Source organism: Corvus kubaryi, unplaced genomic scaffold, assembly GCF_017639235.1.
Source record: "Corvus kubaryi isolate FWS band 111438036 unplaced genomic scaffold, C.kubaryi_AGA036_p1.0 66, whole genome shotgun sequence".
Taxonomy (NCBI): Eukaryota; Metazoa; Chordata; class Aves; order Passeriformes; family Corvidae; genus Corvus; species Corvus kubaryi.
Window position 1 is genome coordinate 2,676,672 of NW_024582054.1, and position 286,572 is coordinate 2,963,243.

At 43.4% G+C, this 286,572-nt stretch overlaps 7 protein-coding genes across 14 annotated transcripts in view; 6 read left to right on the forward strand and 1 right to left on the reverse strand.

The window, feature by feature from the left end:
- Window positions 1–1,268, reverse strand: part of TTC9 (tetratricopeptide repeat domain 9) — a 47,430-nt gene extending 46,162 nt beyond the window's left edge. The window contains exon 1 of the mRNA XM_042047226.1: window positions 1,038–1,268. Within this exon, the coding sequence (XP_041903160.1) occupies window positions 1,038–1,268 (231 nt within the window). The remainder of the gene's footprint in view (window positions 1–1,037) is intronic.
- A 74-nt stretch (window positions 1,269–1,342) lies between these two features.
- On the forward strand, window positions 1,343–13,374 carry MED6 (mediator complex subunit 6). Its single transcript, XM_042047378.1, has 8 exons — window positions 1,343–1,448; window positions 6,749–6,908; window positions 7,921–8,012; window positions 10,239–10,321; window positions 11,028–11,136; window positions 11,594–11,709; window positions 12,460–12,487; window positions 12,865–13,374. The coding sequence occupies exons 1-8, from the start codon at window positions 1,427–1,429 to the stop codon at window positions 12,990–12,992; spliced, it is 738 nt and encodes a 245-aa protein (XP_041903312.1). The 5' UTR covers window positions 1,343–1,426; the 3' UTR covers window positions 12,993–13,374.
- Window positions 13,375–13,931: 557 nt separating this feature from the next.
- LOC121673739 (disintegrin and metalloproteinase domain-containing protein 20-like) lies at window positions 13,932–21,816 on the forward strand. Its single transcript, XM_042047377.1, has one exon. The coding sequence runs from the start codon at window positions 19,201–19,203 to the stop codon at window positions 21,628–21,630; it is 2,430 nt and encodes an 809-aa protein (XP_041903311.1). The 5' UTR covers window positions 13,932–19,200; the 3' UTR covers window positions 21,631–21,816.
- Window positions 21,817–26,324: 4,508 nt separating this feature from the next.
- Window positions 26,325–34,175, forward strand: LOC121674117 (synaptojanin-2-binding protein-like). Its single transcript, XM_042048151.1, has 4 exons — window positions 26,325–26,453; window positions 30,378–30,514; window positions 32,040–32,135; window positions 33,571–34,175. The coding sequence occupies exons 1-4, from the start codon at window positions 26,381–26,383 to the stop codon at window positions 33,709–33,711; spliced, it is 447 nt and encodes a 148-aa protein (XP_041904085.1). The 5' UTR covers window positions 26,325–26,380; the 3' UTR covers window positions 33,712–34,175.
- Window positions 26,368–116,863, forward strand: LOC121674116 (deubiquitinase DESI2-like). 3 transcript variants are annotated; one of them, XM_042048148.1, is made up of 6 exons: window positions 26,368–26,453; window positions 41,433–41,588; window positions 97,233–97,305; window positions 98,630–98,723; window positions 99,649–99,790; window positions 115,998–116,863. In XM_042048148.1, the coding sequence occupies exons 2-6, from the start codon at window positions 41,472–41,474 to the stop codon at window positions 116,238–116,240; spliced, it is 669 nt and encodes a 222-aa protein (XP_041904082.1). In that variant the 5' UTR covers window positions 26,368–26,453; window positions 41,433–41,471; the 3' UTR covers window positions 116,241–116,863. The 3 variants fall into 3 exon arrangements, with proteins under 3 accessions (XP_041904082.1, XP_041904083.1, XP_041904084.1); XM_042048149.1 differs by lacking the exons at window positions 26,368–26,453; window positions 41,433–41,588 and adding an exon at window positions 63,147–64,689; XM_042048150.1 differs by lacking the exons at window positions 26,368–26,453; window positions 41,433–41,588 and adding an exon at window positions 94,713–96,194.
- A 4,065-nt stretch (window positions 116,864–120,928) lies between these two features.
- On the forward strand, window positions 120,929–166,100 carry LOC121674118 (cytochrome c oxidase assembly protein COX16 homolog, mitochondrial). Of its 2 annotated transcripts, XM_042048154.1 has the most exons (6): window positions 120,948–121,034; window positions 127,324–127,431; window positions 130,721–130,765; window positions 133,451–133,528; window positions 151,779–151,841; window positions 165,730–166,100. In XM_042048154.1, the coding sequence occupies exons 3-6, from the start codon at window positions 130,763–130,765 to the stop codon at window positions 165,844–165,846; spliced, it is 261 nt and encodes an 86-aa protein (XP_041904088.1). In that variant the 5' UTR covers window positions 120,948–121,034; window positions 127,324–127,431; window positions 130,721–130,762; the 3' UTR covers window positions 165,847–166,100. The 2 variants fall into 2 exon arrangements, with proteins under 2 accessions (XP_041904087.1, XP_041904088.1); XM_042048153.1 differs by lacking the exons at window positions 127,324–127,431; window positions 130,721–130,765 and having other exon boundaries at window positions 120,929–121,034.
- A 33,663-nt stretch (window positions 166,101–199,763) lies between these two features.
- SLC8A3 (solute carrier family 8 member A3) overlaps window positions 199,764–286,572 on the forward strand; it is a 113,875-nt gene continuing 27,066 nt past the window's right edge. For 3 of the 5 annotated variants that reach the window (XM_042047487.1, XM_042047489.1, XM_042047490.1), the window contains exons 1-2: window positions 199,765–200,334; window positions 220,501–222,312. In XM_042047487.1, coding sequence (XP_041903421.1) covers window positions 220,547–222,312 — 1,766 coding nt within the window. In that variant the 5' untranslated portion in view covers window positions 199,765–200,334; window positions 220,501–220,546. Of the gene's footprint in view, window positions 200,335–220,500; window positions 222,313–286,572 lie in introns of all 5 variants that reach the window. The other 2 variants (XM_042047486.1, XM_042047488.1) reach the window with 2 other exon arrangements.

The following is a 286,572-nucleotide window of genomic DNA, read 5'->3' on the forward strand; positions in this document are numbered from 1 at the left end:
AGAGATTTTAGAGAACTTAACTTCTCAGTGTGCAGAGAATTACAAAACACACAAAGCATGACCAGCATTACTTTATTTGTATCAAGGGCTCAGCACATCTATATATCAGAGGTTGAAAAAACTTCATTAATCTAATGTATGACTATACCACTGGCAAGACTAGAGTCCAGTTTTCCAAACCAGCATTTTTCTGCCTGACCTTGTCACTTTCTGTAACCTTCGCTTGATACCTTCACATCTTTCAACACCCAAAACATGTAAAGCAAGTGTTCTGCAGGCACCTCTTCTTCACAGAAAACAAGCCCAGAATATTCGCAAGTGATATAGTGACATTAACATATTGAATGAGATGGGAATCATGGGAAGAAATGAATAAAAGGGTATGTGGCTTTGCAATTACAGTCTGTCTCCTAATGCATTGGTATGAGAGGACTGAACAAAGAGCAAATAAGCAGCATCAGCTCTCTTTTGCTCTTTTTGATTGCTCTCATACAATAACATCCCTTTTCTGTACTTCATACACAGTAAAGTACTTCCTATACTTTTTTTCACACAGGTCTCTAATGGAAGGGGAAGAGAGTCCATCACCAATTAAGATCTCGTGTCATCAGCAAGGTGGTAACTCCAGGCTCTTTTAGACTCTGCTACTGCCAGCAAGGGAATGGCCGATCTCCGCAGGAAAGGCTCAGGCACGGTGAGTGCCTGGAGGTACAGCTAGCATGACACAGGGTATTGGACACTCCGTACGGCAGACTGGCAGACTGCAGTTGTTAATCTAAATAAGGAGCTTCTTAATCTTCAGTGTACGTATATTCTTCCACTGAATGTTGTTCTTCGCTCTGTAAATGACTGATGACCGACGATTTCACTTAAGAGCCGAAATGCCAGGGACCATAGCTCAGGACAGGAACCACAGAGTGTTTTGATGATGTGACCTCAAAATATCTATTATTCCCACATGGCAAACTAAATCAGGGCTGCCCCAGCCAGCTCAAGATGAATGGGTGTGATGCTGAGCAGCAACCTGCAGTCCACACCTCTTTCACTTTGAAAATGACCGCCAAATACCAGCGGGCCAAGGTCAAGTGAAAACGACAGCAAAACCCTCGTAATTTCCCCTTTCGAGCCAACAGCTCAGGATGAGCACGTTTATTTTCGCCACTGGCGCCGTCGTTCTGGTCATGCAGCACGCGAGTGAAGCGCAGATCACCTTGGCTTCTGGCGAGAGGCTGGGGCAGCACAACCCTCCGCGCATTTGTTTCCCTCATCAGCGACTGCGTGTTGGGACGAGGGGCGTTCTCCCCCCTGCACCGCTCCGGCCCCGTCCCGCCCGTTCCGCCTCCCCGCTCCGCCTCCCCGCTCCAGGACCGCTTCCTGGGCTTCCTGCGCGCCGCCCCGCCCCGCCCAGGACGTGCACGGCGCGGCCATGGCGGCTGTGGACATCCGAGGTAGGCCCGGGGCGGGGGCGGCTCTCGGGGCTCGCTCCCCGCGGCTCCGGGGCCCTGCCCGCCGGCCTGGGCTCAGCTCCGCCCGCGGCGCAGAGTCCTCCGCGGGGCGGCCGCAGGAGGGGGTCGGTGTGGTGGTGTGCTGGTCCTTGGAAGCTGGAACGGCCGGGGGGAAAACAAGCTTCCTTCTGGTAGACTCTGCCTTTTCAGGGTGGATAGGGAGGTCCTGCGGTGAGATGGCGACGTAAGGAAACAGCTAAAAGAGAGAGTTCCAGCTCTGAAGTGTGGGGGAAAGTGGGAAGCGCTGGCGTGTGTGTGGGACTTGCACAGGACCAGCGCAGCGAGTGAGGCTGGTAATCTTAAGAGCAGTTCAGGTGGATGTGGTGAGGCAGACCAGGTGTTAGGAAAGCCGGGAAAAGAAAGCTGAAGTAACAAAAAACAAGAAACATTTGGGTGAGAAGTAAGGGATATGAATAAAAGGAGATTATGTTTTGAAGAAGAAGTGATATTTGAAAAAAGTATTAAAGAAGACTTATGTTGTAAACAAAGTAGAAGTTAAATTGCTGTGAAGAATTGGGACTTTGAGAGAGGAAGTGGGGGCTCAGAGGCCACAGGAAAGGAGGTTATTTTTCTCCATGAGAGTGTCTGAAGAGACTAACATCAGAAGCCTGCGTGGTGGAGTCTCAGAGAATGAACAAGAGCAGATATTTAAGGAAATTTCACGAAGGGTCAATTTTGATAATGCCACAGAGGTTTCCTGCTTTTTTTGTCTTCAAATTCTTAATGATTATGTGTAATCCTGTGTGGTTTTTTGACTGCCTTTTTTGAGATTACATGAAGGAACTATGTGAACAATTAATGGAGGAGTGCTGTATTGAGTTATTAGCTGATGCGAGAACCTTCTGTCTTACTCCAGGTCTTTTAAGCTCCCTCGAAGTCGTTTATCTAATACAGTTCAATATATTAAGTAGATTTTGAGGTATACTTCTATTTTTCATCTACTGTCAGTGGGTTAACCCTGGCTGGATGCCAGGTGCCCACTAAAGCCACTCAATCACCCCCTTCCTCAACCGGACAGGGGAGAGAGAATATAATGAAAGGCTTGTGGGTTGAGATCAGGACAGAGATGAGATCACTCACCAGTTGCTGTCACGGGCAAAACAGACTCAACTTGGGGAAATTAATTGAATTTATAACCAATTGTATCAGAGGAGGATAATGAGAAATAAAACCAAATCTTAAAAACACCTCTTCTCCACCATTCCCTTCTTCCTGGGCTTAACTTCACTCCAGAATTCTCTACCTTCTCTCCCCCAAGCAGCAAAGGTGGACAGGGAATGGGGTTGTGATCAGTTCACGTGTTGGCACTGCCACTCTGTCCTCCTCAGCAGGAGGACTCTTCACAGTCTTCCACTGCTCCACAGTGGGATCCCTCCCACAGGAGACAGTCCTCCATGAATTTCTCCAATGCTGTTGTCCCAAAACAGGTTTTTTCACCTGGTACAAGAAGCCCATACACACAACAGAGTTGAGGTATCTGATTTATCGCTCTTAAATCCTGTACCAGCCTATACTCCTAAGAACAAGGCTTCTTTACAGGTATTAAATTCCTATTGAACCCTAAGCAGCAATAAGTACTACTTCCAGGATGTCATTTTCAGGTTTCTCTGAGGTCTGGTTCATTGGTAAGCAGATCTGATCTTTCCATGGCTTTTTCTGTGAGATACATAGCTGTACACAGTTTTCAAAAGAAGTTTCTTGAGCTTTTGGCTTGCAGGGTAAGTCTTATCCTAATGATGGAAGGGGGCATTCTGGCATATAGAAGCTCATGTGTCGGTTTAGTATGTCCAGTTCGGACACTCCATGAGTTACAGGAATGGCCATAAAACCCTTTTTCCCATTGCCCCAACAATCAGTATCATAACTTTACTAAGCAGGCCCTTGCATCTGGTTATTACTGAATATGTGGCTCTGCTGTTGATCAGAAGTTTATTGTTTCATTCTCTGGTTGTACTGGAGCTAGGAAGTCCGCTAGGGATGCTGGGATGTTTTCCACCAGTCCCCTCTTCTCATTGTCAGAAATAATGTTTACATCTAATTGTCCCTTCCTGCCTACAAAGAGCACGTTGATTCAGGCCAAAGGGTGGGAGCCCTTTCAGACTCCAGCCCCCCCTGCCTATTGCTCTGCTTGCACCTTCTTTAGTAGCATTCTCGTCTTCTTCACAGTAAAAATGTATTCATTATAGCCTGCATAACTCCTCCAATTAGGGTTATTAGTCAACATGATAGTTTCCAAAAGCTGATATGTTCCAGTAAAACAGATTTAAGCCTAGCCACTTCGGTTATATATTTTAAAAATGAATGGGACTCAGATAAGGGTGAAGCTGATAATAATATTCCCTAAATTTGGGGAACAGAAGGGTTGGAAATTAAGGTAGAATGCTGGATGGTCAATGGGTCCACCTATAAAAAGGCATCCCAGATTTCTCTGCATGACACATCAAAACCAGTAGTGAAAAATCCAAAATTTTGCACCTCTGAAAAATGAATTGTTGGTGTAATTGTACTGTGTATCCCTTTGGGCCTACCATAATGTGGGTCTGTCATTTAAGTTCAAAATAGATATACTGAAACTAAAACAACTGCGTTTTCACCAATCCAAGAGTATTAGAATATTTTTTCTCCACAAATTTTGGAAATGTGTGTTCTAAAGTACAGGTCATGAAGAAGTTCTGTTTAATCCATCTTGGTCTCTGAAATTGGCAGAATTAATAATGCAGATTAGTATTCTGCACTTAAACCAACCTGCTCACAATTTTTGGGTACCTTCTGCGCAGGATGGTTAGCTTGGTCACACAGGCAATTCCTCACTTTTCCAGAATGACTGAGATCTTTGCGGCCCCCAGAGCTGGGTAAGGATGGACAAGTGCCCATTGTCACAGAGAGCATGGCCTCTGACCTGCCTACCCTCTGGGCCAACTTTGGCACTGCTTTGCCCAGGTGAACATGACCTGGCAGCTCTGCAGGGCCTGGCAACTCATGGGGCTGCTTGGCATGGCTTGTATTGCTCTTGGCATTGGGAGAAATGCGAACAAAACGCTCCAGCGTGGGTCCCCTGCAGGGTCACAAGTCCTGCCAGCAAACGTGCTCCAGCTTGGGTTCCTCTGTCCAAGGGACCAGAAGTCCTGTCAGGAGCCTGCATCAGCGTGGCTTCCCACTGGTCACAACCTCCTTTGGGCATCCACCTGCTCCAGTGTGGGGTCCTCCAGGAGCTGCAGGCGGATCTCTGCTCCATTGTGGATCTCCAAGGGCTGCAGGGGCACAGCCTCCTTACTGTGGTCTGTGCTTGGCTCTGTAGGACATGGGGAAGCTTCCAGCAGCTTCTCACAGAAGCCACTCCTGTAACCCCCTCTACCAAACCCAATACCCTGTTAGGCTACTTTACTGTTTGGTTTGTCAAAGCCTAGTGCTGGGCTACCTGGACGACAAGGCCAGGTTCAACACGTGTGAATTACTCCTTTTTTTGCCATGGCTTGCTGGCTTGTCTTCCAAATTGTCTTGAAAATCATGACAGATTGGCAGTATTGTCACAAGCACTTTACTTTTGCATCTGTGATGCAAATTCCACAAGAAATGCTTTGCACAAGATGTCCTATTTTTGAAAGGAACAGGGAGCAGGAACACCATCCTTGCTTTCTCATACCCAAAATAAACAGTACACCCTTCAATGTAACAGGCATGTCAGGTTCATGGTTTGTTTTATTCTTCCTCCCCTTTTTTCCAAGAATAGTTAAGAGAACAATCTTGCTAGTTATAAAGGCTATTATAAATACTGGCACTAAGCAGCTGTGGATAATTGAGTCTTAGAGTCCAACTTTATATTCCATTTTATGATACATTTATCAGTCTATATACAGCATGATAGGTATATTATCTTTCTAAAGCTTGTCTGACATTCTTCTGAGAATGCAGGTATTATTAATCATACAAACAAGGAAAGTTTGTATTTGAAATATAAAGTGAGAGTTTATTATGAGAAGAATGCAAACCCTTAAGATTTTAAGATCCTTTTGAAAGGAGAGCTCTTAGGGGTTTGAATGGCATTTGGAATAAACAGCTCTACCATGACTTAGGTGCTTAATAATGGATCTTAGTGCAGTGTTTGTGAAATTTCCTTTTCTTATAGTGAGGAGAGAGGATAGTCTATGTGAGATAACGTGAATATCTCTAGAGTTCTCCCTCCCTTTCCCTGCCCCGCCTGAAACAGGCTGGAAATTCTGAGATTAGCAAGGAAAAATGGTTTACGTGCAACTATTTCTGTTGCATTTTTCCTGGTTTGCTAAGCAGGTAGTGTTACTTTATTACACTTCCTCAGAGGGGCTGCTAATAGTATATGAGCTCACATTTTTGAAACTGATGCAGTGATCCTTGAGCGTGCTGAATCGTCACGGAAGTAAAATATTCTCAGTGGAATGATAAGTGGGAGTTCTGGGTATGTATATAATGCGTGAACTTTAGGGAGTGGTTCCCGTGAGGAGGGAATTTCAGTTCTTCAGTCTTCAATGACTTCTCATCACTTATGGGTTTTTTTAATCTAAACAATGCATGTCTCTTCCTGCTTTCTTGTGTCTTGGAAATTCTGTTTGCTGCTCCTGCGATTTAAAATGGATGAATTTCAGGGTGTTTTTCAAGGTTCCTCCTGGATCTCCAGTGTTAGCAAATTTGTTGACTATGGAACTGTTTGTTGACGCTGTGCCTGAGGAACATCATTTTGCTGCAGTGCGATAATAAAATGCAGGGACTTTAATTAATATTTCCCTAAATCTATAAGAATTTAACTGGCCTATAATGACTTGTAGGTTATAAAGTGTGTTTAATTTAAAAAGCTTACTTTTTAAATATAATTGTTAGTGTTCGGTAGTTAGATTTCTGTAATATCCACTGAGTTATGGAACAAGTAATTTGCTGGAGGCAATTTGGCAGATTAATTTTATAGTCTGGAATAGAATCTCTTGTTCAAGACTACTGGGAAACATCTGCCCAAAAATAGCATCTTTGTGGTGTTGTTTCTTGGGTCTTTTTTTTTTTTTTTCTTGTGTACTGCTAAGAGAACTGCAGAAGGTTAAAGGTTATCAATTATTATTTGAACTCTGTGAAATACTTCTTTAATTTTAACTGGTGTGTTTGACTCTGTGTTCCACCTCCTTTCTCTGCTATAATCATTAACTGGTGGCAATTTACTCTCTTATGTATTTGTAGTGTTTTTGACTGCGTTGGTACTCAGTGTAGATTTATTTTCCCAGATAATCTGTTGGGAATTTCCTGGGTTGACAGCTCCTGGATTCCAATATTAAACAATGGGAGCGTGTTGGACTATTTCTCAGAGCGAAGTAACCCGTTCTATGACCGAACATGTAACAATGAAGTTGTCAAAATGCAGCGGATGACCCTGGACCATTTGAAGTAAGTTGTAATTTGCAGCTGGTTCCTGTGCAGTATCCCTTGTCCCTCCATTCAGAGGCTTTGGCGATTAAATGGAAGCATGCTGGAAACCTCGTTCTCTTTGGTGCTTTTTAGTCCCACCACTTTGGAAAAGCCCAGCTTTTTTGGTATTTGGATGTTTTCTACTTCTTCGTATGCCATCTCAAGGAAGCATTAAGCATGAAGGATTCTGTGTATCTTTTGAGATTCCAGTAAATCACCCTTTAGATATTTCTCTGAAATAGAAAAGCTGTCTTCTCTCATCCTCCCAGCTCAACAGAACCTGAGTAACATAATGTAGTTAAATGTTTTTTCTGCGGTGAATAGGGGATACGTTAGGGGATACTTTGAGTTCATAAGTAGTTTGTGTTTCCATGTACTGCTGGCTATGTGCCATAATTAGTACATAATTCTTCCGAAGAGCTGGCTTTTTAGTATGGATAATAAGAGTAGTGAGTGTTGTAGATAAACTGATCACATATGGTTGTGTAATGAGATTGCATGTGCAAGTTAACTTTCTTTTCAGTTCCCCATCTGCTACACTGAGCACAAGTGAGTTGTTTGAGAACTATTTAAAGACTCTACAATATGATAGGGAGTTTGAAGCAGAGCTAGAAGTTCATTGATAAAGTAATTTGTGCTCAGATGTGGTTGCAGAGAGACTTTTACATCAGACACACAGATGATCACATCATACACCAGTTCTTTGTTGCTATATTTAAATGACATGATGATAGATTGTTACCTTTCTTGCTATTTATCTGTTGCTAATATGTTCTACTTGTGTCAGGTTGTTATAACTCCCTTTGTCTATGCACCTAGGGTTTGATAGTTAGCTCAGGAAATCCGTTGCCTTTATTTACTGCACATTATAAAGAAGAGCTTTCAAAGCATCAGAACTTTGTTGCTTTACTGCCGGCCCCTTTGGTCGCTCTTCACATCCTGCAGATGTTACTTCAAGGAAGATAACTTACTCTGGTTGCTTCTTTTTCAGCCAGATGGTTGGAGTGGAGTACATCCTTCTTCATGCTCAAGAGCCCATTCTGTTCATTATCCGAAAGCAGCAAAGGCAATCTCCAACACAAGGTATAATCACTCAGTTCTTCCCCCTGTTGAGAAGCCTGATCAGTCAGTTGTTTTTAGCAGTTCCTAATTTGTGTCTAAGCACTTCTGTTTCCCTTTTTCTGTCTTTATCTCCAGTCTAACTGGGAGGGTATGAGGCCTTGTGGTGGGGAGATCCTGTCTCCAGCAGCTCCCTGCAGTGTGCCAGCAGCAGGGAGTGCCATCTTGTGGGGAATTGGGAACAGCAGATGAGAAAGTGATGCCCTGTGCTACATTTTCCTGCAGGAAATTGCTAATAGCGTTCATTCCGTGTCATATTTATCTGTTAGGCTATGCAAGAGTGTCCATTTCTTGTTGCGATGGAATCTTGTGATAACAGCACCACTCCTTCTTAGAGTGTCACTGATCACCTTTCCAGTTTTTAAATCAAATACCTTAGCTTTTTTTCCCCATCTGCATGCAATTGGCTTCATTATTCCTTTCTAACCTTGAATTTGTTTATGTGTGTGTGATTAAACAAATATGTAGCCACGTTTCAATAGTTATTGGACTGTCTTACCTGTTTACTGCATGTTCATATAAAATAATTTAGGTTATTTCAGAGTAAGCTTTGTAGGAAAGAAAGGCAGGGTTAGTGCTAGTTATTTCTTAACTTTTTTTTAGGGATTTAGGCTCTGCATATGCATTTTGGTCTTGTACAGGAATTTGTCTTGTCTGGTAATGTATCTTATTTGCTTATATCAGATAATGGTCCCTTTATATTGCAGTTCCATATTGAGAAAACATACATGATTGATTCTTTAATACGTTTTTTGAATTATTTCTTTATTAGAGATTTTGAACATAGCTTCTAAAAGTGAGTATGGAATAATCATGCAGCCCTTAATTTCTGGTTTTGACACCTTTCAGATCAAGACTGGAGTTGGAGCTTCCACAGTATGTGTGTTTAGACTTATGCTGTAAGGCAGATGTATGTTTGGTGGAACCTAACTGAGACTTGTTTGGTAACATTTTTCCCACTGTGACTGTAAAGTTTGTGCTGGGTACCTTGATTGAGTTGCATAGTTCCCTAGCTCAGATGTTACCATGTGTTTTATTTTATCAGGGTACAAATATTAGTGTATTTGAGACATAGGAATGGGGATATAAAACCGAAATTTAATGAGTTCATAGCTAGTGTAGAACACTTAAACACAACTGATGCAGGCGTGTCTTATGACTTCTGTGTGTTTTTAAAACAGATGTATTTATGTTTGAAATTCTTTAAGACAACTTTTTGCCTGTTTGAAGTGATATTAGAAAAATCTTTGATTAGGGAGAGTTACCTGTCTAGGAAGGTAGGCCCTGGTACAGAGCTGTGAGACAGTAAAACTGCTGTTCTGTGTCTTGCTCCATTTGCAAGGAAGTGCTAAGCATCCTTTTTCTTTAGAGGAGAAGTGGGTACTGGCTGTAATATGCACCCAGCTGTCTGGGACTGCTAATTTAGGCAGGTGTCCAAGCTTCATAAAATGCAAGTACTGGTTGAATTGTTAGTACAGATGGAGGAACTGGAACACACGTGTGCACAGGTAAGATCCTTAGGAATGTGAAGCTTAGAGCATTGCTATGGTTTCTCAATTGAACAATGTTTGGCAGAGTTACAGAGGCAACTGTCATGTTCTCTGCACTGCAGCTCTAATGAACAAGAATTTTTGATTGGTCAGTAGAGGTTCCAAATCTGATTTAGCAAATGCCTTTGGTAGGTAGTCTTTTCTTGGCAGAACATTGCTAATTTAGAAAAGCATGCTCTGTGTGTGCTTAACTCCATTTGGTCTGGGAAATCTAGCTGAGAGGACTGTACAAGTTAGAGAAAGCTGAGTCCAGAAGAATGAGATCTTACATTATTGTGGGTTTCTACTGGTAGCCAAGGCTAGTGGAATTACTTCCAGAGCAGTTCACTTGACTGGTAGTAGCTCTAGTATAGCTCTGAAAAGCCTAGTTCTGTGAGGCCAGTCATTTGCTTGCAGTAGGACAGGACTTTAAAGCTCATGCTTTTCTATCTGTAAAGCAGACCTTGGTTTTTCTCTCCTTATCAGTCTGTGCCTAAGGTGCAAATAAAGCACCTTGAAGGAAAAGATGAAGAAGAGAAAATTTTGTGGTAAGAGGAGTATTGCAATTTCTCCTGCTACAACTGAAATTCAGCAACAAATACACAGTCTGCAGCCAGAGCTTTAAATTGATCCTGTATTTTTCTTCTTTTCCTTCCCACAGTTATGCCACTGGCTGACTACTATATTATAGCTGGAGTGATTTATCAAGCACCTGACTTAGGGTCTGTCATTAACTCCAGAGTTGTAAGTGTTCTGTGCATTTGATGTATACTGGTTTATATCTCCTTTTACTTTTGGTTGTCCCCCAGGCTGTTTAAATCTCTCCTTCACTATTTTGAGGAAAGATCTTGTGTAGTGACGGTGCAGTAACTTAAACCAAATGCCACTGGTTAATATCATGTGCGTCCCACGTGAAAATGCAAGATCTTGGAGACTGCAGTATTGCCCAAACACTAGGATACATTGTTTAAGGATGAAGGACCGGAGTAACTGAAGCTACACAGCTGGCAAAACAGCATGAAGTTTGAATAATCAAAAGAAAAATTATTTGACAAATACATATGAAATAGTAATTAAATACATAATCAGTGAAGCTTGCTTTGGAACATTAATGTTAAGCTAATGTAATATTTATTTTTAAATGAGGCTTATTTTTTTAAGTTGATGTGGTAGTTCTTTTTAAATTGGATGCTCAAGTTTGATTCCTTCTGTTCTCATAAACTACTGCTTTTGCAAGTTTTTCTCTGTCAGTTTAGAAAAGCACTTCAGAAGAGCCTTGTGAGAACCAGTTAAAGAAATAACATTCTCAGTCCAAAACTGGATGTTCCAAGTTCCCTTCCCAGAACAAAAATGAATATCAAATACTAATTTTAAAATACCTAGTTTCAAAAATTTATATTGTATTTTCTCCTTAAATTCTGAACACTGCCTTACATTCTTGTTCTGAAAGCTCACTGCAGTGCATGGAATTCAGTCTGCTTTTGAAGAAGCTATGTCCTACTGTCGCTATCACCCATCCAAGGGCTACTGGTGGCACTTCAAAGATCAAGAAGAACGAGGTATGATTCCTAGTTTCTCCTGCATACTTAGGGAGAGGAAAGGAATGTAGAGAAAAGCTTGATGCAATGCACAGTGATGGTGGAGAGGTGAGATGAAGTGTCTGAAGGGTAAGTTAGGGCTCTCTACCAGATGAAAGGAATCTTGCCCTTCTGTGCTGGTGGGAATGAACATCGAGGCATGGGTGGGAGATGAAAATGGTGAGCTGTGTGTCAACAAAGTGGGCAACTCTTCAACCCACTGGGGACCAAAACACATTTTCAGAAGCCAAACCAGTTTGTCAGGAGGTAAGAATCATCCTTAATCTGTCTTCCACAAAAAAAAGAAAAAACCAATATCAGTGAGAAAATACAGGTGAAGTTCAGAGGAGAGAAAAATACCAACTTGTCATACAACAAAGAGCTGCTAAGAGAAAATAAATTTTAATACATCTTTCTCTAATATATCTGTGACTTGCAGAGAAAACTAAACCAAAAGCCAAGAAGAAAGAAGAACCAAGCTCTATTTTCCAAAGACAACGGGTAGATGCTTTGCTTTTAGACCTAAGACAAAAGTTTCCACCCAGATTTGTTCAGGTATGACACTCAAAAGCCGCAACTTTTGCTGTAACTTAGAACTTAAAAGACAGTCATAAGTATTTGAACAGCTGAAACCGAATGGGAATTTCATGTATTCCTGCAATAGTAACACAGATTTGATAATAAATTTGACATGAAGGCTCATATTGGAGTGTAGGATCTCCCTTTGTAATCGCAGGAGTCATTAAGACCTTGGCGAAACGATGAGAGTGAATTTTATTATACACCTTCCTTATCTGATCACAGAGGGTTTGTTCTCAGCTATCAGATGTTGCTGCTGCTTCCAGTTTCCTCTTTTGTGAACTCAATCAAGCCATCACAGTATTTTGTTTTAGTTACTCCATTGTTCTGGAGACTCATTAGTTAGCATGGAAATTCTTGGCATTCTGTGAAGTTGTTGTGATTACCTCTGTTTTTGGTAGCCATTTGTTCCACCAGGACTTCTGCTTGGGAGTAAAGGAAATTATGTTTACAGCATCCCACAAAAGTGCTGCTGAGATGCGGGAAAGACTGGCTAACTGCATATTTTTTGCTTTAGTGTTTTTCAGTTGTCAGAGGAAAAGCTGAATGTTATAAAATGTTAACTGGATTTTGTTTAAAGTGTATTGAGTGACCCATTCTACCCTCACCTCTTGTGTATAAGAGTGCATTGCTTGCATTTTCTTCCTAAATGAATAGCAGGAAGGGTTGAGAATTTCAACTTTGGTTCCACTGATGTGTTGGTTTTTTTCTTTTCTTCCCCCACAGCAAAAGCCCGGAGAAAAGCCTATCCCAGGTAAAACTGTAATATTCTCACAAGACTTTAAAAATAGGCCCTGTATGCAGTATCTTTCAGTTGCCATGTAAGCTCTTGCTGCTGCTACTGTGAGATGGTTTGGAATTCTGGCATTGCCTAATTGTGCAAAGTAATGGATAAGAGTGAAGAGTTTGAGTTGATCATAGGCAACCTTCAAACAGGAAAGGCATGAACTGTATCACTTCAATCTATTCCACCTTTTAACCCATATAAGTATGAATTTACTCCCTGCTTATTCTTACACCTTTGAAATTAATGTTGCCCTTTTGACATTAGCAATATTTTCTAAATACTCTGAAGAGTACTTCAGGAGTGAAAATCAGAGGTTTAACTTTCTTTTGCTGTTACATCTTTAGTGGATCAAATCAAGAAGGAGCCAGAACCGGCCCCTGAAGCTGTCAAGCCAGAGGAAAAAGAGACTGTAAAGAATACTCAGAGTGCTGGTGCTAAAGGACCACCTGAAAAACGAATGAGACTCCAGTGAAGGGAGAAGCTATTACATGTCTGGATTAGTCAGTACCTGGAAAACAGGAGATTCTTGCTCCCTTTTCTTTATATTTAAGCTCTTCCACTGAGACTGACAGTTCAGGGACTGAGATCCCTGTAACAGCTTTTTCTGTAGAAACCTCTCATGCAGGTGTTAATGTCAGGATGTGAGCTGCCTCAAAGGAGGTGTTTTCAGTCTTCATCTTATTTTGAATATTGGCTTCTGAGAATGGTTTTTACATGGACATGTTCAGCAGCCTCCTGAAATCTTTACAAACTCTTGCATCCTTTGTGTCTAGGCTTCCTATGTAAAAAGAAGAAACTTTTATATATAAAAAGGAATTGGAATTCCTGGCAAATAAAACTCCTGACTGCTGGAATGCCTTTCTTAAATGTATACTTTGTTAGTAGCAAATATGTCATGTGTGCTGGCTGCATTTATTTTTTGCTTGGACACTGGAAGATATCGTGTTCTATTTTGAGGAGGAAAAGTTAGGTTCCCTGCCACAAATTTCTGTGCCTTTAGTGTGCTTGGGATGAAGATAAAAGATTTGATAAATGGACCCTCAAATCCATGTAGCTAGATGTCAGAATGCTATCTGGTTTCTAGATGTTCTTGGACACTGATTTTACTTAGTGGTTAAGCTAATAGTTTATTATAGAAGCTTGTGTTTTCAGGGAGAGATTTATGACATAAAACAGGCTAAAATTTCTTGATGTTGCACACTCAGTGAAGCTGTTTATATTTCTAATTTTTCACTGTAACTCAAATATATCAATTACATCTCTTCCTCTGTGCTCCTAGCACTTCATTGCTCCTTCATTAGACATGTGCCTTTTAGACTTCTGGAAGTGGGACAGTGGAAGAGAAACATCACTGACAGCTATACACTTTTTAAAGCATATTGCTTACATAAATTTTTTTTTTTTTCTCAGAAAAATTAGAAATCATCTATTGAAAAGAAATTACTGTTACTTTGGTTGTGTTTTTTCATTGAAGTAGCGGAGTGAACCTTGAAACAGCTTGTTTTCTTTCCACAACTGTTAATCGTGTTCATACAGTAAACTGTAGTAAGCAAGAAAAAGGTTTGTACATAGCAACCAAAATGTAGATAGTAAGAAAGACTAAAGTATGCTTAGATAGTCAAATTTATTCTCAGGTTACAAGACACTTTTTCAGTAATTTAGCTCTCCAGTCAGAGCTGTTTATTACAGACTGATAGAAAGTTCCATGTAATATTTGTCCTGTAATCCAAAGCTGTAATGGTAAAAGATGTAGATACACCAATAGCTGTTCTCAGTTGATGCAGATACATCTGAAATTCACTTGAGTCTGTATTAGGTTTATTTCATCCCTGGATCAGGTTTGAACAGCCGTTTCTCAAAATTCTTATGAAAGTACATAATAAGCTAGTGGGAACTATTAAATCAAGTGAAAATATAGAAAGCAGTTATTCTGGGATGCTCAAAACAAGACAATGTGGTGTGAATATACTTAGAAAAAAAGGGTGTTGGTTCTTTCTTGTATTAAAGAAATGCCTCTGAAAGCAAATAGTGGAGGAAGCACCAAAGCCATTGCCTCATCCACCCCCATGATGGAAAGCCAGGATTTCCAGAAATGAGACATGAATGGTGAGGAACCTCAGCAGTCCTTGCTGTTGGTGGTCAGAATAAAGTCCTTGGAAATGGCCATTAAAGGACCTCAGAACCTGTATGTAATTTGGAAAAACTTAAGCAAGAAAGATGACAGACTGCACTTAATGAAGATCTAGGGTGTTGGGCGTTGCTTGTGGGTGGGTTTTTTGGTGGGTTGTCGTTGTTGTTTTGGGGGGGTGAGGGTTTTTTGTTTGGTTGGGTTTTTTTTTGTTTGTTTTGTTTGTTTAGTTTTGTTTTTTTTAATGGAGAAAAATTATCTACTCATGCACCAAGGAAATATTTAACACTACTAGCAGAAGAAAGGTAGCTTGCTTATTGCTGAAGACACATAGAGCTGTGGCCAACAATGGATGCTAGAACATAGTATGACCAAAATATTCTGAGTCACTGGACTTCACATGAAATAAAGTGTGTTGTACAACTCAATGTCTGAAAAGGAGTTTCCCTAAAGTAGAAGGGTCGGAAGAAGGGCAATAAAATGAATCAGAGTTTTCCTATTATGGCGCTGGAAAGACAGATATTGAGTCTTTATAAAACTGAATAGTGGAACAAGTAGGAAAGGAGAGAACTTGTTCTGTCTTGTAGTACAAGAACAGAGGGACAAGTAAATGAAACTGGAGTTACATTTAGACTGAACCATTATAATCCATGCTCAGAATTTGAGCTGATCAGAGATAAGGGTGGAACTTGAAGGGGCAGACTCTTCACCTCTACATCTCTGAGCAGCCTTTTTGCCTTCTGCAGAAATACCTGGTGTTGGCTGGTGTCAAAGGGTGTTAAAGAGGATGGATTCCTGGTCTGGTCCCATCTGAGTTAAAGCACCAGCATCTAAGCTATTGAGAGGATGGAAAATGGCTTCCATTCATGAAACAAGCATTTGAATGTGGTAAGCCTTTTCCAGGGGAATGATCTTTCCCTGAGTGAGTTACATTTTAAAGCAGTAAGGGATGTTACCTGTGTGTCGATTTCTTAGTAGCTGTCCAGTGCTGAAGGTTTGCCATATGAGGAACTGAAATATCTTATGATCCTCTTACTTGCTGACCAGATATTCTAAAATAATTTTATTAGTTAAGTGAGCTATGACATTAACTTACTGAAGTGGCATTATGTCAAATATTACTGTTAAGATGTTAAGCAGATATCTTGTAGTCAGTAATGTTTTTCAGTGCATGAGAGTCTAAACCTTTTCTCTCTTGGTTTAGAGCCTGACTGCAAAGTCCAAAGTCCTTCCAAAGGACATTCAGTATTTGTAAAGCTTGTAGGTGAAAGGGAAAGAAGCAAGCACTTCTCAATTTTGCTTCTGCATCACTTTCTTCTGTATAAAGGTGAGATTTGGTTGTACAGGAGAACTATCTCTACTTTTTGCTCTTAGATAATAACCATTCAGACTTCAAAAGGGCTTTTCTTCGCCTAAATCACGGGGTAGCTGAAAACTACCTGGAACTCAAATAGTTCTCCTCAGAACCTGAATGTACATGTAAATGTTTGTATAACCATGAACAGCTATGCATATTTGTATGTACATGTGTGTATATGTACATGTGCATGCAAAAATCCAGCCAGACTGTAGGAAGAGGGGCACTCTAGCTGCCTCAGTTTACTGTGTAAAGCTAATGGTGTCTTAGGTGCAGCAGAAATACTGTCTTTGTCATCTTTTCACTAAGTAAGGTCTGACCAGGCTGTATGTTGCTCTCACACACTGCTCTTTGCCACTCTGCCCCCATAATTCATATTTTGGTAACCTTTTCCTAGCAAAGAAAGATGCCTTCTGGTCAGTCAGTATGTTTTGTTTGCCAGAGCAAGCTGTTCTTGGAGCAAGAAGGGTGTAGGCAAGAGAAGGGACAAGGCAAAGGGAATAGATCAGCTTCACTTTGAGAGATGGAGGTCCCCTGTGAGAAAAAGGGTGAAGATGTGTTATGCAAATAGACTGGCTTCACTGACCAACAGATGGTTTTTGAACAAAAGCTGATGTGATACAGTTCTTCAGGGTTGTTTTCAATAATTTTTCAATAGCAAACCAAATGGTAACTAGGCATTCAATGTTCAAGATAGGTTTTTTTTTTTTCTTGGAGAGGAGGGTGAACTTTTGATAAAGTGTTGCTTTGGTCATGCAATCATGCACAGAACAAACAAATGGTTTCATATGTGTCCTGTAGCCTAAAATGTGGATCATAGGTGGATGGGTAGTGGGGAGAAATTTTCCAATTTTCCCATTGGGATGGGTTATGATGTATTATTGATCGCTCAGCAGTCTGAAAGCTTCATTTCTTTCTGCCAGTAAATTTCAACCTATGGTCCACAAGGCTGCTGGTGTTTTGTGACCTGTTCCTAAAGACTGAAGGGAAGGCAAGTAAGAAAAATCTCTTGGTGGTAAGATTCAATTCCACAAGAAGTTGTACCTTCATTTGAAATTCTAGGGAGCTACAAGGTTGAAAGAAAATTGAAAAACACTCATGAGAAAGCCAGTTGAAGTAGCTTCAGATTATGATATTTTTTCCTGCTCCACTGTAAGGTCAGTCATTTTTCCTTCCAACCTGTTCATTGTCATATAATGGGAATCTTTCCCTCCTTCCCCTTTGATCTTAACTTGGTCAAAATACAGAAATGCAAGGCACTGGTAACCTGAACACAACAGTGTGATCTCTTTTCATGTAAGCTCGATGCTGAAGGACTTGCTTAGGTGCTGAACACAGTGTCACAAACTTGCATTGACACTTCCTCCCAAGAATCTGTCATGAGTTCAGCTGTGGAACCTGAGTATTTTTTATGTTTATATTAAAAGAGAAAGAAAGTAGTAGGCAACTTCAGGTCGGGGGGTGGTTGGGGTGGTAAGACAACTCTTGCAGATTGGCAGAGTGATTTAGTAGGGTCTTTTGTGTAATTTAAGGAGTGATCATACAGTAGAAACATGCATTTAAAAATAGCACTACAGACTGCATACAGATTATATAACAGGATTTTTCCATTATTGTGGTCTGGGTTATATTTATTTCAAAAGACATAATCTGATGTAGTTCACAGTAGTGAAATGCAAAGCTGATAATTGAAAAGTAGTGGACAATCATTCAACAACTATCTGCACAAAAAAGACTTCACAAGAAACAGTTTCTGTAATTTTAAAACTAATAAGAAAATTAATCTAAGGCTATAACAGGTTATGAGTTAGGATGGATATCTAAAAAGATCCTCCTATATGGATCCTAATAGAAGCAGGCATCCTGTATTCACTCCTTTAATCTGAGGTAGTGTATTACAAGGTGTATGCTGCTAATGCTGGCCATGCTTGCAAGGAATGAGCATGGTACCAAACCACAGAATCTGAAGCACCTTTGGACAATTGTTGGTAACCTCCACAGCTGTTAGTTAGGCCTGCCATGTGCCCAGCGTAAGGTACCAGCCCACTCAGGACCCTGGGGCGTGAGGCAGCAGAAGGAGGCTCTGAGCATTCTGCCAGCTGCTTCTTTCACTGCCCAGCCTCCTGAGGGGCAGTGCCTGTCTCAGGTAGTTTGAAATGTTAAGTGTTGCTGCCTGTGCCAGGGTGATGGTCAGCACACAGAAGCTGGTGCCAAAAGGCAGGATTCCCGAGATCCAGATGGGATGGTAGAAGGGTACACCTCCTGCAGCTGAGAAAGATGAGGGCCATAGCAGGTTGGACTTCATCCCAAATGTGCTTGTAGTGCTGAAAAGAAAATTGTGAAAAGTTCCCAAAAGGTAACAGCTGTGGCTATGCTGAATCCCAGTGCCATGTGCCAAAAAACCAGCGTGTATAGCTGTGTTGCACAGGACATCCTGTCTTACCACAATCCAGATCACTCACTGTCTTACGGTTGTGTTTTGATGAAGCTGTACCCCAAAACAGGGATGGCAGCCAAGTGGTAGATGTACCTGTAAGTGTTCTCTTTCCATTGCTATGCAATCACAAGTCTTTAGAAAGGACATGATGTGGGAAAATGGCTGCTGCATTAAGTGCTGTAATTAAAGTGCGCTGTTGTAGGTACATAGCAGCTGTGGTGTAGATAGGCTTGGGGCTTTTATACTCGGTACTATTAGTTTGCCTCTGTATTATAGAATGTAGTGGAAGTGAATTCCCCCCTGGTTCTACCTTATTTCTTGGGGGGTGTAGTAGCTATAGTAAGGTACATGCTAAGGTCACCACAGGGAATATTTCTGTACTTTTTCATTGCAGACTCTAAGCCTTTCCAGATACTCTCTTGGACTGAAATAGCCTGTTTCTGATGTCCACTCACAAATGATCCTGTAATAAAAAGAGAAAAAAAAAAAGCAAAAGCCAACCTTTTGAGATTTTAAAACAGTATTTCCCACTTGTGGTCTACCCAAATGAACCCTTTGCTCAACACAAACATCTGTGACAAGGAGTGTGAAGCTGAACTGGGGGCTGTCCTCGCTATGTCTGCTCAGAAGGAGAAGTACCTATTAATTTGAACTGAAGGTTATTAAAAGCTGGGAACGTGTTTGGGGGAGGCTAATTTACTCGCTCGTCCTCACGAGAGCCCCTGTCCCGGCTCAAAGAGCAGGGTGGGCTGTGTGCGATGCGCTGCGGCCGCAGGTGCCGTTTCCCGGGGAACGGGCGCCGCTCCCCCGCCGGCCCCAGCCCGGCCCGGCCCGCACGGCGGCAGTTGAAGCCTCGGGGCGGTTCCGCCCGGGCTGGCCCCTTCCAGGTTCTATCCCCGCTCGGGCGGGGGCGGCCGGTGCCGGCGGCCGCGATGGGGGCACTGCCGGGGCTCCTGCTGCTGCTGCTGGGCGTGGCGGGGTGCCCCGGGGCCCGGGGGACCCGGCCCGCGGAGCCGCGCGCCGCGTGGGTGACGGTGCCGCGGCAGCTGAGCCCCCGGGCCGGCGACGACGCCCCGGCCCTTTCCTACTGGCTGAACGTGGCGGGGCGGCCGCGGGTGCTGCGCCTGCAGCCCAGGAGGGGCCTGGTCTCCCGCCCCTTCACCCTGGTCACCTACGGCCGGGACGGGGCCCGCCGAGAGGAACACCCCTTCGTGCGGGACAACTGCTTCTACCAGGGCGAGGTGCTGGGGAGCCCCGGCTCCCTGGTGGCCCTCAGCACCTGCGGCAGGGGCCTCCAGGGCGTGCTCTGGGTGGAGGATGATACCTACCAGATCGAGCCCGTCCCCAATGACCCGGCCTTTCGGCACTTTCTCTACCGCATGGAGGAGGCCAACAGCCCCGAGGGACCCAGCTGCGGACTGACGCCAGAGGTGCTGCAGCAACAAAAGGCTGTGCTGCCGTGGTTCAAGGCTCCCAAGGCAGAGGAGGAGAACGAAAGGCTGAACGACTGGTGGACACACATCAGGTATGTGAAGATAGTAGTGGTCGTGGACAACGTGCGGTTTGTGAAGTCAGGCAGGAGCAAATCTGAAGTCTTGAAGCACGTCATGCAAATCATCAATGTTGGGGACATTATGTACAAACAGCTTTCTGTCCGGCTGTTTCTTATAGGACTGGAGATCTGGACTGAAAGCAACTTTATAAACATTACTAACTCTATTCCCAAGGCACTTAGTGACTTTAACAGCTGGAGAAAGTCAAACCTGTACCATCGGATGTACCACGATGTTGCTCACTTATTTGCATTTCAGTGGTTTGGAGGCAGCCTGGGACTGGCATATATAGGGACAGTGTGTGATAGGCACTGGTCATCGGCTGTTATTTCCTTCACTGAGAAAAAGTTGTCCGCAATTTTTGTCACATTTGTCCATGAGCTGGGCCATAATCTTGGGATGGGCCACGATAAACCGGATTGTAAATGCAAACGCAAGACATGCATTATGTATGAAAACAATGCTGAAACTGATTCGTTCAGTGACTGCAGTTACAAACAGTACTTTGACCGGCTTGTAAGTGGTGCTGAGTGCCTTCGTCAACCACCAGCACCTGGCACTTTCTACCCGAAGACACGTGAATACTGTGGGAATAAGATAGTAGAAAGCGGAGAGCAGTGTGACTGTGGTTCAGAAGCAAACTGCAGAAAGGATCCTTGTTGCCACGCAAACTGCACATTTACTGCAGGTTCGGTCTGTGCGTTTGGAAAATGCTGCAAGTACTGTAGGGTCCTTCCAGCAGGAACACTCTGCAGAGCAAGTACTGGCACCTGTGACCTGCCAGAGTATTGCAATGGGATTTCCCCTCAGTGCCCATTGGATGTATACCTACAAGATGGAACCCCTTGCAAAAATGGTATTTATTGCTATCAAGGAAAATGTTCTTCCCACAGTAAACAGTGCCAGCATCTCTTTGGCAAACAAGCCAGGGTTGCTCCTTTAGATTGCTTCAAAGCAGTGAATACTCAGGGTGACCGGTTTGGGAATTGTGGTATTCGTGACAATATCCATTTTACAAAATGCAGTACTGAGAATATCTTATGTGGTAGGATTCAGTGTGAAAACATAGCCAAATTACCTTTCTTGCAGAACCATGTAACACTAATCCAAACTCCTGTTCGAGATAAAAACTGTTGGGGTCTTGACTATCACATAGGGATGCCAAGAGCAGATGTGGGAGCTGTGGAAGATGGCACACCATGTGGTAGTGATATGCTTTGTATCAACAGGACATGTATGAATGTATTAGTGCTGAACTACGACTGTAACATGACAAAGTGTCATAACAGAGGAGTGTGTAACAATCGTAAGAACTGTCACTGCAAGTATGGCTGGGCTCCTCCATATTGTGAATTGCAAGGATTTGGAGGTAGCATTGACAGTGGACCTCCTCCAGCCAGGAAGACTTCTCAGAGAGCAAAAGTAAGACTAACACTGTTTGGTTTTTTTTCTTTATGTATCCTTGGAGTAGCCCTTGCCATCCGTTATAAACAGGAAATAGAGGGATGGCTTATGAAGGTAAAAGCCCAATTCCATAGAACATGGCAGTTGTTTCAAAGACTGAAAAAAACAGAAGTTCCTAAAGAAAATTTGCCTGTCAGTGAGTCAAAGTCCACCAAAGATCAAAAGCAGTAGCTTTGGAATGTCTTGAGGAAATCTCCCTTTAGCAGAGCCATCTGATAACTCATTAAAATAATTCAACAGATTCTGAACAGCTCTAATCTCATGTGATATCATTAAATGCAGAGTAAATGTTTATTTTCTCTGTTTCTTTTCTTTTAAGTTAATAAACGCAGGCAGTAAGGCATGCTTTTCTTTGTACCCGGAGCTCTTAAATTGATGTAAACTGCAGGTATTGTGTTTATGCTTCATACCAACAGTTTAAAAATGCAAACTTCTTAAAACAGTTGTAGATAAATTCTTTGCTTCAATTTCCTTATTTACCTAATATTTTCTTCAATTCAGTGAGAGAGATGTTTGTGAATATCTTCTGTCATTCATTAACAACCAAAAAGAAAAAATTGCACTTGCAGTTTCCACTGGGTTCCTTCCAAGCAAAACATTTTGTATTTCTGTGATTTAATTCACATCTGTGACACCCAAACGGGCAAGGAACAGGTATTGCAGTGAGATGCAGGTGTCTGTTTCACAAGCGCTTCCAGCTGTTTACAGGGAGCAGCCCTTCAGGAAGGAGGCAGATCATAGGGGAACAGGGTCTTCCTCTTGTGAAAGAGTAGAGAAGGATTATCCAGATCATACTAGTAAGCATTACATTTCTGAACCATAATATATATGCCAGCAGTGTAATGACACCAAATCTGTCATTTCACAAGAACAAATTGTTTTTATTTTCTGGAAATTTTCCAGTGTCTTGACTTCTGACTGCTGCTGAGAAGTGCTGTGTATTTTATTGTTGCTAAGAGGAGCTGTCTGTGGGGTTCCCCAAGCTAACTGAATTTCTAAAGTATTTGGAACTATTCTGCAAGTCTACCCCGCCTAGAATTCCTGCAATATTTGATAGATGCTTTATCTGACTATCTCAGGGGGTTTCTCTTGGTTTACTATGTGATTCTTTCTTCAGCTATGGCTGAATGTGTCCTTGCAGCACTATGGAGTGCCACACAGAAGCATTGTAGTTTTCATTTTTAAAACACAACATAAAATATGTCTAACCTGTGAAAAATATGAGGAACATGGAAATACCATTCAATAAGTTTTAATATTACAGCAGTAACTAGACATTTCTATCAGATCAGCATGAAGAGGAGTCTCTAGTCCAGATCACAGCAAAAACTTTTTTTTAAAAGTGTTTCAGGGTAAAGGGCTATAATGCATTTGTCTGCTAACAAAAGAATTATTTGTATTTAGAAAGCAAAGTACACACACACATCAAACATTCTGTAAAGGTGGGATAAGTACCCTAACACTTGGGAACATTTGGGAAAAAAGATGTTGGTGACTCTACGAATTATGATGGTCAACTCTTGCTGCCTCCCAAATACATAATTTATATTTTTAGAATATGCATTTTCCTGTATTTTTATGTGTAATTTTTTTTGTGTCCTGTATTCAAAAAGGGCTGATTACATTATGATGGGATGTGAAATACAAAGCATGTGATTCACAGTTTTTCACAGCTTTTTGTCTAGAGCAAATAGGTCCTTACATAGTCATCTATGCTTGTCTGCAGAAACGAGATAACACAGTGTTTCTTTAGCAGGCCGTGCTTATTGCCATAATAAAACATGGATGGTTTTGATTAGATGATGAAAACTTAATCCTGTGTTTATGTCAAAAGGCAAGATAACTGCCTCTTGACTGACACCCCAGATTTATTCCTCATAACCAGAGACCTTCTTCAGAGAGTTTGGGGGAGTGGGAGGGCTATCCTCTGAGAAATAACAACTGCAATTCAGGTGTTGCAAACAAGGAATAGGTGACAGACAAGACAGATGTGGATTAACAGAAAGATGGAGATATAAAGTAAGAAAAGCACTTCAGGCAGCACCTTCCAACTATCTATGCACAACTAGTATCTACTAAGACTTTTTTTATTTTGCTTTTTAAATACAGAAAGAGTGGCAGAAGTTTCAGGTTGTCACCTGGATGGCCTGCCATTGTTGATCAATAAGATACTATACATTGCCAAGTATAGATCTATGCTGAGACAGAGAAACACCAGAGTCAGGGAATTCTTATTTACAGACCTGCATACTGAAGAGACAGAGGTGTGAATGAAAGCACAATTTAGGCTAGAAAGTTTACTTGCAAATGCACTTCTGGGAAAGGTAAAGTAATAAAATGCTGTAGTTTCCATTTTTCTCTATGCTTAAAGATTGTTCTGAAAAAACAGGACTTAATTGGGAGGAGGCTTTCCGTGAGCTTTGGATAGGAGTATTTCTGTACACTTTTCTCCCATTTCTTCTTGGGCCATACGAGCAAGACAGACATGTATCCCAACAAACCTAGTCTATGTTTTATAAAATGTGTGAGCTCCCTTGCTGAGGTTTTCTCCTTGAAAATATTGTTGTTTCTGATTTCAACACAGCAATGGAAAACTTGGTATTTCTGGTGGTTTGTTAGAAATGTCCCACTACTCTGAAGGTGATATGAAGGTGTAAGTCTAAGTTCAGTCCTAATCTTTCTGGTTTCCCTTTTTTTTTTCTCCCCTCCTGGTTCTAACTGCATTTTAAAATGCTTTAAATGGATGCTAGAACTTGGTTAATGTGTAAGTCACTTGCACATGAAGAGGCAGCTTCAGATGTTGCTGTGCCATCTCCCAAGAGATGTGGGTCAGTGTAGTATGTGAAATTGCGCTGGAGGAAATAAGAAGACACAGCCTGGACTAGTGGAAGGTGTCCCTGCCCATGGCAGGGGGGTTCGACCTAGATGATCTTAAAGGTCCCTTCCAGACCAAACCATTCTCTGATTCTGTGAGATGGTCTGTGCCAGTGCAGTAAGGGTATTAAGTGTTAGGTAGCTGTTAATACGTGGCAGACCAGTTGTGGTAGGTGAAGCCTGGAGCTGCCTAGGACTAAATTACAACAATATATCCATGTTTCTTGTTTGAAATCTCTTTCTGGCTAAAGAAGACTTTTAAAAACACTTAATATTGCAGTTAGATCAAGATAAAATTGATTTTGTTTTAAGCCAAGACTCTCATCTCTAAAATACATTGAACTGCTGCTGAGGAACACTGTGTATCTTGAAGGAGTTTGCCAAGTACCTCGCAGGTGCTTGCTCACGCTCCTCCCACCCCTCCCAGTGGGACAGAGATTCAAAAAGAAAAGGTGAATCTTGTGGGTTGAGATAAAAACAGTTTAATTATTGGAACAAACTAAAATATTATAATAATGATAATAATGAGTGACAATAACAGCACCCAAGAGAAACAAGTGATGCACAGTACAATTGCTCACCACATGCTGCCCGATACCCAGCCCGTCCCAGAATGTGTTTGACCCCCTTACAGGTAACTCACCTAGCTGATATACTGGACATGATATTCTATGGTATGGAATATCCCTTTGTCCAGTTTAGGTCACCTGTCCTGGCCATGCTTCCTCCCAGCTTTTGTGCACTTCTTCACTAGCAGAGTATGGAGACACTGAAAAGTCCTCAACTTAGGGCAAATGCTACTGAGCAACAACAAAAAAGTCTATCACACGAGTCATGGTTTTGCTCATCATTGCAAGTGTAATTGGACCTTGAATGCCTGTCTCCCACCTCTGAGGCAGGTGTTCTAACACTCAGTTTAGCACTAAGCATTAATGTTGTAGCATGCAGAGATCCAGTGTCCAGATTATCTCTCCCTATTAAATTCAGGAATCCAAAAGTGCAGATAATCCTGGAAGGAATGCAATCAAAAATATTTGTTATCTTTACTGCAGTACCAGACAAACAAAATGGTAGTGTAACACTGAGGACCAGATAAGCTGGTCCTCATTTTCATCAGAGAAGTTCCTGCAGCATGTAGATGTGGCTGTCTTCATAGTGCCAAGTAGTCAGGTGGTTAAACTGAACCAGGCCTCTTCATTGCTCCCTGTTGTCATTCTCTGTATTGACACACTTGTACCGTGTGCTGAAATAGATAAGGATAAATTTTTCTTTGCTATTTCCTGATAATCTATTGGTTCAATAAACCCTGAGGTACAGAGTCCCAGGTTTAAGTGGCTCCTCTGTTAGATAGCAAGTAGTTCTACTTTGCCCTTTATTGCTAGGTAATTCTCTCTTCTGTAGAGTTCTGAGCAAATTTCTCAAATCTCAAACCAAACACCTTCTACAGGACCTAGTGAAGTATTTATTGACTCAGCAGTGGCACGGTGATTCTGTGCACCATTTGTGTTTCTGAATTAGATCACTTTATTGCATTGCAAGGTAGCTGGCGTTGGCATGGATTCTCTCTGTGCTACTTGCCCGCATTGGGCTTTTGGTCCTGCCCAGCACTGTCTGATCTGTTTTCCAGTTTGCTGTGAGGACAGTTAAAACGGCTGGGAAAAAGTCATACATCTCCCTCCTTCTCCGCTATGCCTACCCGAGACAACTATGGTCTACTCCTTAACCTTCCTAAGGAAACCAGCTCCAGCCTGGGGAGCAAGGCAGGGCCAGGCACAGATGCCGCGCAGGGGCCAGGCAAGGTGCGGGGGGCAGGAGGACGCCGTGCCGGGTTCCCCTGGGCCCGCTCCTCTCCTGCCCGTGCGGTGAGCGCCGGTGGCGGGCGGCCCCAGGGCGCCGGTGGGAGCAGCCCCGTCCCGCGGGGGACTCGCGCTGGCACCGCTTCCCGCCGCGCTGACTACAACTCCCAGCGCTCCGCGGCGCGGCCCAGCGGCGGCCGAGGAGGCGAGAGCGGCTGCCCCGGGAGCCGAGTTCTCCTTCAGGCCGCAGCATGAACGGCAGCGTGGCGGGCGGCGGCGGCAGCTACGCCGAGGAGATCATCAGCCTCACCCGCAGACCCTCAGGTAAGGCAGGGGCGGCCTCTCCGCGCCGAGTCCGCGGCGCCTCCCGGGCCGGGGTAGCCGCGCCGAGGCCTGCGCAGCCCCCGGGGAGGCCGGAGCGGAAGCGCGGGGTGGCGGCGGCCGGCGGGGCGGCCGCGGCGGGCACCGAAGCGGCGGAGGGAGGGTCCCGGCGGGGAGGATCGAAGCGCAGCGCCCAGAGTTGCCGGGCCCAGCGGTCTCCCCTGCCGCGGCGTGCACTTGGAAAGGGCCGTGGCGGATACGCTGCCCTGGGAAAAGCTCGTGCCCTGCGTGAGGAAGCGGTGGCTGGGTCAGGGTCGGTCCTCTGCGAGAGCTCCGGTAGAGGCTGGTGTCCCTGCGGACAACTCGCCTCTGGTTTCGCCTCTGGTTTTCCCGGGAAGTTGCCATCTCCGGTGGAGCTCCTGTTGCTTCCAAGTGAGACGGCAGCCGCTGAGCCCTCAGCCGCGCTGGATACCCTGAGTCAGGGGCCATTAGAAAATAGTATGCCCAAGTGGCCATGCCCTGTACTGTCAGCTTGGCGTTCATTGTGCAGCGTCCCTTGAGAGGCTTTGGGATGGTGAGAGAAAGTAGCATACGCTGGAAGGAAGAGAGAATGGGGAAGTTCGTGGGGCATTTTTTGGGCTTTGCTTTTCATGTCACAACAGCAGGTGCGCTCATGGAAACCTTGTATTTTTACAGGATTTATGGTGCTATTCAGATCACACTTTCAGAAGTGAGGGAAGTTGGCACAGCTCTGGAGCAAAATCCTGGCTATAGAGAATGGCAGGCTCCAGGGGGCTTTTGGAGCTAGACTTGTACTTTGGTGTGTGAGGCTTTCTCTGTAATTAAAATGAGCATGAACGAAAACGTGGCAGCCCTTCTGTTTTGCACAACTGCTGGGTGCGGCTGCTGGCCAGCCTTGGCTCCGTGGGCTCCCCAGAGACCCCCAGCTCCCACGTTGTTGGTGTGCGTGTTTCCTTTCTCTGGGGTGGAGGTAAGTCCTCCGCAGGGCTGGAGTTGGTCCTGGCCCTCATGCTGATGATCAGAAACCAGAGGATGTGAGCCCAGGGAGCAGTCCTTTGCCTCCCCCTGCTCGCCAGATTGGGCTTCTGATGTGAAAGCTGTGTAGCCCTACCAGCATAGCCATGAGCTTAAGCTAATGAAGCTGTGCTTGTCAGTGAAAACTGTGCCAGATGGAGCCGGTTCTGGTGGGAAGGCTGTTTCTGTACATCTGGGGACCTAAAACTTTAAGGAAGATGTAAGGGAATGTTAAAGGGCAGAGTTAAAAATGGTCTTGAATGTGGCCACTGTGATTTCAGTCTCGATTACCATGAGCAGCATTTGTGTAGTCACTGAGATGGGCTGTGCATCTTTAGAGTTAGGTTTCTAACTGTGTTACTTGAGTTGAAGGTCCTACAGCTCCTTATGGCCTTGATGCACTTGCCATGTGAACGATTATTCGTTTCTGTGGTAGGAACAAAACACTGTTATCTGTGAAGTACAATTGGATACTGTAATCTCTTGAATTGCAGTTTCGACTGCAACTTTTAAAATAGGTCTGATGCTAAACATTTCTGGCAAAAGTTTGCATAGGTTGTGAATGTATTTCCAGTGGCAGGACAGTGTATGTATGTCTCTTTTTCAAATTTTCTTGTATTCAATCTCCGTTTCCTAATCCTGCCAGTCATGATTTTTTTTTTAAAGGCCTGTTTGAGGGACTTTTTTAGTTCAAGGGAGGGTAAGTGAGGGATAGGGAGGTCTGCAGCCTTAGGGAGGGTCAGAAGTTTAGCCCAGAGCCTGCTTTTAAAGCTCTGCCATTCTGCTTCTGGTCCCTTGTAGACAAGAGATTTAGTGCTGTGTGCTTTCTTCCTCCCCTTACTCCTTTTCTTCCAGCTGTGCTGCATCTCTCTCTGTGGCTGCGTGAACTGGAAGGGAGAGAATAGCAAAGAGCTCAAGGATTGATAGGGAAGATATTTTTAGGCAGAGTGGAAGTCTGAGTGCTGGAAAGGAAAGACAGAATGACAAAGCCCTGTGAATACTTAACTTGGTCTAGCATGAACTGCTGCCTCTTTGTCACGAAGATCTGCCTCTGCTGATGAAAGCTGTGACTCTTGATTATTTTTCCAGTTGTGGGTAAAAAGTTGCAAAGTGTAAACTTTTTTTCATATATATATACCTATTTGAGGGGTTTTATATATGAGAGAGAGAATCAAAGTGTACTGAGACCATGATTCCTTCTTTCTGGCTTTTTAATAAGTGTTGATTAAACCTTATACTTTCTCTAGTATTGATTTCCCCTTTTCCTAGGTTATTGGCTTTATGGCAAATAATTTTTAGGAGCGTGGATTTTTAATTTTTTTTTTCTTTTCATAATGCTGTTGAAAGGTGTATTACTGTGCACAACTGGCCCTTCTTGGAACAGATATTATTCTAGTTGAAATGTCAGTATTTCTTCAATTTTCTCTTGCTTTCATTTTTTCCCTCACTTGTCTGAAGCTGCCAGGAAGGGAAGGAAAAAAAAGGTGTGGCAAAATTGCTGCTAATATTTCTTTACTTCCCAGCTGTAGATGCACACTTAAAATAGCATGACTCATTTTGTAAATGCTTTGATCTCCTGTGACTAATTTAAAATGCTGCTTCCCAGCAGGCACAAGGTGGTTTTACTTTCATTTGAAACTCTCCTTTCCAAGGTTTCCAGTCCCAATTTTGAGAGAAGATAAGAAAGAAAGAAAGCGAAAACAAATAAATCAGCCTGGCTGAACGTGGGCAGAACTTGCCCTTAGCTGTTCTTGACAATAGCTTTTGGATGACTGGTTTATGTCAGAAAAAAAAAAAAAAGTTGGTTTTTTTTCCATTTACTTTGATTGTGTATTTGATTTTTTTTTTTTCTTTTTCCTTGGCTTTTCTTTCTTTTTTCATTGCAAGTCTCTTAGGGAATCTTTCCTGTCCCTTGTCATGCATTTTCATTTAGAGAGAAACTTAGCTGCATGTGCAATGGGGAATGTGCTCTCGTAATCTTTGGGTTTCCAGACTTCAAATTCAATTTGTTCTTCTGGGTTTTGATGAAACAAGAAGGCTTAACTTTAATCCAGAAGCTGGATCCAGCTTGATATCTGTAACTGAGGCTTCCTTTAAAGAATAATATAAAATACAAAAATGTGGACATCAGTTCTATTAAATGTATGTGTATTCCTTTTTGTTTTGCTTTAAATCTGTGAACTTTGTTTTTATTTCCTGTCATGTTTGAATTCCTGGAACAGAACAAAGTGATTGTATACGATTTGAAGTAGCTTCATGTAACCTAATCTTATTCTTGGAGGCAAAGCACACCAGTTCTAGCTCCTGAGATGTGGAAGGGGAGCCTTCTGAGCTCTAGGTGCCCTCAAGCTGGTAGCACAGTTCTGCTTGCCTGTTTCCTCATTAGATGGGGTCTAATGCTCCTTGCCTTTCCTTATCCTGTTTCCCATCTCTCAAAATGCTTGTCAGAGGTGATTTCTTGTAGCTCAAAGGTAGTAATTTACTATAACCTCATGTGAAATGCAGAATACTTTTGTTCTCTTTCATCCTGTGCTGAAGAAGTGTATTCCTGCTGAGGGCTGAATCGGTGTCTCAGAAATGATGGCATGCCCCTCAGTACTTCCCAACACCCACCTGAAAACAGCTCACAGGTGTTCTGTGTAATGAAGCATCTGGGATTCTCAGGCATTGAGTGTCTCTCATTTAGTGTTTCAAGACCAGTTTCATGAGAATGACTTTCCTAGACAGTGTGAAGTTGCTTGGCAAGGATGATGCAGATTTGTGTGCTGTGAGTTTTTGTATGGTGGAGAAAGCAAGACAATGTGGGAGGGTGCAGTCCCCAACAAGCAAGACAGCAAGAATGTTTGAAGCTTTGAGCTTTTTCTCATTGGCTTTCTCTTTGGCTTACCTTAGGGTTGGGCTTCAACATTGTTGGTGGGACAGATCAGCAGTATATTGCCAATGACAGCAGCATCTATGTCAGCCGGATCAAAAAGGATGGGGCAGCTTACCTTGATGGCCGATTACAAGAAGGAGATAAAATTTTAGCGGTAAGCCCTTTCTTCTGTTGCCCCGTGTTCTTGGTCGGTGATGTGATATGGGAGGCAGGTTTTCCATCACAGTGCACGGAGAGAGGAAGGATGTGGTGAATGAGTTAGGTGATGCCAAGCAAACTCCATGGAGGAGCTGTCTTGGGGATCTGGGGAGAGCTTTGAGCACTAGGGAGCTGAGTGCCTCTACACATGGGCTTATCTCTTCTGCCTTCTTGATTTGCCACAGAAGTGCTTCGTAGTGCTGTGTTTGTGTTTCCTCTGTGACTTGCCTCCCTAAGGTTTTAGAATCCATCAGACCTTCTCTTGCTCACAGTGGATTATCATTTACACACATGTAATTAAAGGTTTTCCACCTCTTCAGTTTACATTTTTTGATTGGCAACCCACGATTTCTGATCTTTTTGCACAGGGGGATTTTTAGACTATAAAACCTTTAGGCCATAAAATTCTCTTCATTTCAGCTCCTCAAGAATAACATAGACTGCTTCTCCTTTTAGAAAAATGTTTTCAGGTGGCTGATGTTCACACCCACTGATTCTTCAGATAGCTGGCAATCATGTAAGAAATAAGCTTCACAAAGTGATGAGTGAAGAAGTAGCCTGTCCTTGTATGATGCACAACCTTTTTATACTCCCTAATTTTATTTTACACTTGCTTAATATGTTCCGCATGTAATCTTTTTAGCCTCTGTAGACTGCCTTGCACTAACTGGAGCCTATTATTGATCCAGAAAGTGATATTAAGTTAAACAGAGAATATTATTCTCTTTTTCCTTGACAGTTTAATATTTATGTACTTGTGTTTGGGGTGTCTAAATATGAAGAGAAAGGAGGCACTGGATGTGATCTTAGGGGATACAATTAGGGGTAATGGGGATGAAAATAAAAAATTAGGATGAATACAATCACGTAGTGAGTGAAATCAAGTAGGTTATAAAACCCTGTGCCATCATATATTATTTTAAATTAAGAAAAATCCTAACACTTGCGAGTGGATGCCCATAAGTATGTAAGTAATTTTTTTTTTGGTTGGTTTTGTTACATCAGTATGTTTATGAATGTGTGTTTACAATACTCTCTCAGAGAGGTTTCAAAGGTACACCAGTAGAGGAAACAAGGGAAGAGACTTAAAATAATAATTTTGCTGTAGCTGCTCTTTTTTTTTCATTAGCTGTCAGAATCACACCTTTGATTTGTTTCCAGTAAAGCAACAACATCAGAAGCTGCTATTGACACAACTGTGGTCTTATATTCTTATTTTGCTTCTAGGTAGTTTTTTTCAGTACCTCTGTGTTTTTGCTTGGAGTTTCTCATGTTCTATCTCAACATATAAAAATACATCTATGAGTGAATGATTTATTTAATTAATTTGGATCTTTCTGATTATGGTACCATGTCCCAAATGAAGAATTATGTGAAAGATGAAGATTTTTATGTCTTATCCTTCCTATGTTAGCCTGCATTGTTAAAAATTTGCTTGTTTTTACCTTCAGCATCTGGTTTTCCTTTTCCTTTTTTGCTAGATCAATGGCAAAGACTTGAAGGATCTGCGGCACAAGGATGCTGTGGAACTGTTCAGGAATGCAGGCTATTACGTGTCTCTGAAAATTCAGCGCAGGGTATGTTTTACCTGTTTCTTAGGGTTATTTCTGGCCCAGTTTAGACTGGTTTCTATGCTTGGTGGCTATTTCATGAGGAAGAAGAGTATTGTGTCCAGGTGCTCAGTGTGATATGTGCATATAAAAATTTGCTTTGACCTATGACCTTCTCTCGTTGCCTCGGCTGTAATTGTCTTTGTATTACTTTGCAACCATATCAGTGAAGAGGTGAGTTTGGAGAAATCCCCAGGTCTTTCTTTTGCTGGAGTATGTTGTGTTTGCTCACTGATCTCATTTCTCTGGGGTAAAGGTTTGTGTGTGAAGACAGAATCTCAAGTTGTCCAGTTTTATTTCAGTGGCCAAAATCTTACTGGAGAGAGATGTCCTTTTGTTTTAGAGGCCATCACTCATGTTAGTGTTGAAATGTGTGTGCAGCCCAATGCTACCAGACAGACACTGAGGTGCTGGAACGTGTCCAGAGAAGGGTAATGAAGCAGGTGAAGGATCTGGAGCTCAAGTCTGATGAGGATCAGCTGAGGGAGTTGGGGCTGTTTAGCCTGGAGAAAAGGAGACTCAGGGAAGACCTTATCACTCTTCTCAACTGCCTGAAAGGAGGCTTAGCCAGGTGGAGGTTGGCCTCTTCTCCCATGCAACAAGTGGCAGGACAAGTGGAGACATCCCCAAGTTGCACCAGGGGAAGTTTAGATTGGGTATTAGGAATTTCTTCACTGAAAAGGTGGTCAAGCACTGTAACAGGCTGCTGAGGGAAGTGGTTGAGTCACCATCCTTGAAGGCATTTAAAAATGGTGCAGATGTTGTGCTTAGTTTAATGGTAAACTTGGCAGTACTGGGTTAATGGTTGGACTTGGTTACCTTAGAGGTCTTTTCCAACATAAATGATTTTACAATAATAGGAAATATGGATTGCTATAGTTTAAATATACTGGCACCATCTTAGATATAAAAAAGAGATGAATCCTTAATCCCCACCTAGCATGGAAGTGGACAAAAGAAATACTGATCTACCCGAAGCATGTTGGTGGGGAGAGATGGGTTGAGATCCCTTTTCTACTCCCTTAGCAAAGGAGTAAGTCTTCTGGACCCAGTGTATAAAGCAGGCAAGAAAAACAGAGAGAATTACTGATGCCTTTTTTCTGGTAAAGAGAGCAGGAAATAGTATGTGTGTGTCACTGCTTCTGCTGTATGAGGTGTGTCCTGCTCCACTTGAGTCCTAGTTTAGAAAGTGGCAGAGAAACATGAGGGTGTGTGGTAATGACCGGGCACCCTGCAGTGAAGTTCAGTCCATCCAAAGCTGTTTTCACCCTCCCATGTGTGAAGTCTGCAGGTACCTGGGGAAACAATTTTGAACATTCTTACAGAACCACCTGGTCCAGGCACAGAACTGGGGGCTCTTTTGTTATGGGCTCTGACATAAATAATTTTTTTTTCCTTGTAGTTGCAGCCACAGAATGGCCCTGTGGGTCATCGAGGAGATGGAGAATCAGGTGGGCTTCCTCTAGCAGCCATTCTTGTGCCAGGCCTGGCGCTTGCTGTGACAGCAGTCTGGATCTTGCTGAGGTATCGACAGCGGATGTGAAGAGGTCACGTCTGGGATATCACTGCGTGTTTTACACAGCTATGATGTGATTTAAAGATAAGAGAATCAACGATCTTGTCACAGACTGATGCCAGAAAGGATCATTGCCTATCACCAAAGCTGCTGCTGATGTTCTTATATATTGATTTTGTTGCAGGGTGGATAGAAGCAGAGAGAAAAAAGGGAAGGGAGAAGACTGTGTTTATGTAAAGAGTGGGATAGCTGTATTTTTTGACAAATCTGAGGAGGTTTTGCCATCCTCCTCTATTTTGCACCGTGAACTTTCAAACACACTCATCTATTCCACATTTTAAGATGTAACTTTTGGTTAAAGGGAGTGGGAGTTTGGGTGGTTTTAAATCAAAAACATTTACTAGAGGCTTTGCCTTGTTTCCACAGAATTTTTTTTTGAATCTAATGAATTCTGTCTGAACCATGAATAAAGAGAAACAATGCAAAGGGTATATTACTTTTCCTATTGAAGTTTTGTTGGTTGTTGCTGAATAAATGCCTTAAGTGTGTAAAATCTGATCTGTGGTTTCACAGGTAAAATCATCAGTGTAGCTGCTGATTTAACAGTAATATGCAGTATTGGTGAGGTATTTTGCCAGTTGTGGAAAGATAGAAGATAGCCTGCTGCTAGAAGAAGATTTTGATTGTCAAAATAATTGCTCATTTTTGGGTCAGGGTTGTAAGAGAAAGCTTTCCACAAAATGCTAGCATACTGGAGAGAGACAAGCAGACAACTGAATCGCAAGGATAAGTGGTGGCAAGAGATTTGGGCATTTGCTGAAGCTGTAGAAGAGTCTTTAAATTAGTAGTGAAGCAATAGTTCCTCCATTCATTAAGTGGGTTGAAGTCTGCATCTCTCAGGTTAGAGGTCTGTTTTGGGGGTTACTTTTTGCACTTACTCTCTGCAGTCAGGAGAATCTAACAATGATTGAAAGGGAGAAGCTGAGAGCAGGCTGGGATTGTCCTGGCTGTTGCTTTTGAAGAGTTATGTGATGTTCAGGAGATAGGCTGTCAGCTTTAAGCCGGGGTAAAGCTTAGCAAGTAAAACCAGAGGGAAAAGACCCTCCTCTGGAAAGCATGTGACTGAATTTACCTGCAGGGTCTCATCTCCTCACTGTGATTTGAATAGTTTTAAATGCCCCAGCTTATAGGGGGCTCTGTGGGGTAAGACCTGTTTCTCTTGTCTCCAAGAAATCAATGTGTTTTGTTGTTTTTGTAAAAGAAAAGCAAAATGCATGGTCTGGTCTGTATGATGCCAAAAAAGAGATCACATATGCAATATATGTTTTCAAAAAACTGGTGTCTTGGTGCTTTACTTATCTTTATTCTCTATTGTTCTGTAGGACACTGCTGATGTATTTGAAATAGTTGTGTTTGCTCAGTGCTGTCTGCTGGAGATAGAAGTGGTATGCTGTTGAACGTGGCACTCCTAAATCACCACAGAGTTTCAGAGCACTTAGACCACATGAAATCTTGCTTTGGCCTATATAGACTTCTCTAGTGTAAGGGGAAGAAGTAAGAAGGAATTTTGCTCCATGTTCTTAGGGGACTTTGGGAACAATATTGATGTTGACTGGCCTGGGCTAATGTGTGCAGTGACTTGCCTTGGCCTGCAAACCAGTTGTGCTTGATAGCAGAAGGGCTGCTGTGTAGATAGATCTTTGCAGATACAGCGTGAACCAGCTTGTTTGTGACCTGCTCTGAGTATTTGGCTGTGGTGTCCAAGTGGAGCACATGTGTTTATTAAGATAGATGGTTAGAAATTGATGCTGTTGTATCACAGCCTTCAGAATAAAGATGCAGACAGTGAGAAAATGGCCTGTCTTGTTAGCCTTTGCCTGAGTTGAGTTTCTGTGATGAGAAGGAGTATGTGGAACAGGCTAGGAGAATGAGGATTTGTGGAAGGTAGTGGTTAGTTTTAGTCATTTCCCACTGAAGTAAGAGAAAGCAAAACCTCTGGGATTTGTTTGTTTGTTTGTTTGTTTAACCTTTAAGCTTTGGGACTTTGATACTGTTCAGACATGATTGCCATTTATATTGCAAGCAGTTTATTAAGGAGGGGGAGGTTTATATCCAATGCCCAGATAATTGACATGGCTTATTAAAAAAGAAAAGGCCCTTCTGGTGCATAGTGTTCACAATTATTGAACTGCCCCTCAGTAGCTTTTTCAGAAGTCTGGGTAGTGGTTTTTACTCAGGATTTAAACCATCCAGTCTATAAGTGAGGAACACCTTTGTGTATCTGCCTGATACCAAACAATCCCTTTTCTAATCCCCAGCTACCTCTTGTCCCATTTATTGACACAACCCAAGTGGAAAATACCTCAGCCCCAAGCTCTCCTGTGAACTGTCGCTCATACTACTTTGTCTCAGCAGCCGGACTGTCTCACTTAACCTTTCCATGTTTTTCAAAGTATTTTCCACCATGTGGTTTCTGAAGCCTTGAGTTTCATCTTCGCACTAAATGCTGTATATACATTTTCTATCACTGCAGAAGAAGCAAATTAAAAAAAAAATCTAGTGAGGACAGCTTGCAAATACAAGTGATCAGAGAGAGTTTTACCTTTTGTTACAACTTAAATCTCTGGTTTTTTTAAAAAAAGGTAAGTTGAAATCCTGAAGACAAAAAGCATCCTATCTGTAATTTATGTTTGTTTTGTTTAAGAAGTCATTTGCCATTAATACTGAGGGCAGCTGAAACTCTTAAATAGCCATGTTTCTCTCCGATTCTCATCTATTCCCTCAAATGTATTGTCAACTTGCTTATCTGCTGAAGAATGGATTTTCAGGTCCATAATTGAAAGACAAATCTGTCTAGTTTGACTTTCTGTATATTCTAGGCATTCGTGTTTCAGAGTCTTTAGAATTGTATGTGCTAATAATACATATTTTGCTAGGGCGTAACAGTGAGAAAGAGCAGCCAAACTTGATCTGAAGATTGGTAGATGCACTACTTCTGGTGCTTTTTAATTAACACAAACTGGAAAGGAGTGTGTGGGAGGGAGCGGTGTCTTGCTTTCAATTTGCCTTTAGGTTCCAACAACTGGTTTGTTAGCTTATTCAGTGCCAGATTAAAGAGGCCTCTAATAACTGATGGTCCCTCCCTTTGAGGGGATTTATGTGTTGTAATTGCCTTACCTCTCACATTATTTTTAGGAAATGAGGCCAACTGAGCCCTTTCAGATTCTCTGTGTAGGGTACTTTCTCTCTTTTAGTAGTTTCTCTGACTCTGTGTACCTTTCCAGTTTCTGTATTGCTTTGTAAAATCCAGACACTCCAACCACATGGGAGTCCCACTATTGACAGTGCCAGCGCCCCATGCTTGGAGTTCTTAATACCATCTTTATCTGCAAACTTTGATTTTTTTTTTTGTTAAGATACAGATAAGTACAAAGCACATTTAAGCCAGCTCCCAAGAGCTTGCTTTTCTTAACTAACTTCTACAAGTCTGTTACGAGTGGCATACAGCTTTGCCCTTCTTGCCCTAAGGAATCTGTAAAAAAACACCATTGCCCCATGAGGGGTAACTTCTCTCAGTTTGTAGGTCGAAAGAATGATTCCATTTGGTCCTAGTGTGACACCAGAAGCAAGTGTTAAGTGCCTGTATATTCCAGCTTCTAAATCCTTGTCCATATGCAATGTGACCTTCGTGGTGTGGGGGAAGGTGTCTGACTTTGCATTTTGTTGAATGACTGCACCTCCTGTTCGCATTGGCTGTGCACTGACCAACCAAGATTACTGTCTCTCTGCCTTGTCTGCTGTATTATTTACCAGTCCACTATCATTGGCAGTACTGGTTTTGCCTTCTGCTGGATCATCAACAAAAATAGTGAATGGAGTTTGGTACAGAGGCAACTTCCCCCCATGGTTACGATTTTTCAGTAGCCGTTGGCATCTCTTGATTATCGGATTCTTTGTCTGTTTAATGGATGCATTTTGATAGCGTATGGCATTGAGTTTTTTAAAATACATGTATCAGCATGTTGCATAGTACTAAGTAGATTATGTTTGAGTGGTAAGTAAACTTCATTTGTTCTCTTGCTGACAGAAGCTGATAGAAGGGTAAGGATTAGGTCAGGTGAGCTTTATGAGCCAGTCTTTTTCCCTGTCCTCTCTCCTAATTTATTGATGTGGGCTTTACTTATGGAACTTATTTTTCTCTACCCACGTGGAAGGAAAGAACAGATAACTTACTAATGGGACAGTGTTCCACAGGCTGGGGGCCCAAAGGAAGGCTTACACAAAGAATTCTGAAGGAGGGCCTTAACTATACCCTTGTCCTCAGGGTTTTCCTCATGACACTTGAGGCAGACTCAGGCTACATCCATGTTGCAATGTGTGGTACATGTCATCTCTGGAGCTCTGTTCTCTCTCCACCTCCACTCCAGGCCTTTCAAAGCTTCCTTCAAGACAGGGCCACATGCGATGAGAACGTACACAGGTGTTAATGAAGAGCAGTGTTGAGCAGACTCAAAACAGCTTTCCTTGTCATATTTGACAGCTTTTGTTCTTGCTGCTGCAGCTGTAACTGATCGCGGGCAAACTTTGCTGTAGAGTGACTGTATTTCTTACCTGGCTGCCCAAACCAACTTTTCTAGGCTGAAACTCTTTGTAAGGAATTGTAAGTGTGATGTTTATGCAGGATAATTACTCAAAGCAGCGTGTGAATGATTTGAGAGTGTTCACCAAGCAGTATGCTCGTGTTTGTGTTCAGGTCTTCCAGCCATGTTTCCATTTGGTAAAGTTCTCTTCTCATCTCTTTTCACCATCTCTCAGCAGCCTAGCATTTGTGCCTGGCTTGCATTTTTTTGCCATGACACATAAGCAATTGTTACAGAAAAATTGCTGCTTTTGCTCTGTGTCAGCAAGTACTGATACTTGTTAATTCAACTGGGTTCCCTTAGTTGCTTTGAGCTAGCTATTGGATTTGGTATCACTTACTCATTTGCTCTTCCATTTGGAACATGAATGTTGGCACTTAATTCTGTGACTGCCCTTGTTCTGTCTGGTTTGTCAAGGAGGACAGATCACCAGAACAGGAGCATGAGCATGTGTGTGAGGGAGGGGAGGCTGTACAATTGGAGCAATAAGAGGTTCTGGTCAGCACTGAACTGAGTCCAAAGAAGCCCTGAGAGGTTTGCTCCATGGATACGGATGCTATAATGAAGTATCTTACTAAGCATCAATATCTTAAGCAGGGTTGTTTGGATTCTACAGCAGTAACAGCTGGATTCCAGCTTTGGGAATGCTTCTGAAGACCTGTGTTGATGTTGTGACAACTCACAGCTTCAGGCCTGCCCTTTTTTGTCTTTACCGCATGTCTGTCTTCCCTTTCCAAGTTCCTGATCATGGTGCTGCTGGGAAAATGATGTTTGTATTTGTTAGGGCTTGGCAGTTGACATTAGACCTGTATCCCATTTCCTGCTATGGGTTGGATATGCAGCATAGACAGCTCTTAGAGTTAACCTGCCAGATGACTGTATCCACCACTTAGGGAAGTGCAGCGGAAGTGCAGCAGAAGTGCAGTTTATGCTAAGCATGTCATTCTGCTGGGACAGACTATTTCCAGGGAAAGAAGGGAGAAAGAAAGTTCAGTAAAGGCATGCAGATTTCAGAAAGAAAGCTGTTCTTGTGCTTGAGAGCAGGGTTGTCTGTTGATCTGTGGCTAACATCTCTGGGAAAAGGGGGTTTTTTTGGAAAGGTAAAGTGGATAAAAAAAAGGGCTGAAGAAAATCTGTTTGTCCTTGTTCATAGTGAATGTGTGAGGAAAGTGTGCTCCTAAAGAAAATGAAATGAGATCTAAAAGAAATGACAGCTGAAGCCGGTTCAGTAGGACTGCTAGGGCTGGGGAGCACGGAGGGGGAAGCCAGGGAATGCAGCTGGGGCTGGCTGATTTGAACTCTGTTTTCTGGGAATGGAGAAATAGCAGTGTAAGGCATAAGCTGCTGTTTTTTCACCTTTGACACAGCTGCCTACTTCAGCTAACCTAACTAATAGTAAGTACCTGATGAACCACAGAGCTACTCTGGATGCTAATAACACAAATAGACTAGAACCTCTGTTTCCCTGAATCACTTGAAATTTATACTTCACAGTTTTCAAGGCAGATGGCTGATATTAATTGAAAGACATCAAGTTGTTAAATGGGAAGTAGTCTAGGTTAGATGATTCTGTGGTTATTAACATTCATTCATGCAAAAAGGCCTGGATCCTTAAGGATGTTTTTAAAATTTAGAATATTTGAGATACTAGCAATCTGGTGTTAAGTTGTTAGTATAGAGATTCCCAGGGGAACTAGAGACTATGAAAGAATTACTTGCTTAATTAGTGAGATATTTGCTGTCCCACTTAAATACATAGCCTGTATGGGAGTCCAGATGCAGTACATGAAATAATGGGTTCACAGTTATCCCAAATGGTCTTTTTCAGTCATTGCTCCTCAGCATGTTTTGGTAAACTTATAAATGAAATAATAAAAAAGAATAAGAAAGGGGATAAAATAATTGTAATATTTTGGGCTTCTTTCACTTCCTTCTTTTTAAATATAGCAAGTTAATACAAAGCTTGGGAATATGGTTCAGAAATTTAATTATTAAAGGTGAGTAGTAATCCATGATTATATGAATGTTTTTCTTCTTTCATTGCGTAAATAATACTTTTCAAAAGGGGCTCTAATGAATGTCGAGAAGGCTTTATGCAGTTCTGCTTATGTTCCTTCACAGACTATTGTCAGCTGATGCTCAAAAAAGGTGTGCTGGTCACACACTGACAGCAAAGATAATGCTTTTGCCTGCAAAGTGCTCTTAGACATGGGAAGTATGCATGTATCCTTGGCTTTGCCATGTTGGGGTTGCATGGGAAGGGAGCAGAAATCGGGTATGGAGTAAAGCCAGAAAAGGCACAGAAGCAAGGAGTGGGACACACTGCAGAAACCAAACTCCTAGGCCCCTTCATCCCAATCCCTGCATCTGTGTGGGCCTTCCAATTTCCAGCTGAGCTGTCACATGCCACATGGCTGAATTATGGCAGGAGTGCCACAAAAAGCCAGTTTGTCTGCCAGGCCAGCACTTGGAGATCACAGTTCTGCAAAGAAATGTCAGTCTGGAGTCCCTTTTTCTTAAATTGCTTGATTTTTTTTCCTAGCAGTGGTCCCATTTTTGCCAGTTAGCTATAAAACACTGGGGGAGCACTGTGTAGGTCAAGCATATGGTCAAGGAATCTGATCAAACTGATGATTTCCTTCTAATATTAATTAGAGGAGAGTGTTTGAATCTGTAGTGAAATTACACAACACAGTGTTTTATGGGCTCCACTGCATTTTGCTCAGAGGTTGAAAAAGGATGTTAGATGTTCTTCCATCGACATTTAGACATGCTGGGATGAGGAGGAGAAAGCCTTCTTCATTCTGTATTCAAGTTCTCCTTGCTTGTCAAGCTTAATTAATCTTTCCTTTAACTGCTGGTATGTCCCATTTCACTACTGAATTTGTTTGTAGCGCATAAATACTTCTAAAAATCCTAAACAGGGAATGTAAGAGCACTGATCAGCTGAATGAGAATATGTGCTCTGAACCTGTGCTATGAAGCTAGAAAATAAACACAATCCAGCACGTGGACTTCCGTGGCTGTGGTTAAAAAACAAGAAAGCTTAGTCAAAATGCTGCTTCAGAGAAAGCACTTTGCTACTGCTGTCTCTAAATGCTGTTTCAGATGCTGGTGTCAGAACGTGTATGCTGTTGTTCAAGGTGAATGGTGCAGTATGGAGATGTGGGCTGGTGGGAAAGGCCCGAATTACAGAAGATGGACTGGAGAGAGAGGAAGGTTTGGATAACCCTGAGGATTCAACAGTTGCTGCCAAAGGACAAGGTTTGTGCTTCTGTCAATGTCTTGGAAGCATCTGTGCTGATTCTTTGCAAAGCAGGTCCTACTTGCCCAAAATGCAGGCATTTTTTTTTGCATAAAGCCTTGATTTTGAAGCAGTTAAAAGTAAAGGGATTTGTTCTCAAAGGCTTCAACTGACTGAAATAGATTCTGACAGTCATGATATTTAACATTTTAGAGGTGAGATTGTAGGCTGCCCTTTAACAGGGACAACCATTTCTGATGCGGCGCTAAACAACAGAAGATGCAGAGGTTCAACATCTACCGTTGAGAAAAAACCCCCAGTGTTAAGCTGGTGTTCCCGCTGTGATTCCTCTGGCAGTGGGGAGAGGTGGGAGGGGAAGGAGGATGGCAGATAGTTGTCAAATGGCTGTTACTTGTCAAATGCTGATCTACTTTAACAGCGCCAAAATGGAAGGCGTGGGACAGGGGTGAACTAGCGGGAGGGAAATCCAAGTGTGCCACAAAGTTGTCCTCCTGAGATTTTGATTCAGAAATTCAAATTGCTTGACATGCCTTTTAAAGGTATTCTGCACATCTCCCATATGGATTAACTCTTAAGGTGCTGAAAGTAGAGTGCTTGCTTTGTGAAACCAGCAGTAATGGCAGTCATTTAACAACTGCCCTGGTAAATGCTTTGCAGTGCATAGTTGCTTTAGCGCCCATACTTTCCATGAGAGTGCTTGATATACTTGATCTATCTGAACATAGCGTTAAGTGTGTAGCAAGGTATGGGTGAAAAGAATGCAATAATAATGTGTTAACAGAAGTGACCCATCTGTACAATCAGTGCTTGTTGAAGGTACAATCACTGAGCATTAGTGATTCATTAGCAATTCTTGACCCACTGGTTTCCAAGGTGGCAGGATCAAATTAGTGCAATGTTCTTGTTATCTAAATATACATTGATGGTTCTTGTTTTATAGGGAAGGGTCAGAAAAATGTTCCTGCAAGTTGGGAAGCACAAATGCTAAGAAGAATGTAGAGCAAAGAAAATGTGAGATTAGTGCAAATGACACATTGTGCAGATGGTGAAAGGGATGAGTCAGACTTGGATGTGCTAATAGCTGTTATTGATGAAAGAACTCTTTCTGAAACAGTTGTTAGTATGGTTTAAGTTTATCATTTGGGGGCCTGTGTGTTTATCCCCAGCCTTTAGCAACACAGACTGTTCAAGAGCTGGCGCTTGTAGCCGTTTGTTCACAGCTGCTTGCACACATGGCTGCATGGAGATCTTCTCCAGCAAGATGATCTATGCCAGAATCAGGAACTGGCTGTACTGTTATCCCTTGGCTAAGAGGATACATGTCAATTGTTGAAATAACCTTAAAAAAGCAGGAAGAGGGCAGAGAATAGAGAGCTTTAATATTTCACCCAGCACATCTTTAGCTTTACAACCCATAATACGTGGCACACTAGAAATATCTAGTTACACATGCCAGGAGGAAAATCTGCCCATGAGTGGAGTTACCTGGGTTAAAGAGAGGGGATGTTCTTGCCTTTCCCTTATTTCACTGCCTAAACTGCAGTTCCCTGCTTTTAGAAGAGGCTGCATTGATTGTGCTTCTTTCAGGATGATAGAAATGAACATTTCCACAGGAGGGATAACTCCCAACAAGGGAACTGGGTCCAAATGTCATACAGATTGCTGGACCAAGTGTTTGTTTAGAGTGGAGAAAAGCTGTGAAAAGCTGATCTAAGTGGACAATGCCATAGCTCTCTAAGCAGTAGTTCACAGGCACCAACTATTTTCTAGAATCTGATCTTTATCCAAATCCCTGCTGTTTTTTGGTTTGCAGAGCTTCTGTTCAAGTCCTATCGTCTCTCTGAATGGAAGGAACCTTCACACAGATAACTTTGCCTCTGGTCAGCTATTGCAAAAGATGCCTTGGATAGTTATAGGAGATCAGGGAAAGGAACAACTGCCCAGTAACAATGAAGATCTGCTCCCAAGTGGAAAGAGATTTGACTATGTCCCATAGCATCTGTGTCTGGCCACAAATCCTGCTACAATAGCAGCCTTAGAATACTGATGTCATGTAAGAGTCATCGATACGAAATATATATAGGTTCTCTCTCGCCCATTAGTAGCACAACCTATAAAAACACACCATGAAGATCTAGAGCTTTTGATGTCTTCTAGGCAAGAATGTGGCTTCATAAGACAAGACAAACTCTATCATAGTATCCCTTTCATGAAACTCTGTTTTTCTGACCATGGAGAATTAAATTTTTGTCTGAAATGAAAACAAAATTTGGCTACTAGCTTTTCTACCAGGGAAATGCTGCGGGAAGAAGTATATTTGGCTTCCCAAATGGTTCTTGGTTACAACCTTTGCTATTAACAGTATAAAACTTCTTTGCATTTTCTGGAAATTAGTGAGAAAGCCTTATCGAGCCTCTTGGATATTTGAAAAATTTTTCAGTAGGGAGAGCTAGTGGTTGAACTAGATTGGTGATACTCTTTACTAGACTAGAGGCTTAGCAGAAGGGAAAATTAAGTCACTAACTAGAAAACCTTCTAAGACATTTTTGTATTTTAAGCTAGTCAAGTAAAAGGTATCACTTCTCTGTATAAAATCTGTATGAGGGTATCACTTAAAATACTGTTATTGTATTGCTAGTCTCCTCCAGTTCAAATTTTAACTAAATACTTCCAAGTGTTAAAAGTTGATGGATCCTGCTGTTTACCTTCTGTCACTGAGGAAAATTCTTCATTTATTCCTGTTTTTCTGTCCTCAATCATAGCTCAGAATGGTCAAATTTTACTTCTTGCAACTCAAATAAAAATTATTCATTACTCCACCATGAGGAACTTCACTAGATGCCCCCCAAAAATAGGAGTTGGTCCCTAGTTCTCTTCTGCTAAATGTTCTATTGAGAAAAGATTTACAAAGATGTACAGTAGAGGATACTTTTTCTTTGTACCATAATCCTTCAGGATGACTTCAGGATTCTGCTTTCTAGGAGCCATTCAGCTGATTTATTAAGAAAGCGAGCAAGGTCTAACTTGCCCAGATTATTATCTGAACCTTTTGAAATTAGGTAAAAAACAAGCTTGTTTTCCAGTTCTCTGGAAGAGTTGCCGCTCTTAATAAGGCTGCATGTTTTTACTGTGTATCTAGTCACTTAAAAGTTCAAAATCTAGGCCTCATGCTTTGCTGCACACAGCCCAAATCCCTTTGGGCTGTTAATACTAGAGAAAGTGATTATATAATTAGGAATCTTTGATGTTACCTTCTAATTTCAAAAAACTATTCAAGGTCCTTTTCTCATCTAGTACAGCAGGTAGCATTTGTGCTTTTTCCTTGTCTCTTTCAAGGAGTTACCCAGATCTCACTCCAAAACTCCCTGAATTATTCTCCATATCTGCTTGTTCTGTCAGGTTTTTTGCTTTCTTCTCCTACTCTTCTGGTTCTTGTGGTGTTTCTCCTGACTCGTCTCTCACTCTCCTGCCGCTCTGTATGTGCAGCCCTCTACCAAAAGCAATGTAAGCCTTTGGCCCTTTTCTAGAGTGCATGAGTGACCCCAGAAATGCCCTTGTTTTGGACAGTGATGTATGCTCATGTTTGGAGTGCAGACTGCTAAAGTCTTTCAGAGAACATACTAAATAATTCATAGGTTTTCTGCTAGTTTCAATATGTACGATGTTGGTTATGATAGATTCTTACCTTTGTTATCAAACTGCAAGTCAGCTAAACTTCCACACATGGAGATAGGCTTCAGGGTCCTGATGTGTCTGGTGATGTGTCATTGAATGCAAAGATTATTCCAAAGAGAGAGCAGCAGTCTCTTCTTCTGCAGGTGAGCTGTGGATAGAGATTCTTGTTTGTTCACTTCTCCATGAACTTCAGGTTTTCCTATTCCTTCACCTTTCAAATTTACCAGAAAGGAAAGTAAGATTCTTTCTGCTTGCAGTTCTCCAGATCACTTCCTGTGCCTTTTTGTAATAATACAGTGTTTTCTATGCTCCTGTCCTCCAGAGCAGAAGCTGATCTTAAGAGATAGTATGATTTTTGGTTGAGATGCCAATGGAAAGCTGTACTAACTCTCTAGTCTTTTTGCTGGTATTTTGCAGGTCAGAAGAGTGCCAACCCAAATGACTCCCTCTGGAAGGAGTTTCTCTTTAAGGGACTCTTCTGGGAAGCTGTCAGTGCTCAGCTCAGTGAAGAGTCACGGACTGGGTTGTGCCTCCCACAAACTCTGAAGCTGTATAGTGTTCAGAGCCAGTCCTTTACAGATGATAGCGCTGAGAAAGATTCAGGAAGGAGTGATCTAGTAATACTGCAGTGAAGCAAGTGAAAGATCTCCTAACAGGTAGTGCATTGTTTTCTGGGACAATTTAATAAAGCTATAGTGACCCTGTAGTGTTGAGGGAGTAATACATACACCCTTTAGAGGTAGTTACCTTATTTCTGTGAAGAACCATGTAATTAGTGGTGTTCTAACAGCTGCTTTCCATTCCCAGCTTCTTCCACTCTTGTATCTTGTTCAGAATTGAAGATCACTTAAGGATATTGGCAGATAAGGTTCTTTTATCCACAAACTGCCCTTTCCTTTCCTTGGCTTTATCTTTCCCTCTTTCAAGCATCAACTGTTATGGCAACAGGAAGGTCGGAGGCAAATAAGCAGCTGGCAGTCTTCCTAATGGGCAGAAACAGAGGCTGGAATCTCTCCTGAATTCAACAGCACAGTGGTAGAACTGCAGTAGCATTGCTAACAGTGGCACAGAGTGCATTTTGAGCTCGCAGGGTAGCTGGATTTAATGAGGTGAGATACTGCTCATGCTAAACCTTCTACCAAAGCTGAACAATGTGATGCATGCAAATGCAGAAAACGTAGTTTATGGTTTTAAAATGGCTTTCCCTATTTATTGGTTTTTCAGAACAAAATGGTAAAATATGGTTTGGGCTGCAAAACTAGGTCTGACCTACTTGCTTACTTGTTGATTCTGGACTACTTCAAGAAGGAAAAAAGAGGGATATTGTGGTTCCCTCTCTTAATCTGGCTTTAATGCAATGCCCTTCTTTTAGCCTCACAGGTTTTCCACAAATTAGAGGAAGTGTGTGTGTGTGGGGAAGTCAGTTTGACAACTATGGAATTAAATACTTGGGTTCCAGGGTTTGATTTCCAATATACTTGTATCTAATCCCTTCTGCTGTCAGTGTCTTTTGTTGGACCCTTACTCTGCAGACTGTTTTTTGGACATATTTCTATTATGTTTCAATCCATTTTCTTTTTGTCTGCTGAGAGTTTCCTTAGCTCACACTGTTCCCAGTTATAGGACAAAAAAAGGTTATTTTACAATCGATTTGCCAGTAAAGTGACAATGTTTGGTAACTAACCTTTATTTAGCCACACATTTAAATGATGCAGATTTACCAGGTCTAATGTGACAGATTCATTCTTGATGTGATTGAAAGGCTGAATGTCCGTAGTTATCTGTGAATAAAGGTGAATACATATTTCCAATCTCAGTCTTACTCTCTTGAACTTCGATTGAAGTGTCAATCCAAACTCCATTGCTTGGCATCATCTGCTTACTAATTTGAAATCAATCCAGAGTTGAAATACTCTCCATGCTTCAGGGCAGTTCAAATTTGAATTTCAAGGAGGAGGAGGATCTGGAGGTAGGAGGAAAGCCAGTGGGGTTCCCTAATTACTAGAAGTGTTTTAATTAAGTGGAGTAGAGCTACACAAATTTGATAATCTGAGTTCCTCTTTAGACTACTGCTGTCTATTCGGAGATGCCTGCACTGGCAGTGGTTTCTTCTCACAGCAGCACAGTTGTGAGAGCCATTTTAACCTGTCATTTTTAATGGAAGTTAAACCAGGAGTGATAGTATTTGAAGGCTGTCACTTCTGGCTGAGAACTACTTCATCTCCATTTTCATGCCCTCAGCTTTATGTTTATAAGCATGCCCTGCAAAGGTACATCTTCAATATGCGGACTTCTGCATGTTTGTATTATAAATGAACTACCTACAAAATCCATTTGTTTGAGAACTATTCAAAAGTCAACATTTAGACATGTAAGGTATGAGAATGTGTGTCTGGGTCTGTGTTTGGTAGCAGACTTTGGATTTAATCCTAAAATACCTTCCAGGTTGCAGCTATAAACACAACTGCTGTAAGCAGCAGTGGGTATGGCCAGCTCAGCATGTGTCAAGCTGTATGGTGGTATGTGTCAATAGAACAGCTCTTCTACAGTCACTACTATTTTTAGTGCTGGGGCATCCCAGAATACTGCAGCTGCTGCCTCTTGCACTGAGATGCTAAAAGCCTTACTCTGGCCCCTGCTAGCTTCTACTCCTGGGATCTCTTATTCCTCCCATATGATGGAATGGCCTCCAATGCTGATGACACCTGGCGTCCCTGGATCTTGGTACCCAGGCATCTAGAAGCAGAGAAGAAGGAATTGGAGCCATTACAGTGCTCTGGGGTTGGAAGGGTGGAGGAAGCAGGGCCTGGGCTGTCTGGAACCATGATGGTGGCAGTGAAAAAGTACTGAATTAATTTTCTGCAGTGTTCAGGGCAAGCTATCACTGTGCCCAGCTTCTCAGGGATGAAAAGGAGTTACAGTCTTTACAAACTCCTGTAGAAAGTGTAGTAGTGCTGCTCACATAGAGCCTGTGAATCAAAGCCTTGTGGGAAGCCCATTTGCATGGGGATCAGTAGAGGCAATGACAGGGATCTCCTCTATGGAGCAGCATTTGCACAGTGATGCAGTCCTGGTTGTGTGACACAGAGGCTGCTGCCCAGGGCCTGTTCTGTCCTGCCCCCCGGAATCATGGCCACATCCTGAATCTGCTACTGTCTATAAACAGCATGGTGAGTTCAGCTAGGCTAAGTGGGCATCAGCCAGTGGGCATATGCTGAAAACTGTAAGGAGGCCCAGTAGTAGGGAGAATAGTGGTATTCTTTCTTTTTTTTTTCTGTGAGGAATCACTGGCAATTCCTTCTTAAAAGCATTATATTATAGGAGCATTTTGGCTTTAGCAACCAAAGGCTTGGCACCACAAGTTCTCATCACCGTGAGGAGCCCTCAGCACTTTGCAGAATTGGGCTGCGCCTCATCACCCACGTGCAACTGGCACATGAGCTCTTCCTTCTTTCCCTACATCTTGCCTTACTCTCTGAGCGTGGTAGGACACTTCCTCTTTCCCCCATGCCATGGTTCCCAAACCTGTGAGATTGCTCTTGTTTTCTCAGCACTGAAATCTCTTCTACTCCCTGTGTCTTTTGGGTCTGATGTTGCTTCTGAGTTCAGTGAGGCTTCTGTCCATAGTTTCAATATATTGGGAAAACTACATTGTTTTTAAAAAGCAAAGCAAACAACATGAATTCTGAGAAGGAAAGCCCTTTTAAAGTGTAATTAATTTTAAGGCAAAGTGCTTTCAAAACCAAAGAAAAATCCTAAAAAAAGGAATCCTTTAACTACACAAAGCAAAATGAATTTGGCATATTGAACAACATGTTAATAAGCATCTTTAAAACAGATTATGGTTTTGATCTGATTTATTTTTCAGTCCTATGGAGACAGCTGATGAATTATATATGGTTATGGCACTTATGAATTTTAAGTCTCCTCTTGACTGAAGGCAAATGTCAAAGGCACCATGTGTTAGAACAAGATACTTTGCTTGGCAGGTATGGCTTATTCAGGAAACTGGCTTCTGTTTTATACATATTCTGCATTGCTCAGTTGGGTGTATTGGTTCTTTGAATACCCATCCTGTAGCTGTCTCATGTAGCTGAATACCTCCTCCTCATTTAGGTAAATAGCATTTTCTTTGATAGTGGAGAAGGAAGAGGGTATATCAGTGAATCCTTTCTCTTTGGCACTCTTCTAGTAAGCAGTAAGCAGAACATGTCTGTCACCTCTGCAATTTGGAGGTGCAATGGGAGCTGGGTTAGAACTGAGTTGCCATAAGGCAAAATGTTTGTGGCCATGTCCTCTCCTCTTGCTTACTTTGTCTTCTTGCCTGAGTGGGAGCAGGTTTCTCCCACCAGTGCTCAGACCTCTGGCCTGGCCTTTTTCCAGCAAACAGAAGAGACTTCCGACATTCAGGCTGAGCAAAGGACTAATGCTAAGCTTATTTCTCCTGATCTTCCAGGGCTTCTCTGAGAGAGGCAAAAGCTTTCCTAGAAGACCTGGCTCTCAAGTGGTTACCTATAGAGTTTTCATCTGGTCTCTTTTAGCCTCTCATTTCTATCAGTGCAGAGAGCTTACTCTGGGGATAAATCTATCTTGGTGCTGGCTTTTCAGAGAGGAGCAAAGTGTCCCCTTCTCTACTTCTGACCAGCAACAGCTGCAGTCAGCAAACTTTGCTCGAAAGTGGGTGCTGTTCTTCCCAGGCAGTGTCTGTGTCAATGTGAGCTGGTCAAAGGGGAAATGGGAAGATGATTGAAAACAGCATCGTGCTTGCAGCACTGATAGCGGAGCACCCTCCAGGAAATATGTTGTATCCAGCAGAAACCCAAAACAGAATGTTTTCTGCTGAGCCTATGCATGTTCTCCCCTCACCTGAGAAAGTAGTGTAACTCAGTGAGATTGGGAGACTCCAGATACAAGGACCATCATAACTTTAAGACTTGTGCATTGCTAGTGTTTTACTGAGTCTGCAGGAAAGAACAAAGTATGGTTTGGGCCAGCGTGATGGAAGGATGGGGTTGGTATGAATGAGAGCAAAGGTATTCATTTCCTTATAGATTGACCTGCCCAAGTTAGACACTGGATAGGGTATGACCCTTGTTGATTACATCTAAAGATGAGATTACCAAAGAATTTTGACTCTGTAACTGTTCCAGTAGAACATACATCAAGGAAAAGTAGAGCTTCAAGGTGTGGCAAGCACTTGTACAAAGATTGTTCCTAACAGTCCCGAGTGGTTGAAGATGCCATTGTGCACATGTGAGACAAGCCTCTGATAGCTGCATCTCGATTCCTGTAGCTCTATATTCTGTCTCTTTCTCCTAAATCCTCATCTTTTGCCTACCTGTTCTACTTACAGCCACTGACAGCCACTTCTCTGCTGTTGTGGTCCTGAGCCAACTTCTGTAAACTTGGGCACTCTGCTGGATGGTGGTTTTGAACTATTTCTACTTTCTGTTTCCTACTATTTCCTACTTGCTTTCTTCTGGATGCTGCATCCTTCACAGATTCTAGAGCTGGGATGAGACAACACAAGGCAGTTTACAGGGAGCTCTTCAGATTACATTCTGTTGTGATTCTTTAGTTCCTACAGAAATTGATTCGCTCTTGCACTGTAGTCCCAGGGAGGTAGGCTCATCTTTCACCAGTGATGGGTGGTGGAGTAGGTATAAGGGAGATGGGGATGTAGCCCTGATGAAAATGCTGCTGGAATTGAAAGTAGGATTATTTCTCTGCTGTTACACACCCTATGGATGTCTAAAAGACCTCATGTGAGAGTTTCCTTTCTGCTAGCAGTGGGTTTCATAGATGGACAGTTTAGGTGTTCTGAGTTGATACAGCTGTATCTTGGCGGAAACACAGCTGAACTGGTGCAAAGGATATTGTCGATTGTCCCTCAGCTGCTGGGGTCAGGATACATTTCTGGGTTGGATAAGTTTAGTTGAGTGGGAGGGACAGGAGATGCCACTAAGCAGATTTTAAGAAATTTCATTAAAACCAACAGTTTTTAGAATCTAGCATCTGAATTTCTCTTTTCATACCAGGTACAAGGGATATGATTAGCATAGAGATTTCAAAAGCAATGCACTTCGGTATAATGGAAAACACTGACCTGTATCTGATCCATTTGGGATCTTGGTAACAGTTGCAAATGAGGCCAAGCTGAATTCCATCAGCACAGTGAGATTTCAAGAGCCCCTCTGGAGTATGCCCAGAATAAAAAACACAGCCAACACCCCTGCATTATTAGCATGATGTCTCTCGGAGTTGGATGTGGATGTGTGTGACTTGGTAGCTAAAAGGGGGAGTTCCACTCTTGAATTTCTAAGGATTAATTCATTGAGGCCTTAATGCTTGATGAGGCTGGGGTGCTTTTAAGCTGGGGAAGGAGAAAGGTTGATCTCCTGCTGGAATGCCATTTTGCAAGGAGTTCCTTTCTTCATATTGACAAGAGTTGTTCTACTGCTATGTGTTTTTAGTAAAAGCTGTCTTTTTCATCCAGAAGGCTCATTGTTTGGGATCTTTGGCTTGCTTGTTTGTTTTCCTTTTCCAGGAAACATTGTTTCCCCATGCAGTCTCGGTGGGATTTACCAAAAGAAGCAGATTCCCTTCTCCATTTTCCAGGGAGAGACTCGGGGCAGTGAGCAAAGGGATTCTTGCAAAGTGAGAATAACAGTGCACTGAACTCTAGTCAAAAGTTTGTTATGTGTATGTGATTCTATATGTACGTATGGATATACACCTATTTGCATATATATTTCATGAAACCCTGAGCACCTTTGTGGAAAAATGTCCTTGCCAATATTGTCAGTTTCATTAGACTTTCCTTTTCTGTTCCAATAATCCAGGTTCGTTTGGGGATGATCAAAATCTGTACCTGTAACTTTACAGTTTGATTAGTTTCAGTCTCTATGTTGTATTAAACCCATTCATTGTCTGATTGCCTTTTCCCTCATTCTCTGATGATGTGTTGGGCCTATAATCTCTGAGTCCTTGTGTACTGAAATTGGTACAGTCTTTGCCATCCCAGAAGAGCTTCCAGAGCAATACAGATGGTAATTTCAGGACAGGATAGGGGAGGCCTGATGAATCTTAATCACACGTTTCTCCTTCATTACCCTCTACCCACCCATTTCAGCATATCTTCACATTGTATCTTTTAAAATTGTTTTCATTTTCCTTTGTTTTCCTTCTGCTGAAGCCATACCCTTGGCTTAGTCACTCTTTCAATGTCAGAAGCATGTCATTCTTTCAGTGTCAGAAGCATGCCCTTGTGTTACAGCGGAGCCTTGCATAGCTTAGTTCTGCTGCTTTGGCACTGGGAGAACTCGCTCTTCTTTTTCACTCAGATAGTAAAATTTCCCATTGGTATAAACAGATTAATTGCAGTCTCTGTTGGTTCCCACTTAGAGTTGTGTCCCAGACACTAGCAGGCTGATGGGTCTGCCAGCCATGGTGCTCTGATGGTAGTGCTAAGGTGGTGTAGTTCTCATCTGCTGCTTTGGTACATCTAAGCCAAAAAAGGGTTTGTGCTGGGCTGCTGCTTCCTGCCAGGTATTTTCATCTTTCTTATTTAATGGTGAGCAGAAAATGTATAGGACACACCATTTGGGTCTGTTTCACAAAGAATACAGGTGGTGTTGCTGTAGTGCTATAACTGAGTTTGATAGCTGTTGAAGAGTACCAGAAGCAGTTGGTATTTCCATGGCTACTTTGACATATTTGGTTTCTAGATCAACGAGGACTGCCCATTCAACTCCATTGATTTGCAACCCAATTGATTTATTTTCCTCCCTTTTTTTAATCACTTCTAAAAATAAAAAGAAATTCTGCCAGAAGCCCAGTTAGTTCCCTACCCTTCATCATAGATAGTAAGGACTAAGCAGAGTTTGTAGTGCAAATCAAAACAGAGATTGGGAACAGATAAGAAGCTGAGTCTGGTGTGTCCTTGCCTCTGAAAATCTGAGACATAGATGTGCCAAGACTCTGAGAAGATGGGTGCAAAAGGGGTCAGTTTTCAGCTGCTGCCTCTGCCTTTTTCCCCCTCTCCTTCCCCTTTTCCTATCAGCTTCTCTGTACATCATCTCCCTCTTCTGGCTGTTCCAGGGTTACAGAAGCAGAAGGCTGCCCTCTGGCCTTGCAGAAGAGATGATGAAATCATCGTGTCAGCATGAGCTCTCTGGCCAGTATTTCCTCTTGGACTCAAAGATATCTTCTATGGCAAGAGGAACCTGGGAGGAAAATGGATAAGACTAGAAAACAAGATATTTTCTCATCTTCTTGGTGAGAAAGGACAATGGTGCTGATTATGGCACAGGGGTGAAATGCAGAGACTATTTCTTCTTGCACACTTCTTACCCCAGGGCTCTGTTACAGACCCTGGGGAAACTATGTCAGCCTGTCTCCTACTCAGCAAATTCTGTGCAAGAAGAGGGGTTTGCTCATTGCCTTTTACATGCCACAGCACTGTCACATTTTTCTGCCATTCCCCACATCTGGTGGGTGACATGAGGAGTTAGAAAGGAAGAGATGCTGGTCTGGGAATTCACAGCCCTCTGGTAGGTAAAAGGGAGAGGGCTGAAGAGGAGGTTAGCACCTTTCTGCTCCAGTTAGACATATAAAGGGCACGAGTGCAGTCTGGGAATAACTGGTATCTTTGGAGCTTTAGCTTATTTCTTTGAGTGTGATGATGCTAAGTTTTTACTAAATATTCCAGTGTCACTGCAACAAAAGTGCATATGAACTCAAGGTAGCAGGTGTGATGTGCTTTAAGGACCACAGCATTATCCTGTTGGAGCAGATGAAAGAGCAGATGGCATAATTTAAATTCCCAGGTTCTTTAGACAAGGTCTACTGAAGACTGAAAGGTACAATCCTCATGTCATTGTATGGCATGTCATAATGTTAGATTTAACACCTGACAATCAAAATGCTAGTCATAAAGCAGGGAAGAAAAATTACACTATAGAAGTAGGTGTGTCAAATCTGAGAAGCTGAAAGATTTTTTCTATCTCAAGCTATTATTGTCCTGAAGTGCTATGTCTTGTACTTACCTCTGTTAGAATACCACTAAGACTGTTTTTTGCTTTTCCATAAGGAGTCATTTTCTAAGTAATAATCTTGTAGGAGCTTTTATTCTGGAAACGCCTGTCCTTTAAACTAAGATCTTCACCCTAAATCAGAGGTGGAGATTCTTCCTTGCTGTTATTTTATACATGAGAATTATTGTTGTTATAGAAGGGGAATGTGATTACTGCTGTGCAAAGATGCCAGTAAGGGCAAGGCACACACTGTGTGTTTTTTCAAGATGCAGAAAGGCAAATGAAATATCTTTGTGGAATAAAGTAACCAGAGTCAGGGGGTGGGATCAACAGGCAGTAGATTCTAGGATGGGGTTTGAACAAGGCTGAGGTATGTGGTCTGGGGAAGTCTGAAAATGCAGAGAACTGAAGATGCAGATGTGTGTGTGCATGGAGCATGCAAGACTGAGAGAGAAGGTGTTGGAAGTGATGCTGACAGAGCAAATCACAGGGGAGGATCAAGCCTGCTATGGGATTTTTGCTTTGTTGGTGGAAATAGAACATTGTGTATATTTTTGTGAGCCAGCAGGACCATACATGCATAACACCTTCACTGATAAAATAATTTTTTCTTAATAGGAATATAGATAGTCCTCTGATACTGGCATACTGCTTAGGCAAGGTAGGCAATATAGGAAGAAAAATGCTCTATTATTTTATTTTATTTTTAACTTTATTTAATTTTTATTAATGTATTTTTTAACCAGAAAGAAGCAAATGTCACTGTCTCTGCTCAGTTAGGTTATGGCTGTAGTCGAGAATGTGTGTTCTTTAGTGTTCATGATACTTATGTGAGGAACTGGCAGAACAAGCAAACTCTGATGTATGTCTGAAGTGATATTGACTGAAGCAGTATTTTTATGTACTTACTCCATGATGTCAAGTGAAGTTATGAGGATGAGCAGTGGGTTTTCTCCCATTGGCTATTCGTTTCAGCACTGACCTTACAAAATCATGTGCTTAGGCCCATTGCCTTAGATTTCTTCAGTGACTGGGGGTTGAAGAAATCTGTGTTAGCTATGGAGCTTGTTGAGAAGATCACCAAATTCACTTAATTAATTCCTATAATAATAAGCTAGTCCATTAGTCTGCAGTGCCACCTAGCCTCTTCATTCTTTGGGGAGCAGGGAGTATGGCACGAATATTTAGAAAGATAAAAACTACTTGGAAAACATACCTGTAACAATCTTTTCCCCCCTTCATTTAAAGATACATCTCATTTAAGTCCATCTCATCAGAAGATTTTAATCAACAGTCTGAAAATTGTTGCCCTGATATTAGCCAGTGACAGAAAAGACAGGGAGAATTAGAGATTATTTGTCTTCAAAATGTTAGTTCCTTGTTCAATGCAAGTATTACTCATAATTTGTAAGGTTTGAGCTTGGTAAGGAAGCAGAAAGCTGGTGCATGACTATTAAATTTCTTAAGTGTGATTCATCTCAAAATGATTCAGAGACTATTGATAGTAGTCCTGTCAGGAGTTGCCATCTCTGTGGTGAAGTTGGAGTGGTTAGTGACATACCACTAGTGCTTTGTGGCATTTCATAGCATTCGTGTCTTAAGAATATGCAGGGTAATGAAGGCAGCAAGTGTAGTTCTGCTGGAATGCTGATAGTAGCATCGCTGCCACCTGAAGAAGTCATGTAGAATTGCCTTCTGTCCTTGGGTGGGTCACAGGGCAGATTGTTGGGGAGAGAAATGGCTCTGGGAAAGGGGAACCAAGACTGATGCCTACCCTGTCCACGTATGCCTTTGGGAGCCAGGACTGCTTCTTTCTGATTCCTCCTTTTTTCCTGAAAGGAAATTGGTGTGCTTGGGTTAGGAGAGTGGCTACTGCAGAATAGCCATTTGGCTGTGTTTCATGGAAAGCCATGGTCCTGAAACTGCAGGAAGAGACAGAGACATTAGCAAGGGTGCAGGGTGGGAACAGCATCCCAAAATCTGGCAGGATGAAGTAGGTTAGTGAAGGGTGAGAAACATGTCCTTACATCCATGAACTCCACCAACTTTGAAAGAGGCCTTTGTGCTTCTCCTGGTCTCTCTGCCCTACCTGTCAGTTGAACCATCTTCATCACTGTTTCAAGACAGAATTCTTTCTCCTCACCTTTTGGGTGGCTGGGTTCACATTTTTTTGCTGTTCCAATGATGATCTGACTCTTGTGTTACAGAATTGCTGATAAATGTACGATGGGGAAAATCTATTAAAATAATTAATTTCTGACCAATACATTCCCAAGACATCTGTGTTAGCTTCTGTCTTCTTAAATAACAAATGTATTTAATCTGAAGCTTTGTGTTGCAGTAGCTCTGTAGAAACAAACACAGCTTTTTGCTTTGGCACAGTTAAACAGAATCTCCCTTCATTTAGACTAGTAAGAAATTAGCAGATAGGTCCTTTGTGAAAATCTGCAAATGGTGACTAAACATGGGGCCACTCTCATGATGCCAACAAGAATAGGCAGAAAATGGAAAATGTGCACTGCCACAGGCTGCCTTTGTGCAGCAGGCTCATTTGCCATTGCCAAGTAAGACCAGAGACTAACCTGAACGAGTGTAGGTGGGATGGGATGGGATGCCATTCCTGCTTTTCTTTGGTATGGATTTCAGCTTACATTATTACAGTGCTCAAAAACTTTGGTAGCTAGAATGGGTACCACAGAAGGCTTATATGATAATTTGAGGGTGGGAGTAATGAGAAGAAAAAACTACTGAGTTTCGTCTCCAAATCCTACTAGATTTTCTTATCAGCAGACTTTCCTGCACTGTTTAACAATGCATTTATATATGACTTTTGTTTGAGAATGCACTGCAGTAGGTTTTGGCTTGACTGGAAGAGTCATTTGAGAAGTGCGCATATGTCTAATGGTTAGACACAGCCTGTTTGCTCATACAGATTTCATAAAGGGGGCTGTTAGAGCATGTCGTACAGAATTTATTGGGTTAAACAAAACCCATCAGTAAGTGTTGTAAAGCTGTAAAAAGCTATCCAGATTCAGAGATCCAGTGAATCAGCTTAAAAGTCTAACACTAAAGCCATACCTTCTTGCTTTTCTGAGGGAATGAGCTGCCCAGTCTCTGTATCTCACCAAACAAGAGATGAGGAACTCCTGGTGAGTTAGAGAGCTACCATCTTTGCTTAGGCATAGATTGATAGCTCACTCTTTAAAAATAGCAGGGGTTTCTAAGTGAGGAGTTAAAACTAGTAAAAAAAAATCAACTGGCTAAAGCTGGTCATAGTAGTATTGTGGTCATAGTAGTACTGAAATGATCAAAAGGCATTTGTGGATGCACCTGCTGTTGGGTGGGGTGTTTGTGTTATTCTGGAAGCTAGAAGGTTCCTTGTATTGTTGGGATGCTATAATAGCCCCAGAGAACTGCAGCATTCTATTATATCTGCTGGCTAATCATCCAACATGAGTGGCAAGTAAAATAAGGAAAGGGAATTACATTCTAGTATTCTGAAAAAAACCCCAACAACCAACCACAGTGATTTGTAAGGGAATTCATACAATCAGAGAACAGTGGAGCACCTGTAATTACTAACCACTATTAACAAGCTGTAAAGACTAGCTGTTGCAAGCTGCATTTTACCCTTCTTTGAACATAGCATTTAGAAAAGCAATGGAAAAGTTAAATATTAGGACCAATTTTGAAACACTTTTCAATACTTTTTGTGATTTCTTTATTTCCTTTATAAAGGTTCAGGTTCTATGAAAGGACTGAAAAGGGAGGTTTAGATACAGAATAAGGAATACCTAAATTCTGTGAATAAGCTGCGATGCGTATATGCATCTCTTTAATTAACATCCTGTACCACTAGCTTTAATAATTTTTCTGCAGAATATGATAGCTTGACTGAGAAAGAGACCTTGGGCACTAATCAATAGACAGCTTGAGAGTGCTGGAACAGTGTAGCTTAGTAGCTGGGGAATATGCCTAGGAACAAGTGCTGGAGCTTCTGTTTCCTTTTCTGTGGGTTGTCCTCACCCAGTGTTAAATGCGTAAATTGCTTTGGGAATGGAGCCCAGGCCTCTTGAATCCTTTGTTGTGCGGTGGGCAAGAAGGATGTAAGGTGTTGTGAGAACATAAGACTAGGTTTCCAGTTCCCGCTAATCTAACTAACAGGTGATTATACAAAAGGCATTCAATGACCCCAAACGGGTGTTTTTGAAGGAGCTTGGCCTTTTTTTCAAGATTCTGTGTTCAACACAGTAGGATGCATCAGAGCACATCAGGCAGATTAAGTGATCTGGGGGTATTACATGCCACCATGCTGTTTCCTGGGTGTCTGTCAGACTGCAGCAGGAGTGAAGGACAACAGTGCCTTGGCTGGGGTAGCTTTGGACACACTCAGCAGAAGAACAAATATTGTCCTGGTCCAAGAGGGAGGCAGCTTAGACACAGTCAGGGTTAAGCAGGCTCTGAGTTTCTGGATCACAGCTTATGATATCAATTCCTGTCTTCTTTACAAGTGCGGCATTGCACCTCGCTTAGTTCTCTTTGGTCCTGACTATGCAGCAGATTATGCTGTTTGGCTGAAGTCTGGTCACTTTGCTTCCCCATACCTCTGTGACATGGGGTTAATGATGTATCTTTTCTCTTGCCATTCACCTGTCACATCTCTTTAATTACCACTTTTCATTGAGTAGGTGCACTCTTCTCCTCTGTGTTCATATAGTGTCCAGTGCATGGGTCCCTGCCCCCCGCCACAGCTTCTAAGCATTATTATAGCATAATGCAAATAAATAGTATGAAGATGTTGCTGTGGAAAAACCCTCTGAAACTAAGCCTGCTTTGCTTCCCAGAAATACAAAACAAATTACCGTGTACTTTTAACTGCATCCATTGGCTGCTTTTGACTCATGATAGTTTATGCTGTGAATTTTTAATAGCAATAATAACAACAACTACTTTCCTAATCCTTAGCATAAGAACAAACAGGAATGTTTGGCATTTTCATCCTGGTTTTCAGGTTGAAAGTCTCTGTGTACATTGCTTGGCTCTCAGTTGACAGTGGTGCTTTATGTAAACAGAGGAGATAGTCCTGTGCTCCCCTGGGGCCTCTCCATGGCCCAGGAGCACCATTTCAGCCCAGCCTGGGGCCATAAGTCTCTGCCCCTGTGACATAGACGGGATACTGGTCTCCAGCTCTGCTCTGCTGGGCCCAATATATGGGCTGATGTCCTGGCTTGACCTTAGGCCTGCCTTATTCTTATGAACTTCCCTGATGCTCTGGACTTGTGGCTGAATGTGGTGGCCATCTGCAGGCCTGCCCTGCACACCTTGCTCATGGCCTGTAGGACAGAGACCTGGGTAGGGCAGAGACCTTGCCCTGTCAGCCATGTTAGGAGCTGTCAGCCTTCGTTGCTTCCTGACAAAGAGCTTTGTATTAAAACGTTGGGAAGTGTAGCTGCAATGAGAAGGGAGATGAAATGCAAAATCAGGATTGACTCAATGAGGAATTCAATGCAAATATTAACTTTGTTTCCCCCTTCTACTAATGCACATCTAGCTTTGAACTACAAATCCCCACAGTCTTGGATGAAATATTTTAAATGATTGAAGTAATCAAATTCGAGTGTTGTTCTTTCCCTTTGTGGTGCAGTAAGAAGTTAAATATTTCACATGCTGCCTTACACAGCGCAAAAGCACTTTGCTGGCATTCTGTGTTGATTTTCCCTCCCCATTTTTTCCCATAAGCCCATACTCAAGTCTGACCAGAGTCAGTCGGATCCTTGGTATGTGCAAGTGCCTTGGTTAGAAGTGAGATTAAACTCCTTCAAACTCCTTAATCAAAATACCTCCTCTCACACTCCCAAAATAAGGTCACAAAGCTTCAGCACCTGTCCAGATGATGATTTATTGCTGTAGATGGAGGACAGGTATTGCAACTCCCTTTTCATTCTTGAACACCTTCCACCATTCTCAAAGATCTGAAAAAATATTGTCTCTAATAGTGTTTCAAAAGCCCTTTTATACTTTCTTTATAAAGGATACTCTTGACTAATGTACTCAGAATGGGATAATAATGACAACTTGACATGCATAGAAGCATTTTATACAATTCAAAATGACAAGTTGTCAGAAAATATAATGGACAACCAGGGGTAGTGTACCTGATGTGGAGAGAAGACCATTAAGTGTCTTGAAGTTTAAACTGGGCAGCCCTGCTGTGAAACATGCTTGAAAGCCCCATTGTCTGCTGGGTTGCTTCTGAGCCTTTGAAAGCACATGAGAGTAGATTAAGGAAAGGTGTTAATTTAAACTAGAATTCCTGACTAGCAACACAAGTAGACAAGCTCTCAGATAGACCATCACTTCTAATGCAGCCATTATTTCTCTGTTGCACAGCTGTTCTTTTGTTCTTGCCCCAGTGGAATGTCTCAGCTCTGTTTACAGTGCCCAGCAATGCCACTTTTGTGACTCGGACCTGGAGGAGGTGGCTGAAGTTCTCAGCTACTCACTGCCTTGGTTAATGTACCAGGTAATTCCTTAAGGTTGTACCTGATTCTTGTTTTTTTAGTCCACGTTGGATAGCAGCACTATTTTCCTTTTAACCCTTTTCACCTCTTCCTTAATCAAAGAACATGTGTAAGACCACACTGTCTCCTCTAGACACCCATCCTTGAACATGCACACATACTTATACCATAATAGTAAGTGGGGATGACCACAGATAAATACCCTTTAAAGGGAGTGCTAGGAAGTTGGAGAATCTGAGAAAGTTCGGGCTTGCAACAGGCTGCTTAAATGTGAATAAAGGTGCTGTCTAGCTTTAGGTGTATGTGTGGAAAAATGTGTCTGCTTTGTCCTAAAACCAGCATAAGTGGTTAAAAAAAGAATTCAAAATACAACCCAAAGCTCTAGTTCCAGCTGCTCTAACGAGTAGTAAGAAGAATCTCCCTTTCCTCTGTATTTACAATTAATTTAAGTTGTAATGTTTTTACAATGCAAGATACAGGCTCTGGTGCCTGTAGGCAGCGAGGCTATCTGTGGGATTGTACTCATGCTCCTGAAACAGAGCAGTTCACTTTCTCAACTTGTATCAGCCCGAGCTGTTGATGAAACACTTCAATACAGCCCAAAGCAAACTAAGGCTTGTGAAGAGTTTGTGTGACTGTAAAACAACTCATATTAATGAGCCCTTTGAATTCAGACTGATCCCTTCTATCCAGAGCTAGAATAAGTTGTCTAGAATAGAATGGGGTAAAAAAAGGAATTTTCAAAGGATCACTGAAATACTGATGAGACTAATTCACCACGTGGAACAACTTCTTTCTGTGAAGGGGCAGAAAAGGGAGCCTGAAGCAATGACATTTGTAATGTAGCTCTCACAGTTGTTTCACGTTAGAGGGAGGGAATCCAGGTCTTAATGTGCAAGTGACATTTACTGTCTCTCCTACAGCAAAAGTCCTTTAAATAACAAATGCACATTTAGACTGGCTTTGATCTCTTGAAGCAATATGATTAGTTTAAAGACATGTTTCGGTTTTAATCTTCCCCCCTCTTCTATATCTTAAGTTTAGAAGTGGAATTCTGGTCATGTTATTTTTTTTTTTCCCTAGGTGATTAATTTTGAAATGTTTACAGGACAAAACATCAAAGTTTGTGGCTGCCTGTAACTTTTCCCAAATCTTAAGTATTTATAGATTCTGTCTCTGAAATGTGTATCTGATTTAAATCTTTAGTGAACTCTGAGCACAGCAGTCATTGGAGTTAATTTAGCAAATAAGCATGTGGGCAAGTGTGGGAACACCTTGTAATGCTGCTTTTCTTTTCCAGTTACATCAGTTGGTCTAATATCAGCTATTCCCTCTCCTTTCAAGTCTCCTTAAAACATCACCATCTCTAGAGCAAGACACATCCAAAAGTGACAGTCTCAGGGCATATGTGAGAGTTTAACAGGAGCCTCTGGGTTTCAGTAGGCGGTTTGTCTCACAAGTTAGGGCATGAATGATGCTGCTTAGCTTCTTGCAGAGGAAGCTTTCCATTGCTCCATAGCCTTTAAAATGACGGTGGGGGCTCAGTCTATCCTCTGAAGACTATCTGGACTCTGAGGTGGTAAGGAGGAGGAAGCACCTTTACCCACCTGCACAAACTGCTCCTTCAGACCCAGGCTGCTGAGACAGATGGTTCATGGCACAGTTTGAGTTGGTGGACTGGAGAGCAAGGGAGGGGGGAAAGTCAGGATGCTGGTCAAGTCCCTGTACCATGTGTGTGGAATTATCCAGCCCACCCATGGAATGAAATTCCATGTCCAAAATCCAGATGAAATTACAGTGCTGGAGTCCCTGCCACATTGCATGTCATTGTGCCCAAGACTGAGCTGTGGCTTTGCACTTTCAAAATGCCTATTAGGGCAAAGCAATTCTGCATCTCCTCTGGCACTGTCTGGAGGAAAATTCTGTCTGACTGTTGGGCCGGCACTTAGCTATGCAGGACATGGACTCACTTCCTTTTCCTACTGCCTGCCTTCAGTAGAAATTCTCCTGCACACTGTTTAACAAGTCTTTTACAAGGCTGCAGCTCTGTGGTCTTGTCCTTCCGCTCCTGACAAAGGGAGGTGAGCTCTTCTCCGGACGGGACGGTTCGCATGTGGCTGAAGTCAGGGCTGAGGCATGCTGGGCTTTGCGGATGTAACGGCCTCGCTGCAATTTTCATTCAGATCTGGTTGGCTGTGAGCTGGCAGAGAGCCTCAGCCTCAGATACGCCTCCAACTCAGATGAGGTCATCCCTGCTTTTTTTTTTTTTTTTTTCTGCTTTGGAAGTCGGTTGTGTAGGAACGTTTAAGGTCAGAGTGCTAATTTCCCCACCACTGCACATCTCCGGGAGCAGGAACCCCCTTTTCCCCCTCTCAGCTGCACTCTTTCCCAGCACCATCACAGACTCTGCTCTCCCTTTAAAGAGAGAGGAGGAGCAAAAGGAAGATGAATTTACCGCAGTGCATTTTATAATTGATTCTTGCATCCAGGTCAGAAGGGAGTGTTTGCTGGCAAGACATTGCAGAGGTGAACGCTCCTAATACGAGTGTTAAATAGCTCTAGGACGGAAGAAACTCCAGACCCTGCTGCTGCCAGAAGTGAAACTACTCGCCCTGCCCAGTCGCTTGGTCGCTTCCCCGCCCTCCCACCGTGTGCCGTGCAGCGATGCATCCAGCCAGCAGAGGACGGGGTAGGTCCCCTCGGCTGTCAGTCAGTAGGAGCTGCCCGGCTCGGGACGAGCTGATCGCGAAATAAGGACTGGCCCTGCGGAGAGCAGAGCACAGAAAGCTGGGGTGTCCAGCCGCGTACCCTGGCTGGAAGCATCGCCTGTTTGGCATCTTCCTCCCTCCAGCCCCAGTCCAGGTAATCCCGCATCATCTCCCGCGAGGAACTGCCTTCTAACTTCGGCGCTGACGCCAGGTCTGCCTGCACGTCGTGGGTAGGATGGGGGTTGCGGAATCCCCTCTCTGCCCCGGGGGCAGCCAGCCCCCTCCTCCTCTTCCTCCCACCGCCGAGCCCCGCGCTGGAATCCCTTTGGCACAGCCTCTTCACCATGTTCTGCCAGGGGCGGAGAACCCTCAACCGAGTGCCTAAGCGGGACCGGCCCCAGCACCACGGACAGATCTCGGCTCCGAGCCGACCGACCCCAGCACCGCGGACAGATCTCGGCTCCGGGAGGAACAACCCCAGCTCCGCGCCCAGATCCCGGCTCCGGGCGGACCGGCCTCAGCACCACGGACAGATCCCGGGGTGCCTCCGGGCTCCGCCGGCGGGAGGGAGTGAGCTCGGCGCCCGCTCCAGCCCCGCTCCGTGCCTTGGTGACCCGGGTTCCTGCGTACTGCTGGCAGCCCGCTGCGGTAGCGGCACTCCGTGCTGCCGAGAAATCCCCCCGCACTTACTGTCACCCACCTTGCTCACGGTGCCAGAAGAGAGCTTGTATTTGGGGCTCAGAGTCTGTCTTCTGTGGATCGGGATTTTAGAGCTTGGACGGTGCCTGGTTACGGTGGTGTATGAGTCTACAGACTCCAAGGTGCACTACAGAGTTAGAAAGAAACCTTGGATCTGTCACGGCGTGAAGGGCTAAAATAAACCCTATCCAACCAGCAAACCCAACCTAGGCCTTCCTGCCTCCCTGCAACCAACTTTACACACACACAGACCCAACCGTGAGAATTCCCTCCTTCCCTCCTCCCTCGATGCTCCTTCCTTCAGCGACTGTAGGATGAGGCATTTTCTTCTATCTGGCTCAGGGTAAAATCATACCCTGGGGGCATCAACACACATCTGGCAGGGACTGAAAGGTTTTAATCCAGCCTCTACTGCAACCAACAATGGCAAATGAACCAGTGATTCTGAATGTTTATGACATGGTGAGTAGGAAGCACTACTGGCTGAGGGGGAGTGGGGCTGGGTGGGAGTTCATGCTTAGAGGGCAGGCACTGTACAAAGAGGAGCCAAGCACAGATCCTCAGAGAGGCTGATGCCCTCCCCCTCCCTGTCTTCCCTGTTCCAAACTCCTCATCTAAGCCTGTCATCCTATCATGTCAAAGATGATGCTGACCCTGCTCTTTTTTTGTTGTTTTTTTTTAATGTTTAGCATATTGGGCCAGATTACAGGTATTGCCCCAGATTTTCTGCAGAATCTTTCAGGAGCAGCACTGGGTGAGGAGAGGACTTTTTAATTTCCAGTGCCCCAGTTAAGGAAGAAAATGTGATCACCTCTGCCTTTGTAAGAGATAATTCTCCTTTAAATTTGAGTGAGCAAGCATTATCAGGCTGTGGGGTGGGGGTCAGGATTTCATTTGAGGAGAAATAGCTGTAGAGTTGCAGTAAGGGCATAGTTTCTAGGCTAATAATCTGGATCAATTCCTTGTATGCGTAAGATTGTAGTTAATAATTTTCTCTGAAGGTTAATTGCAACAACAAGAATAAGAAATCGTCTGGTGAAGTTTCAGCACAGAAAGGTGCATGGGCACATGCTGCTCAGCAATATTTCCTGAAAGTTTACAGGGTAGCAAGTGGTTTTCCTTGACCTCCTCTTGCAAGGGGGAATGTGAGTGGGTGTTTTCTGTGCTAGCAGATCAGAAGGTCCGAGTCTTAGCACAAACTCCCAAAGAGAAGAAGGCTTGAAACAACCTATTTGCTTGCTGGTCTGACAGAAGCTTAGGAGAGGCATGTTCAGATGAGGATTGTTTTGATGATTATGTATTTCACCTTTGCTTTTTGATTACCAACTAATGATTTTTAAAAAGTAGTCTTCAGATCTTCCACAAATTACTTTCTGGGGAAAATACAACTTTGTAAGGCCCAGGTGCTGACTGAACTCTAAGTTTCCAGCTCCAGACATTTAAGATTACAGCATACGTTTGCTTTTTATCATCAGGCAGTGACAACTTTTACCAGGAAGCCCACAGAATAGTGTGGGTTTCCCTGCTGGGGAAATCCAGAGAATAGACAGTGAAGAGATTAGGAGTGGGTTGCTGTAAAAGTCAAACGTCTTTTTATCACAAGGATCAAGTGACCTTTTGTGAACTAAAACAAGTGGGTTGTTTTCTGAGGGAAGAGTGAGTGGTAAGAATTATTTAGGTAGGACTGCATCTGCATTGGTGAGCAGTCCAAAAAGCACAAGTACAGGGGGCTGAAGCTGCTTCTTCCAGAGCTATCATTGGTAAAGCTGAGCAAGTTAGTGTAAAATCCTTCTCAAGACTTTGGTCTTGAGTGTTTAATGGTCAGTTGCTTAGCAGCCTGAAGTGTGAACTCTCCCAAGATGTTCTTCAACCAACAGGTGGTCTGGTAACCCAAATAGGTAGTAACTAGTGCCTGATAACAAGGGACTCACATTGCAAATGCATGCACAAGAGTTTATCATTAATCCTTTGAGGAAAATAAAGGAGTTGCATTGTCCTTTTAAAATATCCACTGACTTCCTTGCAATTTTTTTAGTTTGTTCTGCAGCAGACTATGGCCTAAGCTTTCCTCTCTCAGCCACTGTTGATTCATACCAAACCAGTGAATATTTCACAACTGAGCTGAAGAGATCCAAATACTGGAAGGACATGGTCTTTACCTTTTTATGTTTGATTGATTCATTGATACCAAAGATGAAGCCTTAAGTAATTAAGGCAGAAGGAGCTTGCTGTTCATGGTCACTGTGTTCTGAGGTGGACACCCAGACACAGTGAACTGAACTGAGGTCATCAGTTTACTTCAGACTGAGTAGTTTTTGCTGCTTAGCAAACCACAAAAATCTTCATGTGTAAGTACTAACTCCATGGGTTAACCAGTCTGTACACAGAAACCATTCTATTTTCATATAGCATCTGTTTGACTACCACTGAGTCACCCGTAGCTCAAGTCCTACATTATGACTATTGAGGCTACACGCTTTTCCATTGCTGCTATGATTTTAACACCACGAAGCCTGGAATGTAGCCATGCAAAATCTGCACTTTGTTACACTGTGGTGGGGAATTGCGGGGGAACTGGGAAATGAGCACATTTGCTTGAATGACTGTTGGAAAACTAGCCTCAATGGAAAAAACCCAACAACAACAAAGAAAAGACAGCTGGGAACAACAGTTAACTGGATGTAAAGCTCTGCTTTCCTGACAAAAACCGTGACCCGTGTATGGCAACTGGAAGCACTTACACTGCAGGAAAACTTATCCTTAGGGTAGAAGTTCAATTATGGGCTTTGTGCAACTATGAAATACCCACTCTGTGTAGTCTTGTGTATTCAAAGATTATAGCCATTTATCCTTTTACCCATTGGATATGTAGCAGGCTTCTTAAGGACAAAAAACGTGCTGCTATTTAATGAGGTGTTTTGCACAAATTACTGAAGCAAGTAGATCTATTTGTAGGCTTGTTTTCTTCAGCATGAAATAATGGGGCAAAAATCACTGGGTATTCCAAGTGTTCTGAATATTGTCATCAAAAGCAACCTTCCATCACCCCCAGCACACGGGGTGGTTATGTCCTGTCCTATCTCTTGCCAAAGAGCTTGTATGAAGCTTGTACACACCTGGACACTTGGAAAACAGACAGGGCAGGTGGGCTTTGCTGTTCAATTAGGACATTTTAAAGAGTAGATGTGCAGAATACTGAACTCTGATTTAATGTGTAAGTGTGAACACAGAATAACAACATGGATCAGAGGGTTGATCATGGATGAATCTCTTTCCCAGTCTGAATCCAGCTCTTGCATGGACTTAACCTAAGTTAATTGTTGGCTGGAGACCTGCAAGAAATAACTAGGTCTATAAAGTCTGTGACAGAGTTTGCTCAGATCAGTCAGTTACCACTTCACCTTCAGAGGGATAAATCAAATTCCCTTTCATAACTTGCAGTTCTCTTCCCTCCAGTCTGCCTCAATAAGCTGTTTATCATGGAACAGATCTTACTTAGATCACAGGGTTGACTTTTTTTAGTCAGGATTTTATCCTGTTCCCTCATCACTTTAAGTCTTTATGGCTTACTCTGGAATAGTTTACTCAGTCACTGTACATTAATAAATGTTGCTTACTTAAATCAGGCAGAAGAGTAACTGCATTTATTTCCTGGTTTTAAATCTTTAACAAGCTAAACATATTTCACTAAAATTAGTTTGCTTGGCAGAGATTCAAGTTTGGGGGCTCTCATTATATTTTCAGCTTATTGCATAACACATTCACGCTATCATATTAAAGGCAAAGATATTCATATCACTGTTTTCCCTCTTTTATTTTTATTATTGTTGTCCTGAATTTCCACTGTCTTTGCAGCTGATAACATACAAAACTGTTGTTTTGATCTACTGGCATCTTTGATTACTCCTCCTGCTGGGGAAAATGAGCCCCTGAGATGTGTTGCAGAGGAGAATGAGAGCCCTGGTCAGCAGGGAGCCAGGGAGCAGTGATGTAGGGTCCATTTGAACAAGACAGGGGCCCTCTTACTCAGCCTTGTCCCACAGTTATTCCATTGATTCCACTGACATTACTTGTCATCCCCTCTGGAGTGAATGAGAGGGAAATAATATTCAGGTCACTGTGGATGGACTGAAGGAAGAGAGATGCTTTGTACCTCTGTCTTTAGTATATAAGGAGCCTTTGAGTCTATTACAAAAGCAGGAACAGGATTGCAAGCAAAGCACTTCATTCTATGAAGTGATTGTTTTAAAGCACTGACTAGATCATGGAGCGTGTCATTATCTGGAGGAAAGAATAAATCTAGTTACTTAGAAAAATGTGAACATGTTTGTGCTTACTGTAGGTAAAGGTCTCAGATGCTCTTAGCTCGCTTAGTCAGAAGAGTGAAAAATCCTAGTGCAGGTGGTGGCCCCATCTCTGCGCTACTTGTTAGGTGTTTGTGAGCTGCTGTGTGAGGAGAAGCATCACCTGGCTCTATTTGGTATTCCAGGAAGCCACATGGAGAGCAAGAGGGATTTTTTGTCAAGTAAGTTGATAGCTGTGAAATTTCTTGCAGTGATGAGCTGAACAGTTGCTCTAAGTCAATAGTAGAACACATGGTCTTGAAAGATTAAGTGATGGACAGTCACTAGGTTTTCCTTTTTTTTTTTTTCCTTACTTCATGTGTTGGCCAAACTGAATGTATTTAACAAACAGAGAGCAAAAAGCAAAATATTGCCTTTGGGAGATTTTACTTAAATTCTGGCAACTCCTTGGCAACCCCTAACAGATATATATATAAAAATGAAATTCTTTGATTTTCCTTTCCTTCAAATGTTTGCCAGTCATTTCTGTCCAAAATTATTAGCCAAATCTGAATCATTTCAGTTCTCCAAAACACACTGTTCACTCAAAAGTTTGCCATGTTCCTGGAAGGGTGTGGTAGGTGCACCATATTCTTATTTGTTCTGTGACCAGTCACAAAACTCATAAGAATCCCCTCTTCCATGAATAAGAACTGGCTAGGGAAAATCTGGGGTGTTTTAATCTTCTTCATAGGCTTGTTGTGGAGATAAGCTCAAAGATAAATCCTAAAATTCCTGAAGGAAAAGGGGAAGACTTTATGCTTGGAATTTTACTTTATCACTGACTCTTCATTTATCCAGATTCGTATTCATTCTTCTGTCTTCAAACCATGTCAAGCACAGGGTACTGGATAGCAAAACAGAATGGTGAGCTAACAGGGGCCTGGTGTCTGCAAATGGGTTCCCCACAGGGCTATAGCACGTCCCACAGGAGTGCTAAACGCTCTTTGTTTCTGGGAGGAGTCAGTGCTGCTCAAAAGTGGTAGTGCGAGGAATCAGGTAGCCCTCAGGTGCTTGTTTTATGCATCTTCCTAGAGCTTTGAGTTGGTCTCCTGTTCTGGTTTTTTGTTTGGTTTGACTGGGTTTGTTTCTTTGTTTGGTAGGACCGAGTTCAGGTTATTAAACTATGCATATGCTGGATATAGGTTCAGGGTTTGTAATCACTCTTGTGTCATACTATGATACTTTCTATTATGGGCCCAAAAAGTCTCTGGGAAGACTCTTGGTTAAGGTCAGAGAGACTAAACAGACCACTGCTGAGAATGAGAGAGGAGGGCAGGAAAAGCTGCTCCCTGGATAACAGCAGAGTCCTGAGCCCAAGATAGGAGAAGTCTGTCCAGACTGCTTCAGTTTTCTTGGGTGCAACAATTCCCAGTGCAAATGCTCTTGACTTTGAAAATAAAAAGTCAATAATTTTTTTTAAAAAGCTGTTATGGCAAATTTTATGGCAGAACATTAGAGGTTTCAAATAAATCAGGCTGAGCAGCCTGGCAGTGTGTGCAGGTGAGGAAAACTAGGCTTTGTTTCTACTTCTCTTTTCCTCCTAGACTGCATCAATTTCATTTGAGTGACAGCACGCTGACCTCAGGCAGGGTAGTCATAGGGTGGGATTACTCCCTTGCCCTGCCTGAGTGCAGGAGCAGAGGAAGAAGGAAAGCAGTTTGGTGATGCTGAGCACTGTGTTCTGGTCAGTGCCTGCTTCAAGCCTGTGAGAAGACAATGAAATGCAGCTAGGCTTCCCTCCTCTCTTGTATCTTTGGAGAGAGGAAATCAGTTGGAGGAAGAAAAGGTTAATACACTGAGCTGCAGCTGAGTCCATTCCTTCAAGAAGAAGGAATCCAAACATGTCATCTGATTTAAATCAATTAAGAAGAGAAAGTGACATGGCCCGGGTTAATAAGTCCAGCAATGAAGTGTGCCCATTTATGCATAATAAGTGGATTTTTGTTGTCTTAGCAACAGCCTGGAGATGTGTTATCCATCAGGGGAACAGTCTGTTTGGATGTTGTCAGGGTGACAAGCCAGCTACCTGTCCATGTTACTGCAGATCTTCTCCAGCACTGCAGCCCTGTCACTGGCTACTGTATGCTGGTGCATGAGATGTTTCAAGAGCTGTCTCTTGACTGTACACAGGGCATTGCTCTCTCCAGCCCATGGCATTTATCTCATCATCAAGCTCACTGAACCAGTGCTCTGTTGCCCAGTGGACTGACTTGAACTGACTCATTCAGGGCAACACGGGAGTTGCCACTTCTGTTAGTCCTGCATGCCTTAGGAAAACTGCCCCACAACATACTCTGCTTTACAGCAGCAAATGTAAGAAACCCTTATAAGTGAGGAGAACCTAGGAAAGCTAACACAGTGTAAAAAAACGTGTGAACTCTGCTTCTGGAGCAAAGCCTCACTGATCCTGTCATTAGCCCACAGTTCCCAAATGCGTGCTCTTGAGTTGATTCCTGCAGGTGACAATCTGACTTGGTGTCTCTAAAGCACTCGTTTCAAGGCAGCCTGAACTCTTGCAGAGTCAGGAGTCTCCTGTGCAGGATTTCAGGTGTAAGCCCAGGGGCTCCAAGTAAGGTCAGCTCTAACCCAGAGATACGGAAGATCCAGAGTTACTTTTGCTGCTACTGGAAGTTGTTCTCTAATCCCATCTACAGGCAAAGTCACAATCCCCTGGCCTGGCTCTGAGCAGCTCTGAGAGAAATTATTGTTTCTTCTTGAAACCATATGGAAGTTGGTTTCCAGTGATTTTTTCTCTGGTGCTTTTTGGGCTTTCCCCTTACAGAAAGGCAGACTCCTTTTAGAACATGACACTTCTGCCAGCAAGATTTAGCTTCTGGCTCATTAGGCTGTCAAGGTTCCTAATTTTACTTGGCTATTCCTTAAAACAAACAAATAACCCCCCAGACCAAACAAACCCTTCTTACTATTGATGAAAGCTGATGTGTTGACAGTACTGGAGACTGTCATTCTCCTAACAAATTTATGCTAGCAGTAGCAAAGCAGACCCTCCTGGCTTTTTTACCTCATCCCTAGTGTATAGGTTGAACTGCTCTGGTGTCATGGCTCAGCTGGTCATCCAGCTTCCTACTCAGGCAGCCCACAGGGACTAAGTTATACATGCAGTGGGAGCCTCTGTAGGGGAGAGCTGAGCATTAGTGAGCTACTAAGTTGGAACAGCTGTCAGATCCATTTCTAAGTGTAGTGATCGGCAGGTATATAGTTGTGCATTAGTGCAATGAACTGAATTTAAATGAGTGTCTTAGGGCTGAAAGCTATGTTAGTGACCTGAGTTGCCCTTATTGTAATTCTCTGTTTGTTTCAGTCTCTCTTGGTCCTGTCATTATGCCAAGATGACGTAGCTGAAGCTGGGAAGGGAGGCAGAGACCAATCAATACAAAAAATCTGTATTTCTGCTAGGGAAGAAAAAAACCAAAATTCACAGGTCTAATGATTCTTTCTCTAACAAGTGGACTTAAACTGTTAGGAAAGAAAAAATATTTGCTACTGTTCTAGGTAACCACTGGCTGGTTTTGAGTGTGAAAGATCCAGAGCAGAGAAAGTAGGTATCTCCTCACTTCAGAGCTTTATCTATCAGCATGTGAATCTGTGAGACTTCTCATCTCAGAGCAAAATATGAGGCTGCATCCTAAGACTGGAAAATTGGTAACTTAATTTTTAAACAAATAATCTTAAGGTGTCTAGAAAAGCAATGATAAGGGAAGAATAAAATCTGGGAGAAATAAATGATCTCTCATAGGTAGGAATGCTGATCTGCAGAAGCAAGTGTCTGATGCTAGAAATGCTGGAAGTATTTCAGCCTGTTTAGTGCCTTCATTGTGCGTGTCAACACATGAGTCGAATGCTGTGTGACTCCTGATAGATCCACATCTCTGGGAAAGGAGGGCCTGGCCCCATGTAAGCTCTGTTGATTACATGGTTTGCTGAACCTTCAGCCACAGATCTGTTACTCTGCTTTCCATATGGTCATACTTAAACCCACAAGGAACAATCAACCCCTTTGCTGTTCTCTTCAGTATCTGCTAGTGAGTGACTTACACTGGATCCTGATGCAAGAAAATAAGCTTCCTAGATGCTGATTGCTGCCTCGGGGTTTAGAGTGTATGAGGAGCCCAGTGTAGCCTTCCAGAGTGAATTATAGGCTTTACCATAGGTTAGCTTTCCCTAGGAACACAGTGTTCTTCTAGACATCTGTTCTTGGCTCATCTGTGTGTCTTGCTCTGTTTGGGATTACTTGGAGCTGATTATTTTATAATTGCCCTATATTTGTCATCTCCCCCAGCTCTGGACTAGCCTGGTGAATGTGAGAACTGGCAGAAAGAGAGGAGCAAGAGGTTAACCATGGGATTGATCCAATAAGTCATTACCTCTGTCATTAATCTCTGCTCTTGGGCAGCATCTGGGGCAAGAGCCTCAGCTATCTGCTCTAGTTGCATAAGAAGAGGTCTAAGTTGTGGGTATTTTCAGGCAAGGCTCAGGTGCTTTCTTAGCAAATCACATATCTAGAAAACGAAAGGCTCTACTAGCTAAGCATCAATATGAAAGGACATTTCAGGGTATTTGTTTGACCTCTGGATTTCTCTCAGGAAGGGTTGAGGTATTTTTCCTCATTGATCCTCTGTTATAGCAATCAACTTTGTAGAGATGTCTTGACTGTTTTAAGGTATTTGAGATGGCATGACATACCCAGAGGTACTGTGAAGAGTGCTGCTTACGTGCTGGGGGAATAGCAGTACTAGTTCTGCATTTGGCTTCTACCATTTAGTGTGCTGATGCATCTGGGGTGACAGAGACCAGGTTAAAATCCCTGGGGCACTCAAGCACAACTGTCCCTTCACACAGGTCTGCCAGAGACGCAGACAGCAGGAAACTCTGGATTTGGTCCATCTCTTGTGTGAAAATATTTCTGTATTGTTTGAAATTCTCACTTAGCAGAAGAGTGAATATTTCCAGTGAATCCTAGCTGTTCCAGCAGGTTGTCCAGGCTGGAGCCAAGCTATAGTGCTACTCACACTTGTTCTATGGCACACTGAGCATGTATTTTATGTGAAAGGAATCTATTCTCTACTTTATACAATTCTAAAACTGCTTCACCACAAAGGAATGAGAAAGCTGAACTCCAGATACACTATGATAGGGTGACCAGGCTGCTTCTCTCTGAGGTGGGTGGAGAGTCAAATTCCCTCTGGCAGGCTGAGGTGGTTAGAAAGTTGATTTGTTCCCTCCTGGACAAGTGTCTGGTTATTAGGTACAAGCAGAAAGCACTTCTTCCTCATGGGAAATAAGAGGTTAATCTTGCTCATCCCTCCTCCTACTGGTTTGTTTTCAATCAGGGCATTTTTAGACAGATGTCAGGCTTTGTTGTGCTGAGAGGATCTCTTCTGCCCATTCTTCCTTACCTGTCTACCTAGCCTGCACAGTCAGTTACTTGTGGAGCTTTTTTTCTCTGTCCCAGCACTAAGAATACAAGGACTACCGTACCTTTAAAGTAACCCTGTGATGGAGACGTTGTAGAAAGAGGGGAAGGCAGTGCTGAAAGTTTCCAAATCTGTGGAGGCCAGAGCATGTCCCAGGCTGAAATCCCCAAGCTGAAATCTACCCACCATCTGTCTCCAGTTCTAACATTCATTGTTCTTGATTGCAGTGCCATTTGCTGTACTTTTATTCACTCTAATTTTTTTGGTTGCTTTTTATCCAAGACAGCTGGCTATCTTCTCTTGGCAGCTCTTTGGGATGTGGAATAGACCTATTTTCTGCTACTGAAGCACTGTGCCTTGTGTGCTGGCTACTGTGGGAATGCTGGGGGAGAGGGTATTGAGGAATAGGTTGTACTGAATTGAAACAGAACAGATGAATTCCAGTGTAAGCCAAGAAGAAACAGGGGCAAATTAAATGGATCCAGTTCAAGCTTGGGTGTTCTTGGGACCAGAAGAAAGGAAGTACTAGAAATCCTTTTTTCCCCTTATGTTTCTCATAACACAGGCAAGAGCTGTGACTTCTGCTGAGCAAAAGCCTCTGGGAGGATGAAAAAATGCAAACCACATGGATCCACACAAATTTCAGTTGTTTTTATTGTCTGGGTCAATTTCTGACTCCTCCCCCAGGCAGAGTGCTGCTGGCAAGAGATGCTCTGAATCATGGTAGCCAGAGGCCTTGGCAAACAGGCAGGACACTCCTGGGGAACAAGGGAGGACAGACAGGAGTTCATCCCAGCACCGTGTTAATTAGATTGGTTATACATCCCCCTGACTGCTGAGCGTGTACTCTTCTGTCCCTTGCATTCAGGCAGAGCTCATAGGAAGGAACATATCACCAGAGAGCTGAATTGGGAGGTAAAAGGAAGAGGGGATGGGGAGGAAGAGATTCCTTACACATCTCTTTTCCACAGTTTTCAACTGCACAGGATCAACCAAAACTTTTTCAACACTCTTTGAAACGCCCTCTACTCCTGAGAGAAAGGCAGGGAAGCAGGAAGCAAGCTGGAGTACAAGTGACATCCTACCATCCAAATCCATCTCTGCAGTAAAGTTATGCTAGGAGGCTCACATGTCCATCTGTGGGCTTTTCAAGTGCTGTTTGTTATATGGCATGTTATTGAAATGCTTCAAGGATTCCCTTTGTAATGTGTAATTACTCTGAGATATGCAGTTCAGTGCCTATTGCAGCTGCTGTTCTGACTAATTTTAATGCAGTTAAAGCTGTTCATGGATCAAAGAAATTGATGCAGAGGAAATTTTAAAGCTTAGTGTAAAGAACAATGTAATAGTCTCTAACACATCAGGTACTTAAAAATCCTGTACTTGGTACCTCTGAACTTGGATTTTACTTCTCATACCCACAGGACTTTGAAGCATATTTCTAACTGTCTGTTACCTCTCCTGAGATCTCAGAGGTGTCTCATTAAAGCTGATGTTCAAGCCTATTAAATACATGAATGCAGCTTCTAATGATGCATCTCATTTAGGTGAGCTGACACCAGGAATTGGCAGGGATCATTGCTGCTCTGGTCCCCCAGTGCCTGGGATAGTGAAAGCCACCTGGAGAAGTGCAGGATAATACCTTCTTCTGTGTTGGGAGATAAAAGCAAAGTGTCTTAAAAAGGCTGCCGACTTCCAGGGGCACACCAACCTTGTCACCTTCTCACCCTACCAGCTCCCCTTCCTCTCTCCTGGAAAGTGCAGCCTCAGCGCCAGGAAATTGCAGATGGGAAACATCTGTCCTTGAGCTCTCAGTCTCTCCAGCCAGTTAATTATTAATCATCTCAATATCCCTCATGTCAAGCATCTGAACGGCCCGTGAAGCACAGAGAACTGTTTTATCAGTCAAGTCACAAAGGTTTTAGTGTTCTGCCACTCATTATTGTAAATCTGCTGTTCTGTCAAAGAACTTAAGCACCCAGAAGTGCTAGTTATCTCATCTGAGCCCACACCAGATGACCTGGTACTAGCAGGGGCAATACATGTGCAAACTGGGAAAACACAAGAGAAAGTTAAGCTTCTTTCATGGATCTGGCAACAGAACTGGTGCTGTACCATTGCATGTGATGAGAACTGTAATGCTACTGCAGTTACAGATATATTGCCCATTATGAACACCTACCTACTAGGAAAATACCTCAATATTTAGCTCCCTAAAAGATACCTGCCAGGCTATTAAATCCTGGGTGGCACAGCTAATTTTCTGTGACTGTGGGGTAGCTGTTGTGCCTCTGTGTGGTATGCTGCCGCTTGCTATTGCTCTAGAAACAGAGACACACTTGAGGTTGTATGGAGCTCTAGGACTTACCTGTGTTCTAATTCATACCCGCTATTCTAAAAGACTGAGAAGAAACAGACCAAAGAGTAGGCATGAAAGAAGAAGAAAACCACTGAACTTGTCTCAATGCACTTCTTATATTGGAAGTATTCAGACATGAGAACCTAACTTCTAGCTGGGACAATTCTAGTGGAAATGGAATGGCACCAGCATTTTATTTCTGGTTTAGGCAATATTACACTTTCCTGCTACCATTTAAAATCCTACTGTGGGAAGCTTTGGGTGTTGCAGGTAAGTGAACCCATTAAGGCAGGATGATACACATGACTGAAATTGTGCTCTTTAGGATCCCTAGGATATGACTAGGTCCTCAGGTACCTCTGTGTTCCACTCTGCCCTTCTTTCTATCCCAGGATGTCTTCATGCAAAGTGAAAGAAATTATAGTGGATCTGATGGTAGATTATCAATAATTAGCTCAGCAAGGGTCAAACTCACCCTTCATTCTTTACAAGATACTATGTAGAAGACCAACTCTTATTTACATGTAAAATAGATGGAGATGTTTTTTCCTCCTTTCAGTTCAAACATAACATTGTGTTCAATGATACCACAATGTTTTGTGGAAAGTACAAGTGCTTTGAACATGTGGGGATCAAAAAGTTCTAAACAGATTGTGTCATGCTGCCAACAAAGTGTGTCCTTGGACTCTGGCCGAGAACAACCAAACCTTCATTTTGAGTAAAGCACTGGATGTTGAGAAAGAGAAATACCCAAACTTTAGTCCTAGTTCCCATCTCAATTGCATTTCTAGAAAGTCATTTCAACCTCTTCGTCTTGAGTCATCTCACCTGTAAGATGCCCTATTTGTGGGATACTTGGGTGTTTAAAAGCCTGACTGCTTTTTGGCACCTGGAGTGTTGCTGCCTGGGTGGGCATGATTCCCATAGGAATGGGAGGCAGTAGCAGGGTTTCTGGGCAGTGGGCTGAGAGGCAGCAGCCCTGCATCCTGCTGACTGCCTGACCTGTGTCCAGGTGAGCACATGCCCTCTTGCCCCATCCCTCCTGCATGCCCTGACAGCTATCCCTGGCCTTCCCATCAATCAGAGGGTGGTGGTCCCACTTCTTTCTCACCAGAACCTGCCTGGCGAGGGTGGGGATTTTCTGAAGCAGTCACCCACCACACCTGCTCCTGGCCTTTACTGCCCTTTGACCACAGACAGCAGATGAAGTATTTAGAGACAGCTGCTATTTTTGTCATTAGCATCCAGACTTCCTAGGAGAAAATTGATGAAATCTGTGACAGCTGAAATCTGAGTCAGAGGAAGCTTTTTACTTCAGCATGTACAAAAGCAAGGGGAGAGTGAAGTAAGGGGGAGGAAAAGAGAGATTTCAATTTGCTATTCATTTAGTTCTGTCAGGAAAGCCCAAGCAACTCAAGACGACGGTGTGCAAATTGCAAACACGCAAGTTGCAGCGTGGTGGATATTGTTCAAGGGATGGACGATGCAAAAGCAGTGGGTAAGAAAACAAGGCAGCATGAGGGGGCTGTGTGCTGTGCTTTGTGACAGGATACATTAGCTCCCCCTGAACAGTTCTGTGCTCTGGACCCTGCTGATGGTACTTGACAATTTAAAGCAAATGTGTCTCTATGCTGTGTTGCTGTTGCAGGTGCTGGAACAGGATACCCAAGGGATCTGCTTAGCCTTTTCCACTCCAGGGCATGATCCTTTCTCAGTCTTCTCTAGGGTACTTCCCATTATTTCCCTGGAGAAGGAAAAGGCTGTTATTCCCAATCTGCAGCTGAGACACTGGCTTGCAGAGAGGCTGACTTGTCTGATGACAGGACATGAGGAATTGAATGAAGCTGTGTCAGGGGAAGTTCAAACTGGACATTAGGAAAAAGTTTTTCACTGAGAATGTGATTGGTCACTGGAACAGGCTCCTTGGGGAAGTAGTCACAGCACCAGTCTCACATGGTTCAAGGAGTGTCTGGACAACATTTTTAGTCATTATAGTTTAGTTTTAGATAGTCCTGGGAGAAACAAGGAGTTGGACTTAATGACTCTTATGGGCCCCTTCTAATTTGAGATATTCTGTGACTCTATGATCAGTAACTTGTTGTTCTGTCTCTTGGTTTTTGATGTGGAGTTAGGATTGTGAGACTGTTCTTACTCTTCTCCAGCTGTGGATGCTGAAAATGCTGTGATTTCTTTTTAAGGACTGTGATAGATGTTTCAAAGCAAAGTGTTTTATTGAGGCTTCCCAGTTGAACTGTGCTCTCCTTTGATGGAGTTCAGATAGCTTCCAGCACCGAAGGGAACTATGGGTCAGAACACTCTTCCAGCACTCAGTCTTTTCAAAATGAAAGTGCAGGCCTCTGTTGTTATCACGATTTCCAGTTTGAAAGAAAACTCCTAGGATTACATGTTGTACTGTGATGCCAACAGGATCAGAGGCAGTTCTTCCCAAACTGATGAATTTACAGAGCATCTCTGGTAATACAGTTCAAGAGGCTTTCTGAAAAGATGTCCCTTAGTACACAGAGGTAAATGACCCAGAGCATGAGCAATTAATGCCCCCCCTTTTTTCCCATGACTCTGTATAAGCTTTGGACTGAGATAGGAGGAGGTAAAGGAGAAACAGTCAGTCCCCGTTCTGCCCAATGACTTGACAACAGGATTACATACATGTTAATCCACCAAAATTTATCCTCTGCTTTAGAAATAAGAACAGTTGCTCTAGACAAGCCTGAAGTCTTTATGCTGACCCATTTACATAGGTTATCATTTAATTTGATTTGATTTGAAAATATTCTTGTTTTACTCGGTACTTGACAAAATAAAATGCTACCTAGGATGTTGGGGGGATGAGAACACATTACACACTGGGGTTACAGGAGGTGATGTGGTTAAACACTGCATGCACATATGTGCTCTGGGGACAGCTTGACAGACTGCAGGCTTTTGGAAAGAAATAGTCTAGCCAAGGAGCAGGGGGGGAAAGCATCTGCCAGTAAATAGATGGATAAAGATGTTCTGTGCTGCTTTTAAGGAGCACCAATCATCTTTATAACTTTAACAGGTGGCAGTGGGGCAGGAGGGGAGGAAGCTATTCAGAGAATTGTGTGGGTGGTGAAGAAATTAATCCTAATGAATTGGAAGAGCAAATCCACAGTGGGAAGAAAGCTTTGGATTTCTGCCCTGCTGGATATGGATAAATAGAAGAGAATCCCTTTTGCATGCAAGAGCTAATTGGGCAATTACAGCGTAATCTCAAAACCTTTGCTTAAATTGTATCCTGACTACCAAAGCGTGAGGCAGATTCTCTTCCAGGGGTTTATAAGCTTGCCCAGTCTTTCAGACAGGTGAAAGCTCATCTTTGAAACATATTCCTTCCTTATATTTCCAAGGTTTCCTTTCCATGTTTTCATTCTTATTCACAGAAAAGAACACACAAACATAAGAATGGACAGACTGGTTCAGACCAAGGATCCATCTAATCCAATTTCATTATTCTTCCCTCAATGCCTGCTTGTGGCCACAATTGGGAGATGGAGCAGCACAAGCATTATATGACACTTCCTTCTAACACTTTCACACAAATTTAGCTCTGGGGCTTCTCTGAGCTTGACCTCTGCTTCTTGACTAGTCCTCTCTGGCTCTTTCTTCCATTCAATTTTCCTGAGTAAATGTAAACTTCTGTATTAACAGCCCTTGCTGGGAGTTTGCAGGTGTACTATGTAGTGGTGAAAAGCTAAGTCCTCTTCTGATTTCCTCACTCTTCCTATTCCTTCTACAAAAATAAAAGTGGGAGGTTCCAGCATGGGAATCTCACCAGTTTTATTTTGGTGGAAACAAGAAAACTCTGATGGAAAGACTGAATTTATTTTTTCTGCAACAGTGGGTGTCACGTTTAAGTTCTCCTTTTACAGCTTTGCTATCACTTGGCCCTAAAGACTTCTCTTCTGACATGTTGGAGGAAGGATTGAAGAAATAAATGTTACTGGAGAGGCTATTCTTCTATTTTTTTAGGTTTGTCTAGAAGCTAAAAGTGAAAATGTTTTTGTCTACTTTGGAAAGCACAGGGTCCTGAGACAATTTGAGTGAGGAATGATCAGTAAGAGTGCTCTCTGTCCGCAGTGCTCTATGCTGGACACTCTGGGGTTCTCCCACCCCTAATTTGTGCATTCGTGATGTCTAAATCTTTATTGTGACTGCACTTGAACTGAGATTTGAGTGCCACAATGCCAAGCAGTTCCACATGCCAAAGAAACAGAGCATCTGAATGCTTCCAAAATCTTGGCTATACTTAAGGCTTTAAAACTCAAGACTGATTCCTGTTTACTTTATCAATCTTCCAAAGGCTCACTTGTGACATGAATCACGTTATTCTCCATCCCATCTCTCTGCTGAACCTAATTGGCATTCTTTCTCTCATGAGTGTTTTTCTTTAGGACTGGCACCAGCACAGAGATTCAGCACCAGGCTGGTCTTGCTCACATCCGCTGTGTAGTGCCATCTGATCAAACAGAGAGAAGGAGCATGTGCCTTGCTAGAATTGAGTTGGAAGGGAAAGCAAAGAAGGTATTTGCAAACATGGGTGCACAAACCCCATGGTATTAGTGTTCAAGTGAGGTAGAAACCATGGATACACAATTACACAAAATAGAAACGAAGCTCATGTCACCATAGGTGGTCTTTTTTTACAAATAGAGAGGAAAAAAGATGCATTGGTGGCTATTTTTTCTCTATCCAGTGCTGTTTTCATACCTGGTTACCTGGACATTTCTGCTGTAGGGTAGCAAACCAAGCTGTGTGTTTACTCTCGTTGTTCACCATGTACAAATGCACTTTGGAGCATAAAGTAAGCTGAGAGTTTAAAAATTTGCATCTTCTGTAGTTTACTTGCTGAAGAAGGCTGTCTTCTGAGCAGGCTAATTATTGCCACAGAAAGCAAAGGCATTCCTAGGGATTCAGCAGCACGCTTGTGGAAGTCACCGTGTTCTGGAAGAGGATGATTAGGAAAAAATTGTTCCTATAAGGAGTTTTGCCAAGGACCAATCTGCAGTGCTGCACCTTTGGTGCAATACTGGGCTTGCTTCTAGGCTTGATTACTAAAATAGCATATGTGAGAGGAGACTGATTGTCAGCCTGTCCACGTCCGGCTTTGTACACAGTCTTGGGCATGTTTGCTTATTGCTAGCTGGCCACCTGATGGAAAGCAGAGGGTTAAAACACTGCTGCTCTCTAAGGCTTTGTTGGACACATTCAGCCTGTATTTATGTTTGCACATGTGATGCACAAGCAAATATGTCCTGTTTGCTTGTGAAGTTTTCTCAATGTTCTCTTGTGGTAGGAGGTAATACTCTCCAGCTTACAATATGCTGGTGTTTGCCTTATCCTGCTGTTAATGATTCATTCGTGATGCCAACTGTGAGCCTCAGCCATGAACTGGGATTCCACCATATTTCACAAAGACACTTTGTAAATAGGAACCAGAGAAAGAGCTCTGGCTCCAAAGAGATTACGAGCTACTTCTCATCTAGATCTGATAGGAAGCATGCAAACAGAGCTTGGTTTAAGAACTCCATCTGGTGACACTAACCCCTCCCGAGATGAGAACTCATGCAAGCAGTCCTTTGGTCATGATGCCCAGTTTTATATTATTTTGGGGATTTTATCCCTTTGTGGTTTCTTCCAGTAAGAGAGGTTAAACAAGATTATTGTGGTGTTAAAGGGAAGCACAGTAAAATGAATTATATAAATGCTACTGAACTCGTACTTTATAGAGCAAATGGAACTTTCACATAAGAGGAAATATATCAGGCTGGGCTGCTGATCTTATTTGTTTGATGAATCTGTTTACCTCTTGCATGCATCCATCTAACTCGGGAGAAGGCAGATATATGGAGTGGGAACTGAATAGTCTCAGACCTATCCATTCATCACTTGCATGACTTTCATTGCTAGAGTGCCCAGATTACTTCCCTGCTATATAGGAATAGAAATCTTTCTTTTCTCTTGGTTTACTGGATAATTAGCTTAATTTTAGGGCTTTATGACTATTTGTATTCCCTAGCTTGCATGAGTGAACTTAAAGAAAAGCCGCTCAAGGGAACTGAAATCCACATCTGTTGAACAACACCCTTAATCACTTGTGTGAGTCGTGTCTGTATCAAAGCAGAGACCAACTGAATGGGGTTTTGCCCTTGTTCTGCACTGTGGATCACTCTGGAAAGAGTGTGATGATTTTTTTAGGTCTCTGGTTCTCTGAGAAGAATTTCTGGGTCAATATGGAATATGGGTCGTGTATAGTGTCTTATTAAGAGTACGTGCTCTTATTTTAGGTAGTAATCAAAATGGGGGTGTGCTTGGAGTGTGCTTCTTCACTTCTAGAAATGAGTTGCAATCTGCTTTTGAGAAAGCTGACAATGGCCCACCTCCTAAGGCCAAATAAGGCTTTTTCTTCAATAGATATCTGGGCATCTAGAAGCTTCTTAAAAGGGCTCGTCTAGGGAGACTGCTTAATCTGAGAGCAGATGTCTTTGATCTTAGAGGATGTTGTGAGCTAGGTGAAGCATCACAGTGCTTACCTCTTTCTCCTACATCAGCCTGGCCACAGCTCAGATTAGATATCTGCTCTGCATGCAGGAGAATTTTTTGGCAGCTCTCTGAGGGATCTGGCGGACAACACCGTTTGTATGCCATGGTACAAATATACAACCCTTTCTCTTTTCACTGAAGCAAATAGGAGCCAAGATATAGTTGCAGTATCTAATGGATTTTTATAGAAATAAATACTAATGGGGGTGGTGAGGAGGAGAGGGAGGGAGAAATATTCCCAGGGAAGCTTGTTACATAAGGCAAATTCTCCTCTTTGGTCTTATTGAAGTATTTCCTTATCTTCCCTCTTCCCCTTCGATTCCTGATCTTATTGGGTACATTTCAGATGTGGAGATACTGTATGATGCAAGTACATGAAGGAAGCAGTTGTCTGAATCTCTTGGGTCATTTCAGATCTGTTTCTAGATGTACACAACATACAGCAGAGTAGCACAGAAGATTTGCTTTAACACAAGTGTAAAATTATTATTGTGCCCAGAAGAAAGGAAATATTTAGGGCAGCCTGAATGCTAGTCCAACATATGCTGTGCTGTTTATGAAGTGGGGGTAAGGAGAAGAAAGAAAGGATAATGTAGTGTTTTCTAAGGAAGCTGCATTGTTAGGTTTGTGCCTCTCCCTGTGCAGTGGTGTGTGACCCTTGGGAGAAGCAAGCACAGAGGCTGTCCCTTTGAAGGGACAAACACCTGCATTTTAATCTGAAGTGGTTTGCACACAAAACAGTATCTTCATGGTACTAAATGCTGACGATTCGTTGCCAGGCACTGCTCCTAACAGCCATCTCTGTCTTTCAGCAAGGGATGGCTATATAAATGCTTTTGGAGCTGCACATCCAGTGTTGCTCATTAAATAAAGACAGAGGGAATCCTTGGGAAAAAACAAACAAACAAAAAAAAACCTCCTGTAGCCCCCAGCCAAACCAAAGCAGAGCACATTACATCAGAGTTAAGACACTCCCACAGCTTTTTAATTTGTTCCCAGACACAGTGGCATGCTGCACGTATTAATCATTCTGTTTGCATCTTCATATGGGGGGAGCAAAAGTATCCTTCAAACACTTTGTCAGCATGCAATAGGTAAATGCCAACAATAAGAAATGTTTACTCATTTCCTAAGTTATTTGTGTTTAGTATCTTTGGTCTTTTTAAACAGTGCTACAGTCACTCAGCATAGAAGCCCTTGGGTCATGGGTTATAAACGATTTTCTGTCTGAACTTCCCTGATTGGTGTTTCTATATCAGTTTGGTGCCTTGTAGATGATAATTATTCCAACAACCCAGTTTGGCATTGAGCTAGATTATTACCCCTTCTTGAGACAGTGCTCTTCTCAATGAAACATTCCTTGCTTTACTGTTTTGTTTTTTTTTTTTTTTCCTTCTTCAGACCAGCAAAAGCAGGTTTTGAGGGAAGATGTATTTGAATCTCCATGGCACAGCAGCATTTTATCATTGCTATATTCAGGTTCCTTGCTTTCTGTTTTATCCCTTAAATTCTAATGTGGAGATATCACTGCAATGCGATTCTTCAGTAGTTGTGCTGGAAGAACAGAGAGAGAGTGTACAGTTATGGCAAAAATGCACACATATCCATTTACTTACATGAAGTGCAGAGAGATGAGACATTGTATGAAATTGGCACTGTATTTGAAGAGTTCTAGCCAAGACAGGACAAACACTGTAGGGCAAAAGGACAGGTTGCTAGCTGCAGGAATCAGTATTTCCCAGTATTTTTCTAAGCTAAGCTGGTTAGGCACCCTGCCAGCCAGGCAAGGCCCCTGGAATCTCTCCAGGAAAAAATCTCAGCTCACATTGAGAAAGGGTTTCCCCCATCTATGCTGCAGAATAGATTCTCTTCTCAGAAGCTTGGAGACAAATATCGATTTTTTTTTTTTTTTTTTTTTTTTTTTTCCCAATAGCAAACTAATGTTAGTGGCACACAGTCAGTTTCTCTCATGGACACTATGAGGTATTTGAATATGTGCCACCAAAGCCAGCATGGAGTATAGATTCCTTAGGTGCAAACAGGTCCTACCCTGCTCTTTTCTGATCTGCTGTTGGCTCACAGGACAGGCTCAACTGGTTTTGGCAAGTGAATGGGAACAGGGAGTGAGAATTTACATGCCTATACAACATGTAATTTTGACCTTACACAGCCTTTGGACAGGGAGAAAATCTAGAGAATACCACATTCTTTTTTTACTTTTCTGTAAGGATCCAGATTCACCCGTGGGTAGGTTTAACTCCTGGCTATGAGGTGGTAATGCTGCCATTAGGAACCCCAGGGTGAGTCCTACTTTGTGGACTTCCAGCAGCAAACAATCAGTGTTTGAAAGGAGAGATGGGATCTTCATCTCTATTGGGGATTCTCTTTATCTGAGTATGGAACTCACACTATAGTGGAATAGGAAGGCCTTCCATTCAGATTGCTGATAATGATGGTTTACACTTCAGGGTAAAAGGGAATTTGAAGAAGAATTTGGACAATCACAGTTTTGAATGTGAATGTAGTATCATGCTGATGAAATTTCAGTTTTGGCCTGGTCCCGAGTAAATCTGTGGTATGCCCATAGCAGAACAGGGAATATATCTCCAGTCCTTGTTTTGACATCCTAGCTATGGAACTATCCTTCATCTGTTTTTCTGTGGATGTTCAAAGATTACCACCTCCTGTTTGAACCCAAGATTTTTTTTCTCTCCCTTTTTTGGGGCAATAATTTTATTTCCTTTAATGTTTGTGTGCCTCTCATTTTTAATTTTTTTTTCCACTGAAGATGTCAGCTCTTGTCTAACAAATGTAACCCTGCCAGGCTACAGATTTCTTTGAAGTTGTTTCCTGTCTACCTTGGGTCTCTACACAATAGGTTGAAAACAATATGTTACTGTGCTCTGCATTAATAGAATGCAACAAGAAGAACTATTTATTCCATTGCCTGTGGTGCTCATGGTCCTTCTGTGATATCATAAAGGAACTTCTTATCCTTTTCTGATGGCTGTAGTTGCAATTACTTTGTTGTTACCTCAGTCTTCTCCAAGTAGTTATCTATGTAGAAACTTGGCAGAAGCCAGAAATTGTTTTAACCAGTTTCTTATACTTCCTTGGTATAAAGAGAGATGTCCCTGCCTTGTGTATCTAGGAGGCTGCTGCCCTTGGTGAAAGCATTAATAAATTGGATTGCAATGCAAATACGGGTATTCCTTCCACTTGGTAGTCATCACTGACAAAAGAAAGTTGTAAGTGGCCTGCATGCAGCTGACCAAAATTTTCAAGGTCGTATGTGTCACAAGAGGGGCTTTGTTAGTCTCTTGCATCCCATCCCTTCAGGCTGGTCACAGCCTGGATATTTTGGAGATGATCCTTCCTTCCTCTACCACTGACTAGATACGGTTAGGAGAAAAGGCAGACTGATCTGAAAAGCCAGAAAAGGCAGGCTTATGATATGAAATGAAGATTGAGTATGTTTGTCTGGATTACCTGACAGGTGTGAGTCACTGTCAGAGGATAATGGAAAACAAAACACCATTCAGGAAAAAGAGTGAGCACTCCATTCCACCAAGCCATGAAGCCTTGTTAACAGGACGAGCAGACAGACTTTTTTGTCATAGGTATTCATTTTCTGCCTCAAAGGCTCTGAAGGCTATGGCTATGAATTGGATCCTGATGAGTAATACTTCATTCCTGAACTACTTATGAATGGAAACAGCACCGTGAAGGGTGTTTCAAACTATACTGTAGCTTGAAAGAGATTAATATTTTGGATGTTTTCACTAGAAACCCAAGTAGAGACCACAAGAAATCTGCCTCAGGTGGTCAGGCATGGACTGTTGGTGTGCCTGGGTTAACCAAAAAGTAGGTATTTGTGTTTGCCCAGGCAGGAATTTTCCCAAGGGGGGCAAGTCAATAAGGAAGAATCAGTGTCATATTAGCATTTTGCTATCATGGAAGAGAAATTCAGGAACCTGAGCAGGGATCTAGACAAGCCTTAGGTAGAAAAGTCTCAGCTGGTGGTTTATTTGGTGGCAAGAATCTCTCACTCCTCTGCTGTTTACATGTGCATGCATCACTTTGACGGAGAAGCTATGGCTGGTGATTTGGGTGTTCATCTTGGAGATGAAAGACTGAAGTTCAAATCCCTGCTAATAATCTGCCAAAACAGAGAGATGGACTATGCTTTTCAGCACTTCAGAGATATGCTACAGCTGCTTGTCAGTCAGCTGCTCTGTGGAGGACTCAGGGTGCACATTACCTGCACTACTCTGAACAAAGCAGATGCTTTGGTCTAGGTAGGACTGATGTATCAATTGCAGTGTGTTTTCAAAGGATGCACTGAATGTCTGTCTTCTCTCTGTAATGCTGGACATCAGGATGGGGCTAGTCTCTTCTTTGGAGGTCCACAGGTCCACAGAAGACAGCAAAGGATCCTTACAAACAAGCAAAAGGAGATACTAATGTTTCTTGGTTAATGTTTCCTTTCTGAGCAGGTCCACAGCATTATTTCACATCTGAAAAATCATTTAACAGCCCTATTTGTTATTACAGTTCTCAGTTACATCCTTTCTGCAAGATGAAGGACAGAGAGCCCTAAGGCTATATTGCTGACCCTACCAGATGTGTCAAGGCCAACCTAGTTTCAGAGCCAAAGCATCTCCACTGTGCTTCAGATAGCTCCTGATGAACCAAGCTGTTGGGTATTTATTTCCCTTGCTTTTTTTTTTCAACTCGCCTGAATCCTATTTGATGGGAAGCCTACTTACTGACAGTCTGGGCTGAGGGCTCACCATGCAGATAGGTGTGTAGCATCTGAAATACCCTCAGCCGAGAATGTTAACAGCCTCCTTGACATTAGCAGAGGAAAACATTTCAGACCATTCAATACTCTGTCTTGCACAGGCCCACTAAGGCTTTCTCAATATCTGGCTTTCAGTCATACAAATGTTTTCTTGTTCTTTTTTGCTGCAAGGAAACTTCTAAGCACTTAGTCAAAGTCTCTCTTCTTTTTAAGCTGAGTATGTTGCTCCTACTTGAATCTTTTATATCATTCTTAAGAAGTATTCTCCCATAATTCATGTCAGCCCTTCAAATGTTTGCAAATTTGTCATTTGCAGTCTTTGCTTTGCGAAGCTATTAGCTCTTCTGAATTAATTCTTGTATGTCAGTCTTGCCACTTCCCTGATGATTTTGCCGCTGTTCTTTTTGAATACCTCTCAATTTGTCATTGTGAATGCATCTAAGACAAAGGTATTATCACTTCCTTAAGTTTCTCACATGTGTGAGTTTCTCAGGCACATTCCATGAGTGAATACATTTCAGTGTAATCCTGCAAATGGATGTGCTTTTTTTCTGGCTTTAGATACTTGAGATGAAGATTGTCATAAAAGTTGTCCAAACTAAGGGGGATACAGCATGTAAAGTGGTGTGCAACAGCATGGATAATCCTTATTCAGGGCTGCTTATAGGATCACTGTGTGGGACAGGCTCTTGGCACTGGCACATGCTCCAGCAACTCCCTCGCAGTGACTTCTGTTTGATGTCCCCAGTCCCACCCTGGCCCACTCAGCTGACTCCTTCAGGCACAGTCAGTAATGAAGTTTAGGGAAACAGGTGGAGGTTGGAAAAATGGCGTATTGCTTCTTGTATGTTGTAAACAGTCTGCTATAAATACCATGTTCTGTACACAGACAGCCAAGATGGGCCATCAGTGTCATGACTGGTGTGACAAACCCTTGGGCTGGTGGGCTGGCTTTGTGTGAACCTACAAACAGAAGAGACAGGAATGGTCATTCTGCAGAGACAGAAAATAGTTGTTTATTTTAGCCAGCAAGTTGCCTTATGTCTCCATTGGTAAGGCAGGTTCCACTCAAGCACTGAAACATGAGTTGGGTGAGAGTTCGCTCTCCTCAACAAGAGAACTGTATTTAACAGAGAGCACACCGGGTCAGCTGCCTTCTGAATAGCAGCTTCAGGTATGCATGCCTTGAGGCCAAAGATACACAGCAGTGAACTTATAAACACCTCACAGATGCAGCTGCAGGAAGGAAGCTCTGCTCAGGACAATGCCTGCCAGCGTTGTAGCAGGGTAGAAAGTGTAAACTGTAATGGAGAAAGCAGAAAATTGTAGAAGACTTCAAGTAATACCAGTAGACTGAGATAGAACTGTGCCTGCCATTTACAGGATGAGGCTGTAAGTGGAAACGCTGGAGGTATCCCATTGTCACAGCTAAATCTTGTTTGCAATTTTTAATTAAAAATATTCTGGATACACCCAAAAGTTAACTTCTGAAATGCTCACTGCTTCCTTTCCACAGAATGATTAATATTTTCTTCTGTCCTTGTATTCTTCCAGTAAAATCACATTGCGTCACAACATTGAAGCATAAGTAGATTTCCAATCTCTCTCAGCAGCAGCGTCAGTTTTTAATCCACACACAGCATTTTAGAAGCCTCTGAAATAAGCTCTTTATGCTTCATGATTGTAAAGGTTTTATTGTTGGCTCATGTATCAGGCAATTCAGATGCATATGACAGTAATGTCTGGAAAGCCACAGTAAACTCTGAAGAAATTTCTCCTGAGGAGACAGCCAAGGAATGTATTTAGCCCAACCTGAGCAGAAAAGATCCTTTGCAGAGCAGAACTTGGCTGAAATAGAAGAGCTGCTAAGCCAAGAGTTGGCTGCTGCAGTCCCTCAGAGGCTTGGCCTCTCATTCCTCTCAAGGCTGAAACGGAGCATCTTGCCTTGGGTCTCTTCTCTTAGTATCTGTGGGTTTGAATGAGGGAATATGTTTAGCAGCATCAATTTCGAGTATCAGGCTGTCGTTTCCCAGGAAATTCCTGTTTTATTAGAGTCTGTTAACCCGAACGGTGGAGAAGTATTCTTAGCAGAAGCTCCTTTCATTCAAAATGCAGCAGAGCAGAAGCAATTGCATGCCAAAGGATGCCTTGTCATTTTCTTCTTTCTGTGACTGCTCCTCAGATGTCTGTTCTTCAGCCAGTTCTCCTGTCCCAGTCTGAGTATGAAGTGGGGTCCTTGAGAGGCGTCCTTGTGTCACCCTGTATCCCTGCCTCATCAGAGATATCTCAAGCTCTCCGGCTGCACTGAAGCTGCAGATTTCTCAGTACTTGAATGCTCTCCTGGAAGAAAACCTGTAGTTCCTGAGCTTTATTCAGTTCTGCCAGTTGGGTCATTTGCAAGCAGGCCAATGCCTACACCCTGGGAACTGTTTTTCTTGAGACTTGAAAGTTATTGCCTATTGCAACTGGAGGCTGTGCCTGTTTGTAAACACAGACCTGCTTACTGCAGTATTTTGTTTCTTTAACACTGTCTGGAATTTTAGTTGAAAGTTAACATAACTGACTAAAGCAGGTGCTTTTGGCTGGTTGGATTTGGAGTGACCTGATGTGCTTTCACACCCATGTCCATGATGTGCAGACTGATAGCTTTTGCCAACAGTGAGGAGGACCTGACACGGGATGATCCTCCAGCTGGGAAGAACCATGTTCTGTGTGTGCTGGAGTGAGGGCCCACCCAGGTAGCTTTTCCCAGGTGTGAAGTACCAAAGACAGGTCTGCGTCATCACTCCTCAATACTCTGTTAAGCTTTATTTAGTTGCTGTTCTGCCCACGTGTATTTAAACCCTTTCCCACTTAATCTGTATTCACAGTATATTAGGAAAATAGCATTTTAGACTTGATGAATATACAAACCTTGGACCCCTGGAGAATGGTGTGAGACATGGGTTACACTGAAATGAGCTTGGGTCTCACCCAATTGCTAAAGAAAAACTTGCTAATAGTAGCCATGCTGTATAATTTGACATCATCCCACATGACAGTGAGTTTTTATCACTAAAGCTCCAGGGCAGAGGGGGTGAACAGCAGAAGGACTGGGACATATTGCAGGACTGTGTGTATGCCTGGGGCCGTGGAACATAAGTGAGCACTGCTGCAGTATGACTGAAGCGCCCTGGATCTGCAGGAAGCTCCCTGTCCTGCACGTCTGTAGTTGAAGTAAAGCTTCCTTCACCCCTGCAAGCATTGCTTGGGGAATAATCTGTGATCTGTTTTGGGCCCTCTCCTTCCACTTCTGTGCGCCCAAGATTCTGGATCTTGATTTCGCAAGATGTACTGGGGGAAACAAACCCTTCTGAAGCTGCTGGCTATATGCTGTAAACAGATGGGATTTTACTTGCTGGTTTCCTGAAATGCTGTTCTCTAGCTTTCCCCTCCAGTTTTATCTTTTGTGCTCTCAAATTTCTGGATCAATGCATCTCAGAACATAATGCTGAGGTATTACTTTGATGTCCCCTAGCTGGCCTCCTGCATCGATCTGATTTTGCCTTTAAAAGACTGCCTTTTGTGCTGAGATTTAACATTGCAGAGGATTCTCTTGGTGTTTGAGATATGACCGACCAGTGTATTTGTTAGTGCACACAATCCTTTGCCTGTCTTCATGAGGCTGCTTAGGTAACTTGACTGCCGGGGCCAAGCACTGCCCTGGGTGTTCTCCACTTGGATTTGTTGAGCCAAGGGTCTCTTCAGCAAGCCAGATCCCCCATCCTATAAAGAGGCCCTGTAAAGGGCCAAGTACAGTGTGTGACTTGGCCCTCAAAAAGGAAAGGATTAAAATCAAGCTCAGGTGGTAGGGCAGACAGTCTCTTACTGGACCTGTGTTGACATGAATCCCTTAATACACTCCTTGCTTCCTAGCAATATTTAAGTATCATCCTTTACTGGTTTTTTCCTTTTTCCTAGAAGTAAGATCTGCCAGTGAACTCACAGGAAAAAGGAAGTAATCCTTCTGAATTACAAGCAGATGGTTCTTTGAGAAGAGATATGGACAAGTTACTGGTTCATCATCTGCACCCGTCCTCGGTAAAGGTGTCTTGGTCACAGTAGTGTGTGGCCATACCTGGACATCAGAGAAGCAGATGAGGTCAGAGCTGAGCTCTCTCTCTCTAGCCTGGTATCCTGGCTCAGACATTGCTTGTGTGTGATGCCTGGTGAAGAATAGAGCTTTCAGCAAGGATCTATGACACTGGGTACTCTGAGTTTGCAGCTATTTATTGAAATCAGATTTAATTAACAACTCCTGGTGCATTTCTTTTCTATGTGTTCATACAGATCATAAAGAAGGAAGGCTTAGCATTTGCTCAGTAGTGAACAGATATTGTGGAGTGGAATATCTAGTCTGTATTGGGGTGATAAATGGAATATTGCTTAGTGTGTTGGCTGCTCAGAGAAAGTATCAAGTGCACAGAATATCTGAGATACTCACAGGAGGGGTCTTGTCTCCAGCATCTGGGGAGCTGTTTAGTTAAACTGCTTAGCACATTGATGCAGGAAAGATTTTGGTTGACACACTGTGGAAAATAATGAAGTAGGTCTGAAGTAGGGAAGAGAGAGTTAGTGGCAGAAACTTCAATGTTATAGCACAGTATTAGTTGATGGCAGAAGTTTGTGGTAACGTGGATGGGCCTCTTCTATCTGGAAACCCATGTTTCTGGTATGAGCTCCTAGGAACTCCTGCTCTGAAAACTCCCAGGATGATATAATCTGCTGGTATCACATCATCTGCCTCTCCATTCTAGACCTAAAAGACCCATATCAATATAATGAAGGTTTTTAGTTTCTTTCCTTTCTGGAAAGGCTTTTACTTCTACCTCTGTGGGATGGATAAATGAAGTGAATAACACAAAAACTGACTCAGAGTATCTCCCAGAATCTAAACTATCTCACCAGTTATTGTGATCTCTGAACCAAACCAACAGAAAATCAGAGAAAACCTAAATAAAACCTGAAAATTTTCAAATTCTACTTCATCAGGGACCTTCATTAAAAGCTATTAACTTGTATACTACAAACTAAATGCTCAGGTTCCTTTCTGGGTTTGAATTTTGGGTTCTGGGCTATCTGCTGCTGTTATGAGGTGATTATAGCCTGGTTAGCCTTTCTCCCTGCCTCAGTTATTGTCTGAGCTGTTCTCTGTCTCTGTTGAAGATGGAAATGAGACAGAATACTCCAAGTCCCTCTGTGTAAGGTTTAGGGCACAATTTTCCAGGCAGTATGCAATGCAAGCATGAATCACAACTCCCTTTAAGATACTGCTGTATTCAGTTCCCTGGCTCTTTTCATCTGACTGAACAGGCTGCAGATTTTTGTTTTTAATCTAAGCAATAACCAATTTACTCCAGAGATGAGTATTTGCTGACTGTTGCTGCTGTTCTTATGCTTGGGGTTGCAAACCTCTTGGAAAACAAGGCCAGCTCGTGCATGTGTGTACAAACCTGGTTTAAAATCTGGCTTGGATTCTCTTTTCCAGCTCAGCAAGTGACTGACATGTTCACTTTAGCATGGCTTCCTCCTGAGACGAGCTGTGGGTTGTGCCAAAGTGCTGTGAGGCGTTCACTGTGAGTTCAGTCACACACTGGAGGCAGATTCTACAGCGCCCTGGAGACAGGGGTGAGATAAGGACAGTACAGCCATGATTCAGAGCTGCCTTGCACTTTCATATACATGATACAATACATATCAGTATTGTAACAATAGAACCAAGATGTAAATCAGACCCTGCTTCAATAACATCCTTGTGTGATTGCAATTATTTGAAAGAAAGTACTAAATCAGGATAGCTTCTGTTCAGTTCAAACTCAGATATTGCTGAGGTTGTTGCACTTCAGTCCATCATGCCTCCTTTAAAGGAATTAATACTAAAAAATACACCAGTTAAATACAGAAATGCCCATGTGAGGGTCATTATATTGTAACACCTGGCATCAGCCATAGAAACACTTTTGCTCCTCTCTTCTTTATCTATGGTGGAGCCTCCTCATCACTTGTGCTTTCAGACCTGTCCTGAAGCCTGGCTCTCTGCTCCTGGAGTTGGACAGGATGGGTTGCAGGGGCTGAAATTCTGTGCTGCAAACAAGAGTGCTTGGGGGACAGGGCAGGCTTGTGATCTGAGAGTGCTCTGCATGTATGAGGTGATCAGGTCTCAGAACATCACTCTAACAAGTAATCAATCAAGGAGAGGGTTTTTTCCTGATTGTTTTCTTATTTGTTGTTTGGATCCAACATAAACTTTTACATGGAAGAAGAAAAAGCTATAGCTGCAAGTGGCTTTCAGTGTAGCTTCCTTGTTTGAAATGCAAAGCCTCATGCAGATGAGGCTCTCCAGATAGCCCTGATTTTGATAACTGACAAGAGTATTTCTAATTTAAAAAGTCTCCCTTCTCTTCCTATTAGTTACTTCTCTAAGCAAAGCAGCTGTCGTGAGCTGGGCATGTTTTGCTTGTATTGTTGCCGTGAGACAATAGCTTAGCCTGGGGGAAGAAGACAACCTACTTACCATATCGTGTGGGAGTTGTTTCAGTAGGACTTGAGAAACCAGTGTTTCTCTGAAGCTCGCTGAGACTGCCTGAGACTGTCTGAGGAGTTAACCCATGAGTGTACCTTCAGCCAGTTTGCAGACAACACCAAGTTGGGCAGGAATGGTGATCTGCTTGAGGAAGGCTCTCCAGAGGGATCTGGACAGGCTGGATCAGTGGGCTGTGGCAAATCATGTGAGGTGCAGTGAGGTAAAATGCCAGGTCCTGCACCTGGGTCACAACAGCCCCATGCAGTGCTACAGGCTGGGGGATGAGTGACTGGAAAGCTGCCTGGGAGAAAGGTACCTGAGAGAGCTGGTCAACAGCAGCTGAACATGAGCCAGTGTGTGCCAGTGGCATCCTGGCCTGTATCAGGAACAGTGTGGCCAGCAGGACCAGGGCAGTGATTGTCCCCCTGTACTCAGCACTGGTGAAACCCTTCAAATCTTGTGTCCAGTTTTCGGCCCCTCACTACAAGAAGTATGTGCTGGAGTGGGTCCAGAGAGGGGCAATGGAGCTGGTAAAGGGGTCTGGAGCACAAGTCTGAGGAGTAGCTGAGGGAGCTGGGAGTGTTTAGCCTGGAAAAAATGAGGCTAAGGGGAGACCTGATCGCTCTTTACAACCACTTGACAGGCAGCTGTTATGAGGTGAGGGTTGGTCTCTTCTACCAGGCGACAAGTAACAGGATGGAAATGACCTCAAGTTCTGTCAGGGGAGGTTCAGAATAGATATTAGGAAAAATATCCTCACGGAAAGGGTTGTCGGGCTTTGGAACAGACTGTACAAGGAAGTGGTGGATTCACTATCCCTAGAAGTATTTAAAAAATGAGTGGATATGGCACTTGAGGACGTGGTTTACTGGTGAACATGGTGGCGGTGCTAGGTTGATGGCTGAATTTGATGATCTTAGAGGTATTTTCCAACCTTAAAGATTCCACGATTCTATGAGGTGTGGGAGATTAAAGAACTGAACTGAGGGGAGACAGGCTTTTGTCCCGTGGTGTCATGTGTGGCTGCCACCCCTATCTTCTTTCCCAGTCAGAGTAGGGATATTCCTGCTGCAGAGAACTAGGCAACAGAGAACTGTGGGGAAGGGCAGCAGAAGGCAAGGGCACCTAAATACCAGGTGTTCAACCCAGCGTTCACTGCTGATGTGCTGTCCCAACTGGCAGAGGCCGAGAGCTACCTGACCCTAAAAACAGGAGTTTGCATAATTCAAGTGAAGAAGTAAATGGAGGTTACACAAGGTTTGCAGAGAGCAGTGGGCAGAGGTCCAGCTGGGGTCAGGTGGTTTGCTGCCCTCTTGCAACAATACATCATTTGTGATTAAAAAAAACTCACAAAGAACAAGAAGCATTACAGGCTTTTCTGGAGGGAAATGGAACTGCTGTACTGCCAGAGGCAAGCATTTTTGGGGACATGGTTTAAGATATCAAGGTTAGCCATATATTAAGTCAGGCTTGGGATTGTGGCTTTCATATCAAAGCTACTGTGTTTTTTCACAGTAGCAGTGGTTTTGCAGAAAACATTTTCAGGTGATTTACAGAGCTGCTGCAGTCATCATAAATACATAAGCAAGTAGTGCAAGCACAGTAGCTGGAGTATGCCAGACCTCTGGTTGCCTGACAGCAGAGGGATTCTTACTCACACCATGGCAGCTCAGTGACACCAGACACAGGGAAGGTGCAGCTTATCCTGGTTCCACAAGAAGCTGCTACCAGACTCAAAAGAGAATTTTAGTTTAATGAACCTGTCATGTCCTTGTACAAGAACAAGTGAACAATACTCATTTTCCTTGCAGTGGCAGATTAAAACCAGAATTTAGTTGCTCTGAGTTACTAGAAGATGCATCTCCACTCCACAGCAGCTGTAAGTGAACTGTAAATATACCAGGCATGGGCAGTTTCCTCAGTGCCTGAAAACATCATTTCTGTAGCAGCACAGCTCTGCAGCTGACCTAATAAACACTGATGCTGAGCAGGGCTAATAATCCTCAATGCAGCATTGCCCTGGCATGGCTGTACAGCTTCCTGCTCTGGAATTAGCTTAGCTGGGACTTGTTTGGGTGTCTGCACTGTCCTTCACGGTGTGGTGGAAACAGGCCCTGCGCAGTGCTTGGCAGAGCAGCATCACATGCATGCACTGGACTGCAGTGCTTCTCTGCTCTAAATGTCACAGGGAAGTGCTGGGCTCCAGGGCAATGGAGTCAGTTAAAATCTCTTGAAAATTTGTCTTTGATTTGGATGAAATTTTGGTCATCTTGGACCCTTGTCTCTTCTGAATTCAGTGCTTGATTATATATGGTACTTCTCAGCAAAATGTTGACTAGCTCTGAGTTCCTTTTTTTTCTATAAAGCACTTATGGATGTTAGATAGTCAATTACTTAGGGGTGCTCCTCTGACCTATTGGGGCAACAAACCTCCATATCTATGATGTCTTTGCCTAAAACCTAGCTAATAATAAGTAGGTGTTGGGAGGTGATGTAAAAAGATGTGTGGAAAATAACTGGGGATTCTCTTACTCCAGATTTTGAAAATCAAATAAGGCAAGCGAATTGATAAAGCTGACTCAGTGTCAGGTATTTAGGTGAGAAGATAGATAAATAATCACACATCCTGTAGCAGCTGGGTTTATGCAGGTTCAGGTCCAGTTGTATCTTAATACAGGTTAGTGCCTTAGGTGAAAAGGTTAGATGAGCATTTTTCGGAGAACTAATCCCATCCAGCTGAATAAACAGAGTACCCACTTCTGTTAGTCTGTAAGAGTCTCAATTTGTTTGTCTCAAGATAATTTCAAAATCACTCTGATATTTAAGAGGAGCTGGGAGATGGGGGATAAACCCTAGACCAAGATCATGTGTTTCTTTTCCACTAATGCTTCCCAATGTGGCTTCTCTCTTACTGTAGTACTGGATAAATGAATACACCTCCACCTTGGGGATTGGTGTCTTCCACTCTGGCATCGAGATCTACGGCAGAGGTATGAAGTATTTCCCTTTTACTGCCTGCAGAACATGGGGACAACTGTATGGCTAGTCTGATATGGAAAAGCACCCCAAACTTACAGCTTTTGGCAAGGAATGTTTTGAGGAATGAAAAACAAAAAACTCAGCCAATTCTCTTTCGGAGGCCATTGTGGAGTATAGGAGGAACTCATGCAGTTCTGTTATGAACCATGTAGTCCTTGCTATTCAGCATGTAACTGCAGCCTGTAAAGGTCGTGCAGGTGTGTAGCAGGATGGCAGATAGGAGGAGCAATGCTGGAAAGCCATTCTGTAGTGAAGGAGGGGGATAGAGAGTGGGAGAAATGAGGGAAAGGGAAGAGAGGTGGATCAAGGGTTGTCCTAAGGCTTGCAGATGTGTTTGTGCTAATTCCCTGTCAGGATACATCTGTTTTCCAGTAATTCCTTATGCGCGCATATGGTCTAGAAATCTTGGAATCTGGGTTTTTAGATATTGGAAACTATTGATTTGAAACAGTAGAGTTACAAAGAAAGGAAAATGTTGTGTAAGACTTTTGAAATTGTCTGAAAGGGGTAGAAGCTGATTAGAGCCACCCATTTCAAAAGTCAAGGGATCTGGAAAACATCTGTAGTGTTGGGAGGGATGAACTAGCATCACAGACTTTGTTTCCTTTTTCAGCATTAAATGGGAATGACTTGTCTGCTCACTCATGGTATTTTTAGCCAGTGCCATGCAGTAGCCAGAACCCCTGTGGTGCCATTTCCATCTTGAGCACAGAGGCTTTCACAGGCCCCGTGAGATGGCCTGTGTGACACTGGGTGGATCACAGGCTGTGTTTCACAGGCCATGCAAGGTGGCCTCTATGACATGCAGGGACTCCCTGGCCTGACCTGTGCGCTGAGGCAGCAGAGTACAATCAGCCTGGCTTTCTGCAAACACTTCCCACTCACTGCCTGTAAATCCCTCTGGAAGATTTGATTTCTCCCTACTCTAGAAATTACTTTTTCCAGCTCAGTAACTGGCAGCCTCTCATAGTTTATCCAGATGCCTTCAGTGCAGAACTTTCCACTGAGAGGAAGCCACCTGGATGGGGACAGACTCGGAGAGTTTTCCTGGTGCTGTGGGAAAGCAGTACATTTAGCATGGAGGGAGGCTGTGAGGGCATCCTCAGTCCAATAGGTAACCAGGCAGTGAAAACAGCTTTCAGAGTCTGGCTGGAACAGATTTTGGCAATAGCCCAGCCCCTGGTGCTGATGTTGAGCCATGTAGACAGCTGCCATAGAATTTTTCCTGACATGGCGTTCATTCAATTACTCACAGTCTGTTTCTTTCCTTGTCAGAGTTTGCCTATGGAGGGCATCCCTACCCTTTCAGTGGGATTTTCGAGATCACACCTGGCAGTGCGGTAGAACTTGGCGAGACCTTTAAATTCAAGTAAGGGCCCTTTTCTACATCTCCCCCTCTGCCCCTGGTAGCCATCGGTGTAGAGGGAGCAGGGAAGTCCTGTCCTCTGGGTCCTCCTTTCACTCTCCCCACTGCCATCCTTCACATGATCCTGATTCAAAGGCAGCCCTGCAGGGATTTTGGAGGTGGATAAGAGAGTGTGTAAAAAGCACACTTACAAAGAGTGCAGTTCTCTTTTCCCATTCTATTCATCTTCTGTGCTCCCAGTTTCACCTGTTACACAGAGTCAATGCACAGGGGAAAAAAAATAAAACTTCTCTTTTTATGAGTACCCCCTATCTGTGGATACTGCACAGAGTACCTGAAGTCATCACATGTGTTTATTGCTGCTCTGTTACAAGGGACAGACTGGCTGCTAGAGGAGTCTGAGAGGATGCTGCATTCTTGTGTTGTTCAAGATGCTCAGACTGTGGGACTGTGGGTCAAGGAAATGTCCATGGCAGGGGGGCTTGACCTTCCCAGACTGCCAGTTTATGTTGAGGGTCATTTTAGAGCAAGTGCTACTGAGTGAGTATCAGGAGAAGCAATAGGTTTCTGCAGAAAGTTTTCAGTCTGCTCCTTCCTGGCCCAGGCGACCCTCTCTGTTGTAATAGAAATTTCTCTTGTGGAATGATGGGTAGAGTGGGAGTAAACCCCCAGAGCTGAGACTTCCCTGGTGGTGAGCAAGAAGATCTCAGGGCTGTTGCCTGTGTGATAACTTGCTTTGTGGAAAAGCTGTGGATATTACTATGCCATTCTGTTAGTGAGAGTCTCTGATAGCCTTAGATATGCATGTCCATAACATTTTAACCTGTCCTTCTTGCCAGTGTCTGATCATTTCCTTCTCTCTCAGTACGTATCACACTCTTCACTGTATCTTTCTGTTTTTCCTGTTGTATGTTTTGTTTTTAACTAGAGAATCTATTGCCTTGGGCACCACAGACTTCACAGAAGAGGATGTGGATAAGATTATGGAAGAGCTGGGCAAGGAATACAAAGGAAATGCGTACCACTTGATGCACAAGAACTGTAATCACTTTTCTTCTGCTCTGGCTGAGGTGGGCACAAATGGGGTTTATTCATTTATTTTTCACTGTTTCAGATCTGTAGTAATGCTCACAGAAAGGGAACTGGGGTCAGCACACCCTGCCAGGTCAGAACCCATAGCCAAATATCTCTGCCCTTAATATTTCTGGAAGCCCTTTGCTGTTGAAAGGGATGGGATCAGGAGGTAGAGATGTGGCAGGTTTATCACATGTTTGGTCTAAACTGTGTGGGAAATTAGGAGTGCTTGTAATTTGGTTCACTGAACAGGCACTGAGCAGGAATTCAAAGGACAGACCTGGTTAGCATGCAAATATGCATCATTTTTATAACAAACATAAGTAACACTATATGATCTGCAAAGGTATAAAAATGGTATATCAGTGTTCTGGAAACAAAAATTTGCAGTATTCAGAGAGGGGGTGTTCTTTTTCTTTATTTAATCTGCACCAACCAAAACCTATTTAAAAAAAAAGATTTTCTTATAGACATCTTCAGTGCTTATTCATTTTCATGTTCTCAAACCACTGTGAATTACAACAGAACTGTTACTTCTATTCAGAGACAACTGAAGCACAGAGAAACACAAATTCTATTCCATCTGTCTGCTGATTTGGGGTATCTGATTTTTGATTCCCAAAGATGTGATTATTTTGGGGGAAGTTGCCTTCCTCCTCACCTCCCAGATGAGATGGTTAAAGTGTGTTTCAGTTAAGGTGTGACTATTCAGCATTTGTGTAAATCTGATTTCCAGATCTTGACCCAGTGTCAGAAAAAGATGGGAAAAGCACAAAATGGAAGTAACCTTCTATAAAAACTTTCTGTGCTTTCCATACTTGCTTTATGGCAAACTCAAGGAGAGAATATAACTTGTCATGATAGGTAATGACTGCTGTAACAGTGAAACTTTAATTTCTCCCTCTGGAATCCCCATCCTAATTAATCACACATCTCTTGCCTTTCTTCATCATATGGGGCAAGGGTCCTATGCCAATAACCTCTTTTGCCACAAGTGTTCATTCATCCCCAAACAAGCCCATCACGGATCCCAAAGTGAGGTCAGTGGAAAAAGTACTGCATGATTTTGTAAGAAAATACATAGTGAATCTGAGAACCAGTAACTGATTTACAAGGGACCTACTTAGGCTCTTAGGAACACCAATTCTCTATTGGTTCCATCCTTATTAATTATATAGAGTCCTTTCTGTAAATGTTAACAAATTAAAACAAACAGGAAGGAATTGAATTGGTGCAAACAGAGAATGAATTTCCAAGAAGTACAGTGAGCAAATCAATGTTAGCCACACTACTAATTTGGAATCAAATAATCAAATTACTAAAACAGAAAATAGGAATTTTAAAAATTAAGAAGGAAACCCAGGAGAAAGCTGTGGGATTATTAAGAAAAGATGAACAAAATCCTTTACCTGCAGCAGTGAAATAAAGTCATTGCTTACTATGTACTTTGAAAGGTAAAATGTCTGTCTTGTCTCCAAGCCATAAGCTCAAAGCCATTCTTCCTTGATTCTACTGCTACATATCAGTGTATCCCTCACTGCTCCTTCCTTGTCCAGCCTTCCTAACACAAGTCAAGTAAGAGATCTTACAAAAAACTAGTACTGTATCTTAAATTTTGTTTTCAATATGCCTTCAGTGGGCATCTTTATAGGAGTGGAATTTAGGGTTAAGTTTTCCTGCAAGAGCTTTCTTGGTGGATTCAGAGTGCTCATTCATTGCCCCGTAACCTGTCTAGATAGTAAAGCAGAAGCCTGAATAGCTGGTTCTGACACTTCTGCTCCCAGGAGCAGAATTTACTCGGGATTTACGTCAGTTTAAATAAGCCCTTCATAGGCAAGCAGGACTTTTTGTTGCTGTTGCTCTTCACATATGCCTGTGTTTATCAACCCTCTCTAATGCATTACAAATGCAAACCCGGAGGAGCTGGACAGCAGGCCCAGGAGCAGAATATCCTGGATGGTCTCTAGCACAGGGATACAGAAAATGGGAGCTGAAATTCTTATAAAAATAGCTGGTGGTAAGACACTAAGCAAAAGTCCCAGCATTTCAATATGCCTCAGTCAGCAACATGAGGAATACGTGTGGCTGCCTTACAATAGATATCCCCATCCATTCTTGTAAATACAGTAAGTCTGGCAATTTGGAGCTGGGTGAGAAGTAGCATAGCTTATCTTGGGATACTTCTGACCTTTTGGAGGAAGACTGCTTGAAATCTATTAAGGCAGAACCTGCTTGAACTGAAAGCAATGAAAGTTTCTATTCTCAACATCTGAATGCTTTCTTTACAGCCTAAGTGATTTTTTCCTCTTCTTCTTGCTGTAGTTCCCATTAAAACTAAGCAAACCAAAAACCACCCCATTAGCAAGCTCCAGTCCCTTCCACGTTGAACTACAAGATGCATCCTCACAGTACACAGAACATGCTGGGTACATGATGATTGGCTCAACAAGCCTGTGTAGATATGTGTCACCACATAGGGCAGAAAACAGAAATTATATTTGTGCCTAAAAATCAATTATGAGATGAGTCTCTTTGGTGTTTGTACTGCTCTTTTCTTCAGACTCGTCATCTGTGAAGAAGTAATAATAATAACAACAACAACAAAAATATTTAGCACCTATTTATGTACACTCATGTTCTGTGACAGTTAAAGACAGTAAACTGGAAAAATTATCCAAAGAATTAAAAGAAAAGATGTAGAAATTTTGCTCAACAGAATGAAACACTGGAACTGGGATTTAATTCCAGCCACAAAAAAAAAGAGCCAAGGATTTTTTGTGTAAATTCTTGATCTTTCTGTTGCTGTAGCCCATCTGAAAGGTGATGCTATAGATACCACAATGCCCTTTCACCCCAGAGAGGGCTTGGGGTGGAGGATGCTTTTTAGCATGAAAGAGGGGATGACCAGCTCTGCTCCCAAAAGCCCTTTAGGCTTTTCTGCTCACAGGCATAAACCATTGTGCACAGTTAAGGAGATGGTTGTTCTGAGCCTCCCAGGTAATACCAGGCGGGTCACATCCCTGTGCTGCGCCAAAGTGTCCCCCCTCCTTGCATACTGGGTTTATTTGCTTCCTTCTAAAAGGGCTCTGAAATCTTTTGATGACAGCTCTCTCATCTGCCAGTGTTTGTTCCTGGTTTTTGGCTTGTATTGTTCTGTTTCAGCATGCGAAACCAGAGACAGAGCTTTATAGCCGAGTGGTGATGTCTGAGTTAATGTGTGTTTACACAGACCTGTCTGGCAGGCCTTGAGGTTTGGTTGTAGGCCCTGTGCTAGGCAGCTGTGTTCAGACACCCTAATTTCCTCAGCTGGCTGTGGGCTTGCTAATTAGTATCCAAGCAGAAGTTGTCCCTTTGGCAGGGCTGTGGGTGGTCATATAGACTGAGGGTTAAGTGTAGCCGTGTGTGCTGCTGGCTGGGGTTACAATTCTGCAGAGGGAAGGGAAAAGAGGTGTAAGATTGGCTCTCCTTCCTGGATCAGCTTCCTCAGGAGCATGCTGTGAGACAACAGTCACATATCCAATTGCCAGGACTTGTAGGACAAGTTCCTCATCCTCACAAGGACTGCTGAAACCAGAGGTTTTTTTCAGATATTTTTGTTTTCTTTTCCTTTACCTGTGTTTTCTCAACAAATAGAACATCCATTCAGAAATCTTCCATCTACATCTCTTTAGGAAATATTTTTCTGTCAAATTCCCATTTAAGATGATGATGCCTTGGGTCCCACCATGATAACTGGTAACTTAGTCTTTAAGAGTTACGTGCAGGCTGACTGCTGATGGTTAGAGGCATGTCTGGACCTATGACTGTGACTCTGCCTTTTGGCCATGCATCTTGAAAAATCCCTGGACTATAGGAAGTCCAGCACAGGCAGCTAAGCTGTACTTAACCACTGGGCATGCCTTTGATCTACTATCTGCCTCTGAAAAAACTCACTTTGCAGTGTAATTGCAGCCTTGTTGTTTGCTGTTGTGGCATTGAGCCTCTCCCTGAATCCATGCATCTCTTCTGAGTCTTCTGAACTTCCTGCCCACATCACTTGTAAGCTGCAAGGGGCTTTATTTCTTACTCTCCCATTGCCACTTAGCTCTGAATTTCTTTTCTTCCTACTGCAGAATGTCCAGCATATTGGACTTGCTCAAGACTTAGTTCTCTCCCTGCTTTGCCAGTTCCCTATGGACATGTAATGAGCAGCTATTGGAACAAAGAGGCATTGGTCTACTCACAAAGCTTTCCAGCTTCTCTGGAAAGAAAACAAAGAATGCTGCCATTTCAGCTGCAGCAGTTCAGATTTCATCTTCTCCAATGCCATTTTATGGCAGCTTTCTCTGTAAGTGAACATGCTGCATGATCAGGAGTCTCTTCCTGTGGATTCTTCTTCACCAGGATCTTTGGGTTATTCAAGAAGTGAAGAACTACCAGAAAGCATAAGTGTCTGCACAGCACTTTAATTAGCTTTGAAGGAAGTTCTGATGTAAAGCAGGGCAGAATTTCCTGATGGATAATCATAAGAAAGAAATCTGATGCATTCCCTGTGCATTTGCCCAGCTTCAATTTAAGCTCACTGTATACACACCACTTAATACCTCTTTGCAGCCTCCCTTTACCCTCACCATCTATGTCAGTGTGGAAATGTGAGAGGACCTTGATTCTAGCAGTGAAAATCTAGTCAAGGTTGCCTCAGCCACTTGATTCCTGCAACATGGTGTCATGATACCTGTATTTATAAACCTCTTAAGCAAATTGTTTGTGGATTAAAACGAAGAGCTCCATCAACTGGGATTAGCAACTTGCCTACAAAAAGCTTTCTCCTTTCATGTTGCTTATGCTGACAGTCCCCAAAATCAAGTAGTACCTCTACCATACTCTCTGAAGTATGTCCAATAGGATGGGCAATCCCTTTAGAGGACTTATGCTTACAGTTTGTGCAAAGAAAAATCACTGAAGTCATCATCATCAGATCCCAAACTTCCCATCCTGTTCTGAGTTCATGTACCATTCTGTGTTTTAGTACTCCAGTGGGGTTTCATTCTGAGGAAGTTATGCATGTGTGGGGAATTCAGTTAAGACTATGTCAAGATTGGAAAAAGCCCTTCTGTTTGATTATCTGTTTTAAGTTACTTTGTTCCTAACAATCCCCTACAATCCTCTCCAATGTATGCTTACAGCAGTACGTTCAAAGGGCCCTTCAAGTAATTGCAAAATATTTATGTTCTTTATGAGTTGTCCTGGCTGATGAAAAGGCTATTTAAACTCTGCCAGATGGTAAAAAATATTGGCTTTTGAACATTAGAAAAACATTTTAAAACAAAAAAAGAAAGGCTAAAATAATTAGTTCTTTCCATGAGATGAACTGTTGAATTTCCTGATTCTTTTAAAACAAGGAGATGTGAGTTAGAAAAAGGACAGAAGTTACAAATTGCTCTTAAGAAGACAGAAAGGCAGGGAAAAGCCAAACTCAAAGAAATTCCTGTACTCTAAGTCCCCCTGTGAGGACCTGAAGGTCTTAGGTTCTATCCTTGCCACTGCTTTGCAGAAACACTTGTGGGCCACAAGAAAATGTGCTGTGAGGTGCCAGGAAAGACTTGCAGTTACACACTTGCTTTACTGTTCTTTGGGCGTAAGGGTCGGAGCATGCAGACACAGGGAACTGTGAAGTTGCTGTCAGAAGGCTCTTGTCAGTGCAAGAGCATGGCTCATGATTTCCCTGCAAGCCTACAATAGAATTTGGAGTGGTGAAAGGCAGATCCAGGGTGAGGCAAAAGCATACTTGGCACAGCTTGTACTTCCAAATACACGTAAAGGTGAAAGGTTGACTGACAGGTTTGGGCATATGAGAATATGAGCCCTGCTGATGGGTGGGCATATGGTGAGTGTACAGTGCCTGAGGACAGCTTCTTCACAGGAGATAGCAGCAACTAGAGGATCAGAGGGAGGATGGTTTACAGTTTTGAGGTTCTTCTCCATTCTGGTGATATTCCTCAGTGTTAAGTGTAAGGATCACAAGTGTCACTGGATCTTAAAGACTCTGGAAAAGCTTTTGCTGCTTATCCCATTCACAAACAGAAGACAACTCATTTGACTTCTCACCAGCAATTTTCTATGCTTCTGAAGTTTTCTAAATAAGCTGTGGAGCTATGGTCTTACCAGAGTGATGACAGTTGCTACAGCACATCTCAGAAAAGGACAAACCACCATGGGGAGGGAGAAAAACACCTCTGAATCAGCACCATAACTGGAAGATAAGTGAAATGACTCAAGGAAACCATTCCTTCTCCTTTCATTAATGTGATTATCGTCAAGCAACTATCCCCATTTAAGGAAACCCTCCAGCACCTTGCTACAGGACATACAGCACATGATTATCAAAGAAGTGTGGCTTCTGAGCATCAGGGAAGGTGGCCCCTTTTAATCCCCAATAGCCTTACTAGTGGTGGGAAAGCAATGAACTCAGTGGGTCTTATGGGACCTTTTGATAACATATGAAGTTATAATTAAGAAATTAATTGAGAGGCAGTGGTTTGATTTGCCTAAGAAATTGTTCATGTTGGAGCTTTACCTCAGGACAGCAGTGGCAGAAGATTTTAATCTTGTATCACATCTTTCCTTCATCTTCTTGAAAGAGGAATGATTTCTTTTTGATTTGTGTGAGTAATTTATCTTAAGTACTGGAAAAGATCAAAACCCTCTGTATACCCTGAGAAACACCTGAATGGTCTTGTATGAATCCCTTCAGAGTCTTCAAAAGCAGAATCTCATTACATCACTGAAGGGTGATGAAGCACAGTCAAAAATCCCTATTTGCTTCCCAAATTATCTCATCTTTCTCGTATACCTATTAAACCTATTAAAAAATATCAGACCCAACGTGTCCCCATTTGATCATTCTTCAGAAGGCTTTTAAAGGTAATTTGGATTTCAGGAGTTAAAAACTCTGAAGGAAAACTGATTGGTATCTCATTATCCAGCTTTCTTTTGTGCCTACTGATCCTTTTCACCCCTTTATTGCTTTAAATATTAAAAGATCTGTTTCCTTATTGCTCAGCATTTCTTGATGCAAATGATTGGATCTAGGGAACAGGGCTCAAAGATGCCATCTGGACAGATGGTTAAAATTTGAACTAATTATTAGAGTTGAACTAGGATTTTTGGAGTAAACCAGGTATTCAAAAGCAGAGCCTTTTAGAAGGATGTGATAGTTTTAATAAAACTATTGCTAGGATATTTTGTGGGTTCAAACAAAACTTCCAGCTGATGAGACATACTCATTCACAAGTAACTGAAAGAGAGAAGCTTGCTGAGGTACAGAAGAGCAAGTTGGACTAAGGATTTATTTACCTTTTGTCCCACATTTCGGGAAAAGTTCTCCTGAATATCACCCACAAAATGTTCTGAAGCAGGGAATCCCTCAGCCTCTCCTGTGGGAACTGTCCTACCTTAATTATTTACATAAACAGGGAGATAACACATTTCAGCAGGACAAAAGAGAGGCCTAAATCAGAATTATTGTCCGTGTTTTAGAAGCTCATTTTGAAGTTATAGAATTTTCAGAAGTTTCTAGGGAGAGAAAATTATTTTGGAGAACTGGTGATCTTGTTCTTGTACTAAAGTGGCCTTGGAAAAAATAACTGGAGGTAACAAAGTGAGCTGGGCCTATTCTTTGTTGACGAAGGAGGGGAAGAGAGTCTTCTAAGCATTTGACGTGGCTGATGTCAGCCTTGGAAAATTCTTTAGCACCCTAGATGAGGCTGGCTCCTAGAAGGCAAGGATTCTGGACCCTGTCACAATCAAATACTTTTCAGCCAGAATCCTAGAGCTGCAGCACTGCAATACTCAACCTGGGATGTAAATAGCTTCCAGTCTCCTTAAGTCACGAGGACTCTCTCAAATCAGCCTAAAAGGATGGTGTCCAACAGGAAATGCCCTGAAGATTAACAGATGGAGTCTGCACAGTGGATCCTGATGGTTACCGAGGGCTGTAGCAGGCATCTAGCATACCCACAATTGATGTTGACACCACAGGGATATTATTAAACCTGCATGCCAGATGGAAATACTTGGTAAAGCCACACATCTGAATCTCCTTGAGAGGCAGGGGATGATCTTGGTGCAATCAAGTTTGCTTGCAGGTGGATCACTGGGTCTAGAATGGGTGCTAGGGCTTATTTACCCTTTCCTTGGTATTATTAGTTGAGATCTGTCCTATTGACAATAGCAGAGAGAGGCACTGTCATTGCATGTCAGTGTGATAGCAGGAAATCCGCATCTCTTGTGACTGCAGTGCACCAGAAGATACCTTTGTTATTGGCTGTACAGCTCTGTCTGGTGTATTCTTTCCTGATGGTATGGCTGTCCCAGTTGCCCTTTGTCAATGTGGTTGGAGTTTTGCTAGAACAGGGGGATTGTGTTTTACTTGTGGAGGGTGTGGAGCTGTGCTGAAGTGGCAGGAGATGGTAGTCAGTACCTATTTTCTCTCTGAATATTCACCCATCCTTTTTCAGCCACAGCAAAACTGACAGCATATAACAAACCTCAGAATCCTGCTTTCTTCAGAGAAGCTTGATTCTCAGCAGATTTTCTGAAATAAGGCAGGTTTGCTGAATCAAGGATCAAATGAGGGCAGTTTTTTAATCATCAGTGAACAATTCAAGACTAAAGCTTTTCAGGTCCATCCCCAGGCGCATGTGACTTCTTATCATCAAGTTATTAAAATCTAGGAAGCTCTCCTTAGCCTGAAAGCTATCACGGAGAAAGGATTAAACACCAGAGAAAGGAGCTTCAGGTGGCATTTGAGTCACAGTCAAAAGCAGCAGAAGTTTTTATAAACCAATCCTTAGCAAATCCTAAGTAGGCAAATAATGCTGACGTCTTCCTTAGTCAACAACTGCTTTTCAGTTGCCTCTGTTGCAGAGGAGGTAGGTGTTTTGTTGAGTGAAAACCTACGTGCAATTCTGTTAATGGCAGGGGAGACGATGCTCCCAACAGACATCAAAGACAGAAGGAAATGAAGAAACAAACAAATGAACAGGCACAGGACATGAAAGAACATTAGTAAAGCTTTATTTCCTGGTGCCTGAGCCAGTCCTCAGTGAAGCTGATAGAAAGACTGGCTTAGTGCAGCAGCCTTTGAATGTTGTTAGCTCCATGGAGAACAGGCTGTGTTTGTTTTCTGGTTTCTAGCTGCCACATATGTTTAAAAGAAGCTTATTTATTAAGATGCCCTGCACCCATAAATTTATCCTCATGGTTTCAGATGGATGTAGTTTTACCTCTTGTTTCTGCCTGTATGCATGCACAATTTTGACTGCATGTAGTTAATAAACTGCTGTATTGCATTCCTGATATGGTGTCTCTGCAGTGGTAAAATGACGTTTTTAGGTGTAGGTTGCGTATAAGTTGAAATTTATGAAGTCTTTGGGAATTCCTTAGAATGAAGGCTTCTATAAAAATATAATTTTTTCCCCACTGTTAACCTCTCTAGCCTTGCTATCCTGAATAGTCCAACAAAAATTATTACTGGGATAATTTTTTATATGCACTTTTCAGCTCTCAGTCCATCTTCTTTCCCCATATCTACTTGTGCAGGAGAATAATATGAGTTGGCAGGCAATTTGAAACAGAAATCAACCCCCCCTAAATGGCAAGTTTTTAGCACATCATTTCAATTTTTTGTAAAAGGGCTGATTTTGTCTGCAGCTATTTTAGGTTTTAACTATAATGTGATCTATATAGCAAAAAAAAAAAAAAAAAAGATTATAAGTGAAGATATTTTTAGAGGAAATTTAACAGAAGAAAAATAACTTGAGCTCTCTGGGGCTGGTGTAAATGTGGTGTGTTTATCCATCTATTTTATTTTATCTGCTTTTTGCATCTGTCTTACCAAACTGAAACCCCTGTTTCCTTATCTGTTATAAATGAGCATAATATCTTGGAGCTAAGTTAGTTCACACTGTCTGGGGAGTTCATTCCTGGTCACACCCTCATGGAGCCTTTGAGTCTGTGTGTGTGCAAATGCCTGGGAACAGTGCCTCCTTTCCACAAATGAAGATGGCAAAAAATATCCCTGTCCTTTTCACCACTGCCTGATGCTAAATGAAAAGTGTGACGAGTGTAATGAACTGTTTGACTATGTTGATAGGCTTTGAGACTGGAACCTTTTGCTTAGGAGTTGTGCCAATGCTGCCAGACAGAAGGTCTTTCCCCATTCCTACGAGTTCTTGTATTCTCCCTTCTCATTGTATCTCCATCTGCAGCAATCTGCTCCTCACTAATGTTAGGAAACAAGGCTTGAGACTGAAACACAAGATTTTTCTAGTTAGCTATGCAGGAAAAATAGACACTCTGAATGTCTTCTCCTCTATGCATATGGGTTGGCCTGGTCATACTCAGCATGTCCATAACACTTGAAAGGACAACCTTGTTAAGCAACAGCTGTTCTCAGCCACTGGTCTTGAAACAGCATCTGCTAGGAGAAGGCAATTCCTCTTCATGCCATCATGATAATAGGAATAAATTGCAGTTGTTCATTCATTTGGTGGGATATTCTTTATTTTAAATGCCATTAATAAGCCCAGACTTAATTATACTCAATTTTCCCCAAATGGTCATCCATTATGAGGCCACTTGCTACCTACCCTATCATCCCGCAGCTGTTGGCTGTGCTTATAAGTGCTCCTTACAAAGACCTTCATGCTGAGAGGGCATTGCCATGCTCCAGTGTTGGTACATACTCATCAGTGATGCCACTCAGAATTCAACTCTGAATGTGGTTCAACAAGGTGTTACATTTGCACTGGTGGCTGGGCCAGCGAAGCTGGAACAGTCCTGTGAGTGCTGAGGTGCCATGAGCCATCTGTCTCATTTGACCCAGAGCTGCCTACCCCACCATCTCTGCATGCAGACTGCTGCAGAAAGGCAACTCTGCCCTTCTGCCACACATCCACAGAGGTGACTGACACATTTCCAACTAGCATCATAAGGGGAGCAAAACCATGGGTATTAGTCCCTTCGTTCAATGCTTTCCTTTTTCCCTCACTCCTGGCTAGTCTCAGACAGACAGTGCAGGTGCTACCTCTACTTTACAACACCCACAATCCTGGAGAAGGCCCATAGGAGTTGCAGTGTCTTGCCCCTTGCAGAACAAAAAAGGATTGCATAGGAGAATGGGGGCATTTCAGGCAGTTGCTTAAAATCATTTAGAATTCCTTTGACTTGGCTGCTACCTTCCTGCCTTTGACTCAGGTTCCTACCTCCCAGAACACAGCCTCATTACTGAGCTCATTTATCCTCATCTACAGTTTCTCAGCTATACCCTTTCCTCTGTAAGTCACAGGCCATTCCTGGCTCTGCTGAACGTGTGCTGCATGCAGCTTCACAGCCCAGTGGCACTTCATCTATTCTGTTGATCCCCACAGGCTAGTTAAATTCCCCAGAGTAGAAACTGCAATTTTTACACAGTAAGTATACTATAAATCTGTTTCAAGCAATTGATCCCAGCATGCCAACTCCACCAAGGTGAGACTGTACCTTCAGGTATGTTGTGAAGGTGGTTACGTCCATTCTCTTTCAGAAATGTTATTTTCAGTGTACACACTATGTGCAGCAGCTGATCAGGGGTGCAGAGCTATAGGGATGTTCCTTGATGCACTCAAACTCCCTTAGCTCTGCCAGCACTGGGTAATTATGCTACCAGGTTAGTTTTTGTGAGGTGGCAAAAAAGATGTCCCTTTGCATTGGGTCACTGTTTTATTCTGGATATGTCAAAGAACTACATAGATTGAATTGCCATTTTCTCTTTCTATGGATGTGTTTTGGCTTCTCTTGCCTGGGCAGATGTGCTGGTTTGTATCTAATGGCCTTATTCTGAAATTCTGATAAACATAATCTATGCTGTATTATGTAGGCCTTGTAGGAACCATCTTATACAAATACTGTAATGATTCCCCTTGAGCTCTATGGCCTTTGCTGTTAAATTGCTCTGAGGTGTGTGTTAGACTCCTCAGGTGCCAATAAAAACCCTCTGCATTCTCTAAGAAACACCGAGGGAAATACTATACAGTAGCTCAAATCATACATGTCCCATGTGGATGCCACCTCATCTTTAGCAAGGCTGCTAAGTGGAAGAGGCAGTGGGTGGTTCAGCAGATGTTCAGTGCTGAACTCTCCAAGCCTCAGTTTGAAGATAAGAATTGAAGTAATTAGCTTGTATTGTTTGAGGAATGTTATGTTGTCTCTGCTCATCTTGATTTTCATGGATTGGTGCCTCTGGGAGGGCTCACTTAAAAAAAATATCTTCAGTGCCTTGAGTTATACTTCTGTGCATGGCTTGAATTGCCCCAATTGCATCATCCAGCACAACACAGAACCTATTACATTTGAGAGCCTTCTCTTAGGATCGACAAGTGATCAGCCCTTGTCTTCTTTTTGAAAGGGGCTCAGCCTGTTGGACTATCTCAGATAATGTCTGGCATATGCCCATAGAACCAAAGCCTTCTTAAAACGCAGCACATCTATAACATTGTCTTCTAGAAGGCAGGAGACTCAGCATCTTCCATTGTTGGATGGCATTTCAGCCCATGTTTCCCAGCTGCCTGGCTGCTCCCCTGCCCACCACAAAGCTTTACAGGGAAGTGTTGAAGCTTTGCCCAGCAGGGACATGTAGCTCCTAGGACACTTAGGGGAGGGGAGAAGGTGCAGGGCAGTTTGTACATTCTAACCAGTGACTGTTTAGTGCAAAATGATACAGCTTAAGATGCTGGGAAGATATTTTTGTATCCCAAATTAGTTGTTTCTTGATGAGTTGAAATCCTGGTGTGGATTTGACAGTTGCCTAGAAAAAGCACCCAAACTGTCAGGTCCCATTTCTCCTGCCCATTTGGCTTTAGCCATGGATGGCTGAACGGCTGTTTCCACTTGACTCTGCAGGTGCCGGCCGGGTCATTCAGAGTTCTTACTCAGAGTCCCCAGAGGAAGCTGCAGCTATGGGAGATTTGGCTTTCTGTCAGCAGGTGCCGCTCAGTGGAAGCTGCAAGTATGTGCAGCCTTCGCCCAAGTGCCTGAAGCGAGAACTGGTCTCAGGCAATCAGAAGTTGTGCTTGCTGCAATTTCTGACCTGTAACAGTTTATTATTTATTTACATCTCCTGTCAGAGTTAGCACATGACCTAGCACAGAAAAATTCATCTCCTTCAAAAGAGAAAACCCCACTTGTTTGGTAAGGAAGCAAAAGAACCCCATGTGAAATCTTGAACTCTAAAACCATCTGAAAAAGGGTTCTGCTGATGGAAGCAATGGGTGGTAACATCATTCAGTGAGTTTATCGTTGCAGTGAGTGGTTTTCAGTGGAGAATTTCTCTTAAGAGCTGCAGTATATGGATTTTTCTGTGACTTCATATGCAGTTGGAAAACACCCACTTCATCTTGCTTGTGCTGTTTTATTTAAACTCAATTGGCTTAATCCCAGGGCAGCCAGGTTTATTTGATGTTTCTCCATTAGCTAAGCACTGCTGGATGCTCCAGCACAATATGCTTTATGGCAAGGAGTAAAAAACACGGAAGCAGACTGTAGTGTTGGTAGCATTCCCTGCCATTGCTCTTTTGCTCCTATTGAACATTGTGTTCTGCTGTGGAATAGTAACGAGGCTATATGGACAAGAGGTGACATGACAAGCAAGACTGAGGTAAGGGAAACCTTCATCATTATCCTTGAGCTTCACAAACTGCTCTTTGTAGCTTGATGGCCTGATGCCCACACATCTTCATTCTTTTTCTGGCTCTTCCTTGCCTTATTGATTCATTCTGGGTGAAGAAGCTCCTATAAAAAAAAGGCAAACATCTCAGCATTGCTTCCACATTGGGAAATGCTATTTCAGTTGCTAGGGGATCTGCTTAGAAAATAGACCCAACTCTTAAAAACATTTCCATTTCAGGCCATCTTACTGTATGCTGTTCTGTTGTTTCAGCTAATTTTCCAAAGAATCATACCCTGGTTTAGTTGTTCTATTAATATCTGGGAGGAAGACTTTATTAAAACTTTAAACTGCTTGAGAACTAAACTCACATGCATGCATATGTCACAAGGAGCCTAAACTGAGTCATCTTCTGTACCGGCAATATGTTGCCTAAATTCCTGAAGAGGAAGAAAGAGGAATGCTACAAAATCTGAGGGAAATTGTAGTGCAATTTGTGACTTTGTCTCAGGTCAAAGTAGTGTAGTGTAGGTCAAAATGTTTGAGTAGAACACATGGAATACAGTTTTAAACTTCAACAGCATTCTTGGGAAAATTATCTGATATGTCTGGTGAGAAAATCCAAATGGATCAGCAAATTTTCTATGAATGAGTCTTAAGCATATGTGGAGAGGTTATCCACTTATAGACTCAGACAACAGCTCTAGCAATGGAAACCAGGGAATCTGGATGGAGATAAAAAGTTGTTAACAAAGTAATTGTCCCCAGATTAAAAATTTCAAAAATACAGATTCATATAGCTGTGTCTAAGGTTAAGTGGAATACAGCATTGGTAAGAACTGAAATAAAAGTCCTTGGAGTGTATTAGGTGAAGAACAGTCTATGCTTGCAAGTAATTTTAGCAGCTAAATGGCTCTGCTCATTCTCTGATACCTAATGATTCTGTCTCCAATTTCACACATTGATTTTTAAACAATGCGTGTCAAAATAAAGTGAGTTCCATAGTCAAATTAGCACAGTCACAGGTTTGCTGCCTTCTCCACACCTCATTGGAAACTCCACAGTGCTGGAGCAAGCTAATTCCCTTATGCTCAAGGTGACTGTTGGACTGGGGCTTAGAGCATTCTGCCCAGGCCATATGCATGAAGGACCAGCTGCTCGTCAGCCGTAACAGCTGTAACATGGCACAGCCCGTCCTCTAGAAAATGTTCCATTCTCCCTGAAAACTTCTTGAAACCTCTAAGCCCTCTAAATCCTCTTATTACCTTACCAATAAAAGACTTCTCACCAAATCATCTTAGTGGACTCCAGACAAACACCATTTTAGTTTTTGCAGTACTTAGTATTAAATTAAGTGTAGTTTTAGTCAGAAAGAAGGTGGGAGGAAGAGCAGAGGAATTTAATATTGGCAAAAGGTACAGTATGGACAACCCTGGAACTACTAATTCATGTAAATTGTGGGGCAAAGTCTGCGGGATGGAGTTTCCTCTCTGTCTCTCTTGCTCCATGGGAAACAACACAGGGAGGGAAGGAGAATTCAGGTATTATGACTACTGAACCTGCTACGGACTTTAGGCTCTAGTATACTGGTGTAGGGCCCTACACACAGGCAGTATATTTACTAAAGACAGGCTCTTAAGGCATGCCTGCTGGTCAGTTCCATGTGTGTCTCTTCTGCATCTGGTAAGGGATATAGTAAAATGTAAAGGGAAGCATTCTTTATGTGGTCTCAGCCAGATACAGCTACTAAAATCTGGCACCTGTATGTCTGGGTGGTAAAATGCTACAGAAGAAAGGGTCTGCAGTATGCAGCAAGTTGTTTCATTGCACTGAATTTGATATGACCTTGGAAAACAAACTCTCTGTGCTAGCAGAGAGTAATCCAAATCAGTGCCAGGAGCATCTGTAATGGAACAGGGCTAGTGAGAACCTAGGTTGGGAGTTTTTTGTTGTTTTTTTCCCATATTAGGAAATACCATATGAGGAGAAATTAAAGGGTGGTATAGTAGGATAGGAAAAGGACCCCCAGCTACTGTAATTTGACTGATCCACTGTTGTCAGCCCAAGGAGCAGCAAGAACAGCTTCTCAGGCATCTCCATCTACCTAGCCATACTCAGCTTCTGGGCTCCTCAAGGTCTGGCCAGCAACAGCCTAAATATTTTTCCAAACTTTTTGAGCTACTTGGAAAAGGAATGTCATTATTTTGGTTGAGAAGCCCCAGCAGGCCTATCCTTTTACCCATGGCCTGCCTGGAGAACAGAGTCACCAAGGCCATTGAGGGCCATGAGCTGTCTTTCCTGGTCTCTGTTATGATGCTGACAAGGGCTCTGGCTGGCAGGGGTCCCTGTGCAGGTTGGGCAGTTGTGTGGACATTGGCAATTACAGCTGTTTCTGACTGTAGGAGATGCTCCTTTCTGTTCTGAGCAACAGGTTGAGGTGGTCGTGCAGATGGGGATGACATTGCCTCTACACATGTTTTGGTGCTATTAACCATGCTCCTTTTTGGTTTACTCCACAGATATTATGTGGGAAAGAGATCCCCCGCTGGGTGAACCGCCTGGCCTACTTCAGCTCGTGCATCCCCTTCCTCCAGAGCTGCCTCCCCAAGGAATGGCTGACCCCAGCAGCCCTGCAGAGCCACATCAGCCTTGGCCTCCACAAGGAGGAACAAGGGGACACAATGGATGAGGAGTCCCCGTCCACCTCTGCAGCCCCCTCAGCCTCAGGCACATCGCGAACCTGTAGACATACCCGGGTCTAAACTGCCCAGTTTTCCCCAAATATCCCTGCTCTCTTGCTCTGTTTATTTCTCACACCCTTTTGCACACACTGGTTTCTCTCTTCAACAGACAACACAGGGGAGGGAAGACCCTTTATACTTCAGCCGGTTTTCCAAGGACTGCCACTACATTTGCTTGGCAAAATGACTGTGAGTTCCAACTGCATTCTCTTCCCAGGGCCTTCATGATCCTTGATCTATGGAGAACTGCTGACTCTCTCAGGCATGAGAGCATGTGTATGGGCAGAGTGCACGTACTGTGATCTTCCTTCTCTGGAACTGTTTTATCTTTTTATCTCTCCCTCTACCCATTTAAGCCCAGCAGCCTCTTCGCTGTTTTGGCTGGGTTTTCCCATCCCCTATGACAAATCACCTGCCCACACCCAGTGAAGGAACCAGAGCCAGAACTCAACCTTCTCATCTCTTAGACCAGCAACAAACTCTACTCAGATCCATCCCTTTTGTAATTATCAGGTTTCTAACTCATGTGAAGGACAAATGAAAGGTGCTCCTGTTCTACAACCACCGGTTTTCAGTACTCAAATTTAAGAGCTTGAATGATTGTCCTGCTCTTGAAAATAATAACAAAGAACCTAGAAAATGAATGTTGTCACAGTGGCTTTTCTTTGGGGTCAAAAAGAGGATGGGGCCATGGTGATTAGAGGCAGCTACTAAGCAGATGCAGAGATGACTCTTGACCCTATTGGTGCTTTTTGGCACAGACCCCTCTCAGTTCTCCTAATTCTAGGCAGTGTTCCTGGTTTCCTTTTTTCCCCCAGATTCCCTGGGGAAATCTCTCTCCTAGCTGGAATTTGCTGGCTGTATTTGGGAAAATGGCCTTCCTGAGCACAAGAAAGAGGAGAGTGAATCTGTTTGGAAGGTCAGTATTTCCTGCAGATTTTCCTCCTGCACTCGCAGACATAAAATATGGCTTCAGAGCCATCCTTCCCTGGCCTATTTTCGAGCCAACCCAAGAAGGTAAAAAACAAATGGTGAACCCAAAGAATGTCAACCTGTTCCTTTCTCCTCCCTTTCTGGAGGTGGAAGGGGGAAACTTAGGGCCACATCTGGAAAGCACAGATGACCCTTCCAATGCATGGGCCACCATGGTGCCTTCCGCTGTGTGCGCTATTTCAGTTGAATGAAAAATGGGCACAGCTGGCTCACTGGCCTCTCCAAGCTGGCTCTTGACAATAATCTGGTCCTTGGATGTATTTATGCTAATTCTGACAGCTGATGAGAAAGCACAGGATGAGGAAAGGACAAGTACACTCTTCCAGTCAATCACCTCACTAGGAATTCTAGTCAGAAGGTGTAGGAACGAATCAAAGGGGAAATCCAGGCCCCCTCTCTCCCTTGCAACTTCTCTTGGCTACACAAAGGAGTATGAAAAAGGAACAGGCACTGTGTTGAGAGGGAGTTGCCATTTCAGAAATGCTGTTCTCCACAGCTACTACCAAGTCAGGACTTCCAGCCTGCACCCAGAGAGAACTACAAGCCCTTAAGATGGTGGTTGTTTCCCTTTTTTGGGTCATAAACATGTGCTAAGTCCAACCAGCTGTTTCTTTAGCTCAGGTATACAGGAGAGTGTGCTGTCAGAGCTGAGGGTCTCGGCTATGATGTACATCATGTCTGCATAGACAACGTTTAATGGTTTGTTGTATGTGCATGTCCTGAGTGAAGCAGGAGGCTCTGGAGAGATCTACTAGATGGAAATGTAACTCATAGGACGGCCTCACTCCACTGCCTCCTGAAGTGATGTGTGTTTAGGCAACAAAACCTTTACAATATGCCTCTCATTTTCATCCTCTGTACAAACCGCTGCAAGTTCTGTACTGAACTAAAGTCATGTTCCTTCTTAACCTTGGCTGCCCACAGCCAATGCTGCATCGTGAGTAATTCTGCAGCTTCTGGTAACCAGTCCAATACCAGTCTTGATTAGTCTGGCTTGTCCAGGGATGTTTAATAAGATTTCCATCCTGATCTCCATGCCACTGCCCAGAAACCATGTTACATAATGTACTGTTTCACTCTGTATTCCCCTGCAGTCGTGGTCATTGCAGCCTAAACCATTGCAGCATTGCAAGCTTCATTTGTCTGAAGTTCCCAGGGTTTCTGCCAACAGCCAGCAGCACATTATGTGCAGTGAATTTTAAAGGTCCTTCTCAGGGGGAAAGTGAGAAGAGGCTTTCTCAGAGCTTTTGTCCAGGCCAGGGAAACTGCAGTCAGAAACACCTAGTTCCCGTTGTTGTGACAAAAGCCAGCCAGCCATCATCCTTTTGTTTCTGCTCTGCACTTGACCTCCACATAAAGCACCATGTATACATCCAGGAGATGGGCTTCAGAGGCACATTTCACATACTAGGGCTCCACAGGCACATTTCACACAGAAAACCCTCTCACAGTACTTCACGAAGTAAAAAATGCTTAACTGGCTGTGTAGTAACCTGGACAAGAAAACCACATTTAGCCTACTTGGGGACATAAATATATGCTTGAAGTATTTGGAACAACATTTGGGGCAAGCTGTGAATGTCATAAAACCCCCAGATGTTTGTTTGCCCACTTTTATGTTTGTCTATCTGTTTATCACAGTAGGGGTCACATCAAGGAGGCATCAAACCTCTGCTGTAAATCAAACCCATAATATATTCCAATCTTCAAAACGGTTTCTCCTCACCCTTCTCTGTTCAAGGTTACTGATCAACCAATAATGAAAAGAACAAAGCGACACTGTGGAAATAAAAGATATACTGATGATGGCTTTACCTCTGTAATTTAATAGCATTTTAGATTATTAAACATGAAGACATTTTAAAATCCTAATTTACTGTTCACCTCTGGCACAGTGTGTTTATTTTAGGTGTTTTTATTATCCTTCCAATTATTACAAAATTATTGTTATTATATAATTAGATTATATTTGTATTTAGTTACACATTTGCTTTCTCTTGCTGCTTTCTCTGCATAAGACCACGTGGAAAATTTTAGATATCAACAGCAGCAGTTATCAATGAAAACAAAAGAATACCTTATGAATCTTAACAAGAGCACCCCATAGCAGTGGAACAAACTCTTAACCCTTCTTCTTACAGCCAAGACTTTTGGTGTTCTTATAAAAGTTGGGATGAGAGGGCACCAATTCTGCACATGGGCATCAGCAGCTGTGAGTTATGTCTCTAGCAGTGACCTAATAGTATTCAGGTGGGGCAGTAAGGCTGGAGGTGAGGTTAACCTAACACTGGAATATTAGAGGTACAAACCAAACTGTTTCCAGGGGAAGCATGAGAGGAGGGGAGTAAGTAATAACCTCTTTGCTCAGCATGACTTTATCTATAGTAGCAACTTCCTGAATTTCATGACATTATTCTTACTGATTTCTTTTTGGTCAGTTGCTTTCCTCTTCACAAGTCTGTGATTTGAGGCCTATTTTTCTCAAACTCTTTAGGAGGGACAGTTGTACTTTCAGAGGCCCTGGGTGAGCTGCTTTCCCAGCACTGAGCCTGGACTCTGACGAGTTCATCCCTCAGGCTCAGCCCAGCTCATCCCATCCCCATCAGACCTGTTCTCTTGCTCTCACTGCTCCCAGCTGAGAGCTTTTATCTCTGGAATTCAGACCCATGTTGCCTTTGAGTTACTGAGGTACTCAAGAAGCAGTCATTTCCTGCTATGTTATTTTTTTTATTCTTCAGTTCCGTTTATGCATCTCTAGACAGGTAAGGCTCTCAGAACAAGTTAGTGGACATTGGATTGCAATAATATTAGCTTATCTTCTTATTATATGTGTTTGATTTTCTTCTCATTTTAGTTTGTATATATGTGCTATCTTACTAACATATTCAGAAAACTTTATTAAGTACCCCCACCACTTCCTTGATCAATGGGGAAGACCAAGGGAAGGGATCATCAGTATTCCATTTTCAAATGTTTTTAAATTACTCTTTGAGTTGAGGCAGCAGTGCCTTGTTCCACTTTGTCCCTGCCCTGCTTGCCATCAGCAATGACTTGGAAGGTGAAAAGGCTGTCAAGTGACTCAGAAGTATGTAAAAGAGGACCTGACATTCTCCTATCTCCACTCTGCCATTGCCACAGGCTACCAGAACAGGGCAGAACCTCTGGCTACAGTAATATATAAAAACATCGCAGCCTATGCCTGAAGAATGGGTGCTCTTGTCTGTAGCAGGTCAGCACTCCACCACCATGCATGTGGCTGTAGCTGAGACGTGTTGGGATGGATGACACAGCACACTTAATTCATAGAAGGTATTAAGGACTATTGGCTCTAAATATCAGAATAAGGCTGTCCACTAGCACTGTTGTAGCCAACTTTGTTTTGAAAAGGTTTTTTTGGTTCATTTTGATTGGGACAAAGAATAACAATGCAGAAAAACAGATGATCACGGATGGCAATCTTCTTTCCTTAGGAAAGCAGGCTACAGAATGAAAGATACGGCTCGTGGCTAAGCCTTCTCAACTGCGTTCGTCAACGAGCTGTGAAGGAAAGCGTGAGGGTGGGGGATGTGAGCGTCGGAGCGAAGCGTGTGAAGGAAGAGGCCTGAGCCGCGGCGAATGCCCGGCTGCGCCGCCCGGGCCGCAGCGGAACCAGCGGGGCCGCGCGCGTTGCCGCCGTGGCGGCGGAGCCGCGTCCCGCCGGAAGCGCCGGGGCCGGGCCGGAGGCGGGAGGGCGGCGCCGGGCCCACGGGGCGGGAGCAGGGGATGGAGAAGCTGCGGAGGCTGTGGAGGGGCCGCACGATGACCTTCGGGGTGCCCCTGCTGGTGAGCGGCGCGGCGGGGGCAGCGCGGGCCCGCACAGCGGCGGGCGGAGCTCTGCGGGCAGGCGGAGGCAGAGGCGTGTTCGCGGGTGGGCGCTCTCCGGTCCCACCTCGGCAGGAGCTGTGCGGGGCCGCGGGAGCCGTGTGCCTGCTCTGCCCGGAGCCCTTGGGAGCTCAAGGGATGCTGTTATAAAGCATACACCTAACGATATTCCTAACTGGAAGCTTAGGAAAATGCATTTTGCCGGTGGTTTATTTTGTTTTGTTTTGTTTTTTTCTTTCTGTAAAGCACCACTTGTGTTTATTGTCTTACTTTCTTTAGCTTTTCGATGGGTTTTAAACTGTAGTGGCACTGTTGGTGATAATTTGTACATCTAAATAAGTGGAAAGATTTTGAGTGAAATGAGTTGATGGGTTATAGGTAGCAACTGTGCTCAAAGTGGTGAGTGAAGCATAACTTTTTAGAGTAGTCGAGGTTAGGAAAGATCAATAATGTCGAAAGAATAAAAGAAAATTATAAGACTCTCTTACACACTTTACATCTGTAGATAGTGCACATTAGATTGCACTTCCCTGTCCTAAATACCTGTGTTCATTAGGGGAAAAATAAAAAAACTCAGATGCACTTATGGATAAAAACTCAGGAAGGAAGACAAAAACAGTATCAAAGCCAGCGTAGTTTCTGTTTGTGCAATTCATGTCTCATTATCCACATATACAATTGGTTTGCAAAAAGTAAGCAAATCTCAAAGTGGATAAATAAGGCAAAGGATAATTCCAACACTTTTATAATGCTACTAGAGAAATCAGTGTCATCTTCCTCAAGCATGCCTTGGAAAAATGGAGTGACCCAAAGAAGGACATTGACGCTTGTTAGTTAAAAAAGTTTAAGGCCGTTGTTTTAAAGGGATATTACAGCGGTTCTAGAGTAAGGACTTTCATAGAAGTTATTCATGCAATTGAATACATTGAAGTATCTTTTCTCAAAATATTGATGAAGGCATTCTTAAGAAATGGAAACAGTTAAACCAAACAAACCAACAAAACAGTGTGATAATACCACAACTACACGAATCATTTGCATCAGCAGCTCCACTCCCTGCTGTTGCACACAAACTGTGCCTATAACACCTTTCTTAAAGTGATCAAGCACAGTGTTACAGCTCTTTAGATATCCTGCTGCGTGCATGTATACCTGAGAGGCTGTCCAGAACTGTGCTGCTTTCATGCTCAGACCAAATTTATTTTGGTTTTGGATTTTTCATGTAATTTTTTTTGTGTGCTCTGACAGTATTCTTCAGTTAATTAACATTGTGCTTAGATGTTAAAAGTTGAATATAGTTTTAGCTCACAGTGCTTTTATTTATGTAATTATTTGAGGCTTGTTCTTTTTCTTCCAAAAGCAGGGAAGACCAGACAGTTTAGTATTTTTCAGTTTAATTTTAACTCTGTGGAAGGCCTGAGGAAAATATTATGTGATTAAATAATAGATACTTAGGGGTGGTGACCTAGTGGAGGAAAAAAAATCACCACTGCTTTTAAATAATAAATATATGAGATTAACTGGTGTAGTAAGTGAGGAGATTCAACTGATACACAAGATTCTGATTTTGATAAAACTTTCTACATTATCTTCCTTGTGAGAATTGCATTTCAGAGAAGTATGGTAAAGATACACTTCTTATCATTTATGTTCTCAAAAGGATTAAAAAGATACTATAAAATGTAGTTACCACGTGCTTGTCCAATTAAAAGGTATCTTTGGAGGCAAGGTGGCTCCTGCAGCAATAATGTGGGCTGTAATATTGTGAAAAAACATAAATGTCATTACAAGACTGAGGAACTTGTCAAAAGTAGAGTAAAACATGAAACAGGACTCTTCCAGTGTACTCAGTCCTCAGCTGGAGTAATTTTTCAGCTCTGTGGTGCCATTCTGGAGATGATGAACTGTAAAGTCTAGAGGAAAGCAACATAAAAGGTAAAGCCAACCTTCCACCTTTAAGGAATGCTTGAAGGAATTGACTTAGTTTATTTTAGAAAAGTCTGCAAAGCTCTGTACGTCATACACTGAGTGTGGTGGTTTCTCTTCATCACTTGGGAAAGTACCCCCAAAATAAATGATCATGTGTTAGGAAAATACTGCTCTTTTTTAGGAAAGAGCACTCTGATATGTAACTAGGGTTTTTAAGACGAGCTTGAACAATCATCTGGCAGCAGTGGCATAGGTTGTCTCAGTTCTGCTTCAGTGCTGGAGCCAGGACTTCAGCGTCACGGGCCTTTTGGCCATCCCCAGTGTTTCTGCAGGATTTTCAATATAGGTCATAGCCGGAATTTTTAAGACTGGTTTCTTTGACTTTATACTGCATAATTGCATTCTCTTCCTGTTACGACAGAACTCTTTCCTCCAGACACAATATTATATAGAGAAACACTCTATTATATTTCTTTCCAGGGTTTCATGTCTCCCTGCCTTAAAATTATTCTCCCTTGTGAATACTTCAGAATGTTTCTGTCTTGCTGCCCAAAGGCTTCCCACGGAGTAAGAAAAAGGAAAATTCATGCAATTGTCAGTTACCCAGCTGTCTATGGAACTCTGAAGGCATCTCTGAAGCTGAACAGATTGTGCTAAAAGATCAATTACAACAAAAATGACAGTGGATCTAGGTAAAGAATGAGAAGGAGCCTCCCTTTGCAGTCCTTTAAGTTCTGCTGGATTTGTTAATAATACTGAAACCAAAGGTTTCTGTTAGATTATTACATTTTGTACATAATTTTTTTCTCACTAGACTGATGCGGGCCTATTCTTCAGTACTGCTGAACTTTTCATCAGTACCATATTTGCTTTTTGGCAGAAAAAGAAATCAAATGGCTTTCATATTTTGCCTTTTTATATTGCATATTTGAATGAAAAATCCCTGTGCCAAAATTGCTAAGGCTCCAAGGTTAAAGAGATCCTAATTCAAAGAAAGATGAATGTCTCATTACACACCCCCCTCCACCCCCTGCAAATATATCTTTACAATATTTATTACTTTTTAGTGTAAATTATCTTGATAGTTTTTTATTTGTTCATTTGGTCTTGGGCTGTTAAAATATTTCAGTGGAGAAGGAATTTTCGTCGTTGATCTTTGAACCTCACACTGACAGCAGTAAGTGTGTAAGTCAGTAAGATGTGTAAATCACAGTTTTCAGTCATACTTTCTCAGTAGCTAAAAGTGTTTCTTTGTGAGCACCAACGAAACTGCAGGGGGTAGCACTTAAACCTGCAGGAGACCTTGATTTGTGAAAATTCCTGTAACTTTGTAAACTTTGCAGATACAGTATCTCTGTGTAAGCATGCAGGAGACAGTGATGTAACCTGGTATGGATTGTCTCAACAGCTTGAGTGTGATCAAGTGAGTAGTCCCAAAGCGTTTCTGAAGATGGTAACATCTGTGGAGATGCTGGGATGAACTCCAGCAACCTTACAGGTTTATCTAAAAATTGCTGTTGCAGTAGAGGGCTTTAAGTTACCTCTGTGGTAACTTAAAAGTCTTTGTCACCTATATTGACATCTCTGTTTCCTATTTTGATTATGGGAACTCTTTCCTTATCACATGGAGCATAATGTACAAGTCTTCAGCATATGTGGCTCTATTATAAAAGGAGAGCTTCAGTCTCTGCTGCTTTGTATTCCACAACCAACTCTACCTGACCAAAAGGGATGTGTCTGTCAATGTCATATTGCTGCAGTGATGTTTCTGTAAGATCCTGAGAGAGCAAGGCTCCTTGGTCTTGCAGCTGGTGCATCCAGCATCAGACCTTCCTTATGGGACACTGAACATGTAAGGTCACTTCTCTGGTACACTTGGAATGTTTGAAGGCTGCTGGAAGTTTTTTTTCTGGCAGGTTTAAATAATGGCTCTATATCATTAAGGAAACAAGTTTGGATTTCAAAATTGCAAAGTAGTAACAAATGTAGAACACATGTAAAAAACCCCCGTATTGTTTCATATGCTCACACCACTTTCCAAGACTCACCTCTGTGGTTGTGTTTCCATCTGATTCAAGGCAAGGATTTTTCTAACTCTTTAAGCTGCAAAATGGATGTATAGATGCAGTTCCAGTTCTGTCAGTATGTTACAGGGGAAAAATTATGTTCTGAGTATCTGAAGTGACATTATAGCAGAAAGAAAATAGAGTTTATGGTTCATTTGATGATTTTTATTGCACTCCTAATGTAAGTATATTGCGCTGTGTATCTAGTAATGCAGGTTTTCAGATTTACACTATATTGCAACATTCTCCATATCTACTGCTCTAGATTTTGACTTCCTTTCATTTTTCTGGAGTTTTGTGGGTTTTTTCCCCCCTCATCCTGTAATGACTGCTTTTACACGTACTTTGCTTCTCCTGGATCTTGTCTTTGGTGTTTTACATGGCATGCCTAGTGTTGCCAAAGGAGAAGGTACAAGTAGCTTGGAGTAGTGCAAGATTTTTCTATTAATAAATACGCTCCTAAAATCTATTTCCACCAGTGATCATTACCACAGGCTGTACTACAATGCCATCTATGCTGCTGCCTTGAACAGTGCAAGTTTACTTTGATAAACATTTCATCAGGGGGCACCAAGAATGTGTGTCATGTACAGGACAAGAAAAAAGGTCAGATTAGAACAAGGCCCTAACAATGCTGCAGCAATGTGGTCAGTGCTTCCAGGCACCATTAGAGAAGGTCAGTGGCATCTCAGGCTCTCATTAATGAGCCAGTTGTTTTGACAAACAAAACCAAAACAACTTTTCCAGACATCAGGACATGAAATTACATGTCCATGGCTTAGTTTTGTTCACCGGTGTGAAGTCAGGGTCACCTGGGAGCAAGGACTGATGCCCAGAAATGTTTTGCAGATATATAAAATGATATTTTGTTATCCTGTGAGTTACTTAAAGTGAAAGTTTACAGGATTAATGGGTTAAATTTTCATAGATTTCTTTAAATTCAACATTTCTAGTTCATTTCATAAAAAACTGCTGAATTTGGAGTCCTGGGGTATGCTAAATACAAGGCACGCTTTTCCCCACAGATTCTGGAGGACCTGCCTGTAAAAAAAGGCTATGAACACTGGAAATATGGAAAATTTTTCTTGGGAGTAATCACGATTCTGAGATCTTATTGTTGCTATCAGTGTCTATGAGTAGAAACTGTTATTATATTATCTTCTGATACTGTTTGAAGAAGGATTACTGCAATCAGCATTTTTCACTTTTAGATATGTCAGTGTTATTGCTAACGTCTTTCACATTATTGCCTTGAACAATTCATAATACTGAATTGCAGGATTTTTATTAGTATCTATTACTTCATGTAACTTTACAATAAAATTTGACATATGCAGAACAGTTGATTTAGATGTTAATACATTTTTGAGAGATGAATAGAAGTTAACTTTCACCCGTGAGAAGATAATTCTGACTTCTAATATTTGTAGATAAATTGTGATTGCCTGTAAAAGTCACAAGTATTACATTTGCAGCCTAGAAGAGCAATAAATACAAAACTGTTTTTAGAATTTAAAAGTTGTTGCTCCCAATCAGTGAATAACAGAGTGCTGTTTTTATGCTTCAGTAGCCTGTATTATACATGTTGGGTCCCTAGGCCTATGATGAGATACGTCTTTGGCTCCTGCTGTGCTTCTGCTCTGCATCTCCTGTTCATCTGTGTGTGTTTGAATCCACAGTGTGGAGCTGTTCCAGACAAAACCACCCCTGGAACTGCTTGTGCTGGTGTGGAAGCCAGAGTGTTCAGGCTGAATGGGCTTCTGTGGACTCCAGTTTGTGCAGTCTGAATTAGCTGACTTCCATCTTTCAGTTGACTGTTAGGTCTTAAAACTTCTGAGTTTTCCTTTCGAATCAATGCCTTAAATTTTTTGTTCTTAATCTTCGAGAACAGTTTTCCAGATACGCGAGACAAAGAAATAGGCACTCTTTAATGTTTCAGATTTCCCCTCTGTTTCATTTCAACACATAAAGAGTGTATTTGCATTGTTTAATGCTGTTAGAATGGACTAATCTGGCACTTGGGGGAACTGAGGTTCTCTGTGGAGCCTCAGAACAGAAAGATAAGTACAAACTTGCCTGTTTTCACTCTGTGTGTTTAGTCCTGCTCTAGGCCTCCAACTTCTTCAAGGGATTGTGATGGTAAAAGTATAAGATTCATGTTTATTCTACAGAACATTTAATCTTCATTCCCTGTTCAGGATTAGCAAGAGGGAAATAACACTTATTGTAGTTTCTTTTTATGTTCTTTCATGCAGGTTTCAGTTTATTGTGGTTTTGAGCAATAAACACATCAGAAGGACACCAGCTTGCCACAAGATGTAAACACTGTCTCATTGTAGTTTACCTTGGATAGATTTGAATCTGTGAGTAGTGGAAATTATAATTTTAATAAGGAATTGCAATTTTGGTTTTTAGAAGCTTATGGAGAAAATGAAGGTGGTGTTCAGAAACTGCAGCTTAACCACCATAGCAGACTTGGATTTTGAAGAGCTGCAGCTGCAGAGTGAAATTCCCTTGCTGTCTGACCAGCCCAAGCAATGTGTGTAATGCAAAATGACAATGCTGTGGCTGAAAATGCCCTTTTTTGCTCATGCTCACATTGAGGAACATATGGTTTTCTATCTCTTCTGTATTATTCTTAGATTGGTTTCTGTTACATGCATTTTCTTTGGTTTAAAACATATCATGAACTGGACATTTTAACAAACAAAGGTTTTGTTTTCTCATAGACATTGAATAGTAAGATTGAAAGGTTATGGACAGGATTTTTTTTTGTTCTCTGGCCTGTAGCTATTCATATTTGCAATCTTTAAAATCATTGCTTTGAACATGCTCTTACACTGAACCAATTAACCTGATACCTTGGGCCAAGTTTAATATTCTGCACATGTTCTACATGCTGTGCAAACTACACTCTGCTTATCAGTCAGTTACAATTGGCTCCAGTTTATACCAGCTGCTCTTCCTGAATGCCAGCATGGTATCCATGTGGTCATCTACTGCTATATGTCATCCATTTTTGAATGTAATGCAGTTCAGCCTTCTACAATGTGTGATTCTAGCATATTCATTAAGTCAGACCATTCGCTTCCTTGATGTGCCTTTGAATGAAATAACTCCTGATGGATGCATGGGTTTGGTTTCTGTTTTCCCCCAAAGGAGACCTCTGGTGCAAACTGAGTTATTTCCATTTTTTGCAGACAAGAAGTAAAGGTAGGCTCTCTTTTGCTTCCATTGAAGGTGAAGAGAGGATTTAGTAAGTTTCTGAGAAGACTTTGCGCTGTTTTTCTCTCTTCTCCACAGTTTCAGCGTTAGAGCCAAGTGCAGGAATGGCTGTAGGAAATAAACTTCTCAGAGTTAGAGCTGGCAGAGGGGGGCGCTTCAGGTTAAGATGACTTGCTTGGTCTTTTCTGGGACTGGCAATTTGCCCTGCTACTTTTATTTAGAGAAAAGAAAAGAGATTTCAGTCTTCTGGACTGCCAAATTGCCATCTTTCACCAGTCGTGCACTGCACATCTGACAGTTTTTTAAAAAAGAAACCCCAAAACTCTCTTTGCTGTGATCACTGCAAACTGAACTAAAATAATTCACTACTGCTCTAGTTTTGAAGCTCATGATGAATAGCTGGAGAGTTCTGCAGCAGCAGTCTTGAAGAAGAGGTTAGAAAATTACCATGTTCCTTCTTTGTATATGTATCATAACATCATCTACCACCACATGATCTGTGTTGCCAGCACTAAACATTGTGATTTGGTTAATTTAGGGATTTGTGGCTTTGTAATAATCTCTTTCACAACTGCTACTGTAGTAGGAATGGCTTTCTCTAACAACAGGGATGCCTTATAATATGGCAAATTGCTGGTGCTGCCAGAGAAACAGTTTCTTATTCTTTTGTTAACCCAATGAAGTGAAGTTGGCTGCTTTAAATTATGTGGGAAGCTAAAAAAGGGATCTGCTGCAAGTTCTGCTGTTACGAGCACTCAGTGACCACCCACTCTAGTTGGTGACAAATACAAGTATTTCCCATCCTAGGATGCAGTTCAAGGGATCAGTCTGATGCCATCTATAACTGATTGCATAACATACTTCCCAATGGAGATGTGAACAAATAGAATTTTAAAAATAATGTTATTAAAGAGAATTTTATGTCATTTTTTTACATAAAATGTTTATTGAGGTTGCTGAGTGTATGTGACAGATGGTGCTCTTATGTCACATCCTATCTTTCATTTTGTTTTGGAACATGCAAGTCTTCCATGCATGCATAATTGCATTACAACATTGTAGGGATTTTTTTGTGTACTCACTGAAATACAAAGGAATAATCCAATGTGGGATCTTTAATGGGGGTTGTGCTAGCAGTGCTGTTAAGCTGTTTGCTTTGGTGTTAAGTGCTGGCTAACTAGTATGGTTAATGATTTTTGCCTCCCTAAGTTAAACTTCTGGTGTAAAGGAAGAAATGAGAAGTTACTATCATTTCATCAATCTGCTGAGAGCATTCAAGTAACTAGATAGATGATGTTCACTACATAATGTTTTTTTCTCTGCATTGTGAAGCAAATAAAATGAATAGTTCTCTCACAATAAAAGAATGCAGGCATATATGAACTTTCCAGCTTGAGTATCCTTCAAATGCCAGTGCCTTAATATTTCATCATGTACATTAAGTATCTGTATGATTCTAAAATTGTAATGAAAAAAAATATTTTAATTTTTAGTATATGTGACATATACTAAAAATAACTAACTTTTCCCCCTTCAGTTAACAGGAGAGTGAACTTGATCCTGACTTCATTAGAATGTTGCCAACCTAACTTATATTTATTTGGCATCCTGAATAACTTCTACTGTCTCTTTATGCCTAGACTAGTGGATGGAACATACTGGACTTCACTGTTGCTTTTGGGTTACACTGGACAAATTTGTCCATTGTAGTGCTTTTTTAACTGAAGAGCATTTTGCAAGGAGTGTAGAGATTATCTCTGTTTTACAGCTTTGGGAACTAGAAAAGTATGTGAGACATACAGACTGTGCAAAGCCAACAAGCCGATAATGGTGCTGGAAATTTTGAGTCTTACCCTGCTGCTAATTATTTTGACTGGTGACTCTTGCTGGTTCACTGTTGTCTGTAAATACAGCTAACTGAAATTAAGGTAGTGAGAACATCTTCCCTCGTAATGCAGCAGAAGACAAAGGAAACAGTTAAAGCCAAGACTAGTATTTCTACTCAATGCACTGTCAGTCACGGAGTCCTGTGCTACCTTTAATGGTATTATAGTTGCATAAATTCATTTATACCTTCTTTTATTGGCTTTTGAACACAGTTTTCAAAAAGGTAATTGACTGAATAGCTGTCCATTGCTGCTCTGGCTTGTGTAGATGAATGCAATTCATGCTCAGGGCTGTCAGCTGACTATATTGACATGCTGTTGGTTGATTAAATAAGTGCTGAATATGACTGATTCTGGTCTGGTTTTGAAATGAATTCAGACATCATGTTTTGTTCTTTAGAACATTGGTAAAGTGGACTTGTAAACATATTATTTATATTCTTTGTGTGTATTCTGTACTTCGCAAAATTATTTAATCTTAGTCCTAACCTTCCAGCATTACACTGTGTAATATTTCAGCAGCATTTGTATTTTCTTACAGCATCAATGTGCTTTGTCTCTGATGGAGCTTAACTGATGTTTCATGGTAAGATAAGTCAGCCATTTCAGTATTGTAAATGTAAAGGCAACTGTACTGGTAATGCCTGCTAAGCCAAATGTGCCAGTTTGCCAGGCTTGTTATGCTGTTCCTGCTGTATGAAGAGCAAAAGTACATCACAAACCAAGTGGGTTTTTTCCCCTTGGTAGTACCAAGGTATTGTGAGTAAAACTGCAGTGTCAGGCCCAAACCTGAATTCCAAACCAGGAAATGAGAGGGGTGTGTGTGTATCAACTTCTTTACTGTGTGTAGCTGCAAATGTAAAGTGCACCGTGTCTTGGATGGTTACTGTCAAACATGTGATAGGATGTGATAAGACAAAATTAGTAGCACGTGACTTAATTCATGCAACAACCTTCAACTTGATTTTCCTTTGTTGCAGTGCACATTACAGAGTTTTAAAGCTAAAGAATGTACTATTTCTTTTTCAGCTTGCAGCATGACTTTGTAAGCCAAAGTCTTCCAGTTGTTCATATTGCATCTCCTAACAGGATATACTCCATGCAAGTTGATTGTTGGGCAAATTAATTTTTAATTGATGTCACAAGTAATTGCTGCTTTCTGCCTGGTTTAACAACTGAACTTTTTCTAGTGCAGTTGCTTTTGCCCTGCCGTAGATATTCTTTGACAACATACTAATATGAAAAAAAGGCAATAAACTCTGGTTTGTAACATCCATAAACTTGTCTATAGCATCTCAGATTTGTGTTTATTAGGACTTAAAGTTTAGTAACACAGTGGCTGTTAATTAACATAATACTTGTTAGGAATTAAAGAAGATCAGCTAATGAAAATTAATGCTGAGGCATCAACCATGTTAAAATTCAATTACAGTCTGATCGTTGAGATTTTCAGCATTATGTGCTACCATATCTTCATCTGAAAAATCTTCTGATTTGATTGAATAAATCTTGACTAATGTTCAGGTTCTTTTTAACCATTTTGAACACTTTATGTTCTGCTTTCTGTTATTTTTTCTTACCAAAATACTGATACAAGGAAGACTTTTCTTTCCTCTTTTTTTTTCTACTGAGTATTTTGATGATTCAATATCTGCATTAATCCCTTGAAATGGTTATGGCACAAGTATGAGGCCATCCAGTTTTTGGTCATTCATATTTCTAGTCGCTGGACTTGGTACCATATGATGATTTTCTGATTGGCTTTTTGAAATCAGTGGTATGTGGCCTTGCAACTGGGTGTTCATATTGCAAAATTTGTGTCTATTTGTTTCTAATTATCAGCTAGATTTTAAGGCTTATTGAAAGGGCCAGAAAGAGGCTCTGAAACTTTTAACTCCTGGCTATTAGTGAAGGGTTTCTTCTTCTTTGGACAGAGTACATCAGTTCTGGGGTACCAGTCTGTACCTTACCACCATCTAAGTGTGTGTGGAGAGAGTGTTCACATGGCTGTGAGTAGTTTTACCTGCCTGGTGGGAAATTATGCAGTCCTGCAACTTTGAGAATGAATAACTGTAGAAGGCGGGGTTTTGTTTCTAATTTCTAATTCTTTGTGGCCACAGTGACATGAACTTCTACTTTTTGGAAAGAACACACACTTTGACTACCTGTGCAGCATAATTATAACAATTCTTGGACACAGGCCATTGCTGCAAACCTAATATGTAGTAAGAAATCAGGCAGCAGTGTGTAGAAAACAGCAGTTCAGCAACAGCCTGTAATGAAGGGCTGTAAAAGCAAAGTTGCATGATGAAAGAGGGTGGTGGTGGTGGGTTTTGTTTGGGTTGGTTTTTTTTTTTACCTTCACTCAGGTCCTTAGAGCTTCCTCATGCTTCCACCTTCCTTAGATGTGCATCTCTAGATGTGACGCTTTTTGGCATCCTGTGCATCTGCATTAACAGAGAACAGCAGACACTCTGTCAGGTCAGAGCAGTAGCAAGGGACCTGACTTACACAAAGTAGCTAGATTTCTAAGCTAATTTTCAAGTATCTTTTTTTAAACAATACTTGATCTTTGGATAGTCTGTCCATTTCTAATGGTAAAAATACATACACAGTTTTGTGATATCAGTCTGTTATAAGAAAGAATAATATAATGATTTCTTATGTGGATATGAAGCCCCCCCATTTCTCCATTTATAATTCTTGAGCTTCACAGGCATAGAGGAAATTGCAGGATAACTACGGAGTAATAAAAGGGTAGGTGTGCTGGATATAATTTCTTAGCCTGGGTGATAATATATTATTGAACTATAGCTACACTCACCGTCTGTTCAGAAGCTTAATTAGATCTGTTACCCACAGACATCAGAGTAAGTCAGTGTGGCATTGTTACTTCCCCATAGAGTTTGAAAATTTATGAGAATAAAACCTGTGGCAGTGAGGTAAAGGTTCTTTTCTGTCATTATGTCAGGAAACCACATGGGGAGGGAAAAGAAGGGGTAAGAGGAGAGGAGAGGAAGTCCCTAGAAAGTCTGAGTCATGTAGCAGCTGTCTTTGTGTGAAGGAGGAAATGTGTGAAATCCAGGCCCAGAGACTGGAAGAAAGCACCCATACTTATCTTCCAGTGTATTATTTTCTTCAGCTCCTGGTGTTTCTGTTGGAAAAATAGTAGAGTCCCTCGGTAAATGAATTGGGTCAGTATGCACGGTATTTATTGTAGGTGTGCAAAGCATTCTTTTCCCTAACACATCTGTTTTCATTTTGTTTTCAGCTCTATCTCATTGGAGGATCTTTTGGACTCCGTGAATTTGCTCAGATAAGATATGATGTTCACAAACTACATGGCAAGGTAGTTTAAATGGTTTTCTTTGCTTTTCATTTCATTATGCCTACATGCTGCTTTCTAAAGAATTGATAGGACAAGCAAACTTGGTGTAGGGGATTTGCCTTTCACTGCTTGGCCCTGAGCTACAGCTGAGTCTCATAGGCAGTAGGCAGAGTAGGTAACAATAAAGGGGCTGACATGATGATGAATCCTTTTACCATCCGTGAAAAAATCAACATAAATAATAGAAACATTTTGTTCCTTTGGTTGATTGTAAGTGGCAATTCTGAATCCTGAGAAAGAAGTGTAGCACATCTAGAAGGAGATTACTACAAGGGTAGTGTGTCCAATTTAGACTAAGAAAACTGATATTTTAAAAGGTTTGGTTTTCAAACAGTATCTGGCAGTGAGTATATAATGTTAGATGGTTTGTGGGGCTCAGCTTTGCATTGACTGAGACAAGCAGATACCTTTGACATTGTGCTACATCCTGTTCTTTAAGCCTTGTGAAAGAAACAGGAGCTAGTCTCTACCCATTGTGTCAGAATATACTGTATGTAAGAAGCTTTTCTTTAAATGACCTGAAACCTTCTGTCCGAGGGAAATAACATGTTTGCTAGTGCTACTTACACCTCCAAGTGTAGCACTTATTCCAAATTGCATATGAAATGATCTGAAGGGAGCGTGTCAGTTCAGCAGAAAGTAATGTTGGCTTGCTTTCCCTAGTTTGGTAATATGCAGCTCTGCTATTGCAATGCAGAGAGACTTTCTGGTCTCAGAGCTGCTGACTTGCAGATTGCACAAAGCTTTTTTAAAGACCACTTTTTATACAAGAAAAATACTGTGCAGGACTCTGGGTGTTGTGGCTTTCTACTGTGGTAACATCTTTGAGATCCTGAGCTGTTGAGTTTGGAGACCCCCTTGTTTTGTCTTAGACACTTGTGGACCATGTAAATTACTTTAATCATTCCTCATTGTTCTCTGTGTTGCACACCTGGCTATGGCCTTCCATGCATCATGTGGCCACTCCTGCTCAGAAGTGTATATGACAGAACCTGTGGACCAGGGAGAGTAATCTTACAATTTTTTTCTCCAGTGCTGTCTTCTGGGTAGCTTTTTTCTATCGTTTCTAGTCTTTTAGGACCACTTGGAGCCTTTTAAGTTTTTCTCCAACCAGATGGGGATCACAACAGGGGCAAGAATTTGCTTGCTGTGTTTCTGTTAGTTCTTTGGTCAGATTCATACTCAGTGTATTGCATTTGACCCCCGTGATCTGCACTGTGACCGCAACCCAGGGAAAAGCAGTGTTAATGGTTATACTAATTCAGATCTATGAGGCTCTTTGTCCCAGCATTTATAATCAAGGGAAGCATCACTGAACTAGTCAGTAGTACACGAGAGCTGTGAGTGGAAGCTACTTCACTGTGGAGTTCTTAAACTCTGGAAAGCTGAAAGAGAACTTCAGAGTTATGCTCTAACCAGTATTACTTAAGTCTGCAGCATCTCTTTTATGTTTTCTTTTTCTTTTCCTTGTGATTTTATTCAGAAGTAGATGACATTTAAGTGAAGAACAGTGCAGTATTGTCTCAGAACTAGCAACACCAACTTTGGGCTTGTTTGTAGACGGGGAAATTAAAGCAATGTGTTCCATTCATTTCTGTTTCTATGTCCATAAAAATAAAGTTGAAAGCCATTCTAATTCACTAAATAAGACAGTCAAGGAGACTAGAATGTATTTTAATGGATAAACAAATCTAGTTTAAAATGTACATGAAACTCAGGAAAAGAAAATTAATATAAGGAATTTAAAAGTGCTGTTAAAACCCTGATGCTTTTCTCATATAACATAGTTTGACTATCGTAAATCCTTATCAGAACAGGGACAGATGGACTAGTGCTCTTTTGGGGGGGTTGGACAGTTACATGCAAAATGCAATGTGCAATAAAAGAAATAAGATTTTTTTTTGTTACAGCTGCTCCTTCAGAATAATGAGAATATTTAATTAAATAACAATTTCAATACAAGGAGCTCAAAAGGCTTTCACAGAATTTAAATGAATTAAGCTTCATAGTCCTACTGTCAGAAAAGGTAGGATTATTTTTTACATTTTACTGCTGAAAAAATGGAGGTTGCACAAATTTAACCTATCTTAAAGCAGGCTAGGATTCATAACACCTGAGTGCCTATCTTTTTTGATTATATTTTAAGGATGTGCAAACTCTAGTATGTCACCTTTTGTAAGCATGATTCCTGAATTTGTTTTCTTGCCAACTCAACTGCTAAAAAGACAGAACTTAATCCTTTTGTGGTAAATCCTCTAATACATTTCAGGTGCCAAACCATGATCCTTTGCATTCAAAAGTACCTGTTCTTTTCCTTTTTCACTCTTAATTTCACACTGTGCTTAGAGGGAAACCACATTAACTGCTCAATGGACAGTGGTATTCAAAGGCAGCGCTACAGTAGAACTGCAGCTATGTAGTCTGTGTTTCAGTGACTGAGGGGCTAGCTGCCACTTTGGATTCTTGTGGCTTAATGAAAAAAGCTGCATTAGTAATAATGACTATGTTATTGATGTCAAACTGAGTTTTGAAGAACATTCCCTGATAAAGGAATTAAAATTCAAGAGAAAATGGTGGTTTGGACCTTTGAGGGAGTATGATTTGGTTGCGATGCGTTGGGCTGGGGCTAGCGTTAGGGTTGGGAGAGGGAGCCTAGAGCTGTAGATGGAGTGGGGCTGAGAAGGGGCTGCAAAAGGATTGTGTCCTCTTGTTCATTTGGGCTGTGTCTTGGGATCTAGGACTGCAGCTCAGCCAGTGCATAGGACAGAGAGAGACAGAGCCTAGAGCTGCAGCTGAAGAGGGGCTATTAGTATCTAAAGAGCAGGTATTTCATCCATTTAGAATAACATCTCTGGGTATCAGGGCCTCAGATGTGCCCATCTCTTGCAAAAGCAAAAAAACATTTTGGCTACACTTTGATCTTCTCAGGATACCTAGATCAGTCATATTCCCTCAGCACAATGAATGTCCTGCATTTAAAGGAAGCTTGCTCTGAGGCTCTGGCTGATGTAATGCCTGTTTATGCTAGTCAGAATTCTCCTGAAACTAATCAAGGATTTCTCCATTATCTGTTCTTGCCAAAATGTCCATTAATGGAGAAATCATCAGGTTAGGTAATTGTTCACTTTCTGGGAAGAATTTATGCAGATCAAAATTGGTTACAGAAAACCAGGTATGCTTATGGGAAAACAAGGTGGAATTAACAAAGAAATTAGTAGGTTTGTATAGGCATTGTTCCAGATGCCTTTATTCATAAATGGATGACTAGGCCCTTTCTTTGTCTTCCCCTGTATGTAATTGGCGATGCTTATTTATAGTTTTTTAAAGAAAATTCTATTTCTTTTAAATATACAGAAAATGGTTTTTTCAACTATATAACAATCATTTTTATTTGCTGTGTACTCATTGTTGTCATTCCAGGTGTTGTAGAGGCTTGCTGATTCAGATTTAGTTTTGGATATAAGAATCTTGGAACATGGGGTGTAGTCTGTACTGTTGGCTAAGTAGAGAATTGAAGGGAAGCGACATATTAACTACCTGGGAAAGTTTATGCTTTCCCCCCATCAGCAAACCTTTTAGAGTAAGAGAGTTTTTAAGCTCCAAAATGACTCTATTGAAGTATCATTGCAAGGCAGGTTCTCAGACTTTCGGGATGGGAGAGGACTGGGTGAGTTCCTCCAGGGTAATGTGTAGCAGAAGCACTTCTAAGAAAGCTGAAATCTCTATACGATTTTGTTAGGAAACAAAACATAAATTAGCATTTGAAGTCTGCAGATATTTCCTGCTGTGGGTTATGTACGATAGTGTTACATACTTCTCTCTTTACAAACTATGAAGATCCTGTTCACTTTTCCTTTGTCCTGTGCAAAGTGAGCATACCCCAAAAGTAGAATGCTAAGAAATAATACTAATGTTTTCTGTCTTAATGAGGTAGAAAGTAGAGGCAGTAAAGAGCCAAAATGACAGAATTTCAATTTCTCCTCCGTGAGTTTTACCCTCGAATCAGTTGTGCATTTAAATATGTGTGACTGTTGCATCGCATTCCAGGAGTTAAAATCCAGATGAAAATGAAAGTTCCTGACCTGTTCTTTCACCATTCTTTATGAGCAATAACACTGTAAACCCAGAAAGAGTATTAAAGGAGTGGTGGTGGTGGTTGGAAGCATACTCAGTAAGCACGCTAGGAGTGTAAAGCCTGCTTTATGCAGACTGAAGATTGCCTTTAAAATTTCTTAGCTAGTGTTTTTGGCCAGCTGACTGGCATGTAGTTACCCATAAGGCATTGCTTATTGACACATGTAGAGTGTTAGTGTTGCCATTGTTAATCTTCATTTATTGTACATTTGCTTTGTCTTAAGGTCCTAATTCAGGAAATTATGTAACTGTGAGTAGCTCAGCTTTCATTTTGTGATCCTGGACCTTGAATTGGGAAAAAGAGCACATGTGGTGTGCAAATTATTCTGGAAACCTTGCTGTCCTTTGAAAAGCGAAAGAATGAGGAGTGGAAGAGAAAAGAAGGTTAACATGGTCACTTATGGCACTCTGACTTTTCTGGTTTACAGCAGTTCTCATACTGGGGCTTGACAGTGATGTAAATGCATTAACTGTGTGGTTGGTTATACTCGGTATTATGGGTTTAGAATATTGCTGGTTGGTCCCTAGTGCTGTTCTTTAACATTGTGTCTTTAATCTCATGAGTGGGTGCCAGGTGACCCACAGCAGCAGGTGATTTAAGTAACACCCACTCATCTCACTGGAAGTTTTGTATCCGTCTTGTTCAGGTTCTTTCTTCAGTTACCTCCCGTACCACAGAGCTCCTCTCTGCCTATCTCACTCTCTTAGTCTGTAGAATATAGGTAATTAATGCTGCTCTACTTTACATAGGAAATAGGAAAGTTAATTAATTCAAATAAATGGAATTATTTAAATTCATATTAGTATTAAAAAATTTCCTCAGGTGAGATCCGCTAATTCAAGTGTTTGGGTCAGGGTGAAATAGCTAGGAAGAGATAGCAGCAGAGAATTGACCACTTTCCATGAGACCTTTATGTCAAGCAGGAGCACACCTGACATTTGCCTCAGACTAGGTGTAGGAAGTCAGTCCAGCATTTTCTCATTGTTATAAGTGGATAGTTGAGAGGTGGTATCTGCCTATTAGAATGCTTTTGTGTTGCTGTCGAAACATTGCTCTGTTCACACACATAAGTTTCACACTTATGTGCAAAGAGTTTCACACTGTTGACTCGAGATGGTTGCAACTGCAGCAGCAGCACAGTGCTTAAATGAGGTTCGACATCCACCCAAAAAGGGAATACATCGGCAAGTGACTGGACAAGGCCGGGCCTTGTTGCTGGCTGGCCTTAGCTGTCATATTGCTGTCCTTAGGTATACTGCCTCAGGTATGTCTATGGGAGTTGCACGTATGGGCATGTCCTGAAGCAGTGCAGTGGAAATTGCCTGTTGGTCACTGCTTCTATTTTACCTGCCTATGAAGTCCATCTGGACAGGATTTCTGTGCCCCAGCAGAAGTTTGGTTTGTTTCTTTAGCTTGTTCTGTTGTTTGTTTTCAGAAAAAGAAGCATTACAGAATAAAATGTAACTTCAGTGTTTAGTGTAATTTTAGTATGGCTTATGAATAATGTCATGTTTCTATATGTGGCATCATTTTTTTCTTTAAATAATGTGTTTCATATGAGGTGAAAATTTTAACACAGAATCACTTAAACCTCTGAATATGTCTGTAGTGTTTAAAATTACACAAATTGTGTGATGGGTTTTTTTACTTAGATTTGTGGAATGTCAGCAGATTGTCTCCTTCACTACACATACCGTGAGCTACTAGCTGAAGCTGGTTTACTGCAAGCTGACTTGTTTATCTTGAGTACCTGCTTCTGTGTTAAAAACAAGTATTTGCTCTATTTGAAAGGCAATCAAAGATACTAAGAATTAAACGGAACTAGGTAGCATGATGAAAAGGTGTGTTCTTAATTTTCTTCCACAAACTCTTCTATTGACTGAAAACTGCAAGATATACTTATTGCAGTTCTTAGTGGATAAGCGTCGGTGTTTGAAATCCTATTACACCTTGGTGTTCCCCAAGATCCTCAGTCTGACCAAAACTTGATGGACTTCACCATTTCAAGGAGTAATGTGGATAGGCCAAGTCATTGTGATTAGACTGGACTGGCAAAGTCCACAGTGTTCTAATGACAATTAATGAACTTAAGGCTTTCAGCCCAGATTGTCCTATGCACTCAATTACCTTGTGTGTTCTGCAGCCTTTCTGCTTTATTTTATTCCAAATGGATTTAGATGAATTTAGACTCATCCTCTAGGCTTCCTGGTGTGCAAACACCCCCTACAAATGTTAAGGTCAATTTAAATTACCATTGTTAATAGTCAAAAGACTCTAAATGGGTGATCTGTATTATTAAAGATAGGGAAGTGAAATTTCAGTATTTGCTCAGTTAATCTAAATGTACGTTTGTGGTGCTGTGCACTAAGTCAGGGTTTCATCTTGCTCATTTTTCCATTGTCTTAATGGAATGCCTGGTTTGAGATAGCTATCCAGGCAGTCAATAGAAGAGGTTTGAGAGGAAATGCCTCAACAGAGGTTTAATTCAATTTTAAAATAGATACTTGAGAAATATGTTTTCCTCTTTTGACGGATTGAAAGGTCGAGAGATTGAGCTTGAGATTTTATTATTACCCCACTGCAGTGAGACAATTACCTTCCTTAGTGTATGAATATGAATAACAGGTGAGATAAACCTCTACATAACTTCAAGGTGCAGACAATTTAGAGGTTTTGGATATATATCATTAAGTGGGACTTTCTCAAGGAATGCCCATCTACAGCTGATGGGAGGAAGAGCCTAAATAGAGACTTCATGCTTCAAGTCAAAAGTTCAGATGAATAAAATTAGGTGAGATGAAGCTCACCCTAGATACTCTTTTGCTGGAGCTTCGTTGACAAACTAGGAGATGGCTTGAAGGTAGAGGAACTCTTATTTAGTTGTTTGTGCCTGAGGTATTCCTGTATTCTGGAGAATCTGATTCCATAGGAGTTTGTATTAAAAACATCCTGCTTGATTTGAGTGTGAACAAAATCGTATCTTCAGTTGGTGTCTGGTGGGGTATTTTGGATGGGATGGGTATCCTTTCTAAACCTCTCAGCCAAGGAATGTGGAATCATTTTAGCATCTGTCGCTGAACTTGGCAGAATAATCAAGTCTTCTCATCTAGCATTTTAGCATTTATTTATTTATAACTGCATCTTCATGTGTTTAATTGGTTTCAGTAAGCTAATTACACAAGCACTGCATGGCAAGGAATTGACGTTGGTGATTTTTTTTTTCTTCTTTTTCTTTTCCTTCAGCAGGTCAGGTTGGCCTGGGTCTCAAGTCTAATGATAAACTGTCTAATTTCCTTGAGTAAGTACGTATAGTTGATTTTCAAAGACTAAATTCATTACTGAGCTTGGCCCTAGGTCCTCCAAAAATTAAGAAAATAATACACTGAAATGTTGTTTGGTGCTATAGAGAATGTGAGAGGCATACATTTAGGATTGCTTATAGGTGAGAAAAAAAAAAGTCTTTGTCAGTTAATTACCTTTATATCATGAAGCATATTTTACTGAATTAAAGCCGACTTTGCTTTCAGGCGTGGCCTGCTTAGTGGAGTGGTTTCGAATTGTTTATTTAGTCAGGCAGATTGGCTCCTTAATGATGGCTAAGCAGGTACCCTTACAGTGACTTCATTTCTGTTTGCAGGCGGAATTTGGAACTTTTGCATTTTTTGACCATGGTTCAGAACTATCCAAGGTAGTAATTTCAGTCCTGCAACGTGGCACAAAAATGAAAGGGTAGCAAGAGGTTTTCATACCCAGTATTGTGGTGGTACCAGATGTTCAGATGTTTTTTTTCTCGTTTCAGTTCAGTCCAGAGGGATTGTATGGAAATGAACTCTTTATCCATGTTATTCTTGAAGATTATTTGAGGTTCAGCTGCTAGTGTTCGGTTCATGTTTTTGCACTGATTTCAGCAAAAGCTAATCCATTTTACTTGAGCTCAGATGACTTCTCTACATTGTCTGTGAAGAGCTGCTTACTGAATATGCTGTGATACCAGACAGAGATGTATGTTTTCTTTTTTCAGACATCCTTTCAGTTTAGTGTATAAACCACCATTTTTCTGTAAAAAGCAAAACCAGAGTGAACTCTGGGATTCAGTAAGATTTTTGTTGCCGCATTCTGAGGCTGACGCTGTGTATACTTCTGAAGGGTTTCCAGTGCTTGGATCCACCTAGACACAGTGCTTATTGTACCACAGACAGCTTACAGCACTGTAGGATGACTTGGAGTTAAGATATTACTTCAGATTATTGAGCCTCTTTGTGATGAAATACTTGCACTGTGTATTGTATTAAGAGTTCCTTGTTTTAAACAGAAGCAATTTTTCCATTTTTTACTTCTCGATGGTGGTTCTGTTGTCAAGATTAGATTCAGATGAAGAGAAGGTTATTAACTGGAGAAACTCATTCTGATGCCATTGCAAGTGGAACTAATTTCAGTGCATAAAATGTTGATAGCTTTCAGATATTTACATTTTATATACTACCAAGAATTCTGTTTGGTTTATTTAAATCCTGTCACATTGCCGCAATTAATTACTGGTATTTTTGCCTTGCAATTGAAGTGATTACAAGTGTGTAACATAGCTTCAGGCAGCTTTAAGCCAAAATATAATTTAATATCCAGCTGTTTTTCCCAACACCTCCCTCAAGCCCCAGAAAACATCTAGCTTTCCAGACTCATCTTGAAAAGCCAATAGCCGTGATGTCAGCAGGTTGAAGCTCAAATGGAAGTGCTGGGCTCCCAGTCCCAGGGATTTTTTGGACTTCTAGATCACTATCGTTTTTACAAAGAAAATGTTGAAAACCTTTTGCCCAGACATGCTTCCATTTTAAGTGCAATTTCTGTCTAAATGGACCTTCCCTTTGTTTTCCTTTGTGTTTTGAGGCTTGAAGCCTCATTTGAAGCCAAATGGTGCTGTTGCAAACTGCAGCTATATGGCAGTCTGAGCAAGCAGAGCCCAAACTTGTATCTAGAGTGAAACCAACTAATGAGGGGGGGGAATGAATTATCTGTCTCTCTTCAAGTATCTGTCACTGCAGAAAGCATTTATTGGTTTGCTTGTCATTCAGTAGGTGATGCATTTTCCCCAGAGTCAGCACTGAGCCTCCTGTATGTTATGTCAGGCAGTGATTAACTGCCTTTTTTTTTGATGAGGCATAAAAATGAGACTTTGCCTTTAGAACCTTAGTAAGTTCTGAAATTAATGTTGTAGCTGGTAGAGCATCATTCTTGCCTCTCTGGAGCACAGCTCAAGGAGGGTAGAAGGTATCTGAGGTTGTATCTTGTGCCTGTTGTGAGTAGATGGGCACCTCTGGGCTCAAGGAATTCACGTGCTCTCCTTAACAGTGCCTCCATTTCTGAACCCTCAAAGACTCTGTGTGCTGTCTGTACAGCCTACCAAGGCTAAGCTCTGGGATGATTCAGGGCAGCAGGCTAATTGGGTATTCCCAGAGGAACCTTCCTTTCTTCATTGATTACAGAGCAAATGTACGAATACAGGCTTTTTGGATACTGCTTAGAGAAGACAGGTGACTTGCCTTACTAATATTTAAAATGAATGAATTAAAATATTCTGTATTCATAATTCCCACTGATTTTAGTTAAATTGTTTTGTTGACGTTGGATGTTAAGCCCTTATAAGGAAAACAATAACTTTGCTATTCATATGTTAATTACACCAGATTTTACCATTGTAACTTTCTCTAATATACCCATCAGAATGTCTGACCCTTTGACAGATAAACATGTTATTTATTAAAAATAGTGGCAAAATACCTTCAAAAGAAAGTACTGTGTGATGTACAAGTGCATTGCAAATTCTAGTAATTTAAAGTATAAGTAATTTGGAATATTAAAGCCTTTTGTAAGTACAAAGTATTAGAATATGATTTTTCTTCTTACTGTAAAACTTCACTAGATGTCAGTGTGGAAAGTATTTTTACTTAAATGCAATGGGAACTGTAGAATGAGAAGTGTTAATTCCTTCAACATGTGCAGATTTTAAGATGACAGTTATTAGAATTTGGTGGTAATTTATTTGTAGAAATGCATTTTCAGAGCACTGAAAACAATTTTGATAAGTTCACACTGGATCCTAAAAATTGTTTCTGTTCAAAAAGACATGAAAAAGCCAAAATTTGTTTCAGTACTTAATAAATTTCTGTAAAAACCAGATATGTACTGTAAATCAAAATGAATTTTTAAAACATAATTTAGACCATTTTTAGGGTTAAAAACTGCAGACTTTTTTGTTTCATTTTATATTCTTGATTATTTTCAGTGAGAAAAAATGTTAATGTATATTTTCTTGCTGTTGGTTTCTGGAAACTGGAGTTGTTTGTATGGGGGTAGCAAGTGTATTTTCACATGCCTCAAGATAGGGCTTAGGCATTAACTTACACACTAAGAGAAGAAAAGAAATGCATATATGTTTTTAGATGTTTAATGCTGATTAAGGAAAGCATTCCTAATCTGTAAGTGTGCTCGTGCATTTTTTAAACTGTATTATGTTTCTATATTACATTTGAAGGATCAGACTCTGTTCCTGCATGAGAAGGTTGGTCGTTTGGAGTTTTTTGGGAGCTGGGGTTTTTTGAGCACTTTTTGGTGTTATTTTATTGAAGCTTCAGTGCTTTTATTGAAGGTTTAGTCTCCTATGAGATAGACTTTTCCCTTTAAATTAATTCCTTTGTGTTTCTGAACTGACACACCAAGCAAAAAATAGTGGTTTAGATACTGTACAGTGCCTTTGGTTCCACAATATTGTTCAAGTGAGCTGCTGCCAGGAACAGTGTACAGATGAGCCTACTTGAACAGTCCGTGAGCACCTGAACACAGGTATTCCTGCTGATGTACAGAGCTAACGAGGACACCCTCTCCAACCCTCTTCTGTCTGATAGCACAGCAGCGAAGAGATTCAGATGAGATGAGCGCACACTGCTTGCATGCTGCCTTCAGCTGCCAAGTCACGATTTCTCTCTTGAAGTTACTTGCTTTGAACAGAAACTTAAGTGACCTTCATGTTTTTCAGAGCTACCACAAAGTGGTTGATTCTGTGCAAAGGTAGGATATGACTAAGGAAGCCGTAAGGGAAAAAAGAAACCCCTATAAACTATATTTACATGTTTTCCAGCTCTAACTCGCGTAGTAGGTACATAGCCATTAAAAAGGAATCTTCAAAAAATATGACCAAAATAAATTAACTCTGCTGGAGTTCCATCCAAAGTTGTATTTTGGATTGTTTCTAGCTGTTAAGTATATTCTATTTAGAGGCAAAAAGGGTGGGTTTTTTTCCTATATACTGGCACCACAAATTTACACCTTTTTTTTATGCCAAAAAGAACATATTTGTACTGAATTTTACTGTGAAATTAAATTTATGCTAGCATATTCAGAGCCAAGGTTTACAGCACTAATTTGGTATAAATCATATAAATAAATGTGCAACTGAAAATCGAACTGGATGTGAAAGCATACCAAAATTAATTAAATGATGAGTACTTTCTTCTCAGAACGGAAAATTCTAGAATCCTCGTTAGTTTTATTGACCTTATATGGGAGAAATCTAGATATGCTTAAGTGTTTGTTGTATTATGGGATAGTTTGGTCATCATTTGACTTAATTGCATTTCCCATGACATTATCACATGAAAAAGTATGGTCCAGAGTTTGGGATTGTAGGTCTTTTTTTGGGATTGTAGGTCTCTCTTTTTGGTCAAGGAAGTACAAGGCACTTGGAAGCAAGTACAAGGTTTGGATTTTGAGAGATCACTGGTGCACCATGTACTGTAACTCTGGGAACTGCTGCTGTAACAACGATTTATATTGCTCCTTTGGAAATGTCTGCATCGATTTCTGTCAGAGGCTGGATGAAATGTTTTTTTTTTTAACTGTCTGTATTCTATGCAGATCATAGGAAAAAGTCAAAGGACACAAAGCTAGGGTTTACATCTAGTCTCAGCTGTCTCTCCCCTGTTCATAAGTATTCCTATCCAGTCTATATGCTTGGATCCTATCCTATGCAGTATAGAATCACAGAGTCATGGAGTCGTTTGGATTGGAAGGGACTTAAAGATCACCTAGTTCCAGACCCCTGCCACAGGCAGGGGCACTTTCTGCTAGACCAGGTTGCTCTAAGCTCCATCCAACCTGGCTTTAAGCAATTACAGGGATGGGGCACCCACAACTTCTCTGGCAACCTGTTCCAGTGCCTCACCACCCTCACAGGGAAGAAAGTAGCCTTACGTGTTTTTTTGCGTATTAAATATTTAAGTAATATAGTTGAAGGATTGTTGTGAATGAAGTTGCACAAAAATGGTATGTTTTGCCTTGCCCTTCTCTGTTACCTAAGACTGTATGCCAAAGAGCTTGGCATAAGTACAACCCTTGTTGTACCTTACAATCTCTACAAGCTTTGTTCCTTTAATTTCTTAAGTAGAACAGCACTCAGCTTGGCTGTAGTTTACACTGCATTTCCTGAGTCCTGGTATTTATCCTCTCCTGTCTACAGCTTCTCACTCTGCTCATAAACCACAACTTAGAATATTTATGACACAGACTTTTGTAGCAATTTATGGGAGTCTTCTCAAGGAATATTAAAGTTGACTGATCTACTCAAGATTGCTGATTTTCCATATGATAAATGTTTTCAAAGAAGATATGCTATGGAAGAGCTAGAATTAGTGATTCTGGTTTACTCTTAAGTTTAAAAAATGGGTGGGGAGAACAAATTAAAAAATTTCATTTAAACAGTAATTTTGTGGACTGTCTGTATTGTGGATACTGCAGGAAAATTGTGTCCCATCTATTTATGCTGGGAGGGGCAATGGAAAAATAAAAATCTGAATTTTAATTCATGTTCATTAAATTCAGGCCACTGTCTTCTCCCATTTCCAAAGCTGAAATCTTTCTCAGTGGGATATTATTTTGTGGAGGATAGGGTAGGAACAGAAGCTCATGTTTTAGTAAAAATAACAAACTAGTTTTAGAATAGAAATATCTTCTACTGTTTTTTGGAAATGCTTGCTAGAGGGAAAGTTCTGTAAGACTTTGGCATACAAGTATTTGGTCAGTACATGCCAGGACACAAGTATGCAATGTACTGCACTGACTTATGTGAGAGGAGACTGTTAAAAGCACAATCCTCTTCTCATGACATGGCTGTCTCCTGACAGTTTCCTTGTGTACTAACTGAACCCATCATTTTAGAAGATGTGATACATTCAAGTCTTGGTTTTCTCTAAACCCCATGGCCACAAATAGTACATGGACAAATAAATAGTAATGTTTATAGCCTAGAAAGACTGCTTGTGAAAATGGGCTATTTGAGTTATGGATCCAGGCATATGTGTACTGTGGACAGTTGGGATGTTACCCTGAAATTTGGAATGTCAGCTTGCTCCTCCTCTCTGAATGCTGAACAGGAGTGACACTGATAATCTGCTTTGTATTCCTGTGTTTCATAGAATCATGTAACAGTTTGGGTTGGAAGAGACTTTCAAAGGTCTTTTAGTCCAACAGTCCTGCAAGGCGGAGGGAGATCTTCAAGTAGATCGGATTGCTCAGAGCCCCATCCAACCTGACCTTGAATGTTCCCAGGGATGGGGGCGTCCACCAGCTTTCTGGGCAACTTGGGCCAGTGTGTCACCCCCCTCATTATAAAAAGCTTTTCTTATACCTAGTCTAAATCTACCCTCTTTTAGTTTAAAACTGTCAGCCCTTGTCCTGTTGCCACAGGCTGCTAAAACGTTTGTCTGTGTTTTTTTTGTAAGCCCCCCTTACTGAAAGGCCACAATCAGGTTTCCCCAAAGCCTTCTCTTCTCCAGAGTGAACAATCGTAGTGCTCTTAGCCTGTGCCCATATGGAGAAGTGTTCCACGCCTCTAAACTTCAAAGGGGGTAGTGATGGTGTTCTTTGGGCTCCCTTGTGGAAGAGCTATCTTTTCCTTATCCTGGAGCTAAAGTTAGTGACATTCACAAATTTCTCATTCACTCTCTGCCCATAGGATTTGCTTCTGAGCCAAAATGAGCTGTGGTCACTGAGTATCAATACAAAATTGTTAGCTGAAGAATTATTTTAGTAGCCGCACTTTTAAGTTTGTAACTGTACCTGAAATACTTGTGTCACAAACAACAATTTCCCTTTACTGAGTGTACATTTTTCACAGGGCACTGCAGGAGTCCCTGTTCTGGCAGGGGCTGCAAGCACCAGGTATTCCTGCTTTGCTATGTCATGAAGCCTCTTGTCTGCACCCCCAGGTGCACCATTTTTAACACCTAGACATGCTGTCCAGGTTCTAATTGAAAAACCAAAATGTCAGCCTTAAAATGAGAAGCATCAGCCACCTTTTAAAAGGTTTTTAGTTACTTACAGCCTCAAGTAGCTGCCGACTAAGATTTCTAAGAATGTTTCTGTGCTTAACCTCTATTACTTTTAGCCATCTAAGAATCTTTTTCAAGTCTGTTTCTTTGGGAACCTTTTGAAGTTAAGTAAGGGTAAGTCTGAAGGAGTGTGAAATGGGACAAAATTCTAATTTGAAACCTGGATTCTTAAACCTTTTCTGAGATTTTTTTATATTGCACTGGCCCTTGCCCTTTCAGTTGATGTAATATGAGATAAGCCTGTATAATGCAGAATACTGAGAATGTTTCATTCATTTTTGCTGCAAGTGCTAAAAAGGAAAAAAAAAACCTACGCCAGAAAAAGAAAAGAAGTAAAGCCTTTGAAAATTGTATTTATAGTATTGGTTTCAAAGCCTTGCAGACAGCATTTCATGAAGGTTGTCTAAATACTTACATCAAGTATTTCAGTAGTCTTTCAGTAAGAATTTAATGTGAAGTTATGCTGTAATTATACATGCACACATCTTTGAATTCTACATTTAGAGACAAAAGTTTGAATTTAAATGGTTCTTAAAGGAGCGGCTGACATTTTGCCAAACAAGAAGAGTCCTCTAGTGTAAAGGAATAGCTTTTCTGTTCCTTCCTGCCTCCTAAATAATGGTGGAGAGGATACTGTCTGGCTGTTACGGCATTTGGGCTTTGTCTGCTGCCATCATCATATCTACTAATACAGATTTGTATCCATAATTTAGCTGAAGATTTATTTGCCAGTACATAGCTGAATGCTTCTAGCTCATTTGGCAATATGTGTTGGCATAGTAGTCATCATGGAAGCAAAATGTATGTTTGTATTTGGATCTTGTGGCAGATGTGTAATACAACGGAGCTACTGCTTTGGCATGGGCACTTTGCTGGCTCTGCCCCCATACGAAGTGTTCCCTGGTTATGATCTGTGATTGTGGCTCATATTGATGTTTATCTGCCTTTTCAGAATGAAAATAGCATCATTCTGTTTTCCTTTTTTGTTGTTGTTGTTCTTGTGGTGTTTCAAAGATAGTGCAGCATCGTACGAACACAGTGGAAACAAAACTTTATAATACACTTTTTCTCAACTCCTATACGGGTTCCTAAAAAAATTTGTAGCCCATCCATCTCATTTGGTAGCTGAAAAGCAGGGGTTGCAGTCAAGGCATTAGAATGTGCAGGTGACTGAATTGCTGTGCAGGCTCAAGTATGTTTAAATTAGTCTATGTGAGTAAGTGTGTATGTAGGGAACAAAAAAGATAAAGAGAAGAGGAAATGCATACTTGCTCCTCTTTTTTACTTTTTTTTTTGGTGGAACTTGGAGCACAAGAAATGTCTTGCAGAGTCACCTTAAAATGTGTATATAGTTTGCCCTCAAAACAGGGTTTAACTACTCTTTTTGGGTAAGTTAATTTGCCGAATAAAATTCCTGCTTCCTAAGAAGCAGCACTCTGTTCATTTTACATTTGCAGGGTATTTTTTTAAAAATAAATTTCAACTAGGCTGCTTCATTTCTGCATTTTTCTTTATACTAAAGCTACAGCATCGAACTGGAATGCCGTGTCTCAGTTTTAGCTGTCTTTGTGCAGGCAGAGGAGAATGAAGACAGGAGAAAGACAGGACAGAAAGGGCTGGAAGGAAGGAGAAGCAGCAGTAGCTTAACTGCTTATTTGCTGTTGCCTTACACAAATGTGGCCATGCAAACACCACACATTAAACAAACACACTAAAAATTGGTAAAATAAAACTTGATAATGGGGATATTGAACTGTCGTTGTAAGTTAAATTCTGGCTGTGGTTAATTAGGTAAAAATGGTGTTTCAACCATGATACTTTGTCTGCCTCATTATTAAATGAAGGGAAAATGTAGGATGAAATAAAACTGTTGCTGCTTACTTACAGGAGCTTCTATTTCCCCTTGTCTATATGTGTATTGTGAGAACACAAAGCATAACAAATAGTGTTTGCATTTAGTTCTGAATACAGTGAGGTCCACAATCACTCATCTCTCTGTGAAAGCGAGCTTCAAAGCCTGTCTGGCTGCCCAAAGACTTTGGATTTCTGCACATGTGATGGATGGGTTCGTTGTTCTAATGAAGCATGGCTGTTGTTGGAGGTCGTGGTCACGGGAGAGAGGCAATCCATCTTTAATGAGGGGCAGTTCTACAGAGGCCTTGAATGCCAAGACAGAGACGGAGCATTTCATTTTTTTATTTGATGTAGAGGGCCAGTGCAGAGACACTATCTTGTTTTACGATTTTTTTTTTTTTAATTACCAAGAAGGTGGGAGCTGTATCCAGTACAAACATTAACCATTTTAATTATTTTGGCTTAGTCCCCAAGTGTAATGAGTCTGGAGGTTGCAAATGTGTGTGTCTCTATGCCCAGATCACTGATGAGGTAGGGAAATCAAACCTCTGGCCATGCACAGATGGTGTTAGACTTGCCTGTCTGAGAATCCATACTTAGGAACTGAGGTCTCACAGGCTGCATGCTAAGTAACCGACAGTGTCTGTAATCAAGGGGAGCATTATGGCCTAGGGAAATTCTTCAGAGCAATTCCCATCAATACAGATAATAGATGTGTGTTTAAAGTACCTCTGATGAGTAGGAACTTGTGTTAGGAGAGGATCCGAAGGTGGATCTTCGCATTGACCAGGCAAATTCTGTTACGTGTATTCTCCCTTTTTGTTTTCTAGACTACTTTTAGATGCTTGATGTTGGTTGTGATGAGGGTAACTGAGCCCTTTTTGTTCAGATCAAGAAGCAGCAAATTAAGAATAACAACTTTTCTTCACTGAATTAGTTGTAGTTGGACTAGTGTACCAGGGGTGTAACTACACACACGACCAGTCTCCTTACACATCTATTTTGGTTTTAAGCTCTAAAAATGAGATTGTTCTGTCATGGTGGATTTATTTGGTATTTTAATTAGTTTGCCTAAAAACTATGTCTGAATACTGCATATGTGGCTGTTTGAGAAGAACGTAAAATGCTTTCTCTAAGCGTGAAGAATGCTAATTATCTTTTTCCCCTTTGCTTCTACTCTTAGACCTGTGGGAGACAGATGTTATTTAGCAGAGGGAGGGATGAACATCACTTCTTCTGGGCTCAGAAGTTAAAACGTGAAATGTGTCTGCTGTAGTTCATTGACATGTCTGTTCTTAGATTTTTTCTTTCAATAAGCATCTCTGAAAGGTGACAGGAAACACCAGCACTGTCAGTACAGAATCAAAACTAGGAAAGAGCTATGTGTTCACCAGAAAACTGGAAATTCAACTCATGCTTAGACTTTGAAAACCAGGATATATTGTATAACTATTCACTGAACTCAGCATTCAGGAGTATAATATGTTACATGATCACAATTTTATCCTTTTTTGCTCGTTTCCTTTATTTAAGTTTTGTTTAGTTTAACGCTTTTAAACTAAACAGGGACAGATTTAAGTATCTAAGGTAATGCAAGTGCAGGGCTATAGTTAAAAATGTGTTTTCCTTTGGAGTTTAATAATTTGGCAGTTGACCTGTTTCATTTCAGCCTGATTCTCGTGCTGTGTTCATCATCCTGGTATCTGAACAAATGGCACATAAACTCATTTAGAGGAAAGAAGGGTTTGCATATACCAATATTTAGTTTATTTGAGGTTAAGATTTCTATTAAAAAATAGTCTTAAAAGCAAACATTTTTGCTGTATTTTTGTTTGTCTTTCAGGTTGATCCAGCTTTGAAAGAAAAGTTAAAACAGAACACTGTGACACTGGAATCTGAATATGAGGTAAAATAAATTTGTTGCTTGGGGCCCATAACCTTGGCTACCCTTGATTACCCTGGCTGCTGGTGGGTTGTATCTGTCCCTAACTAAAATTAGATCAACCATCTGCCTTTGACTCACTGATGTCCAATAAAAACAAGGTTTTATGTAAAGAAAGGTTTTTGAACACACAGTGCTTCTTTCTGAACACAGCTTTACTTTGATGTCCAGGCATTAAGTACAGTGGTACAAATAAATTCAGTATTTCTGTGGTTAAACCTAGTTTATAAATGTAGAGCTGATGTTGGCCTTGGATGGAGTGTGTGTGAATGTAAGTCAACACTTCTACTGCATGAGTTTTGATGATCTTCAGACCAAATTACAGAACAATGTGCATGATGTGCTTTTATGTTATTTCTTGCTTCTGAAATTTATGAAACAACTGTCATTCCTTTCACATGGTTTCAGAAAATTTTATAGAGAAATAGTTCACTCTTCCCTCAGCATTGCATTTTCTTCAAATACTAGTGAGCTCTAAAATGTGTTTTGACCAGCTTAATACCCAGAGTTTCATAGATTTTCAGGCCTACAAAAAACCGTGTTAGAAAAACTGGAAAAAGTCTCTCTGTGACCAGAAACAAAGAATAAAGCTATTTAAGATTGTTCCTAATGTTTTAAAATTAATTGAATCAAATGTCCAACTAATACTTCATCTGTCTTTGCAGCCTTTATAATGAACATAGGTATTTGTTTTCTTCCCATAGCACATTTCTCTCACATGCCTTTGAAGAATCTCGATTGCACCCATTGCTCTCGTACTCTCATAGGTGTCCAAATGGCAGTACATGGTCTTGATAATAAAACTTTACTATTCTATTACTCTTTCGTGATTTGTTTGAAATAAAAATAAAACTTACCTTTTGTATTTTCACAGGCCTAATTTCACAAAATATCTGCTAGTTTTTAACATTATTGCAAATAGTTTTGGGCTCTCCCCTGCTATAAAGAATTGTGATTTCTGGTGCAGGGAATAAAAAGATGGGAAGTTCCAATGGAGACTCAAAACTTACAAATCCATTAAGTTCTGATTGCCTCTGGGATTGCTGTCTCTCCGTTTCCATTCAATATACTGTAAGGCTGCTCTGATTTATTTATGTGGAAGAAAAAGTAAAAAGAACCACAAGCAGTGAAAAGAACCACATCTCAAACTCAATACCAAACCTCAATATCAACCAATCTGTATTCAGACAGCCTTACTTTTTCTTCAGAAGATGAGTAAATAGTTGAAGGACATTATTTAAATAGCCATAACTGCATTATCTTTATGGATAAGTCAATGGTAATAAAATACATCTGGTATAATAATATATTACAAGCCTACTTGGGTAATGAGGCTCTTTTCTGATGGACAGAAATGGCAGAAGCCATCTTACTGTTTTCTTAATCTAAACTGTAGAGAGTTCCCAGACTGAAATTTTTCCAGAGTAGTGCTTGGGTGTTATAGAGGGCAGATCAGTTCAACAAAACAAATGGATTTGCATAATGAAAGTAGATTTAGATTGTTGTTTTGAACTCTAATATCAATATCTACTTTACTATGGGCACCAGCTTGAAAGCACATACTAATTTCTTGCTTCAGTGAAATTTGTGAAACTACCAGCAGTCATGCACATACTTTGCAGGCTCCACACTGAGTGTGTGACAATTTTAAGTCACTGTTACCTCTGTATTCTGGTGGACAAAATCTAACCAATCACCAAGTTACAGCTGACATTTAGGAGAGTAGTTTTCTGTGGACCCCAGCTGTTCCAGACTAGAGGAGTTTGGGTGGACATTTTTCTCCTTCCTTTATTTTTTGACTTGTCCAAAATACAGCTCTTAGGAACACCTTCTAATTCAATATATAGGTCACATTGAAGGATTACACTGGTGGCTGTTACTAAATATGGTGTGATAAGAGATCAAGGGCAGTTAAAAAAAAGTTACTGTTTTAATATGTGAAGCCTTATTTTACAATATTATTGGCATTATATCTGCAGCTGTTACTGAGGATACCATGCCAGCTCTTTTGAAGCGTGGCTGCCTGATACATGCAAATGTCCTTTGATCCTCCCCAAGACTTTTAAAAATATCTTACTGTCCTTACAGAAATGTACATATTGAATATATACTGAATTCTTCTAGAATGTCATAATTTCTCCTATAAGCACACATATATGCCCATATGGACATATTGCAAAAAATAAAGACATTTCCAATATTTCAAACATGTTGAAGTCTGCATTTTGTCTCTGATGTGGTGGTGGTGGTGGTGATGTAAAAAGTTATAATCACAGACCTGATTTATTGTGAGGAAATTAACATAAAGACTTTTTCTTACCTTCTAATTTACTAAATTATATCTTCTCAAACTATAAAAAGTTTATTTCATACAGGAGTGTTTCTGGTCAGGATACTATTTTGAGGAAGGAAGAATTTACATGTATAATTCATACTGCATTTCTTGTATCTCAGATCTGTTAATAATGGCATTTATCTTGTGCCTTGGGACATGCCAAAGGAGCAAGCTACCTTTGCCTACACTCTCCATTGTTCATGCATTCCTCTCACTTTTTTGTCCTCATATGACCAATTAGTCCCTGCTGCTCCCCTTAGCCTAATAAATCACAGCTCTGTCCACTAGTGATGCTGGTACTAATAATGTGAATGTAGTTCTGCTGCTGAGCTGGGCCTTGTAGAACACACTGTAAAAAATGTCAAGTGTTTGACCTGTGAGAAAAGCCTAGAGTATTTTATTTGAAAGGACAAAAATACTGGTTAAAAAAAGAAGATAAAAAAACTCATGATGAGTGAAAAACATTCTTGTGGTTGTTTAACAATCATAGTACATTCCTCTTCATGTGTTTAATGCAGTCTAAAAATAACATTCCTTATTCTAGCACTTGGTTTCTATACTTCTGCATAATTAATGGTCTAATAAACACTAAAAAAGCTGGCCTCAGTTACATCAGACCCCAAAATACAGAATTGTTGTTAAGGGTTTTTCTAGCAAATAAAAGCTTTCTTAAGAATTGACTAACGTTTTGCAATGGAAAAAATCACTGGAGTTTGAATCAAATATGTGATATTCAGTGGGAATCAATAGCAATTGAAAGTAGAGGAAAAAATATCACAATAAATAAAAACATGAAGGGTTGCTATGGAAACAGTAAATGAGTAATTTATAAAGCAGAGAAGACTGATAAAAGATGCTAAGGGCATCAGAGCTGTCTGATAAGTAAGCTGACAAGGATATCAGTAACAGGATGGTGTTGCAGCAAACCAAGAATAAAATAACGAGGATGTAAAATCATGATTAACCATGTTGGCAAAGTAGCAACATTCGAAAAACATATCTGTATTTTTTTTTTTAGGGAAAAAAGTCCTTTGTATTAGAATCAGATGTGCTTCCAAACCCCTTAATAATCAAACGAGATGTTTTTTAATACCTTCTAGACTCTGGTAGTTTATAGCCATGTTCTAAGAATGGGCTTTGAAGACTTCAGTGGCTGCTGAAAATGTCAGTCTGGGATTGATGGTTCTCTGGGAATCATCACTGGGCAGGAAGGTGATGCTATTGAAAGAGTTCTGTGAGATTTGGGACATATAGGCAATGTTGTGTATTTTTTTCAGTGACGTGAAGAAATTGTGAAATTACTAATGTGCAAGTGATATGAAACTATTGCAGTAGTAAAAGCATGGCAAGGCAGGGACAGAGAGCTGTTCATATTACTTGGGAAGATGGGCCCATTAAAAGTGAAAAGTACCTTTTAGAGTAGCCAGTTATTTATTTAAAATCTGAAGATGCAGGCCAGAGTGGACTGCATTCTGGAAAAGATTTAGGAGTCAGTGAATAAATAATTCAGCTGAATCTTCTAGTGTGATCTTGTGGCACAAAGAGCTAATTCAGTGTATGAATATAAACAGGAATGGTAGATGACCAGGTGATTTTACTTCTGAGTATGGCACTGATGAGGCTGGGATTGAAATTCTGATTCTTCTTTTGGTAACTGCATTTTGAACAGGCCTTTAAGAATGGATTAGGTTGCAGAACAGGCTGACTATACCGGCTTAGGGCTCTAAAAATGCCTTAAAAGAAACTTGAAGATTTAAATAATATTAAAGGTACTGAGAAGAATGTTACTTCCATATAAATACTTTCATAGGAAGAAAGTGATAGCTATTGAACATTTTTTCATTGCAGAAAATATAGTAAAATTAGAAGTAAGATCCATTATTAGGAGATGGGAACATCATTTGAACACAACAGCAAGAAAAATGAGTCCTTTGTGTTTCAGAATATCACAACTGTAAAACTTTGTAAAGTTTTCCTTCAACTGCTTTCAAGGATGACATAATTGATGTAATATGCTGGTCTGCAAATGGTCAGAGTAGAAGATGCTGTTTTCTTGACTTAAAGAGTATGAATATTGAGCAGGTTTTGTTCCTTATAATTTGATAAATCACAAAAAGTCAACATTAGCTCTGGACAGAAGTTTTTTAATTGTTTGCCCTAACAATTACAGCAGAAGTCTGGTAATTGCAGTATTAAAATGTATATTGAGGACAGTTCAAAAATTAAGAGTAGGTGTATGGAGAGGCATTTTGGGAATATAACCTATATATTTACTGTCTTAAAAGAAGAATTTGAATAAGCTCTTCTGAAAAATATTCAGGCCACTTAATGCTCATTTGACTTAACTTCAGGGATTGTGGTGCCAGCAGAGTGGATGAAACTTTTTTTCAGGGAGTGACAGTGTAGTAACATGGTAATTGCATCCAAGTATGTGGACATCAGGACGATGCCAGTCATTGAAATCTGCAAGTATCTTGTTGCTGTCATTATCAGTACCAGAGGATTACTGATTTTGTTGCTGTTTAAGAATTAACAGATTAGTGTGCTGAATTGATACGCTTCAGTGTCTGTGAAGATACTAGTGGCTAAATGCCTTGAGCTGTTTGAGAGCTGACAAAGATGTTGGGAAAATATCCCCCCTTAGTGACTGTTATGACAGTAAATAGGTTGAGATAAATAAAGAGGTTGAGATACTTTTCTTACCCCTTTAATCACTGTGTTCCTTCCATGCTCTCTTCTTTCTTAGTGCATTGTCCAACCTAGCCATTAGATTCTGACTGCCCTCCAGGTTGTCTGGGACGAGTTGAGTTTCTTGCATTTCAGTTTTTTCACATGTGAAATGGTCTTTTATGTTTTTATTTCATTATGAGTCTTCAACACAATGTTTTGTAGAGAAGTACAAAGTTGTGTTATTTTATCATCAATAGAAACTGCCATGGGAAAGGATTTTAGTTCAAATAGTTTGTGTTAGGCATTTTATTCTGAGTGGATGTACAGTCCATAGCCACCTATAGCTTTGACCTTTTCTTCTTGACATCTTAGTAGTTTCCTGTACCATAGTTCAATGTGTTCAAACTATAAACTATGTTCATAGTTTTTCGCAGAGAAACACAAGAAGGTGGAATTTGGTGATGGGTATGGCACAGGAAGAATCCTAGTAGAAAAGCCTCTTGCAGGAAGGACAGCCTTCAGAGTAAAGTTCATAGGGTATCACTTTTATCTGGTGTTATTTCTGGAATGCATCTCTATTTAATAGTCCTGTAAATTCTTTCCTGGTCATCTCTTAGCACAGGATTTTCCTTAACTGAGAGCTGTTTCTTTCAGTTATGTTGCATTTGCACTTTCCTTATCCAATAAGAAGACACTGATGTCTCATAGATGGAAAACAAGGTGAGTGATTAACAGTCAGACAGCAAACATGGTTGGGACTGTTATAAATAATCTCATCACCCTTTCTCCTCTCTCCAAAATAGAATCCTTAGTACCAGCTTGCATTCCATGCTTGTTTCCTTGGTTTTTAATGCCACGTGAATTGACCAACTCTTACCATGCTAGGGCCAACACTGTGTGTTGTCTCAGTCACAAAAAAACCCCAAAAGTTTGGGTAGGGAAAGTTGTATCCACACATCATGGCTGAATTCTTTAATTTATTGTGTTAAGGAATGCTGCTAGCTTCTGCCAGGCAGCCAGTATAGGGAACACTTTCTTGTGCAGCTGGCTAGGTGGAAATGTTAAGCACTTCTGCCATAATAATGGGCTCTCAGTGGGGAATTGTTGGATCTTTGGTATGAAATATCCCTGAAGTAACTTTAGTGTAGTGTGTGGGAATTTAGCTACACAGCTGAGGCCGTGTATGTTTCTATCATTGTCTGCTTCTGAAGATGATACAGCAAAACAGATAATTTTGAAGGAAGTTCCTGTCTCAGCAACCAGCAAAGTGACTTTTTGCAAGAATATCCTCCTGTTTGTTTTTCTTAGATTTTTTTCTCCTATTTTGGCCAATTTCAAAAACATTATCTGGAATATTTTGTGATTGTCAGATGATGTCCACATGGACAATCAAGTCTAAATGTGAAATACTTTAAAAGATTATTAGACAATTCTTGCATGTTCTTTGCTTCTCAAATTATTGTTATCATTATTTAATGTTCAAACTATACTATAAAAATGTAGTCTGCTTTAGCAAGTTACTGTCAGGGAATGGGTCACAGCTTGTCCTAACAGGCTTACTGATCAAACAGAAAAATGAGATGCAAGATTCTGGTGGAAGCTGACCATGGAATTTGCACATTTCTTAGCTAAATAATCAAACTTCTAAAAATTGAATAGAAAAGTTCCCAAGTTTAACCCATGACTTCATTGTGTGTCTCAGCAGTATTGCTGAGAAGTAGCTTTACTGTCACTGGCAGTATAGTGGGGGAATAACACTCCTATTACTGTCCACATCAATTAGACAGGGGGTGTTAGCCACAGAGAAGGAACAGGAGGATTTTTTTTTCCCTATGAGAAATTGACCAACAGCACAAATCAAACCATAGCTATTGATGTTACTGAAAAACTATTTATGGCTGAAACATTTGAAATTGTCATGTTAACATTTAGCCCAAATCATAGTTTCCCCACGGAGAAAAGCATTCTGTTTCAGCATATGAATTGATAAGCAAGTTCTGGAAGAGAAGTGAGTGGAAAATCAGGAGGGCATTGTAGATGAGAAGCAGAAGTCCTAAACTACACTAACTGTGTGAATGTTACCTGAACTAACTGAGACCAGGATAGACAGGGAGCATGTGAGAGGCAGAAGATTGTGCCCACCAGTTCGGAAGAGTCGACTGTTTGGTAAAGTTGACCGCTGATTTGAAGGAGTGTGGTTACTTTAAAGTAGTTACTTAACGGCCTGGATTTAAGTTTAATTTGACACTGTTGTTGTAAACCTTCTCTAGTTGTTTCTTTTCTTATGCCCACACACTTCTGTTAGTTTCATAGTGGTAACTGATCACTTCTTGTTGTGGTAATCTTGTAGCCCTTTGCTGTGGTATTGATTGCAGCTTTTTCCTCTCACGTAAGAAACCTTGTTTTTCATATCTCTTCAGAAGGAAAAACACCATGTGTGACTCATGGGTCTCATATTTTTTTATCCTGGTACACCTCATCCTTTTTTTATTAGAGTATCTTTTTATCTTTATTAGAAGGACAGACTGTGCCAGGTTTTATATACAGAAAGTGAAAAAATATTCCACACTTCCAAGCATTCATAGTCTTAGGAAGTTGTTTGAAAGAACCCATTTCTGTGGTGTCAGGAGGGCTTTCTGGGCTCCAGATAGGGACGTGCTGTAGAAATCTGTCTCCTCTTCTTAGCAGCAGCAGAACTGTCGTTTTTTACTCTTACTGGTCCCCTGCACTGTTAAAGATCACATACTGCCTTCAGTCAAGTTCACCTTTATTTATCTGAAAAAGTTGCTGCAAACATCCCAAAAGTCTCTCCCGGGCTGCTCCTATTTTAGAGACTTGTGCTGCAGTAACTAGGACATCCCTTTATGAAGTTTAGTATGATATAAAGTTAGCAAGATCAAGCAGTCAGATTTGGGAAATTCCGTGGTCCTGTTGACTTGGCTAGGTCTCCCAAGTTGTAAATGTAGGGATAAATCTTAGTAAGCAGCACCTCTCTTTCTGGGGCAGAATAACCATAGCTTCTGTACGAGAGAAATGAAAACTATCCTAAATGTACTTAATTGCTTAATTAAAAGTGGAATTTGCTGAATTTGGGGTGTTTGATCTTGAAGTTGTACTGCTGCACTCATGCTATTATTTATGTTGGACCTTTCTGAGCTTCGTTTTTGCTTAAGAAAAGAAGATACGCTGAAAGTAAATGACCCATGCATGCGTTCTCTTGACTTTATCATAAATCTTTTGGACTGAGAAGTCCATCTTGGGTGAGCTACAGGTGTAATGCATAAATAGCACTGCATTATCCTCTCAGATTTAATGTGGTTTTTAAGAGATTGTGAATTTTAAGAAGGAAAACTGTTTATAAATTAGGAGGAAATTGTGGCAAGGCCAAATTCCTGATGCAAGTCTGTCTCGTGTTGTTTTCTGTTATGTTAAAAATTCAAGACTGTGTAATCATGTAGTTTTAACTCAGAGATATAATTGTTTAGTTTACTAAGCACTTTGTATCACTGTAACACCTTCACACAAAACTATGAGAGTACTCTGTGAACAGTAATTAAACTCTGGGACACCTCTGAGGTGGAGGCAAGTTCTGTTTGCATGCTTTGGATCAGGAAAAGGTTGCACAGACAAACTGATGGTATAGTTCCTCAATATACATCTTTTACACATAGTCACTCAAAGATGTTTCTCTCCTCTCTCCACCCAATGTTTTCTTCAGCTATGCTAGTTCAAGTGTTTGCATAGTCCTATGCTTAGATAGGATTTGTTCATAAGCAGTATGAGTTTATTTTACTAAACTATTTTTTTTTTCTGGTCAGAGCACAGCCCCATGTAGTTGAATTGGCATAATTAAAGGGAAAATAACACATGGGGAAAGACTGTCTTAAACCAGTTCACCATAGGTTAATTAATTGTGCCATAGATGAATGCTATTGGATGTCACTGAAGTAAGCAACAAAGCCTCTATTGGTTTTTGCCAGTCTTCAGCAAAGCCAAAAGGAGAAGCAGCTATCTGGATGCTTACATGCCAGTCTGCCCTTCACCCACACCAATTCTTCCCTTAATGAACAACAAAAAAATCTTATTCTGGCCATAGTTTGCTGCTTGATAACTTGTTTGTTTACTAATATCATAAAAACTAAACAGTCTCTAATTGGAAAAAATACTTTTTTTTTAAGCTGAGGATTAAATGACTAATCATGGGCTATTAAATCCCGGATTATTAAATCACTAATTGCAGATATTAAATTCCTAATTCCTAAGCAAAGTAAGTAACACCCAGTTTATATTAAGAAAATGAGATGTCAAAAAGATGGCTCTGGGAAAGAGTTACAAAAAAACCCCGCTAAAGCCGTATCAGTGTGATGATGAAGTTAGGATTTTCAGTCATGCACAAGACAGCAGATTCAGTGTTAGCTGTAATTCTGTACCTCCTCATCTATATGTCATTACAGAGCTCCTCAATGTACCTTTTGTCTCTTCAAGCTTTTTTGACACCTTTAAAAAACAGACTGTTCAATTGGTTTAATTCTTTCATTGCCTCTTGCAGCCATGAGGATATTTTTCCCTGGCTCATCTTTTGTCTGCAAATGGATTTGCTTACTATAATGATGGGAAATAATTTTCTCTCTGTATCAGAGCTATTTCTTTCTGTGGTGCTCCTCACAGAATTTATTTCATCAAGCTGTAAAGTAAACAGGATTCCCTTATCCCTCCTTTCACATGTGAGAAACTGAGACTAAAGCCAAACATTTTTTGCAAGCGGCCACCTTGAATTCACTCAGCCTGAACATTAATAGCTCTAAATTAATTTCTGCAGACTTCAGTTTGTGTATTGTGGCATGAAGACTATCCTGCAAGAGTAGAATTCAAACTCTTCTCAAAATTTTATTTTATTTTAAGGCTGACAGAGGCTTATGAGTTCTGCTTAAGCCAGGCATTTGAACCAGCAATTAAGAAGTCTTTTAGACCTTAAGAAGGTCTTTTTATGTCCTTTTGGGTACCTTTGCACCAGTCAAGCTGTTTAACAAGTCTTAAAAGTCAAGTGTGGCAAACAGTTGAACATATTTTTCTTTTTCACTGTGCCTGTCTGAATAACTGCAATTTTTTCCTTGAATTTACAGCTTCTGTCAGTCCTGTACTCTTAAGAGGCAGTTTAGCTGATTTAGGGAGTGAATCAGTAGATTTAATGGACTATACTGATCTTACTTTAAACAGCTAATTTTCAATATCCTTTGGGCTATTTTAGACAAGCAGGAAAAGTGCTGCTGATCTGATCTAATTACATTTCATTGTAGTCTCCAATGATTGACTGTTTATCACATTTGAATTGGGAGAAGAAGTCTTTTGGTTTTTAGCCTTCCAGTTCATATGAATTTCAGTTTAGTAAAAGCTGGAAGTAGTTTAACATGTGATGTGATGTCTTCATAAAGTTAGGTAGGCAGAGTCCAAGTGGCTAAAATGAAAAAAATAAGAAATTAAGAAGACCTAGCCAGATGGAATGAAAGATATTGACTTCAACTTGATCTGAGAGCAGAACTAGATGCATACCTGAATTCGCACTGTACAGCTCAGGCAATCTGAAGGAGATGTGTAACTTTGCAGCTTGTGCTGCACCTAATTAAGAGAAGGACTGTCAGTCTGGTCTTATTCTCATCACTAAGATGAATTTTAAATGTAGCTATGTGCATGTCTTTAGCCTACATCTAATGTAGCCATTTATTCTGGGGTGATACTGTTGTAAGAATTTTCATGTCAGTGATCAAGCAACAAGGGTAGGGTTTTACTCAATTGTACGTGAGGTGCTGTCCTGGTTTAAGCCCAGCAGCCAAGCCCCACACAGCCGCTCACTCGCCACCCCGTGATGGGTTGGGGGAGAGAATTGGAACGGTAGAAGTGAGGAAACTCAGATTAAGATAAAAACTGTTTAATAGCTAAAGCATAAGGTGCTGGTGTAAGCAAAGCAAAACACAGAATTCATTCACCACTTCCATGGGCAGCACGTGTTCAGCCATTCCCAGGAGAGCAGGGTGCCATCACGTGTAAAGGTGGTTTGAAAGAAAACTCCATCTCTCTGAATGTCCCCCTGTTCCTCCTTCTTCCCCCAGCTTAACATGCTGAGCATGGTGCCATATGGTGTGGGATATCCCTGTGGTCAGCTGGGGTCACCTGCCCCAGCCGTGTCCCCTCCTGTGCACCCTCAGCTCACTGGCAGGTGGGGTGGTGTGGGAAGCAGAGAAGGCCTTGGCACTGTGTAAGCTGCTCAAGAGTAATGAAAACATCCCTGTGTTACCAACACTGTTTTTAACACAAATCCAAAACATGGCCCTATACTGGCTGCTATTAAAAAATTTAACTCTACCCCACCCAGAACCAGGACAGATATATGTGAAAATAGCTATACAATAGCAAAGCATTGCAGAACAGATTTTCACATCCCCTTTCAGTGGTGGTACTCCTTTTTATGCCTATCCACATGCAACAGGAGTGCTCTCTTATTCCAAAATGCATCGTATCAGTTCAGAAAGTTGAAATGCTTAATCATTCTGCCTTCTGATGACTGATAGCTATCCCATAAACTAAATCTTGCAGATACTGTGCCATGGTAGTAAGGAATTTGCTTTCTTCTTGAATTGCAGTAAGATACTACACGGTGTTTATACATGACACAAAATGTTAATGATCTCTATAAATATAATGACAATAAAAAATGAAAATACAGTCTTCCTATGTATACATTAGAATCCTTATTTCTTTAAATTTTAATTGATCAACAGATCTTATCTGTCATCTTGGGCAGTGCCATTCACTGCGTGTAACCCTTGGTTGTTTTATTTTGTCAGTGTATCACAGTGTGTTTTCTAGGTACCTTTATGATTTCTATTGGAAACTGCCAAGATACTTTGTGGTACTGGTTTGTTTGGGTATTACAGTTTTGAAATACTTCCTGTTTTTGACAAACCTCCTCTCTGTAAAGCCTTTGTGAAGTTTCAGGGGCAAATTAATATGAACTTTTTGGTGAAGATCTTCAGTATGCATGTCTCTTTTGATAGACTTCTTTATGTAGCCTATCTTTAAATACCACAAGTTTTGTTGTACTTATTTTAAAAGTTGATTCATGTTCAGACTTTGGGAGCCAAACAACTTTGGGAATAGCTGAGATCCTCACAGCTGTGTGATACCTTTGTGTTTAATTAAATCAGCACGCATCCTTTCTGTTAAAGCACAAGGTTATTTTCAGTGTAGTTTCCTTGAAGCTTCCATTAGAATCAGATGTTAAATTCTGAATTTGCAATCAGAGGGGATAGTCTGTGTTGTGTGGGATGATGAGTACCTTTCCTCCTTCTCTCTCCTTCCATGTCAGCTCAGATCCCTTCTGTTTGAAATGAAGTACCAGCTAAGCGTAAGACATATACAGTAGTAAAGACAATTCTTCAGAAAGACCTATGCCAACTCTACTGTACAAAAAATTCAGTTGCTCCTACCTTGTGAAAGTCTATGTTTGTGCATGTGTTCTGATATATCTTCTGTAGAGTGTTGCCTAATTTCTTTTGATATCTGACAAACCTCATTGCAATTTCCTCAATTGTAGAAGAGTCAGGAAACTTTTACATAACATGAACTAATAGCAGCAGGTCTATTCTGTTACAGCTGTTGAATTTTTCTGCAACTATTATTCAAGTGCCTGGGTGTTTGTCATTTATTTGAATGATTGATAGTAGACAAATTAGGCCACAGGCTCAGGGCAGGGTTAAGTATTTTCTGGTGTATTTTTACAGCATTTGCTGAGATGAGGCCCTGATCACAGATCAGGTTTAAGTCCCACTGCAGTATGTATCATTCATTACTGGTACGCAGTGTTGCCCTGTTCAGTAGCATCTAGGACTACTAGAATAGTCAGTGTGACCTGATTCTGGCAGTGGTGCAGACCCTCTCCTCAGTCTCCCCATCATATCCAATGTGCTGTTCCACAGCTGGCATGTGAGACTTGTCTATGTTCTGGGGAGGGACAGATATGCCTCTGCCAACAGGACGGTGAAGATGCAATACATGTTTGTGTTCTTTGATGGCAGCACATGGTAGGTGAGGTCAGAAGGGTGTCTGTGCTTCATATTTGTTGCCTCTAAGTCTAGATAAATATTTCAGTCATTGGTAGGTCTGAGGGGGGATGATAGGAGTAGGCAAGAAGGTAATTAAATCTAGTTTTTCACTACCTGACAGTTCAGTCAGTTAACATATCTCATGTATGACTTAGTAAGAGGCCTATCTGTGGTGGCTGGGTGCCATGCGAAACTAGTCAGCAGAAAGCATTGCATACCTCTCTCAAGTTAAAACCATATGGATTGAAGGGGTTTGCACCGTTGCTGTCTCTCCTTGTGCTAGATAATGAATCCAACATGCTTTGTATTTGTGCTGACAGGATACTTCAGGTCACTAATTACTAATACTTCTGTTTGAGCTATACCAATGCTTGTCACTCCTACTACTTCAGTGCTTGGCAGGCTTGCAGTTGAAGAACAGATCTGGAAAACAAGGTGAGAGGAGAAAAAGTGAATACAAGGTGTCTTCAGTCATGTTCAGATGCTGCAGTGCTTCCTGTCCTTAAATGTTACTTACCTGCTGACAAGCACATGCAGTAATGCCTATCTTAGTCATTTATGCAGCTATATGGGTAACTCCTGGGTTTTTTTCCTTCTTGTTGAATTTCTCATGCAGGGTAGATGAAAGTTCATGAACTCAATGGTGATACTGAGTTTGTTGTGAAAAAAGAATTCAGTTTGGAATCATACATACTTTAAATCATGGATCTGTCAAAGTGACACTGTTATTTTTGCTGTTTGTCTGCAGAAGCTGGAAAAATCTAACTTGGATAACTGGGAGAACATCAGAGGACCCAGTCTGTGGGAAGATTCCAGGACGGTTCAGAAGCAACGGCGGGAGGCTCTCCGTCTCAAGACAGAGTGACTGAGCAAGCCTAATTTGGTGCATGTGGGAAAAAAGTCTCAGGCTGGACTGTCTTAATTTTTAATCCAGTGTCAGGAACAGACATGGGAGCAGTTGCACTGAACAATTCAGCTGTTGTATATATAAGTAACTGTGAGATCAGCCCAGAAGGCGCTGCATTATATGAAGCTCTTTGTTTGCATCCATTTGCGTAGAGTACCACAGGCTGTATATGTTAATTTTCAATTAAAAAAAGCTGATTCTTCTATTGAGAATATCCCATTATTTTTCAATCTCTAACATTCAAAACTGCTTTAGCAAGGAATAACATTTTAAGAGTCACTTGTCAGTACCAGAAGTTGTCATCCTAATGAGAACAACAGTGCTGTCATCTAGATGTGTGTGACCAGATAAATGCTGCTTCAGGGAGCCCCTGCATGACTTCAGGCTCTTTAGCTTGGAAGGGACTCCGCAGGCATATGAGCTGTTCAGAACAGTGACTCCAGTTTTGGCTTAATAATACTCTTGTGTTTCATTTCCAGGGACTGTATAAAGGCATGTACTGTCAGCTGATAATTGGTCAAATAACATTTGTTTAGCTGTGTTTAAATTTCTGTAATTAGTTTATGGATACCTTCATGCAGGCAGGACCTCTGCACTGGAACCTCTCAGTTTAAATTGGAAGAACCTTTCTTGCAAAGAGCTGTGCTGCTTCTCTGTGAGTAAATATTGTAGCAGAATCTTCTTGAACCACTATATAGTGGCAAAGCTCATCTTACATGTATTACTACATGTATATTTGTGCATGTGCACAGAAATTTTTTATGTTGCAATCAGTTCTTCTGAAATGCTTCTCTTTTTATATTTATCTTTGTGTGCTAAACACTTGCTGTTAGAGGACATTGTGCTAACGTTCAGGACCCTTCTGCCGAGAGAGTTCAAAGAAGAAGCATCTACTCAGTTTTTCAAATGAAATGATGCTTTTGATAAAGTGTTTCAACAGACTTGTGAAACTCCTCATCAGAGGGATGGAGCAGTAGAGCACACATTAACAGTAGATTCTAGTTTCAAAACTCTCAGTGACACCTATAAAATCTATTTGGAACTGTCTTTGGAAAAGGTGTGGCCTTACTTCCCTCTGCAGGATGTGTCAAATGCAATCTGAATGTCCTTTTGGACACTTTTTAGGGCAGCCTCCTTGCCCTCATGTAAATCTTCTCTCAGTACTTAATTTTCTTTAGTATCTCAATGGTGAGGCCCAGTCTTTCACTCAGGAAGAAGAATTAACACTGATTTTTAGGGACTTATAAAGGAATTCATAAAGCATCGCATGAAATATCTTAGGCATGTTTTGTGCATGTTTTCTTCTTGATCGAGTTGTGAAAACCATCAGAAAGTGGTGGATGAAATCTGGAACAAAGTTGGAGCTGTGTGTTTGTGTGTTTCCCTGTTCAATGTCATAGATATCTCTGCTTCTAAATCAAAGTGTGAACAAATTAAACCATCCAGGAGACAAATAAAAGGAGCAATACAAGAGTAGGTAATAATAAATGCTGTAGGGAAACCAGTGAAAAAGTAGAATACAGAGGCATTAAACTGTGCTAGACCTAGACAAGGAGGAAATTGGTTTGTTTTGTCATTAGGCAAATAAAATATAAACATGACAAATAAGGAGTAAGTGATACTGCATAACTTGTTAAGCACCTTTTCAACTCTTAAATTCGAGTTCAGGTGCAGTTCCACTGACTGCAATATTGATCACTTGAAGGACATCAGAGCTTTGGCTACACTGACAGTGTTCTCTCAGTTGGGACTCTTGCAGCATCACGGCTGATGTTACAGTGAGAGCATTGGAAATGTATCTTTACATTCCCCACTGGTGTGGACTCTGCAAATTCACTGCCTTTTTGAGAGGATGCACATCTTCCTTTTCCCTGCTTTGATTGAAGGACATGGGAAGCTGCCATTGCTTTGCATATGGAGAGGCGTGCTCAGCTGCCAGGCTTGCACGATGGCTCACAATATGGACCAGCACTGCTCCTGAAATAAACACATGGCTTTCTAAGAACAGTGTGTGTAGGAGAAGCAGCCCTTTCCCCCAGGGGAAGAAGCAAAGATATTTCTCTTGCATGAAGCCCTTAAGCTTACCAGTTTTCTTGATGAACAAAACACTCACTGAAATAGCCTGTGTATTTTTAATAATTTGATATTCTGCAAAGACCGTTTTGGGAATGGTCATCTTATTTCAGCAGGTTTGGAATGTAGTTGTAAATAATTATTTATATGGAGCAATAACTGGGGTCCTAACTTAGGACCCAGTCTTAGTTGATTGATTGCTGGTTGTGGGGTCCCCCCACCCTTCCCTTTTTCTTAGGCACTAAATCCTGTTGTTTCTGAGGGCATATTTGTAACTGCCTCTGAAGTGGCCTCTCTGGAAAGTAATGGATTTATCTTAGCATCTCTGAGAAAAAATTATGTGCAGTTGGAAAACTTTCCAACTTGCCCTTCTCTTCAATTTCCATCTTAGAAGGCTATATCTACTGAATGTCCACTAAAATAAAAACCCACCATGTTTTTTATTGCTGACTTATTTTAATAATTTTTTTAATGTTGACTCATTTATGAATTAAAAAAACCCCCGAACCAACAATAGCTGATACAGAAGCTGTACTTTTCATAAAATGGGAAGAGCCATTTCAGCAATTCATCTTTATTGCTATGCACTTGAACAATGGCTTAATGTTTTATGCTGTGCTTTTCTTACCCATTGAATTGGAAATAATACTTTTGAAAGGTGTGTTGAGAGCCAATTAAGTCTCTTAAGTTGTCATGCAACCTGAAGTAGAAGGCACTCCTGAAATGTGGAGAATTGTAGTTCATAGCAGTAGCAGGAGAGGCAAACTTCAATTAGTTCAGAATTCTTGCTTAGTTTGGCTGCTTATTTGAACTATCCTTTTGAAAACCAGTTAGAGCACTTCTAGTTATCTCTAAGGCTCCTGAAGACAACTTTGTTCAGCTCCTGAATCATAATTCTAAACATCTGTGAGTGGAGGGGGTCAGAGGTAATTAAATACAATTGTCAGTCTGAGACACTGATTGACATTTTTGCATCCTCTTTGGTAACTGGGATACACAGGTCTGAGGGGAGTGAACGCAAGGCTTTAGTGAGAGGTGTTCAGTATTACAAAGGTAGAAGAGAGAACTGAAGAAGCCAGATCTTCTAATCAGTGTTGCTGAAATTAGAAGTAAAAGAAGGAAGTCTGGCTAGGTGTCTATGTGGGCTGAAAAATCAGTTCAAAATCCCTGTTCTGACAGAAAAGGAGAAGGTGTTTATCTCTCAAAGGAACTGTAGCAAGGCTGGCCTTTGGGCTCTTCCATAACAAGAAAAGCAGTAGGACATAGAATTGGAGGAAATCTGGGGCACCTGTCTCCAGGGTCAGGGAGAGGTCAGCACAGCACCACAGATACGTGGGTGTCTGCCTGGATGGTTCCAGTGGCAGCTGTCTGCAGCTCAATATGCTGCCCAGACCTCTGTGTGAGATCTGCCCTGTGGATCCTGCTTATTGAGTGTGGTTTTCCTACAGCACTTTGAATGTGCAGACACATGGGTGACCCAAAATGCTCAATACCTCAATTCAGCTGTAGCAGATGAAGGAGAGCCTTAGCAAAAGCTGTAGCTACTGTGTTGCAAAAAAAGCTTTCAAAACTACTGAATAGCTCAGCAGTTGAATTTCAAAGTTCCTAAATACATCTGGATGGGTAGTTGGACGTTAAAAACTTACAGAATCAGAATGCAACGAGCAATATTGCTCATAGTGATCTTCCAAGGTCTTGAAAAAGGGTCCAGTACCCCCAAAAAGATAGGTTGTGGTGTAATAAGACATGAGTGATGGGAGTTTTAGACCAGAATATAGAATGCAGAAACTTATGAAAAGCAATTTAAATCTATTGCATCATCAGCTGGGGACCAGTCCCAAAAAGCAGAGGAAGAAATCCATTTCTTCACAGAGAAACAGTAACTTAGGGAGATTTAAAGGTCAGTGTTCATTGGATGTTTTACGTGGACACTTTGTGTTTCACTGTGCTTGCCTGTGTATAGGTGAAACTCAAAACAGTAGTTTTCACCTTGTGAATTAACTACACACACCCTTGTAATTCTTGATGATCTTGCATTTGCTCTGACTTGCTGTGTTTGCATTTCCAGCTTGAAGCCAGGGCAAGTTTCATTTTATATTCTGTATTTTCCAGAGGTACTTATTTCGGCATGAACTGGGAAAGCCTAATATTATCCTTTGCTACTATGTCCACTTGAAAAAAAAAAAAAATTAAATGAAGAAACAGAGAAGGGCATGATTTGAAGTCTTAGGAAAGCAGAATAACTATTTTTACATGAAGATGGTAAAAGCATTTTCCTTAAAACTTTTATGGTTAGAAGGGCTGCTTATTGCCAGTGTTTTCAGTGGAAAACCACCTTTCATCCTTCAGTGGAGTAAGGTTCACAAAAAAATTTCCACTCTTATTTTAGACTAGCTAACTAGAAGCTTTAATCGAAGGAAGGCAATTGCTTAGTGTTAGGCCTTCATTTCTTACAAGGACTTGCAATGAGACTCAGCCAACACACAAATAGTCTCTAGACTTAGAAACAAAAACTCCATACAGATGTTTTTCTTAAAACATGTACTCTCCCCAGCAGCCAAAAGCAGTCTTTCATGCCACTGGAATCAGACTGACCATATTTTCTTGTTAAACATGTGCTTTAACTGCATGTGTAACTGTCTTGCTTAACACAGGCAAACCAGGTTTCACCTTCACCATTTCCATGCTACTTGGGACATGTGTTAAAATTAAATGCAACCAAAGCAGCAGGTGGTAGTGCTGCAGAAAGGATATGTCAAATATGCATATACATTGCGAATATGAATAGTATAACGTGTCATAGTCACAGGTCCCTCGAGAAAGAAAAAAAACACCACATCACAAAAGTCCCCCAGAAATAAGGGTTTACTGTGTATTGCCAGTGCCTCTGTAGAAGAAATTCATGCCCATTCACCTGGCATATTTGGAGCCTGGCATGATGTGCCTCAGTTGGTGGAGAAAATGACCCCAGCTTTTTTAGCATGTATGTTTCAAGGTAGTTGATGAGATCCTTGATGTTCAATACCAACTCCATTGTGTGTGTTCAGTATCAAATCCATTATGGTATCAACCTCAAGGAGGCTTAGTGGCTCCCAGGAGTATGGCTGATCCCTTGAGGATCAGGGGCAGACCCATCTCTCTCCCTTACAGATCCATTCTCCCTCCTCTTTCTGTCCTGTCTTCCTGTGTTCCTCCCAAAAGGTAACAATTCATTCTCTGAGCTGCTCTTTTCTAATGGAACTGGCTGTAAAATGTCACCCTCTTTTTTTGAAGTTCACTGTCTCCATGAATTGAAGAATAGTTGTTTCTAAATGAATTTGAATTCAAGCTCAATGTAAGCTCAGAACACAGACCCAGCATTATATCGCCGTAAGGATGGCACCCAGCATACACTGGGGTCTCTTTTTATCTTCAGATACACAATGCTGTGCTCTCTATTTTATGTACAAAGAAAATTAAAAGTACTTTTTTCTTTAAAAGATGAGATCTTCATCTATCTCCAGCTGTCAGTTCCTAATAATGTTGCCCAGAGAAGTGTTATCTGTGATTTAGTGGCTTTAGTGGACTATCTTTTGTTCAACAGAGGACAGCAGAATAAAATTTCAGCTTAATATAGCTCTTTTCTTACTCCTTCTGAATAAACAGAGGAAAATAGGAAAGCAAGAGCAAAGAACCTTGGGTTCCAGACTCAATTTTCTTCTGCTTTTTAATAGATAGGGCATTTTAAGAAAGGGAAGGAAGGAAAGTAGAAAAAAAATAAAAGAAATATGGAAAGCAAAAACGCTTAGGGACAAAAGTAGTAATGGAAAACAGTCTTTTCTTCTGACTAGTCCCTCTGGATAGAATAGAAAGGAAAATTATTTCTGTCTCAGGAAAAATGTCTGAGCTCAAAAAATACTCAGGTCCAAATGAAAAGTCGGGTATAATATTTTGCAAGTTAACAGTTTTAGAAATACTTTTATTTGGGTGAAGTACAATGTTTTATTTTGTTGTTCATGTTTTTCCATTCTTGATTCTTCTTCCTCAGGTACCTTAACTCTGGAAATGAAAAACCACCACTGATCTTAAAAATGTAGTTTTGACTTAAAAGATTGACAGCACAAAATGCTTCAACAGTTTTCAAAACTTTTCACAGAAAGTGTTCTCAATAAGAGTAAATCTATCAAAAATAGTTCTTTCTCAATGAACAGATTGCAAAATGTCAATCAACCAGATTAAAAAAAAATTGTAAAAGATCTTTTTTCAGCGTTCACCAGTCAGTTCCTCTGTTAGTTGGTGAGTGTTGATGCTGTTTACTGATGAGGATGTGCCTGCACACCCCTATGGCTGGGCATGCCAGCCTTCTCCCTATCAGGTGTGCACACCTGCATGCAGAAAGTGGCACTCTTGCAGTTTAACAGAGCACTTCACTACTCAGGAACTCGTAAGAAAAGGCCTACCCCCTATTGCATTCAATATTCTGCTGTGCCAGGTAATGACAATGTAAGTTTTACATTAACTGATGAAGTTATCTCAAAAACTAGTTCCTTTTCCTCCCTGCTTTTGCTAATTCCACAACCTAAATTTATTTGTTTAGTTCCTGTTAGATTATGTCACTTTTTATTAGCTATTCAAACAGCATGCTCATATGTCATGATACATTAAGAAGAAACCCAGTGTTTTTCCCAGTCTAAAAAAAGACATCACCCCTGCTTACATGCTTGGTTCACGGCTTCCATAATTTTAAGTTACCTGTCTAGCAACAAATTGGCAATCCAAGATGGAAATACTTCAGTCCTACTCATGTTCATGTGTATTTGAAGTGTCTACAGTCCATACAGTTCAGGAGTCATGTCTCACCATTATTTGGTTACCCACCCCACCGCCGCAGATGCTCTTTTGCCTTGCAAACATCCCGGCTCAGATGTGACTAAAGATGTGATTAAAGGTAAACAGACATTTTCAGTACAAAAATCTGAGATTGCACGTTTCCTATAACAGGCCTTTTGGGCTCAGTGCTCCCTGTGAAGTACTAACATCCTAATTGGCTATGCTGGAGTAATAGACAGCAAAAATTGTAGGGTTTTTTTTTATCATCCCTTAAAGCAAGATGAACTTGAATACAGTTTGATCAAATTTTTAAAAGTTTACCCTGACCCTGATATGGGTTTTTGGGGAAGATTTAAGAGTGTTATGATAGACAATGTTCTGCAACTTGGCTTAGAGAAGTCATTGCAGAGGAACAGCTGGGAATATTCACAATATGTTTCAGTTAATGTAAAACTCCCTATATTTTAAATAATAAGAAATTGAAATGTCTTAAATATTACTTTGAATGTTTGAATTTTAGTGTATCTTCCAAGACCAGCATAGAACATGTCCATTTTTAAGTGGGCTGAATTTTCTGACTTTGCAAGAAAAAGCTGGATATGGAAACTTGCACTTTGTATGGACAGACCCAGTTGGCTGGGTAGTGATTTGGAATATGAATAGGAGAAGGAGACCTTTATCTTCTATCTTTCATCTATTCAAGAAGATTTCTTACCCCTGTAATGAATTATTCACAACAGAAATTAAAAATTGAGCAGTCTTTGTCCCTTGAAGCTACACAGGGTTGTGCAGTGTTACCTGACAGGTCCATTTTTCTCACACATACTGCTCATGATCCTAAAAGTTCTGTCACTGGTGTGTACTATCCACTTTAACAGCCACATACTCCATACAGTCTTTATGTATTTCCCTTTCTGTGTGTTCAGGTAGTGCCAAGAAACTGGGAGGAGAACAGGTGTTAGTTCTGTGCTCAGCCTGGAGATGCTGTGATCTAGGAACTGCCTCAGCAGTTGATGAAGGTTCCTCTGTGCCTTTTCCTTTTGTCCTTGGGGAAGTTCCTTTTGCCCTTGGAAGATTCAGGACTCTGCTTTCTTTGCGTAACGGGTGTAGCAGAACTGAAATTTGGAAAATACGTAATGCCTAAAGTCTCTTATGTGTTGTCATATAACTGTAAATTGTTTTTTAGAGCACCTGCATTATATACCAAATACATGTGTAGATAGAAACACACACACTTACATACTTAGGCAGCCCCAAAGAATGTATTTTCCTCTCTGTACACACACAGTGGAGAGCTGGAGTGTAGTGTCCCTTCACCATCAATGCCCTGCCAAGGTGGGGACTTGCAGGGATCACCTCTGAGGGATGAGGATGGTTGCCTTAGCAGGAGCTGGCTCTGTGCAATGATTTCCTGTCCAGATTACACAGAAGAGAGCTCATTTCCCACTGACATGTGGTAGCTCCATAGAAGTCAAGTGTGCAAACATTTACATCAAGTCACATGCAGTGATCATCTCATTCAAAGGTAGGTGTCTGCCAAGGTGGGTGTTGAATTGTGCTCTGCTGCTTCTCCCCTTCCACTGATCCTGGAAAGCACTTGAGTGATGAGTTTTGATTGCTTTGCCTTTGTAAGTCCTGTTTTGGGTGGGCTGGATCCCAAGAAGTCTCCTTGTTTGGCTTTCATGGATGTTGAGACCAAACTTTGGTATATGAATGCTTGCAAAAACAGCAAAGGCCTGTGTACCTCTGCAAGTGCTCTTGGCATCTCTCCCTTGACTCTGGTAACAGGGTTCTCAGCTCTAAATGAGTTTGGAAATTTGGGCAACTCTGATGGTGCCATTTTTAAAAAATTTATTATTTTCTCTTTCTCTTGAAAATTTGATGTGTTTTGTGGCAGCTTAAAAAAGGATTATCTCAGTAAATTCTTATTACAAAGGTCAATAAATATCTTAGTGTGTCACACTGATGTTTAGATAGAAATTGCAATCCCAGCCTTGCCTAGTACAGAGGCAATGTGTGTAAGCTACCTTTCTGACAAAATCTGGAAAATCACAGCATGGACAAGGGGAAGTCATATTATAGGCAGGACTGAATGCAGTCCTGTCTGCTGGGTGAAATAAGATAAGGAAATATATCTTTCTTACTTCAAAGGCAAAGTTTTTCTTAGACCATCCTTCAGCCAAAGCTTATGTTGTATGGGCAATAAGGTCGGAGGATCCACAGTCTCCTCTAAGTCACCAGGGAGCAATAAAGATACTTTCTGCCATTAAAGATAACCTTGTGTACAGCAAGGGCACAAAGAGAGTGTCACCAAACTGGCCCTGTGAGACTACTTTATTGATGCTGCTTCAGGTTTCTTGTAACATGTAAAACAGCATTATTATTACAGTAGATAACTGCAACAGACCTTTCAGGATTATGTGTTAAGAGCAGCAAGTCAAATACCATCTGCCTAACATGAAAAATTCTAAGTATCATTCCAGAGAGATTTGCCTGCATCTCCTCTGCAGAGGACATAAAAGCAGCTGCAAGTCACGTCTATCCTCAGCCCCCTTCCCATCCTCACTTCTTGACCTTTTGGCTAAGATCAATTGTAGTATCAGTTGGACCCTTGGCTTGTACTCTCTTTGGGGACTCTAGCCTGGCTTGGCCTGGCAGCAGGCTGGGCTCAGTGACCTCCTAACTCTTACCCATCTGTAACTGCTATCATTCCTGCTCTTTAAGAGACCTGGCAGCTTTTAGAAGTCAAGTCCCGTTTAACATGCCTTGCAAGTACAGCTGAAATGCATTGCCCTGAATTACTTCTGTTTCAAAAGGCAGGTGGGTCTCAGTGTTCAAGAGTGGGAGAAATTGTAGTGTAGCTTGATTTCTTTCTGTTGGAAGCCATTAAAAACATTTATCTGCAATAGCAGTTTCTTTACTTTTTTTATGATTGCTTTGAGGATATATAACCCCAGCATTTTTGGAAGATAACCACAGGTAAGTCCTTTGAGAGCTTTTCACCCCTGCATGAATGGGGCTCTGGTACCAGGGAAAAACATCTCTGGTGTAGGAAGACCTTAAAATACTGTGATAATATGTTTGTATCTGTCTAGGTTTGTAAACTTCCTAAATCCAGACCTAAGTATCCACATGGGACACAGTAATTGCCAGCCAGACTTAGTGCCTGAAAACCTTATCTAATCCTGGCTTTTATGCATAGATCCATTAACTTGATCTGCGTGGTTTGGTTTGTTTTGTGTTTTTTCCCAAGTCACTTGTGGAACTGGAAATAATATATATTATCTCTGGAAGAGACCATAAAATGATACAGTGGAACCTTGTGTGTAACTCAATTAAAGGCATTTCACTCCAGCATTCCTACATCAAACACAGTAACTACAGGATATCTTCCAGTCTTTGTGTCGGCAGAGATCACTTAAAACCTCCACCTTTGTCTCTGCAGCTGTCCTTTGTGGAGGAGGTACATGTAGGATGCTGTGAATTTGCCTTTCACCTAGGGAGGGCTGGCCATGTGCCCTCCAAAGCCACTTTCTGGGGCAGCACCAGCCAGCTCTTTGCGGAGAGAGGGATGTAGGGGACTTCTGCTGCAAAACCCCTCTGGCTGGCTTTTATAGGAAGGCAGCAATATCTTCCAGAGTGTTAGTCTCTCAGCTGATTTTGTCTCAAAGATCTGTCTGATCTAATGACACAAATTGTGGGAGTCCAGGTTTTGTTCACTGTCTCTTGCTGCTATTTTTGGGATGTGATTTTTCTATTTTGGTTGGCTGGGTGTGGAGGAAGCTATGCTTTAGGGAACACTGCAATTAGATTCACTCAAAACAATCATGATTAATAATTATGACTGGTCTGTTACTAAAAAAGGAAAGGGTAGACATAAATAATAAGCCATGGTTAATTTGAAGGCAATCTCTGTCTCTGTCTCTTTGAAGAGATTTGAGCAGACCTAGGAGCGTTTGGGCTCTCCTTAGGGGATAGGAAGGCTCTCATTTCTGTTCATGGCAGTGAGCCTTGCTCCAGTGTAAGTAATCCAATGAGTTCTCTGATGGAAGAACCTCATTTACCAGTCGGTGACTCTTGTTAGGTGAGTCCCAGATAACTGCAGCATCTGGGCAAATTCCAGCTGTGTTCCAAATAATTAGCAGAATTATTTGAATCAATAATGGCAGGGAAGCCAATGAAACAGCTTTCCCAAAACAAATCGGTGAATAAACACTGAAAATTTTCAGTCCAAGTAAAATCTGTTTACCTAGGATAGCTTATTTCTTCTGTGAGTACATGGCCTCAGGCCTGCGATGTGGAGTAGGAGCTGTTACTACCTGAAATCGGACTTCATTATCCCATCAGAGGATGAGATAGAGAAGTGTCACACTAGCCTGCGGCCCCCTTGCCCCTCCTGATGTCGAGGCCAGGGGATTTCTTCATGTCAGGAAATAGTGCTGAGCTGGGAAGCTGCTGCCTTGCACTGCTGCCTTGGTGCAAAGCCTCGGGCAGGATGGGGTAAGTGATGGAGGCAGAGCAGTGACCCTGTGCACTGGGAGGGCGCTGACGGCTGCTCAGTGGTGGGGGAACACTGCATTTCTGTAGAAATGGAACACACCATGCAGGAAGGGCCTGGCAGCGCTGCTGTCAGTCTCACAGATGCTGCAGCTCAGTGCCTGGGTCCTGGCAGCACTCAGACAAGCAGTCTGTTCAGGGGGCGGGGGTGCAGGCTGTGCCATCCTTGTGTCAGCAGCTCTGCAGAATGCCTTTGGAGCTTTTTGAGACTCTCTTAGTTTTTATTTATATATACACACACATGCATTATGTAGCCAGTTCAGTTTTGACTTTGTTTCATAGGAGCTGAAAAACTGTTTCAGTTGATTCAAGCACATGTGAAAGTTCTTTAAATAAAGTCATCTCGTAAAGTAATGGATTCTTATAGCCTGTAGTTGAAGCAAAAGATCGTCTTCTCTCTGCTTAATTTTTCTGTAGAGAGAATTCTTGTTTCTGATTTTACTAAGGAAGTTGCTTCTATGTTCCCAAAGGAGTAATTCCTTAGCCCTTAATACAAATTCTATACTTAAACGATCTCTTGATCAATAACTACAACATAAAGTGAATGTGCTGGGTTTGTACATAAAGATGTCTTCACTATGGAGTTGTTATACGAGGCTTATGTGCTGCCACAAAATGTCCACCTCAGAAAGCTTTTCTGATGTGTAAATATCTGATTTTAAGAGAATCAAGAATTTGGGGACAACAAAAACTGCTTTCAGTCACCTTTTCTTCTATGACATTTTGAAAAGTTTGGAGTGTGTATTTAAAGAAGTATCTTTCAATAGTCCCTGCTTTTGTCTGTACAAATCAGAGACCTAAAGACATTTTCTTTTGAAAAGACAAAGACAAGCCAATGTCAGTCTCTGAGTTGTGGCATACTGACAGTGATCCTGAGTAGAAATGTTTGTATTTTCTTAATTGTCCTAATACAGAAATATTTCACAGAATCTGTCACTTGAGGGGAAAATTTTCCCTCTAACAACTGAGGTCTTGTACCAGACTAATGTGTCCTGGTTTTAGATAAAAACAACCATGTTACTGGGTATTCTTTCCTTTTGATCCCCTGTTGTTGAGATTTATTGCCTGCCATTTATAGCATTTGCAGCTTGCAATTAAGGCTTCTATTTTGAATACCTAATGCATAGGCAGGAATTACCATAACTTAGTATTTTGATATATCTTTCAAACCACAGCAAAAAAATTAACATGTTTCAGATGTTATATAAAAGCATTTAAAGCTAGATAAAGTTTATACGGACCTAATGTTATATGAATAAACTGTAATTTTATTAAATTCTTTCCCATCATTTAGAAGATCTCCCCTGCAAAAAGTCTGTTTGATATCATCCATAGGCTGATTTTAAAATTTTTTTTTTCCTCAAAGAATTGCAAGTGCATTGAGGATTTGGAGCAAGGAAAGTTTTGTTTGTATAGTTAACTCTTTGTTTTCTTAAACCCTCTTGGTTTTAAATGCTCAGCTGACTTTGTGCAGGAGAGACTACTTGGGCATTCATCTCTTGTCTGGAATGAACATTGGAACACCTGATCTATGCATCCATGAGTTGTATTCCCTCAGGAGGGACAACTTACCCAGCCTGTGAGCTGGCCTCCAGGGCTTCCTAGGGGTGCCAGGCAGTTGGCAGGAGCTTTGTGGTGCCCAGCTACTGGGAGGCTTGTGTTCTGGGGGAGTGTCTGGCTGCTGCACGTGTGATGAACCCAGGCTCTGTGTGTCTGCTCTATCCTCAGCCTTATGGCAAGGAAGGGGCTGTGAGGACCTCGGAGAGTAGAAGTGGACAATAGCAAGCACAATTTGGATGCTACTGGGCTGGAGCTTTAATCATGCTGAAGGGATGAAAGATTGAAGGATGGGCAGGAGAAAGGTTCTCTCTCCTTTGGCTGGACTAAGAGAGTGCTAACTAATGGTTGTCCAAAGAACTAGACTGGGCTCTTAAGTCTGAGCCTTGGTTGACAGTGTTGTGTAAAAGGAGGAGATAATGAAAAAAAAGCAAAGGTCTTGTTCCCCCCCCATGCCTTTCAGATTAAATCACTGTTTGTGGCTAACAGGAAAGCTGGAAATTTTGTTCCACCAGGGACGGGGGAGTGGAATGAAAGCCCATGTGTATTTTTAGCATTCCTTGTAATCATGTCACCTTTTGAAATGAAAGCATCAGTGCATTAGAGCGGAGAAAGTGGGGAGAGGACATCTTCTACCAAGAGAAATGTCAAGCTCGGGGTGGATTGACTGAGTCATGCACTGAATGAGTGATATTTGTGCTGGCCAGGACAGACCCATCTCCTTCCTGCTGCATGCTTCCTCCCACTTCCAGCTCCTTGGTTTTATGTGGCTTCCTCCTTCATGCATCTCTGCTGGTTGTCTCCTCACGCATCTCTTCCTAGGTGATTCTACCCTCCAAAGTATATCCAGCTGGAATAAAACCCAGTGCATGCAACATGCTGTGGGATGTTCGCCCAGTTTCCTGCCCAGAGGGTTGGCAGCCCTGGCAAGGTGATGTTACATGCCTTAATGGAAGCTACTGAGCAATGCCTTTTTCTTTTAGATTTTCTTTTGCCTATGAAAAAATCATATCTAACACAAGGAAGGGAGCAGGGTATCTGTTCAACTATGAATGTTTACTTGCTGTTCACCTCTGAAATGCCAATGAGCATTTGTGCTGTCTGGTTTGAACTGACTATTGGCCTTGGAGAAATTACTGATGTTGCTCTTGAATGAAATTGTCCCTCACTTTCTAAGGAGGTAGAAAAAGTCTATCAGTATCTCCCTTTGCAATTAGACGTGTCATGTCTTTGCTCTGGTACATCCAGGAAAATGGAGTAATTCCTAACCTTTGCCTAGCCTTCATACAATGGTAAGAAAACAAAACCTAATTCACACTACATAGAACAATGATCCTCTGCAGTGGACAAATTTCTTGGTGCTGATAGCAGGCAGCTCACATGATTAGAGGTCACTTGTAGCTGTTCACTCTGTTCCCCCTGGCTCAGCTTTGGCAGGGAAACAGGGGCACCACCTGTGAGATTTATAGGAGTGGTTGGAACTAGTTTTTAGCACATTATTCAGTGCTGGGTGGGATGCTTTCACCCCTGGAAGGTAAAGAAACATGAAGGATACAAGAACTTGAGGAGGGTTGGCTGCCATATGCCCAGGCCATTCACTGCAGCTCTCTGTGCTTTGGTGAAGGTGTCGTCTGTGGCTCAGGTGACCTTCCTTACTGAACAAAGCGGATGTGCAATTAGTGCTGTAATCCTTTAAAGAGGATCTTTTCTCACACAGCTTCTTTTAGGTGCCCAAAAGTGTCAGGCAACCTTCATCTCTTCCCCCTTCCTCCCTTGAGTGTTGCATTAAATCCCTTCTCCACTGTACTGGCACCAGAAGTGTGTTGTTTCTGCAGTGTGCCACAACTTTGGTCTCATGTTTGCGCTTCCTCCCGCTTCATGGCAGCCACACATAAGATTAATTAAGCCACAGTGCTGGCTTTCTCCTCTTTCTTGTATATTTTCACTTGATATCCAGCTTCATGACTTGACTGAAGGTAGAAATGGAAACCTTCATGCTAAGAGTATGGAGACTCTGTGAGAGCAGCCAGGCCATGAGTCTGGCAAGCAGGCACCAGTGGAGGGAGCTGGGCTGGGCTGGCAGCAGCAGTAGCATGGTCCCACAACCTCTGTGGCGCCCCTGGAGCAGCTGCTGGGGCCATGCTGGAAGGTGGAAAGGTGCAGAGTTGGTGGGGAGCCTTTAGGGCTGCCCACTGCAGTGTATGGACGGGACTGGATAGCTTTCCTCAGCCTGCATCTGTTCCCCCACCTCCCTTCTTCCAGTAAAAGTGGGTTATTTTCACCCAGAGTTGCTCTCTTGGTGACTTGGGTTCATGGTACAAATTTGGGACATGGCTTTGTCATCCACTTTTGTGCAGAGCAGTATGGTACCTTGCTAAAGCACCCCCAGTGCCACCCAAACGAGGCCTCTCTGGCTCCCCACCGAGTCTTGGCTGAGTTAGGGAGCAGCCCTGAGCACACATAAACATTTGCTGTAGGGAGTCACCCATCAGTTAAAGTGGAATTACATGCTTTACTTACTAAATTACTCTAGGCTTTGCTTAAGTATATAATTAAGAATTATGCACTCAAAGATAACCATTTGTAGGGTTGGGGCTTGCTGTCCTGCTTCCATTTCCCTAACAACACAGGAAGGTTACTTGTGTTCTTGTCTTGTTCTGCCTGGGCAATGTTTCCAGCTGCTGGGATCAGAGTGTTGTGGAGACAGGAGGAGAGACAGCACACAGACCCATAGGAACACCTCATTGCTCTGGGAAGCCATCTCAAAACAAGGGAGCATTTTAGTGGTCCAAATATAGCTGAAGAAGCTTATTCAAGTGTTGCAAAGGGCCAAATCCTGGCTGTCCTCCAACTCAAAGTCTTTCTTCAAGGCATCTTTCCCTCTCTCTCTATGGGTGGGTTGGGAAGAAACTGTTGGCCATGGTTTTCCTCAGCCAAGCTGCTGGCAGGGCTGTGTCCCAGAACTGCTGCCTGGCCAAGGACTCTGTGGTGTTTAGCAAGCTCAGCTTTGCAGACCAAAGCCCCTGTGTGCCTCCCCTGCCAGTGGTTTCTCCCAATTCTGTCAGCATCCCAGGGGACAGCGCTGGGGCAAGGCAAGCCGTCCCTCCCTTGTGGTTAAACCAGCACTGAAGGCTTTGAACAAAGAGGGCTGACTGGGCACTGCGACCACAGCTCCTCCTGGAGACACCCATCTGCAGAATGAGCCCAGGAAGGCCATTTTGCTGGGATGACAGACAGCAGCAAGCAAGGAGCTCCTGAGTAAGAATGGGTCTGAACCAGTAACAGTCACAGGCAATGTTGTGTATCCATCAGCTCCTACATGCTGGTGTCTCCCAGCAGTGCTTTTCAGCAGGAGAGGTTCCCTAGCCCCTCTGTGGTTTTGGCAAGCTTTGGGTATGGCATGACAGCAGTCAGAGGAAAGCTGTATTGCCTGCTAAGGAAAGGAGTGTATTTTGGTGGTGCCCACCACCGTCCTTTCTTGTCACTCCTCTCACCTTTCTTGTTTAATCTGCATGACCTGTGTTTGTAAAGATGGAGAATGCAGGTTAAGGAGCTAAAACCCATCAAGTGTTTGTGATTTTTTAAATACAAGAGGCAGTTTGGGGAGTTAGTTTTTCCTTATCTTCTAATAATTTTCACTACTTTTCCAGGGCCAATTTGCCACAGCTCAGAAAAAGTCTGATTTGCTTTTTCTGCTTTTTTCTCCCTTGCCCAGACTGAACCTGATGTTTTGTGGTGCCTCTTGCACCACCATCTTCCCCGTTCGGCGCCTCAAGGTGTAATTGCAGGTGGGACGTGGTGGTAGGCAAGGACCACTGCATGGTTCCTCTGGGCAGCTCTTCCTCTGCCCACATTGCAGGGGCAGAAAGATGTGCAACCACCTGAGCAGAGCTGAAAGAGATGTCATGCTGTGCACATGCTGTGCAAACAAATAGCAGGGCTTGTCAGAAGTCCTCTCTTCTGATATTGGCATTGTCACAAAACCTTGGAAAAGCGTTGTACCTCCTCCAGGCTGTCTTCTTACAGAAGCCACACTATCTAAACACATTGAGTAATCCCTGCCTCAGGCTAAAAAACTTCTGCTTGAAATAGTGTAGATGAGTTAAAAATATAAGATATTAATTTTAACATCTTAAGTTACTGAAAGCTAGCCATGTGCCAGAATGCATTGTACCAGAGGCTGGTTACTCCCATAACTTAACATTTGGGGTCTGACTCTATCCACTTCTTGGCTGCTGTCAAATGTCACTTGTCTATGCAGGTGCTTCCAGGTCTAAAATCCCATGGTCCCTGTCTCGGTTTTGAAAGACAGGTGTCTGCTAAGGAAGGCAGAGGCCCCCCTTGAAGTGGCAGATATAACCCCTTTTCCCTCCAAGTTATTATATTCTGAAATCAAGGGCCTTTAGGCAAAGATGTGGGAAATAGGAATAACAGTTCTTTACTCTCTCTATATATATGTATATAACCAGTCAAACAAAACAACAACAACTATGGCAGTAACAGCAGTCACAAACCCAGTCCCAGCCTTCTCGGCTGTCAGGCTATTTCCCCTCGGGTGCAGTTCCGCTCGCAGCCGGCAGGGGCGCTGGCGGCTCCCGGTGAGCAGGGCAGGTGCGATGGTTCCCCCGCGGCTGCAGGGGGCGCTCCGGAGCGAGCTCGGGAAACACGCGGCACTGGTGCTCTGGGATCCCGGGAAGGATGGAACAAAGGCTTCACAAACCCCTGGGCAGCCGATCCCGGACTCTCAGGAACAGCGGCTGAAGCGGCAGGGACGGACGCAAATCCCGGGTGGCAGACGAGATGTATCCAGATGGGAAAAGCCCACGGAGGCCCAGGCAGGCAGGGCGAGCAGGGCTACAGCGTAGCGGAAGCTCAAAGCAGCAGCGGGGCAGGGCAGCCACAGCCCGGTCTCCAGCAGGGCAGGGAAAGCGGCTTTTGGGGTCCCGGCGTTGTTTCCAGCAGGAAGAAAGAACGGCCAAAAAGAAAGAAGCAGCAGCTCCTTTCTCTGCAGCTTCTCTCTCTGGACGCTCAGAGCGAACTGACCCCACACCCAGGTGTAGACAAAAGAGTAGCCAGGTCCGCCCCACTCCCCTTTTGTCTTTCTTAAGTACAGCTATTTGTCCCCTAGCAACATGCATATGGGAGAAAATTCCTTTAACAGGAAAAAAGAAAAAAAAAAAAAAACAGACTAAACTAAAACCCCAACAGTCCCCTAGGAGCTTTCTCCTAGGCAACTCCAGTGATGGTGACCTCCCTTTATCTGCAGAAACATATTCCCCAGTGGTATTTGGATGCTGCCTTCTCCATGGTGGCATGGCTATGGCTAATGAAATCTTTGCTGTGCTCCTTCAGACCTTTTCATTTCCGTGGTGGAAGGACTGATTCTGGGTGGTTTGTGTAGTCTTATGAAGATTTTTCTTTGACTCTTAGGAGAAGATGAGCTGCATCATGGCTGGTACATACCCTTGTTTCTGCAGCAACAAGCTGTTTACAGTTTATTTTCTCTGTACTAAAGTGCTAATCAGCTTGAACAATAATTTAATGGTGTCATCTACAGTATGTCTAGTATCTAAGGAGAATCATACCATATATCTAAAAATGTCTTTGGAGCAGGCACTCACTACAGCCTAAACTGGAATGAAAGATCCTGGCCCAAAAAATGAGTGCTATGTTCAGTGCCATTGGACTAATCTGGTTCTCACAGTAAACCTAAAAATGCAGTTTACACTATTCAAACAGAGGATTACCTGCCCACACTGAGTAATTTCCACTTCTTTTTTTTTTTTTTTTTTAGTACAGAGATCTCAGTGACAAACTTTGTGTTGCTTCATTGTTATTGTTCATCCTATGCACTCAGTTCAGTCTTCCACAGCATTTAGCAGCACTGTTTGAACACTGCTTCATCCCACATCTCCTTCCTGCATAACTGTTCTGTGAAATAAGCCAGGGAAAGGCAGGTTTGTGTGTCTTTGAATGAGAAGCAGCTCTTTCCAAATTCCTGCCCATCACACAGCTGAGCTGTTCAGCAGCCATTCAAGTGGTGTTTTTTTCCAGAGGCGCCTCCTTGTCTCTGATCTGATAACAAATGTCTCCTTTCATGTCCTGCATCAAGGCTGCTACTTTGGCCTCCTATTCCATTTGCTCCTCTTTTTTCATGCCGTGCCAAACATATTAATGTCAGGCAGAGCTGCCCTGGATCCCTCGGCATAATTCCAAATATAAAGCCCTCCCTTTGCCCACACGGCCAGGAGGGCTCCACGGGGCCGGCTCCGCCCCGGCCCCATGTGTGGGCTGTAGTGGTGGCACCATCCAAGCCGTGGCCTGTGTATTGTCCTGTTTATTGCTCTCGGGCATCCCGAGGGCTGGCTGCCTTTTGGCCCCGCTGGCTCTGCAGCATCCATCTCTAAGTGCATCCTGCTGCCCTCTAGTGAGACCTGCCCGTGGGCCCAGCCCGGCGTTTGCACCAGAAAGGAGAAGGGGCGTCACGGGTCTGTTGTGCAGACAGGGCTGTGCAGTCCGAGCAGGGTGGTGTAGGGGCTGTTGCTGCCCAGCTCCCTTGGGTGTCCCTGCCACCTCCTGCTCCAGGCTTTGTGGGGACTGCTGCCTCCGGTTCACCTGCTCAGCTTTATCCTCAGGCTAAACAGACTGCAAACCCATTGAAAATCAAGAGCAGGCTGACAGGGAGTGGGGGGAAGGGGCAAGATATTTGACAGGTGATTATGGTTAGGGATTTTCTTCCTATTTATCCGGGTGTGGCTGCATGCAAGCCAGTTGGAATACTCACTACGTGCCCTGGTGACACTGAATTTTGCTGCATTGTCCCATTGCAATACAGAGGGAGAAGCTCCTCATCATCCACACCTCTAGCGCACAGGAGGGGTTTATCCAACCCGAGTGATGCCCTGCCACACGCGGCTGATGCCCAAGTTGTTAAGGCAGGGGAGGATCTGGTCACTGCATTACTGACAGCCCCCCTGGGCAGCCAGAGCACTGTGCAGTGTGACAGCTCTTGCTGGCTCGGGCTTAGCTGGCGATGAGTCACCTTGAGTGCCTGACTTCTTGATAAATCCTGGGAAAAACAGGGCAGTTAAATGTCAGCCAATGGGGAAAATTTTCAGCTGGGGTACGCTAAACTAGTTCTGCAGCTGTCAGGGGCATTTGGCCATCAACCACCCACCTGCAGACAAGGCTGGTTCAAGAGCACTCGTCTACCATGAGTCTGCTGGGAGGAGGCTGGTCAGGTGGGCCACAGTTCTTAAGGAAAGCCTGAGATGCTGCTATGGTTTTCTCTCTTCTGAAGCCTCCAAGTTTGTCTTATTTTTGAGGCTGGGTAGGTAAAGAAAGAGGCTTTTTCTTCCCCTGCTTCTCAGGAATGTAGATGAAGGTAAAATGAGAAAATGCCTGGTTTTGCCTAATGTATGGGTCTTTCCAGGTTCTCAGCTGTCTTTTAGTCACTTTAAAAGCTGATAGGAAGTATTGATCTCATTTACTCTCCTTATAGCTTGACTGACTCTTTATTTGGAAACTGGAGTCTTGAGATACAAAGAAATACCAAAGCTCATCTCGTGGACTGGAACAAAACTTAAGAGTATCTGAAGTCTGTCCGGTGGCTTTTCTGTGGTCTGTGTTGAAATACTGAGTCCCAAGAAGCGAGGAGACTGTAACCCACTTCTGTGCTGTGGAGAGGACTCTGGCCTCCTGGTCCTCTAGAGAGAGGCTCTTTTGCTACTGTCCTTGTGTGTTTTTCCTCAGCTTCCCTGAACCTGCAGCTCTGGGGAATGGCAGCTGCTGCTAGGAGAAAAGGAGGAAAGCTGCAGCAGCATTTCTGCCTTTGCCCAGGCAGCTCTTGCCCTTTAGGGTTGATGGTTCTAACTGTGGTGTGAGAGACAGACCTAACCCTTCATTCCTTTCCTTTCTGCAAAGTTAGCTTTCCACAAGCTTCCCTCAGAGCTGTATCTTTCATTTTAGGTCTTTTAAGCGGGCTTGATGGTCAGTCATAAGAGCACTGTGGGAAAGCTCAGTAAAGAACATGGCTGACTCTTTAATGCTAGGAGAAGTGAGAGCCACCTTTTCCAAAAGTTGTGCTCAACAGCGAGAAGTTTCAGATGACTCACCTGCAGGAAAGGAAAAAAAAGAAGTAAAATAATTCCTAATTCTGGACACTTCTTGACCTACTTCCAAGCCATGTTCCTTCCCCACCACCACCCACTGTGAGAGCACAAGCTTTGCAAGGAGAATTGCTATGTGACTGTTAATAGTTAAATGCAGTTTTGTTTATTGGATGTTTTGGAAAACATAAACGGCTAAGTGCACAGACAGACTGTTGCATCCAAAATGATTTACTGCTTTGCCTTTTATAGCTCTTGATTACATCAGGTTGCTGCATCAATATCTTGTCTGTACAGTCCAGCCTGGTGGGGCAGCAAGGCAAAGAATATTGTTGCTGGGTAGTTTTCCAGGTGGTGTGGCAATTAAATTAGCTCTCCTGGGGGATGTAGGGTGGATCACCCAAAGCTGGGAAGCAATTTAAACCCATGCATGTTCAGATGCTTGTCCAGCCCATAGATCTAAAATAAAAATACATTGTTTTAATGAAATATTTGGGGCATTTTGCTTAGGACTGCCTGACTGTACTTGAGCGAAAACCTTGCCTAAATATTTTACTACATCTCTCTTTGTTCAGGTTGCAGTCTAAAAGAACAAATAGCTGTCCATAGCAAGGGATGAGTGAAAGCTGTGAACCCAGGTTTGGACTCCGAAGCCTCTAGAATATGAAACTGTTTGAATCCAGTTCAGAAAAAGGCACCAGTAGCAATGCCGTTCCCCAGGCTGGGATTCACAAGCTTTACCTCCTTCAAATTATCACCAGGGTAGGATCCAGAACTTAGTGCCCTAGTGCCATGTCTGGGCTGTCTTTGCACCTGCAAGTCTCATGGTTCTTGTAGAAGAGTGTCCTCCTGACTGCCCAACAACTGAGGAAGCAAGGAATGGGATTTGACTTAGAGGATCCAGCAAAGCCCACAACAGGAACAGATTCCCAATGTTCTGATATCTCCTGCAAGGCCAGATCTGAATCCAAAGGAGGTTTTTTCTTGTATCAGAAAATCTACCTCTGCCATGTTGTGGTCCCACTCCCTTCAGCAGACAAACCAGCTTTTCCTATAGGATGCAGGAGGCAGCAGAATAAAGGTGGCTAAGGTGGTATGCTCAGTGTATAACCTCCATAGTGGTCCAGAGCAGCTGGGACAGGAAGGAAGAGGGAGGGAAAGGGGCTCAGTGCACTGAAAGAGCTTTCCTCACAGTGGATAGAAAAAGTAGGGCTAGAAAAGCAGATACTAAAGCAGTTCTCTTGGTAAAAGAGCCAATAGTTGTGACCTTAAGCCCCAGACAATACAGAATGGGAAGGCCGGGAGAGGACAAGGAGGCTCCCTGGTGAAAGCCATTTTCATCAAGAGTTCAATTTCCTACTGTAGCCAGAGCTTGTGCCTGATGAGTGTACGTCTCTAAATCAGATACACTTCATACTCCTGCTCTTTGGCTGTGCATTAGACACAAGGAGTGATGGCAGGAAATTGAACACAGGACTGCATGTCTGCAGCTGTGGGGAATGTGACGGCATTAGCAGCCCGACCAAGGGTCTCTTTCTGGTGGCTCCAGGATTCATGGAAATACAGTACAGAGCCTCAGATCCAATTTCCTGCTCCCCTTTATCCTGGGTGTACATGTCGGTCAGAGCGACCTCCTGTCATTATCAAGTGATCCATCATATTAAAACAAGGGGGAAGGCAAAACCACAGCAGAAAGGACAATTAATGGGTTGCAGGCTTTGAAGTACTTCCCCTTTTATCCTAGCCCATAAAACTTTGATTTAGTTTTGTATCCTGGCTCAAGGGTTTCTCTCTGTCCCAGTGTTCTGATCTGATCAGTCTGGTTTGGACACTGGTGAAAAGCAAGCAGTACCTGCACCTGTGTGTAAGGCAAGTGCCCTGGGGGACTGTCACTTCACTGATGCTGGCTAACACCATTCCATGCCAGGGAAGCAGGTTCATTGCTGCTGCCCCAGTTTTGTGCCCTTCCCCTCCAAGTTTATTAAACAACAAACTGTCAGGGTGTATGCCAGGAAGGATGGTGACCTTGTGCCAGGCTGGTGTGTGAAGGAGGAGGATCTGCAGCATACAAGGGGGATGTAGGCTGTGTCAGGAAGTCTCCATGCATGTTGCACTCTTGTTGAGAGGGTCAGGCAGTGCTAGTGGGACTGCAATAACTTCCAGTCCAGTTCAAGGTCAGGAACAAACCAATGACCTCTTTGTCTGTGATCTTGCCTTTCAGTAGCAGGCATCAACTAAGCAGTTGTTATTAAAGGTCTGTTGTGCTCCATGAGGGGACTGGTGGCTGTGAAATTCTGATCAGAGTACAAATTTCATTCTGCTTTGGTGAATTCCCCCGAAAGGTGTTGGATGCAGCACGCTTTGCTTTCTGCCCTTCACTGTTCTGCACTGCCTCTTCAGCAGCTCTCATAGAGTGGTGTGCACTATCCTTCTCACAGTGAAAAAGTTCCAGCTGATTTCCGTAGGATCAGGATTTGGCTTGATCTCATCTGTACTTTACTCCAAGGACTTGAAGCTCCCTGCACTGCCCTCCACGCACTGCAGTAACACCAGGCTGGTTGGAAACTTGTTGCACTTTTCTCTGTAAATGCAGAGGGTGACAGAGAGGTCTCACATTGGCAGCTGTGGATATGGGTCAGGATGGATTATCTGCAGGTCCTCCAGCTGTCTGAAGTTCATGAGTTTGTTTTCTGAACTGGTCTCACAAGATGTGGGGACCCTTGACCTGGCCAAGAGCAGCGAATGCTCAGACAATACAGACAATATCTGGAGGCTGAGTCTGGGTGCTTAATGCTCCACAGCTGGAGCACCCAGGCCCAGAGCTCTGCTCTCACTGCTGCTGAGAGGTGCAAGAGCCAGAGAAAATGTGAATGTGTCTTATTTACTTTGTGCTGTTGAGAAATCTGTGCAGGGAACTTCCCCTCTGCAGTATCTCAAGCACCCTAAGACGTTTCAATAGCAAGGACTGGCATTCGTCTGCCTGTTTTCGCCAAAGAAAACTGGTGACCTGGTTTGGACAGCTCTGTCTCATCATTCCCCAGTGGCACCCGGGGTACGGGGGGAAGACTCGGTAGCTGAGAATGAACCCACAGCTGCAGTGCATTCAGAGGAAGGTTTCACATCCCCACCTTCTGTGATTAAAAAACCTCTGTCATAAAATTAATCGGTGACTTCACACCTCCTGATATACTATGAAAATGATTAGACACAGCAGCAGCTGGGGAAGTGATGGGACTCATTGAGGTTTTGCTCCTTCTAATAATATCTTTTTTCTCTTTTATTTTTTTTTCCTTTCTTGAATGCACATTCATTGTTCATGGAAACTGACAAAGGACTTAAAATCACAATATACCTACCAAACAAATCCAACAGGGGAGCTGCTCTTGCAGCCTGTCCATACCACATGGCAGCAGCTCTGTCTCATCAAGGCAGTAAAAAACTGTAAAACCACCAATAAAGAAATGAGGAGGAAGCTGTCTATGCCGAGGCTAGATAAAAGGTGTTTTCTGGTTTTTGCCTTTCCGAAGGCATGATGAAATAAGCCTCACCTCATGGCTCTGTTGCATGCTTTTGTCCCTGCATGCTGTTACAGGGATGGGATTAAAATCCTTACAGCATGTGGAAGCGGAAGCTATGCCTTGACCTCCCTTGGGAGCAGTGGGTTTGTCACAGACTTGAGCCAGGGAGCTGCTGCCAGGCTTCTGAGGGTAGTAGGTGACAGGTGGCAGCCTTGGATGCCTGGAGGCATGGCGATCCACGGGATAGTGTTGGGCAGAGGGGAGATGCCAAAGCGATAATGCTCTGCCAGCCAGTGGAGAAGAGGGGAGCATTGGTCTTTTCCCCAGGGATGGCTGTGGCAGCTGATGGCTTTTCTTTCCCTAGTCCACCAGCAGCAGTTGCAGTGCTGTCTGTGCCCTGTAGGACATGGAGCCATCCCTACACTCTCCTTCTCAAGAAAGTACTTGAGGGGGCCCTAGGAAGATGTTAAATAGAATACCATGGGAGTATAACCATATAGAATGAGGTCTCAGTCCATTTCTAGTTGCAGCTGAAACCAGTGAGATGATGGCAGTAGGGACAGCAGCTGAAAGGGGAATGCAGTGGTTTATAGCAGAACCAACTGAAAGGGAATCTAAGCACTGCAGGGTTTACTGTTCTTGCAGTGTGAGCAAAACCGCATGATGCTGGGGAAGGAGGCTGCTTGGTAAGGCTGCCACTCCTGGGATGCCATTTCCCTTGCCCAGTAAATACTGCTTCTGGAATGAGCCACATAATGAGTGTGCTGAACCATGCCTTCATCTTCTGGACAGCATTGCAAACAAGGGTCAAGCAATTAGCCCTTGCAGTGGCTTTGGGAGATCACTAATGCCCACTTGCATTTGAGGAGTTGCCTGGCACTGTTGAAGATCCTGGAGTAAGCCTGGGCAGGGCTGGGACCAGCAGGTCTGACCCTCTCATAGCTCTGGGACTTGCTAGCCTACCGCAGGGAAATTCGGTAGCCAGGAAACAGTTTCCAAAATCCTAATTTCCCAGTTGTGAGCAATTAGGCAGGTGGAAGGAGAGGCTTGGAATGCCCAGTCTATGGGAAGTACATGGTATGTTAGGGCTCTACTGTGAGACCTTAAGCGCTGCCAGCTGGGTCTTCTCTGCTGTCAGCTGTGCTGAGTGATATGGGGTCACTCCTGTTGTGTGTGGCTCAGGTGGCTGGTACAGTGGTGAACCCTGACAAATCTCTTGGTGGCATGTGGAGATGAGGTGTGTTTTCCTACCTTGTTTCTGCTCCTGACCTTTGGGGTGAGGTTGGTGTATTTGGTAAACAACGCTGTGAGCAACTTGTGTGACTGGGATTTCTGGAAGCTACTGCTCTGTAGCTGCAAGATGGTCAGCAGTGCAAAAATGAATGTGAGAAACCACACAGACCAGAGCCTGTGCAAAATGGCCATAGCCTCCCTCTGCCAGGAGCACACTGACAGCCAGAGATAGGCAGCCCAAGGCTCTCCAGGCTGAAGTGCTTCTGCCATTCCAAGTTATTCCCCTTGTTATCTCCAGAGCAAAACTGCTTCTGCACATTCTGGGATACAAATCAATTATCATGGAGAGTTACTCCAAGCTTGCAGTTTATGTGAAGTGTTGGCAAAGAGCAACAGCTAAACCCATGTCCCCACAGGAACAACACAAAGAGGGGCTTAAAGAGGGTGTGTGGTGAGAGGAGCAAAGACAAGAGGTACGTGTAGCTGGGAGACAGAGTGTAGAATGGGGCAGAGGAGAGGGCAGAGACTGAGTGTAGGACTCTGTACAACATACAGGACAAAATACACACTGTATGCAGAAGAAACCCCTCTAGAAAGAAACCCCAGGCTATGAAAGACCACCCTGTTCTTTGCACACAGCTGTGTCTTTCTCCTCAACAAATTAACTTCTTTCTATCTGAATTCTTTTGACTGCTCTGAGGGTGGGTATATAGGTGCTCTAGAATGACCCTGCTTGAGCAGAGAGGTTGGGCCAGACCGACCCACTGTGGTCCCTTCCAACCTGGCCCATTCTGTGATAGGTATATGTTGCATGTGCCAAAGTCTTTTTGTGGCTGTGCACTTTTTTTAAAACAAGAGATAATATTCTTGTAAATTCAACTTTTAGGATAACCTGAATAAATTAATATTTAAAGGGATAACCAGTGTTTTATCATCCACTTAATCCCAAAACATGACACATATCAGAAAAATGATTTTGCAACACAACTAGATATTTAAAGTCAAGTCTTCAGTGCTGAGGGAGGTGGCAGGCTTTGTGTGGTGTCCTGATGACAGGCCTCTTCCCAGGGAAACTGTCTCTGTCTTACCACCATCATCAGAGCAGTCTGGGGTCAGACTTTGCACCAGAAGCACTCATCCCATATGTGCTTCCTGGATCCTGCCAGATCTGGACAGAAGCCACGTGTATCCTAGAGACGGATGCGTCTCTCCATGCACAAGCTGCTCACTCCTTTAATTAAACTATTAACTTTCATTAACAGCTGATCTTAATTTACTTTATAGTTCTTTTCCACACCCCATCCCCCACTCCCCCTCCCCATTTTTATAAACCAGGATCAGATCCTCCTGGAGGGAAGCACGGATTTCTGCTAACTGCTCAGGGAGAAGAGACAATCTGGCACTCTTCACTTTGTCCCAGATTTGTAAAGGAAGAGACACTACTCCATAGGAGACTTTTTTTTAGTAGGTCTCAGCTGTTTTGTTAAGAAAATTATTACATTGACCTTAGGGGAATTGTAAAATTTTATTCTATCTTTATCCAGCATTTATTGTTATCCCCATTGGACAGTGCTATCAAGGTCTTTAGCTGTGCTATCTGGTAACATCCCCTGAAGCTGGGGACCTTCAGCTCCAGCATTTTGCACTCTCAAAGTGAAGACAAATCATAGTGTGAAGCCTTGTTTGCCAGCCCACCAGACAGAAGCTGTCGGGAGGTTAGAGGAGGGGCACCCTCAGCCACACCAGCACTTGCTGCCCATGAGCGGAGCACCCACAACCCCATGCCAGGCACTGCTTGTGAAGGTGGGCAGCTACAGGATGGCTGCAGGAGAGTCTGAATTGCTGTGGAAGACCCTTAGGAGGCCAATACAGGGGATGATGTGCTCCTGCTACTGATATGGTGTCCACAATGTAACATAGCCCCAACCATTTTTCATTACAGGACAGTTTTAACCTGTTAGCAAATTCACTGGCCAGAGAGTAGCTTACCCAGAATATGAAGGCATGGGATGCAGAAGGAAGGGTTTGAAAGAGATGTAAGAAAGCCAGCCTGTGTGCAGTGCATGGCTGAAGCACCAGCTACTGCTCTAGAGTTGCTGTGAATCCTCTGCTCCATGGAGCACTGGCTTAGTTTAAGAAACATGGATTTTTTTTTTTTTCTTTTCATGCTATTAGCCAGCATGTGGTGCAAGAAGCAGAAAAAACCACCTTGGTGCCAGTGTTTAAGAGGGAAACCAGAGTGGTGGTGGTGCAATTGATTTTTGTCTTTGTTGGGTTTCAAAATCAATGAAATATGAACTTTTCCCATTGATTTTTTTGAATTCAAAATTATTTTGGGAAGCTGTTAAATGAATTGACAACTTTGTGCGCTAAATCCTCTTCCACGGTTTGTAAGACACGTGCAAGAACCCATCAGAATGTGCTGATGTGCTTACAGGCTTCTTGCCATGTTAATATTTGTTGCTGTCTTCTGTCATACCAAACCTCTTCCTCTGAGTCCAGGTTCCTTGGTCCTCAGTGAGAGTGGAGGAGGAGCAGATCCAATCCGCTGCTGTCATCTGAGCTGCATGTTCTTGTTCTGCAACTGAGAAAATGGGTGTACCCCAGGCACTGTTGGTGCTGGTGGCTCATTACACGTCACTGCAGTTGAAATGGCCTTTTTGAATGTGCCCCTTGTCCCGGCGCATAGCCTGATGCTGTAAGTCACAGAGTCCCATTGGTCCTTCATGGAAATAGCTGTTCTTATAAAAACCCTTAAGAAACACATCACCTAGTTTGTAATAGAGTTGCTCTTAAGCCAAGAGACCAAAGATAAGGAAAGTCTCAGAGCTCCTCAACCTGAGAAGCTTCCCCTGACCACACCCATGGATGGCATTTAAAACGCTGAAAAAATCTCCTTTGAATGAGTCCTGTTTCCTGCCCCAGGACACACGGGCTTGCCAGACCAAGCCCCCCTGGGTGTTTGTCCTGAGCGGAGGCTATGCTCCACCACAGATGTCCACTTCTCTGCAATCTGCAGTGGTCAATCCATGGATCAACGGTTTCTGAAGCCAATGCTAAAATGGAAAACTTTGGAATGGAATTAACATGTGTCCTGGATTCCACCACGATCAAAATCTGGTTGTGGGGTGTACCCTCATTTTCCATTGTCAGGTAGATTCTTTGGAAGATGTCACTCTCATCAGTTTTCAAGGGTTTGAAAATTCCCTGAATTCCCAGGAACTGGTTGCTATCCTTTGTTAGGTTTTTTCATTTTTTGAGGGTTTCTACATGGTGTCTGAATGCTGCCTAAAGTTTCTTTAGGTCCATGTTCAGTTGCAAAGAAAACCCTTGGCAAGCCGAGGCCAGGACATGTTTGTGGTATCAGTCACCATATGGGCTTGTCTCTACATTGCTCTGCAATCATTTGTGAGAGTGAAGATGACTGCACAAAGAATTGCCCCTCCTTATAAACCAGACCTCAGAGGAAGGTGGCCTCTGACCCCAGGCTTAACCTCTTGGGAAGCTCTGCAATGAGACTAGAGGATCTTATTGCAACCTACAGCTGTCTCAGACACACCTGTGGGTCAGAAAGATTAAACCCATATTTTACTCCTTTCTGAGCAGTGTACAAAGGATACACAAAGAATCCTTATCCGTCTGTGGCAAGCCCCCTGTCTGCTAGGACCTGTGGAGGAATTGTCCCCCGGTTATGGGAAGGGCTGTGAAGAGTGCATGGACTGTCCCAGGTGTCCCATGACTTGTTCAATAAGAATTTGCACACTGTTATGTGTATAAAGCCCAGCTTGGCTTTTGGAGCTCTAACCATGTTTGCAAAACAGGCTTTCATGTAAGAAAAAAAGAACAGAATTTTACATTTGATCTGGGTTCATTTGCTCAGTAATCATGGATAGGCTTGAAGCTGCCTTCTACATGGTGGCTCCTTTCCTCTTTTGCCTAGAAAGTAATTTTTTCTCAGATTTAAAACTTCATTTCAAGGCTCTGAAAATGCATCATACTAATAAAATGTCACATTATCTCATCCCTTCTGACACAAATGTGAGCAGGCACCTGATGAAAGCTGATGAGGGAGGAAAAGCACAGCTATGGAAAAATAGCCCAAAACATAACACAGGTTCACCAAGGTCTAATCTTGAATGAGAGAAGGGGGCTGTGCCAGGCCCTTTCGTACAAACTTGAGGTCAGGAGCAGTCGGTCTGCTTGTATTCAAGGAACAAGGGCTCTTGAACAATATAGTGTTTGTGGCCATTCTTGGGTCATTAGGCCAAGGGCTGAAAGATTACAGGAGGACAGCAATAGTGGGAGCAATTCCTAAGGCCTTTCTCAGCTAGAAATTTTCCAAGGAGGAGCCAAACGTACAGCTCATCATGTATGCCACAATAAAACAATAATACGGCCCTATCCACCTGAAATTTTGGATGGCAACTGTGTGAAATTCTTATCTGTATGTGCTAAGTGCATAGCTGATGAATGAAGGGGAAAGAATAGATCCTTTCAGACTCAGCTAACACATGCCCAGAGTTTTCTCTGGAACTTGTAGGACACTGGCACGTTTTTATGTCAATAGATGCTGTTGGCATGGCAGAGCAAGTCAATGCCTGTTATGCACATTGTCCTTAACAACAGCACTGCTGTTGACTACATTCTGCTGTCAGCATCTTTATTATCAGCATGGTTGCCAGCAGAAGGCTGAAGTCATGGGATGTTGAAGCTATGGATTAAGTTAAGAAAATCTCTAGTTTTAGGCGGCCAAGGAAAGGAGGAGCAAAGCCTCCATTTCTTGTTCTGCTTCAAATCTCAGGAGCTTGGAGACAGGTTGGAGAGAAGTATGAAGGTCCTGATTGTTCATGGGAAAAGTCCCCACACTTTCATGAAGAACTTCTTTACTGTGAGGGTAACCAACCACTGGAACAGTTGCCCAGAGAAGTTGTGGAGATATCCAAAAAGCCATCTGTCCTCAATCCTGAGTAATGTGCTCTAGGGGACCTGTGTGAGCAGGGAGGTTGGACCAGATGACCTCCAGTGGTCCATTCTAACTCTACCTGCTCTGTGTTCTTTTAATATACTAGTATTTGGTAGACTTGCAGTGGTTTTGGGTTAGAATCATACAATAGTTTTGAGTTGGAAGGTATCTTTTAAAGGTCATCTAGTTCCAGCCCTCTGCAATGAGCAAGGACATCTTCAACTAGATCAGGTTGCTCAGAGCTCTGTCCAACCTGACCTTTAATGTTTTCAGGGATAGGGTGCCTACCATGTCTCTGGGCAACCTGGGCCAGTATTTCACCACCCTCATTGTAAAAAATTTGTTCCTTATACCTAGTCTGAATCAGGCCTCCATAAGTTTAAAACCATTAGCTCTGGTCCTTAGGTGAGGTAACACTTGAAACATCGAGTGATCTTGGCAGTCATTAAAAACTAATATCCATGCTTGTTTAGTGAGATTGTGCTAAACAGCCCAGGAATTTCCCTGTACTTTAATTGTTAAAGCTAATATAAACAAGAGGTGGTTGGTTTTTTGTGTTGTTTTGGGTTATTTGAAATAGTATTTTTATATAAATGGTTTGGTTGCTTTCATCTCAGGTTAGTACTTTGCAAGCACACCTTTAAGACTAAGGAGATAAAAAATTTCATATACTCCCTCTTGTAATGAAAAATTTCTGCCTGAGCTGAGCAATGTAAGATGAGGCCCATATGGAAGGGAAGGAAAGAGGGAAATGGCTCGGAGCGTTTCTTAAGTGTATTAGGCATGATTTTATGTACTGGGATGAGGTGAAATGAAACATCTGTGTACCATAAAGAGCTCTGTCTGTCTTAAGTTATTGTCAACTGTAAATTTGTGTATTGCCCCCAGGGCTTGCTCCTGCTGACGAGCATTTTGCACTGCAGCTCCTGAGCTCCAGACCCACTCTTGCTGAGCCTTAAACACAAGTAGTTGTTTGGAACTGCCTGATGATGAGCTGTGGGCTGGGAGAGTTTCCCTGTGCCACCTGGGGCGGTTTCCTTTGCTTGGTGTTGGAGGTGACTGGAGAGCTGCCACCCTTGGGGGCTGTCCTCCCTGGCAGGGGTGTGAGGTTTGGAGGTGGCCACCTGGAGATCGGATGTCACTGGCCGGTGCCAGAGTCCCTGCATCCACACAGTCTTGGGTATCAGCCACTGATGCTGTGCTGTTGATTTTATGTACTGATGTTAGTAAGGGTTATTCTGCAGCTTGACTGAGACTGCTGGGCACTTTAATGCCATGGGCCACAATGCACATGTGCCTGCGTTCCCCCAGGCACTGGGAAGCCCTTCTCCTCCCTGACATCACACAGGAGCCTCATTCAGGGTTGCAGCCCTGTGCAGGACTGGCCAGTGCCCTGAGGTCAGGCACTTCAGAATATGTTGGATCTTGCCATGTCTTCTGGCCCCTATGCATCCCATACCACATTCCTACCTGGTAAGCTGCCTTGCTGGGTCATTTGAGGACACCAGGAGTGGCAGGTGGCATTTGGGGAGACAAAAGGCTGAGTCTGGGACCCACAAGGTGTTCTGCCACCATCTTTTGTACCTCCATCTTGTACTTATTTGCAGCAACTCTGTCCCCTTGTGGCCTCCTCCTGCTGCCTGTCTGTCCTGCACTTCCATGCCCTGCTCTAACTAATAACAGTGAGTAGCCAGACCAGAATGCATAATTGCTCTGCCAGGTCTCTGCATCCCTTCTGTGCTGAGTTGTGGGGCCAGGGGCTGCTCTTATTATGGAGCCATAGCTATTATGGAGCCATAACTAGAATGTACCAGCTGACTTTTAGGGACTTAGTGGTCTGTGATGTCCTGCAAGGGACCACAGCCCATTCGCAGTTTTTCTTACCAGTTTCTGGCAGCATGAAGCCTGCTCAACTCTCTTACATGTCACCTTCCCAGTAAGTGTTCTGCCCTTTCCTCTTCCCTCTTTGTATGTCTGCTGCCTGTGCCTGGCTGAGGTAAAAGTTCTTGCCCAGTGTAGGACTCAGGCTCGAATTTCTCATGGCAGTTGATTCAGCTGCTTTTGACAGGGATGGTTTGCACTTGCACATGTGCTCAGGTCTCACCAGAAAGCTTCTGGGCCTTCATCACCTCAGGGGGTATGGGGAGTCACTGGGGACAAACGATCTGGGGACAGCTTCTCTCTGGAGGATGAAACAGACCGTTCTTTGGCAGGATAGCTCAGTGTCAGGGATTGTTGCCTTGTAGTACCTGGGCTCTAAAGAAGTGAGAAGCTATGCCAGAAGGTAAATCTCCTGGAGGCACATGTCTGCCCATAACTGCTGTGGCAAAAACAGAGGGGACCCTAAGGGGAGGCAAATGTGTGCAAATACCATGATGTGTCTTGTGTGAGGCATAAATGTACTGCTTTGTTCCATGGTCCTGGAAACCAGCCCCTAGTAGTCTTCTGCCAAAGTCAAATAGCAACTTTGGAGGCAATGTGTATTTTTACCTTAAAATGACTTGCTGTCTCACAACTTATTTGACTTTGGTTAAAAAAATAACTGGGTGGTTTCTGCAAGCACAGACTAAAGCATGCAGCTTCAAATGGATACCAGGACCAACTCTGGCTGTGTAATTATATTGCCTATATTTAATCTCTCAGAAGTGTTTGGCAGATGCTTTAAATTTCAGATAAGCAATCAATATCTTCTTCTCTGAGGCTCGACTACCATGTTCTTCCCCTTCCTTGCTTGAAATACACAAAGTCAAGCCAATATACTAGGATGGCACAGGAGTGATCCCCGCTCAGTGAGTGTATATCTCTATCTATCTATACCGATGGAGACCTCATAGAGGTGTGTGTGCGCGTGTTACATGCAAGACGTGCTCTGCCTTTATTTATTTTGGAAAGGGTTTGCCTTGGTTTCACCGTGCCTCGCTTTAAACGATCTGAAAATCCCCCCCTGGATTCGGAGGAATAAATATGCATGGCTTGTAATTCTGTTGCAGCGCTCGCTCCCAGCTGATAGGTGACGTAGAGTTTGGAGGCTCGCAGATTGGCTTTTTGATTTGGCTTCTTGCTGCAGTTGTGCAAACCTCGCTGGCTCCCAGAAATCAGGCTCAGCGCTTTGCCGTGCACCGTAATGCTGGGAAGCCTGCACTGAGCCCCGATGGTGTGAGCGCGGGAGCGGGGGAAGCCCAGCAGATTCAGTGGCAATCTGGGGTACAATCCATTTTCTCTTCCCCCCTCCCTCGACCCCCATTCATCTCCATCCTCCTCGCCCTCCTCCCTCTTCGCCAGATCTCCCTTCCCTCCCCAAACTCCACCACACGGAGCTGAAGATCAAGGCTGGTGGATTTATCAACATTTTACCTCCACCCCCACCCCCTTTTCCAGATGCACCTCCCCGCTCTCCCTGACAGCTGCAAAAGGGAGCACAGGTTTTGTAGCGAGCGAGGCAACTTGGACTGACATGCAAAGGCGAACCCCCCCGTACCCGCACACACCGTCGGTGAATCACCGGGAGATGCGATGAGCTCCCTTTAGGAACCGGAAGGATTTGTGTTGGGGAGCCAGCGGAGCCCCCTCCCCCCCCATCCCCCAGCCCGACCCTCCAAAAAAAAAGTCAGGAAAGCCGGCAGAAAGGGTAAGTAAGGGGGTGCCACCCCTTCTCCGTGGGAGACGCGAGGTTGGCGGGCAGGTGTCCTGCTGCCAGTCGGGGCTCTCTGCCTTGCACGCGAATGGCCGTGGAGCGGGGGGTGCCGGGGGAGTGGGGGGACGAGAGCTCTTTGCCGGCTCATCTCCCGGGATAGCGGGGGGAATTAGCGTTGCCCCGGCGCTGGGAGCTCGCTTCATTCCCGCTGCCTTCCCGGCGCCGTGGCGGCTCCGTGCCCGTGTGTGTGTGTGTGTGAGGGGGGTGCGTGTGTGTGTGTGCGCTGCGGAGGGAGGGCTTTGCCTACGGCGCGGAGCGGGCGCTGCGGGGTGGATGCGCGCCGGGGAGGGGGCGCCGGGCCGGGCCGGGCGCTGCGGGGCCGGGGCCTGGCGGAGCGGGCGGGCTCCGGCGGGGCGTGCGCGGCAGGAGCTGCCCGGTCCCGCGGCACCGCGCGGTCGCCCCGGGATCCCTCCCGCCGCCGGGCAAGGGTGCCCCGGTTCGGCGGCGCGGCGCGGCCCGCAGGGATGCCGGGGAGCCCGGGGGGGTGGCTGTGCCCGGGGCTGCCAGGCGGGGGAAGTGGCTCTCATGCAGTGCTATAAATTTCCTTTTTAAAATCTCCCCCCCCCCTTTAAATTTCCTTAAAAATTTTTTTTTCATTTTTTTCCCCCGGGAGAGGCCGGGCCGGGCCATCCCCGGCCGCGGGGCGGGGGCGCCGGGGCCGCCGTCCTGGGCAGCTGTCGCGCTCCGTCCGCCGGGGCCGGCTTGTTTACCCCGGGTGTCAAATATAGCTGCTACGCCAGGCGCTGCCCTAAATAGGGCACGGGGCCGCCGGCAGGCCCGCAGCCCCCCATGGCAGGGGGACAGGAACTCTACACACACACACACATGCACACGCATGAGAGCTGACCTAAATGTGGGCTCATTTCATACTCTGCCTCTCTCCCAGCCTTGCTTCAGGGCTTCATATTTTTTCACCTGTGTCTGAAGTATCGATCACCCTGGGTGAGAGATGAAACCATTGCAGTTGGTTTTGGTGTTTTTTACTGTTATTCTAAAACGTGAGGCCATGGCCATTTCCCCCTCTGCCCCCTCCAATGGAGCTGTAGTGTAATGGTTGGGTTCCTGACTTATTGGGTAGTTCCTTGGCTTGTTCTGGGGATTTTACCCTAAAAATCTGTTTCAGATTTAGGGGGAAACACTGAAGGGACAAGGTGAGAATGGGTGCCTTACACACATCTTTCCCCTCTTCATGCTTATATATGTGTGTTCCTTTAATTCCACACATCCCTGTATAAAGCAAAAGGGTGATTTTGTTGAGCTGGTTTTTTATTTCTGGAGATGACAGGGCTGGAAGACTTAGGTAACAGTCAGTAGCACCTTCCCATTCAGGAGTACTCATCCTGTGCTCCCTGGGAGACTGGCGGGAGGCCCAGGACAGCAGAGTTGGCTTTGGGGGACACAAGGCACAGAGGCCTTGAAGGTGCTCTGTAGGTTTGGTGCAGCGGAGAAAGGAATCACTCCTCCGCTGCACAAGCATTTCTAGGGAGTCCCTAATCCTGCTCCATCCACTGCTGTTGGAAGCATTTGTTTACCCTGATCATGGTTTAGCTGAGAAAGTCACATTTGGTGCTCATGTTCGTGCTTCTGCGTTCAACTGGAACGAGACTTGTTTCCTGAATAGAGGTAGTGATGTTGAAAAAGAGCATGTCCAGCTACTGCTGAGGGCTGGCTGGGGAGGAGCGGGAGCAGCCCAGGAGCCCTCAGTTCTGCCGTGAGTGTGCAACATGAGGTACATTGGCTACCCCATGTTGTGAATAGAAGGGTGTAGTATCAACCAGTGTGGGGAAGAGACGACTGATGGGGAGCCTTAGGCAGAAGGTGCAGTACAGCAGTCTGGTGGGTTTTTTTCCCTAAAGCCAAAATGGGTAGTTTAAGCACTGCTCAAATGCCCAAGGTAGGACAGACTGTAGTAATCCCACTGCTGAGGTCCCAAGTGAGGCAGTGGAAATGCAAGTATGCTTCTGGTTTTGCATACCTCCAGTGTACTGCTTAGGTACATTTCAGGTCCCAGGTCTTATTTGTATCACTAATAGTATTTCGCTTCCTGCGTGGGGATTTGGTAAGGACGTGGTTGCAATAACTACTGGGTGAGAGGGAAGGCAGATTTGTAGCTATCCTAACGCCTCTCTGTGTTGCACTTGTTTTTACAGAGATCGTACTCTTGCTCTGCAAAGCTGCCACCTGACAGGGTGGCACCTGGGATGGCAGATCAGGTGGGACAGTCCTTTCCGTTGCGCTGGGCAGTGTGGGAAGCAGTCTTCAACACTAGCACCCAGAACAGGAGAGCACGTGTGGAGCAGTACCAAGCACAGCCTGGATAATGCACTGTTCTGTGCTCCACAGGCTCTTGCTGGGCCAGTGTAGGGCAGGAGCTGCCCTGTCTGATCCAGTCAGACTGGAGCAGACTGTGTTGTTGGGAGTCATGGAGAGTTGTTCTGCATGGCAATCTTAGGATGCTCAGGGCACTGTTCCTCAGCTTGGCTGGCTTGGAGGAAGGAAAGAGGTACCCAGGGATGAATCCACCCTTCCTGCTCCCTCTGCTTTCCTCTGAAACTGGTAGGTTTGAAGTCAGGGAAGGTCTGAGCTTGGTAGATGCTAGGGTGTTGCAGGTTGTACAGGTAAGAGATTGCTAAGGGCCTAGGCTGACCTGCTGCTGTGTTGTGCCTGATCCCTTATTTTCAAAGGGTCTTTCCTGTGAGAGGCATCCTCCATCCCCAAGGCAGGGCAAGGCCACAACAGCGTGTGTCAGCACTTTTATTAGAAACCAAGTGAAGATGTATTCCCTTCGCCAGTATTTTCAAGTGAAGCACTATACAGATAAATGGTCTGTCTGTCAGGGTTTTGTTTGCTTGTTTTAAACAAACAGCACCAGTCTCCTCCCCTAAGCTTCCCCAATGACCAAGTGGCATTGACAAATAGTTCCTTGTTCTTTGTTGCTGTCATGTTTCAGATGCCTTTCATGTGCTTCACAGTTAAAAAGATAGCTTTGATTGCTGGCCAATTTTTTTTTTTATAAACCAGGCAGTAATATCTAATTCTATATTTAAAAAAAAGTGAAGGAAATTAAATTACTATGACAAAAACATCTTCTTAATAGGGAAAAAAACTCTCTGAAGCCAGGAAATTGATAGTTGTGATGCTCCATCTACCATCACCCACTGTGTTGAGGTATTGTGGCATAGATTAATGCTATTGTTGATTTACCGTTTAGATAACGGTAGCTCCTAAAGGCATCAGCCTGGTTGGGGGCCCATGTTTCCAAGCGCCATACAGATGTCTAGTAAATTGCAGTCTTTGTCCTGAAGAGTTTCATGCATTGAAAGATACATGAGATGATAAGCCGTTCTTGGGGAACCTTTAGAACCCCTCTGCTGCTGAGCTCATGGTCCTGAATCGGCTGATTTCAGTGACGTGGGGTCACCTGTGGGGTTTGGGGCTGGAGCGGAGCTCCAGCTCATGTCCCTGCTTACCTGCAGAATGAGATCCAGGAAGCACCTTAAGTCTCCTGCAGCTTCAGTGGGCTTATGGGCTGCTTGAGGACTAACATGGTATAGACTGTAGCTGGCTGCTCTTCTTCCCCTCTGCCTTAATGCTTTAAGCTGCAAGCTGTGGTTGAGGGCCATCACAGATGTGACTGCTGAAGTTCAGCATGATGGCCTCCCAACCTCCCCACGAGGCACTTCTTTTGCAGGGTTTTGCAGGAATAACAAAGCATGAGGAGCAGGGATGTGTCATGCCGTTCTGAAGGCAGCACCACCACCCCATCTTGTCGGTGTCACAGTGAGACCCAGGTGCCATTGTTCCTGTAGTACAGCATCATAAAGTAATTAGTTTGCCCCATAAGACACATTTATAAATAGGTGATGATCATGCCCCCATGCTCCTTCAACTCTCAATTTTCTGGTAATTCTGTCTTTAAATCCGCTTGCTGGAGCCTTTGATCACACAGTCGAGCTGTCATTGATGTCTCTGACAGTTGACATCATGGGAGAGAAGGGAGCTTAGGGCTCTTAACATTTCTTTTATGATAGCTTGTTTTCTAATGAAACACTCCAATGAGGATTTTCCATCATAATAAAACAGGGAGCTCTTCTGGAGCACTCAGATTTAGGGAGAAGCTTCTGTTTCCATTCACTAGCAGATTATTTCAAGGCTACAAAACTGAGCTTGCTCTGTTTGCTGCCTTCCTGTACTCTGCTGTCTTTTTACCTAAGCCTCCTAACTCAGGACAGCAGCAGAGACAGCCAGGTCAAGAGCAATCAGAAATACTAAATATCCTGTGCTGCTGGGCATGTTTTGCAACCAGTGAGGTGCCAAAGAGTTTTAGAAACTGTAGACAGATGAGACTGCACTGGCATTGCTTTCATCTCCTCTCTCCTAGGCTGGTACTTGGAGGCTGTCTCAAACAGCAGCATCGCAGAATACAGTTTTAATCAAAAGAAGTGTAGTGATGCAGGGATGTACCTACGAGAGGGCACTTAGATCTGACTGCTGAGGTTATGTTGAAGGTGACATGTCCAGGAGTGAATGTGGGACTCCAGTGCTGACAACACAAGGTGCCCTGCCAGTGTGTTCATATGCTGCATGCTGGTGGAAGCTCGTTTCCATCCCCAGAGCAGGGGCAGAAGCAAGGGAGGGTTAGAGCATGTCTGCACATCACTCTGCAGTCAGGCTGCCGCTCACTCTGGATGTGTCCTAGCTCCCTTCAATGTGAGTAGTGCTAGGAGAGAGTCTGTCTCCCAGACCAGGGTCCAGGCAGGCTGTGAAATCCGCCACTGCCCCAGTGCCACAGCTCCCCCCCCACAAATTAGCAAAGGCAGCACTGCCTCTGCCTTGCACTGGTGAGGGTACTTGGAATAATGCTCAGCGTGAAGAACCTGTCCTTTTGTTCTCCATACTGTTTACTGTCAGGAAGATTTGTCTTGGGTCATTAAGGCGTGGATGTCTTGGTTTACCACCTTGAGGGAGGCCTTCCTTGTTGGGAAGCAGTATCTTGATGTTGAGCTTCAAGTTCACCGTAATAAGCACCTTTATCCTCCTCTCTGGTTTTGGTTGGGATTATGCAGTGACTCTTGAACACGCATGTTAGTTGGGAAAAATGGATATGTCTCTGCCCTTGTGTTGCACGACAAGGCTGTTCCATGGTCCAAGGGGTGTTACAGGATTCACTGCTGCAAGAGGCAAACCTGCCTCTGCCCATACAGCTAATGCACTTGCCATACTTGTCATCTGGACCTTGTTTTCTACAGCTTTCCCACCCTGGCTGCTTGTTTATGCTCCTGTCCCACCCCTGCAGGATACTGGCACAGTGGCACGTGTGTCCAGGTGATGAGTTCAGCTTGCTTTTCTGCCAGATGGATTCCTGGTCCTTATTCACGCCCTAGCCATGCAAACAGTTATGCCAATAACAAGGGGAGAGCTAGAGCAGAGCGGTAACAAATGACCAGAGGTGGAAAATGTTCTGGTTGGCTTAAGAAGCCCTGCTTCCACCTGTGAAGCTGCTGCCTGAATTGCCTGCAGCAGTTAAGGCTTGGAGTTGGTTCCGTCTTGAAGTCTGCACTTGATGAAACGGATAGTACTGAATGCAGATTAGTTGCAAAGAATCTAATAGTGATGGGGTCTGCAAAGCACTTCTTAACCTATTAAGAGGCACAAAAAGCAGGAAAAGAAGAAATTTTTTTATATAAAATCTTCCCAAGAACATGCACAGGGGTTGATCCTGATTAAAATAAATCAGAGGGTCTAGGCTAAGCTGTTTCTCGGATGCAACATGTCAAATGGACTCAGGTTTTTCAAGAAGAGAATAAAATGAGAACTTCCCCTCTGCTCTAAATTCTTTCAAGTCCCTTGAAAGCTTCACACTAGCACTCAGCACTTCATCAACAGCAGTCTCTCCATGTTGAAGCCTCCAGACTGCATTCCCTGGGAGTGCAAGTGGGAGCAGTGCCAACTGTTCTATTAGGTTTGCACCCACGAAACCCACTAGCAAAGGAGGACCTGTTAGTGTCCTGCTTGTCCTCACGGGACCGCCGCGGGCTCAGTTTGTGCTGCTGCCGTGCGCTCGCCGCGGGTGCTGCACTTGGCTGGTGTGAGAGTCCTGGGGAGGCTGCTGGCCTCGGTGCTAACCGGGGCCCCGTGTGAGGACCTAGGGACCAGAGTGAGGTGGAGCTCTCAGTGTTGTTGTCTGCCAAGGTGTGGGGCAAGGTGGCTCTCTGTGTACTTTTCCTTTGCGAAGGATTCTGATGAGGGATAATGACTTGATGCTGCTTTTGTTTGGCAGCCCCTAGACAAGAATGAGCCTTTCAAAGCTTGGGTCATAGGAGGCAGGCAGAGGGAATGCTGCTGGAGTTAGCTGTGATGGGGTATTCTCCTGTGTAAGTGTTTTGGAGATGGGTGCACTAGACATTGGCCTCTCATAAATTATTGCCCACTCTGACTCTTTAAGCCTCATTTTTTCATTTCATTTTAACCTTCCAGAGTAGTTTCAGGTTCACTTCTTCTAGTAAATGTTTCCTCTTCTCTTAACTTAAATAATCCATCTCCCCAAAGCTGACCTGATGGATGTTTCCCCCGCAGTGACCCTGCGCACACAGCACACTTCATGAAACCCTGGCTTCCATGGGGGAATGCAGCACCAGCAGTGACCCTGCTGGTGTCCCAGCTAAAAATAAAGCCTGTCCCTCCTGGCAGTGTTGGGGTTTGCTTTTAAGTAGGTAGGCAGTTTTACCCATTGGCTGCAGTGTGTTCTTGTGCCAGGCAGAAGGCACAGCTTAACCTTCAGAGCATGATGGAGCTGCCTCCCCTCTGGGGAATCACACCAGGAGACTGAAGGTGAGAAGATGCTCTGCTGCACTTGGTGCACCTACGTCACTCCCAAAAATCTGCTGGCTTGCCTGCTGCCTGTCTAGATCCATCTCCTTGCTGCTTTGTGCATCCTAGTGAGTCACACATATCCCTCTTTCCCCGAACCATGGCCTTTTCCTGCCTCTGCTTTTCCTTCTTAAGTATATAGATTTCTTCATGATTTGCAGTAGCTGCCCCAACTCCGGACTTCCCTCAACAACTCCATGCCTTCTAGCTTCCCAGTGTTCTAACAGCATCACTCACAAATTCAATCTGCAATCTGCCACGTATCCTCTGTGCCTGTCTTCTCTCAGGTCCATGTGGGCTTGGCTGCTGGGACAAAGCAAGAGGCTGGCCCAGGCAGGGTGCAGATGCTCAGTTAGGGAGGGCCTTTCCAGCTTTTGCTGTTCACACACATTAGCAGTTTTCACAAACACCAGTGAGGCTGAACTATGCACTGGAGCAAGAGAAGGGATGCATCCTGTCTGGTGGATCTACGGGTATTTTCAGTGTTCCCTGCACATTCCTGAGTCTTAAGAGTATTTAATTTATCTCTTACAGCATTGTGTTCCACAGATTGTGCAAATGCACAGCATAGAGTTAAAGAAGTTTCTAGTGCTTGCTAGATAAAATACCCTGAGTCTGTGAACTTTCTCTTGGTGTTGGCCTTGAGCTTCTTTTGGCTTGGTTGACCACCTCCGTCCCTCAGACCAAAGCTAGTTTCCCAAAGAAGGCTGAGGGGAGGGGACATGGGAGTTATGTTGGGTTGTGCAGTATTCCAGAAACCTCATGTACTTACTGTTGCAAAGAGAGCATGAAGAGGTGGTCTGGTCATAATTTGCAAATATCTGTGTGGGAGCCAACAGCTACCAGGTATTGTGGCCTTGCTGCAATCACCCCAGACAAAGGGGCCATGGTCTTGCTAGCTGGGTTTGGGAAGGGACCACAAGGGTGCTGTGGGAGGAGGGGTCAGGGGAATGATCCAGAAGTGTTTCTATGTGTATCTGCAGAGATCAGAGGTCAGGGAGAATGGCCAGAGGAACGATGTCTGCTGAGTGGAGGGTTGTTTTGATACAGATCTCAAATTCATTGAGTACCCACTTTTATTCATTTGTCTGCTCACTGAACTCCCACTGCAAAATGGATTAATTTCAAGGCTTTTTATGTCTTGAAAAGTGACCATCATTTTGTCAAAGATCTTTTGTGCTTGTTCTTTTACCTCTTCGTGTTACTGACCTGAACGCAACTAATGGTGGCTCTGCCTGGGATAACACTCTTCCTATCCCATTGCTCCTCACTTGCTGGTGTTAGGGGACTGTTGCTTCTGTTTTGGCAAAGCATTTGCCTGTGACTTGTGACAGGTTTTCCATATGACAGGAGCTGCTGTCACCAGCAATGTCAGGAAGAGCTGGGTTCAGGACACCACCACAGAAGTATGGCTGGGCATGAGAGTCTTTCTGGGCTGAGGCAGGAGGGGTAGGGCATGAGTGTTTAGCTGGGGTGTGAAAACAGGCTGTTATTCCTGCCTCAGCTCTTGCTCACGTCAGTCCTTCACTGGAACTTGCAGCAAGAGTGGGACCCTGCAATTTTCTTGCTGTAGCAGGGTCTTAGGAGAGATTTGGACTTGAAAGCAAGTTAAACACATCTCAGTTTTAATCTTCTCTTTACAGAAAAGGATGAAAAGATAATTTCTGCTGTCCCTGTCCCCAAAGGGGACTCAAGCTCCTGAGTAAAACTGGTGGAGATATGGACTACTAGCATCCATAATGGAGGCTGTGCCCCTCAGTGGCAGGATAGAAGCTGTCCTCTTTTTTTCCCTGGTGGCTTAAATAGATTGTACAGAGAGTGCTGCATGGGATGAGTGTGTTATTCAAGCACACGCATTCAGCCAGTGACTCCTGTCATTTTACCTCCAGGATATGGCACCTCATGTGCTGATCCAAGGTGACACCGGGCACATGGTGGAGGAGAGAGACTCCAAGCCTTGTGTGCTGCAGCCAGGGATTGTGGGGGGAAGGAGAATGTTCTCCTTCTCTTGTCTGGTTTCAGTGCATTTGGCTGAAGTGGTCATCTTCCATGACTCAGCTGCTGCTCCTGTTGGCAGGACTAGTTGTAGCAGATTTGGGGCCAGCATGGAATATTGGGAGGAGGGAGGATCCAGGGCAGGATGAACAGGAATATAGTTGTATGGAGGAAGTAGGAAGATGCCCCCCAGCTGCTGTGTGTGATGTGGGCTGTGAAGAAGAAATAGATGAAGGTTTCCTTTTGGAGGTTTCTGTTGTATGAAATGTTGCCAAAGTTCCTCAGGCAGCTCTTTCGATATAATAAGCTGGCTCTGCTGACTGGGGCTCACTGGACCTATGCTGATTTATGCCAGAGAAAATCTAGTCCTAAGTACTCTGTTCCTCTTCTCTCTTGCCAGCCCTCCTCTTATGGTATGCAGATTGACTAGGCTGGAAAGATAGTTCTAATTTTTAAGATGACTTTGTGTAAAAACAGGCTTTTGGAGGGGAGGGTTAAGGGGAGGAAGCTGATGTAAGTGCGTGCTCTGAATACCAGGAAAATGCTATTTCTTCACTTTGGAGATAAACAACAGTATGATTATTATATATGTTGCTAGAAAATTCTTCTGATACATGATGCCCTGCATCCAGTTTTCAAATGTTCTGCACTGGCATCTAAGTTAAGACTTGCTGACTGCTGGGAATTGGGAGAGTATCATTGCAGGCATGTTTGAAATGACAGGGGAGAATCTCATTCTTTTCAAACAAAGTGCTTTGTTGTATGCGCTGCCCCCAAGCTGGCAAACGCATATAGGTAATCTTGATTTTTTGAATCTTCTTAATGGACCGAGTCATGAATTTCCCTGGCTTAGCCCTATGACATCTGGGTATGGAATCTGCCAGTGCTCCTGATAGGAATCAAGAAATAAACTCTTTGGAGAAAACAGCAGTAGCCTCTCATAGTCATCTGCTTGATTTTCTGCAGGATTTTTAAATCATGTTTTGGTGTCCAGTGGAAAATCTGTGATTTCAATGGGTTCCAGCTGCCCAAGTGGGTTAAAAGGAGCTGCTTCATTAAGCTTCTAACCACCCTTTGAAATGTGATCCTTTGCAACTCCTTCGGGGGGATATCTGAGGCACACTGAGACCATGGATGAGGCAGAGGAGGAGGTTAGTACGGTTGTAATGGTGAGAAAGAAGATGTGGTTATTGAGGGTGTCTAGCTCCAGACAGTATTTCAGATTACCTGCCCTTGGCAGGACGGAGCAGGGCAGCCAGCCAGGGAGGGCAGACCTGCACTTGGAACACAAACTGAAAGGAAAAAGGTGAATCAACCTGTCTGGTAATTCTGTAGTGAAGAACAAATTTCTGCCTGTCTTTGCTGTAGAGATCAGAGTGGCATATGGCTTCATACAGCCCACAGGGAAAGCCGTCAGAGGGTGGGGAGAGAAGAAATGGAGGTGGGGCAGCAGATAGCCTGGAGACTGATGCCACTTACTGTAATTGCCATAGCAGCTCAGCTTCCACTGTTTGTTGTCCATGTCATCTCTGCAATTACCATATGGTAAATATGACTTGAGTCTCTAGCAAATAACAGAGCTAATATTAAAAGAGAATCTGTAAACAGCTAGTGTATAAATGAACAAAGAGCAATAAACAGCCTGGACTTGTGAAGAATGAATTAATCATGGTGGATGCAAGGGCTTATTTTTTAAGGCAGTTGCAGAATTAGCAGCTGAAAAAACACCAAAGGATTAAGATATCTGAATTGTCAGTAAGAGAGATGTGGGGATATGTGGCAGTAAAGGGTGAGGGTGCTGTGTGGAGTCTTATTTGATAACTGTATTCAAATTGGGTGAATTTACAGGTTTTGGCACCTTCCAAGTGAAGTGGGAGGTATTTTGAGGATAACCCATAGCTCAGTGCATTTTTCTTGCCTCCTGCTGTGCTCAGATCTGCAGAAGCAGTGGGCGTGTTACAGTGTATTTCCCTCATCTCAGCTGGAGACCTTGACTTTTGGGATGAAACTCTGGAAATCTCTGTTTTCATTCCATACATGCCAGTCAGCACTGTGCTCCCTGTGCCAGCCCCACTGTGCTGGGGACACACAACAAACAGGTGGAGAGATCTTAAAAAGTGAGCAACACAGAGAGTTCCTGTATATCAGTCTTGATTCAACCTTTGTAACAGTCCAGTATCTCATGAAAACCTGCTGTACAGCAGAGCTGAGAGGCAAGTTTTCACTGCCTGGGCTCGGCTTTTCCTGTTGCAAAGAGAGCGGATCTGCTGCTGGTTTTGGTGAGAGCAGGCACTGAGCTATGGCTCTCCCAGATACTGGTCTGCTTCTGACTGCCTCAAAGATGGAGAATCAAGAGGAGATGAAGATAAATGATTAAAGGGCAGCCTGGGCTAATTTATAGAGATTAAAATAAATTTGTGTGCTTTGGCCAAAGAAAATCTGTGGAGGAGAGCAGCTATTTACAAGTATCTGAAGCATGTAAATCTCAGACAGGGAGGAGAATGGTTGAGAGTGCTCCAAGGACACAATAATGAGAACTAGCAGCATAAATTTTCTTAATTTCATCCTAAATATAAGGAAGACGGCTAAAATCTCCAAGATAAATTACATCATGGTGGAGTCTCTATGGGAAGTTGTGGAAATGCCATGACTTGGATAATTTAAGACTCGGCTGGACAAAGTACTAGGAAATAATGGCCACAAGGGGAACAATGCAGTGGAAGTCCCTGAGGCATGGACCAGGCAACTCTTCTGTCTCTGGTCTAGCTACTCTGAAATAAGTGAAATCTGTGCTAATTAGGCTAAGTGAGGGCTTTTCCTATCTAATATGACAAACAACGACTTGTTTTTACTGCAGTAGTAAAGATGCTTTCCCAAGTGTAACCTTTTCCTTCTCCTCTCCCCTCCTGGTTTTCTGCCCAGTCTCCCACTGCCCCATTTGCTGCTTCTGCCTCCATTAACTTTTTAAATATTTTCTTTCTTACTGAGCCAGGAATGAGCCCTTCTGAACAGACTTGCGGAGGGCTTATACTTCCTCTTGTATGTGGTGTGGCATTTTTGGTAAAAACTCTTCTTTTTTTTTTTTTTGCTGTATATAGACAAAAAATAATAAATTTTGTTTTTATTTTTCCTTGAAGGAGAAGCTAAGAAATAACAGGCTATTCCAGAGGATGGGAACAGTGTGTGCCCCAGCTCCTGGGATCAGCACCCAGCATGGCTGGCTGGTGGCTGTCCCAAGAGCCTGTGAGCCAGCCAGGGAAGGGCTCCCTGCCTGCCTACTTGTTGCATCAAATCCAGCAGCACAAAACAACATGATTTGTTTTGTTTGCCTCAAATAGGTGTTTTCTGTCGAAAACTTGTATTTTTCTTAACTAAGTCAGGACCTAAAGATGAGGTATGACTACACCACCTCTTCTCTTCTTATGTACCATTTTAGCCCACCTCTATGTGCAAATAACTACGTGCTCTGCAGCACAAACGCACTGTTGACAACAAATCCTAGGGTCTTTAATTGTAGCAGTTGCAGATCTGTCACCAGAATGCTAAAGAAATGTCAGAGTTGCTGCTGTCATCTGTAGGATGCTGTGAGTCACTAGGAGATAAGTTGCACTCTGATGGTGGCACCTGAACCAGCAGTATAATATGTTTGTGAAGCAGGAGCAGTAAATAACGCACCCTGTGTGCTGCCACGGGCAGTACATAAAGTGTCTTTCGCTGACAAGAAGTTTCCCTCACACTGCTGAAATGTTTTTCCCCTTCCCCCGCTGCTCCCCAAATGGTCTTCACTGCTCTTAATAAACCAGCAAGACAGTGTGATGAAAACCAGTGCCTTGAGGGCTGCAGCAGAAGAGCCAGTGCCTGGTGCAACAACCCCATGTGTTTCAGGTGTTCCACGTTGTCTCCTTAAGCTGCAGTCCATGGAAGAGGCAGGGGGACCATTGAGTGCGTGGCCAAGTAACTCCACCTCTTTATTTCCCTCAACCTCCTAAACTTAAGAAGAAGAACTTCCAGCGTCTTCACTGGGCCTTTCACATCATGAGCATAAAAGCAGGACTCTGGAGAATGTGGCTGAAAGTACCTGCCCTCTTAGTTTGGAGCCATTCATACTGGGAAGAATGGTGTGTTCACCTGCACTGGGATAAAAGCACCTAAAGGCTTTAATTGTGTTTAGAAATTACTCTAAATGCATTGAAAAGACCGATGCTTGACGATCTGCCTCTAAATGAGCAATGAAGGCTTCCCAGTGACTTCTGAAAGGTCACAACAGTGACTTTTGCCAAATGCATGTGTCGTTGTCACCAAGGCACTGCGGTGACCTCCCAGTGCAGTTTGTACATGGGGTGAGTTTGCTCTGGGTTCCCGTACACTGACACCTAGATGTGGTGGTCAAAAACAGGCCTGGACTCCATGGCTGTGATTCTTACTCTCTTACTGTGTGGGTGACTGAGCACGGGCCCAGGTGGACCAGAGAGGTTGTGTTTGAATATCCTCAAATATATTTTTGAATATATTTTGAATATATTCAAAAGCCAGCTGGATGTGGTCCTGGGCAACTGGCTCTGGGTGGCCCTACTTGAGCCAGGGGCTTGAACTAGATGGCTTCCAGAGATCCCTGCTCTCTCCTGTGTGAATTGCCTGCTTGAAAGTCCTGGAAAAACAACAATGAGATTGTGTACTATTCGTGAAAAGGAAAAAGCTCATCTATATCTGAGCAGATAATACTGCCTTTTAAGCAGGAGGGTGCCCACTACTAATCTCTCTGTCAGCCTAAATACCAGGTTTTGTTTTTTGAATGTAAAAAAGGCTATGGTTCTGGGGAAAAAAAGAGTAACTCTTGCTGTCCCTCAGGCTGAGGAGTCTCAGACATGGATGTGTATGGGGAGTGGAAGAGCAAATACAGCGTGGCTCTGAAGGAAGCTGCACTACCCCATGCCATAAATAAGGATGGCTCTTAAAGTGTGGCTGTGGCTGCCCACTGAAGGTTTTCTGCAGTGTCTGCTACCTCCTATACATGTCTGGGTACAGAGCATAGACTGCAGTTCCTCTATCCATATATCTGCTATCCTATATAGATATTTTTCAGGTCAGGTGTGAGAAAGGAAATAAAATGCCTGGCCAGTCAAGTGCAGTCAGTGGGGCATTGGAAGGGGACAATTAAGTACAGGCATCTTTATGGGTTAGCTATTTATGCCCCTGCTTTTCCAGGAGCATCATGGATACTAAAATACAGAAAAACCAGCATGGACTGCCCAGGGCGAGTTGAGTGTTTGGAGGTTGCTCTAGCTGTACACAGACTTGTGCTCCGCTGGGGCCAGCCCCTGGGATCACCAACTGTAACTGGATCTCATCACTGCAGCATTTCTATAAGGAATTATTAGACTTGAGTTGTTACGTCAATTAACACCCATTTTAGAATGGTAGGTACTGCTCAAATTAGTAGAGACACCAGCTTGTAAATATTAAAGATGTGCTAAGACAGCTGGTAGCTTTTTTTATGGTAGCTTTCTACACCATCTTGAGAGAAAACAAAGGCTCCTTTTGACACATACCAAGGGGATTAATCCAGCTAATTCTGGACTTCGGCATGTTTACTGTGGAGTGCAAAGCATCAAGCACCTACAGTTCTCTGCCATAACTTTTTCATTGAGCCGAACTGTGGGGATCTGTCATGGCCTAGACATGAGTTATGCTGCTGTTTCCCTCATAAAAACTAGCTGATGCAGTAGTAGAGAGGTAAACTACCTATTTGCTGTGTCATAACCTGTGTAAAGTCAGCTTGGGCTCCTTGGTTGTGCTCGTTTCAGATAGGCAGGTGTGTGTCATCATTCTGACAGTTTAAGGCCTAGTCTGTGTTGGAAATTTGTACTTGTCAGACAAAATGGATCTAATTATACTGCTGTGGCTTTTGGCTTGCAGGTACATCTTAACTTGCATTCTGGATACTACTCTTGTAGTGATGAGCAAAGGGCTCAGTAGCATTTCAGTGGAGACAATTGAAAAATAGACTTTGTTTTATATGAAATATTTTGCTGTGCTTTTATTTTGGGGGAGGGAGGAGTGTGCATTAGGTATAATACCTCCTCTGTGAAAACTCAGTTACTTGTGTTCTTTGGCAGAAAGGCTATAATTTCAGTTTTTGCTCATGGTTATAAAAAAACCCTGTGTTCAATCAAAAAGCTTTTATGTGCTTTGGAACTGAGGAATGTGAAGTCATGTTGTTAAGCTGAGCCTTATTTCTGTCTCCCCCAGCTTTGGAGCGGGGCTGTAAGATGATGTTGATAGCAGTTCTGTATCTGCTCTGTGTGGGACAGATGCTTGTCAAGTGCATCTTGAGCTATCTCTGCCTGGCCCCAGTGCAGCACCCACGCCTGAGTGGGGCTCACCCCGCGCCAAGATCTAATCAGATGCCTTTCCTGGCTCAAGTCAGGGAGAGAGGATATATGGCCACAGATGTACTCCCATGTCTCATTTATTTGGGAAGTGGGAGGAAGAGGGGAAGCAGAGGAAGGTGCCAGAAAACCTAAGCTTATTTGCAGGTCAAATCCAAAGGTTTTTGTGACGGTTTAAGGGGAATTTTGCCTAAATCAGAAATTTGATGCCTTAAGAGGCCTCCTAGAAACAGAGACTAGAAGGAGTAAAGGATTAAAGGAGGTATTTATTTGAAAGGCCTTTAAAGGTACACCCTTTAGGGACTTAGGGGGTTGCCTTTGGTTTTGTATTTAATGAGCAGTGACTCTGGGAACCCGGCGTGTAGAGGTTATGTATTATCAGCCATCACTGTGTTATGTTGCCTCTTGATTTAATTTCTTGTAAATGCTTCCTTTGACCTCCACTTGATGTCTTACCTTTGGAGTCATGCGAGAAGCTGTATATAAAAAGCTAAATTATAAGGGATCAGTATAGTCTTGCCAGCTTTATGCCAAATACAAATCCACAATAGACAAACCATCAGTCTTCTGAAACTCAAGCTATTACATCATAGAATTGTCTCGTAGAACCATAAAGTGGTTTAGGTTGGAAGAGACATTCATTGTGACGAGCATGGTCCATACTGCCTTCTGGACTGTCTTCAAAAATATTTCAAGACTCATCTTTTTGTTTATGGGTTCTATTTATGCATTTATAGATCATGCGGCCATTGTCAACTCTTGTAGAAGGAGTTCCTTCTGCTAAAATAACTCCTATATGTCTTCCCAGAGCCTTGCTGTTGAATGCTTGCTTATCCTGGTGATGCTCACAGCACTTTGTCTCTCTTTTGCATTGATTGATTGCTTTGAACTTACCCTACCAGACAGGGGACACTTTCTGGTCCCCTAACTGCCTATGCCCTTATTTGTGTGTATTCAGTTTGGAAACAGTATTAGGGCAGAGACCTGTGGGAGAAAATGATGTCTGATAGCAAAGAGGTAGTGGAAATTATGATCCTCATGATCACCCAGTACCAATTAACTTTCTGCTGTTGCCGCAGCCTCCTGTTGTTTGCATCCCGTAGGGCCAGGGCAGTGACATTGCTGGAATGACACCTCCCTGCGCCAGATGTGGATGTGTTTTGTCGCACTGGTGTCAGGGGTGACACCATGACGCCTCCTGAGTGCCTAGGAGTGACTCAGGATTGTGCTGCAAGGCCACCTGGAGGCTTGGTGCTCAGAGCAGGTCTCACTCTGAAGGTTGGCTCTGGTCATAGCCAGCCCTGCTGAGTTCAATGCTGCTGCTCAGAGGAGGAGTGGGGGACGTGTCTGCAGCACTCTGGGCAGGCTCTGGAGTTCTCCTCCACTGGTTTTTGGGCTGAGTTTAGTAGATATATCTGAGGGAGAACTTGCACCTTGTGTAAGCAACCTTGCTGACCTGGAGCTACAGAGTGAGTTTTAACTCTTCTATCCTCCATTACTTGAGTGTTAAACTTTTACCTGAATGTTTTCTTCAGAGCAGTTTTCAAATTTAATGCTTTTATTCTGTTATAAAGCATTTTTGCCACAGTTCTCCATAGGGGGATAACCGCAAGAATTCTTAACTGTGTTTTTCAGATTGGTTAGGTTACTGTTTTTCATGTTAATGAACACATATTAAGATCTTATTAGACAGCATGGCTGTAAGCAAAGTTCCTGTTGATCCCACTGGGAAGTTTCATCTGTGACAAAGAATTGCATTATTGTATCATTTTAGAAAAATGATTGTGACCTCCACTTGATGTCAAAGCAAGTGAAAATCAACGAAGAAAAAATGTTCCCAAATTCTGAGATTTTAGTCTGCAACACATAGCCTGAATTTGGAGGTCCTAACACATAAACAGAGGCTACCCTGGTAGAGATTGTCTTTGAAATAATATATTATTAGTTTGATAAATAATAGTAAAATTACCTTCTGCTTAAAATTGAATTAAAATTTAAGCAGACCTAGCAAGGTCCTGGAGTGTCGAGGAATACCTAGCAATAGAAGCCATCACGGCATTGCAGAAGGTAGACAGTGTTAATTACAGAAGTTGTTTGTCCCACAGAGAAGGAGGTTGGTGGTAGCAGTGATTTATTTCAGAGGGCAGTTTAGTCATTGCACTATTCCTAGACAATGCTCTGAATTTAAGTGATAGTTAGACTCCTAAATTATTTTTGAAACCAAATTTAGGTGCTTGAGTCACTTATATGTTCTTGAAATGACTCCTGTCTTTCTGTCAGCCATTTCTACATGGCTGATCTTGGAAGACACAGCACCTACTGGCTGTGGTACAGTTAAATAGGAGCTGGGAGCTGAAAGTGTCAAGAGGTTGGTGGATACCTGCCAGCAGTTGCAGTATGGAAAAGGATGATCTGATGTGCCTGGGGTGTTTTTGGAGCTGCTGTGCTCATGCAGCTGGTCTCTGTGTGCACCTTGCGTCAGAGGCACCTGGAATGTGTCATCTTTGCTGTCGTGTGCACACATCTACCTTGCAGCCTGGAGATCTTGGGCTTGCAGCTCATAGTCACCCTGCGCATGTTCACTGACCGTTTCTCAGAGGTTTCCTAACACCCTGCAACCAGAAAGCTAGGCAAATACCATGTAGAGAAGGAAGGAGGACAAAATGGGAGCATCAAACTGAATCTAAGTCATATGTGCTGGCCAGTTCAGTCCTCCCTGTGACCCTGAGCAGGCAGTGGGGTGTTTTAGCAAGACTTCAAGGCTGGGGCTGGGACTAACAGCCCTCACTGGGGCTGAGGTCCCTCTGATCCCTGGGAGCTCGATCAGTCACTGGGGCTAGGGGAGACAGGAGGATAGATAAGTAGGCATTGGAGTGGGAAGTTATGTAGGCAAACGTGGGAGAATCTCACTCTTCTGAATTAGTCCACATAGCATGAAGAACTGTATTGTTTTTTAATATCAAGGGTGTCAGATATGGATTTGTGATCCTGATACTGCATAATCAATTCTCTCCCCTCTGCTGTGCTCTGTCAGGAACAGTTTTGTTCATTTGCAGTCCGTGCTCACGCTTTCCGTCCTGTTTTGCTGTCTTTATAGATTTTTATCTGAAAGTTGAAAATGTTTTTTGTTGATATTGGGAAGATTGCACCCGCTTTTGGAAACAGGCAAGCGACACAACATGATGATAAAATAGCCATTTGAGATGCATTTATTGCTGCTGATAACACAATAACGTTGTCTGGAATATTTACAGTTCAGAGAGGGGGGGATCTCCTCAAGTGTTCAGGAGCCAGTTCATGTCTTTGAACTGCTGTCATCTGAAGTTTAGGCATCTGCTCTAAACTACCTGACTGGGCACCCTCTGGAGACAGCGGAGAGAGTTCTGAAGGGACATAATCTCTTCTGGAGATGTGGGTCAAATACATCTTGGAACAGGAAGGATCATCCCCTGGAAATGAGTGTCTCTTTCCTCTGACTACAGAGGGAGCCTGAGAGACTTCGTTTGACTTGCTGCCCAAGATTTGGGTAGTTACAGTAGGGGAAATGAATCCCAGGCCTGCTCATTTGGCAGTACAAACCTCAATGAAAGTTAGTGGGAGTTAAGGCTTTTGAACCTTCCAAGTGCTGTAGATTATGCCACTATTAAGTTTGATGTTTCCTGTGAGATACTTGCCTGTGTCTGGACTCACAAATGTGATTTGCCGGTTAAGCCTGAGATCAAATTTTTCCCAAGGCCCGTTATGAAGGAAGGAGAATAGCATGATCCATGATAATGTGAAGGGTCCAGAATCCAATTTTAAGTGGTGCAAGCCCTACAGCAATGTAGTCTGTAAGTAATAGAAGGTATTATTGGGCAGTGATATGCCAAATCTATGTGCTACATTGATCAGCTTCATTGTTTTTCTATGGTATTTTAGGTTAGAGGTTACTTTCATTTTAGAAGAAATTTGAAAATATATCAATTTCTTAGGGATGCAAAGGGAATGTTGGTGGGTACATGCATTTTGCTCTGTCTTCTGAGTTTTATGAGCACAACTTCTCTTAAATGTGGCATTTTTGTAGGTTTCTGTGACCATTTAAAAGCAGGATTATTGATTTAAAATGTGACTGTCCAGATGGCGGAGGAGAGGCTAGTGATAAATGGCCTTTGGCACTTTGCCGAGCATGAGTCTTCTGCCCTATTTCTGGGTTGAAATCTTTACCTTCTAACATGGAGGCCCTGTGCATCAGAAGCTTGGGGGAGCCCTAGGACCCTTCTGCAGACTCTGCAGCCTGTTAGGAGGGGCTCTTTGTGGGGATGATTCGGCCACTAAGATACTCCATAATTTATAACCGAATTACGTCCTACAAATGAACTTCATTTGGAGATTGCTCAGTGGCCTTAAATGGTACTTTCTGTGTTGCTAGAGATTGCTTGATTTGTTTTATTCCCCGGATTCTGAGGCAGGGGGCTCCTTGGGTTTGACTGTTTGTGCTGAGTTGAAGTGCTCTGTGCTGGGATCACTGTGGCATCACTGGGTGAGTGGCAGCTGAGCACTCAGTTCTCTTGTTGCACATGCTGTAGGTCAGGAACTAGCTATCTTTAGATATATATATATTAAAAAACATATATACACTTTTCCTCTGAATTACTTTTCTAGCAATTGATCTTCATCTGCAGGGCATGTAAATGCTGCAGTTTGTTAGAGTCCTTGCTTAAGTACCTTCTTCAGAGTGACAGAGAGACAACCCATGCATCTGTACCAGTACTCTTCAGTGGTGAGATACTGAAGTGCATTTGGGTAAATGTTGCATTTTCCTTCTCTCTCATGCTTCCCTCCCCCCTCTCTGTTTTGTTTGTTTCAGGTTCTCGGCCTTTTTGGATCTACACAGTGGAAGTTGCATCTTGTGTATGGCGTGGTTAAGCTTGCAGCCTGTCACCTCGGCCTTCCTCCATTTTGGGCTGGTTACTTTTGTGCTGTTTTTGCATGGTTTGCAGGTGGATGCTGGCCTGACGGGAGACTCAACCAGTACAGTACAAAACAGCTCGTGTTCAGGATCTTTTGACTGCAAGGAGGGTGTTATCCTGCCAATATGGTACCCAGAAAACCCATCCCTTGGGGACAAAATTGCCCGTGTTATTGTATACTTTGTAGCACTGATCTACATGTTCCTTGGAGTCTCCATCATTGCAGATCGTTTCATGGCATCTATAGAGGTCATTACATCTCAGGAGAAAGAAATAACAATTAAGAAACCCAATGGAGAGACCACAACAACCACCATTCGGATTTGGAATGAAACGGTTTCCAACTTGACCCTCATGGCTCTGGGCTCCTCTGCTCCCGAGATCCTCTTGTCCCTGATAGAAGTGTGTGGGCATGGATTCATAGCTGGAGACCTGGGGCCATCTACAATTGTTGGCAGCGCTGCTTTCAATATGTTTATCATCATTGCCATCTGTGTCTATGTGATCCCTGATGGGGAAACCAGGAAGATAAAACACCTGAGGGTTTTCTTTGTCACAGCTGCATGGAGCATCTTTGCTTACATCTGGTTGTACATGATCCTTGCTGTCTTCTCTCCAGGTGTGGTTCAGGTTTGGGAAGGCCTGCTCACGCTTTTCTTCTTTCCACTTTGTGTCGTTCTGGCCTGGATTGCAGACAGACGTCTGCTTTTCTATAAGTATATGCACAAAAAGTACCGTACTGACAAGCACAGGGGCATTATCATAGAATCAGAAGGTGATCACCCTAAGGGAATTGAGATGGATGGCAAGATGATGAACTCTCACTTTCTAGATGGGAACTTAGTGACTATGGAGGGGAAGGAGGTGGATGAATCTCGCAAAGAGATGATCCGGATCCTAAAGGACCTGAAGCAAAAGCACCCAGAAAAGGACTTGGACCAGCTGGTGGAGATGGCCAACTACTATGCCTTGTCTCATCAGCAGAAGAGCAGAGCCTTTTATCGCATTCAAGCAACCAGAATGATGACGGGAGCAGGCAATATTCTGAAGAAGCACGCAGCTGAGCAAGCCAAGAGAACCACTAGCTTGCATGAGGTGCGGCCAGAGGAACCCGAGGAGTTCATCTCCAAAATTTATTTTGACCCATGCTCCTACCAGTGTCTTGAGAACTGTGGTGCTGTTCTCCTGACAGTGGTGCGGAAAGGAGGGGACATGTCCAAGACCATCTATGTGGACTATAAAACAGAGGATGGCTCTGCCAATGCTGGTGCTGACTATGAGTTCACAGAGGGGACCGTTGTCTTGAAGTCTGGGGAGACCCAGAAGGAGTTCTCAGTGGGAATTATTGATGATGACATATTTGAGGAAGATGAGCATTTCTTTGTGCGGCTCAGTAACCTCCGTGTGGTGGAGAGCGAGGAACCTCCAGAGCTCAGTAACTCCCCATACCCAAAGGCCATATTGGCTTCTCCTTGTGTGGCCACAGTGACTATCCTGGATGATGACCATGCTGGCATCTTCACATTTGAGTGTGACATTATACATGTCAGTGAGAGCATTGGTGTGATGGAAGTCAAAGTCCTAAGGACATCAGGTGCACGGGGTACAGTCATAGTGCCATTTAGGACAGTAGAAGGGACAGCCAAAGGAGGTGGAGAAGACTTTGAAGACACTTACGGGGAATTGGAGTTCAAGAATGATGAAACTGTGTAAGTACCCCATTCATTTCTGTTCTCGGATCTAGTTATGGTATTTAACCCCACATTTTGAGTCCATTACAGGTGAATGCTGACAAGGGACAGGCTCCTTTCTTCAGCTTTCCATCAGTTTCCCTACTTACCTCTTTCAGGCAAGAGCCGACAGCAGGATTTAAGAGCTCAAAACTCTTGTCCCTTCCCTCTTGGGAATGACAAATTGAGGCTTAGAAATACTGGGAACCAGGGGATAGGAGGAAAATATATCATTCTCTGAGGTCCTGTACTAAAGCTAAGGGTTAATGGAGAGTTAAGGTAAGAGAGAGAAGGAAAAGGACGAGGTTTTACTTGGCTGGGCAAATATGGGAAAGCCTCTTTTTGAACACCAAATACAGAGAACACAGGACTTCTTTGCAATCCTTAGATGAAAGGTTTCACAATGATTATTCCCAGGCATGCAAGAGCTGCTCAGTAGTCACGGGGTTTTATTTTCACAGGAGCAATACTTCATACCTGTGTCCCTAGGCTTGCCTGTGCAACTGGCAGGTCTGTGTGGCAGCTAATTCACAGCACAGGCACAGCTGCAAAGCTATTCTGCTGGACCTGAAATTCTTGCAGCCTTTATGACTTTATGGTCTACCCATATTCCCTACATCACCTTCCCTATGATCTCTGTATGTCTGTTCATTTACTACCTGTGGTTTTTCCCATTATAGAATACCATGGCAAATGGCAATAATGGTCTAAAGCATTGCAGATCACAGCCTGCCCATGTGGCTCCATGACCCAGTGTTTTCATACAGAACAAAGAAAGGAAGCAGCACCCATGCTATTAGTTCAGCTTTTTTTATTGCTTACTAAGTAGCTGATACTAAGCTAGGAAGTAATAAAGACCAGAGAGGCGATAATGTCTGATTGCTCTAAGTACCTGTTGCTAACATTAGTGAGGAATGAGAAAAATCCCTTAGCTGAGTAGGGAGAAGGACAGATGTTTGAGCCTGATGCTAAAACTCCCGAGTGTTAAGTGCATAGGCTCCTTTTTGTTGAAACCTAATCACTTGACCTATCACAGGAAGAATTGTGCTGACTTGATCTGACATCAGAGAAAGGAAATATTTGTACCAAGCCTCCCAATACTGTACCCAGAAGGATATTACTATATTAAATTTTATTAAATAGGGATGTCCTAATTTGATAGGACCTTCTGTCTTAGCCCACTAAACCATTTAATTCAGCTAATATCCACAGTCCTGATGTTTGATTATAAGTATGTGCTCTTCCTGTTAAAGGAAGAGAAGCTCCTGTTGGCTGGCTTCAGCCACTGTCGGGGCTGGAAGGGGATCAGCTGTCCCAATCTGGGCTTTTTGGGAAGATGGGCCATGCAGGTTAGTCTCCTTAACGGAGCCACAAGCTGATTTCTGTGGAAACTGAAGCAGAATGTCAGGTTTGTGGTTACAGTCTCCTGTGAGCAGGCTACCTAAAATATAATGGGTACTACTTTGCTTCAACCAGGTGTTGAAGCAGAGAGACTTTTCCTTGCTTGAAGAAGACCCATCAGTGAAAGGCCAGCAGATTTGGGCTACCAGAGAGAAAGCCCATGAGCCATCTTACTCCAAGCTATACTCCCTTTCTCTCGTGTGCTGGCTACTGGAAGACTTCATTTTGTCTTTGAAAAGTGTGACAGAAGGTCAGAGCATACCTATATAGTTGCTTCACTTGGTTTAAAACAAATCACTTTCAGCAGGACCAGGTGCATCCTTGTGGCACAGACTCTAATGAAAAGAAGGCAGTCCAGGAAACAAGTCTGTGTAGGTTGCTTAATGCTGTAGTTTTTGACCCAGCAATGGCCTAGAACATAGACAAGACATTTGTAGTGTACTTAAAATGGTGCCCACACCTGAGTCATTAATGAAACTTTCACTTCTGCATCAGAAGCCTGGTGGGAACAAAGCCCACTAGCCACAGTGGCCATGGAGACCATGTGGCTAGCAGAGATTAATTTCTTTTGAAGCTAGAATTAGTATAGTGGCTCAACACAGCACTTAAACTAATAAGCCTAACAAGGAGGGAGATCATATCAGCCAGCACATGTCTTTATTCACTCCCTATTTACTCCTTTATTCATACCTCCAGGAATTACAGGAATTTTGGTCTGGAAATGTGGAGGTAATTTTCAGTAATCAGTCCTTGGCCTTTAAATTCAGTGAACATAGGTCAGATGCTGCATTTTGCTAGCTCTTCTCTGAGGTGCAAGTTGTAGGAGCTGTAGAAACCTGGAAGCAGTAGTAGATGGGTTTAATATTTTCCTCCTTTTCTGCTTTCTAAATCTGAATGCAGAAAAATAATTTTTAGTCAATATTTAGGCTGCAAACAAATTTGAAGTGACTTAGATCTGAATTTGGAGTTCAGACCCATAATGCTACTATTCCAACGAACAGTTTGTTCAGCCCCTTTTGGGAAGATGGGTGAATAGGGTGTTTGGTACAGTTTTGCTGACCCAGAGGGCAGTGTATGAGTCACAGTATTGCTTGGTACAAGGCTGTCTGAAGACACTGGGTCACCAAAAAGCCAGAGCATTGTCTGGCTGAATATTTGAGGCTCTGCCTCTTAGATGCCTTGCCACTGAGGGGGGATCCACCACAAGGTACTGACATCCCCTGCACTCTGAAGGGGGAAGCAAGAGTCCACCAAGCCCAGTACAGAATAGAGTGGAAAGCAGGGAGACTAAGATGGTCAGTAGGCAATACTAAGGGTATTGAAAGAAAGCAGTGAGAAATTAACATGCTCCCCACTTCAGCCTACTGATTAGATCCTTGCCTGGGAAAAGTGGAACTTGGGCTCTAGTTTCCACACCGGTATAAAACTCCTACACCAGCATGCCCACCTCACTGCCTTAACCTTCTCAGCCTTCTCATGGAGTCATTTTGATAAGATTTTTTGACTCATGGAGGAGGGAAATTATTTACCAACATCCTGCAAACATGTAAGCCAGTGCTAAGCTTTGCCATGGCTATGCATGTATGCTAAGGATCTGCAGAACTGCAGCCATGGAGGAGCACTGATCTGTGTAAACTGAACTAGAGCAAAAGCTTCAGTTCATGCTCTCAGCTTGTTCTCCATCACAAACTAAAAAACTTGGCCTTGCATTGTGCAGCAGCAGGTGATTTGTAAGCAGTTTGTAGGCTGGCCTCCTGAAGTATAGCAATGGGTAAATTAGTCTGAGGGGCACTGGTTTACACAGCATCCCTGAGATCAAACTATAGGAGAGGCGCTGCCACCTACCAGATCCCGAGGGCCAAGGATAAGAACTTTCCCTGGAAACTAAATGGAGAACAGGCCTTCACTTAGATATAACAAGACAAAATAAACTGTCTCAGGGTTGGTTTTGAGAGGCTTTCCCTAAAATATATGGGACTAAAAAAAGCAGAGTTGATGTGAGCATTACAGAACAAGAGGGAAATGGATCCTGCCAGCGGGTCTTGCTTATTGCCTCTGTGATTCTTTCTAGACTAACACAGTCAAAGTTTCCTTACTCACTTTTGGATGGGAGCACAAGAGAAAGCAGGCTGAGGTGAGGGGGCTTGAAGCAATGCCATTATTACTGAAATATGATCCTATGCAGTGTGTGTGTGTGTATGTATGGGTGTGTTTGAGTGTTGGATAGCTATAAATCAAGCCATGTCATCTTTGAAAAGGGAATTGATCAAGTCTCAAATATTTGATTATGCTGCCTCCTTTTCAATACATTTGTTATTTCTGAACTCTTGCCCCAGTGAGGGACAGATATAACCTAAGCAGCTGAAGTAGCTCTCTTGTTGACTAAAAGGATCAATCAAATCAAAAGCTTCTCTTTTTTTTTTTTTTTGACATGATGACTGCATACTTTTCTTTTAAAAGATTTTGTATGGAAATAAATGCTAGGTTCTTGAAGGTATGGAAAGGTAGAAGAATGATTGACCCTGCTGCTTTATCATGTCTAAGCAATAAAGAAATCATTAAGAGCCAGAAGCAAAAAATGAATTGAGTTTTAAAGGATTTTCTTTTTACATTATAAAGAGAACTCCTATCAAGTCATTAAATTTAATTTAAATTTTCTCTGTTTAAATTGTTTCTTCTGTTTAAAACTGTTCAAATTCGTATGGAAATTTGTCTGTGTCTTGTTTTAGAAAGTTTGGGAAGATACACAAGTTACCAGTAGCTAGTTGATATGCTAGCTAGACAGTGAAGTTCTGCTGTGGCCCTGTCACTTGCAGCAGCTGTACTGAGTTAAGGCTTAGGCCAAGAGATCTACTTTGGTACATGCCTTTGTTGGTAAGTTACTTGCAGGATGTTCAGGCTACTAGAATTGCAGCCATTTGCCTTGAGCCTTCACAGAGTGTTGCCTGTGGAAGGAACTGGCTATTGAGAGATGCTGTGGTGTTGAACTGGTATTCAATGGCCTGCAAAGCCTCTTCACAGAGTCAGCATGGCTATACTTCAGTAACACATGGAAACCTGGAGTCCCTTATCTGCGTGTGTGAGGCAGAGCACTTAATATCAGAAGGGCTATTTGCTCCTTTCATACAGAGACTGCTGGAGACAAACATATTAAGCCTGCCTTGATAGACAGTGAGATACTGTTCCTTCCCTTCAGGATTCAGGCAGGATGTTGTGCAAGTCGCATGTTGCTTCTCATTGCCTGCTTCTCCCCAGAGAATCCCCAGGCTGCTGTGTGCATGGCTGGGTCTGCAGCATGGACTCACTGTGAGTATTGGGCTGTCTCCCAGTATGTGCTTAGTTTGGAAAGGCTGGTCTTCCAAAGGGCTGCCATGGCACTGCACAGTGAAAAATCATCCTTCTGTTGGGGGCTTCAGACACTTTCTGGCAGGGAGCCCATGAAATGCACGTCTTTATGTGCTCGTGGTTGGCTAGAGGTGGTCCTGTCTGGATCAAGGTCACGTTGGTGCTGTGCCCCAAGGCTGCTGGTTAACAGTTGCCCCAGCGCAGACAGCACATGCTGGTGCTGCTGCTCTTTCTCCTGTGTGTCGTGCCACCCTTGTTTGGTAGGAACATCAGTATCCCTTCCTCCTCCTTTTCCCCTCCTGTCCACCCTTGCTTGGACACAGGGACCCTGGGCCCTAACCCCTTGCTCATTCTCCTACTGTGATGGCTGTTGGCTTCTCCCAGCAGATCTGGTGAAGGTGATAGTGGAGAAAAGGGAGTGGCGGTTTTCTGGTTGAAGGATGTCACGCTGAGGCTTAGAATCATTAACTGGCCTTCCTTTTTCCGTGCTGTGCTTGAGGAAACTGTCAACTTAATTTTTTAATTTGATCACCTACACAGTCATGGTTGTGTCATTTTGAGGGGAATGCTATGATTGATACTTAGCTCTTTTGCTTGGTGTGTCATCAGTAGGTCTCATAGCACTTTGCAAAGGAGATTGAGAGACAGTATTCCCATTTTGCAGATGGGGAAAAAATACCGAGAAAGTGATTTCTCTTCCTTCTGGATTACCCAGCAGATCAAAGGTAAAGACAGGAATAAAAACTGATCTCCCTGAACTGCTGACCTGTGCTCTATCCAGAGAAGGTCTGTGTACATCAAGCTTATAGTTTCCCATTACTCAGGACCACACTGAATTTTTGCAGATTCACTGGCCTCTCTCCAGCCGTTGAGAGTTGGGATGGTACAGGTGTAGGCAGTAACTGGAATATCTCACTATTCCCCCCAGCTGACAACAGGAGCTGCAGTTTTGGATGCTCATTTTCCTAAATTAAGTTCTGGCTACATGACGTGGAGGTGTGCTGCATCAGCAGACTTTGCTTTGTTTATATCAGCTGTGATGACTGCAATTAATGACCAAGGTAATAACAAAATTATTTTGGTACTCTAGTCTGAAATCTTGTTCAACAGCTCTCATACACCATACACTGATCCTAAGGCTCCGGGCTCTGAGAAGACAGCCTTCAAAAAATTAAGACTTATTAGTGGGACTTCAGGCAATGAGAATTTGTTGTGTGAGGCTGATGCTTTCCTTCTCTCAGGACATGCTTCCTTCCCTTTAGAGCCTGTTGAGATTAAATCCTCCAAACTTTTCTCTAGTTCATCTGTGTTAGTGGGTAAGCACCTTCTGGCTCTCTTTTCCTGCTCCTACACTTAAATTAGAAGTTCTTGATCCCTATTTTAATTCACATTAAGGGAAAACAGTAGCAGCTGCCCTCCAGTTAAGCAAACTTTCCCCCTCTATTTCATCAGTGGTTAAAGGCTGTTGTATTTGCTTTTTGCTGTGAAATTCTCCTGTCAGTTTTCTTAGAATTTAACTTAATTCCTTTACGTACATGCACAGATGCTTTGACTTCTGCTACAGTCCGCCCCACTGTGAGGTCTAGGTGATGTGACCTGCAGGGGATTAGTGTAAGGTGTCAGGGGACTGTTTCTGGAATGTCTGTAAAACCAGCCTGCAGAAATGTGAGACCTTGACACCACACTGGGAAGAAGAGAAGCCCTGAGCTGACCTTTACCTTCCCAGATAGTCCTGTTGGCAGGTGTCAGGGGGATATACTTGCCCTCTGTCCATGAAGGACAAACAACATCCTGTCTCAGGGACTGTGACTTCTTGCCCATCAAAGGAGGCATTATGTGACAGTGTTAAACAGGGGAGGCCTGGGACCCTAGCTCAAAAATGAGGCACGTGGCAGAGATCAGCTTTTCAGCAGCTCCTGGGAAGCTTATGGATTCTTCAAGTAGAAGGCTCTTCAAAGGGACATTCTGGGAGGTATAGGAGAGGCAGTGATATTCCTGGTTTAGGGTAAACACAGAGAAATTCACCCTGACAAATGACACAACCAAGTTTGGGGTTTAAAAACAAACAAAAGGCCAGAACTGATCCAAGATAAAACAAGTTTATTGTGGATTTGCCTGCTTTACTCATACTGACTCATGCCTTCCTGAGTGGAGCACCTTTGCAAAATGAGTGACTTAGAGGTCATGCCCTTTGCACACAGGGTTACAGAGGCACAGGTTGTATTTGCTTCCCACATGTAAAGAAGAAGGAGAAAGTACCGTTTGAATGATGCAGCTTCAGGGGATAAGAAGTGATGCTGGTGGCAAGTTTGATGGACCATATATCATTCCAAGTACACGCTGGGATTTTTTTGTTTTAAGTCAACAGTGGGATTGCTACCTACAGCATCATTATAAAGTATCTGTGACTTCTAACAAATCAGAGTGCCAGTAAAGTTTGAGTTAAGTATGGGCTTATCTTCTGTAAATGAGATGAGGAGAAGAGCAGAGTCTAAAGTTTCCCCAACCAGAGGTCCTTCAGCACGTTTTTGATGTGATTAAAGAGACGCAGCTCATGCTGGTGCAAGATGGCAGCTGTTTCAAATAAGAGCTGATTGACCTGTTGCTAGCAGTGGGATTTGATTTTTATTTACCTCATGTCAGGAAAAAAGGTGATAAAAGAATTTGCTATGCTAGCTGATTGAAACACCAGGGACCAAGTTCATCCTCCATTTAGCTTCAGTGAAAACAGCAGATTTAAAGCTGGGAGGAATGTGGACTGGTACATATTTACAGCTGTCTTAGCAGATGGGCTGTTGACAGATGAGGCCCCTCAAGTCTCTGCCTGGGTGCTGGGTGCCAGCATGTACTGCTGTGAGCATTTCAGCTGAAGTCAGTCCTGGTGTTGAGCAGGCACTGGCTGCTTGGTGGGTCAGACCCTTTGGGTGGATTGTGCTGGAAGGGCAGCGAGGTGGAATTCTGAATATCAGATAGGACCAGTTCTTCCTGCCAGGGTTTGCAGGAACTGTCCTTAGGAGGCTAGTGGAGATGTCTGCTGAGGTGCTGCAAAGCCTGAGCAGCTCCGTGGGGAGCATGGTGCAGCCCCAGGTTGGACTGCAGTGACTGGAAACCCTCCTCTGGACAGCACATTCCTGACAGACTCTGCTTGTCCTGCCTCTCTGCTTCCACATCCTCATGTGGAGATCTTCTGGGTGTTAAAAACAGGCCAGGGCTTGATGCTCTACTCCATGTGAGCAAAAGCCATGGCTCTGATCTCCTGCTCCTTCTGTTAAATGGTGGAAAATCTCCTTTGTTGTTTTCAGGTGCTGGGGAGGAAGGAGACTTCTCTTTTCCCTGTTCACCTCTCCAAAGAGTTTCCAGCTCCTGCCTGTGCTGTGGCTGTTTGGCTGAGTGTGTCACTGATGGTTTGTCTGCTGCTGCGCCTCTTTAGTGCTCTACGTGAAAGTATGTTGTTAAAGTGAAATGGATTAGGAATTACTATTTGTGTTTCTGTTTTCTTTCCCATGAGATAAGCAAGCCAAATGTGTCCTACCCTCAGAAGAACACCCACCTGAGCACTGTGCTGCTTCACTTCTATCCTTTATAGAAAGAAGGGGGATAAAACTATCAATATTTAACATAGAAATTTTGCTCCACTTATCTCTGCTTTACCTGTCTTCCCTCCTGGGTCGGTCTCTCCTTTATCTCATCTGCTTGAGAGTTTTGGTTTAATACTGCTACTCTGTTTCACTCAATAAAGACATCTACATCACAATGCTATTTAGGAAGGATGTGCCAGGACCAGTGTATTGGCTTTGCAAGACATCAAATGCTCTGTTTTCTAAGGCATTGGAAATGCTTACTTTTGGGGTGGGTTGTGGTTGGCTTTGGTAGCTCACATGAGTTTTCTCATTCTGTGGTGGAGCTGGGGAGAGGGAACATATGATTTGACAGCTTTTACCAGATGTGTCCTGTTAGCTGACACCACCAGTGTTGGGCAGAACTTTGAATAATGCAGAAGCACAGTGAGCAGACTATGTATGAGCAATAACTGCTTGCCTAGTAGCTGGGCTCCCAGGGTTTCATCAGCTGGATCCTGCAGACCAGTACCTGAAGGCCGTGGCAGGGTGGAGGAACCTGGCTACTGCTGGTATGAGAGGCTGTAGCACTGGGAAAGCGTGAGGAGCTGAGCACACTATCTCAGTGGCAACCATGTGCCTGTCCTATTGCAAAGTCTTAATTTTCTATAATTAGCAAATTCTTGACATGATTGTCTTTCTTGCTCTTTTTGTGGCCTGAGAAGTGGAGCAGTGCTAGACATGGTCTGTGGGAGTCAGAGCTGATGGCAGCTTCAGTAGGTCATTAGACTTTGTGGTGGGCAGCTGGTGCTGGCTTTCCCTTGAGGTAATGTAAAAAAAAAAAAAAGCTCAGAGGCATGATTAACCCATCCTTTATATGGTATGGGGCAGCAAAAAAAGGCATAACAGATGTTACATCTCCCCTGGCTTGACAGTAAGTTGTAGACAGCAGTGGCGGAACAGGAGAGGAGTGTAGAATGGTTCCCTTGGAGCACAGTGCCCAGAGGAGAGGGTAGAGAGCAAAGGATCTGCTTCCTTTGGTGCTGAGAGAACATCATTAAGTGGCAGGTGGGTTTTTTCTTCTCTAAGCTCTATGGGGAGCAGTAGATCCCCTGTGTGTTCCTGTGCAGTGCTTCTGGCCATCCAGGAGCTGGAGGAGGTGAGGTGCCGTGGTGCAGACAGCAGGGCAGCTGGGCTTGCAAGCCTGGTGCTGCAGCTCCCCTGGAAAGATCTGGTTCATGAGGAATGAGTGGAATGAGTCCAGACTAAAATGGAGAGCAAAATCCAAGGGTTGAAATAGGCCACTGGCTTTGGGTGCCCAGGCAATGGAAACATGGCCAGCCTCAGGGGAAAAAGCTGCTTTGTGCTGGGGTCACACCATCTGTCTCTGAGGGACCAAAGTGGCCATTCACAGCTCTGGGGCATTCGAAGGCAGGACAAATGGATGAGCAGGCTGAGGGAGGACCCTTCCCAGCATGTGCTGTATTGACTGGAGCCCCTGATTCGCCTGGCCTGGGACAAGGCCAAATGCCTTTGGAGACAGCTTCTTGGGATCTTTTTGAAGGGAGGCTGAGACTCCCTCGTACATGTAGCCTGATGTGTCATACCACGTGTGGCACCGTATTTCCTGTCCCCACGCTGGGAATGGAGGCCAGCAGTTACCTGGGCAGGGAATGGTGACTGCCCTTGAAAAGGGATTTTTCCCTTGTGGTGTAGGGCTGTCCCAGCAGCAGACAAACAAGTTTCTCAGGGCTGTGAGGTTGTGGAGGAGAGGCCTGAGGAACAAGTATGCTGCATCAGCAAACTTTTGCTAAGGGAACCTTTCTTCCAATTTGATGGGGGGAGATTATTTTTTAAAGTGAATTGCTGTATAAGGTAATGGCCTGCTCCCTGGAGAGAACATCTAATGGAATGAAAGGGTATCTCTATCTTGTTTTGGGTGGTGAGAGCTTCCTCGAACCGCTGCCCAGAATACTTGTGAGACACCCTATAATTCAATTAGAAGTACCCTCCAGGGAGCATATAATTATATCATATCTATGAAACATAATGACAGCCCCCTCATATCACATGGTGAGCAACTGTCGCTGCTGCCCAGAACCTTTCACCGGTAAGGAACTAATCTGCTTAGCACAGATTGAACTCGGTGGTGTACAGTACTTACCCAAATGCTTCTGAAGGGAATCCCTGCCAGCAGAATAAACCTGTTAGCAGCATGTGAGCATCACTGCACCCACATTCCTCTTCCCAAGCTTCAGACCACTCCAGCCAGGGCTGGTCACCTCTGCCTTTGCCATCTTCTCTAAAGCTTCTTGGGAATTTTAAAGATGGGGAAATTTTCTGTACACCTTTAAACTTGTCTTTTTTGCCCCTTATTGTGTAGTAATAGCCAGCGATACAGAGTGTGCTTGAAGGGATTAAGCTCCATAATAGGCAGTGTCCTACCTTTCTGCTGATATTTTGTAAGATTTTAATACAAGTTGGGATGTTCTGGGTAGATAAGTAATTGTACTACCAGTTGAGATGCAGACCCCCTGGTGTGAACCACAGCACTGCAGTATCTGAAATGGTTTTAGACTGGAAGTGAGGAACACTGGCCACTGTGTAGAGGACTTCCATGGGATACTGTAATTCCAATTAACTCTCACAAGAGGCATCAGCTTCAATCAATCTGCAGAAAACTGGAGAGGAAGGGGTGGGGGGAGGGGTGTTGGTGTGACTTTCGAGTACCTAAAGAAATAATGTGGAGGAATTTCCTGACCCACAGTAGAAGTCAGCTGGGAAACAGTGTTGTCCACCTTGTGATTGAAGAATACCCCCAGTCCATAGAGGACTGATGATGTTCTGCCAAGATGGGGCTGCCCTCAATCCCGCTGTAGTTCAGCAGCTTCGGATGGCTCTCAAAGAAAGTTCATCCACCGACGTGAATAAACTCACCTGTCACAGGGTTGTAGTTGCTGTGGATTCTGTTGAGTTGCTGTCTGTCAGCCTCAAAGTGTCTTTTTGCCCTCAGATCCCAGAGCTCTGAGCAAGCTGGACACTTCTGGAATATGAGACAAGGACCTTTGAGAGATGGAGACAGTGGATGAGCAAAGTCTGCTCCCATTAGGAAGCAGGAGAACATCATGCTGACCTTGAAGACGATGGATCTGAGTCCCAATGTGTGTCCTTGACTGGCATTTTGGGAGCGAATCACCAAAGGTGGAGCCGAGTTTTGTTTAGGTGGCACTAGGGTGCAGTGTCTTTTTTAGGAAGGAATTCTTCACAGAAGTGGTGATTGGATAGTGGAAAGGGCAAGGGAGGTGCTGGTGTAGTCACTGTCCCTGGAGGTGTTTGAGGAAAGGCCAGTGGAGCTCAGTGCTCTGGTCTGGGTGACAAGGTGGTGTTTGGTCTCAGGTTGGACGCAGTCTCAGAGGTCTTTTCCTAATTGATTCTGTGATCTCTGTGTGATTTTCTCCTTGGGGACAGTTCCATAGGGAATCACTGGCTATCAGGGCCCTGGTAGGGGTGTGTCCAGTGCTCGGAGGAGCTCTGCTGTGAATTGCTAGGTAATCTGGAGAAAGGCAGATAGCATCATGGTTGGAATGAAAACAAGAAATGGGTGAGAGTTCCTTGCTAAGAACCATGGGGCCTTGATCTTCTCTTCTAATGTGGGGCTGGGTTTCCTTCTGCAAGGCCAATACTTCAACCAGGGCTTCTTGGTCAATGGGAATGTCTTGGAGATGAATCATCTCCTATTTTCTTCTCCACTAACTGATAGGAAAGGAAATCTCAGTCTTGCTGAGGCAAGACAAGGGAAGGAGGAATGGATCTCTGCTCTTTCTGCTGTTTTTACTCCCCCACCCCAGAACAAGAAATCTAGCACTTCGGAGCCTACCTGCTTCCACTACTTATTGCCAGTGAATGGTTCAGCACACTGAGAGGACATCTGTTCTTTTTCAGGTAGTAGTGCTGTTGAGCATGGCTTGGAGTGAAGAGAAAACTAGCATTCTTCCCCATATTTATCTTCTTTTTTCTTGGCGTCTAGGTATCTGTATTGATGATCCCCAACTCCAAACATTGCGCAAGAGTTTTGGCACGACAGAAAACATTGAATCATTGTATAAATCCTGGTGGCTCTTGAGCACCATATCCTTGTCCAGAACAGGAGACATAGACAAACACTTGGGGCAGGCTCTCACTGGCTGCATTTGACTTAGGTTTTCACTTATGGGGTAACTCTCACTGCTCACATATGTTTGTTGTGGTGTAACACCTTGGCTTTCTGTTCCTGGGGAAACCCCTTTTACCAGCTGGCTGATGCTTCACTAGGCCTTAGGAGCAGTTGCATGCTTTTTCTGTAACAAGGAGGTGGGACAGTTGCATGGTCAAGGTTATCTGACCTCCTGTAGGCAGAGTTTTGAGAGGCCCTGAAGAATATTGAGGTAATATTATTTGGTTGCCCTGGGCGGTTTCTCATAGCAATTAAAGATATTTTGTGTTTTTATTTCTCCTTTTGTATGGAGGGAATCCCAAATTACTCAACAAATTGGGCAGCAAGATCATTTTATTTACTGAGAAAAAGTGAGTGCCCATAGGCATGCTGTGTTTGGCAGCCTGTGGTCCTGTGAGGTACCACAGGGCAGGGGGTTACCAGGACTAGGAGATGCTGTGTTGGGCAGGTTTGGGGGCTGGCATGGTCAGCAGTAGCGTGGCTGTCACATGAAGGAGGGGTGTGCTGCTCCATGGGGAGCATGCAATGAGCTAGGTGTGAGCGCCTGGGTGGGGAGTATCCTTCAGTGCTGGATGGGTGATGGGAGAGTTTGTGTGGTGCTCACTTGAAAACACAGGCTCTGGAGAGCAGAGTGGTTGACAGGGCTGGGATGCAGGGACTAGAAACCAGACAGTTTCTTCATCAGGAACGCAATCTGCAGATCAGCAAAATCACAGGCTTCCTTCCTACATGGGCACCAGGTGCTGGGGGCAAAGCCTCCCTTGAGGTGGCCTCTCCAGGGTCGCCTCTGAGATGCTTCTGCTGCCACGCCCAGATGGGGCACATTGATCACTCTTTGGGAACAGTGATAGGTTGGTGGGCTTTATGGCATGCTGTGGCACTGCTGACCCTGGCTCCCACAGCCATCTCCAAGGAGCCCGCTTGGATCTGAATGTCAGCTATTGCTGCAAGGCTCCTGCAGGGATGGAATGTCTCACCAGAGCCCTGCCATTTAAAGCATCAACCTCTTGCTAACCCCTTAGCAGCTGTGGAACTGTTGATCTCTTTCTGCCTTTTTGCAGCAACTGGGCACACCACTCCCTCCTCTTGCATGCACATCACAGTTTTTGTGCACAGAAGGTGACGCCACTGTTTCTTCTGTTCTTGCTGCCTGTACTGACCCAATAAGGACTTGTTGCCAGACTCTGGTGAGCACCTCTGAGAACTGTGGAACTGAAGTCCCATCCATAAAAGGTGGCAGGGTGTCACTCACAGCCTGTTAGTTAGCTCATGCCAGGCTGTGTGATGTGGGTACATGCCCACCACTATAAGCCCTTATTCACTCAGTACTTTCACCAGAGACTGTTCGGGTACTTTAGCAACTTTAAATTGCTTTTAGCCTTGACTAAACTGAGAACCTACAAGGAAAAGCTTTTTCAGTGAAGTACAACCAGCTGGGAGTAGATATATGCTAGATTGTGCTCCTTCTGGCTGCAGAAGGTGACTGGGAACAGTCGGCATGAGTTTACTGTAGCAGATCATGCCTGACTAACCTGATGGCTTTCTGTGATGAGATGCCTGAGATGGTGGCCATGGAGGGAGCAGCGGGTGATATTTATCTTGGCTTTTGGTTTTTGATGTGTTCTTCTATAGCGTCATTATAGCCAGAGTGGGAAGATACAGCCTTAATAGGCGATACAAGATGGATTAACAGGCTGTCTGGTCTGTCAGACTGAAAAGGTAGTGGTCAGTGCTGTGAGGTTTAATGGGTAGCCAGTTCTTAACCACAGCCTTGAGAAGCCAGCATAAGACCTGAACAGTTCAGCATCCTAATCCATGCCAGGGATGATGGGCTAACATGCAGCCCTGTCCTGGTGAGCCCATGTGCACTGTGGTTCGATAGAAAGGTCGGTATGCTGGAGTGTGGGTTGCTGGCCAAAGGGACATTGGTGTACAGCAGAAAGGGACCGATGGGCCTTGGGAAGTTGGGAGAGAGAAATGCAGTTCTTGTGCCTGGGATGGGGTAAGCCACTGCCCTAGTGCAGGTTGGGGGCTGGCTGGCTGGGAATGGCTCTGCAGGGAAGGAGCTGTGCTGCAGGGAGAAACTGCTTGGTTCATGCAGTTTAAAGCAAATCAAGATTGAAGCAGTGCATTGATTTATCAGCAACATATAATTAACCAGCAATCAGTGAACTCTATAAGAAGGATCAATATCAGCAACACAGGGAAGAAACCACAGTTCCAGACGCCCATGCAATGCTGGTGTTCAAATTCCCAAAAGTCCTTCTGTAACTGACTCCCAGAATTTAGGCTCACATACAGTTATGTGCCTCCATGGTGTTCTGTCTCAATGGCAATTGGTGCCTAGGGTGAGCTCTGTGAGACCCTGGTGGTCCCTGTGGACATCAGCCAGCAGCACAGCATGTCTTAAATATTAGCCAGAGTTGTCACTGCTACTGACTTGGGGTTTTGCAGGTAGTGGCAGAGGTTTGTTTCCTCTAAAGGATGGAAGTGGCTCTGGCCCTCATTGGGGTGTCAAGGGAAGGTCTCCCTGGCATGCCCACCTTCTTCCCTGGTCTGGGGAATTCAAAGCTGGTGAACTTGGAATTTCCCACCCAATGCCCATTTTGTTACTTTCTCCCATCTGAAGTAGGTAAGTGCTCTTAGATGCTGACCAGCTGAGGTGCTATTACTAGACTAGACATGCAGCAGAGCTCCTGGGGAGAGCACAGCTCTGCAGCAGAGCTTACATCCCAGTCTGGCAAGTGTTGTTCTTGCTGAACCCCTGGGCAGTGTTGGAGAACATCCCTTTTCATGATACATGTATGATGTACTCACCATGTGTTATTCATTGTCCACCTGCCCAGGTATACACAGAAATTGTTGGCTGCTGGAAATAGCTGAGGACATGTAGCAACATCCTCTCCTGGTGATCTGTTGCTTTGACCTTCAGGTCTAAATTTCAAGTGTCCATCACACATTGAAATTGTGGGGCAGAAATAAGTTCCCCTGGTCTACACTGTGTGTGAAACTGGCTGGAGACCAGTAGTGGTGACCACAGAGCAAGTTTCTCTTCCAGACACTGGTGTTGTAGCAGATTTGACAGAAAGGGCTAAAAAGCAGGAGAAGCTTTGCAGAAATAATAGTCCAAAAAAGGGCTAAAGACAAGGAGGGAAGAAGCACCATCTTCTTGGTATCTCAGATAATATGTATTTCATGTGAAGTACACAATAGCCAGCCTGGCTGTCTTTGAACCCTGAAGTCTGCTTGATTTTATTTTTTCCTGTTAACATTCAATTTTAAATAGAGTAGTCCTCTGAGAGCCTGAACTCAAGCATCTCAAATGTAGTAGAAAGACTCCTGCAGTTAGAGTGGGTGGAGGGAGTTGCATTAACCATCTCTTTGCTAGTATTTGCTGTTTTTTTGGCAAGTTACTTCCATGTCATTTGGACTTGATCGGTTGGAAGAGCACAAACCATGCAGTCATGACAGCTTATTTAAAGCTTCCTTTCTCAGGCAGCCCAGGTGTCCCTAGATGGCTGTGTGCCATGACGACATGTCAGTAAATAGCCATGAAATTGGGCTATTTACATGAGATTTTAACCAAGGTCTGCCAGGACTGGAGTGCAAGTAGGAACTGAAATATTTAAGTCCCCTATGGAGTGGAAAGACTTTATTTTCCTAGCTGAAAGGGTATGGAAATTTCACAGGCCCAGAAGAGCAGTCTGTGAAGTATTCTTTGAGAACCTCAGTTTTTAGTGGTATTTCTTTGTGAAAAATGGAATAAAAGGGCAGTTCATACTCTTTTGGCTGCATAGCATTTTTGTTCCTTGTGGTGACTTGGAAGCACAATAGGAAGCCATGAGAAGATGGAGTAATTCCTATTATTAGGGGCCTTTTCTGCAATTGATCCTGCTCTCCCTGGATTTCAGTCAGAGCAGGAATTTGGCTTTTCCATTGGCTTTCTTGACCTGGATGGAAATTGGGAAATTTTCTCTCAAGCAGCTGTGGCTACATACTTCAGTTATTGAGAGGGTTAAATCTCAGTGATTTGGGTTGAAAATGTGACATAAGAGATTAGATCTAGAATCCAGTTTTGCTGGTGCACTGATAACAGGATCTTATCAGCCTGCCGCTCGTATTTGATTACTAACACTTGCTACTGCAGAAACGGAGAGGGAGAAATGGGAAGTGGCTATTGATTGGCAATCAATAGGGATTGAGGTGCTTTCATCAGCCCCAGGGAAGGTGGCACATTCACCTGCTAACTGCAGCCTGCAAATCCCAGAGGGGATGCTCCGGCATGGCATAGCAGCCTGTTGTACTATCAGACCAATGCTTTAAGGGATCAGTCTTGAAATTAGTATTTTTTGGCACTGTCCCTGTGTGAGCTGTGCCATCCAGTGACAGAGCCACCAACGCTCCAGCCTAAGGTTAGGAGTATTTACTGAATTCATCAAACATGCCCTGAGAGGATGCAGAACAACTGGATATTGTACAGTGGGGCTGACTGTGATTATTGCTTGAATACTGATTCTTCATTAAACAATAGGGGCTTGTGCAGTTGGGAATAGGACCAAGCCTCCATTTTTCTTGATAGAAGCCAGATGGAGTTTCATAATCTTTTTCCTCTCTCTTTTTCTCTGTGTATGCTTCTATATGCGTCTTCTATCTCCTCTCCTTCTCTAACCCTCTATTTCTCAATCCACGTGTGTTTTACCTCCAAGTGCACCTCTGCTTCATACGCTTTAAACATCCTTGGAGAAAGGAGTCAGGATTGGCAAGTAATGCAAATATAAGAAAAGGTGAGGAACATCCTGCATAATGGTGGTGTCACCTCCAGTAAGCGAGCTCTAAGGTTTTAGATAGGGCAGTCTCTCGCACAGCCCCATGTGTTCAGCACAATGTGGTGGATACAGACTGGGCCACAGGTGGTCTCTAGCTCATGGTGACTGGGAGCCAGAATACAGAGGGGAGACCATCTCATTCCCTTCTGCTCATTCCTGAATTAGACTTGATGCTGGACAGGACCAAGGTACCTTGTGCCATTGCTAGTTATCCATACAGACCATGAAGTGCTTGCACCCTGATGCAGGACCATTGCAAACAGGGGCATTGCCAGGCCCAGATAAATGGTTTTTAATGTTCTGTACATGTAAGCAGGATGGACATTTGATGACACTTTTGGCATCAGGCAGGGAACATTGTTCTGTGCACAACACAGACTCTGGACACAGCTTATTTCTGATATAGAGGTTCATGAACACTGTGTGTTGTTGCAGCCACTCCTGCTTTGCTTCTCCTTAGCCTGCCTCTCCACTGTTAGCATGACTTTTGTTCTGTAGTAAACTGCATGGAGCTGAGCATGGCTATTCTGTGCCCCAGTGACCCACACTGGGCAGGCTGCCTGAAGTGGGAGCTGGGGCAGGAGGCTTGCTAAGGAAATCTGCAAGGGTACACCTCTATCCAGTGGCCTCCTGAGTGCTGTTGTCCAGGGCGAGGATGTGGCATGTCTAATGAAAGGTGTTTTTGTGTGAAAGCCTTCCCTGGGGTGGAGAGGAATACCCTTTATCTTGCACATTCTTCATTTAAACTCAAGGGAGTCAGTTTAAAAAAATCTAGTTAAGAGAGTGTTCCATTTGCATTATTAAGTCCTAGAAGTCAATAATGCCAAACAGAACATTAATACTGCCCCAGTGTGTGTCATTATAAAATGATATTTAATGACACAAACTGTTTATCTGATTATGAAATGTACTCTCTGCCTTCTACATGCAGAGCTTCATATGTGAAACATCTTGTTGGATTTTTGCAATCCACTGTACTCCCACCAGATTAATTATCCTGATCCTGCCATGTGCAGCTGAATTGACCTGTGCCTAATTCTCTCTTAATTTTTACTGAGTCACTTGTGTACATCTGAAGATGCTCCCGTCACATTAAGAGAGTTACACCGGTATAAACCAGGCGAAATAAAATAAGGAGTTTGTCCCTCTTATAGGAGTTTTCAGCCCTTCTCAGTTTTTGCTGCCTTCAAAATATTCTAGGGGGATATATGAGCGCCTTTAGAAACATCTGACTCTGTCTTATAGAGTACAGACGTCTTGTTTTTTCCAGTAACCTTTTGTGAATCCCTCAGGAGCAGTTGCAGTCTGCCATCAAAATGGCAGGCTGAAAGCCACTGCTCGAAGCTTTTTAGGCAAACGTTCCCTTCCAAGTCAATGGCTGTGTATTATGCCATTCACTATCCATTAGCACTTTGCTGTGGAGGGTGAAAGAGTTAACTGCGGAGCTATTTTAGCTGCAAAACTTTGGTGGCCTAAATAAGCTTGCAGCGGTTCTCTCATTATGTGCTGTTATATTTAATTTCTAGTATGTTGTGTAAGAGTAGTGTACTAAGCTCTTTTCTCATTAGGGACTCTGGGAAGTTTGTTCTGTAGTACACAGAGATGTGCTGTACTGAGCAGTATTGCACTGACTGATAGATTATGGCTTCATGGGATTTAAATAATGAGACATGGCTGCATTGTTGATGTCTGCACTGTGTGTGAAGAGTAAGAATTACTTTTGGGAAAGCATCTTTGTCATGCCATGGGACAAAAAAATAATTCTGCCATCACTGTGTTCTCCTTGATATTGCCCCTTAATTTGGTTGATGTAGTATGTGTGCCAGAGCACTGCTGAGCTAAGGCTGCAGGCTCAAGCTTCACTTTCTGTGGCAAAACCAAATCATGCTTTAAGTGGGGATCTTTTATTTTAAATGGTTGAGTACAGACATCTTTCTCTTGATTTACTGTTGCAATCAAGAAACAAGCGCTTATCCTCGCGCTACAAAATAATAAAATAACATTCAAATGATAGCGATAGGCTGGCATTTAGAAATGTTTTGTGCTGACCAGAGCTGGTGGGGTAGAGCATGACTGCAGTGGTTAATAGCTCTTTAAACACCCTCTAGCTGTATTGGTACCAGCTGTATATTTGGAGTGGTTGAGCACAGGTTATGGTGATGCTGCTCTTCAGGAAGCATGTGGTGGCTCTGTAGAGATGGTGATATGACCAGCAACTGTGGAAAAATTTGAAAAGGAATGAAACCACAGTGTGATGGTGCTGGTGTCTAGGTTGGTGGCTATGCCATGAGCACAGTCAGACTCAAGTCTCTCAAAACCAGGCTGAAGCAGTTATAGTTTTATTGACTGAGCCTTTGTCTGCAGACATTAGTTAAAGCCTGTTAACTCCTTGTGTGGGTGAGCTCATTCCCAGGACCTTACTCTACCTTAATTGCCTTTACAGGAAGATTAAGCTAAACTGAGCTGAGGTCATGTTACTTCAGAGCATGAGCATCAACATAGGGCTTTCTCATGCTTTAACTTCCCATTCCTAATTAATTCAGCTTAATTTTCCAGAGCATCCCCAGGCAGATGAGGCTTTCCCAGTGTTGCTAGACTGTATTTTTCTTACATGATGTTGGAAGCATGCTAAAAACAGATGATGGGGATAGAAGACAGGCTGTTGTAGGTCTTGAGTTCTCAAAGAAACCGGCAAAGACCACTTGGAACTGCTGTCTAGGACTGTGCCATCATGCTGGGGCACCCAGTGGCCCCCCCAAGATCTGGCAACAGTGCAGCTCCATGGCAGTGCTGGCTGTGGAGCACGCGGTTACAGGCACAGCTTGGATTTTGGATTTCAGCCTGACCCGGGTCTGATGTACTACACTTTCAACACCCACCCAACAACCATCCCTTGCTGCCAAAAAGAGAAATCACACCTTTATTATGGCTTCATTTGCCATAACTGAGTAGACTAGGATTAGATTAGACATATTTTCTGTTGGGATTTCTTCCCAGTGGTGATGCAGCTGAGCATCTTTCCCATTTTGGCCATGTTTAATAGCATTATATGATGCAGCTCTAAGGGGAGTAGTTGAGGAAGCATCCCTGCTCACTTACTCCAGTAGTCCTTGCAGCAAAATGATAAAAGGGTGAATGATAGACATCTAGGCCAGCCCAAGACCAAGCTTTGCAGTTTAATTTAAAGACTGCAGTGGTGGTTTGACTGGCCAGACTTGGTGAGCTGGGAGCACTTGCAGGGCAGCTAAGACAGCTGCAAGCAGGAAAGTCTGTTTCAATTGGTTGGTAACATGCCTGTGGCTACTTTAGGTCTGTCTGGCTGATTCCCTTTTTCAACCATTGTTTTGTAACCTAAGATGGGGGAAGCTGTGTTCTCCTGGATCTGCCTCTGATTTGCTGTGCAGCTGTGGGGAAGCTGCATTACTGCTCTGTGCCTCAGTTTCCCCACATGGCAAATGGGGGTAATGTAGCAGCCATTACCTTTTCTAATGCTGCAATATCATGGAAAGTCTCTTGCCCTGGGTCTTGTCCCTGGTCACTGCTTCCTGCACTGCTCTGTTCCTGGGAAGTGTAGGACTGAGCATCTCTGCCTGAAGAGAGGACATGTAAGAAGGATCAGAGTGATTTTGAGGAAGACTGGAACTGACTCAGAAGAGCTGTGGGTAGGGATGAAGCAAAAGGCATCTGTCCTGCACTGGGTGCCAGTGTGGCAGGACACTGGCTTCAGCAGAGCTCTGTGTAGGGTCAAGTCCTTACATATATCCAGTGGCATGGACTGCACTCAGGGGAATGCAGGACTAAATTCACATCAGACAGGGCATCTTCAGTGTCATGTTACTGGACTAAGTATCACTTCCTTCTGAGGACCTAATATATTTTTCAAGTACATTAATTGAACTGCACATTAGCTCACAGCTTAGCATCTTTCAGTGGTAATGGAGAAAACTATCACTTTGCATTGGGCTGAATGGTGGCAGGGTGGCAACTTGGAGCCTTGGGAAAAACCCTGAAAGGTTTGGTATGAATTCCCTTGTGGTAGAGAGGTGTCCTGCTCTAGCCTGCTGGAGAAGGGATGGTCCCTGAGATCTGCCCCTTCCCCATGAGGTGCTGGGAAAGCGATGGGGAATGGTATGCTGGCTCCTCCAGGCTTGGTGGCCGGCACTCTTGCTGTGGTGGTGGGCTTTTCCCACTGGAGATGCTCTCCATGCCTGTGGCAGAACAGTTGGCATGATGTTGACTGCATGCTATGGTGTGCTTCCTGAGCTGTGCTGCACACAGGGACACAGGGGACATGATGGATACCAGACTTAAAAAAAATAGTATCTGCTCCCTTCTTTTACCAACTTTTCAGCTTTAAAGTTTTCCAAGGCCTGGTCTTCTCTGTGTGAATTGCTTCTGTTTGTGCAGGCAGCATGGGTAAACTATTCTCAGTCCTCCACAAACAGGAGAGTATGGAAAAACAGACTGGGATGTCTTCTGGCTTGTCTGTCAGCACCAGACTTTCCTCTATAATTACAAGGTGTTTATTACCAGGGAAAGCAGACAAGGTCATGTCTGAGTCTCAGATCCTAGGCTGAGTTTGCAGAAGTGACAGTTAAAAGTAAATAAATAAAAATGGTAATCTTTTGACTTGATTCATTCAATCTTGCTTCATATGGGAACCATTTTAGGGCGAAACCCAAACGTGCAAATACCAGCAACAGCAGCAACAACAAAAATAATAGAGTCCCTCTAACACTGACCATGCTCTGGGGAGCTTAATGTGTCTCCCTCTAATACTCTAGTGTTCAAAGCATCTAATTAGCAAAGCCATGCAGTTACAAAGGAGACCACCAGTCACCTCTGAGCCTGACACCTGTGACTCGCTGGCAGTGTTTGCAAGGTCACCCATTTCCTGTCTTTCCTACCCCGAAACCTGACCTAGCAGGAAGCATCTACCATCCATTTCCCCCTGCCAGAGAGTGACAGGAAAGGTGCACTGGGAAGATGAGAAGCGTGACTAGTGGCAGCATCGCTGTGCTGAATTATTGCCTATTGTGTGGGGAGTGGAGATTTGCTTTTGAAATGTTGGACTCTTAAATCATCCATTTCTTTCTTTTAAAGGTGAGCTGAAGAGCTTTGCATGGAGGAAAGAACTAGCCAACTATTTAAGAGCATAGAAAGCTTTGAGCACTTAGTTTTTGAAAATGAGGACTGAAAATCACCTCCTCCTTTATTTACTCTTTTCTTTTTGGTTGTTGCTTTTGTCTTATCAACAGTACCAAATAAGTCAGCGTTGGAAGGGGTTAGAGTATTACTGTGATGGACTTTCCAAGGTACTGCTTGTTCCCTCCTGTTCTCTTGAAATGCAGTCGTCCTGGAGTGAAGTTGCTGTTGTAGCTTGAGATCTTTGAGATGGGATGAGGGGCTGATTGTCACAACCCCAGTGTGTAGCCTTCGATACATTTCATCTAGAATCCTTCAGGGCTTACATGTTGGTTACATGTTTCTGTGTTGTCAGAAAATGCAGGTTTGAATGCATATCTGCATCTGAGACAGGATTCGGGGTGCAAAATAGATTTTAACCAAGGCTCGTGTGCCGCCTTACTGTGTGGAAATCCAGGCTTGAGTTAAAAGTGGTTAACCTCAGGGAACATCTGTCTCTGTGAATGTGAAAATCTCCAACAGTAAAAGGATTCTTAAATTATCCCAGTCCCAGTGTGATGCCCCACTGTGGAGCCACCTGCCCTGGGTCAGGAGGCAGCAGGGCAGGGACCCTGCTGCAGACAGGGAAGGAGTCTGCCTTGCAGACAGGGAAGGAGTCTGCCTTACAGCCTCCATAAGAGCAAGCACCTTCTAGCATTCCTTACAGATCTTGCAGCTTGTTTTGCAGATGAAACTAAGGCAGAACAGCAGTTTTGTGAAGTTAAACCATGAAGTTCTGCGGAGGGGAAGAAAGGGACTAAAGTCTCTAGGGCCACTAGGGCTCTTCTCTGCTACATTACTTTCCCTTCTTCCTCCTGAAGGAGTACATTTTCTTTTTCCTTCTTCTCAGGCTTAAAGGATTTCTCTCCCTTCTTTTTAAATGCAAAAGCACAGCCATTAATGTGACATTACACCATGCACAACATCTGTCCAGGGAGAAGGTTGGTGGGTGCCAGCCTGGCTATGAGGAGCCAGTCTGGGTGCTGAGGGTGATGGAGGTGTGTGGGGAGTGTTTCCCAGAGAGTTTCAGACTGCCAGTGTGTAGGTCCCTGTGTTGGGAGCATGTGCACCTGAAGGGGCTATGTGAAGGAAGGCATTGTAAGCCCTGCATGTTGCCTGCAACAAGCCAGGGAGACCTGATCTCATGCTCCATGTATCTGGGGGTGTTAGAAAGGAACCCTGGGAGCTGGGAAGGAGTGACTGGAGTTTGTAGGAGCAGAGGTGAGAAAAAGGCTCCTGCAGAGGAGTCTTCACCCAGAGATCTGCCTGCAGCAGTTCAAGGTGTGCATGTGATTCAGACCCTCAGAGCCACCCTGCACCAGGAGAGCAAGCAGTGCCGTGCCATGGGTGAAGTGCCTTGGTAGGAGTGTGTGAAGTTTTGAGATCAGAGTAATGGTTATCACCATGGCCTGAGCCTGAGATGCAGTGATGGGAGTAGGAGGATGGGAATGCTCTCGTGTGGCTGCTTCTTGGCTCCCCTGCTTGAGCATCTCCCTTCCCATCTGGTTTCTCTTCCATTCAGGGGCATGAAAAGCCCAGAGCCCAGTATTCCCTTCTGTTTGAATTATCTTTTCTAGCCTTCTGCTGGGGTATCATATGAGCGTGGGCTGACATTTCCCTTTCCAGTGGATGAATTGCTTACTGCTGTTTGGTGTGGTCTCTCCCAGAGATCAGCATCCCCCCAAGAGCCTGCTTGGGCTTTAATGAAGCACTGCCTGCCTTGGAGACTCCCTCAGAGCTTTCCGTCTCTTTTGTTTTTATTGCTGTAATAAATCTTCCCAGATTTCTCTAGCTGGAAGGGTGGGAGGGTTGAAGAGGGGAGGTTTCCTGCCTAGTGCATTGCAAGCTTTTATTGACTGCCAGAAGCAGCAGTAAATCTTAAGTGGGAGGTGGGCTAGCATCAATGAGCTGAGCATTGAGTCCCCGATGGGATCCAGCCCAGTCCCCATGGGATCACTGCTGCTCCACAGTCCCCACCAGCAGACAGAGCTCAGCTTCAAGATGGAGCTGGGCTTACAGCCATGGTGCAGCCGAGTGAGACAGATCGTCCACTTCTCCAGGGCTCGGGTCAGTGTGTCTTTGCAGATCTTCAGCAATCTGGGAGCGATACAAATCTGACAAAAAAACCCCTACCCTGAAGTGTCCTGACTGGCACTGATGGAATGCTTGGCCACCTGGCTTCCAGGAGGTTAGCAGCTAGCTGTGTCATTTTAGCCCACTTTTTTTTTTTTCCTAAAACCTACAGCCCCAAAGACCAAATATCTTTGGTTTTAGGCTGACTGACTTTTTTCCTGTTAAAAATTTTTCCGTGTGTTTTTCAAAAGCAGCATCAAGGACTGGCACTGGTAAAATATGTGTTGCCTGGAGGAGGTGGCTGCCAGCACTGCTGAGGGGGTCTTCCAGATTTCCCCGGTGAGATTCCTACCTTTAGGCACCAGCCCTTCCTGCAACATGGAGAGGGAACTGTTTTGGCTGGAGCAAAGTCAGCAGCATCAGTGGTTGTGTGTCCTGGAAGGGTGCAGGCTATCACTCTGAGAGCATGGCAGGATCCAGGCTGGGCAGCTGGAGGGATGGGAGAGAGGGAATGTTATGTGTAGGTCTGCACCCGGCCTCTCCTCCTGCACCATGCCTGGAGGAAAGGCCCTGGATATGTTTTCAGACAGCATTAATGCAGTCAGACCTCAGGGTCATCACATGGATGTGAGCTCTGAGGATAGGTGTCAACAGTCCTTCCCAGCAGGCTGCAGAGAGAAAACTGTATTCTGTAGTAAATAAGTATTTAATACCCACCAAAACATTGTAACTAGTATTTTAAATACTTATGAATAGCTTTTTTCAGAAAAAGCTATTTTGCTAAATCTAGCGGGGTTCTCTGTGCAGATCTTCCCACTTTGTCAGGTTTATACGTGGGGCTGCAGCGTAACACTGGCACTTCTTAGCTTAGCACATGCATGCATAATTACATACTCCTCTGATTTTATTTCAGAGATGCTTTCTCAGACTTGATAAGGACAGGATAGCAGATGTGTCATCCAGATTCCTTTAGGCTGGGAAGAATGACAGTGTGTCATCTCTCATTTTTGCCATGGCCCATTAGAACTGTGTCAACCAGGTGAAGCCCAGGGATCCCTACAGCTAGCAACATTCTGCTGTTTGGGTAGGGCTAGAGTGCTGTCCTTGGTTGCTGGTAAATGACAAAACCTCTAGTCTGCAGTCCAGGTCAGACAAGTAATAGGCCTGCCTAAGAGATCCTTTGCTTGGATTTCTCGATGCATGTCATTTCCCACCCATCCCACCCCCATTAAGTTCAGCAGGTTAGATGAGAATCTTCATCTCTCTGCTTCTGTGATCTCTTTGCTGCTCTCTTTTAAAGGCAGAAGAATCACAGCTCAGTGTGATGACAGAAGTGGTTGTGGCCCCTCTAGCAATGACAGTCACTTCTTCCTCTGATGTCATTCAAATGAGCATTAGAGTAAAATGTAACTCTAGCAAAGGGACTGTTAAGCTAGAAAGCCCAGCTTTTATAAGTCATGGCATGAAAGGTATTGATGTGGCTTGTAGCTCATCCTTCTGGCTTTAATGTCCTTTAATTGCCACCCTAAGGAACTCTTCAGAATGTGGCTCTGCATCCATTAGGAAGCATCCTTGTAGTCTGGCATCTTCATCCTTGGACAGGAAAGACACACACAGAGGTCTGTATCCTCTCCCTATGCTGCTCTCATTTCTTCTCCCCTTCAGATAAATGCTGGACTAGGAAGTCTGTACGCAGGCTCCACACCTAGAAGGGATGTTCCTGTCTTTCTTGTGAAATTTGGATACTTCTTATAGCAATTCAGCTAGAAGCAAGACTATCTTTTCAAATTAGATTTCAGCACACTGAATTTCTAGGCGGGATCTGGCAGTTTGTTGGCAAGAGAACATGGAAAGAAATAGGGGGGGAAGTTTAAAAAAGTCAGATTCTTAATGACATTTCTAAAACTGGTGATGCTACAAAAATGGACATGGGTCTTAACTCTGTAAAACCAATTCTCACATCCTTAATTCATAGTCTGTCTCACCCGAACAGTGGGGCCAAATGTCTAGGCAGGGCAGGTAATTGATAGCATCTCTACCACAGTGCATGCAGTGTAGTGCTCTGGCAGTCTGAGGTCAAACTGGGTAAGCAAAGGGCTTTTTCATCTCCCAGCTAGCCAGCTCTCAAATTAGCCTTGTTGCTCATCCTTTGTTGGCTCTGGTATTTATAGAAAATGCCACTAGTCTGCTCTTGTAGTTTGCCATCAACAGTCACCATTAATGCCTGCTTTAACTTGGAAGAGATTTCTTGCTTCCCTGCTGCCAGCCTGCTTCCCAGAAGTGGCAGTCAGTGCAGTGCCTGTCTTGTGGAGGGAGTGGACAGGCAAGGAGGCAGCTCTTGGTGAAATCCCTCTGGAGAAGCAGCTCAGTTTGTGGAGTCTTACAAGGATGGCCAACAGTTTACAAAATTCAAGGGATGATCCCTCTGAAGAGAGGAGTATCCCTCTTTTGCTGTCCCGGTTAAGCACAATGACTGTTGGTTGCTCAGCTGAGAAGCATGGGCATAAAAAAGCCATCTAAAAAAAGGTGCAACATCATCTCAACTTAGGGCGGAGCCACTTGCACCTTTTTACTTTCTGACAGATATTTTCCCAGTCTGTTCTTGAAAATCTTTGGTGCAGAGGCATGTACAATACCCTCTAGAAACTCACTATCCTAACACATTAGAAAGAGGTTTCTGATTTTTGAGCTAAGTTGGCCTTGCTCCAAATCCAGCCTCATATTGTTTATTGTATCCATCAGGGACATGGAAAATACATTTTCCCCAGATCCTTTCTTTCTTTTTTTCTTCCTGAATAGGTCTTTTACATCTTTGAATGCTGTGCCTGAAAGTTGCACTTCCTCTCTCATGTTTTCCTCCTCTGTATGGTAATCCCAGTTCCCTTAACCTTTTTTCAAGTAAACCAACTCTACTTACCATCCAGTTGTTCTCTTTGTTTTTCCATGGACTGGGTCCACATCTCTCTGGAGGTCCAGCACCCTGGACTGAACCTGTACTCCAGCTGAGGCGTTTTAAGTTCTAGGTAGCATGGAGAGATGGATTTAGTCCCAGGATAGCTGCTCCAGGTCTATCTCTGCCACCTTCTGTAGGTCCTGCCAGCTCACACTGGTAGATCATTCTTTCCAACCCTTATTTTTGCCTCCTTTCCTAGGCAATTAAAAGTGGGTCTCATCTGTCTCTGTAATTAGCACCGTGGTCAGCAAAACTTCCCCTGTTTGATGAGGCTGAAGGCATACCTGCTGTGGCTGGTCTTCCTTCTCTCATCACTACTTCTCAGCTTTGTGCCACGGTTAATTCCTCCTCTTCCTCTTTCAATGCCCTCCAGGATATCTGCTGTCCTGCCTCTTCTGGGTTGCACTGGCTGCCGAGCACAAGCTGTTGTGCCTAGGGGCTATTCACTTCGTGCCTGGCCTACGAGAAGGTGGCTGTTTATCATACTTTATAATCCACAGTCTATTATGAAGCTGCCGGAGTTGTATCTGACCTTACGAACCTCAATCCAGCCTTAACTGGTGGGGTGGGGTGAGAAGAAGAAAAGGCCTTGACACTGTGGGAGCTCTGCTTGGAAAATAATGAAAATATTCCTGTGTTATCAACACTGTTTTCAGCACAAATCCAAAACACAGCCCCATACTAGCTACTGTGAAGAAAATTAACTCTGTCTCTGCAAAAATCAGCAACTTCCTATTGCATCTTAGGTATCTCTGTGACCCCTCTGGGTGTGGGAGAAAGGACTTCCCTAGTGCCTGTCTAACTCTCTAAATTTATTGAAGAACTGTGAAGTCTCTAACATTCTAAAAATATCCTTTTTCATACCTAGATAATATTTGAACTATACTACTGCTCTGGGGCAGACATCTTGATCCTATTTTTGGAAGGTCATTTGGCTAATTAAGAAGCCTCCTGGTGGGACACAGTATTTCTACCAAGCCTCAGTTTGAAGATGAAGCAAGAGGGAGGAGAGGTACGTTCCTCCCTGGACAGAGGACAAGTGGGAGATTATCAGACAGGATGTGCCCTCCATTGCTGTCACATGTGCTGTCTTGGCACTGGTCCCCCTACAGACCCAGGAGACCTCGGGGTGGGATTTGCACATTCACAAGGCGCTTTTCCCAAGCTGCACATGGCAGGGGGATGGGAAACACTGTGATGCCCTGTGTGCTTGCAGAGCTGTTGGTGTCTTCCCATGCGGGGGTAGTGCTGGTACATCATTCAACCTCGCTCACAAGGGTTGGCAGAGTCCATCCCTTCCTAGTGCTTCCCCTTGCCGGGGGGTCTTGTCCATTCATATAAGACAGGCTCATGCCTGAGCCCACAGCTCATGGAATCAAAGGAGTTTGTTCCCATGCCAGCAGTACTCCATAGAGGTGAGTTGTCTGTGAGGCCAGGCCAGCATCACCTATCTTCTTTTTCTGTGTCGTGCCTCCCAGTGTAACATAGGCCTGGACAAGTGTGATGCTCCCTTCAGTGAACAGCACGAGGCAAATCCCAAAGTTCTCCTGGATCTCATCCCTCATTATTGCTGCCTCCTCCTACTTTTCCTTTCACTCTGTCTCACCCTTGGTTGTCTGTGTCCATGTCCTTCAAGGTTTTGGAGAAGACAAAGCTTAGAGATGGCAGCTGATGAATTCCCACCCCTGATTTAGCTGAGCTACTGACACAGCTTGAACTTAGCTGTGTAGGTCTTCTGAGAACTCAGGGATGCTATCCCTTAGCCACATCCTCCATCCCCAAAAAGCTGGCAGAGTACCTGGAGCAGCAGATATGACTGATCTGTTCTAAAAATCCTCTCAGCTGCCAAAATCTTACAAGGAAAGAAGCAAGAGTCTCTTGTTTTCTGCTGTGGTCACCTGAATGAGGTGGTGGCACTGGGTATTTCTTGGAGGAGCCTTTTGTTGCCAAATCTGAATTCAGTATTGTACACCAGTAAGCAGTCAGTTGAAGATCCACTGAGGTAATTGGAAAGAGACTGAAGAGAGCACTGGGGCCTTGGGGAGAGAAGTTAGGGAGAAGATACTTCTTTCTGAAACCAAATGTCTTAGATTGGCCTGTGGATCTGCTTGAGGTCTGGAGGTAGCCCAAGGAAAAAGACTAGTGAAAAAGGATGGGAAGGAGGGAATAGGTGGATATGGTCTGTCAGACAATGCTGTCAGGGTAGCAAAGCTGTGACAGATGGGGCTGCAGCAGGAAGAGACAGCGCGAGCTCTGCTGCAACCTTGTATTTGGTAAGAGCTTTTCCTCCCGTGCACAGTCCTTTTTGCTCCCATTTGTGAACAATGTTTCTATGAATTACACATTTCTCTGAATAAGAATAGCATCACCAGTTGTACAAATTAGGATGAAAGGAGTCCTCAAGCTTTCAGACAGGAACTGAATGCCTGCCAGGGCCAGGAGAAAGCAAAGACTGTTTAGAGACCTCTGATACAGGTTGGTGTGCCGCAGGCACCATGCCCAAACCAGCTGGAGTTGGGCACTGCCAGGATGTTGAGGTGGATCAAACAGGTCACCTGCTTGATGTGGCAGACGTCTGCTATTCTGTTGTGGGAGGTAGGGTAAGGACAGGCTCTGTCTAGCACTCTCTGGGAAGTAAGAAATCGAGCTGGCTTTTGCTCTTGGAAAAGCAGGCACAGCTGTTGGTGAAGACGAAGTTGGTAGAGGGATTGCCTGGGATGCCTTCACTTTCTGCCTCTTGAAGATCTCAGGAGGCGCTTCTAGGAGACTACCTCAGCAGCAAATATCAGGCAGGGAACTCAAGAGTTGTTCCCACCCTTCTGAGACATAAGGAACTGCACAAAACTTCACTGTGGCTGTATATACAAGATTGCTTCCATGATTATCCTCTAAAAGGTAACTCTTGTATTTTGGTGAAATGTTTGCTTTACACAGCATTTCTAGCATTAGTTATTTTTAACTGCATATCTTTGATATGCTCAGCGTGTCTGAAGCTTGCTCTTTTTTCTGGGATGTCACAGCTGTTTGTTGTATGTGAGATGAACCCCAGGTTGGCCATCAGCTATTAATCTGCCTTCCTAGGGAGGCTGTGTAGGAACCAGCCACTTCAAGATTAAAGTCCCCCAGATCTGCTGCCAACTTCCTGAATTACCAAGGCCCTGGAAAGTGTCCTGAAAACACTCCTGTCTCAGTTCTCATGGTGGGCTCTTCCGTGGTCAGTGCCTGAAGTTCAAAGGAGACAATGTTGTATGGTTCATGTCATAAGGTCATGATGGCCCCCGTCAGACCAGGAACTACAGGTAGGAGAAGAGATACTGTAATGGATCTGTAACTGTTTGGTCCCCAAATAGCAACTGGTGGGGAATGATCCCAGCTTTTCTCCCATCCATTCCCTCAACAGGTCCTGCATGGACCATGTATTTCTGGGTTTTGGGTTGATCCACTTTCAGCTGTTTTGTGCAAAAGAGGAATGCTGATGCCACTCACCTTAGTGCCTCCTAGCCAGGAGCAAGCTCTGTATGAGCTTGAGCCCAAAAGGTTCCCTTTTTGCCCTCAGGAAGTCAGGATTGGGTCACAAAAATGTCATGTCACCATTCAGATGTACACATTGACCTGAGCCTGCTGTTCCACACCTAAGTGCTTCCTCACTTCCTGGAAGGCTGTTAACCACAACACAAATATCATGCATGATACTCTGGCTATCAACATGATGGAAAATGTGATGGAAAAGGAATTTTGGTCCTTAGTAGGGAGTTATACATCTAGACATGGTCTTTTTAACTTTAATTTTCTAGGTAGCTTGAAATCAAACCTTTTCATTCCTCATCATTCTGCCATATTTCCACTGGCCCCTTGAGCTCCTTCCTCTTCCCACGGACATGGCTTTTGTTGTGTTTAGTGTTTTTTGTTCTGAGACATCTCCTGTGCCTGCTTTCCTCAATGGACACTGATGTGACATGCAGAGCTGAGCTGTCAGAGCTCGGGGGTGTTTTTTTCTCCACCCTGTGATGAGCTGTGACACTCCAGCATCCCAGCTCCACAGGCCACTTCTCTATGCTTTTGTTGATGTTTCACTGTGAATGCAGCAAGCGTCTGAGGGCAAAATGCAGTGGCTAGAGGTGTGCCCAGTTCAGGGGGCATTTTTGAAATACATTATTTTTCAGTTTTACTTGAAGAATCCATAAGGTAGCATTGAAGATTATTCCTGCTCCCTTTCTTCACGATTCTTCTCCTCCTGGATTTTTCCGTGTTACTCTAGATTGTCCCGGCCATTATTTTCTTCCCTCTGCTCCTCTTCTGTGTGGCTCAGGGGAGGGTTTTGTGGGTGGATCATGGGCTCTTTGGGGGAAATTTACATCCCTTGCTGATGCAAATGAGGAAACACATTATTGGAGTTGGTAGTAGTGAGAAGCATAAATGAAATGATCCCTGCAGGCTTATTTCCATGAAGTAAAATAAGGCTGAATATGAGAAAGAAAGAAGCGTGTGTGCAGCTTCTTTGTTGGATCTTGCTTAACAGCCATTGCAAAGAAGGAAATTTCACTTGTGCCCCATCCTAGGGCCAGCTGGTAGGCTGAGCAGTGTGAAGGCAAGATCTGGGGCTCCAGCCAAGCTGTGGAGCAGGGAAAGCCAGGAGCCTGGGAGCAGCTACCTGGGACCTGCTGAGAAGGAGCAGGTCAGGGAGCTCCTCAGGGATGGAGGGGACAGCGTGGTGCAGGGAGGGCATCCAGCCCCTTTGCTAGCTGATATATAGGCACTGACCTTTGGATAGGAGTGAATCCTGTACGCTGATCCTATTAATATTTTCAGCAAAAGCCCCCCTGAGTCCTTTGCCCTCCCATGTATTAAGGCTGAGCTCTATTTCATCTCGTATTGCCTTTGCAATAGTCTCTCTGGCTTTAACCCTTTGGTAGCCTGGTACTGTTTAACTCTGAAGACTTGACATGTTGGAGTTTTTCACAGGGGACATGTGATGCCCAACGCCGGTGCATGGAGATGCAGGATCCATCTGTCCCAGGCAGGGCTTCTTCAGTCAACACTGGCAGAGGTCCTTCTTGGGAAGAGGGCAAGCATGCACTGTGTCTATAGGATACTAACAGGACTGGGTTGCAGAGGATGTGAGGTTGTCTTTGGGACACCCTCTGAGGGGACCTAATATGCAGGGGAGGTTTGATTTTAGAAATCCTGCTGAGCAGTTATACTAAACAGGTGTTTGCATGGCTTGAGCCAGTCATCAGTTTTGCCTGGGACTATTTGTCCCTTTGCCAGACAATCCCCGGAGTATTTTTTTAGAATGGCTGGTGTTCATTGGCACTATTTCCTCTTGCTGCACTGGCACTAAATTGCAGGGGACAATGTTTCCAGTGGGGAAACATTGGGGTCTCACAGGGGAGACGTGGTTATAAAAGAGGCAAGGTTTCTGGCTAGAAACATCCATCCAGCTCATTGGTCCCCAGTGATCCTAGCTGTGCATCAAGGCCAGAGAAGCAGCGAGCTGCAGACAGCATCACAAGTTGCTCTCCCTTTGAGTTGCAGCTTCTAAATTTCAATTTCTTTTGGCTGTGGGCAAGGTCAGAAAGTGTGAGTGGTGCCCTGGTCAGTGGGAGCTGTGAGAAGAAGCAGCCCTCTACAGGGAGCAGGGCATTGCAGGGGGAGACTTTGCTTTTTTTCTCACATAGCTTGGGCAGAACAGGAGAGAGAGGAGAGGGAAGCCAGGGTGTGCAGTCAGATGGGAAAGCAAGATTCACAGTGGAACACCCCCAGCAGGCTGCTGGAAAGGGCAGGCAGGAAAAAGGGCCTTTCCTTGCTCCAAAATCTGTAATTTTTACTTGTAATCCAACTATGTTCCCCACTCAGAAGTCCCAGGCAAGGACTTGTTTGAAGAAACCATGCATCTCAATCGTGTTTCTGAGGGGGTAGTATTGAACAAGATCAAATACTCGCAAGTGTCAGTTGTCATCTGGCAGATGCCCTGGCAGGGAAGCCGACTGGAAATTCTCAGAGAGATTATCCTGATCTCCTCACAAACACTGAAGCATGGAATAGAATAACTTACTTTAAATATTAATGCTAATTTAACATTAATTTTGACTTTGTTAGTGGTGGGAGGTACTACTGTGACACTCCTAAAAAACCAAAATCTTCTTAATGTTACAAAACTGAGATGGGAGGGACAGAACACAGCTTTGCTGTGCTCTTGTGCAAACTCATGGAAAATCTGCTGTTCAGTTGACTATTCATCCACTTTGGTGATTCTTTGAATAGCACAGAAAAGCTTTTAAAAAAACCCCACCCACCACTTTCTTCTAGTGGCGGCTTTTTAATTTTTTTCCGGTTTAGGAAAAAAAGATGTAATTATTCCAGAGGTAATACTTTAATTTGTTGATACAGCATCTCAGAGGGTTTTCTGCAGGTTTATGTTTCCAGAGTAGGTAAAATCACTTGTTGGCAGACAGGCTCTTCATAAATAGCAGTTTGCACAGTAGCACAGATAACAGGAGATATAAATGGATACTAGGATGCCTAAAGATCTAAGACCTGAACACTGAGTCTTATGCTGCTGTAATTATGTTGAAAATATTGCTGAATTTGGAAAAGTAATCTGTAAATTAGATTTGTTGCTGCAGACCCACTGCCAGTGATGGGACTTGTGCTGTGTCTGCAGAAGTTAGGGCTAACTTTAGCATTCCTTTCAGTGCACCTTGGGCTGAGCTTGGACTCTGATAACTTTGAGACTTTTTGGTGGATGTTTGTTGATAAAGCAGGATTGCAGTAATGTGGCTAGATCTTGGGAAGGGCCAGGCCTTTTCCTCTGCACTAGCGCACACAGTGCAGGACTCATCACTAGTTTTGCAGGCACACTGCAGAGCTCAGAACTCATCACAGGTTCTCCCAGCAGCAGAGCAGGGATCTGCTCAGGTTGGGGCATGCTGTTAAAAGGAATCATTACCCTTTGTGGCTTCATTTCATGAGATGTAGAAATACCACTCTATCCAACCCATTGCCTCTACATCCTAACTGTGCTAGAAATTCATCCAGGTATGTATTATGTCAAACTATTATGCAGCCTTGTCTTTAGAACAGCACCTCTGTCTGTCTTGTAGCAGTTAAGAGTTTCTTCAAAGCATTTAGCAGCAAGCAGAACTGATACAGCCATACCAGCATCCATGACTGGGCAATTCCTGCATCTCTCCTGGATGCAGTAATATGTTTGCCACTGTGAATATATTGTGTGATCCTTTTTGTCCCAATTCCATGAATTTTGCAGATTTGCTGATAGAGATAGTTGAAATACAACCAAACTCATATTTGTTGGAATATTTCCTGAGCAGCACTGAAATATCAGGGTATTATCTTTATGTCCTGGCTATGTGGAGAAAAGAAATTTTGAGATACAGCCCTTGACTCCCCTGAGCCTTGTGTGAATGTGTATATGCATGTATTTAGGGATCTTTGCTCTGTGTGCTGTTTATCTCACAGGTTTACTTCAACTGATAAGATTTTACAGACCTGCTGTTTACAGCATGCACTGTAGACAAAAAGGTGATGATACAGCCTATGGGGATCAGACTCTACCCTTGGTCTTGTGAAGTGTGAGGGCAGAGCTGAGCACAACGTTATCCACAGAACACTGAGGCTGAGCTGCCTTTCAAAGTAAGATGCTTCAGATTGTTCTAATGAAAGTAATGAAAAGTCAAAGAAAAATAGAAGGTGACTCCAGGGGCTTCTTTTCCATGCTCAACCAAACCAGGCCTTTGGCTTTTAATCTTGGGGCTATATAACCTCTTCTCCCTCAACCCAGCTATCATGCTTTTGGGATGGCTGCTGATGACCCTGTTTCGCTTTGGCAGGGATGAATCATGCCTGGGCATATGTCAAGCTGTAAGAAACAGCAAAGGAGGGAATGAAGGAGGAGAGGAAAGGTCTCTCTGCTGTAGGGCACTTCCCCACTTGGATTGTCCTGGTCCCTTTCTGCTGGCATCCTATCTGGATGCACGTTTCTCTTTATAAAGTAAAGCTAAAAAAAAAAGCCCTGGTGCAGGTCTCCTTTGTTTGGGCACAACGTCTGGGGTAGAAGTCACAAGGTGCAGTGCCTTTTCAAGGGAAGTCATGTGCCTGCCACTATCTGTGAGCCACAGGGGTTAAGGAGATTAGCTGTTTCAGTGGATTAGCAAGGGGCTGCGAGATCTGTTCGTCTCTGTGTGGCTAGCTGTCTTGCAAGAGGATGTGTTGAGCATCTAAAAATAATTCAATTATTTGTGCAAAATATCTGTCAGGCTTGTTTCCCTCAGGCAGGCACTCGCTTCCAGAGCAGTGCTCTTGCAGAGCAAGGTCCTACCCGAAGAGATATGGGAGCAGATACTTGCTGCAGCTGTGGAGTGTCAAGCTGCTCCTTCCCCTCTCCTCCTCTTCCCCACAAACCAAAGAGACTCTGCCCCTGATGCTGTGTCAAGGGGTGGCCTTCCCCCTCTGCCCTTCAGCCACCCCTTTGCTGTCTGTTCCTCAATGCTGATGGCTGGGCAGGGTCACTGCCAGCAGCCCCCAGGTCTGGTGCTGCCCTCTCACTGCTGTGACCATGGGGAGCACGTGTGGAGCTCTCCCAGGGACAGGACAGGCAGCCTGGGGAGACCAGGGTCTCCCTTCTTCTCTTTTGGCTGCTGGGGATGCTTCTCAGTAGGAATGACTCTGTTTCAAGACTCCCAGTATTCGTCTTCTCCAATGTGAGAGCAATAAAAATCAGTGGCCTTGGGTGGTGCGAAATGAACTTTGGAGGCATTCTGAAGCCTTGGCTGTAGATTCTCCACCTGTTTCAGTAGATGAAAAATAATAAAATTTTTATAGATTCCTGAGGCATCTCTTAGGCAGAACAGGACATTTCAGCTTTCTGTGCCGGTTTTAATCCCACCCACGTGTGGCTGCTTGAGCTTAGAGGTCCCTGTGGTGGTATCTGACCAAGGTTAGAGCTGTGGGGTAGCACACAAGGTGGGGAGCAGCAGCTAGGGAATGGGGTCAGAAGGTAGCAGGATCTAGGATTCTATCCTAATTTTTCCACTGAGCTCCTGAGTGCACTGGCAAGTTGCTTAGTTCACTATGTCTCATTTTTGCTGTATGTAAATGAGAACACGTTTCACCTCGCAGAGCTGCTCTGAAGCATAATTAAGATTTGCAAAGTGCTTTGGTGCTGTATAAATGCCAGTCACTTTAATTAATAAAATGAAATGGCTGCGCACTCTTGGCTTCTTTGTTTACCTAGGTATGAGCAAGTAGCAGTTAGTGCAATGATGTGCAATACAGCTGATACTCCACACAGTTCTCTTTTATAAATGTCCTGTTTTCTTGGAGGCACCTTGGGATGCCTTACTGACCTGTTAGACTCCCCCACTCCCAGACTGGACATCACGTTTGGAAATAAGGGATGAGTAACATCAAGCCTAAGTTGCAAGGACTCCCTCGCCGCTGCAGGTGGTCATCTGGCAGGGCGTGTGGGAGAATGCAGCAGGAAGCACGTGTGTCTATATGTGCTCCGGTGTCCTGCTTTCTGCTGCCCAGAAGGCAGAACAAGCTGCCCGCATGCGCCTGGAGCCAGAGGGCTCGGTGGTATGTAGTGTCAGTGGTAAACAGCAGCTGCACTGGTTGAGCACAGCCTGGTGATGGAAGAGCTGGGATGTGCAGGAGGAGAGGTCTGTTGTGGTGAGACAGGGACAGTCACGGTCTGAACTGCATTGGCAGCGTATGTGCAGCCAGGCACAGCCGTGATAGACACACACCTGCAGCGTAGCTCCGGCAGGGACTGGGGGCAAGAGCTGAAAAGCAGCTCCCCTCTGAAGAAGAGCTTGAAGGTCCTGGGTGAAGCTCTGGAGGAGAGCTTTTTTGGGGAGTCTGCTGAGGCTGCTTCTGGTTTGCTCCTTCACAGCACATCTCATCAGCTGGAGTTCGGGGAAGTGGGAAGTGGGGCAGCTCACTCCAGGTCCTGTGATGTGGGAGATGCAAAGAGAACCAAGGCAGCCCACAGAAATGTCTTTTCTTTACTTTCCTTAGTTTTTCCCTGACCATGTTCAAGGAAGGATTTTGCCAGCTGTGTCATCAGCATCTTTATAGAAAAGGCTTATTTTACATTCATGAGAGCCAAAAATGTCCATGAAGAAGAAGCTAACAAGGAGCTTGTTAAGAGGTCTTTTTCTCAGACTTCCAGGTGCCAAATGCTCCAAAGAGTGATCTCAGGTCTGTCCCTCAGTACCTGGCCCAGATCTCCAGCAGTTGCTTTGTCCAGTGCCACAGAAGCCCTGGTTGCTTCATTCTGCAGTGACCCGGTATTGTCCCATGGTGCTCCAGTAAGAGCAACCCAGAGACCAACAGCCCTACATTTCTGGCTACTATAGATCCAGATCTGAGCATCCTTGCTCTGAAATCAGAAATCAAAACGTGAGATCTGTAGTCTCTTTGAGACTCTAGTAGGTTTAACTCTGCACCTGGAAGATGCATTGTGGTGATCTCTATGAGATCTCTACTCTCTGGGTAACAAAGGGCAGGTTGTTCAAAGAGGAGTCTGAAATACATGACTGTAGGAGAGAAGAACCACCTTCAGGAGTGCTGTCTGTTCCTGGGCAGGCATCCCAGATTAAAGTTGGTGGAAAGAGCCCTCTGAGAGACTTTCATTGGAGTTAATAGCCTGATTTTGCCCAAACTCTTGTCTGGTGTAGATTCTGAGGACAAGGCTTCCTCTTCTCTTTCTTGTTTGTTTGTGGAAATTGAATGGTGTTCCCCTTGTGAGGCTGTCATGGTTAAACCCTAGCCAGCAACTAAGCATCACCCAGCTGTTCTCTTTCTCTCCCCTCAGTGAGATTAGCGAGAGAATCGGAAGGGTAAAAGTGAGAAAACTGATGGGTTGAGATAAAGACAGTTTAATAGGGAAAGCAAAAGCCGTGAGTGCAAACAAAACAGAACAAAGAATTAATTCACCACTTCCCATGAGCAGGCAGGTGTTTGCCCATCCCCAGGAGAGCAGGGCTCCATCACACGCAGTGGTTACTTGGGAGGACAGACACCGTCACTCTGAATGTACCCCCTTCCTTCCTTCCTTCTTCCCCCAGCTTTACATGCTGCACATGGTGCCACATCCTGTGGGATATGCCTGTGGTCAGTTGGGCTCAGCTCTCCCAGCTGTGTGCCCTCACAACCTCTTGTGCCCCTCCCCAGCCCACTGGTAGATGGAGTGATACAAGATGCAGAACAGGCCTCTTTTCAGCACAAATCCAAAACAGCCCCATCCTAGCTACTGTGAAGAAAGTGAACTCTATCCCCAAACCAGCAAAGAAGTCCAGTTCCTTTTCTGTCACTCAGATCTGTCTCTATCCTCCACAGTAAGAAGGGTGGAGCAGCAGTGAAGCCCCATCTGTATGGTGGTACCACACTGTTGTCTTTCAGCCCTTCCGTCTGAGTGTAACTGCAGCATGGATGGATCTATACCACAAAGACCTCAGACTCTTTAAGTTTTCTCTCCTGCTGTTGATTCTGTTCCTAAGATATTAGGCCAAATGGATGGCTTTCTGAATATGCAGGTTTTCTGCTACCCTGTCCAAGGCCAGGTCTGTGGAGACCACTTCGTTCGATGGATCCATGGTCCTTCTGCCTCCTCCTCCCTCTTTCCTCTTCACCCTCACCTCCTGGGCAGCAAGAAGGAGGAAGGAAGATGCTCTGCCTAATGTTCACTTCCCCACCCCAGGATGGTTGCCATCCTTCACCCCTCAGTAGGTGATGCTGCCACCAAAGGCACCGCATTCTGGCACAGCAGCACATCCTCTCCTGGAGGAAACAGTGTGGGCAGGCAGGAGATCCCGTGTCTCCCAGTGAGGATGATGTTTAAGCACGTAGGTATCAGTGTTGGTACACTCTGTTAGGATGCATTGCTGTGTGTATCACCACACCTATCATTTGTACTGTGGAGAAGCGCTACCTCTTATCTACAAGTCTGCACCACAGGGATGAGTAGGCGTATGTGTAGATGACTGCTTTTTATGAGCTGCCAGAGGTTTGTACATGCAACCTGCTGAGGTACTTGTAGTTGAAAACCAAGTGCAGCTCTCTCAAACTTTCCCACCCTGACCCTCTGGGTCAGAGTTTTCTGCATGATTTCTTAACAGTCACCTCTCTGATGGACTAAAACTAACCTTTGGCTTCTGATCATTGCTCCGTGGTTCAGGCTTCTACGCAGAAACCCGTATCATCTTTCTGCCCTTGCAGAATATGAGTAACTCAGAGCACAGGCAGCAGTGAAGGATCAGGGTGCTTATGGGCTCTCATATTGCTTCTTACTCATGTCTGTGTGACCCTGCTGTTATGTCACAGCTTAATATGTTGTCTGGAATGTAATGGGTTAGCTCTCAGTAGCAAGTGCTGGAGAGTGTCACAAGATCAAATTAAACTCCATGCCACTGACAGATTTGATTTCAGGAGTGAATTTACAGCCGGGGATGGATATGTAGAGTCAAATTCTGAGACAAAAATGAATTTCAAAAATATAGTTGTGATCTTTAAAGATTGATGGGAATATTTTAATATTTTTATGTTTTACATAGCCATTTCCAGTAATAGTGATCATAGAATTTTAGAATGATGCTAGTCGGAAGGGTCCTTAAGTATCACTCCTGAGGCTGAAATCCCCACCCAAGGTGGTCTTGAATGCTTCCAGGGATGGCACATCCACCACATCCACTTCTCTGGGCAACCAGTTTCACTGTCTTGCCACCATCACAATAGAATTTCTTCCTAACATCTAATCTAAATCTCTCCTCTTTTAGTTTAAAACCATTCCCCATTGTGCTATTGCTATCTGCCTGTGTAAAAAGTCACTCTCCCTCTTTTTTCAAAGCCTCATCTAAATACTGCAAGGCAGCAATAAGGTCTCCCCAGAGCCTTCTCCAGACTGAACAAACCCAGCTTTCTCAGCCTGTCATAATACACTGTTGTTTAAATTTAAAAGGGTGATCAACGGTCAGATCTAGCACAGATAGCTCTTAAACAGGTTATTTCTTTTTGCAAATATGAATGCTAATACTTGATTAACCTTGTAGCTTGAACACCAAGGAACAAATAATGTTGCTTCTTTAAAAGTATATGTAAGCTAGGGACCTACTTGATGTCTCTACTGTGGTTTGCACCAGATTTTAGCCACATTTTAATTAAACCATAACAGTTTCTTATGTGGTCAAAGTCAGTAGGAATGAGTACAAACTACTTGGAAGCAGTAAGTGGAATTCTGTGGTGAATATTTCCTTAAATGAATATTACAAGGCTGTCAACACTTCCTATGCAAGATACAAAGGAGTGTGCTTTCCTGGTGATATCTCTGTTGGTGAGAAGGTGAGTGGCTAGTAAAGAACACTCTCTGGGTGCCAGCACAGAGAGGGGGTGAAAGCACAGAAGTTCAGTGGGAGGAGTTAACTCTTTTTAGAGACATCCAGACCTCATAGGGGACATCCTGAGAGGTAGGCAAAAAGCCACACCACCTTTGTCATTGATGGTTCAGAGTTCAATCCCCCTTATCTCAGAAGCACCCTCATTAGAGAACCAGTGATGTACAGTGACTGAGGTGTGATGGAAATGCAGTGGGGACCTCATTATTGCAGGACAAGCTGGTACCACACAAAGCAAACACAGAAGCCTTGGGTTTGGTCCTTAGTGGTTTGTGCTGCTCGGTCTGAAAAGAGCCACTGACTCTGGCTGAAGTCAGGGCAACATAAAGGTGTGGGACATGCTCTTGGCTGCAGAACAAAGACAGTGAGCCCCAAAGGTGATCTCAAAGGATTTGATTAAAAGTATAGGCAGAATTGGAGTGTTTAAATGAGTTCAGGTCTCTTCACAGAAGCTGAGGCTAGAACTTCAAGAGGTCTGGCATTGCCAGGATGATGCTGAACATGATCCTCACACTGCTTAAAAAGCATTAGTCTGCTTAGCCTTTTCACTGCCCAGGCATGGAAATGCAAAGAGCAGTGAAAAGTTAAAAAGCTAAAGAAACTCCTTTGAAATCTCAGGAGTGGACTTCAGTTCAGATGCTAGCAACAAAAGTTCAGAGATTCAGCTATTTTAGTCACAGGAGCATTGGCTGAGAAACTTAAAACACACCATTCATTCACTGACTGTTTTGACTTCTCAGAAATACTGCATGGCCATCCCATCCCATCCCATCCCATCAGCTGGAATGTCCTGCAGGCCCTGCGAACAGGAGGAAGGTGGCTCCTCTCTTCTGGAAAGTGGAGCCCACAGCAAGGCTCCTGCAGGCTGCTTGTGGTGGGGACCAACCCTCTGCATATACCCTGGCCCAGACAGCATTTTTTGATGGATGTGTTGACTGCATTAGAGGACCTGCGTTCTTTTAAGACATCTTTTTGGTCACAAACTGGGGTGTCCCATCTTAGTTGCAAAGCTGTGAGCAAGCCATGGGAACGGGAACATTTCCATGATCGGGGAGTTGCGCGGCTGCTGACTCACTGTGCGTGCCAGCGGCACTGCTCTGCCATCCCCAGCATGGAGGGGGAGGGAGACAGAGGCAGTGCAAAGATTGGTTGAGAGATAAGGTCACCTACTGCCTCAGGTCACCAAAGCGAAGTAGCTGGGATTTTCACGATGTTGTTTGCCCACGCTGAGAAGAAAGAAACAAAATTCTTTGTGTTACCCACGGATAGATTCCCTTTGTAACAGCCCTAACTTCATTCAGATGCCTGATTTAAAACTACTTGTACCATGACGGAGATTCAAGAATTGATTAGTGTTGAGCCGGCCTGTTTTGGTGTGCCAGGTGAGATTAGCCCACGGCTGGTTGTGCTTAGGCGTGTGAGGTGTTTCACACAGCATTTGCAACTTTGTCAGGTTTGTTAGGCGTAGGTGTCCTCTCCTCCAGCAAGAGGTATATCCCACCCTAGTCCCATGCCCAGGATCAGTAATCTGTTAGAGTGATGTTTGTGGTTAAATTCAGCGCAGGCTCGAGCTGTACCTGCCAAGGTGCTGTGTGGTTTGCTCTGCCAGGCGCAGCCCATGCCAGGCAGTGGAGTCACTTCCCACTGGAGCAAGAGACCTCCCCAGACATTGCCCCCCTCCCTCTATAAATGTGGGGCACCCTCCTGTGGTCAACAGGACCACACAGCAGCAAGTACCCTGAAAAAAGAAAACCACTAAACCCCATAAAGGCAAAACTCTGTGCTGTATCCAGAGCCTTCTGCACCCAGAGCCTGCGGGGAGGAAGGGAGTGTTAATAAAGCACACGTGACAAGCGTTAGTCACGTTGCTTAACGAAGGGCTAGAAGGCACTCGCAGACCCTGAATAGATGAAGGCTGCTATGTGGATTTTCTGGCCCCGAAGTTAAAGAAACGTAAGAGACCTTGTTTTTACAAGATTTCAGGTCAGCTTTTTCTATCAGAGATGCATCTATTCAAGATAACCCTGTAAGGGAGCTCTTCAGAGTGAGCTGAAAATGAAGGGGGTTTGGGAATTCCTGTTCTTTAGCTTTTGAAAATCATCTACTATGGTGGCACCTGGGGATTTCCTTTAGGTGGTCCTCTTGACATTTTTAGCTTCCCCATCATCTTCCTCTCGTTTTCCAGACTCTCAGTTCTTGACCCCATTTCTTCCCTGAGGTAAACAACAATGCCAAGGCTAATTATCCAAAAGGGAAAATTAGTGAAAATCATAGGTAGAGTATAAGCTGAAAATCTCAGAGCAGTGGGCCCAGCTGGCTGGTTAGAGCACCCTGCTGAAGATGACACATTGTTTGCTTGCTTTCTTTACAGACCCTTTGATGAACAAGTTGCAGTGCTCCTGAGATGGTTTGTAGTCCTCTGCTGGGCATTTTTGTGGCTCCCTCTGCACCTTTCAAGTCTGCCATCAAAAGGAGCCTCAGGACAGCCTGGTGCAGAGAGACAAGCTAAGATTCTCTTTCAGGCCAGCTGGTCAAAAATAGTCTTGGGAAAATCTGTGAATCTTGGACAGGAGTAGAAAGGGCGGGGGGGGTCCCTGTTTAAAAAGTGACAGATACTTTGTTATTGCAACAGCAGCATGTAGGGACACTCTGCAGGCCACTGGTTCCCCACAGACCATGGTCTAAGAGCCACTGACTACCATATGGATTTTTAATAAGTTGGCTTCCGTGTTCTTTCAGTCAGTGAAACATTTAACATCCTTTTACCACTTTGCATTGGCTGTTCTAGTTCAAGATCCCAGGAGGGCAAGGTTTGACTTTTCTCTCAACAATTTTCAGCCTTCATAATGATCGGGGTGAATTTTCCTTTCAGAACAGAGGGATAGGCAGTCATTTCCTTAATCTGCTTGTGGAAGTCCAGCCAGTGGTTTAATCCGTCTCAGAACAAGGGTCACCAATCCTCTTTCCTCTATGGACATGTCACTGAATCAGGGGAGTGGAGAGGAAATTGTTCCCTGTGTTAATCCAGTGGCATAGCAAGCATTTTCAAGATGGAAGGAGGTAGGTACCAGTGTATTAATTAAAACATGCAGGCCAGTGCAATGGAGCTCGCAGCAGAGACATTATTGCTACAATCAGCTTGAGTCTTAGCAGACCTTGCACAAGTCCCAGACAGAACATCAGCTTAAGCATATTCTGCCTGTGATAGTTTTCTCACGGTACTCCCGGTACATGGCAACATATTTGGGCCACTTCTGGTTTGTTGTGCTCTTTGAAGAATGTTTACTCCATTGAAGGGAGGAATCTCACACTGATCATTTCACATTTTGTCATCCTGGTTATTCAGTTTTCACAGAATCACAGAGTGGCTGAGGCTGGAAGGGACCCCCAGAGGTCATCTGGTTTGTTCCCCCTGCTCAAGCAGGGCCATCTAGAGCCAGTTATGCAGGAGCTTGTCCAGGTGTATTTTGACTGTCTCCAAGGATGTAAACTACACAACCTTCCTGGTCACCCTTGTAAAGAAGTGTTTTCTGATGATCACAAGGAGTCTTCTCTGTTTTGGTTTGTGCTGATCACCTCAGATACACTTACTAGGAGTCACTGACAAGAGCCTGGCTTCATCCTCTTTGCAACTTCACTCTAGGTATTTATATACATTGATAAGAGCCTTTTCTTCTCCAGGCTGAATGGTCCTGGCTCACTTAGCTTTTCCACATAGAAGAGATGCTCCAGTCCCTCAGCGGGGGTGAGATCAAGTGCTGCCTGCTTCAGCCCTTGCTTCCCCGAGGTAGTCATGGTGGTGTAGGCAGCAGCTATGTCCTGACATCAAGGAGGTCCTCCATCCAGAGCTGGCAGGAGCTTTGTATACTCTAGTAAGCAGTCTGGAGAAGCTAAAGCCAAAGCTCTCAAGCAGAAGTAACGAGACTACTATAAACGTGAAGAGGAAGCAGGACCTGTGTTCATGTAGCATCCTGGGGGGTGGTTATGGTGCAGAAAGGATAAAACCTCTATTTTAGGCCTCTGATTCTGGAGACATTTGTGCTGGTGACTGCAGCTTTTAGAAGGAGACCTGGGAATTTTTAAACAGTTTTAAACAGTTGTGGTAACTTGGAGAGCAATAGTGTAAATTAATTTTTCCCCAGACTTGCAGATAGCTTTAGCTTGTGAGGAGCCCTACACTGCTGTGGATATGTTGCTAGCCGCTGGTGATAGCCAACACAAGGAGTTTGACACCACCTATAGCTACAGGAGTGATTGCAGTACAGATGCAGCCCTCAGCATGCAAGCCTGAAAATATTGGCCTGTCTACCCATATGTAAATCTCAGTGCATATATTTATTTCTGTCAAGAACTAAATTAAATAGAAATGGATGGTTTGCCAGGGCTATAAAAATGTCAGGTCTTCAGAAGAGCCCCATCTCTGCAAGAGCATTTGAAATATTGCCTATGTATTGGAGGGGATTAGAGCCAAATGAGAAGATACCAGATAGAGCAATAAACTCAGCCTTGCTCAGCCTTGCAGCCTGTTTTGTTGGGTCTTAGAAGAATAGAGACTGCAGATCCGCCTTTCGTCAAACAAGTTACTCTTAGGGAATATGGCAGGTTCCCTTTGTCTATGGAGGAGTTGACACAACTTGACTACATTTATGTGAGGTTTTCTTCCCTCCCATTGAGCTTAACAGACAGGGTCTCTTTCATGAATTCATGCTCAGCTTTTTCAGAAAATGGGCTTAAGGCAGGGGATGGGTTTCTGATATGGGGTAGGAAGTGAGTGTGGGATGCTAGCAGTCATGTGAGAGCTGGTACAAGCCCTCAGACGTGTCTTCTTTAGGGCTTTGATCTAATGATTTTCCTTTTGACAGTATAGATTTATGGTGCCCCTTTTAATTTGAGCAGTTATACTGAATAGCAAAACCCAAAAGGACAAAAGCAAACCCTCCTCTGGTCCCTAGCCCCAGGACTGAGCAGGCTGAGATAAGAGAACATGTCGAAAGCCAGATATTTGCATAGACTGAATCCTGTTTCTTACTCAGACTGTAGTTTTTCTGCTGTTGCTGCTTTAGTCTTTGTCTTATATTCCCTCCTCTTCCATCACAGAGGTTATTTTTCCTTCCCTTTCACAAAACAATAGCTGCCTGTAGATGTCTTCATTTTGGGTAATAAGGCAAGGCTCAGTTTAGGCACCATCTCTTAGCTACCTTATGCAGAAGATAGGCTTTTATCCAAAACACACACTACACATCTGTCACCTTTGGTGCTTCTGGCAGGCTGTTCCCCAGAGGTGATCAGGATTCAGATTGAGAGAATCACTTATGCATGAGCTGCAGACCAGAGCTGTTTGTTAAACGTGCTTTAACAGGAGCTTCATCTCTAGCTTGTTCTCTAAAATCCGGAGTATGGGAATCAGGAAAAAAAGAAGTGTGATGATTTTATTTTCTGTCTTTCCTCTCCTGTTGTCTGACCCAAATGCAACAACAGCCTTCAAGGAGGGTGTAATCTACTACAGACTTCCCTTTACAGCCAGCACACCAGATTGTGTACCTATTCTTAAGACAAAATAACAACAAAAAAAACCCCTTTCTATCTTTGTGTGTAGCCTTGTCTTATGAGCTCTTGCAAATCAAGCGAAATACAAGGCAAAGTTTGACTCCTCCTTGCCCACATGTTACTAATGTTTGAAAAGCAGTGAAGTAGAAGAGATGCTTTTGCAAGGGGTTCAAAACGCTGTAGAACATTCTCCAAGCCTTGGGCCCAGCTCTGAGTGCTCCACTCAGAGAAGCAAGCTGCCCAGTTCTCAGCTGGTAAGTGTAAAAACATGCCTGTTCAGTAAGTTCAGCTCTAACTCAGGTGGTCCTGGCTATACCAGGTTTCTGCCCAGGAGCCAGCCTCACCTGGCTGAGAGGGGTTCATTCCTGGAGCAGCCAGGGGAGCCACGCATGCTTCTGATTTATGGGGTGGTAGCTTCAGCCACCAAAATCTCTCTGGACAATCTGATTGAAGGCATCTGGTTGAAGACCCTACCAGTGTTCAGGCATCCTTTTCCATCCCTAGGTGCCATCTTTAGCAACCCTTTTCTAAGGGTTCTCCCCAGACAGGAGCCAGTAGCCAGAAGCTCTGTGGTGCCAGCTGGACACCGTGGTTGGGAGCCACAGCTCCTACCTTAATTCTTCCTTTAGTTCTCATCTCATTGGCATGCTGCAAGGGTAAATGCATGAAAGCATGTGAGACATTACGACATGAGGGGTCCTGTAAGAGACCATATTGCTAGAAATGACTGTGGCCTTCCTATTCACAGCAAGCCTGTAAGTGCTGCCAGCAAGCCTCATAATTGATAACAAGCAGAGGTCTAAGGTTCCGTGGCTAGGTTTTATCACTCTTGACAGATCTGCTGACTTCTTGGTTTGTGAGAGCCGAGGACACAGCAGGGCTCCTGTAATGGACTAAGGAGCTGAGCTGACCACAGCCTTCATTCGGGTTATGTGCCACATGTCCCTGTCTCAGTGTCGTGCTGCTGGACACCCTCCTGCCAGCAGAAAGAAGGTCCATGGAAGCCAAGCTTGTCCTGTCTTGACAGCTTCATCTCCTTTACAGGCAGCTCTCTGCCTGTCTCTGCACCATTGACTAGTCCCATGTTGGTCCTCCTGGGGATCCAGAGAATCTTGCACAGGAACTTCTGGGAGTGGAGCCAGGAAGGGTGGGAAGAGTAGAAAAATGGGGCCGGTGTCCAGGAAGGCTGCCCTGCCAAGAGCATCCCTAAGGAAAAATCCTGGAAAGGGAGAGAACACGAAAAAGCATGGAGAATATCTGAGGCCAGGTGGCTGAGCTGCCTGGTGAGGTGGAAACCTGCCAGAGTTCTCTGCCTCACAGTGAGGTGTGAAAACAACCCATGTGCAAAGCCTGTGGGAGTTGCTTTGGGGCCAAAAAAGGTGTTATCTCGTTTTGTATATGTAGTAAAGCAAGATTTCCAGTCTGTCTGGGAATGACAGCATGACTGGAGGAAGGCAGGCAGGAGAGGTGGTGCTTTGGGATGTCCCCTCTGGGGCATCCTCTCTGCTCCCATCCTCCAGGGCAGGGCTCTGGGCTCTGAAGGGGAGTCTGTGGGACAGGTTACATGGTTCCAGTTCCTGCAGTGTGACTGCTCATCTCCAAACATACTGTGCTTTTCAGATGTCCTTGGTAGACTTACCTGGGGTCTTGCTCTTTAGAAGAGACCAGGACCAACTTTGTATTTCTTAAAAGCTAGCAACTGCCCTTGCTGTGAGACTGAGGTCAGTCTTACAGGAGCTTGTCTCAGGCTCTCCACAGTCCTGGTGAGGACTGAACAGATGTTTAAGAGCCTTCTGAAGGGCTTGGCCCATTAAGTTCCGTGTCTTGCCATTTCCTGCGGGTTAGCGTTTGTTTCACCAGGTTGTATGAACTTGTTTAGCAAGGTGGATGGTTATAGGACAAATCATCTCTCTGTGTGCTGCCTTCCCTATGACTGGAGCAGCAAATATAGTGAGATAACAGTGGAATATATTGTTGCAGCAAATCTTGTCAGTTTCATCTTAGGTTGTCTGAAGCCAGAGCTGTGGTGGAGAGCCCAAGTGTTTCCAGAAGAAATTGAGAATGCCTTCTTATTGCTCTTACTTTTAAATAAGAAGTTAATTAGCTGTTTATGTTGTTGCAAACTGTGATGGCCTAAGGATATAAGTCTCTAGGGAGAGGAAACTTGAGCCCAGCTGATTGGTATGAGTTCCATGGAAAAGACAATTTAAGGCAATAGAAACCTTTTTATACAGGCTCAAACAGAAATCCCAGTTTTGAAACTGAGTATGTTTTGGGCACAAATCCCACGTGTTAAGAAGTTCATAGAACAGTAGTAGTTGAGCTAGTAAAGCATATTACTTCTTTTTAAAAACTTTCCTTCTATTTATTTATGCATTTCAAGTGTTCTCTCCCCCATAATATTGAAGTGTTTTGAAATATTAAATACACTCATGCTTATGACATGCTTCAGAGGCAAAGGAGCGCTTGTTCCCATTTTACACGTGGGGAAAGAAGTGACTTTCTTAGAGTCACAACTGAGGACACTCTCAGAGGCAGAGCAAGGACTGCATAGTGGCATCCCCAGTACTGGGGGATGCATTTCCTTTGATTAGGGAAATCTAGGTTAAGCTAAGGAGCTTGAGATAGACGAGGCCTCTGCTCTCTATGTGCCATTCATAATTTAGCTCCACATTATGGGGAATGATAGTGGATCATGCTGTAATTTTAAATGAAAATTTGCCTTCGTGTAGGTAAAGGCGTGGACTTGGCTGACTTCCCCATGCCCCGCTGGTGCTGCGCTCCTGCATCACAGGGACCTCCTTTGATCAAGAAGATGCTGAACTAGCTCCTCCTTTGCATTGTCCTCTGTCAGTGCAGAGAAGGGAGTATACAACTTTGATGGCTGCTCATTTATTTCAGAACTCAGTGGGGTGATGAGATTGGGTTTTGAACTGCATTGCTGTACAAGGCAAAATGACTCTCCAGGCCTATTTCGTGTCAAAAGTTATTTTTAGTAGAGTTCTCAAGGGAAAGGAGAAAAATCATGACATGTGACCACTGAGGTTCAGACTACAATATCCTGAGAGAGCAGGTTTGTATGGTCTAACCTGTGCATCCATCACCTTTGTAAAGAGGAGATGGCACAGAGACCAGAATGAGCTCCAGTGACCAGCTGTACTGAATTGGCATGAGCTGTGGTGCCACAGGGGAGGGGAGATCTTGCAGAGCCCTCTGTGTGCACCTTGGGGGAGACTGATGGTGAGGTGACAGCCTCGCGGCCTTGTGTTGTGAGGAGCAGGGAGGAAGAAAGGAGGATACCTGAACAGACAGTATTTTTGTTCCAGCTTGATGACCACAGGTGGTCAGGACTGGGGCTGCTGCTGTGCTGGAGATGTCTCTGCCTTAGCAAGTGGCTATGGACAGTTTTCTGCGTGAGTCCCTTAAACTTTCCTGGTGCTGTTGACATCTCATTTTGTGGCAACAGATTTAATGCTGTGTGTAGTTTAACACAAGCCATGTTTCATCCTAGCAGCAGGCCCTTTCCATGGGGCAAAGATGATTTTCTATTATGGTTTGTGAAATGCCTCTTGTTGTGTTTTGGTAGGCTTATAAACATGAACCTGGTTTAGCAGGAGAGAGGTAACAGATGGGAGCTAATGTGTAAAAAATCAGCTTCTGTATCAGGGTTCAGTGCCTCCAAGTGATGACGTTTCACATCAACAGGAATGGCTCGTTCTAGAGAGAGGGGTACTTGGGAGACTGCTTTGAGTTGAAGGATGTCTGAATACAAGGACCTGAGCAGAAAGAAGAAGAAAACAGTGATTTTTAATTTTAACATTCAGATATACTGGCTTCAAACCATGTTTGGGTGCCTGGCTGGGTCATTTGATTTAGGGGTGCCTTTGTTCAGAGGCACCTGATATAGCCAGAATTTTCAGTAAAAAGCAGCAGTTCTGAGGGCCCTGATTTATAAGTTCCCAGTGCCAAATACGTAGATTTGAGCAGAGGTTGGGCATTTCTTTTTCCCATGATATTTTATCATGCCTCAGTTTCTCAAGACTGAAGTGAAGATGTTACTATATACCTTTATTTTTTAAGTTGCTTTTATTCTTGCTAGTACTTAGATAGGAAGTAGTGTCTCAGGACAAGGGGGAATATCACTGTGTGAAGGAAATAAGAGGAAATTCCTGTGAAAAAAAAATCTGCATTTTGGAAAAATACTGTGTCTTTATAATGGAAGCTGAGATTTTGGTCTGTGACACTCAGCAATGTCACCTTCTGAATAGCAAATTTAATCTGACTAGCAATAGGCTAGCTTGTCCAAGGTATTTTCCACATTTCACAGAAATAATCCATGGATCCATAAACACCTGTGAGCCACAGGACAGTAGCTGCTGATCTAGTACTTAGAGCTCTGCACACCAAAGTGGGGTTTTGGCTGGCATACGTCCTTACTCTTGCACACAGCGTATGAGGATCAGTATGGAGGAAAGGAGGCAATAATCTCAGTTTTATTCTTCTTTGAAAAGCCATGCTTGCAACGGTTTTTTTATCCCAGATTTTTCATCAACAGTGTTGATTTTTTACTGTGTTTCCCCGCCCCCTGCAGTGGCACAGAAGACGTCACCCATGAAACATAAACCAGTACCACTTCCTCTGTGACCTTAGCTGTCCCCAGGTCTCCTGACTGTACTGGCCAGTTCTACCGCTACATTTTGTCAACTCCATGAGAAACCCACTTTTTGATGAAAAAGTTGTTTATAGTATTGGTAGACTGAAACAGCCTCCTTGATTTATCCCTGTTTCAACATTTCTGCCTGTGGGTGACAGAGTTTAATTGAGGCTGACTAGGAAATATTTATTCTCTTGGCGGAAGTAGGTCCAGGTTTGTCTGTTAAAAATACTACACAGCTTGCCTCTTTGACTGCAGTTAACTGAACCAAACACTCCACAATTTTATTAATATCGGCAAGGAAAAACTCTCAAACCCCACCGCCACAAGCTTTTAACTGTGCAGCTTTCCCCCAGCCAAGGAGCACTTCTCCCCCCAAGCGTCCCTGTCCCCTGCATCCCGGTCCCTGCCGAAGTGAAGCCCGTTGCCATGGAAGCCTCATTAAATCTGCATCTCGCCTGGCCAGGGCTGCAGGGGCTGCGGCTGTATTTTTAGCCGGCGGTGGTTGCATAAGGGGGACCGGGATGTGCCTTGTATCTTGCCTTGATGGAAGTCTGCCAGGAACCAGCACCAGCCAAAAGACATGTCCTGCTCAGGGGAGCTCTCTCAGGCCAGGCAGCCCTTGGCAGCCCCCAGTGTTGCTAGAGGTGAGCACGGGGAAGATGCAGCAAGGCAGAGTTTGGCTTAATGGCCAAGCAAGCTTTAGGGTGGTGGCATAGTTCTGCTGGGGGCTCCAGAGAATGAGGGTCTCTTTAGATTAGACTAAAGATAAGAAATCTCTCTTGACTTGAGCAAAACCTTAACACCTGGAGGGGTAGGAAGAAACTCATCAGAGCGCAGCTGAAGAGCAGCACTGCACTCCTAGCCATGTACATTTTGGGGAAAACAATGCCACATCTAAGTGCATACACCCCAGAAGAAGAAAATGTAGCTAGATGGTGTCACAGATGCTCAGGGTGAATCCAGTCTTGGGTGCAATGTTGCCTAAATCCATTTTTGGAAGGACTGGATTTAAGCCCATCTCCCTGTTTGACAAATACATGACACTGAATGATCTGAAATCTGCTCTTACTGTAAAAGCAAAATACAAACACACCCCAAAAAACCAAACCAAACAAAAAAATACTAAAAAAAAAGTTAAAGAAAACCCCCAAACTGCCCCACATGTTTGTTCCTTGTCATTTCAAATCAGAGTTGCTGGAAGTAGAAGACAAAAAAAGAGGTTTTAGCATCTCTGCACTATCAGGATTTCTTGGCTCAAAACATGGAGCTAGGCACTCTCTCTCTCAGCACTGAATCCCAGCAGTGCTAAATGTTCCAAAAATCAGATTTTTGTCCTGAATTACACCTGGACAATCTTTCAGTCTTTAGTGGGTCTCACAGATAGCCAGGAGAGCCTTGTTTAGCCTGCAAAACTATTATTATTTGTGCTGAGGCATGAGAAGGAAGGAGTCCAGCTTGACTGTAAACGAATAACTCTTGCCTCTAATAAAAGCCATGTCTTTTGTTGGAGGCTGTGAAAATTTGATCTGGAGCAGCTGGGCTAAAATTAAACAGAGCCCAATGCTGCTATCCTGTACAGTCACACTCTGTCAGAGCAGAGTCATATGTGAAGCTCCAAGGGCTAGTAGGGACTGTTACTATCATTGCTTTTTAAAGAGATGGCAATATTATTAGTAGCCTGTTTTGTCCTTCTTCCAGTCGCAGATCTCCAAATGCCTGTCCCTGCAGGAGACACCAACTAGTAAATAAATGTTTAATCACAAAACCAAAAAAGAAAACAATAACCTCAGAAAACCCAAACCACCAAACCCATCATGATTTCTATTTTGCTGTAAGTGGGATGCCACCTGGTTGTCTGTAGGTAAGTGTGCCTGACAGAGCCAGCTTTTGCTGCTGCAGGCTTCCTCTGGCTGTAGAACATCTCTAAGTCTTTCATGGGGAGTTATTTCCAGCCTCAAGGCTGGCTTCACAGACCTTTCTCAACACTAGGACCTGAAAAAGGTTTGCAGGAGTTCACAGGGACTCCTTTACCGTTGTAGGACATGCAACTCACCTTCAGTGTTGCTATGAGATTAGGCCAAGCAATGTTTTGCCCAGGCAGCCTCATTTCTCCTGATTCAATATCATGATTGTGAGTCTTGCACAGCTCAAGTGAAAGTAGGCTTTTCAGACTACTTCTAAATTATTTCCTCTGACCCTTGCTCAGAGCCTGACTCTGGTTTCAAAGACGCAGCCTGGTAAGCTCCTGCTTGGTAGCACCCACCAAACGAGAAGGGCGCACATCGGTACCTGGAGGGCCCAGGGCACTCCTCGTTGGGCCCTTGCAGCAATGGTTGTGCAGATGGACAGAAATAGCTGCTGTACTGCATCCCGGGGCCAGCGCCACTCCAGCAGCAGCCCCGGGTGCCAGGGGTGTTCCCTGGTGGCAGGAAGGCCAGGCAAGTGCCTGGAGAGCCAGCGATGGGGGAAATCTCAGTTGTGTGTTTCATTCCCATCTGCTCCAGCTGATTGCTGCCTGTGAAGCCAGGCAAGTCTGATATCCTCTCTGCTTCAGCTCTGCTTCTGGAGAGCAAAGATAAGTGCAGTCTACCCACAGGTGAGAAGCCAGGGGAGAACCTCAGATGAATGAGGTACACATTCAGGTCTAGTTTATGGCTGATTGGCATCAGTTTGAAGGGCTTTTAACATTTAGGATTTCTTTCTCAGCATATATTTTTTTCCACTGCCTTTCTAGGGTGGCAAAGAAAGCATGGGGCAATGCGATGGCAAGGAGCAAGGGACAGCCTCTGAAAAATAGAATAAGCCACTGATAAACACAGACAGACACCCTAGTAAACAGACAGAGCAGAAGGCTCCTGCTCCTGCCAGTCTCCCTGGTGTGTAGCAGTCTCCTCGTAAGAGCACTGACACTCACTGCAGGGCACGTGTGAAACGAGCTGGAAGAAAGCAGAGGCTGGAGCAGGGAGGAAGCGGTGCTCAGGTACCAATGGCATTGCAACCCAATTATGCTCTGGCTGGGCAGAGAGCTGGGATGGGACCTCTTCTCAGAAGAAAATCAAAATCAGCTCAAAAAAACTCCCTCACACCTTTTCCTTTCTCTTCAGAAGATCTTTATCTTGGGATTTCAAGTCCTAAAAAGTTTTCTAGGTCCCATAATGGGCAAAACTCTTGATTGAGTCATGACGTTGCTTTTTTTAAAGTGAATGGGCTAGGAGGGCAAAGAGGGAGCCCATTAAACAACAGCCCTTCCTCTGACATCACACAGGATTCACCTTTGTGAGGTTTTAGCCTTCAGAGCAGTTGTGTCTCAAACCCTGAGGACATGTTTACTGATGCTGGGGTGAAGGGTGCTGCTCCTGCCACCAAGCTGGATATCATACTAGGGATGAGAATGATTTTTTTCTTATTAGTTGCAGTTCCAACTGCAGATGGAGACAAGTATGTGAGACCAGCCCACAAACCCAACATTCAGTGAGTGTTTGATATATGGCAGAGGGCATCAGAGTTGTGGCTGGGCTTTGACAGGACCAGCCAACTCATGCAGTTGTTCAGTGGCGTTACCAAAACTTGGAAGGCAGAAGACAGAGCATCATTTATTAAGGTCTGAGGTGTTGAGGGTGTTCTAGTGAGAGGGCTTAGACAGCAAGAACAGGAACAAGAGTTGAGGGGCATGTTGGAGTAAGGGTAGGCTAAATTTTTAGGATGGGTGAAGGGCCTTGGTACTAACTCTTGCCACATAGAGAAGACAGGAGGAGATTCTTGCTTGTCAGCCAGGGATCCCAGGACGAGTTTAGCTGTCTCTCATGTGGGTCATTTAGCAGCTTAGCTAAAAGCAGATCGAGGGCAGCTCTGCCAAGGACTTGATGGTGCTGGTGCATGAGAGGCAGTGTGCACTCCCAACCCAGAGAGCCAGTTGTGTCCTGGGCTGCATCCAGAGCAGCGTGGGCAGCAGGGAGAGGGAGGGGATTCTGCACCTCTGCTCTGCTCTGGTGAGACCCCACCAGCAGTGCTGCATCCAGCTCTGGGGTCCCAGCACAGGAAGGACATGGACCTGGTGGAATGAGTCCAGGGGAGGGGCACCAAGATGATTAGAGGGATAGAGCACCTCTGCTGTGAGGAAAGGCTGAGGGAACTGGGATTGCTCAGCCTGGAAAAGAGAAGGCTTGGGGTGACCTAATTGTGGCTTTCCAGTGCCTGAAGGGAGCTTCCAAGAAAGATGAGAGGGACTTTTTACAAGACCATGTAGAGACAAGACAAGGGCGACTGGATTCAAACTGAAAGAGAGTAGATTTAGATTAGATATTAGGAGGAAGTTCTTTGTTGTGCGGGTGGTGAGGCACTGGAACAGGTTGCCCAGAGAACTTGTGGATGCCATATCCCGGGAAGTGTTCAAGGTCAGATTGGATGGCTCTGAGCAGCGTGATCTAGTGAAAGGTATCCCTGTCCACAGCAGGAATGTTGGAACTAGGTGATCCTTAACATCCCTTCCAAGCCAGGCCATTCTGTGATTCTGCAGGAGACCAGCTGGGTGAGTGAATGCTGTGCAGGCCACGGTGTGCTTGGTCTGTTGGATGGGGTCATGCCAGTGTGCAGCACTCCCCCTGTGTGGCTGAGCCAGGCTGTCCTGCCAGGGCCCAGGCTGTGGCAAGGAAGGGAGGAAGTGCGGCAGCCCGTCTCCCTTCGAAGCTGGGTCATTAATCGAGGCTTGAGGGTTGCACTGCTCCTAGATTTAACCCTTCTGAAGCACTCTGGTTCACTGCAAAGCTGGCTAATGACGTGATTTTTGTTCCATTTATGGACAAGGAGGTGGTTTTTTAATGGTGCAAAGCTCTGGATTCTGAAAGTAAAAGCCCAGCAGGGCTGGCCTCCTTCTGGGAATCTGCAGCTTCTCCCAAGGCATGAGCTCCTGGAAATTCAGAAAATGGTCCTGTTTGGTTTTCCCAGTGTGGTTTTTTTTCCTGTAAGAAACAAATAAAACAGCCCCAAAGAGTGAAATGAAAATGTTGTAACTGAGTATCCTTTGCCCTATTTTCAGTGCTACAGAACAGAACTGTGAGCCTGATCAAATGCACAGGGCCTTGGATAAAGATGCAGTATCTTGGCCCTATGTGAATGGTTGGGTATCCAACTTCGATTTTGCTGTGGCAATTCATTGTGCTGCCCCTTATCTTGGTCACAAGAAGCCTGTGACCGGAGCCAAAGCACCCCGACTCCAGCTCCAGCTCCTTTTGTTCATATATAATAATTGTATCTGCGGTGTGCAGAGCGGGCTCGTTTCAGGCTGGCAGCTGCACAGTGTTGTTTGCAGCTCATTAATTTCCTACAGATTTCTGCCTTGCTGCTTTGGATGTAGTGCAACTCCAGTGGCTGAGTGCTGAGTGCTGTCCTGCAGAGCTGAAAGCACTGTCTGCGTGGGTGTGTGGGAAGAGCAGGGTGAGGGAGGGGACAGAGGGACTTGTGAGGCTGGTATCTGGAGGCGTCTGTGATGGGAAAGTTGGCTTTGCTCTTCACCCTTTTTGATGTGCTTTGAGCACTGAAATCTGTGGATGCTGTCACATGCAGGAGCCAGAAAAGAGAGGGTGTTGAGATATCCCAGCTTCCGTGCTGGGGACTGGGGGGAGTATCCTGACCCTTCTTGAAAAGCTGAATTTCATTGCCGGTGTTGTCCCAAAATAGGTTCTTTCACCTGGAATGCAAAAGGTCAATCCATACACTGAGATGAGGTATTTGACTGATTTACAGTTCTGTGCAGAAGGGGGTGCTGGGTGACAAATCCACAAAGCTAGCACAAGGACTATAAAAACTTTTCACTATTTATACATTTTAGCAAACAAAGGCATTAATGTTCATTGGCTACAAGTTACATAGTGCTCTTATTAATTAGTATTCTGTTGTCTATTGGTTAAATTATTTCAGTCCTCTGCTCTACCTGCTTTTCATTACTTCTCATGCTAATTAGTCCACATGTTCAGTCTTTCTCTTGAGTCCATTGGTTTCCTGAGTCAGTGCTTCATGAGTTGGTGGTTGCAACCTCCCCATGTCAAAATTACCTTTTGCTCAGTCAGAGCTGATTTTAGCACAGTTGCTGAGTTGGTTTTATTAGTTTCTTCCTTATCTTGGGATTTCTGCCAGATGTCCTTGTGGCCTCTAAATCCTGCATTCTTTGTGTCCACTATCAATAGTACATGCTTCTCCCCAAGCTTTGTTAACCTCCCTCTGGGTTTGAGATCACTGAAGCGTGTCAAGCCCCAAACTTTTAACAAGCAAGTTCTGTCAACAAGTAATTTATCTTTCTAACACCTGGACATCAGCAGTGTAGTAATTGTAGGACAGCTCCTTGTCTGCCTCTGCTGTTGGCAGCAGAGACAAAGCCGCCCCAGCTATGGCAGGAGCTGACCAAGTATGGAGTCACTATGAACTTAAAAGCAGCATGGCAGCAGCAGGACATTCATGGAGTTCCCAGAGTTCTGTTTTGGCAAGATCAGGTCAATGGGGCCACACTCTCCCAAAGGAGCAGTGCTTGAAGGCCAGCCCCTTGTGTGTCTTCAAACCTGCCATGACAAAGCACTGAGCAATGTGTGGCAGGGTCATGCTGTGAGGCAATGCCAGAGGCTCATTTCGGCTAACAAGCTCCAGCAGTTCTTGCCCTAGGAGGAATTTAAAGCCTTCCCAGGCTGGCGAGGGTTGTTTTGAATCTAGTATTTCTCATTCCTCAACTTCCTCTCCCCCTCTGTCCCCACCTTCTCATCCTCACCAGCATCTCCATGGCAACCCTGTTGCTGAAGAATAGAGAAGACATCTAAATATAGCTTCCAAATCTACATGCCTTGAGTGAAATGTCTAAAACCAGGGGTGACAGCCAATGACAAGTGTCTGTCTTGCAGGTGGAATTCAGGAGCACTGTGGTGGGACAGGGGGTCCCTTCCAGCTGAATCCTAGTTTTGTGTTTGCTCAGGATATCTCAAGAGACTTTGAGGTAGTCCAGCCTACCCTGTCCTGTCCAGAGCACTCCCGGTCCTGCACCCTCTCAATCTTTGGAGCCATTCTCTAGAGCAAACAAAAGATCTCTAGTACTTTTTCTTGGCCATTGATACTCATGATGGACTTTGATATCATAGGCATTTATTGTGGTGCATTAGACTCAGATGGAAGCAGTAAAATTCAAAGACCTTTAGTAAGGAATAAATGTCCTTCCTTCCTTCCTGCTTTCTTCTCTTCCTCCCTTTCTCCCTCCGTCCTTCCCTCCGTCCATCGCTCCATTCCTCCCTTCCTCCCTCCCTCGCCACAGTGTGGTTGTGGCTGAAGTTTTGCTCCTTCTAAAATTCCTTTCTAAGAGGAAAAGGGCACAGAATCTCCTCACTGAAGCTGTTTCCCTGGGAACCTGCCCAAGGTAGGGAAGAGAGAAATCTCTATGCCCAGGGCCCTGGCGATGCTTTGCACCTACACCAGCCTGATACCCACCTCAACTGTCTGGTTTCATGGGCTGCCAAGTTGAATTATTGCTTGTACCAGACATGTACTTATTGTACAGACCTCAACAAACAGCTCCAGAGGCTGTTGAAATTTTGTCTGCTCTCCCCTGGCCCTGAAGCATCAAATCTCATAGGGTCAGCAAGAAGAAGCTGACTTGGAGCAGGCCAGACGAGGGCCCACATGTGTCTGTACACACAGCTTCAATATTTGAACCCAAGCAGCTTTATTAAACTGAATAAGGAAAAGAAAACCTGTGGAGCTGGGCTGTTATGCTTGTACAACCCAACTTAAACAGCTCAGCTGATCAGCAAAAGGGACTCAGCTGAGAGGGGGGGGAGGTTTGACAAGCTCTGATCTTTCCTTTTTTTTCAGAAATTCTTAAAAACAAACTGTGGCATCTTTCCTTGAAGAACCCTGTATATTAGAGTATTTTATCATGTTTCAACTAAGTGAAATATAGAGTGCTTTGGATATCTTGTCTGGCAGGGCTGACTGCATTATGGAAGCTCACGGAGCATTCTTTGGTGCCTCCCTACCATGCTCTTTCCAGCTCTTCAGGGCTTCCAAGTTGAGTGTGAGACATTTGCCGTTCACTAGCTCCGGTGGTGATTCCCATGGCTGACACATGGATATACCACATCTCTTGAGCTGCCCTGAATAACATATTAGGCACTTAAGGATTTTTTTTGCATGGCACGGAAGTGCTTAATGGGCTCACTTGCAACTTAGCAGCTCTGATTTCTCATTGCTGGTGCAGTTATTTACACTGGTACAACGTAGGTGTGAAACACTGTCATGTGATGTTGTCAGCGTTTCATGTCTCTTGGCGCTGTTGGGTGGCAGTGGGAAGCGAGGGCTGGGCTGCTGTGCAAGAAACAGGCACAAACTGAAAGATGAAGATGACCAGAAAGACAAAGAAACTCCTTTAGTGTTGTCATCTGGGATGGAGGAACCACAACAGGCAATTTTTTTTTTTTTAAATTTGGATTTATCTTTTTAACAGCTATCACTATAAATCTTTCACTGGTAACACTTTAAAGTTTTCTTATACAAGTAAAGACTAGAAAATACAGCTCTTAGTCTTGGCTATGTCCCTTTAATTATCATGTGTCAGCTACTAAAGCATTTTCAATAGTTCTAATTGAAGCATGAGCCAATTTACTAATTATCCAAGATTACGTGGGGAATACACAAAGGGAAGATGCCTTTCCGTGTCAGTATTTCCTCCTTTATGCCTTAGGAGATCTGGTGTGATGGGAACAAACTACACTACTAACAGCCAACCAGGCAGAGCCCCTGAGCTCCTGGTGGTCCTGCACATTGTCCCACACAGTCCTGGGGAGCAGGCATGAAGGGTCACACAAGGTTTTGGCCTGGGGTTGTAGTCTCCACCTCAGGGTACAGCCACTTCTTGCACAGTGTCTTCTCCAGTGAACCTTTTCCCCTGTGCCTGTGAGCTGCTGGAGCAGAGCTGGATGTTTCTGGCCCTGGCTGTTGCAGGAGTGGAGCAGAAATCCCTTGTGTGCTGCATGTGTGGCAGGGATAGAGGTTTGCAGAAGGGCTCTGGGTCTCCTGGGCCGGTCTCAGACCCTGCCTGTGCAGGAGGAACAGCAGGGACACAGGAAGCCGCTCCAGGGGGCAGTGCCAAAGGCTTCTTCCCCCTCCTGCCTTGTCAGTCTGGGTGGACATTACAAAGGGCTTTCTAGGGGTAAAGAGTTGAAATATGGGGAAAGATTGTCCAGTAAACCATCTTTATAATGTGGCTTTTAGGAAGCAGTTGGGCAACACCTACTTGTCAGGAATGGCTTGGTGAGAATGGCTCTGCCCAGAGGCAGGGTGGTAGTTGTTTGCAGACCTATTTTCTGAGGTCTTTTAGTTCCCTTATGACCTAAATAGACTTCAGCAAGGAAGAGGAGGTGCCCTGCCGAAGTGCACAGCTCCTTCAAGTGGGAACCACGTCAGATGAAGCAGAATAAGTTGATACTCATATGAATAAGTGATGCTTCCACCACCATTTCAAGCTCTCTCTGCTCTTTTCCCTTATCTTCTTTCTGGCTGCATCACTGTATCATCTGCCACCTTAGGAGTTCAAAGCAAGTAGGGACTGTCCCCTATCAAGTCCCTGTGAGAAATAAGGATCACAGGCACTGCATAGATATATAAACTAAAGTATGCAAGTATCAACTGACTTGCTTGTATGGCTTCAGGCTTGACAGGAGAAATACATAGGTCATATAGTGATTAGCTCTGCAAAGAGGCTTGTTTTAATGAGAAGATGATAGTTATCTGATAATTTATCAGCTGATTTTAATTAAAAGATAACTAGTTACCATCTGGTTACCCCATAAGCCAACTTGACAACAAAAGAGAAAACACGGAAGAGAAAAAACTCAGTTTCTGGGGATAGCTTTTGACTGTGTTACTTTATAGCTGACTGGCTGGTCGTGAAACTGTTCGGGCTGTCCCCCATGTGCTTGCTACACAAAGTAGGATAACTCTTGCACAGCTGCTCTTCCAAGGTCCTCACCAGCAACACAGCCAGTTCTTGGAAACTGGCCTGCCGTGGCTTGTCTCCAGCTTCTGCACCAGTACGAGTTCTTCTGTAACTCAAACATCAGCAACATGCACATCAATGATCTGCTTGAAACTGTGTTCTGACAGTTCATCTATCCTGTTGACATCTGCTTAGTTAATTGGTACCAACATCTAATCTGACCTTAAAGGCACCTTCAGTTCTGACCTTTCTGCTAGAACAAACTGTGACTATTCCCAGTGGCTGCAGCTGGAGGCTTGAAAAGCTGTTCCCCCTCTCCATAATCCCCATGGGAATCAAAAAATATTCTTTCATAAACAGGATCTTAAGACCAATGTGCAACCTGCCTGTATTGGTCATAATCTGGATAGGTTCTTAAATTACCATGATTTTTTCTTGAAATTAAGATCACTCAGCATCTCCTTGGTGAGTTTAGTGAATCTGCTTTTGGATCTAATGATTCTGCCCTTCAAACACTTCCTGTCTTTGTCTGTCCTATATGACTGCATAATTCTTGGCTTTAAAATTGCTCAGTTTGTTACTCTGGGTTATTGATGCACAACCTCATATAACCATGGGCATCAAATCAGGCTTCTTTTGCTGGCTTCTTCACCTTTCCTGTGAGCACTGTCACATTGCTGTGTTAAATATCCACCTCCCAGTGAACTGGGCAAAGACAGATCCCCACTATTCATAACCTTATTTAATCCCTTCTGGTTTGCCTCAAGCACACAGCATTGCCAGCCAGTCAAAGCAGGCAGTTTTCCTGCTCTCCCCTGCACTAGGTGGCATAATCTTGAGTCCTGTGTGGAGTTTGGGGCACCACAAAGTAAAAAAGGCATTAAGCTATTAGAGAGTGTCCAAAGGAGGGCCATGAGGATGGTGAAGGGTCTGGAGGAGAAGCCACATGAGGAGCAGCTGAGGTCACTTGGTCTGTTCAGCCTGGAGGAGACTGAGGGGAGACCTCATTGTGGTCTTCAGCATCCTCATGAGGGGAAACGTCAGAGCAGGTGCTGATCTCTCCTCTCTGGTGACCAATGACAGGACTTGAGGAAAAAACATGATGCTGTGTCGGGGGAGGTTTAGGTTAGATATCAGGAAAAAGTTTTTCACCCAGAGGGTGGCTGGGCACTGGGACAGGCTCTCCAGGGTAGTGGTCACAGCACCAGCCTGACAGAATTCAAGGAACATTTGGACAATGCTCTCAGGTACATGGTGTGATTGTTGGGGTATCCTGCCCAGGGCCAGGAGTTGGCCTCAATGAGCCTGGTGGGTCCTTTCCAACTCAGCATATTCTATGATTCTATGACTTCTCTATGAAGTCTTCTAGCAGAGCAGGTAGGCCCTATCTGTTGCTTCACATTGAAACCCCAACCCTGTGCAGAGCTCTGGGGAAGAGTCAGACTGGTACCACATGCTTTGAGCTTCATGCTGCAGGAACCTGCACCCACAGCAAATCAGATGAAGATGTGGGTATATCAAGATGTGTCAAGAACACAGTGGCTTGATCCAAGGTGTATGCACTAATGATTCACATAATAAGTGACTGAACATCTCCTGGTACATTTCACTGCCCCAGGGATGTTTACCTTGCTGTGCTTTTCATCCTGGCTAACAGCATCCCACCAGGGACTCTAAACTGTGCCCTTGCACAGCCCTGCCTGTTTCAGTGGTATATACTATGTGACATCTCCTGACTTGCACTGTTTTTAGAGCTGTTTCACATTCCAGAGTCACACAGACACACACAGACACATCCTCTTAACCTTCTCAGCAATAATTCCTGCAAATGAGAGTGTCCGCACAAAGAGATACTCAGTATTTTCTAGCACATTAATCAAATAACCATCCAGTTGTTGCCTTATGTGTTGGAAGTGGACGTGTTGTCAAATAAAATGATTTTATAGATTATCTTCTGTACTTCCCAGATGAGGAATTTAGGAACATCATGTGCACAAGGTCCTTTAGGAGAAGATCGATGTCTATTCATTTTATCTTCTGTTGCTTACTCAGGGAAATCTCATTCTTAATGTTGCTCCCCAGAGGAGCTTTTCCATCCCTAACTTCTAAAATCAGTGGTTGTTTCTAAGTGCATATTGTAAGCAGAGCCTGGACTGCATTCATCTGAGGACTATTGGGTGGCAGCTTGCAATGACCTCAGAGAAAAAGAAGCAAGTGAGCAGCTATCCTGACCTCTGTATGGCCAGGTGTTCCCTGGGAGTGCTGGCTTTTGTCTTGTCCTGCTGTGTCACAGGCCAAACTGAAAGCATTGCTCAGTCTGCTGAAAGCTCCACCGAGGCCTGAATTAAAGAGCCCTTCCCATCACTGTACTCATGCAGGTGTTGAGATCGGACTGTGCTGTGGCTTGGTGCTGGCAGTGGGGCTTCGTGTTTTGCAGAGTGGCTCCTTGCTGCCAGGAGAGGTTTTTGGGTGGTCTCTGTTGTTCTCTGCTTTTGAGCTGTCTGAGTATGTCTTGGCCCCAGTCAAACTGTCAGAGACAGTGGGGAAGGCTGCAAAGTGTCACACTTCACCGTGTGAAGTGGCCAGAGGCTGGGGAATGAAAGCTGCTCAGCTGAGCAAGGTAGGCTTCAGATTCCTTGCTTCCCATTGTGGTGAGCATGCCCATCAGGGCTACTGCACTGCCAGCCCCTCTCGTGCCTGCCTCTGCCTCCATTAATTTCAAGAAGCTGTCATGATGTTCTTGCAGCAAAATGTTCCCAAGCCTCCCGCTCCCACACGCTCTCTGCCTCTCGGTGTCCTTCTGTCACATCTCTCACATTAACGTGATGTCTTCCCGGGGCAGTGTTAAACTCCAGCTCTTCTCTCCATCCATCTCCTCTACTCTTCGTGCCTTCCGAGGAGGCAGCTCTCGGTGTGGCTGCAGGTGAGAGATGAGATTGTGTGGGAGCAATCGGTGTTTTGGCCTCCAGACAATTTCTGACAGCTCAGGACGCAGCTGTATTTATTGTTGCTTTCATAGGCCTGGAGAGGAGCGAAATGCTCGCAGTGGTAGGGAAGCTGCAGAGCGGGGGAAAGGGCAGCCCTCACCAGCCATAGCGGACTGG

Excerpts from the sequence above, each read along its gene's own strand:
- MED6 (XM_042047378.1), top strand. The coding sequence starts at position 1,427 with ATGGCGGCTGTGGACATCCGAG. Across the intron at positions 11,137-11,593 it reads CAAAGATCAAGAAGAACGAG|AGAAAACTAAACCAAAAGCC; the intron begins GTATGATTCCTA and ends TGTGACTTGCAG. Across the intron at positions 11,710-12,459 it reads TTCCACCCAGATTTGTTCAG|CAAAAGCCCGGAGAAAAGCC; the intron begins GTATGACACTCA and ends CTTCCCCCACAG.
- LOC121674118 (XM_042048153.1), top strand. The coding sequence starts at position 120,975 with ATGGAGAAGCTGCGGAGGCTGTGGAGGGGCCGCACGATGACCTTCGGG. Across the intron at positions 121,035-133,450 it reads CCTTCGGGGTGCCCCTGCTG|CTCTATCTCATTGGAGGATC; the intron begins GTGAGCGGCGCG and ends TTTTGTTTTCAG. Across the intron at positions 133,529-151,778 it reads TTCACAAACTACATGGCAAG|GTTGATCCAGCTTTGAAAGA; the intron begins GTAGTTTAAATG and ends TTTGTCTTTCAG.
- LOC121673739 (XM_042047377.1), top strand. The coding sequence starts at position 19,201 with ATGCGCTGCGGCCGCAGGTGCCGTTTCCCGGGGAACGGGCGCCGCTCC.
- LOC121674116 (XM_042048148.1), top strand. The coding sequence starts at position 41,472 with ATGGTGCAGTATGGAGATGTGGGCTGGTGGGAAAGGCCCGAATTACAG. Across the intron at positions 97,306-98,629 it reads CATCGAGATCTACGGCAGAG|AGTTTGCCTATGGAGGGCAT; the intron begins GTATGAAGTATT and ends TTTCCTTGTCAG. Across the intron at positions 99,791-115,997 it reads TTTCTTCTGCTCTGGCTGAG|ATATTATGTGGGAAAGAGAT; the intron begins GTGGGCACAAAT and ends TTTACTCCACAG.
- LOC121674117 (XM_042048151.1), top strand. The coding sequence starts at position 26,381 with ATGAACGGCAGCGTGGCGGGCGGCGGCGGCAGCTACGCCGAGGAGATC. Across the intron at positions 26,454-30,377 it reads CCTCACCCGCAGACCCTCAG|GGTTGGGCTTCAACATTGTT; the intron begins GTAAGGCAGGGG and ends GGCTTACCTTAG. Across the intron at positions 30,515-32,039 it reads AAGGAGATAAAATTTTAGCG|ATCAATGGCAAAGACTTGAA; the intron begins GTAAGCCCTTTC and ends CTTTTTTGCTAG.